Source organism: Podarcis tiliguerta (genome assembly GCF_965153285.1).
Source record: "Podarcis tiliguerta genome assembly, chromosome: Z".
Classification (NCBI taxonomy): domain Eukaryota; kingdom Metazoa; phylum Chordata; class Lepidosauria; order Squamata; family Lacertidae; genus Podarcis; species Podarcis tiliguerta.
Window position 1 is genome coordinate 1,782,815 of NC_139553.1, and position 273,182 is coordinate 2,055,996.

Genomic DNA, 273,182 nt, shown 5'->3' on the forward strand with positions numbered 1-273,182 from the left:
CACACCATGGCCCCATGGCTTCCGATGTGAAACAAGGAGGGAGCTTCCGTGCAAGCGAAGTGCTGTGGGTCAGTGCAGGGGGGCTTTTAATGGATGTGTTTCCTGTGAGTGATGTTCTTCCCACATCAGAACACAGCTGGGACGCTGGAGAGGGTGGGTTCCGGGAACCAAGAGCACCAAAGCTCAGCAGCAGAGCACCTGCTTTGTGTGCAGAAGGCACTGGGCTCAACCCCTACACGTAAAGCACAGGAAGGTCTCTTGTCTGAAACGCTGGAGTGCTGCTGCTCTGAGTGTAGAAGGCCACTTCCCAATGCCCCAACTGTTTCTTAACTTTCTTACGGCCGCAGCAGAGACAAATTGAGTGGATGACATTTCCATTAAAAGTGAAAGACAACAAGAAAATAGTAATACAATTTTACTAGTTTATATATCAATTCAAAGATCTATACTCTGCAAACTACTCTTCTACTACAATGTCCACACATCTATTAATGATGGAGTTACAGTTATTTTTTGGTATTATTAAAACAATACGAGATATTCATGTACACAGTTTTAAGGGGAAGAGAAATTATGAACACCTGGGCACCGCAAGGTCTTTTTGCCTCTGGTAGTCTCAGGCTGCATTAGCTAGCATTAGTCTGGTCAACAACAAAAAAATAATAACGTAGAAATACAAATTATCTTTATATACAAACCAGTGCCTCTTATTGTAACCAGCTTATACTCAAAACACACTGCACACAAGTAAAGTTTATCCGCTGATACAATAGCTATTTCATTTCAGCGTAGCACAAACCAGTATAAATTAAAAAAGAAGAAATTACAAAGGTGCAAAACCTCCATTCTACAGCTTTTCTGGTGAGACGTTTTGGGGTAGTCTAAGCGCTCAGAAATCCAAGCAGACCTAGGACCTACCGGTGTGGTTACAGGAAGCGTGGAGGGAATGGGAAGGGATGGTGGCAGCGGGAATGGTGCACACAAACAAGGAAAACCCAGCCGGCCATCGGAGCCACGAATCGCCTCTGCCTGGGAGAGAGGCCCATGCAAAGATGGCGAAACATTGCACACAGCAACAGCGCAGCCAGTGCAGTGATCCCTCCTTCCCTCCCCACCCCTTTATTTGTGTTGCCCTCTTCCCATCCATGTGCAAAACCATAAAGGATAAAAGCTCCCGCAGAGGCAGAGCAGCTCTCCAGAAAGTGCGAGGGAGGCTGGTTAAACAGACAGACAGTCTTAATGCTTGCTAAGTTAAAAGTACGAAGCTTCTGGTTCACAAATGGGCTGGATCCAAACTAAGCTAAGTAGCATCTGAAGATTCCACCCAAGTCAACAAGACAAAGTTAGGAGAGAGTTAAAAGCCTCGCAGACTTCATTAGGGCCCAAGTTTAGCTTAACTCAGTCCAGAGGTCCTGGCCACTGAAATGATACAGGTATGTGTTATATATGGCTCTGGAAGATGAACCACGTGTGGAACGGACCACGCTAGAAGTTAAATAGCTCGGAGACAAGGAGGACTCCAATAGCGACAGGTACTTTGAAAAGACAATGATGACACTCCCCCTCCTCCAACCCACTTGCATAGAATTGATTAGTGACACAATAACTAAATGGTGGACAAAGGAGAGACACAGGGAGGTGTGTTGACACACTTGCGGGGGGGGGGGGGCGTGAACCTGCTCCAAAAGGTAACCATGCAAATGCTTCTTCCCCCACTAGCTCAGGCGGGGAGGGGGGGGGCAGATCTGGTCTCTGGCACTGGAGTAACTTCTTGGAAATAGTATTTTTTCCCTTTTGTTCTTTTAAAGAGTTATAACTGTAAAAAAAAGAAGAAGTTCTTGTATCTGTAAACTTAGTAAGTCTGAGGTTTTGGTAAATTCTCGTACCTGGGCCTGCGAAATGCCTCCAGCCAGACTGTAGAATGGAGTGTTTTTGTGTGTGTGTGTCCCCCTCCCTGCCCCTCTGAAAAGAGCTTCCAGTCTACAGCTACACCCCCTGGTTAAATAATCAGTAGTATGAAGATCCTGCGCTGAGCCTCGCAACGGTAGCCTCGCAGAGAGCTTGGGCCACTGACCTGCGGAAAGCCCCAACATGCGCTGTGTGTTTCTAGAGTCTATGTACATTCTGGTCCTCTCTCTCCCACATGGCAGCAGCATCGGCAACTGGCCGAGGCAGCAACGGAAGGCAGAAGGTGCCCCAAGGGGGAACGTGGGCCACGGGAGGAGGCCGCCCCTTCAGCACGTCTCTTTCCCTTGAACGCCTGTCACTGTCTTTATGGAGCTCAGTGTTCGGTTGAACCAGGTCTTCCGGGAGGCCTGCACCTCATTCAGCGCCTGCCCCAAGTCGTGCTCCAGATCCTGGAAGGAAACAGGAAAGGAGAATCACAGAACTCCCAATTTCCCTGCACACAACCACCCCCACGCCCTCCCCAACCTCACTTGAACAAACCTAAGCAGGGGGTACAAAATTCACTCCAGCTCTACGTCGTCTTGTTTCCAGAAACCATTTTTAAGAGAAGAATTTGGGAATTTCCAGCTTAAGAATGGGGACTTCATTTTGGACACAGCCTACAAACCTTGCAGGAAGGCAGGGGCACTGGCTTGGTGCACCGCCCCATTCCCACTGCCCCCAATGTGACCTACCTGGATTTTACACTCTGCCTCCACCAGCTGCAGCTTGGTCTGGGCGAGCTCCAGCTCCATCTCCCGCAGCTGGTTCTTCAGCGCCTCCTTCTCCTCGTCCGTGTCCTCCTCAGAGCCCTCCCGGGCAACGCTAGCCACCTTCACCCGCCCCTCCTTGTTGAAGAACTCCCGGCAGCGCTCACAGTCGTCAACCTTTTGCTGAAGCCAAGGAGATCAGGTTGTGAGCTTCCCCACCCACAGGGGCAGGGTTCCTACTGCAGCCTGCGTCTGGGTGCCAACCTGCCCCTGGCACACCCATAATTTGCCCCCCAAAGTTAGCAGCAGGAGCCTGGGTCCAAAGCAGCAGTTTTGCCCAGAGGCAACCTTTAGCAGCTGACAGCTGATATGGACACCAAACTGATGCAGCTTTAAACTTAACTTAATGATCATGGTACTTTCTAACTTTTCTGCTTCTGGAATGACTCAATTGGGAAGGGGTAAATTTCCGCCTGTGGTAGAGGAAAGCCACTCCAGGTGCCAGTGCAGCTTCCCCAATCCAAGAACTATTCCATCACACACACAAACACACCTTGACTCTCATATGGCTGGTTACACAGCTTCAGCCAGTATGGTTGCGGGGGTTAGAGTGTCAGGCTAGACCCTAGTCTAAATGCACCCATGAAGCTAACTGAGATTACCATGGGTTGGTAGTCACTGCCTCTCAGCTGAAACTACCTCAAAGGGATGTTGTGAGGATAAAAGTTCAGGGTGTGGAAGAGTGAAGAACCATGTATGCTGCCTTGAGCTTGCAGGAGGAAAGGCAGGATGGAATTGCAATACATTGCTCACACATTCCAAGATGGGTAGGCATCCAGAGTCAGAAGGTCCCCAGGGAGATGAGAGGATTCAAGCCACCCTTTTCATATCAGGATGAGCACCATTGAAAAGCAACAGGGGTAACCTCCAACATATTATTATGCTTTTAAGGAGGAATCCCAGAAATGGCCCAATCCTAAAATGGCACAGGGGTTGTTTTAAGCGGACGCCAAAAGAGCCTGTAGCAGCATGGATCAGGCCAAGGACCCCATCTGGCTCAGCAACCAGATGCCCAAATACGAAGTCTGAAAGCAGGACCTGAGCACCACAGCCCTCAGCTCACATGTCCTCCAAGGGATTCAAGCTGCCTTCAGCCTAGTGCTAAACCCAACCAGTGCCCTAGCAGAGGCACTCCTTACCCGAATCTTCTCAATCTCAGCTTTATTTGCTGTCTGCTGCTTCTCCAGTCTCTCGCTCAGTTGGGAGCAGATCTACCAAAACAGAGAAAGAACTTCAGCTGAGCCCATTCAAGTCCTTGGTCCTGGCTTCCCAAATGGCCAGCTAGAGGCCTTGAGGAAGCTGTGGTTAGGACTTGGCCAAAAGACAGATATGAAGCGATATGCACAGCCATTGCAGAGAGAGATTCCATTTACCCACTGTGGCCTCTCCTCTTCTGTTCATGCGCAAGGATGTTCCAACCCCCTGATCTAGATGGAATACAACTCCCATCAGCCTCGGCTGAAGTCCATCACCCCCTGGAGGGCATCAGGGTGGAGCAGCCTTCATGAGGCCTTCTTGAGAGTTGCATCCATTTGCAGCAAGGCAGAAGGCTTCCCCTTGCAGCCAGCAACCTGGAACACCCCTGCATTCACCTGCTTGTAGTCTCCAATGATGGAACTGTTCTTCTTGATCTCTGACTCCGCCTTGTCCAGTTCCCGGCGACACATCTCCTTCAGCTGCAAAAGAAAGACCAGGAGGGATCAGGGCTGGGCAAAAAAACAAACAGCTCTCATTCTGCTTCCAAGCAAAGATGCATAGCAACTCTTCACATCTGAGTTGTATGTACCTTCCCCACTCACCCCCAAGCCTGAAGATCTCCCACATGGGCCCTCCTGCTGAAATTTGTTTGGGGAGGAGATGGCAGCACCAAGGGACAGGCTTTTTTGGTGGCGCTGCCCTGAAAAACTCTAGAACCCTCTCCTGAAAGAGACTTGCACAGTGCCTACTCTAAATGTCTTTTTGGCACAAGACCTTCCTCTCCCCCCAGGTATCTGGAATCCAGCTGGGTTTGGCAAGGGCAGAAACACAGAAAAGCCACCCGGAGAGGCTGCCAGACTTTAGAACCAGTAGTTCTGCCCTTGCCGTGCCTGCTCTCGCTCCCACTGGCGGAGAGGAGGGAGAGCAGCCTAACCGTCCCCACCACCTTGCCCCATGGCCCAAACCTGAGCTGACTCTTCCTCCAGCCGCCTCTTTTCATCTTCAGCATCTATCAGCTTTTGCTTGGTCATCAGCAGCTCCTTGTTCAAGGCATCCGCCTTCTCCTCTGCCTGGAACACAAAACGTGGGAGAGCCAAAATGTCACAGAGTCCATCTCCGGTCATCTTTTATTTATTATTATTATTTTTTTTTTTAAAAAAAACATTCCTAGCAGAAAGCAGCAATTCTGCAAATAGCAAATAAACAGTTGTGAAGAAGTGGGTGTATAGATGGGCAGCCACTTGAGATTTGAGGCTGGGTCTTGCACATTAAATTTAGAATAAAGACTTGGTAATATCTGACATCATTCAGAAAGCAGCAAACCCACTCCATATACAAAAGGGGGAGAGAGGCCGGGGTGGGGGGCATGTAAGCTGACACCCCACCAATACTGAAACAAGGGCTTGTGCTGAAGGCACTGCCTTTTCAACCGGGAATCCAGACAAAAGGAGAAGCAGAAAGCTTGCTTGATTTACAAGCACAGTGAGTGTCATTTCCAACATCTGCCTCTCCTGCTATTTTCCAAGATGAGGACCTCCCAGGGACAGGGTAGTGACACTGAGAAGGGATCCATCGTGCACATCCACCCCTCCAGTGTTTTCACCTGCCAGGTAACCTTCATTTGTTTCCTCCTCCCACACAATGTTCTGGGATTATGTGAATACAGAGAGGTTCAGAGGTCTTTTAAAACCAGTAAGTGCCAGAATAAAAAGGCTGGCTAGGAGGAGCTGCACAGAACAAATCTTCCCAGTTTCTTCCTGAGTCAACTGCTCTCTGAAAGGAGGGCAGACTTATCCACTGTCACTGTTTTGGGAACGTTCCTGCCTTGTCCTAACATGAGAACCTGGCTAAACCAAGTTGACTGGTGCCATTTTACATGACCCAATAGAGAGTGCTTGGCTATTTGTGATAAGGCACAGGAAAGGCTGGGCAGGATCCAAAGACCTGCTGCCAAACTGGTAGAAAGTAAAAAGAAAAGAAAGAAGCCTGGATTGTTGCAAAAAGGGAAATGCTTTGCCTCATCAGAGCAGGCTTCCCCAACCAGGTGCCCAGAAGTCTTCAGCTGCTACAATTCCCATCAGCCGCAGCAAACATGGCCGTTTTGCCGATGCCAACGCAACATGGTCAGAATCTCCTTTCTTGTCATTTCAATCCAGTGGTTCGGGTCCCACCTTCAGAGCAGGAGAAAACAAGCCTCCTCCATCTTCCATGGGACCTCCATGTTATCCTGTCACTTTTACCTTTACCTGTCACATCTCTGTCTTCTACAGGCTAAATGTACTCAGCTCCCACAACTGTTTGGTCACATTGTTTGGTCTCAGGCGCAAGTGACTAGGGATAAAGCCAGTTTATGTTGGTCATGGGGCTCTGCTCTCAAGTCAACTGGGCTGAGAAGGTTGGAGGTAGGGAGTGGATTCTCAAAGAGCAAAACCCAGGAAGCTGCCTTAACCCAAATCCCTATCTGGGGGACAACAGGAGTTGAACCCAGGACCTTCTGCATGGAAAGCAGATGCTCTGTCGCTGAGCTACAGGCCTTCACAAAAGACGGGCTCTGTCCTCAGGGGCACCGAGAGAGAATGGCGGCCAAACAGACCGAAGGGCAGCGAATGGCCAGGCAAGGCCTCTGGCTCTTACATTGTCCAAGTCCTTCCTCAGGGCGATCTTGCTTGTCACCAGCTCATGGGCCAGGTCATCATTCTCCTGCTCCAGCCTCATGTTCGCTTCCTGCAGGCGCCGGTTGTCTCGCTGGATCGAGGCAAAAAAAAGAGTCAAAAGATAGCAAGTTCCTGAATCAATGACTCATTAAGTGACCCCACCTCAGAAGACACTGGATGAAGTTCCTAGAAGGCTACCAATGCTTCACCCAAGGGTTGAGGGGCCCTGCTCCCCAAAATGCTTCCTTATTTTCAAGGCAGTAGCCCCAGCCTCTTGGTGTCCCCAAAGCAACTGCCCCCAGAGTGGTCACCCCCGAGGGCATCCTCCACCCTAAACCCTGCAATTAAACATTCATTGTAGCTGCCTGGAACTTGGCACTGCAAATAGGAGGCTAAGGAGCTTATTTATGGAGGCCACCAACAGCTTGCCCACCAACAAAGACATGAGGTGGGTAAGCAGGCAGGAGACTGACTTTTGCAGACTGAATTACAAGGCTGGAATTAAATGCTGCATATAGCCAGCAGGGGGAGGACTTTTTCAGTGGTACCGGTTCCAGTGCCCCTGGTTATGGATTTGCCTTCTCAGAAAGGATTGCCTGGGACCATACCTGATCTGTGGTCCCTACAAAATACAACACTGAGACATGTGTGGTTATCTGGTCCAAGGCTGGCCCCCAACATGACAGAATAACATAAATTACCTCGAATCTTTCTATGGGGTCTTCCTGCTGAGCCTGCTGCTCTCTCATGGCATGGTACTCCCGTTCATATTTCTTCAGCTTCTTTTGGCTAATCTAGGGGTGGGGGAGAGAATCAAGAGCATCTCAGTCAAGACATGTGGAGAAGCTGTGCTTTTGCTTCTTTTAACCCAAGATATCCGCTGGAGCCTTTTTACAAAAACAAAACGGAACTCTGGGGATTGATTTGGCTGGGAGTCTCTTGCTTAGGAAGCTTACAGTTAGGCACCCTTCCAATTTACAGAGTTTGTCACTGGACACAGTAGGGAGGATAAATAAATTCTTATCAGTACATGTGTGGAGGAGTTGTGCATGTCGGGAGAGGGACAGTGACTGTGACTTCAGAAGGACAGTGCCCCGATCACATAACCCTTAGAGTGCCACAAAGCATCTTCAGCAAATGTCACACACACACACACACTGATCCAAGCTCCATGGAGAAGGTCTCCTCTTCCCTCGCCATTGCATCACAAACACAGACATTGTCCCCAGAACAATCTTTCATGTTTTCACCTCAAGCGAGAGCTGGAACATATCCTGGTTGGCTTCTCAATAAGGAGGGGGCTTCAGCCTGGTAGTGGGGCTCAGGTAGCATTTAGGGACGCGGGTGGTGCTGTGGGTTAAAGCCTCAGCACCTAGGGCTTGCCGATCGAAAGGTCGGCGGTTCGAATCCCCGCGGCGGGGTGCGCTCCCGCTGTTCGGTCCCAGCGCCTGCCAACCTAGCAGTTCGAAAGCACCCCTGGGTGCAAGTAGATAAATAGGGACCGCTTACTAGCGGGAAGGTAAACGGTGTTTCCGTGTGCGGCTCTGGCTCACCAGAGCAGCGATGTCACGCTGGCCACGTGACCCGGAAGTGTCTGCGGACAGCGCTGGCCCTTGGCCTCTTTGAGTGAGATGGGCGCACAACCCTAGAGTCTGTCAAGACTGGCCCGTACGGGCAGGGCTACCTTTACCTTTACATTTTAACTTGTGCTAAGTCCATATCTATTGTGGCACGGACTTTCTGGAGACCCCGTCTATTATGCAATCTGGCAGTTTTTAAACATTCCCTGACACTTAAGAAAACACACTACCCAGTGCCCTAACTGCTGAAATGTTATCACACAAATCAAAAGCCTTGGATTTATTTTTGTGACTTGGATTAAGCAGTATATTTGCTCCCCAAAACAAACAGTGTGGTGTAGCAGAGTGTCTAACCAGGGTTCAAACCCCACTCGGCCCTGGCCCTGGAGTCAGTCGCTGCCTCTCAGCCTAACCTACCTCACAGGAATGTTGTTTACGGGGTTAAATGAGATGGGGAGGAGCCACATATGCCGCCTTGAGCTTCATGGAGAAAAGGTGGGAAGTAAATGCAGGAAGGGAAAGGGAAAAGTGAAGCAAACACACTCCAACCTCTTATCCCCGTGAATGGGCAAGCCAGCTAGCAAACCTGGGGCTCCCACCTGTCCCCCATCCCAATGCAGTAAGGTTTATTTTGAGGCTGGCTGAAAGGCAAACCAGCTCGCCCTACAAAAAGGCAATTATCACTGTGAGAGATGAACGGAAAGAACAACAACAGGCAAGACTGTCAATCAGAAGGGGGTGGGGAGCACAATTTGCAAAACCACCACCTTCTCCCCCTCATCATCAGCCTCCAGACCAGCCTGGGGCTCCTCTAGATGTTCTGGACTACAGCTCCCATCAGCCCCAGTCCAGAACATCTGGAGGGCCCAGGCTGGTGCCAGAGGCGGCCCAGGAAGGATGCCAACAGTTTTGTTAAGGGATGTTGGAGCGGCACAAAACTTGTCCTCTTGCTCCCTCTACTGGCACTGATGCAGAAGCTCCACCAAGGCTCCCTCTGGCAGCGCAGGTCTCGTCTTCCGCCCTCCACTTTACAGCAGCTACTTAACTGTCTGGAAAGTCTCCCGTCACAGCCAGAACAGGAGGCATCGCTGCTGGCAGTGCATGAGGGGCATATTCACCCCCTGAGTATTTCATAGCAAGGCTCCACTTAAATGCAACCCCGCAAGGGCCGGCTGGTTCCACTCGCATACCTTCATGCTGCAAGCCAACTCCATCAGCCTCTTGGCATTCTCCTCAGAGCGATATCGCTTGGGCAGCTGCACACGGAAAAACTTCAGAGCACCCTCGAAGTCAGTCAGCAGCAAGTCGTCCCTAGTTGTCTGAGAAAGTGCAGAGAAAAAGGGTTTCTGGGAAATGAAATTGTGTGGCACCCACATCCTGTAACCAAGAAAAGTGGGGGCAAAAGTAGCTTCATTTCTTCCTTAGGGAAGAACTTGGAAATGATATTTAACTCCGCTTTATTGAAAACAAAACACAAAACCCCCACAACACAACACTACACATTCCTGTTTTCCTGTGTGGCTGCCTGCAGCCCAGGGCCAGAATACAACCCCCCCTGCTGGCTGGGGCCAGTGAAGTTTGCGGTCCCATGCACCCTGAGGGGAGCACCTTGGTGCAAGCTGCCTTGGGGCAGGAGTCCTTTGTGATGGAAGACAGGATGGAGGGAAGGCTAGTAAGGTTAAGGGACAGGATATCTGGATTGTCGCAGACAGTTTAAAACTGAAAAGTTTTGACAATGGCAGGAAGTTCTGAAGAAAGAGCAGCCTCCCTGCTTTCCCTATCCACCCACGCTAGTGGCAAAATGCAGGCACTGAGTGGGAGGAAAGCCTCATTCTGCTAGGTCCTTCCTAGCAAAGTACGGTTCATCCTTCCCCACTCCACCCCACCCCAGGGAAGACAAAGAGAGACAGACACTCCCGTCCAAGGTGGGCAGGAGGGAAGGATGCTCACAGTCTGTCCCGACTACCAGTGGGGAGTTATTGGATCCCAGCTCCTTCCTTCCTTTTTTCTTTTAAAAAATAATGTCTATTTAGCCCAGCGCTTTTTTCTACGTTGCAAACATGGCCCCATGGGTGGGGAGAGAGATGTACAAGAGCCCCAAGGTGTTCAGCAAGAGCCCCATTGTAAAACTCACTCCACTGGAGCCCACTAGTCATTCTCTTGCCAAGTTCTTTCTTTCAGACCCTGCTTTTAAAAACTGCAAGATAATTTTTCAGGCTTAAGGATTTCTACAGTGCAGACGTTCACTGCAGGGCTTTCGGCACAAATCGTGTGAAGCGGAACAGAGGATCTGGATACTCACTTTTAACAACCCAAGGGCAACATTGAATATAACACTGATGCCCTGCAGGGGAAAAAAACAAGAAAGAAAAGCAAGTAGTGAGAGACAAAACCAACATTCGGAGCAGTCTCTTCCAAGTCTGTTCTGGACGAGAACTATCAGCCCCAGAACCCATCCTGATTTATAGTCTGTTAAACAGACAGGTCTTTCTCTCTGCTCCAAAGCCTTGATATCCTCTGCTAAGCGTCATCTTACTGCAGGGGGTGAGGACGTAAGCTAAATGTACCCAGAAGACTCAACAGCTCATTGCTGCTGTACAGGTTCCTAGAACAGAAGCTCCACCAGCAAGTCTGCATATATTTTTCTTGTAATTGTGGGCAGAGAAGAGAGAAAGAAGAGTGCCTAGACATTTGCACAACTAGATCATGGGATGCTGCCTCCACCTGAACTGCTTTGATTTCAGGAAAGGGTTCCCATCCTTCATGGTTGAAAACGAAAAGCTGAAAATGGGCAGACAGTTCCTCTGGCAGCTCAGAAGAGACAGGCCAGAGCAAAGCTGATAGCTGCTATTTTCAGCAGGGTGCACCACTCTCCGCCCCACCACACACACACACACACACACACACACCCCGAGGAGCACAAACCCCAGCTGGGAAAGGAACAGAACGATCTCTCAGTAAAAGGGGGCACAGCAGAACTGTGCCATTTTCCGAGGGGGAAAGTCCACTGAGAATTAATGAATGTTGCTAATTAGCAAGCGAGTAAACAAATTATTAAAACTGCCTCCCAGGAAGCCATTGCCACCACTGCTGCTGCTGCTGACTGGCTAAAATGTGCTCTGTTCACTGCTCCCTCACAAGTGTGATTCAGACATGTTTCATCAATTTTGCTGCAAGGTTTGGAGGAACCCTCTAAATCTCTCAAACAAGAACACTGCACTGCATTGAGTTCCACTTTTAAGTTCTCATTCCAGGTCTGAGCCTTCAGCCCCCACAGATGCCCCTTGCACAATCCAGTGGTTGTTTAGGGAAGGGAATCTAGGGGAGCCCTCCGAACATGGCCAAATAGCCTAGACCAGGGCCACCCTTACGATGCCCTCCAGATGTTGCTGCACTGCAACTCCCTTCATCCCCGGCCAAAAGCCTTGCAGGCTGGGCCTGACAGGAGCAGGGGTCAAGCACAATCCCTTCTCCTGGTACGGCAGGCTGGTCCCTAAGAAGGTGCCCCAAAGGGAACTGGGTAGGTGGCAGCATGAATGGCCAATGACTTTCAAATATTTAAATCAGAAAAGGAGGGGAAACGATTCCCCACCAGAGTTCCACACCATCAGAATCCCAAAACAATCAGAAGTCCCAATGCCAAAAGTATTTCTGCCAAATGCAGAATGGTGATTAATGCCCAGTTGCCTTAAGACCAGGTCAGACTATGTCCCTCGTTCACACACCATGACACACCCCAGTTAAGCGTTTTCCACGGAACTGCTTTGTTTCTCTTGCTCACTCTGCTCCTTCCCAATAGCACCAGGAAGAAACAAACCATGATCTCTGGCTTCAGCGCCATGTCCAAACCATGGGCTAGGTGTTGTTTCACTGCTAAGGAACCACAATCTGCAGGCAAGGTTTGCTCTTGGCTTACAGACTGTGGTTTGTTGGGGGTGGAATGAGCAAAAGTCCCTGGGTTGGGTGTAGTAGCACAAAGCCATGGGTAGCGGTTTGCTCTCTCCGCAGGCCAGCAGACAGGGGGCAAACAGTCCACAAAGGCATCATCTCCCGTGACATATAGACTGGCATCGTCTACCCAGGCTGGCAGTGGCTCTCAAGCAAAGATCTCTCCCATCGCTGTAACTGGAGATGCAACTGAGCTGCAATCTCCCCCCAGCTTTATGGATATTCCTAGCACATTATGACAACAATGAACTCAAAGAAGAACAGCGCGTACTAGAAAGTGGCATGGAAAGACCTTACCCAAGCAATTGGCCATGGGTCCCACAGGGAAAACGCACCTCACCACCTGTGGGTCTCTTCTCCCAAGTAACTAAGACATCTAACCTAAGCATGCTTATTTCCTCCTCCCTCGCAGTGCATCTTCCTTGTGTGTCGTGTCCTTTTATAAAGTAAGCCTAATGGCAGGGAGGGCTCTGTTTTTTTATATGAATTGTGAGTTTCCTTGGGACCTCTTTATGGCTAAAGAGCAAGATAAAAAATTGCCTCAAAATAAAAAGACTTTTCTACCATCAAGCATGTTTGTCAACAGCATAGCAGTCCTCAGCACTCTTATTGTTGTGTTGCAGCATTTAGAAATGGAGGTGATTTTAATGCATTAGTTCCTTTTAACCTTTTGTATTTATTTTTTTTACCTCATTTTTTTTACTATATATTTTAATGTAACAATATATTTTGGTTGATGTCGTTTCTTTAAATATTGTATTAGCATGTATATTCTTTTCTGCAGCTGATACAACCATGATGGTAATAGAATCCTAGAGATGGAAGGGACCCCTGAGGGCCATCCAGTCCAACCCCCTGCAATGCAGGAGTCCTGCCCACAGCCATCCCTGGGTGGGCTCGAACCACCAACCTTCCGGTTAACAGCGAGAATGACTGACCCATTGTGCCACCTGAGGACTATACGCAACAATAAAAGCAAGCTTTTAGCAAGCTCTTCTTGGCACCACATTCTGCCCATAACTTAACCCGGTCATCTATGCCCAAAACTTTCTTGAAGCTGCTGAATCATTTCCTTCCTCCAGCACCAGCTTCTTGCACACAGCCATTCAGAGATTAAGGGGGACAAAGCTGACCTCCTTTGCCAGTGACTCAATGTCCAGATCACACACAGGCACACAATAGGTGGATTCAAAGAAATGGGAGATTAACATCTAATGCACTGGCTGGAAGCTGCCATGATGCCATGTCTACAGAAGGCTGGAAAAACATCCATGAAAATGAACATGATTGTGAAACTGTTTACATATACCTTCCTTCTCTCCACCCTTTTATTTTTGCTTGCTTACAAGGAAGAGGAACTCTCATGTGCTTAGTTTATAACTAAATATACCCATGTGAAGGGCCGGGATTACTGGAATTTGTCAAAGGCGATCGCCCTTACCTCACACAGCAGCAGGTCAATTATGTGGAAGACCATATAGAGGGGGAATTTTGCTGTGAACAGTGTGAGGAACCATTGGGATGCATACATGTGTGCTTCAAGGCTGATGTCCAGAAAGTGGTTGTAGAGGTCAGGAATGTACTCCTAAAAGAGAAGAAAAAGACAAAAGTTTGTCCCAAATAGCAATAAATAAATAAATAACGCAACCATCTTCTCATCTGCAAGATGCTGTTTAAGATGGAAGCACACAACGGGCTCATAATGCACCACAGAACATTTAAGTTTCCCATTAACGTAATTTAGAACGTTTAGGTCTCCTGGACATCAATGCCCCTAGGCAGCAACTGGCTTCAAAAAAACACCCATTCTGGTGCATTAATGGTGGCAGCAGGGGAGGGGCAAGTCCCGGTGCCCCCCCCAATGACCCCAATGGCCTGCTGAAATGTCAAGACGCCGAAGGGCAGCCAGCTGCTGAAGGCTACTGCAATTGACCTGGCAAGGAACTTTTCACTTGTCTGGCATTCTAGAAACACAGGGATTCAGGCATGTGAGCCTGCTCAAGCCGTAAAGTGCTAATCAGAGGCCCTGCCACGAATTCCTTCATCGCTGGAGATGTGGTAGGTGGACACGTGGGGGGGGGGGGGCCTACTCCACTGTGGCACCAAAACTGTGGAACGGCCTCCCGCGTGTGCTTCCCCACCCCAGCTGCATCTCCAGCGGCTTTCAGATGTGGAGCAAATAAATTCTTTTTCTAAGGGGTCAATCGGATGGCTACTGGCAAAATGTAGACAAGTCTGTTACCTATAGGGTAACTTTAGTAAAAAATAAAATTAAAGCCCCCCCCCCCCCGCAAAAACAACTGCCAAGGGGATCTTTTTTACAAAACCTAAACCTAAATGAATTGAGGAACTTTGCAATCTTAAATTTTGACAATCTATATTTTAATTTATTCTTGGATTCTTATTACTGTTTTTGGTGACTAGTATTGCGATGGTCTTTTCCTAACGGACAATAAAAATCTGACTAAGCATTTTCACTTAATGAATTCTTGGGTTGTCGTATCAAATATTATTTATTATTATTATTATTATTATTATTATTATTATTATTATTATTATTATTATTATTTATATTCCACTGCTTCTCCTCTATTGTTATTCATTCATTCATTCATTCAATATTACACTATATTTAGAGTGTGGCTCTTTTGAACAATTCACAAGATGCTTCAAGTACACTTGGTAGAAGAACAACAATTTAAAAAGAAAAAAGAAAGAAATTGAAGGGGTGAGAATAAAGGCATGCTATTCCAGGGCTGGGGGAAGCTGTGCTGCACTCCAGATGTTGCTACACTCCAACTCCCAGCATGGTCAGTAGGCAGGGATGATGGGAGCTGGAGTCCAGCAATGAGGCTTGCAGCAGCCACCCCACTCTCCCTGCCACTGCGCTACACACGCCGTTGCGATAGTCGTGGGAAGAAGAAAATGGCCAGGGGAAAGAATGGGGCACAGCTTGTCCCATGATTAAAGGCCATGTGGCCACCCCTCAGCCAGGCCACCACTGTTACCATCACCTCTGGACTTCACCTTGCAAAGAGCATCACTCTCTCGGATGAAACCCCGCCCCCTGTCAATTCTCGGTCTCCAGGGACAGACAGCATCCCTTACCTGCATGAGTCGCTCCAACTGATAAAACTTGCAGTGCAAATCTTCAAAATTCTGTTTGAAAAGCTCCCTGAGTCCGTAGTCAAACATGATTTTGACCAGAACACTAAACGCCTGTTCTTCAGGCATCTGTCAAAGACAAAGAACAAAACCGGCTGTCATTTTTAAAAGGGGGTGGGGTGTGGGGTGGGGAGCTAAGCATGATAATCTAACTTCTTCCTTCAGTCTTTCCTACCAGTATGTTGAGAGAACCACCTTACTTTATTGGCAGCCAAACGTGGGCCACATTTACACCCTATTTTTAAAGCACTATACCTAGGGGTTGCCATATTTCAAAAAGTGAAAATCCAGACACAAAAGTTGCTTAGTTTTTTTTCTTCGTTGCTAAACTTTTTTTGCCAGATCACAAAAAAGAAAGAAAAGAAAGAAAAGGACGTTTTTGAGCTACTTTTAAGGAAAATTTCCAAAATCTACACTTCCGACATGGAAGTCTGGATTTTCCTGGACATTTAAGCTATCCCACCCAGACACTGCTGGGGAATTTCGGATGCATGGCAGTCCTAACTATACCACTTTAAACATCCATTCTGGAAGCTACAGTTTGTTAGGGATGTCAAGAGCTATTAGAAGACCCCCATTTTTCTCACAGGGCTAAGGCTCCCAGAATAGTTTAACAATCAAGCCCTCTTCCCAGGGAACTCTGAGAATTGTAGCTCTGGAAGGCAGGGTCTCCTAACAACTCTCACCTCCTTTAGCAAACCACAGCTTCCGTTATTACTTTGAGGAAGCCATGACTGTTTAAAAGTGGTAAAGGTGTGCATTAAATGTATGGTGTGAATGTGGCCCTACTCTACTCCCACAAGGAAAAGGCAGGAGATTATTGCTCATTCTTTCTGCCACCAATGAACCATAAACCACCACAGGTTGTGTGAGAGTATGACAGCAAGGGAAGGTTTAGCAGCAGTTCAGCAGAAAATGAGGAGTAAACTGATGGTGTCATATTTACTCTTAGGAACGCAAGAGCCCTGCATCTGGTATTAGGAGGCACCCTCCCTCCAACAGCGAAGGTGGAGCACAGCAATCATGGCTAGAGCCCACTGGTAGCCTTATCCACACCATGCCAGTCTTAAGTGGGTATCCTTACCCAGGAAAAGTCTGTCATCTTCCCCTGCTCAAAAACTCACCCGGGGAATAAAGCTCCTGTTTTCCCACAGTAATGAAGGTTCATGTTCTGGGCCAGGTCAACTGGGCCTTTTACAAGTTGAGGGGGAATAGGTTTTTTAAAAAAGGTAAAGGATCTCTGGACAGTTAAGTCCAGTCAAAGGCAACTCTGGGGTTGCGGCGCTCATCTCGCTTATAGGCCGAGGGAGCCGGTGTTTGTCCACAGGCAGCTTTCCAGGTTGTGTGGCCAGCAGGACTAAACCGCTTATGGTGCAACAGGACACTGTGATGGAAGCGAGAGCGCATGGAAACGCCATTTACCTTCCTGCCACAGCAATACCTATTTTATCTACTTGCACTGGCATGCTTTCGAACTGCTAGGTTGGCAGAAACTGGGACAAAGCCCGGTGACGTGGATCTGAACTGCCGACTTTCCAATCAGCAAGCCCAAAGGCTCAGTGGTTTAGAGCACAGTGCCAATCACGTCCCTACTGGGGGGGAAATAAAACTGCTGCAAAGAGGGAGTCTGTGGTGCTTTTGAAGAATGCACCAGGAAGGCTCATGCACACCTCATGAACATTTGAGAGGTGCACTCACGGAAGTCCAAGACCTCTATCCAAGGGCCTAGGAAAGCCACCCATTTTGAATGACATTTCCAGCTTCTGCTGCTCTGCAGGCTTCCCTCTCCTAAAGACAAGCAGGTATCACAATTCAAAGGCTTACATCTCCGGAATGGGATTTAAGCTCTTAAAAACCCATCACAATCTTCCAAAAGCAACCTCAGAAGCAATTCTGAGATCCAATTTAAGCGCAATTTCATCTTCATTTCTTACGAATTGCACAGCTAATGCCTGCTTTGCCTGTGGCGAGGCGAAGAACCGCTAAATTCATTATTCTGCGAGGTCTCAAGTTTTCACAGTGAATATTGGGAGCCGCTGTTCAATCACAACAAAACCACCCGTATGACTGGTGTTCAGAATATCTTTCTACAACTTTCTTGTGTCATTGGGGGGGGGGGGGAGAAATACTTTCCTCTCAAACTGACAGGAAGTCTGGTTTTCAGGGACACACCAAGTCTCTTTATATTTAGTATGAGAAGATGGTACAGCCATCATTCAAATAAGCTGAAGGGTTGCTGGGGGCGGGGGGGGGGGATATTTAAAAAAAAAGGAAAAGGAGCCTGCTGTGGATCAGAACAACAAATGGGCCTGGAAGCTCTGCAGAGTGTCATTCAGTAACTGACAGCAGAGATAGCTAGTTTGAGGAAGTGGGGGGAGAGCAGAGAAAGAGAACCAACAACATGAATGTGGTTTAAAAATAACTTTTAGCAGCAGAAAGGGAATTAAGGGTGTCAGAGAGAAGTAACTGCAAAAAATGCTCAGCACTTCGGCATAAGCAACTGCTGGAGTGGGGTGGACAGCCGGGGAAATGAAGCGAGACAGGGCAGGAATCCCTGGTGGTATTCTGAGTTGGCTGTTTCCAAGGAGCAAGAGAAAACTCGCAACCAGTACCCGAAGGGGTCATCCAGACAACTCCTTTTGAATAGATTGTCCAAGATTTCCCCGTGGTGGACTCTGCACAGACCGGTTAGCCCCTCAAAGGCCCACATAACCTCTGAGAGGGAAAGAAAAGACATTCAGCCTTGGGAGTAGGTGGTCATCTTAAACAACAAAGCCCGCCCCCCACCAGCTTTTATTTGACACCTGCAAGAGACTGCAGCCTCCCTTCAAGCCTTTCTACAAAGCTCATTCAGTCAAAGGCTACTGGTGTGATGTGGAAATCAGTCCACTCAGGCACCAGAAGAAATCTGTGGCCCAGAGCCCAAGCTGGTCCCAGGTAGACTTCGAACTGAGCAGCCTGGTAACCTGACTTGACTCCCCGACTGACAAAAGCAGGAAAAGAACATGCCACCCATCTTCCTGGTAAATGCACAGGACTTATGAAACTTGGACCTGTACCGAAATGCTGCACTGTGGAGTGCTTGTGCTCAGGGTGCCAACCAGCCAGCCATGCCCTTTGCCAGGATACTCCATTCAAACACCAACAGATTTCCTGACTGCCCATCCTACTGTCAGGGACTGGGCAGAGGAGGAGGAGGAATAGTGGAAAACACCCCCTCAGCCTGAACCTTCCAGAGAAGAGGAAGACAGTAGAGATTTACAACAGTGGGTTGCAGGAGGTCACAGCTCAGAGGCTGCAGAAGGGAGAAGCTGGGAAATATTGGGAGAGGAACAGGAAGAAGCAGCAGCACCAGGGAAGAGGCAGCGGACAGACTCAGTGTTTTTAGAAAGCATTCCAGACCCCCCCTCCCAGAACCCGGTGGGCGTTGAAAGTAGGAGAACAGAAAGCTCAGAGGCAGAAAGCACAGACCAGCCAACGTAGGGATGGCATATAATGGGAGAGATGGAGGGGGTGGGGTTTCACTCGAGCAACACCATTACTACAAGAGGCAGTTTTTCTAAGCTCTCTGTGAATATTGAATAAAAGACTTGGTAAGAACTCTTCTTGTTATCTATCCCTGGCAGCCTACCGTGGGGGGATCGGATTCCCTGGAGCCTGATACCTACCACCCAGATTCTGCAGCCACAGAGGATGCTCAGTCCTTATTGGGCTATTTTAAAAGTTTCTTTTCCCCCCACTATGTGTTTTTCCTTTTCCTACTTCTGCAAACCTTGGGCTGCTCCTCCCCACCAGCAAGCATTCTCCCTATCTCAATTTGGGCTGCAAATCTGCCCTAGCTCTGCAAACAAGTTCACTATTAGCATGTACGAAGAATGAAAAATTTCAGTTCTGTAACATCTCTAGAAGAGACAGCATCCACGTATGGAGCAACTGTTTCTGGATGTGAGGAAGTTTTGGGATCTTCACAATGGATCCACCTGCATTACTGCTCAATAGCACAAAGAACAACAAGAAACCAACAGGCAGCCTGGATGGAGTTTGGATATGTTAACAACCTGATCCAACAGAGCTCTTCTATCTGTTCTTACATATAAATTATACGTACAATTAATTACATATACATATAAATTACAGGATAAAATATTGTCCTTTTCTGATGATATAAAAATCACTAGACCTGCAGTGATTCATTGCTAGTTGTTGGTTAGGTAACTGCTGCAACCTTTGGTTTGTGGGCAGATAAGAAGGCTTTAATGTATGTTTCAGCAAACAGCATCAAAGGCGATTTAGATAATTAAAAGGGGGAAAGGGAATGAAGGGTGACATTACATTCAAGGAAACCAATACAAGACACAGAACATACATGGATGGGTCACATACCAGGGTCTTCTAAACTCTCGGGCACATTTGCCCATCCTACTGCCAGGTTCAAAGTGCTCACAGATTCTGATGAATTAAACAGGTCTAGGGCAAAGAGGGAGGCGGGGAAGGCAGAGCAACAGGTGTGCTGCAAAGGGAGATTGGATTGTGCCTGAGTGTTGCAGAGGACCTCCCACCCCACCCTTTGGAACCTTCTTGCACAGGGCCCTCTCTCAAGAGGAACTCACATGTAGAAGCAGCACAGCAGCAAGGAATGACTGGCCCTGGCAGTAGCCAATCTCTTCATCGTAGACAGAATAGGCCTAGAAGAAGAATCAGGAAACGGTCAAGACTTCAACAACACAAGATACCCCACCTGAATGCTTGCTTGCTTGCTTTATAGCCTGCATTCCCTCCAAGGAGCTCATAGTTCTCCTCCCCACTTTATCCCCACAACAACCCTGTGAGGTAGGTTAGGTTGAGAGGAAGTGATTGGCCCAAGGGAACCTAGGGTGCCTCATGGCTGAGTGGGGGGGGGGGGTTTGAACCCTAGAATCATAGAATCATAGAATCATAGAATCATAGAGTTGGAAGAGACCACAAGGGTCATCGAGTCCAACCCCCTGCCAAGCAGGAAACACCATCAGAGCACTCCTGACATATGGTTGTCAAGCCTCTGCTTAAAGACCTCCAAAGAAGGAGACTCCACCACACTCCTTGGCAGCAAATTCCACTGTCGAACAGCTCTTACTGTCAGGAAGTTCTTCCTAATGTTTAGGTGGAATCTTCTTTCTTGTAGTTTGGATCCATTGCTCCGTGTCCGCTTCTCTGGAGCAGCAGAAAACAACCTTTCTCCCTCCTCTATGTGACATCCTTTTATATATTTGAACATGGCTATCATATCACCCCTTAACCTCCTCTTCTCCAGGCTAAACATGCCCAGCTCCCTTAGCCGTTCCTCATAAGGCATCGTTTCCAGGCCTTTGACCATTTTGGTTGCCCTCCTCTGGACACGTTCCAGTTTGTCAATGTCCTTCTTGAACTGTGGTGCCCAGAACTGGACACAGTACTCCAGGTGAGGTCTGACCAGAGCAGAATACAGTGGCACTATAACTTCCCTTGATCTAGACGCTATACTCCTATTGATGCAGCCCAGAATTGCATTGGCTTTTTTAGCTGCCGCGTCACACTGTTGGCTCATGTCAAGTTTGTGGTCAACCAAGACTCCTAGATCCTTTTCACATGTACTGCTCTCAAGCCAGGTGTCACCCATCTTGTATTTGTGCCTCTCATTTTTTTTGCCCAAGTGCAATACTTTACATTTCTCCCTGTTAAAATTCATCTTGTTTGTTTTGGCCCAGTTCTCTAATCTGTCAAGGTCGTTTTGAAGTGTGATCCTGTCCTCTGGGGTGTTAGCCACCCCTCCCAGTTTGGTGTCATCTGCAAATTTGATCAGGATGCCCTTGAGTCCATCATCCAAGTCGTTGATAAAGATGTTGAATAAGACCGGGCCCAAGACAGAACCCTGTGGCACCCCACTAGTCACTCTTCTCCAGGATGAAGAGGAACCATTGATGAGCACCCTTTGGGTCCGGTCAGTAAGCCAGTTACAAATCCACTGAGTGGTAGCATAGTCAAGACCGCATTTTACCAGCTTCTTTACAAGAATATCATGGGGCACCTTGTCAAATGCCTTGCTGAAATCAAGGTAGACTACATCCACTGCGTTCCCTTCATCTACCAGGCTTGTAATTCTGTCAAAAAATGAGATCAGGTTAGTCTGACATGACTTATTTTTCAGAAATCCATGCTGACTATTGGTGATCACAGCATTCCTTTCTAGGTGCTCACAGATTGTTTGCTTAATGATCTGCTCCAGAATCTTCCCTGGTATTGATGTCAGACTGACTGGGCGGTAATTATTTGGGTCCTCTCTTTTCCCCTTTTTGAAAATAGGGACAACATTTGCCCTCCTCCAGTCTGCCGGGACTTCGCCTGTTCTCCAGGAATTCTCAAAGATGATTGCCAGTGGTTCTGAGATCACATCTGCCAGTTCTTTTAATACTCTTGGATGCAGTTCATCTGGCCCTGGAGACTTGAATACATCTAAACTAGCCAAGTATTCTTGTACTATCTCCTTAGTTATTCTGGGCTGTGTTTTCTCTGCTGAATCATTTGCTCCAAATTCTTCAGGTCGGGCATTGTTTTCTTTATCGGAGAAGACTGAGGCAAAGAAGGCATTGAGGAGTTCAGCCCTTTCTGTGTCCCCTGTTTGCATTTCACCATCTTCTCCTCTGAGTGACCCCACTGTTTCTTTGTTCTTCCTTTTGCTACGAACATACCCATAAAAGCCTTTTTTGTTGTTTTTAACCTCTCTAGCAAGCCTGAGTTCATTCTGTGCTTTAGCTTTTCTGACTTTGTGTCTACACGTGCTGGCTATTTGTTTGAATTCCTCTTTGGTGGTTTCCCCCCAGGTCTTAGTCTGACACTATAACCACTACACCACCACCACTGGCTTGGCCACAGCCACCCCTGCTCCATTCAAAACAGCTTCCCAGCTTCAGTGTGCATCTGTATATTATGGCATGCAGGCTGCTTGTTGTGCAGCAAGAGTGTTGCTGTGGCAGGGGGCAGGTTATGAAGGTCACCACCTTCTGGCTGAAAACAAGGGCTGCCTCCATCTCAGCCATCCAGAGAACCAACCTTGTGCCAATCGCACAATCTGTCTGCACGTGGAATAGCTTGCTTTGTCCCTCAGCACAGAAAGGGCTGACAAAGGGAACTTGGAGCAAGTCAGTGAAGGCTGCTAAGGAGGCAATCTGGGGAAAGGGGGCACTTATCCTGATCCTTATTCACAAGAGTCACAAGAAAAGCGAAAGGTCTGCAGAGGCTCTGCCCACCAAAGCTTTGGGGCCTTTTGCAGGCAGGGAGCCCAGCACACCTAGCAAGAGGGGCATAATTTCACCTTGATGGCATTTTAGAGAGAGAGAGTGGAAAGCTAAGTCCTGGGCTAGGGTCTTGGTTCACTGAGCTGCAAGGGTGGGGGGGAGGGGGGGCTGAAGCATAAATGCACACCGTGGGGATCTGGCGTGAACATCCAACTCTCCCAAAATAAGCCAGAGCATGGTTGAGACCCGAAGTAGTAACACAAAAACAAATCTTTCAAGCTGCGCCTTTAAGTCTTTGATTTGAATATCAATTATACACAGGGAGCGGATAGGAAGCTGCTTGCTCCAGTCCTTGGTCCGCGTCCCACGCAGAGCTCATCCTTTCTAATGGTGTGCTTTGTCAGAGAGCTTAGGAGGTGGCCAGGAAGCCAAGCTGCTTTCCCAGGCCAAAGAGTCTCTGGAGGAGGAGCAGGCAGCAATGGCAGCTTTCTAAATGCCAGGTTCAAAGAGCCGGATCCTCCGGTCAAGCAAGGTAAAGGGATCAAACCAGAGTGCGGACATTTTTTATTTTAACCTGCTAATTGCCTCCCGCATTTTAATGAGTGGCTTGAATGTGTTTGTGGCTTGCCTTATAATGCAAATGAGGAGCTGAATAATCTTCCAGAGTGTTAGAGAGGAGCAAAGATCCTTTTGCCGAGACTTCCTTTGCTCTCTGCCACACGAAAAGAAATACAGCAGCCGCTCCAGTTGATGCAAGGAGCCCAGAAGATCTGGGAATGCACTTTGAGGCAAAAGGCTGATTTGCCCAGGCATCCACAAGCACAAACTTACCCACCTTGTGCCCTCTGGATAATTCTGGACTACAATCACAGTAAGGCTAAGTTAGCAGGCACAACAGGCAATATGTTTCAACAACCTTTTTGCTGGGGGTGTTTAGCCTGGAGAAGAGAATATCAAATATCTGAAGGGCTGCCACATGGAAGACAAAATAAGCTTGTTTTCTGCTGCTCCAGAGGGTGGGACCCAAGACAATGAATTCTAATGACAAGAAATGAAATCCCAACCAAATGATAGGAAGAACTTTCTGATGGTAAGAGGTGTTTGACATGGAATAGGCTACCTCAGAAGGTGACAGATTCTCCCTCGATGGAGGTTTATAACCAGAGATTGGAAGGTCACCTGATGGTATTTAGCTGTGATACTTGTAATGCAGGAGGCTGGGCTAGAAGACCTTTGGGAATCCCAACCCCATAATTCTATTATTAACACTACCATCTCACACTTGGAGGTGCTTTCACGACGAAGAACCCAGGGCTAACCTGGCCTAGCACATTTATTCCCACAAGGAAGCTCCACCATCCTGGTCCACAAGTGAGCCAAGACAGCATCCCGGTCAGGGTACCTTGCATATTTTGTAGAGGGAGTCCTGGCCATCGCCCCCAGTGTCCTTGAAGTAGTCATGGGCAGGGAACGTCCGGTTGATGTCGCGTGTGATGGCACTGTCCTGGGGAGACTCCTGAAAAGCCAAGGAAAGAGAAATTGGGGGAGACTGTTAAGCCCCAGAATTATGGGTGTGGTTGCAGCTACAATAAGACGCTGGGGGCGGGGGCAGGAGCGTGAATCAGAGATAGCATTTTCCTATTTAAAAGTGAGAGGGCACATGTAAGAGAAAGGCACTGTCAATTCACACTCTCATTAAGATTCTTCATTTCTACGTGAAAATCCAGTGCAGAGGAGGAATCTACAGGAGGCAAAGGGTGACCTTAAGCATTAGTAGGAGTCAAGGGGGAGAAAATAAAAGCTCAAGGTGCCAGATTCCCCCCTTTCTGGGTGCTATTCCAGCTCCAGAAACAGGCTACTCAGGCACCAGCTACTGAGGTTTCCTGGTCCTGCTTAGTGTCAAGATTTATGCAGACTACTCAATGGAACCAGTTGTGGGAGAAGGGGAGAAAAAAATCACCTTCCCTTGCAGAGTCAAGAGTGCCACATTTGAATCGATAAAAGAAAACAGACTCCCACTTCATGTGCATAGTTTATGGAAGGTTAACCAAGTTTCTTACCTCTTTCACCCAGGAAGTTGTAGGAACATAGGAGGGTGCCATACACTGAGTCAGATCATAGATCCATCTGGCTCAGTACTGACTGGCAGCAATGGCCCTGCAGAGTTTCAGGCAGGGATCTCCCTCAGTCAGGAATTGCAATGGAGATGCTCTTCCACTGAGCTATTCTCTCACCTCCCTCCCACTCCCCAGAGAGCATCCCACCAGTAATTATTATCACTATTTATTAGATTTGTATACCGCCCTTCATCTGTAGATCTCAGAGTCGTTCACACACCTTGTACATTTTATACCATCCAACAACCTGTTATGTTTGCACGGTGAGCAGCTTCCACCATCAGATCTGCACGGATTCACACAGAGGCTCTAGTTTCACTGCAGACTCTCAAAGCCCAAAGCACAGCATTATTCTCCAGGTTCTGAGCCTGACAGGTGATGGGTGGTGACTACTTTGCACAAGCCGCCTGTCCTCCTTCTCCAACGGGCTCAGTTGGCACTTGCAGGCAGAGTCGTGGCCATTTCATTGAACTCAAAACTGCACTGGCCATAGCTACAAGAGCCACAATTGCAGAATTCTGACCAGAAAAACTCCCTACTTACTTTTTCTTCAAATGAAGCTTCTAGTCTTCCAAGGTTGCAGAAACAACATAGGCAACATTTGGTAAAATAACAGACCAGTGGGTCGTGTCAGCATAGGAAGCTTATACCTGGCTAAACTGTTTGCCCCTCTAGACTAGTGCTGCTTACTCTGACTGGCAATAGCTCTCCAGGCAGCAGGAGAATTCCCCATCACTTATTACCTGACCCCTTTAGCTGGAAATGCAGGCAGCTGAATCAGGGATGTTTGCGCTTGAACTCTTCAAAACTCCCCCCTCCCCCCCCAAAAAAAACCCACTATAAGAAGAAAAATGAATTCTGCAAAAAATTCTGTGCAGACCTGCCAATCTGGTCCTGAACTTATTTATTTAAGGGTGCTTACAAATGTCCTGCTTGATGGGAAATCTGAACATGGTGGAAACCCGCCCCGCCCCCCAAGCATTATGCCTCCCTGGCCTTGCCAAATTAAAAACCAAACAATATTTGTGGACTTTCCGATACCCTGCTCTCAATTAACACCCTAACAATGCAATTACTGTGTATCTGAGTCTTTAAGGTGGAGTTTGCTTGAAGCACAGAACCAGGTAAGCAAAGCTTGCAAAAGGACAACCACAGTTACTGTCGACAATCTCCTATCCCCAATGTGTTACTTTAAGCAGAAGCGAATTGTGGAAGCTTTCGAATGGTACTGGCGGGCGGGGGCACGGAAAACCCCTCTAGAAAAAAGGTGTGATACTATTAAGTGAGACACCAACCTGTTCAGGGGGGTGAGTTTGAGATGACTGGGTTGCTGCGATTCATTTATTTATTGCATTTATCTTCCATTTTTTCCTCCATGGAGGACAAAGTGGTGTACACAGTTCTCCCCCTCTCCATTTCTCCCCCCCCCACCCTGTGAGATAGGTTAGGCTGAAAGAGGCAGTGCCCAGCCCCAAGGTCTCCCAGTGAGCTTCATGGCTGAGTGTGGGGCTTGAACCCTGGTCTCCCAGGTCCTAGTCTGCCACTGCAACCACTACACAACATTGGGCCATGGGTGTTATACGCAAGAGCGACATGCTTCTCTCTCCGAAATGTGTAGTGGCACCAAGACTTGGCCGAAGGATTTTGGAACCACTGCCCTTTTACTGGAACATTCTGTTTAGGGAGTGAAAGGAAGGGGGGTGGGAAATGTACGGAAATGATAACATTTTGAAATGTGTGTTTTGGTGGTACAAACAGAATGCAGTCACAGCTATTGTGTGAGACCCTTTTCCATCTCCTATTTTTATACCTTTCTGTGAAGAATGGATGTCTGGGTCATTTCTCAGGCTTCTGGTGTGGGAGTGGGGGCAAGGCAAAGGAAAGCGCATGGAAGTGTGCGCGCACACCCTGGGATTGAAAACAGATGGCGATAAATGGCAGGAAGAGGGCAGGAATGGCATAGGTGGGAGAGCAGAGCATTCTCCGCTGTGAGAATGGAGGGCGGCTGGCACCGGAGCCATCTCAGCAGTTTTCCAGGCACAGCCAGGCTCAGAAAGGTACCGTATATTGGGGGGGGGGGCAGAGGCTAAAAGAAGAGGGAGGGCCTAAGTAAGATGCATGTTATAATGCCAAATTATCTGAAACTGACTGCACGTGCATCCAAATAAAAGAGGGAAATCTTCAAACAAAAATCATCCTCAACACATGTTTTCTCCAACAGTTCCTGTTCTTTGGCTATGGCATGGGTAGGCAAACTAAGGCCCAGGGGCCAGGATCCGTCCCGCGGACGGTCCGGCAATCAGCGTGTTTTTACATGAGTAGAATGTGTCCTTTCATTTAAAATGCATCTCTGGGTTATTTGTGAGGCCTGCATGGTGTTTCTACATGAGTAGAATGTGTCCTTTTATTTAAAATGAATCTCTGGGTTATTTGTGGGGCATAGGAATTCATTCATATATTTTTTTCAAAATACAGTCCAGCCCCCCACAAGGTCGGAGAGACTGTGGACCAGCTCCCTGCCGAAAAAGTTTGCCGACTCCTGGGCTATGGCAAAGTAAATGATGATGTATTTCTTCCAAGGGGCTCAAAATGGCAGGTAGGCTGGATTGCATCCCACCCGCTGGTCCCCAGATCCCATTGGTGCTGGGGCCCATTCAGCCAGGTCCCACCTTATTTCTGTGGTTTTAGGATCTCTTAAAGGACTTTTTAATATTGTGTTTCAATCATTGTCGCCTTGGGACTTTAAGAGCAGAGAGTGGGATAACAAGAATGCAGAGAAGGGAGGGCAAAAGTAAGTAGCTGGAGCCAAAACCAATGGCCAACTAATTCCAGTTTTATGCTCACCCTCTCCTCTGATGTCCCACACAGCTGGCTGTACCCCCCCTGGGATGCTTGTAAGAAGGCAAGTAGGCAGGCCCCCCAGTGCTGGCTGAGGGCACGCTGACGGTACCCCCATCACCTTAATAGGGATACGACCCACCCTCAGAACAGTGCACCTGTATGGAAGGCAAAATTGAGAGAGCCTGACTAGCTTGCAATCACTCTGTGGGCTTCGTGACAGAAACTGGGGGCCTAAACTGTGTGGTACTGTGTGGCGCTGTGGCTAGAGCGCCAGACTCTGATCTGGGCAACCAGAGTTCAAATCCCCACACTCGGCCATGAAGGTGTGACCCTTGGCTAGTCATGCGCTCTCAGTCTAACCCACCTCACAGGGTTGTTGTGAGGATTAATAACGTGGGGGGTGGGGTTCCACCCTGCACTCAGAGGAGAGGCAGGATATAAATCAAATAAATGAATGGTTAATGAAGCCTTAAATATGACTTATGGGGAGGAGGGAGGGCAAGGAAATTTCGTGGGATTAATGGGTGGAAGCAGCAAGAGCAGAACTGGGTTCTTCACTACACAGGAGAATACTTGGGCCCCTTAGACCTTTGAGGAGCACAGCTTTGTAAGGATCCCCATTCCTTCTTGGAACAGCAGCCACCCAGAGATCAGCGCAAGACTGGCTTGACAGAGGAGAATGTGCATTCACCCAAAGCCAACTTACAGAAGTCACTGCAACACAGTGTGGTGGTCATGGGTATTGGCTTAGATCATAAGCAGCCAACGTGGCACTTTCCAGATGATAACTGAGCCGCATCCTTTGGAGGGCGCCACATTGCCTACCCCTGTCTTAAACTGCTTTTTAATTTTGGAAAGGGATAATAATAATAATAATAATAATAATAATAATAATAATAATAATAATAATTTATACCCCAGCCACACTGGGCGGCTTCCAACAAAATATTAAAAATACAATAAAACACCAAACATTAAAAACTTCCCTAAACAGGGCTGCCTTCAGATGCCTTCTAAAAGTCAGATAGTTGTTTATTTCCTTGACATCTGATAAATTTATTTAAAATAAATCCATGGAGAATGCAGGTGGGCTTGCTAATATCTAAGCAATGATGGCTAAATGGAACCTCCATGTTAAAGTGGTAGCATATCACTGGCTACCATATGCATGAGCAGAGGAATAAACAACAGAGGAGGGCTACCTCCATCTATTCTTTGCCATTAGAGAGGATTAGAGAGACCTTGGTCAGATCCACTGAGTAATCCAATTCTGTTTTTTGCCCAACAGCAGAGGAACCTGTGACCCTTCAGATTATGTTGTCCTGCTTGGAGCAGCCAGCACGGCTAATGGTCAAGGATGAAGGAGGATGAAGATGATGGGAGATGGAGTCCAACAACACCTGGAGGGGCCACCACAGGTGCCCCAGCCCTGATACTGTAGTCATGCCAATGCTTAATGACTGGGTTGACCATCCACGTGCCAATGGAGGGGGGGGGGCTTTATTATGGCTGCTCCGACCTTAAAACTAAATTCAATGGAGAGTCTTAAAGGCAGACTGGGTTTGTGGTGGGGGAAATGCTTCCTGGGAACTCATCCTGCACACAACCCTAGTGAAAATGAGAGTGGCTCAAAAGCACTACCACGAATGGAGCATGCTCAAGAGAACCTCCTCTCCTCTGCTGGTGTTGGAAGGCTTCAAAAATTTGTGCTGTATACAACATTGAAGTCTCACATCAGACATAACTGATATGTAAAAAGGACTTTATGATCTGAAAATAGAGACAAGGTATGTACTTTTGTAACCCAAGAAAATCTCTAATAAAAACAAATAAATGGGGGGGAAATTAAAATTCTGCCGGCTTCCATGTCAAGGACTAAATGGGGAGTGCTTTGGTTGTGGGATCTGATGGGGCATCACTGTATATTCCTCCTTCTGAATTGCTGTTATCCCCAAGGGGAGGGGAAACTGAATCAATCAAATGTCTATCTCTTCATTCTGTCTTGGAGTGAGCAGCTGCACTGAGAACCACACCTGGGATTTTTATTTTTTTTAAAAAAAGGTTTTCATCCTGCAAAGCTCAATCTCCCTCATCACCAGAAATTGTTTATGGGAAATTCAGGATTCCTGAGCCAACAAACATTTGTTATTACTCATCCTTTTGTCCAGGTTCCACTGATTACCTTGAGCCCAAGTCCAACTGAGATCAGGTGAGAATGACTGACCGGCCGGACTACAATAAGCTTCCAGTGTGACATCGTTTCAGGCCAAATATGGAAATATAAATCTGATTCTAAAAATAAGAGTGAATCCCCCAAGTGATCCCCAGCTGCACTCATTTCCTTTTAGGGATCAAGTTTCCCACAGGAAAAATCATAAATAGGCACTTGGTAAATATATATATATATATATATATTTGCTTTCGTAGATTTTCACGGGTACAGGAATGCAGGTTTTGGTGTCCTCGGGTGTCTTCCCGTGTAAAAGTTGGGGTGTCTAGGCGACGTTTCGACGAGGTCTCACTCGTCATCTTCAGGCTGGTGCTTTCGGCTTCTTGTTACTGGAACAGAGGTCTGTTCCAGTAACAAGAAGCCGAAAGCACCAGCCTGAAGATGACGAGTGAGACCTCGTCGAAACGTCGCCTAGACACCCCAACTTTTACACGGGAAGACACCCGAGGACACCAAAACCTGCATATATATATATATATATATATATATAAGTTGGGGTGTCTAGGCGACGTTTCGACGAGGTCTCACTCGTCATCTTCAGGCTGGTGCTTTCGGCTTCTTGTTACTGGAACAGAGCTCTGTTCCAGTAACAAGAAGCCGAAAGCACCAGCCTGAAGATGACGAGTGAGACCTCGTCGAAACGTCGCCTAGACACCCCAACTTTTACACGGGAAGACACCCGAGGACACCAAAACCTGCATATATATATATATATATATATATATATATATATATTTAAAAAGCTGTATGCTACAATCACATGCGGATCTAGTGCAGCTTTGACAGAAATGCCCAGACACTGTTTTCGTGCCTGAGGCAAAAACGTGGCAGGCAAAAACTTTTCTCTGAACATACGAGAAAGAAAATGGGTGGGGGTGAGGGAAAAGAATGAATACACACCCACACACCCAAATAGCTTATCCCGCAATGCAAACAGGCACAAAGTCAGCACCCCACAAAAGGGGGGGGGGGGAATATGAGGGTGTGTTTATTTTAAATGAGAACCAGCATTTTCAAATCAGGGGTACGTACAGGGAAAGGGACACTCAGGAGAGTCTCTGTATGCAAAAATGAAAGCTGACACAAAAATTAATTGCAACCATTTCCTAGAACGGCATGCTTCTAGGATGAATACACTGTATGCTGAGAACCCTTTTTCCGAAGCCATCACTTGCTCAGACTCCACAAATACATCTAGCCACACTTCTTTGAAGCAGTGGTATGCCTCCAAAACAAACAATGGATCATAACAGGCTGTGCCCTGGATGTCTTGCCATTAATATGGGAATGCTTTCAAAATGCCTTTAAAAATGCTGCATGGACAAGATGCCAAGAGGACAGGTAAACAAAATTTTGGCGAAACTGTCACTCAACTCATCAGGTGTGTGCAAATAGAAAGCCTGGGTTCAGCACAGGAGGATCAAAGCCAAGTCACCCTCGCTAAGCCTTGTCCAAGGGTGGGCAGAATGTAGGTCCGAATCTATTAGTACTGTAGATCCTGATGACTTGCAATAGATCAACAAGAATTCCTGGCTCTTGCTTGTCAAACAATAGCAGCAAAATGACTAGGCATCTGACATGAAGCCGGTCAGGACTGGGCTTTTGTGAGAAAGCACTGTGAGCTCAATTATGCTCTGATATTGAAAACAAATCCCTGGCTTGCTATTATTTGATTCCAGGTAAATGCATTTTGCACCAGGCTCTGGTTGGTGGATTTCTTAGTAGACGCACAAGCATGATGGACATCACTGGGCTAACCCACCTCATTTGGGTGGTTGTAAAAAAGAAAAACAAGAGGCACATAAAGTGCTTTGTACAATTCAGTGCTAAACAACAGCATCATATTACCCTCTCCAGGAGGAGTCCAGCAAATATGGCTCTCACTCCATGTGATCATATTAGGCTCACAAGAGGGCAATAGCTTTTAAGTGCTTTACAACACAGAACAGACTGTGATGAAGGTGCCATCTTCTCTCTTCCAGCACAAGATCTCATTACACTCTAGCAAAGGGCTTTCCAAACTGTGTGTCGCGACGTTAGTGTGTCACCTGCAGTGTGCAGGTGTGTCACGCAAACACTCCTCGGGGCTAGAAAATGAACAGGCAGCCCACAGGTTTGCTAGTAAAACTCAACTGCTGTGTCACAAAAAGATGTCTGTCTAAAAAGTGTGTCACCAACATGAAGAGTTTGGAAAACTCTGCTCTAGCAAGACAAAAGCTACAGCAAACAACTGCATTTTTAAGAATAAACAAAAACAACTAGATGCCATCATCAGGCATGCTTCACTGTATTTTAATGTTTGAAAATGGTTCATCAAAGGGCATTTGCCCCTCCTGTAATAATAATAACAACAATAATAATAATAATAAATAATAATAATAAATTTTATTTATATCCCTCCCTCCCCAGCCGAAGCCGGGCTCAGGGCAGCTAACAACAATAAAACAGTACAAAAGTACAGCACAAACAACACTCTAAAAACATTCATTATAAAATTAATTAATTCAAGCCACTGGCAACCATTGGACCAGAGCTCCGCGAAGATTGCCGAGGGAGGGAGTCAGGCTGTGCCCTGGCCAAAGGCCTGGTGGAACAGTTCTGTCTTGCAGGCCCTGCGGAAAGATGTCAAGTCCCGCAGGGCCCTGGTCTCTTGTGACAGAGTGTTCCACCAGATTGGAGCCACGGCCGAAAAAGCCCTGGCTCTAGTTGAGGCCAGCCTAACTTCTCTGTGGCCTGGGACCTTCAAGATGTTTTTAACAAAGTCTAGGCATGTGCATCTGAATCAAAGAATCGGAAGAGACCCAGAGGGACCCATCTAGTCCAACCTCCTGCAATGCAGAAATCCTGCCCACAGCAGTCCCTGGGTGAGCTTGAAGCACCAGCCTCCTGGTTAACAGCCAGATCCACTGACCCACTGCACCACAGGCTCCCAGGAACGAATGAATCACATATTCTGTCTGTTCACCCCTGCCTCCCTTTCCCTTCACTTCCTTTGATGTTTCACTTGTTATCTGCTCGTAGATTGTAAGGACGTTGGGACAAAGACCTGAAAAGCCTGTGCTTTTGTGTATATAGATGGCATAACATACGTGTACATGTGTTGTCAGGGACGTGGGTGGCGCTGTGGGTTAAACCACAGAGCCTAGGACTTGCCGATCAGAGGGTCGGCGCTTCAAACCCCGCGACGGGGTGAGCTCTCGTTGCTCAATCCCTGCTCCTGCCCACTTAACAGTTTGAAAGCACATCAAAGTGCAAGTAGATAAATAGGTACCGCTCTGGCAGGAAGGTAAATGGTGTTTCCGTGCGCTGCTCTGGTTCGCCAGAAGCGGCTTAGTCATGCTGGCCACATGACCCGGAAGCTGTACGCCGGCTCCTTTGGCCAATAAAGCGAGATGAGCGCCGCAACCCCAGAGCCGGCCACGACTGGACCTAATGGTCAGGGGTCCCTTTACCTATCTCTTTTCTCAGTGAGAAACGTGGGTGTTCTTTTATGGTTTGCATGCCTTCCTGGGTACTTGCTAAAAAGCAACTTACATAAGTGAAATATAGAAAGACCTAATGGTCAGGGGTGCCTTTACCTTTACATGTGTTGTATGCATGTGTGTACTTACAATATTAATTTGTTGCTATGGCTACATTGCCTCCATTCTGCCCTGGTCCTGTCAATATTCAAAGTCTTCATATTACTCCTGGCTGTTTATTAATGGCTGGTCTCAAAATAGATTGTTTCAGCTACCTTTTTCAGAGGTCATCTCTACAGCAGCATCACCTCTGAGTGAGAAGCCAAGAATCCCCAGACTGTCCAAATATTTCCTATTGGGACTTGCACCCATCTGCACGCAATTTGGCTTCAAAGTTTCCCTGCTGCCAAGGCAGCTCATATACACCCAAGTATACAGCTTTACATGGAATCACACCCTTGGTCCACTTACCTCAGTATTGGACACACTGACAGGCAGAGTTTCAAGCAGGTGACATTCCTAGCCCTACCTGGAGATGCTGTGGATTGAACCTGAGGTCTTCTGCATGCAGAGCAAGTTCTCTACCCACTGAGCGAGGGCCCTTCCCTGTCACAAATGTTTGCATTATGTGGCCCCGAAATCTAGCTCACAAGCACTAACTTATTCCTAATTCCAAACCTGAAGCGACAGCAGCAGTTTTGCTAGAGCTGGTTATTTTCTAAATGTTAGAAATCTGTCATCTAAAATAAAGTACACCTGAATGATGCAAAAATGCATCAGCATATGTTGAGAGGCGGATTGAACAAGCATGTCACTATTAGCATATAAAATAATTCAGCCGTTATGCAACTTGACAGCGTATACCCTCTTGAGTCACTGGAGGAAAAACATGGCTTGTTTGTGGTTAGAGAGAACACGTACAATGTTCCCGCAAAACAAGTCACTCCCACTTTGAGATGAGCAGTTGCCAGGGAGGTAGCCATGCTAGCCTGTTGCAGCTAAAATAAACAAGAATCTTGTGGCACCTTAAGAACCACCAACAGTTAGCGCATGGGTAGGCAAACTAAGGCCCGGGGGCCAGATCCAGCCCAATCACCTTCTAAATCCAGCCCATGGATGGTCCAGGAATCAGCGTGTTTTTATATGAGTAGAATGTGTGCTTTTATTTAAAATGCATCTCTGCGTTATTTGTGGGGCCTTCCTGGTGTTTTTACATGAGTAGAATGTGTGTTTTTATTTAAAATGCATCTCTGGGTTATTTGTGGGGCATAGGAATTCATTCATATATATTTTTCAAAATATAGTCCGGCCCCCCACAACGTCTGTGGGACAGTGGACCGGCCTCCTGCTGAAAAGGTTTGCTGACCCCTGAGTTAAGGCATAATCTTCTCTGGCCTACTTAGATTCAACAAACTCACTACAGTCATACCTCGGGTTACAGACGCTTCAGGTTGCATGTTTTTGGGTTGCGCACCGTGCTGAACCAGGAAGTACTGGTACGGGTTACGTCCGGGTTTTCGCGCATGTGCAGTAACACTAAATTGCACTTTGTGCATGCGCAGAAGCACCGTATTGCAACCCGCGCGTGTGCAGACGCGGTGCTGTGGGTTGCGAACGCTGCGGGTTGCGAACGTGCCTCCCGCACGTGAGACGTGCCTTCTCCTGGTGAGAAGGAGCATGTATTCGTGGAGAGCACAGTTTTCCTTCTTGAAGCTTTTAAAAAGGGTGCAGAAGTGCCGTGCAGGCAGTTAGACACATTCATGGAGGAGGCGGCTACCAATGGCTGCTAGTCATGATGTCTGTGTTCCGCCTCTAGAGTTAGGGGCACAGGTGCTCCTTAGTACCAGTTTCTGAAAACCACAGGAGGGGAGAATATTGCTCTTGCGCTCAGGTGGGTTTCCTAATAGTGGTTGGCCACTGTCAAAACAGGATGTTGGATTTAGATGGGGCCCCTTTGGCCTGAAGCAGCAAGCTCTTCTTAGGTTCTTAACTGCCAATCCCACAAAGAAGCCTGCTAGATCAGGCATAGGCAACTCGGCCCTCCAGATGTTTTGGGACTACAACTCCCAACATCCCTAGCTAAAAGTACCAGTGGTCAGGGGATTGATGGGAGTTGTAGTCCCAAAACATCTGGAGGGCTGAGTTTGCCTATGCCAATGCTAGATAGAGGGGATGCGGCTGGCACTGTGGGTTAAACCACAGAGCCTAGGACTTGCCTATCAGAAGGTTGGCGGTTCGAATCCCCGTGACGGGGTGAGCTCCCATTGCTCAGTCCCTGCTCCTGCCAACCTAGCAGTTCGAAAGCACATCAAAGTGCAAGTAGATAAATAGGGACCGCTCTGGTGGGAAGGTAAACAGCGTTTCCGTGTGTGCTCTGGTTCGCCAGAAGCGGCTTAGTCATGCTGGCCACATGACCCGAAAGCTGTCTGCGGACAAACGCCAGCTCCCTCAGCCTATAGAGCGAGATGAGCGCACAACCCCAGAATCGGCCACAACTGGACCTAATGGTCAGGGGTCCCTTTACCTTTACGCTAGATAGAGCACACAGGCCTTTTTGTAGGCAAGGTACCTGCTATTTTCCAGCCAATCAGTACAGATCCCATTGTAAAACAAGCTTCCTTGCATGTCCGATTGTTTCCTGCTCAAGACAAAAACAACAACAAAATAACAAAAATTGTTCAGAAATGTTGAAGCCCTCACCTGCTTTTTAGTAACTGGGCACCGAGGGACAGTGAAAGATCAAAGGAATACAATTATTGTCAAACACTAAAAGATTAAGCACAGAAAAACTACTGGCACTATAAATATACCAAAAGAAGTTTGTTTTTACTGCCTTAATGCTCCTGCCAACACACTAAGGCAGCTCTTCCTTTTGGAAATTTTGGCCTTCCTTAGTTCCAGGATTTATTCCGGACCTCCTGATTCTCCTCTCCACTACCCCTCCTCCGCTTTCCATTTTCCCTAAAATAAATAAGCTCATAAATGAAAATGCTGGTTTCTGTCAAGCTGTCATTACTTATGACACGTACAAAACTGAGAACAAAGAGAAATACATTATCTGCTCGCATTTGTCATTCCTTTACATGACTAAACCCTCGTTTTATTTAACTAGGCTGCAGTTCTGATTCTCCCCCCGACGTTTTGAGGGGACTGACTCTGCTTACAGCACAAGGGATCAACATGGAGGCTCAAAGCTGAGGCGTTCAGCACTCAGATCTGCAGAATCCCCGATGTGGTCCAAGAAGAACAAAGAATCCATGCCTCTCCCAGGCTCACCTTATGGAAGAGGTCCCCTGGTATAAGGATGCTCCCTCAGAAACAACCCACTGATCTCCAGCAGATCTCTCAAGCACCAAACCTGAGGATGCCTCCATTCCTGAGCCAACCAGTTTTGCAGCAACACAACCCCACCACTCGTTGCAGAATCTTACAAGCCTCCACAGCTCTCCTTTACAAAGCAGCTCCCGGCCACCAAAAGTGTGATGCCTGCACATGATGCAGAGCAGGGGTGGGGAACCAGGTGTTGCTAGAATCCCACCTGCCATCGGCTGGCATGTTCAATGGGCGGAGATGGTGGGAGACTGGATCGACAGCAATTTCTGGAAGGCCACAGGTTCCAGGAAGCAGTGACACCTTAGAATGAAAGGGCAAATTGGGCATGTGGAGAACCTCTGGTGGTGGCCTTTGCAGCTTAAAAAAAATACTTCCATTGTATGTTTATCTGCTGCCAGATTAACAAAGAGATCTCTTTTTAAAAATGGATTTTAAGTTAATCTAGGTCAGGGGTTCTCATACTGCGGTTCACAACCTCCATTCAGGCAGCCCAAGGAACAGCTGCAGAAGAGTCAATAATTGATTCTGTGCCCCTGACAACACAGATGAAAACAATTTGCTAAATGGACCAAGGAGGCCCTGGTGCAAGACCTGAGATTTTAGTAATATGGCAATGGTGCTGTGTCCTATTTTTGCTCTAGGAATTGACAAGCTAAAACAACTCTTTTGTCAATGGCCTAGCCTACGGCTTGTGATTTTCCTAACATACTAAAACTGGTTTTCACAAAGGTGTTGGTACGAGGGAGGTTTGCTGAGACCCACAGTGAATTATAAGTGGTCCACAAAAAGAAAATATGGGAACTGACCTAGATCAGAAAATCTGGAACTACTGGTTAAACTCACTGCTGCAGCCTTAACTTTTAAGCATTTGTTTTATTTGCATCACATATTTCTTTTGGAGAGCTTATGGGAGTATGCTTGTAGAGTAGCAAGAGAAGGGGCCGTTGTTCAGTGGCAGAGCACATGGCCTGCATGCAGAAGAGGTCCCAGGTGAAACCCCTGGCATCTTCAGATTGAGAAAAGACTCTAGTCTGAAACCCAGGAGAGGTGTAGCCAGCCAGTGAAGACAAAATGAACCAATGGCCGGATGACTCAGCATGAGGAAATTTCCTATAGACTCAAGTTCTTTCACTAGAGCAGGAATCTTGCCTACATATAGTGCCTCCAAAGTGCCATGAGCGCTAGTGGTGTGGTATGAACACTCCCCACCCACAGGCCATTTGACTTGGGTGGAGGGGGGGGAAGCTGCAGCTCTCCAAATGTTGCTGGAATACAACATCCATCATCCCTGAGAATGGGGCTGGATGGGGCTGATGGGAACCAGAGTCCAGCAACAGCAGAAGGTAGCAGGTTCCCCAGCCCTGGTTGGAGTCATATAGAGAGACCCAGCGTCTGCACTGAGCTCTATGGTGAAGTGGGGAATCTGAACTCACGTCCGGCTTACTCCTTCAGTGTCAGCAGACAGAATCAAAACTATTCTAGGGAGTCCTAGTTCACTGCATCTGAACCCTTCGCAGCCACTGCATGTTCCTTCACGAAGGCCTGCCAAGGAACAGTTAATAACTGGCATATTAAAAAGCCTCCCACTGCGGAATGTGAGCCCCCAGGCTGCAGAGCAATCTGAGAACACATTTATATGTCTGCAAAAGCCACATGTCCAAAACAAAGCAATTAAATTAGATATGGCACAAAAGGCCAATGCCATATTAAGGTTGTGTCATTCACCAGACCCAGCCCTGAGGAGGCATAAGCAATCCAAGCCAGAACAGGAAGGCTCCCCTTCTCTCAAGGGGGAGTTGGCCAGATAGCCTGGGAGAGGCCCCACCCTCCGGGGCAGTAAGTACGTCTATTGGGGTCTTCCAGAGAGAGGTGGGGCCTTCCCCCCCCAAAAAAAGGTCCCCAGACCACTTCCTGCTAATTGGTCGATTCTGCAAAAACACCTCCCTCCAGGAGAGTTCAAGAGTCATGAAGGGAGGGGCAAACTGACCTCTTCCACTTAAAAAGACATAGCAAGTGAGGGCAAGTGAAGGATTTTCATTTTCCATAAAGGTAAAGGTAAAGGACCCCTGGACGGTTAAGTCCAGTCAAAGGCGACTATGGGGTTGTGCCATTCATCTCGCTTCAGGCCAAGGGAGCCGGTGTTTGTCCACAGACAACTTTCTGGGTCATGTGGCCAGCAGGACTAAACCACTTCTGGTGCAACGGAACTCCTTGATGGAAACCAGAGCGCACGGAAACGCTGTTTACCTTTTCCATCTACATTCATTCTGCATGTAATTAATCCTGCATGTACCACAAGACAACCCTACTCATGTTCTGTCATATTTTGTTGATTAAAGAAACCATTTTGCCAACTAAAAACCTGCCCCGCCCCCAATTCGAACTAGTCAGAAGAATCTCTTTTAAATGTTTTAAATTATTTTAAAATACTGTCACCTTGTGAAAACGGCAAGATGGCAAGGGCCATCATAGAATAATAACCCCACTTCTATGGGGTTCTTCTTTGAAAATGCCTCTGACAATACAGGTGAGCACCATCAAAAACCAAGGGATGCTCTCCAGAACTAGGTTTTTCCTCCACATGATTTATTCATTAAAGTCCATTTATATCTCACCTTTGCCTTTCAAGCTGGAGCACCCAAGGTGACTAACAACAACAACAAAAAGTTTTAAACCCCACCAAGTTATAAAACAATTTTCAAAAGACACTTGAAAGTAGAGCAGTTCAACAACAAGCGAGAGGGGAGAGGAGAGAAGAGAAGGCGTAAGACCTTTCAGCAAATGGCCAAGCCAAAGGCATCAGGACGCCATCAGAGAGGAAGCTAGGTGGATGCCCATCTCAGGGCAAGGATTTCCACAGCTTAATCACTGCAAGAGAAAAAGCCTTTTCACACATTCCTGCCAATCACACATCAAAAAAGGACCATCCTAGTTGAACAAAGCAGAAAGGCAGGATAGGATGGGAGGAGGCAGCCCTGAAAGTAGCCATGTCCTCAGTTATTTCAAGGGTGTGCAACTATGCACACATTTTAAAAACTGTAAGATTTCTTCCGTCAAGCAACAGCTTGAGGGCTGTCATATTCTTTCTGGGAACTCTCATGTGTGCTTTTCTGCACTGAACCATGCCTATGTTTAGTACTACATGCAAACTGGGTCAGAGAGAAAGAACTGCCCCCCCTCCTAACTGCTAAGGCAGACGAGAGTGTTTGGGCAATAGTTTTGGGGCGAGGGCTAAGTAAGACGAGGGGGCCTGAGTACTGTACACCCTACATGGCTCCTTCTTGCTGCCCCAGAGTTATTCAAAACAGCAAATACTGCAGAATCAGTTACACAAAATAAAAACAAGGAACTCTGCACAAGCAAAAATATCTGGCTTTCCTTGGTGCAGAATCTGGGTCACCTGGTGCAGAGGATTTTAAAGTTATCTTATTGTAGAGTTCAAGCAGCCCTGGAAAAAAGGGGTTTCAGAACAGGATAATAAAAAACAGACCTCATGTTCTACAGGGAGGCCCTTGGCACTGACGAAAGCTGACGGAAGGGGAAAGGAACATGCTCACAGTTTTCAAGTAATTCAGAAGAGGTTGGAGGGATTCTGTTGCTCTGAAAACAGAGTAACCTGAACAAAAACTGGTTGGAGCTGATGGGAGTTGTAGTTTAAAATATCAGGAAGACACCAGGTTGGGGGAGGCTGATATAAAACACTACCAAGTGTGCTTTGAGGGTTGTTCCCCTCATCCCCGCTCAGTCAAGCAGCATGTAAGATTTTAGACTGTACACACTTCAGAGCAGAATTTCTCACTATAATTGCGTATGGAGCCATATGCATTGATGATGCTATATAAATAAATGTTGATAATAATTATAATTATTATTTCAGGAAATAAATAAACAGAGTAAGAGAAGTGACGCTGGAGATGTGTAATCTATCAAACAGCAAATGCAGAAAAGCAAAGGACACTTTCCATGGTGTGTGTGTGTGTGTGTGTGTAGTCAAACTAAAAGAAGAGGAGAAGCAGCAGCAGTGAACAACCAGTGAACAAGAGTAACATGTTGAAGATCCCACAGAAGCAGGTCAACCTTTGGGGACTCAGCTACATTAGCAAAAAAAAAAAAAAGCATGTTATATGTGTTGTATATGCATTATAACACTGTGACACCAGATGGCACTGTGAAGTTTGGTTTTTGCCAACCCAATTTGTCATACAAAGTTTACAATGAGTTTAACTGAAACGCTTTTCTGATGTGTCTAGATCCAGTCTTGCCCAATGGACCAGTCATGAGGTTGTCCCAAGTACTTCAATGCTACCTAGGGTGACCTCACATCTCAGGACTACTCATTCCAGCCACTTCCTGATCTGCCTTCCTGCCTTTCTTAAATACGCTATTTAAGGCTTCCCGCCCCCTCTTCAGTTTGTCTGAAGTCTACCTCCCATCAAAAAGGCACTTTTTATGAGCTGGCCCTCTCTTTAATAAACCGCAAAACACTCGTGAACATTCTGTGGCATCACAGGAGCTTAGATCAGTGGCAAAAGAGTTATGATACAACAACAGTTTCTATTTATCATAACCCACAGCATTATAGTACAGTAAAGATGGGTGAGTTCATTTGGGGACAGAAGGTCAGAGACACAGGATCTTATGTCTGGCCACAGCTTAATCCAGCAAGAGGAACTTCTGGCCCACAGATGAAACGGAGCTGCCAGAGCCTTCCCATTTGGCTAGCCAGGTCATTCTGGTGAACGCACAAATACATCTGCCATCATCCCTGACATAAGGTATTGGGCAGGTAAAGGTAGGGCTTTAAAGGATGGAACAGGCGCTTAAAGAGGGCTCCCAGTGGTTCCACTGCTGGAGAAGGGCACACCCCCCAGTCACCCATCAGCTGATGGGCAACACCAGTAGCCTTAGCTTGAGGAGGAAAAAGGGGTTTCTCTTTAATGGAAATTGCTCCCCCCCCCCCCCCGCTGTTCTTTAAAGCCTCCCCACATTCCTGAAATAAAGAGTGCTACAGAATGGGTGGATGGGTGCACACAGCATGCAAGAGAAAGGCATGTCTCCAAGAAGTGAAAAAGTTGATCCAAAGATCTCTCTCTAGAACAGGGGTAGCAAATGTGGGACTCACCAGGTTTGGGACTACAGTTCCCACCCAGCCCCACACAGCACTGCCAATGGTCAGGGATGATGGGAGTGTCTGGAGGGTGCAGGCTGGCTGCTGCTGTTCTTGTTCTTGTTGTTTAGTCGTTTAGTTGTGTCCGACTCTTCGTGACCCCATGGACCAGAGCACGCCAGGCACCCCTGTCCTCCACCGCCTCCCGCACCTCCCGCTTGCTCTTAGGCATCTGGAAAAGCAGGCCTTCATTGAAAATCTGTATCAAGAAGCAGACTGCAAAGAGCCCACAAACATGATGAACGCTCACTTCGAGACAGCTGTCCCCGTCTTCTTCAGAAGATATCATCATGCAGCAGCTTCAGCATTTACATCTAGCTCTAAAAAAACAGCACACTGGCTAAAATATATGGAATACTGGTCAGGACCCAGCTGCGGTGGAGGCACCTACAAAAACAAGTTCTCTATCAGGCATGCAAACAAAAAAGTTACCAGCTCCAGACAATAGGAGCTGGGCTAAGTCCCAGTGGCAGCTCTCTCAGAAGTTTTTTTTTTAAAAAGGGGGCCTTTCAGATCCTGCTGGACTACAAACCCCTCTCATCCTGAGCACTGGTCGCTCTGTGTGGGACTGATGGGAGTCCAACAGCTTCTCGGGGCCACAGGCTCACTGTCTCTGTTTTAGAACTCACCAAAATATGACCGGGGAAGATAAGCTTGAAAAAGTGGGGAGCATAACCAGTAATCCCAGTGAGTGGAAGAGAGGAGGTCACCTGCAGCCACAGAGTGAGAGTTCAGGTTCTGCACGCCTACTTGTCCCTCCACTAGACAAGGAAAAGAAATTAATAGGAGAGCCTTGATTAATCAACCCAAAGCACCCCATTGCCATTTCCAACAGTGGACAAAGGAATGCCCTCTTAGGAAGCCCACAAGGCAGGCATGAAAACAGCCCTCCTGCTCTGTTGCTCCCCTCTGATAACTGGTATTCAAAGGTTAACTGGCTTTGAACTGGGAGATTCATAACAATAACAATAACTATTATTATTTATTATTATTATTATTATTATTATTATTATTATTATTATTACCCAGCCCATCTGGCTGGGTTTCCCCAGCCACTCTGGGTGGCTCCCAACAGAATATTGAAAATACGACAAACAATCAAACATTAAAAACATTTAGGGCTTTAAAAGTCAGCACCAACACTTTGAATTGTAATCAGAAATGTACTTTATAGCCATCATGGCTTGCAGTGCGCTTTCTGTATATTTCTCCCTCAAAAGAAACTTATCATGCCAAGGCAGTGCCAGGGGTGTGATAGGGACAACAGGGAGTGTTGTACCCAGAACACTGATCTGCTTAGAGATTGCTCTGCTTTCCTCAAATGGGGGCATACAGGACACCCCAGGCAAGTTCACTGAGCCCAACTCCTCTTTCCATTTGGTAAACCAGAAATGCAGTTGGCTCCTGGGGTTTTTGAACAGGTATCAAGCCCACCTACCCTAACAGGAGGAAGGAGTCCCAACTGGATATCCAAAATATTGCACTTTCTTGAAAATACAAGCTATTTAGGAGTCTGATGCTTCACTCTTGTTGTGCTACTAAAGCTGTATGTAAAGTATTAGAGGAATTCAATATTTAAAAATAAAGTTTTTTAAAAAGAAATTCCCTCAAAATAACAACAAAAATTGAGCACACACTGGTTTCTAATGAGAATGCCTTTGTTCCATTCTCAAGCTGCCGCCTACATATCCAGAGCAATAGGAATGGTCAAAATATTGTCTCCACTTACTTAGAAAAAGAAAATACTTTATTCAACTGCTAAATTTTGTCTGCTTCAAAGTCATCCCAATTACTACACAAACATTTTTTTAAAAATAAAAATGCAAACACTGTACTGTAAATCACATAGGAGCATTCTAACAGGGCACTCAGGATGAGAAGTTTTTGGAAAAAGCATCTGGGGAGGCGGGGAGGTCAGAATACTGATTAATCACATGTGGTGTGGCTGTATCACACGACAAAATCAAATGTTCAGGTGTTTACATTATTTGTTTATAGGACTATGGGGGAAATGGGGTTGGGGGGAAGTCAGGGAGACTATACTTTGGCCCCTTATGTTAAGAATTCTGAAATATACTTTGGCATTTGCACAGAAAAACAAAAGCAAATAATCAGGGAGTATACCATCAGACCATTTACACATTCCCACATTGACACGCAAGATCAAAGCTCTCCAAAAATGCCCAAGCTTTAAAGGAAGAACACACATGTCTCTTTTGCCAGAGGTCTTGTATGGCCACCACTGGCAGGCACTCCAGACAGGAGAGAAAGGGGAGGAGGAGGAGGAGCGCTCAGTTTTGGAAACACAGGTGCCAGGTCACCAAACCTGCCTCACACAAGGACATTTGTAAAGTGAAACACTAAAACAGACATGCTTGTGGAAATCTCCAGTTCTTCAGCAGCTTTTCGCAGAGAAAAATTGTGTGTTCTTGTCAGTTTGTTAGGGGTTTTTTGCAAACTTGGCAATATCTTTAATCTATTTTCTGTTGTTGTTGTTTTTTGACGGAGCAATCTGTATCTTACGCATGACACCCATTCGAAGGTCTTTTGCTCCTCGAGGCGGAGGACTCCTTTGGCGCCCGGTGCCTGGCGCAAGAGACACAAACAGCGCCAGAGAGGCGCTTCAAGCCTTTCTGAAAGACGCTGTTGGACAGGCTGTAGATGACACAGTTGCAGAAGCTGTTGCTGATGGCAAGCCAGGTGGTCAGGAAGGAGGCTGCTCGGCTGTGGTAGACAGAAGAGCTCTCCAGGAGGAAGTAGATTATGTAGGGGAGCCAGAGGATGTAGAAGACGCTGGTGATGCGCAGGAGAACCATGGCGTAGCGCTTGTCTGGGCACGGTTGGGCATCAGCCGCTTCCCCTTCTTGGGAGCTGAACCGCACGCGCCTCTCATTGATCTCTTTTGTGTGCTGCTGGCAAATGCGGAAGATGCTGAAGTAGGTGAAGCAGACCACGAAGGCTGCCGGCGCGTACAGCATGATGATGATGAAGAGGGTGAAGATGGCCCAAGTGTCCCAGGAGTCAGCACACCACTGAAAAACATCCCCGTGGTAGCCGGGCTTTCCCCAGTCGAAGAAAGCCGGGAGGAACACGGCGCCCGAGTACAGCCAGATGAACAGGATGCAAACCCGGAGGCGGCAGGGGGTGACCAGGGTGTTGTAGGACAGCGGCTTGGTGATGGCGATGTACCTGTCCACGCTGATGCAGGCCAGGGAGGTCATGGAGACGCTCTTGAGCACGGAGACCACGTAGCCAAAGGCTCTGCAGATCACAGACTCCGGCAAGAAGGTGACCCGGTAGTGCAGCAGGGAGAGTGAAGGCACCAGGCAGCTCACACCCACCAGGAGGTCAGCGTAGGCCATGGTCTGGATGAAGTAGCTTGTGGTGTGGTGGTTCAGCAGTGGCGCACAGTGGAAGACGAAGATGACCACAATGTTGCCCGAGATTATGAGGACGGTGAGGAAGACAATGACGATCAGCTCCAGCAGGCAGATGTCCAAGGCCTCCGGATAGCCGGCATCCAGGAGGCAGAAGGGCCTGCTGCTGCTGTGGTTGCTACCATCGAAGGAGGCATTCATCTTGCGTCGGTGGCAGAAACCCCCTCACTCTGCCGCCACTTATGCTGGATGCTGCCTGGCTGCTTCTGCTGTCATTGCGGCTGCCACACGTGCCACCCTGTCAAAGCCCAAACAGGAGATGGGGAGGGATGCAGAGGCTTCCTGGAGCTGCTGGGCATTGTCCGCAGTGGCTCCCTCCTGGAAATATCAGCTCTGTGGGCTGCAGCCTCCACAGCCACCGCCCCCTCCTCCTCCTCCTCTCTCTCTCTCTGCTGGCAGCTCAGCAACACACCACGCACAGATGCGTGGAAAGGGGGGGGGCGATAGAGAAAAGGGATGGAGGGAAGCTCGCTTGCTTGTGCAATTGGGGGGGGGGGGGATGCAGCAATAGCCACGCGAGGGCGGGTGCTAGATGAAAAGGAAAGGAGGGAGGGGTGCCTTTACAGCATCCCCCCTCCCATAGATTCAGGACGCGTACAAGCCGGCCTCCTCACCCACAACGCTGCAGGACTTCGGCTAGCCTCTCCGCAGCCGGCTGGAGAATGGGCGCCGCCGCCGCGCCGGATCCCGCACCTCTCCGTCGATGCAGGAGTGAGGAAGGAGGAGGAAGAAGAGAGGGTCCGGCCTGCGGGTCCCTCCCCCTCCCCCACGGCTGGGCTAGGCTGAGCTGCCCTCCTGCCTACCTGCAGCCGGGAGGGACAAAGGCGAAGCGAGCGCCGGGAGCAGACGCAGAGGGACGCGGCAGAGGCTGCTTTTGATGCGCCCAGCCAGGCAGAGCAGCTGCCGGCCGTAGAAGAGCCTGCGCGGCGCAGGGGGAGGAACCCAGGTGCGAGGGAGGGGGCGGACAAAGGCGGCGGCGGCGGCGGCGACAAGAGAGGGTGGGGGCGCAGCCAAGAGCCTCCCTTCCGCGCCCGGATAGCCGCAGCAAAGGCGCGCGCGCCCTCGTTTCCCGGCTCGATCGCCGGTGCGCCCCCTCATCTCCAAAGAGGAGCGCCCCGCCCTTTAGCAAAGAGGGGCCGCGGCTGAGTCTGCCAGGAGCCGAGCCCACCCGCTTCCTTCTTCTGAAGGGGCTCTCGGAGGTGCGAAGAGTAATCGTGTGCTCAGAGGTCCAGTTCCCTTACAGCTTTGCAACGCGTCTTTCCTTGGCTGATCACCAAGGCATTAAGTTGTTGTTTCCCCCCCAAAGCTGTCCTTCTTCACCTAAGATGTGCAGCAAAAATCCTAATATGCCCTTCTGAGTTAGACGCATGGGAGTGGGCTGCGAGGGGGCGGGGCAGATAGCATGCTTCGCACACATCCCAAAGTGCACGCTCTCTCCCAAGACACACTCTCCACGTGGTTTAAACCATCTGAACCCAACCCAGCTGGCACACTCCCATGCCCACTGAGATGTTTAAGCTTGGCAGTTATGCTCTGCCATGCTCTTAACAGGTCCTATACAAAATCGCCACTAAATGATAGTGATCTGGACATTATGGGGCAGACACAACTGAAAGATATCTGACTTACAATAAGTAGGAACTGTGCAAGAGCTTCCCTCAGAGGATAGCATCAAAGCCTCTATAGAAGCAAACACAATGGCTGCAATCCCTTGATCAAATCTTAGCTTAATAAGCCACCATATAAATTAGCTTCAAGCACCTGCATTTAGGCACTTCGCTCGCTCCTCTGTGTGAATGAATAAACCAGCCAGGAAGTCACAGTTAAGCCATAGTTTCCTGTTATGTCCAAATGGGGAAACTATGGCTTGTGGATCCCGAACAGGCCAGGACACAAAGACAACTTTAAACGTTTTTCATAGAAGCCACAACCTTGCTTCAGTGACACATACAACAGCCAAAATTGAGGCTAGCAGGTTCACACACAAACTCTTTATAGGTAATAAAGGTCCTGGAAAACAAGCCTTATGAGCAGGGCTGTCTTTAGCATATGCGCCGCCGGGGTGCAAAGATCCGCCCAGTGCCCCCAAATTTAGACTGCCCACGTCTACACCCAAGATATACTTCTCCCTGGTTGCAGGCAAGGCCATGGCGCTGGCGGCCTGCCCTTCTGAGTCTTGCTGCTGTTGCCCCTCAAGAATCGAGCGCCCGAGCTCCACAAAGGCACACAGCTTCATATCCAGGCACTTTTAAAAGCTCCCCAGGAGGAGGAAGGAGAAGAAGAGGGATGCAGCAGCCATGCTGATGGTGGGCGAGAAAGCAACGCCTCTCCATGAAGGCAGGACTCTGGGGAGGAGAAAGCGGCCGGGGGGAGGCCAGCTTTGAATGTCAGCTTGATCAAAATTACTTATTTTTTCATAACAGGTAGTTAAGAGCTTAGGTGGCTTCAGTGGTAGGGCCCCCCCAGAATTCAGCGCCGGGGTGCCCTGGACCCCTAAGTAAATACAGCCCTGCTTATGAGGAATGGTTGGGGGAGTGGGGTGTGCTTAGGAAAACAGGAGACTGAGAGGAAATATGATCGCCATCTTCAAATATCTAAAGGGCTGTCGCATAAGATGGAGCAAGCCTGTTTTCTTCTGCTCCAAAGGACAGGACCCAAATCAATGGATTCAAATGACAGGAAAGCATATTGTGACTAAACATTAGGAAGAACTTTTTGATGGTTCAACAGTGAAACAGACTGTCTTGGAAGGCTGTGGACTTTCCTCCCCTGGAGGTTTTAAAAGAGAGGCTGGATGGCCACTTGTCAGGGATTATTTAGTTGCAATTACTGCATTCCAGTAATCCCAGTAAGAAGGCTGATCGCCGAAGAATTGATGCTTTTGAATTCTGGTGCTGGAGGAGACTCTTGAGAGTCCCATGGACTGCAAGAAGATCAAACCTCTCCATTCTGAAGGAAATCAGGCCTGAGTGCTCACTGGAAGGACAGATCGTGAAGCTGAGGCTCCAAAACTTTGGCCACCTCATGAGAAGAGAAAAGACTCTGGAAAAGACCCTGATGTTGGGAAAGATGGAGGGCACAAGGAGAAGGGGACGACAGAGGACGAGATGGTTGGACAGTGTTCTTGAAGCTACCAGCATGAGTTTGACCAAACTGCGGGAGGCAGTGGAAGACAGGAGTGCCTAGCGTGCTCTGGTCCAGGGGGTCACAAAGAGCCGGACATGACTAAACGACTAAACAACAACTGCATTCCAAGGGCTTGGACTAGGTGACCCTCAGGGTCCCTTCCAACTCTACAATTCTACTACAGTCGTACCTCGGAAGTCAAATGGAATCCGTTTCAGAAATCCGTCTGACTTCCAAAACATTCGGAAAGCAAAGCATGGCATCCAATTGGCTGCAGGAAACTCCTGCAGTGAATCGGAAGCCGTGGAACCTGTGTCGGATGTTTGGGTTCCAAATAATGTTCGCAAACCGGAACAATCACTTCTGAGTTTGCGGCATTCAGGAACCAAAACGTTCAACTTGCAAGGCATTCAACTTCCGATGTACGACTGTATTCTATAACCAGTGGTTTGAACTGTACTGAGAGAGGAATGGAAGCCAGAACTCAACTGATTTAATCCACAAAGAGTTCTGTAAATGGGTGTCAGCACTGCTATTGGGACAATACCCACCTGCCTGTTGGGGGACGAAGTGCCAATCCCAATCTGTGCTGTTGTGAAGTGACAGCCAGATTTATTTGACACATGCCTGGATATGTATTCTCTGAAAAACTTTCTGACTAGTTGAACGGAAAGGCAAAAGGGCCAGAAGATTTACTGCAGCAGCTCTCACTTCATCCAGTTCTATTCGCTCCGGAGACATCTGCTGGGGAAATGGCTCCAGAGCAGCAGCTGCTGCTGCCAACACAGATGGGTGTGTTAACGTAAGGGCCTTCTGCCATGTGGGGCATGGACCCACCAGGGAGGACAGAGGGGCAAAAGTCATCAAGGGCAAACTTCTCAAACAAAGGTTTTGAGTCCTAGCTGAGAAAGGGAGTTGGTTTTTAGAGATATCCCAACCGACAGGCCTTTCAGACACTCCACCAGCTCCTTTTGAAATGCATTTACTCAGCATCTCCAGTGAAAATAGCCAGAGGGCCACCAGAAAGAGGCTTCCCACATTTGATGCATTCAGTGTTTCTGTTTTGTTCTGCAGAGCTCAACTGGAAGCTACAGGATGAGGGATTGCTCCTGCGCTCAAATCCTGCTTGTTGGTTTCCCAGAGACACCTGGCTTGCCACTGTGAAAATGGGAGGCTGTGCTGTGTGGGCCCCTGGTCTGCTTTTTCAGGCTCCTCTTATGTGCCCAAAGGACTCCTCTCGACTCCAAGCCTGACAGCAGTTCATTAACCTGCCAGGGAAACTAGGCGAGTCCATCAGGGTTGCATTATGGATCTCCTCATTTGTTGCTCCCCTTTTGCTGAGCCAGCACAAGCTGAAGCAGCAGCTTGCTGGGTCAGTGGAGCAGCTACTCATGCGGAAGGAGAAGCCAAACAGCCATTTGTGGCTCAGTGCAGCCTCTAAAAAGAAACAACACAGAAAAATTCAGCCTGTTTAAAAATAAAAACGCATAGTGACAGAAGGATGGATGCTGGTCTGGCTATCAAAGTAAAGCAAGAGATCAAAATTCCCAGGGAGAAAAATCAGACCCTGGTCCTTTGCCCCAACCCTCTCAAAGAAGGGAGAGACCCGGAGGACCAAGCTAGGCTAGAAAGTGCATATCTTGGCTTCTACAACATCCTTCTGGGTTTCTAGGCATGTAGCCTTTAAAAGCAGGGGCAAGAGAAGATGGAAAAGGTCTATAGCTCAGTGGCAGAGCATCTGGCTTGAAAGCAGATGGTCACAGGTTCAATTCCAGGCATCACCAGGTAGAGTTGGGAAAGAACCGTGTCTGGAACCCTGGAGAGTCACTGCCAGTCAGCATAAACAATATGGAGATAGATTGAAATAAAGAACATAAGAATAACCTGGTGGATCAGGCCAATAGCTCATCTAGTTCAGCATCCTGTTCTCACAGTGGCCAGCCAGATGGCTGGAAGCAAGATCCTGCAAGCAAGATTTGAGCACAAGAGCCCTCTCTCCTCCTGTGGTTTCCAGCAACTGAAGCATCGCTGCCTCCTGTGGAGGCAGAACCTGGTATGACACACTATAAAGGAAGCTTCTTCCTATGTTTTTAAAGCCACGAAATTTGGGGGGACAGGAACCTGAAGATTTTGAAAGGGGCTATTTAAGTTCCTATTTAACTTCCTAAGAATTGGAAGCTGGCACCCAGAAAGCCAGTGGTATTTCTTTTCCTTCTCAGACTGCATTCGCTGTTTCCCAAGTGAATGCAAATTCTACACCAAGCTCACCCAAAATTCTGAGAGCATTGTTATTCAAAATGCAAATGAGTCTGCAGAAAACCAGTTCTCCTCCTGATGTCCCCCCCCCCAAAGACCAGGAGAGCAACAGCATGGAGAGAAAGAAAAATCTCCTGCAAATCAAGCACAGTCAGGATGCTGAAGAAGAGTGGAGAGGTGCTGTTTTAGGATAGCAAAAAAAGTAGGCATGTGAGAGCATCATCTACTTTTGGGCAAGAGAGAACAGAACCACAGCAACCAGACTTCTTGCTTGCTTGTCTGCCTAGCAAACTCCAATCCATCAAAACTGGCATTTTTGACAGAATTCTGATTGGAGGCCAGCACCTGCCTGGGAGATGACATTATCTGGAAAACTGATGGTGGCTATTGGGAGAAAGGGGCGGAGAGGCTGGTGGGTAGCGTGGCCCAATCAAGAAGATCTAGGACAGGCATAGGCAAACTCAGCCCTCCAGATGTTTTGGGACTACAATTCCCATCATCCCTGACCACTGGGTCCTGCTAGCTAGGAATCATGGGAGTTATAGGCCAAAAACATCTGGAGGGCCGAGTCTGCCTATGCCTGCTCTAGGAGGCAGCTAAATCAATACTGTGAGCCAATTCAGACAGCAAGTCCCACTGCACCAGTCTCAAAAGGCAGACAGCAACGGCAGGACTTGGCCTGAGGAAACTGGAAGGAGATGCAGGCCTGGCACAGAACATATAAGCTCCAGCAGCAAGCAAGGAGCAGTGCCTTGCAAAGAAAACTAGGTGTTCGAAACTCTGTGTTTGTGGCATTTCACTAGTATGTGTGCTTGTGGGGTGGGGAGAGCATGGTTTACAGGTAGGATCAACAGGTACAGGAAGATTAAGTGAATCTCCTATGCAGACCCCACACATTAATACCATGATGCAAGCATGTGGGTGAGTAACACTGTCTCCGTCTGGTTCTGAGCAGGCCAGGCAGATTCCCTGGGACCCGAATGCAATTACTGTTTCCCCGTTCCAAACAATCATGCTCTTCTTTCAAAGCTGCATCACAACCTTCTCCCAAGCAACCCAGCAGAATAAGCTGCTAATGCCGCCAACTGGAGAGCTTTCCTATATTTCCTGCTTCTTCGGTACCCTTTACCATGCTAGTTACCACAAAAGGGGGGGGGGGGGTTGCATGCACCTGTCTCCTTCTTTCATTCCACCTCAAATACCACATTCATTTGACAGGTTTCTGTGCTGCACAGCTGGCAAGAGCCCCAGCGTGAAATGTGGGTGGCTTTAAGGCGCACAACTGCCACAAATTTAGACTCAGAATACATCTTGCAAATGTCTGTTGACATTAAAACTCATTGCCACAGTGCTGCGCTGACAAATGCATCACAGTTTTTACACTCCCAGCATGGACACCAAGTAGGCTGGTGGATGAGGGATGGAAGAGCCTGTTCCTCTTCTGCCCGCCCACTCACTCGCCTGCATGAAATTCCTGGTCACCTAAGGCTACCAGGTTAGTTGTTAAATGCAAGGCTGTAGTAAGACATAAAGAAAATGGATTAGCATCAGTTTAAATATGGAAAGAACAGTGAGATTACAACCATCTTCTCAGCAGTTTTTCAAACAGATTTAATTACTTCTGCTGAGCAATCCCAGATTTCTGCCCACCCAGTTCCCAACCTGGTAGATAAGAGCATCCATCATTCATTATACTAATTTGATGTCCTCCGCAAAACCAGGCCACCATCTATCTGCCCAAATACTCTTCCCCAAGGATTAAGTCACAGACCTAGGACCCAATTCAACTGTACTTTTATTGGCTTTAATAAATGTTTTCATAAGGAACAACGAAGATGAAAAGAGCACTGCCAGAAGTTGACGCAATATAATATATGCAATGCATTATAAATAAATACAAACAAGCTGCATTTTAAAAACCCACTGAGCTAATTTTGCTGACTGACACTTTCAGTGAGCACATACAAGCCAGTGGCAGTAAAAAAGAAGCAACAGAGGCTGTTGTTTAAACAACAAAAGAAAGGAGGAAACAATTTTTTAAAATGGTAAAGCCGTATTTGTGTTTCTACAAAGGTTGGCACCATAATGAGTGGTGGCCTACAGTTTTTCCATGCACCCAAGCCCTTCACCACAAGATTATGACCTTAGGCAGCAGCCTTCCCCAACCAGATGTTTTGGACTACAACTCCCCTCAGTCTCAACCTGCATCGCGCAGGTTGGAGGAGGCTGCTAGGCATGAACAAAGCATAGGACGCAGCAGACCAAATGGTGCACCTAGTCAACATCCTGCTTTCTATGGTGGGCTGCAGGAAGCTTCAGGGATACTTACAAGCAACAGCCTTTTGCCCACAGCATCTGCTACTCCATGCACATTCTGCCTCTGAAAATGCAAGCTCCACTCAACTTTCAATAAAGCCATTTTCCACAAATGTGTCTGATTGCAGACCAACCTTTGCCAACGCTGGTACATGCTGGCTGGGATTGATGAGGGTTGTAGTTCACTTTACCACATATATGCCCACTCAACCACTTAATTGATTTATTATATTATTTATACCCCACCCATCTGACCAGGTTGCCCCAGCCACTCTGGGCAGCTTCCAGCATGTATAAAAACAATAAAACGTCAAACATTAAAAACCTCCCAATACAGGGCTGCCTTCAGATGTCTTCTAAAAGTGATAAAGGAACCCTGGACGGTTAAGTCATGTCAAAGGCAACCATGGGGTGCAGCGCTCATTTCGCTTCAAGCCAAGGCAGCTGGCGTTTCTCTGCAGACAGCTTTCTGGGTCATGTAGCCAGCATGACTAAACCGCTTCAGTGCAACGGGGCACCATGAGGGAAGCCAGAGCACACGGAAACGTGTTTACCTTCCTGCTGCAGCAGTACCTATTTATCTATTTGTACTGACATGCTTTTGAACTGCTAGGTTGGCAGAAGCTGGACAGAGCAATGGGAGCTCACCCCGTCGTGGGGATTCGAACCACTGACCTTCTGATCGACAAGCACAAGAGGCTCAGTGGTTTAGACTGAGATGACCACCCACCTCCCTAAAAAGCCTATCCCTAAAAAACCCACCTATACCCTAAAGGTGGTATAGTTCTTTATCTCATTGACATGTGATGGAAGGGCATTCCACAGGGAGGGCACCACAGCCAACTGTAACTTCACTTCTTGCAGTGAGGGAACCGCCAGAAGACCCTAGAAGGTGTCTGGACCTGAGTGTCTGGGCTGAATGATGAGGGTGGAGATGCTTCTTCACGGATACAGGGCCAAGGTCAATTAGGGCTTTAAAGGTCAGCACTAACACTTTGAATTGTGCTTGGAAACATACTGGGAGCCAATGTAGGTCTTTCAGGACTGGTGTTATATGCTCCTGGCAGCCATTCCCAGTCACCAGTCTAGCTGCTGCATTCTGGATGAGTTGTAGTTTCCAAGTCACCGTCAAAGGTAGCCCCACGTAGAGCATGTTGCAGTAGTCCAAGCGGGAGATAAGCAGAGCATGTACCACTCTGGCGAGACAGTGCACAGGTAGGTAGGGTCTCAGCCAGCCCTGGACATAGAATTGACCTGCACCTCCATGGACAGCTGTGAGTCCAAAATGACTCCTAGGCTGTGCACCTGGTCTTATATGGGCTCAGTTATGCCATTCAGGACCAGGTGGTCCCCCACACCTGCCCTCCCCCATTTCCCCCAAATAGTACTTCTGTCTTGTCAGGATTCAACCTCAATCCGTTAACCATCCTCCACCCACCTCCAGACATTCACACAGGACATTCACCGCCTTAACTGGTTCTGATTTAAAAGAGAGGTATCATCCGCATACTGATGAACACCCAGCCCAACCCCCCTGATGATCTTGCCCAGCAGCTTCATATAGATGTTAAAAAGCATAGGGGAGAGGACGGAGCCCAAGTGAGCGCCCAGGGGTCTGAACACTCCTGCCTCAACACCACTTTCTAGACACAACCCAGGAGGAAGGAGTGGACCCACTGCATAACAGTGCCCCTGGTCCCAACCCCTCTTCAATCTGTGGAACCGGAACTGTTACATGTGCCACATAATACACGTTCTGCACTTATAAGAGTCTTTGTGTAAGGCAGTTTCCACACTTAAAACTCCCTGACTATTAACATCAGCCAGGTGGCACCGCTTATACACTTTTTAGTGCCTGCTGAAAACATTTCTGTTCAGGCAAGCCTATCCAGATACACAGAATGCCGACAAGTCCTTTAACTTGTTATTTCAGTTATTATTTGAAAGATTTAAATAGCTGTTTTTAACTGTTTTTACTGATAACTGTTTTATTCTTTTTGTGGGCCGCTTTAACATTTTTTCTTTGCAATCAAGCAGTCTATAAATGTTATGACATAAACAAACCCCACTGCTGCCTTAGAATGCATTCCCAGCTCTGCCACTGCTGCACATTAACAGGGGAGCAGCGGCAGTGAGTCAGTGCCCCCTCAAGGAAGCATCCGCTGTTACTGGTGATCTTACTGAGGAGCCCCCAATAACCTTCAGAGATGGCTCCAGGATTCCACAGAAACAGACTGAAAGCCATCAGTGCCAAAAAGATGAAAGTGTCAGGCAGGGAAATCTCCTGAAGTTGCTGTCGGACTAAACCGTTCTCTCCCCACCCCCCACGCACAGACAGTTCCATTGGCCTACCTTTGTGATGAGGATCCGGTACTTCTCCACCAGGTGATCGTTGTTGTGACATCCCGCAAGCAGCTGCCAAACCTCCCCCCGGAGAGCTTCAGGGACTCCACTTCTCACCAGCGTGGACAAGGTTTTTGGTCGCACACTCAGATTCAAGTGCCTGGAAGAGAGGAAGGAGACCAGACATCAGACCAGGAAGGGCGTGCAGGATACAGACCATGGACTGAATGGTTTTGGGTGACTCCAACATCCACATTGATGATGCCTCAGGTCCATGATGCAACCATGGGCCTGTCTCAGTATCTGAAGAAGTGTACATGAACACGAAACCTTATACCAAGAACAAGCTTAGTTGGTCTCTAAGGTGCTACTGGACAATTTTTATATATATTTCGACTGCGTCAGACCAACACGGCTACCTACCTGAATCTGTCTCACACAGTTATGGGTCCAATGCACAGAAGTAGCCTTTGATCTACGTAGGGAGGGGAGGGGTCTGGAAATGGTGTGTGTTTGATTATCACCCCATTGTCATAGTCAGATTACTTCCTGGTGAGGTTTGGACTTGCTATGTCTGTCCCTCCTTTCAAGGGTGGGAGACCAGTTGGGATGGTCTGCCACCAGAAACAGATGGAATTGGGTGGATTCTTGACTCCTCTGGGGAATTTCCCTGTGGACAGAGGGGGTGTTCCTGTTGAGGTCCTAGTTCCACTATGGAATGGTGAGACTCATAGGGCCTTTGACATGATCACTTCTGAGCACCCTCTCTGGCCCTGTGGGGTCTGTTTCACGGCTTGGTACATGGAGGAGTTGAGGTCAGTGAGGCAGAATGGGAGAGGGTTGGAGAATAAGAGGCACAAATCTCACTAAGGAGCTAACTGAGCACTTGTTCAAGATCACAATCAGGCCTACCATGTGGGAGTGAGGGCAGCAAAGAGATCCTATTTCACTGCCTCCATTGCATCCTTGGGAAGCCGCCCAGCAGAACTGTTCTGTGTGGTCTGCAGGTTGCTTACTCCTGACCAGGAGGTGCATCTCTGGAGCACACAGCAACTAGCTGTATTCACTTCAAGCGAAACACTTCAAGGATAAAGTTGCTCAGCTCTACAGTGATTTAGAAGCTGCTACTGTGAGAGTACCTGACCAGGTGTTCAATGCAACATCGAGCTCGGTGTTGTGAGATCATTTCCAATTGCTGTGGTCTGGGAATACGGACAGGACACATGAAGTGATCCTTGTCCATCCTGGCTTATTAAAACTAGCTGGGCTGGGGTGACTGGACGGGTCAAAGGTGTGATAAGTGCATCCTTGTGTGATAAGAGCGGTGCCCACTGCCCTAAAAGAGGCAGCCGTGTATCTACTCCTCAAAAAGCCAACCCTAGACCCAGCAGAGTATAACAACTACAGGGTGGTGGAGAGCAACTACAGGCATTCCTGGAATAGAATGACTATCTAAATCCACTACCATCTGAGTTCAGACTTGGTTTCGGAACTGAACCTTTATCATGACAGGGACATGGGAGTGTGACCCTGTTACTTCTGATAATTAATTAATTAATTAATTAATTAAAATATTCTGCCTATCTGACTGGATTGCCCCAGCCACTCTGGGTGGCTTGATCTCTGTGACTTTTGATATCATTGATATTAAAATATCATTGGCCACTGTATCCTCCTGGACAGACTTAGTGAGATGGGCATCAGAGGTACTGTATTACAGTGGTTCCATTCACATCAAATTCATGTCCAGAGAGTAGCACTGATTCAGCGCTATTTAATATCTATGTGAAGCTCTTGGGAGCTGCCATTAGGAGTTTTGGGGCAAGGTGTCACCAGTATTCTGAAGATATACAGCTCTACTTCTCTGCAACATCTGAACCAGGAAAGGCTGTGAACACTTTGGACCAGTGTCTAGATACAGCAGTTGAATTCTGGGAAGACAAAGGTTATTTGAGTGGGTGGTTCCCACATTCTGGAAATTGGCAAGTTACTTGTCCTGAATGGGGTTGCATCCCCTCTGATGGAGAAAGTGCATAGTTTGAGGGTACTCCTGGATACACCTTTATCACTGGGACCTAGGTGTCCTCTGTGGCTAGGAATGCCTTTTACCAGCTTCATCTGGTTCGCCAACTACACCTGTTCTGGGTCAGAGATAGTCTGACCACTGCAGTCCAGGCACTGGTAACCTCGGGACGAGATGACTGTAATGTGCTCTATATGTGGGGCTGCCCTTGGGTCTGGTTCAGCAGCTCCAGCTAGTGCAGAATGCTGCAGCCAGATTGCTGATGGGAGCCTCTCCTCAAGAACATGTGACACCATGGTTAATGGCTGCACTGGCTGCCCATCTGTTACTGACCCAGGTTCAAGGTACTTGAATTGATTTGCAAAGTCCTGAACAACTAGGGTCCAGCATAGCTCAGGAATCGCCTGAACCCTTCTATCCCAGCTCAATCACTGAGATCAGCTGCAGGAGCATCTTTGGCCATTCCCTGAGTTGGTGAGGCTCATTTCACAACAAGAAGAAATTGAGCCTTTAGTGCCATCAGCCCAGTCATGAGGAACACCCTGCGACTGCTGATTCTGCAGGAGCCTTCGGTGCCAACTTTTAAAGGCCTGCCGAAAACTTTTCTGTTCCACAAGACCTATGCAGGCAAATAAGATCTGCTGGTATTTGTTTCTAGTTTCTTTTTGCTTTTAAATTCTTTTTAACTTTTCAAGATGTTATTGTTTGGTTTTATGTTTTTTATTGTTATAAACCACTGTAACATATTTTTGTATATAAATGTTTTTTTAAAAAATAATTAAACAAATCCATGCTCTTTTTAAAAAGGATGACAGATCTATCATTTTAGAAATGTGGAGGAAGCACATTCATGTATTCAGAAAGGTGGGACGGGGACCAGGCCCACATTGGAACATATTTGGCAGGTAGGTCCACAGAAAAAAACAGTGTGCATGTAAGTAGAATCACAGATCTGAAGAGTTGGAAGGGACCCTGAGGATCATCTATTGCAACCCTCCAAATTTCAGCTAAAGCCTCCATGACACACAGCCATACAACCTCCCCTTAAAAACTTCCAATGAAGGAGAGTCCACCACCTTCTGAGGCAGTTTGGAAGGCATCAACATCCAAGTGTCCCATGCTCATAAATTGAGGGGAGCAGTTCCATTCAACAGAGGCTGATGAATGAGGACTAGCTGGCAGGGCTCATGGCAGCAGGGGACTTCCAGGCAAGGATGCTGGCAAGAGGAGTCTGCAGCAGCCCAGGTAAGCCTTCCACTCTTAGCTGGCTTGTCTACCATGTGTGGGAAGTGGCAGTGGGTGGAAGTTGACCTCTCTTGCCCAGCAGCCTTCAAGGGGCATATCAGGTAGCAAGAAGCACAAGCTGGCTAGGACAGAATGGATCCAGTGTATGGCAGCCTCCAGTGCCCTTACCTGCCTGCCTCTTTGTCATTGTCTTGTCTGCCTTACTCTCAACCATAAGCTTCTTCAAAGAGATTGGTTCACAATAGAGGGGTGAACCTGCTTACCATTTGGACAAGAGGTCTCCCCATGTCTCAAGGATTTTCTCTGCACACTCTTTGGAAACGTCTCCGGAACCACTCAGGAGAGGCTCGTCATTATCTGTAAGACACAAAACCCACGCAGAGGAAGGGGACATGAGAGCAAGAAGCACCATTTCTAACCTCCATTTAGAAGGAAATACTAGGATGCGCTGCACCTGTTGGATCCGGCTTAACCAGTGCAAACATGGCACAGACAGCAGGGTGGTTCAGCCCAAGCCAGAAGGGGGGGGGGGGACACAACACATCCCTATTTTATGCCGCGGAGCAGGAAAAGATGCTGGGCATGGGGAGCCCTTTCCAGGCGGAAGGCGGCTCTCTTTCCTCATGCGTAGCCTTCTAGGTCTGCGAGCCAGAAACAGAGTTGCAGGGTGCAGCAACATATCTGGCTCTTCTTTTGTACTGTATGCTGCATTCCAGCCATGCAAAAGTCAGAGGTTTCTACACACTCATCAAAACAGGCTCACACAAACCTCTATCCCTGGAAGCAAGTGGGAAAAGCACCTGAGCAGGACGCAGCCTGTGGGGAGCCCCGAGGGCTGGACAGAGACCTGGAGGGTTCAATTCAGCCACCAGGCCTGAGGTTCCCCACTCACGCTCTACAGTCGTGGTCAATTAACCACACAAACTAGAGAGCAGAAACTGAAAGTCCATAAATATGATCTGACCACCACCCTGACCACATACGTGCACGCACACACTGCCTGTGCCCCTCCTAGCCCCACCAGCACTTGCCAGCCCAGAACAAAGGCCTGCGCTGAAAGCACCAGTAAGAGTTCTTAGCAGATCACTTAGGATGGTGAGCAAGGGCCTGGTACTTCATCCTCCACCATGGCCAACAGCTAAATGCGGCATAAAATCATAGAATTACGTATAGAGTTGGAAAGGTCCTCAAAGGTCCGCTAGTCCAACCCCCTGCAGTGAAGGGATCACAGCTAGATAGGTATCTGCCAAATACGACTTTTGGCTTCATGAAAGCATTGGGAATGCTAGTATGGTAGAGGAAAAGGAAAAGCAGATTAAGTCAGCCGAATGCAGCCTTGCCCAACCTGGTGCCCTCCAGATGTTTTAGACTGAAGTTGCAGTAGCCCCAAGCCTAGGGAAGGCACCCAGGTTGTGCTAAGCTGCTGTAGAAGAACAGTAGTAGTAGTATCTGCAGTTACCTTCAGCTTTGAAGCCTTCAGTAAAAACACATACAGCGGTACCTCGGGATGCGAACGGGATCCGTTCCAGAGCCCCGTTCACATCCTGAATGGAACGTAAGATGCGACAGCGCGTCTGCGCATGCGCGGGTAATGGTTTGCCACTTCCATGCATGCGTGTGACGTCATTTTGAGCATCTGCGCATGCGCGAGCGGCGAAACCCGGAAGTAACGCACTCCGTTACTTCCGGGTCACTGCGGAGCGCAATCCAAAAGCGCTAATCCTGAAGCACATTCAACCCGAGGTATGACTGTATAGGGCTGTGCAATATCAGGTTTTCAACATCACAATGTATCACCAGCTAAACATCGTGATATAGTGATACATCACCATGTTGATAGGAAGGAGCATCGACCCCAGACCTGCAAGGTGCTGGGATGAAACAGCTGCCACTAGCACCTGGCGCAGGGAGGAAGCAGGCAGCTGGAGAATGAAGGTTAGGTGCCAGCCAGCAAGCCCCACCCATGATGTACTGCCAGGTGAAGACGCCATTGCGATCTGGCCCTCAAATCAGTCCTGGGTGATATATCAATACATCGTCCAACCCCAAACACATAACACGTCTGTAACCTTCTCTGCAGCAAACCTTTAGCTGATTCACAGCAAGAGGCAGTCTTGACAAAGCCATCTGCTTGCTCTGCTTCGGAGGGACACAGCTAGTCCCTTCTTACCTTCCTCTTCATCATCCTCTGGTGGGGATGGGATCATGGAGCCCTGAGATCCGGACTGTGGCAGGCGGAGCACTGGGCTCGCGGTGGTTTTTCTCCTCTCCCTTTCTGACTCACTCTCCAGGCATATGACTTCATAGAGTGTGTCTGTGCTGTTCTTCCGGTCCTTCTGCTTTATCTGAAGGATACAGGGCAGATCAGGTTTCAGCACTGTGGAAGAGCTTGACAAGAAATGCCTAGACAGACTCGCAAGCAACTTTCTGTATATATCTGTGAGAAGGCACAGGAGGAAGAAATCATTCCTACTCAGGAACCACAAAGGAGGGATAAAGAAAATAATTTTGGTTAGTCTTTCCGGATTCCAAAGAGGCATCTGCCAAAGGCCCTTTGCTCTGTGGCCAAAATGGCAAAACTTTATGTTAAAGCGCTTTGCTCTTCCTCTCAGAAAGCCTTGATGCATAGGAGCAAGAGGGCAGGAATGGGGGAGGGGGAGAGGAGGGAGGTATGTGGAATTCAGACAACTGCCCCGGATACAGATTCCGCTATGTTCTAGCTCCTTAATGCTTGGGGAGGAGGGGGATTCCAACTGCCTTCTATAAGGCAGCAAGACAAGACCTATGGACCTTCTGGGGGAGGCTGAGATGCTTTTTGTGGTTCAAGTGTTGGGACTAGGACCTGGGAGATGAGGGTGCAAGTCCTCACTCAGCTACAGAGCTCAGCGAGTGACCTTCAGCCAGCCAGGTCTTTCAGCCTAACCTACCTTATAGGGTTGGATGTGAGGATAAATGAGGAGGCAGAGAACCATATATGCCCCTTTGAACTCCTTGGTGGGATAAAAAGGTAATAATAAATAAATAAAATTAAAATATTTTCATTTCAACCTCTGATTCACTGTTCAGAGTTCCTGCCTTACAACCAGGTCCAAGATGGTTCCCCCCCCCCACAGAAACCATTTCCAAAAATTAAGCTCAGGCTTCATTTTTTCTGGAAAAAGTGAGTTATTATTTTCACCAGGCTGCTGCCACTGGTAAAATTCCAACACCACTGGTAAATAAAGATAAGCATACACCCTTAACCATTTGCAGCATGGCTGCTCAGATGTCTGTAAGAATCAGGTTCTCTTTGGAGGTTTATCAGGCAAAATCTCTTTAGCACCTCTTCAAAAGAAGTACCCCAAAACAAAGCAGTGCCCCTCCACCCACAACACCCAAGATGAGCCTGGTTCTTGTAAAGAGTCAGATTGGGGCTGAGAACAAGCCAAGACCAAATGAGATAACAAGCCTCACAATGAGAGTGGGTGGAGCGAGACAAGAGCCAACAGAATTAGCTCAGTAAGATAAACTTCCTTAAATTAACAAGGCTTATGCTTTTAGGGCTGAGAAATATTTATAGCCAAGAGAAGCAATTGTTCAAACTTCTCCACATTGCACCTTCAAGAGAGGAGAACATAACCTCAAAGACTTCCCACACACCCCTGCCCAACATGCCAAGGCATGAAGTTCCACTTCTCCAGTGGAACCTCAAATGTGCTGCAATCATCTTCCTTTGATTTACAAGCAACTCCCCATTTGTGTGGGGTTGTATTCTGGGTCACTGTGCGCGTCAGCAGTCGTGTGTAAGCCCATTCCGCACCCCTTTCCAGGGCTGAAAAGGATGTGTGTGTCAGGGATTGTGTGTCAATCAGATGCCACCTGTACTATTTACTTGATTCACATCCCCCCTTTCCCCCCAGTGAGCTCAAGGTGGCGTACATGATGCTCTTTCTCCCCATTTCATCCTCAAAGCAATCCTGTGAGGTAGGTTAGGTAGGTTATTGTCTGGGATCACTGTCATCCTTGGGGTTTATGAGGGAGGGAAGGAGGAGAGGGGCAGAGAGAGACTGAGGCTCCAATGGACACTGCACACTGGCTAGCCAAGTATCTCCAGAAAGTCATTTCCCATCACTTGAACTTCGAACTTTTAACTGACACACCAGGACACCCACCAACCCAAGAAGCTCAGAGAAGGTTGCAGCCCCACTTAGCATTCCAAGGAAGGAAGCAACTCTGCCCATCCCTGGGCTGTGTAAGAAGGGGAAAGATGCAAAAACCCAGCCTCTCCCAACCCTCCCAGCGATAGGTGGGAACAGTACTGCCTGCGCAAGGGCTGGGCTCAAGCCCTCAAACGGCACCAGGTCCAAAAGTTTGGCTTTCTCCTCTATGCGAGACCAGAGTCCCAGACGAGCATAACTCAAAGGACCACAGAGTTAGGGAAGGAACGAAAGGGCCCGCCCCACAATATCCACACCACTAAGGATGGGACCCACAAGCGTTACCTGCTTCAGCTTCAGGAAGAAGTTCTCTGTGGAGCTCCGCTTGCTGAAAGGCCAGAAGAGCCTCTCGCTGGCAGGGCACACACGGACTTTGGTCTCCAGGAGGAACCGCACAGGCTCCTGCACCTCAGTGATCACCAAGTCGACAGCCGTGGTCAGGAACAGCACTTTGTCTAAGGAGAGGAAGCAGGGAAGCTGGTGTTTCCCCTTAGGCCATTCAACACAGCCCTTGCCCTGTGCCTGTGGCCCAAATCGACCATGCCAATGTGTCCAAGACACAGGTAGCCAAACCCCAGGTACATCCATACCATGGTGACCAAGCGGGGTTATTCCCAGGTTAAGGGTGAACAGCACTGTAGCTGAAAGTTGTTGTTGTAGTAAATTATTATTATTATTTATTATTATTATTATTATTATTACATATAAAATACCTCACATTTTCCCCACCTGTTAAAATCACTTTTACTGTGATCTCAAAGCATGTGCACGTCTCCCCATCCCATTTAATATCTGACAGAGATTGCAAGGAAAGGGGAGTGGATAGAAAGAGGCTTTTAAAGGTTTCTGTAAGCATCCTCTCTCTTCCCTTTAAAGTCCCTGAGATTGGGAATTTAAAAGGGAAGAGGGAGACAATTTGCAAAGGCTTTTTCAGGCCTCTCCCCTATCTCACTTCAATCTTGAAAGTGGGGCGGGGAGCGAAGTGTGCAAAGCACTTGGCAAGCAAAGGCAATGGAGGGGATTTTTCCAGCACTGTTTCTGCTTCTTTCTTTTTGCTTGCCTTATTTATCTATTGATAAAAAAATATTTTAAAATGGATATTCATTAAAAAATATCAAAGTGCCTTGACTGTGTGTGCCTGTTCCCAGCAGAGAACCAGCACGAGCAGCCAAAACTGAGCAGGATTTAGCCCCTGCTCTTCAGTTGACTAGGAGTAGGAGGGCTAGATCCTACTTTGGGCTGCAAGTCCCTGTCTGCACAGCCAAAGCAGAATTGAACCCCACCTTCCTGTCCATCATGAGTCATTTCAGCTGAGGGACAGGTAGGTGTGGTTTGTAGGAAAAGGTCTTGCAGTCCAAACCTCATCTTGGTGGGCCAAGATTGGCTTGCGGCCTGGAGGTTCCTCAACCCCACCTTAACTAGCCCATGACAGAGAACCTGGTACACTCCATAAACGAGGCAATGTTGTAGCTCACAGCCAGTATTTTAAATGGAGTCCAGAAACAAAGTCATCTCCCAGCAAGGGGAATTACATTTCCCAGCATCTGCTTCACATCTTATGTGGGCTGTCCTATTGTTTTGGTGCTATCCTCCTGCCGTTGCTCCCACCTGAACTGTCTTGAAGGGTTAGAACACAGAGACGTCAATTACGTCTCCATGCCACACACACGCACCCTGACTCAACGCCATCTCAGCTTGACAAAACAGGTTGGCAACTTGCTCACTTGGGACCAGGTGAACTCCTGGATTTCACTTTTTTGTGGCCCTCAAACGCTTCTGAAGTTACTCTATTATTCCATCCCATCCAAGTTCCTTCCTTCCTATTCTTCCTGATTTTATAAAAGCATGACAACAAACAAGTAGGCTTTAACTAAAGTCAGAAAGGAATTAATTTCACTTGCTTCGCAGAACAGTAATTGTATCGGTCCACTATAGTACTAACAAGAAATCCTCTGTATGCTTCTTTGAGTGTACTCCAATCCAACTCAGTGGAGCTTACACCCACCTAGATCTGCACGGGACTAGCAATTCTAATGTGAAAAAGCCATGGTGAAAACTGATAAAAGGCAGTCTTATTTCAAGGTTAGTTTATCCAGAAAACTTAAGTCTCCGGCTCCACCCACTGTCAGTATGTGGCTCTGAACAGACGACCCCAGACGGAATGAGGTCCTCGATAGGAAAAAGATTCCCTACATTCGACTATCTGGGATTGGCCACTGATCATTGCACACATATCTAGGAAAATATACAGGAAACAACTTACACATCTCAAGCAATCTGACCCAAACAGAAAAGTCACTGATCACAAACCTTTCGGTGTTTCTTCATTCAGTTTATGGAAGTGTGGAGACTTTGTGTTCCAGCTCCCAGTGATGACATAGGACTTCCCATCAGAACTTTTGCCCATAGACTCCTAAAACCACAGAACAGGGTGAGTTAAAACAAAGCCCATAGGCTCTGCTAGATCACATCACAAAATACACTTGAAATCACCTGGAAACACACAAGCAACATGTCATTTAGTGGGGCTATTTGAGGGGGAAATCTCTGGAAACTGAAGGGCACCTTACCAGATCCAACAGGTGCATATTGCCACTCTGCACATCCTTCCCAGGGCTAAGGAGGAGGCCAAAACACCTGTGATTTAAAAAGAAAAAAAGCCAACCTCTAGCAACCATTTCCATGTGGAACAGGTAGTCCTGAAAAAGGTAGTCAGATTTTATGGGGTACTTTGGTGGAGAAAAACCACAGTATGTACTAAACTGTTTAACAACTGCCCCATCAGCTCTTAGAGAAGAATTGAAATGAGGAACTGGGCAGCAGGGTTAGAGGAAATTTTCAGCTCAATAGTACTTTACAAGTCAGAACATACATTGTACTTATTTTATAGATTTTATCATGCTTTTCAAGAGAGTCTCATTACAAAGCGGTGAACACAATACAAAAGACACCATTCAAAACTCAACACAACTCCAAACCTTAAAAATGCCAGCACACACAAAACCCCCTACAATCCACCAAGCACAGTAAGAATAAATGTTAGCAGCATTTCAGCATTCCACATAACATCAACTTTATTATTTGTACCCCACCTTTCTGGCTGGGTTGCCCCAACCACTCTGGGTGGCTTCCAACAGATATAAAAACGCAATAAAACATCAAACGTTTAAAAACTTCCTTATACAGAGCTGCCTTCAGATGTCTTCTAAAAGTTGTGTAGTTCTTTATCTCCTTGACATCTGATGGGAGGGCATTCCACAGGGAGAGCACCACTACCAAGGAGGCCTTCTGCCTGGTTCCCTGCAACTTCTTGCAGTGAAGGAACCTCAGTGTGTGGGCTGAATGATAGGGGCAGCAGGGAGGGGGCCTGTCTGATCTTACTTGGGTGTGGGGCCACCACCAAAGATGCCCCTTCCTGCATGCCCACCAAAGCTCTTCAGAGGAAATAGACACAAAGTTACCTTTCAATTGCCAGTTCTTTGTTGGTTGTCTGTTGTACGTAAATGACGATCTTCTTGTCGATGCCTTGGCGCAGTTTAAAGCACTGCCGGTCCTTGTCTTTGGGGACAGCACTGTGGTCAAAAAGGGAAATGTTCACACGGTCCTCTTATTTGTAGTCACAAATTTGAGAACAGAATCAGTAGGCAAGTGAGAGTTTTCACAGCCTGGTGAGTCCAGAAATCTAAGAGAGTTGGTGATTCGACAAGGACAACAGCATGCCCTAAAACAGGAATCACCAATATTTGAAATCTCACACACCTCTCTCTTGCTCTCCATTCCACACCTGAAATAAGGCTTGGGGGGGGGGGTCAGTGCTTATAGTTTCTTTCAAGCATATTGAAGGTGGTGGGTAGTTTTAATGGAAAACAGCAGCTAGGGAGGCAAGAATAAATCTCCAGGACAGATACCACAACAACAATTAGGCTTGAAAAGGCTTTTTAGAGTCTGGTTGTGGCAGGGTGCGGAAGGATGGTAGGAAATAAGTGTTCCAACCAATATTGGAGAACAAACAGTAAAGTGTAGAGGAATGAAAACATAAGGAACTGGAAGCCCGAGAATGGGGTGAGAAGATCTAAGATTTAGCTGAGGTGGTAATTAAAGACTGGGTTTTTTAAAAAAACAAAAAACCTAAGATGTACTAGAATTTAGCTTCCTATCAACAACACGCACAGCACTCTCTTTTAAAAGAGGCACCAAGATTTTAAAAAGGCAATTTCTTTTTACTCAGCCACCAGTCTGTTTGACACATGTAGAGCTGCTATGACAAGAATGAACAGCAGGTGGCCTCACAGCTCTATGACTCCAAAGGCAGTGCACATCAGAAGAAAAAAAAGGGTGGTCACTAGATAAAGCAAGCTAAGGATACAGGTCTTAAGTTTTCTGGGCTTGGCATTGGGCGCTCAAATGCAACAAGGTCATGAGACCAGTATCTCCAGCATGTATCCAATGGGGAAAAAACCGCTTTGAGGGAAGGAGGCTGGACAAGATGGGCCACTGGCCTGATACAACAAGGCTCTTCTGCTCTTTTAAAAAATAATAATATTACATTTTCTATTTTTGTAATCACAATATCCATACATACGTCAATAAACTCAAACCTCACTCTTGCCAGAGCACCGACCTCCTCCCGCCCCCCTTCCTGACTTCCATATATATTTACTTTAATCTTAGCATTTCTATAAGCACTTTTTTACCTCCTCTCTTATTTTTATATTTCCCCTTCCAACAAGGCTCTTCTTATGGTCTTCTCAAGGGAGACCTGGAGGGGCACAGTTCCCCGTTGTGGTCTTAGGAGGCCCTCCTCTTTAGGCAGCAAGGTATATTACTTCACTTTAAAAATATGGTTGGCTAGCCCTGGTGCCTTTGTGGGGCCTTCCTGCTCCTTCTGCCGGGAGGGGTCCTGAACTTCTGCCCCGGAGTGTTGCCCTGTCAGGGCCAGGATCCAGCCCCCCTGATCCAGCTGCACGGTGGCTCTTCCCTTCTTAACAAAAAGGGCCACTACTGAACAAAGTCCAAGCCAGAAGAAAACAGCACATAAAATTCCCATACCTGATTTCGGACAAAGTGCTTCACTTTTATTGGGTGGTAGCCAACAAAGTCCATATTTATTTCAATGGGTCTACTCTGGGAATAACTTAGTCAGCTATCACCCATTTTAGCTTCCCGTTTACTGACCCCTCATTAACCACACCCCCTGCATCATTCATAAAAAAATAAAATACGCCATTTTTAAAAGGTTAACACAATAAAATCAGACTACATCCACATAAAGACCATTTCAAGCAACATAAAACAATTCTTTAAAAAGCATTTTAAAACCCAGCTAAAAATAACTTGGACCATATTTCATGTTAAAATGGGTTCTGGAGAGAAGCATCAAATGTGGAGGGGAGAGCACACCTGAAATATCCTTTCCCATCATCTTCTTTTATTTCCAGAGAAACGGAGAAGGTAAATATGTCACTGTCTGGTGTCTGCGGGGCAGAGGGAGCAGCAAGAGGGGTTTGTTTGGCAGAGCGGCGGAAGGCGGTGGCAAAACTGTACAGGATCCGACTCACCTGTGGACACGAAGAGCCAGAGAGAAAGAAAGTCAGTAGCTGGGATTCCTAGTGGGGAGCAGAGTTAGGGAAACGGCTCTTTTGTTATTTCTGAGGGTGGAGTGAGTTCGTGACTGGCTTAGCAGCTATCCAGTGCACTTTTGAAGTTAATGAGGGTTTCAACACAGGGCTGATGAGACACTCTAATGTAGTTTTCCCAACCTGGTGCCTTCCAGAGGCTTTGGACTACAACTCCACCAGCTCCACCTAGAAGAGGTTAATGGCCAGGCATGGCAGAAATTGTAGTCCAGAACCTCTGGAGCACACCAGGTTGAAGGCGGCTCTTGTAACTGCTACATTACACCCACTCTGTTTGTTTTGATAGGATATGCTTTTCCGCTTTCATTAGGATTCTCCAAACTCCCTTCAGTTGCTCAGCCTCACTCTTTGAATTTGGTGCCTGAATGGAACACCTCTGCCACGGCTTCCTTTAACAGTGCAATTCTATGCATGGCCTTTCAGAAGGAAGTCCTACTGTATTAAGTGTACACAAGGCTGCAGCCCAAGTCTGTGACTATGAGCCAAATCAGAAATTTGTGCCAAAATCTAACAAGTTATTCCATCTTGCAAGTGCGCATCTTGAAATTCTTCTCAGCAGCACTGCTCGTTATCAACGCAGAGAATAAAGACCTGATCACAGTCAGAGTTTAATGAGCCCAGCACAGAATAACTGAAGCATAGTATGATGCTAAACTGTCAGCACAAATAAATGGCTGGAAGCAGAAGATCTGCATCATCAGGGTTACCAAGGATCACTAAGAAGGTACTGACATTATACAAAGGAGATTCCTTCTTTGGCAGGAAGAGGAGGACATAAATTTAATTAATAAATGAAATACGCCTAGCTGCCTTAATACTGAGTCAGACCACTGATCCTTCCAGCTCAGTATTGTCCACACTGATTGGCAGCGACTCTCCAGGGTTTCCAGTACAGGATCTCTCTGGAGATGCCAGGGACAAAACCTGGGATCTTCCACATGCAAGGCAGGAGAATCAACAAAGGCAAAGCAGATGCTGAACTTACAGCTTCTTGGATTTCACACCGGAAGACATGAATTCTGAAGAGCTCTGAGTTGTAATGGCTTTCAGTGAAAGCGAAGCAGTCGCTTTCTGGAGTCCCGTCGTGTCCCCGCACACAGAACAGGATCTTGTAAATGGGATAGTTGGCTATTTCGGTGTTCGTTGGGGGTTCTAGCAGCCTGCAGAGCAAAAGGGGGAAATGAAGGTGTGAGCTGCAAATGCTTCACCTTGAAGACAGACAAGCTGCAAGTAGTTTAATGATGGATCCAATCTTTAACTAATTAACTGGTCAATTTAAGTGAGCAAAATCTAAAAAAGGATCCAAATTGAGCAACTTAGGCTAAAAAGGGATCCAAATTGAGCAACTTAGCTCCTATTCAGAAGTGCACGTTCTGTGTTTCTGCTTTCTTTCTTACTGAATGCTTTTACAGCTCTCCTTAAAGGAAGCAAGTGTGGTTTTCAAAGGCACATGTTTCCCTGATGGAGGACTGTTCATACTTGACGCCCATCATAATCTACGGGATGGCTTTGAAAATATGAATTTATTCCCGACTCTCTTGAATCACTCTGTACCATCCCAAGAGTATTATATTTGTAAATGCCAGGTTCACTGATTGGAGGGCAGAGAGGACATCACTAGTCCCACACTCCCACTAGCAAAGACTTCCACTATCTCTGCTCCCACCCCCTATTGGCTTCGGGGGTAGGAGAACCCTCAGAACAGCATGGGATAAGCTGAATTGCTTGCTCTGTTGGAATAACTGCCATAGTGCTACACTGAATTCCTTCCACTGGACATTACAGATAATTTTAAAAAGAGTTCTGTTCTTTTGCTGTTTTTAAAATCTTCCGTCCACATAAATCAGAAGTTGCAGGAGCAGACTAGACAATAATTATGCCTCCATTCTCCCATTTATAGATTTCTTGTTTGAGTTTAACACCTGTTATCTGAAAAATAATAAAATCAGTGCTAGCACAGAAAAGCCAGCACTAGCCACCAGAACACCTGGGAGGCTGAAGGAGCGAACTTCCCTTCACTGACTCCCCACCCACCCACCTGCCTTTCTGCTGCTGGCAAATGCCTTTGGACAACAGACCAGAGAGTTGGCGGTGAACCATCTAGCCTGGTGAGAAGATCCCTAGTCCAACTGAACTGCATCTAAGTCAGGCTGCTGCAGTCACCGTGGAGTGAAGCAAGACCGCACACTTTACCTGCAGTACGGGTTGGCTTTATTTATTTATTTTGCCCATTAACTTAAGATTTTGCACTGTACTTGTATCTAGATTCATTTCTTTGCAATACAGTAAGCCCACAACGTTCGCACATTTAACTTGTGTACATTCAGCTTTACAAGCTTCAGAAAATAATTTATAAAAATGAAAAAAGGGGTGGGTACTGGGGGAAAAGACGTTTGCAATCCCACCCACCATTTCACCTTGAAGTGTTTTGACTATACGTGATTTTGGCTTTAGGCATAATGTCAAGAATGTAACCCCTGCGTAAGTTGTGGGCTTGCTGTACTGGCATTTATCCTATGCTTCCTGAAATGTTTTTTGTCTTATTTGAATGCCCTGACATATTCCATAGCAGCAAGTTGTGTGTCCCGTCCCCCCACCCCCAACGTTTTGTACTTTGATAAACTGCTTTAGCACTGTGGACAAACAGCATAGAAATAAATGAAACTTTTAAAAAAGAAAATAAACAGCCACAATTTACAACCAGTTTATCAAAGAAGACACTTTTCAGAAGATTGTCTTGGTGTTGCCCCATAGTAACCATGAGGCAACTTAGAAACTATTGCCACAGTATACAAAGCAGGTCCTAAAAAACGCCACTGCCAACGACAGGTGGACCTACAGAGCCTCCCACAATGCCACCCCACAGGTGGGAAAGTACCTCACAGTTCCCTCCGACACATTAGGAACCGAAAGAGTCACGTCCACGGAAATCTCACACTGGCTTCGCAAGATGGACATCATCCTCAGGGCCTCCACCTCGCTCCTGGGAGCATTGACCGAGGCACAGCCCAAGTAAGTGAGCTTGCTGAAGACAACGCTGTCCTCATCAGCAACTGGAGTAAAAGGACTCGACTCCTCGGAATCTACAAAACAGCAGAAAAGCGGAGTCCGTTAATCTGTGTATCGAATTGCTAAATTGGATCAGTATCCTCTACCACTCACATTAAGTTAAAATGAGTCTCTCCTGTGTAACCAGTCTGACTCTCAGATATGACTATTTGCACCCTATCTGATTTGCAGAGTTTGGAACTGCACCATTAAGCAGGGGTGCCAATGGGAAGCTTTAGTGATATCAATGATTGAAATTGGCCCCTTCCCCCTTAAAAAGCAACCCACCCTTTATGGAATGGTTGTGAAAGACCAGCCATGATTGGAAAAACCGGTACTGGAGAGAACAGCTAGGAAGGAGAATGAAGCCCCTTGGCCAGTCTCTGCTCAGGATACACAAAGGCTGTGCATATTCTGCTCCTCTCCAAGAAAGCACCATGGAAGTGCAAAAGGCTGTATCTGGCAAGGTTCAACCTCAACAAGATCGTCAAGTTCCTAGGCATTACTGCTGTGCAGGTTAAGACTTAATAACACATTTATATTCTGCACTTTCCATCCTTTAAGCCTAGGGCAGCTCCCAACCAAAATATCTAACCAAAATATCAGAACCAAGTAACGAACAACACCAGGGAGGACCAGGAAGAGTCATCGGTCCCAGTTTCATAAAAGACAGGCTTGAACAAGGCCATTTTGACCTGCCTTGTAAAACACTCCCTATGAAGTGGTCAGGTCTCTTACAGAGCAGGGAATTCTATGTTGTGGATGCCACTGAAAAGTCCCCCCCCCATGTCCCCTGCCTTCACCATCTGAACCTCAGAGGGTAGATACAAAAGAGAAAGCCTTTGCATGAAATCAGTTGACCAGCTGCTGTCCCTTGCCATTTGTCAGCTGCCTTGAGTGTTTCTGCTGGCTTTCTCCATTATTGCCCAAGCTAATTGTTCGTTAGCTGCCTTGAGTGTCATTTTGACAGGAAGGCACAATATGAGTGTTTTAAGAAATGGCTTTCAGAAACTCACCCCAGATATGCTCTGCATCTGTGCTTCCTTCTCTTTCTTTCAGAGGCTTCTCATGAACCGGTTGTGCCCTCTCATTTCCCACCCACCTGCCCCAAATTTCTCTCACCTCCCTGCGCTGGCTTCACTGGCAAGCTCATATCAGGTTTCTGGGGTCCCGCCACAGACACAGGGTTAATTGTGGAGGATGCAGAAGCCTCGAGGAGGACTGGCTCGTCTCCCTCTCCTCCATCATGATGGCTGTCCTCCTCCTCGTGTCCTCGGTCATTGGATTGGTCTTCCATGGGGGGATCCATTAGGACGTCTTCAAGCTCTTTCTGCAGTTGCTGCTCACTCCCATTCCCTATAATCTGTGAAAGCAAGTGGCAAAGGGTGAGCCAAAAGAGGAGAGATGGGGACTTGACTGAGACCAGACACACATTCACTACAGGAGGCTAAAGAGAGGTTAAAAGCAGTTCAAATAACATTTTCTCAACTCTCTCAAGAGACACTGATATCACTAGAAGGTTTCATTGGGTATCTGCAATGTTCATGAAAACAATACATAAGCCTACTAAGATCTCGTCCTTCTGGAGATGCAACAGGTTTGGCCAAGAAAATGCTGCACTGCTCTCTCCAGCACAAAAGCACAGGAGCAGCCCTACAGACTTCTGAATGTGTAAACTGAACAATAGAGGCACAGAATCAAGAGCAACAACAGTAGTGGAATTCCGATGGGCATTAATGACAGCAAGGAGCTGAGAACAGTGTGGCTGAGCTTTCCACAGCGGTTAAAGCAGACTGGGAAGAGGCTGCAGCACCTTCACAACTCATAGATTAGGGCAACTTCTCGCAGGCACCCAAGCTGCCAGGGCTGCCCTTGTGGTCAGCACCATACCTATTTCTACCATGGCTTTCTATTCCCCACCTAATCCTTCCACATTTACCAATTTAACTAAAATGCCTGCCTCCTGACAAGTCCCAGCCTGTGAAGTTACACCTAGATCAAGTAACATCTGACCATCCCAAACGCATTTGTGTCAAAACATTGGAATGATATAGTATTTACTAAGGAGAAAGAATGCAAAGAGGCGCCCACTCAGAAGTCTTCCCACAGCCTGCTGCATAAGGCAGCACTGCTAGTGTTTAGCCTTTCAGACCTAGAGGCTGGGCCCAAGCCTCTGGTCAAACGTGCTGGGTGACCTTCAACTTGTCAATGCCTCTCAAGTCTGACTTGCTTCACAGGGTAGTTGTGAGGGCAAAAAGAGGCACCATGCCACTGATTCCGTTGGAGGAAGACTGGGATAAAAATGTTGATTACCATTAAGCACTAAAGCCAAAGCCGTATGGTATGCGGCTCCTTGCTCCTGCTTCCCCCTCACAGACAGGGACCAGAGAGGGAGCTCCCTTGGCACTCCTGACTGCATTTATAACCCCAGCATTTTCTCCATGGAGCTCAAGGTGGCTCACATGGTTCTCCCTCTCCTCATTTATTGTTCACAGTGAAATATCTTAGGCTGAGACGCACTGACAGGCCCAAGGTCACCCAGTGAGCTTCATGACTGACTTGGGATTCCAATCTGGTCTCCAAGGTTCTAGTCTGACACCCTAGCCACTACACTACCCTGCCAACACCAGCCTGCCTCTGAGACCCCACTTCTCCCTCCCATCCTGGTGCCACGGTTCTCCACCACTGCCTGGCCACAAACACCCCTCTCCCCCTGCGTACCTTGGCCACCTTCCAGAGTCACAGAGCTGACACTTGGCCAGAGGTAGTTTGTGGCCAGACACATCTTATGGCTGCTTCCTCCAAGATGCTCAAATGAGAAGTTGAAGGAATGATTCAGAATGCAAGCACTCCCATCCTCCCCAGGAGAAATAACTGGGTACAGCCACCTTTTAAAAGCATCCCCCTCCATCTACTCTCCACCTCACTTACCTGATGGCTGCTTCCTTCCAGCAAAGAACACCAGTCACTTAAGCCTCCAGGGAAGTGGAAGTGCAAACAGTACACAAAACAGGAGTTTTCCTGCCCTGTCAACATGGGAGTAAACTACTAGGTGTGGAGATGCCACCTAGTCACATTCACTTCCATCTCTAGGACAGGAGGCAACCTCCACAGCCACAAAGTTGGCCAATCCTGGCTCACAGATTCAATGCGACTGAGGCCATTACTGTCTCCACTTGGAAGGAAGTCTTTCATGTATCGGTACAAGGACAGGCCAAGATGGCCTGAAATCTGGTTAAGCCTGTTGAGCTAAATTAGACAGCAGGTAGCTTTGCCCTGTAATTTGCATCAGAAGAGAACGAGCCTTTGGAGAAAAGCTGTAGGCTCAGAGGCAGAGCAGTCGCTTTGTGTACCAAAGAGGGTCCCATTGTGAGTCCCTGGCATCACCAGTTAAGATAATCAGAAAGCAGGTGGAGAGGATAGACCTTTGCCCAAGATCCTGGAAACTGTGGACAGGGGAGATGAGGGGTACAGAATCTTTTTTAGCCCAAGGGTTGCATTTCATTAATAGGGAACCTTCTGGGAGCCAGAATCAAACATAGGCAGAGCAATGCATGTGACTCTTGCCTTTGAGATGTAGGCTACATTCCAACCATGCAGCAGCAGCAGCAGCTAGGGATTTCCACACACCTCTCCATCCAGGCAAGCTAGAGGCTTCATCACAGTTCAAAGGCCAATTCCAGCCAGGAAGCAGAGCCCAAGGAGGATACAGAGCAAGGCCAGTAAGGGGCATGGTCTGTGGAAACTGTGAAGATGGTCCTGGCAGCCGGAAACACAGGACTGGATTCTGCCCTGGGCCTAAGGTTCCCCACCCCTTGAGTAGACAATGCTGACCAACGCCCATGGTCTGACTCAGTCTAAAGCAGTTTGACATTTCTTTTAAGTGTAGTAAAAGGCTATTAACTAGGTTTCTGTGCACAGAGAAGACTCCAGCAGACAGAATGAAGAGACATCCACAAATAATCTGCCCTTAAAAAGTCTAAATCCAAAAGGAGGGAGAGGAGATCTTTAAGGATATTTAACTGCATAAAAGACCATAGGCAAAGGGGGCATTTCACCTGGAGAGACTTGCTGGTTTCCAGAACAAGAGAAACAAATACAGTAGGACTTAATTGATATGTTATAATGCAGGTGTAAGAAACCTGGGGCTGCCCAGATATTATTGGGCCTTCAACCCCAGCCAGCTTGGCCAATAAACATTAGGAAGAACTTCCTGACAGTAAGAGCCGTTCGACAGTGGAATTTGCTGCCAAGGAGTGTGGTGGAGTCTCCTTCTTTGGAGGTCTTTAAGCAGAGGCTTGACAACCATATGTCAGGAGTGCTCTGATGGTGTTTCCTGCTTGGCAGAGGGTTGGACTCGATGGCCCTTGTGGTCTCTTCCAACTCTAGGATTCTATGATAATAGTCAAGGATGTTGGGAGTTCTGTCCAGCAACAGCTGGAAGGCTGGAGGTTCCCCATCCCAGCATAATATATGAAGGGATACAAGTAGACATTGGGCAGCAAGGAGTGTGTCAACATGCCAGCCAGTGGGTTCATCATCACCCATTAACATTACAGGAACCAGGTTGTTAGTCATTGCTATGTACACTGTAGGTGACTGCAGCCCCGTTCTTGGGTCTTTGGCTGCCAATGATGAAGCGGAATTTGGCCCACCATAGGTAACAAACTTGCTTCCCTCTAACTCTGGACCTTTTGGGTGGCCCTAAGCAACATGTGACCCTCACATCCAAGCAAGTCACTGGGCTTTGAGAAGGTGTGAGGTGTGAGAGAAGACCTCTGGAAGGGTCTTAAAGTCCTCCTGTCTCCTTTCCAAAGCAAAGTTAGTGCTTTCCCAGCTTTGGGAAGAATATGGGAGAGCTCTAGGACCCTGCCAGAGCCTAATACATCTTTCCCAAAGCCCAGAGCCTTGCTTATCCAGTTTTAAGAAGGCAGCACAAGGGTTGGTGGGGTGGCTTCGCTTCCTCTGCCCCAGCCCCAGCCTCACATGCAACAAGGCAATATGCAGCCAGAGTTAGAAACTCAGATATATAAGCTACCGTATTTTTCGCTCTAGAGGACACACTTTTTCCCTTCTAAAAAGTAAGGGAAAATGTGTGTGTGTCTTATGGAGCGAATGCAGGCTGCGCGGCTAAGCCCAAAGCCAGAACAGAGAGACAGAGCGCTGCGCAGTGCTCCATCTCGCTGTTCTAGCTTGGGGTTAGCTGCGCAAAGCTTCCGCGGAGGCTTCAAAGGCTGTCCCTGAAGCCAGAACAGCAAGAGGCTATCCCAGAAGCCAGATCCCTCTGGCTGTTCTGGCTTCTGGGGTTCAGAATTTTTTTATTCTTGTTTCCTCCCCCCAAACTAGGTGCATCTTATCATCCGGTGCATCCTATAGAGCGAAAAATACAGTAATTGTCAAATTGCACCTTGAACCTAAGTTACGGTCATCACAGCAGAATGTCTAGGTACCTTTTTTAAACTGTGAAATTTATTGTTATTGTTATTATTATTATTCATTGCATTTATACACCACTTTATATTTAAAAAAAAAAAATCTCAAAGTGGTTTACAACATATTAAAACATCAAATAAAACAATCCGGTATAAAACAAATTCAAGCTTCAAGGAAAATATTTTGGATCCTTCCAGGGTGGATTCGATTTAAATTAAATTTCTTTAAATCACGATTTAAATCACTAATCAGTAAGACTTGATTTAAATCACTAATCAGTAAGACTTGATTTAAATCATTTTTTTTACAGAAACACTCATTCTTGCTAGTATGATCTTAATATTTACAACCAGATGAAGGTTTCATTTTTGGAATAAAAAAAATTCAGAGTAGTTTTTACAGTTATATCAAAAATTACTGATTTGGTTATACTATTAGAAATACAGTGGTGCCCCGCAAGACGAATGCCTCGCAAGACGGAAAACCCGCTAGACAAAAGGGTTTTCTGTTTTGGAGGTGCTTCGCAGGACGAATTTCCTATGGGCTTGCTTCGCAAGACGAAAATGTCTTGCGATTCCTGGGGTGGTTTTTTTCGCTCCCCACCCCCTTTTTCTAAGGCACTAAGCTGCTAAAAGCCTTTTAGCAGCTAATCCACTAATCCCTTAAGCCTTTAATAGCCGCTAATAGCTGCTAAACCGCTAATAGCGCTAATCCGCTAATGGGCTTGCTTCGGAAGACGAAAAAACTGCTAGATGAAGAGACTCACGGAACAGACTCTTTTCGTCTTGCGAGGCACCACTGTACATAGACCATTAATTATGAAATTATAGTGAGGTTTAATAAGTTAACTGTTTGCATTTGGACATCCTTTCCACTATACTTTATTGGAATGAGAAAAATAATCATTTCCTTAATAACAATTTAAACCATTTATTTAACTAAGACAATACTGTAACATTAAAGCATACATATCCATCTTTGTTAACTGATGTGGTTAAACAAAAAAATTTAATTAAAAAAATTTAATTTCAGCACACATGAGAAACTTAAACAAATCCTTATTTCCTGATGAAAAGCCTTTGGACTATAATGTAACTTAAATAGAAAACTATCTTTAAAAATATTTTTCCTCCAAAAGCATTTTATTTTAAAAATCTCATTTGACATTTTGTTTTCTCCATAGTTATTTACCTACTTAATTTATATAGCTGCCCCTTAGCAAAAGTACTCTAGGAAGCCACCATGGTGTAGTGGTTATCGAGTGTCGGACCAGGACCTGGGAGATCAACTCCCCACTCAAGTCATGACCTTGGGCTAGTCACAGCCTCTAAACCCACCTCACAGGGTTGTTGTACGAATTAACTGACAAGGGGGTGAACCATGTACTCCTTGCAGAATATGGTGGGATATACAGTGGTGCCCCGCAAGACGAATGCCTCGCAAGACGGAAAACCCGCAAGACGAAAGGGTTTTCCGTTTGCAGAGGCGCTTCGCAAGACGAATTTCCCTATGGGCTTGCTTTGCAAGACGAAAAATGACGAAAATTTTTGAGGGGTTTTTTCCGCTCCAAAACCCCTTTTTCTGAAGCGCTAAGCTGCTAAAAGCCTTTTAGCAGCAAAACCGCTAATCCCTTAAGCCTTAAAAAGCCGTTTTTAGCCCTTAAACTGCCAATAGCGCTAATAGCGCTACTCCGCTAATGGGCTTGCTTCGCAAGACAAAAAAACCGCAAGACGAAAAGACTCACGGAACGGATTCTTTTCGTCTTGCGAGGCACCACTGTAAATGCAATAAATAAGCCCTTCTGCTTACCTGCTTAAGAAAGCTGGAGAGGCTAGCCAGATGGAGATATCGGTTGCCAACCTGGCATCCAAAGATCTCCATGTGATCGCTAATGGACCTGCACCAGCTGCAAAACTCACATGATGCCTGGCTGTGTGCAGCCTGTGAGTTCAGGGTTGAAGTACTCTTGAAACCCACTTTGGTATGAAAAGCTGGGTTGCTGGTAACGCAAGAGCATAAGAGGCCTGCTGGAACAGGACAATGACCCCTTTAGTCCAGCATCCTGTTCTCACAGTGGCCAACCAGATGCTTGTGGTAAACCCACAAGCAAGCACAAAAGCACTCTTCCCTCCTGTGGTTTCCAGCAACTGGTGCCAGGATCAAAGCATGTTGGCAAGAGGCCCTTATTTTGCCGGGTGCTGTCAAGTCTTTCAACTCACTTCAACCTCTGATTAGCACCACCCCCCTCCAAATGCGTAGGCAAACGAAGGGCAAAAGCAAGCACAGAAGTGACTCTCCCAGAACAACACATGTTAGAAGATGTGTGCGCTCAATCAGACACCTCCCAGCCCCATCACTGCTCACATAATGTAGGAAGCTGCAGTATACAGAGACCAACTACCTGATCACCTGGGAAAGTATTGTGAGAGGCAGGGTCTCTCAAGGGTCCGAGGCAGATCCTTCTAACCAGAGATGCTGTCGGGGACTGGGCAATGGTCCCCCAGCCCCCAACATATGCAAACACACACTCAAGTAAACTAAAGGAGGAGGCCGTGTGATTCTGAATACTGGCTGCCAGGAATCACATGTGGGGAGAGCTGCTGCCAGTGTTAGAAACTCAGGTACATAAGATATTCACCAGATGGCTCCTGAAATCTAGGTTACAGACGCCACAACATAATTCAGTCGCCCTTTCCATTTATTTTTTCTAAACACATGAACTAATATATAGTTCACATCAGTGACACCTTGTTAGTATAACATTTTTAATTGCAAATTCTTAACTGGGCACCACAAACATAAATGGGGCTCAGCCCCTGCAATAGTGGTCAATAATTAATATTCACGGTTTTGACCACTGTTTACCACAGGTCTCATCCTTCCTCTGTGGTAGCCCATCACTTCTCCCATTCCAGCAATGCAACGTCCCCATCCTCCCAGTGAGAAGCCACAACCGTGGAACCAGCGTAAGCTCGTGCCATGGATGTGCCCTAGAATTTCCAGCTGTGCTTGAGCATTGCAAGCTCTTTCCAGGCTCTACAACTTTAAGAAGGTAAAAAAGAAAAAACAATCTCACCATGTAATAATTACTCCCTTCGAAGAGGAATGGCAATAGGAAGTGAGTGTCAAGAGCGGCATTCAAAGCAGTGCTAGCATTTATGATCAGAGCTCAAGCCTTGTTCAACAGCATTCCCAATGGTGATACGGCAGTAAATGTGTTTACACATACACCAAAAAAGCCACTGGTAAATTTTATATTTCATAAGTTCATTGAGAAGAATGAATGGATGCCAACTGAAAACCCAATACAGTGGTACCTCAGGTTACATACACTTCAGGTTACATACGCTTCAGGTTACAGACTCCACTAACCCAGAAATAGTACCTCGGGTTAAGAACTTTGCTTTAGGATGAGAACAGAAATAGTGTGCAGCAGCAGGAGACCCCATTAGCTAAAGTGGTGCTTCAGGTTAAGAACAGTTTCAGGTTAAGTACGGACCTCCGGAACAAATTAAGTACTTAACCCGAGGTACCACTGTATTAGGCATGCTTAGAAGTTTCAAAGCATTTCAGGTGAAATATTTATGGTGTATTGGCACAAAAAATACCACAGAATACTCATTTGCTAAATACAAGTGAAATAAATATGCTAAGCTACATCACTGTAGGGCATCAGAAAGTCTTCCAAGGCAAGTTGACAATTTTCCAATGCAAATTAACCTAATTTGCACAGATTCCCCCTCCCCCTGCATACAATCCAACCCCCGCCCCAGAAAACCCACATCACTATTTTTCAACGCTCACACTCTGTATTCCAGGACATGTTTTCTCTCTGCCCAGCATGGGGAGCCTTCTTTCCATGCAGAGTTATGCACTTCTTCAGTGAAGTAAGAGAGGCCAAAACTATGAGAGGAAACCTAACAGGCTCCACGTGGCTTGGGCCTCCCCCAGGACTCATCTGAGGCTGCCCTGCTTCCCTTAAGCATCCAGACAGCAATCACTCAAACACAACAAACTCACTCAAATACCACAGCCAAGACAAGAAGCAAGATAAGGTTCAAAGCCATCCAAGTCATTAAGCACTGTATCTAACCTTGGCCTGTGATAAACACTCTAATGTAACACAGTGTGGAGTTCCAGATTAGATAATTCCGTTTGGTAATTACTGTGACCTCGAATTGTTTTTCAAAAGCCTGCTCAAGAGCAGAGCTGGGCCAGGCCCCTACTTTTTAAACAGGGAACACAATGCCTTTGGGAAGAAGCCTATTCTTTAGACTCTGGAGCAGATGTAAACTAATTGGAGAAACAGGAAGCATCCAGGCACTGGGCTGGAGGAAATCATTCAGTGTCTTGCACCAAGCTCAATGTTGCCAGGGTTCCCAACAAACCACATCACACTGAAACAGTCTGCACTAAATCAGGTGGGCTGCAAGCTTGGCTTTATCAGCCACACCACGTAATCAACCAAACATTTAATAATCACAGTTCAAATACTGGAACAACAACACAGAAGAATTCTGGACACTTATGATCTGTGGCACTGGGACAACACTCCCCAACCACTCAGCACCCCTTCCCTGGTTTGGTTCAGTGCACAGTTAAAGAATATGGTCAGAAGCAGAAGCAGCCAAGCCATGTAATTTAAACTGGGGAGAGGGCAGAAGCAGTGCTCTAGAGAGAGCCACTGCAGGTACCGATACCTAAAAGAGGAACTGATTCATGTGAGCAGGCCATACTTCATTCCCAGGCTGCTGCACTACTACTCACTGGCCTTCCTCAAATGCTTTCATCTGGCTGGAATGTGTGCTTCAGCTGTGATAATCTCTCTTGCTTGCCTAGATGGAGTGATATGGTGTGAGAGGGTACGTGCGCGCACACAAACCTCTGGTTTCTGAATGGATGGAATATAACATACTGGCCTCTGGCAGTGTCTGGTTTTTGTTCTGCCCATCACCACCGTGCCCACAAGGGAATGCAGCACTTTGACTGAAAAGTTATCCGGCCTGGCAATAGATCTTAGTTACAAAGTACTTAGCACCCACCTAATGCCCAGGTTTGCTTTCCTCCTTCTCCTTCCTAAATGTTTTTCATTTTGTATCATGCCTTTTGCATCATGCAAGTCTGAAGGCAAAGACTTGTCTTATCACTGATCTTTGCAAGCCACCCTGGGAGCCCTTGTCAGTTGAAAAGCGGTGTAAAAATGCTTCAGATTAGAAAACAATTTAATTTGGGATTGCAGAAGCCAGTTCCAGCAAATAACTGCTGACAAATGGAACAGAGTGACCGTGCTGAGCAGATATACCTTCCCTTCTTCCCCCATTCCCACAATACTGAACTCGCATCTCTGTCTGACCAGACTTGAACTACAGGCTCTTACCTTCAGGCCTGTCTTTTCATCATCACTACCATTATTGGTGGATGGTGTTTCATCCCCTTGCCTGGAAATCAAGACAAAATCTTCGCTGTTAAGAGTGGATACCGAGTCTGAAGACACACTGATTTTTCCAACAGAGGCCTTGTCATCCATGACTTTAAAAAAAGGAAGCTGGACTCATGGGTGGGCTTGTATTACAAGTACCTGAAAAACAAATAAAATAAGTTTGTTTATTACTAAGCTGCTCCTATAAAGTCACGCCTTGAGATGTTCTTAAATTCACAGCTGCACAGCTGCACAGTGTTAAGAACCCGCACACCTCAAGCTGCTGTTGAGCCAAGTTACCACTTATCGCTACAGTTTATTTATACACCACTTTTTCAGCCTAAAAGGCCCCCAAAGCAGCAAAAGTCATGTTTTTATCCAAGTTAAAACAATTACATTAAATACTCCTTCCTTTTTATTGTTGGTGCGTTTTTACTGTAAACTGTTCAGATATTGTCTATTATTTTATGTGGTTTAAAAATACAGCAGAATGCCACAAATTAGGGGTGGAAGACCGATGGCCCTCCAGATGCTGTTGGCTCACCACTCCCATCATCCCTTCCCACTGGACCATGCTGAGTGGGGCTGGTGAACATCTGAAGGGCCCACAGCTTCCCCACTACTGCCCTAAACCTTAAGAAATGGCCACTGAAGCAGGAACTGGGGCAGAGGTTGGCACGCCTCATCATTTCAGCACAAGGCACTGACTCAGATCTTCCAAGGGGGCAGAGAGGGGAGAGCAATGCAACCCACAAGGCCTTTTCTTATCTTCAGATACAGTGCTGAAACCAAGACAGAGCTGATGTCACCCAATTCACTGTCCCAACCTCCACATGGGTTTTTAATGAAGCACATTCCCAAGTTGCCCCCGCCATTCTGGTTGCTAAAAGAGAAATGGCACCATTCATCCTCATGCTAGAAATGGAATGCAGCTCCCTGGAATAACACACTCCATGCAAAAAGCCCCAGGTTAGATTACTGGCATCTTCATCTATATCAGAGGACCTTCAGACCAATAAGCCCAAAGTAGCCCTCGGGACTTGCTGCAGGCCACACCCCTCACTGGCCCAGCTCCATGCCCTCCTCCCTTCCCTTGGCTAGAATGCAACCTCTTGCTTGAATGGATGGTGGGTGAGAAGAGGCGCTCAGGGCGTGTGCAGAAACTGCTGGCTTTTGTTTGATTAAAAACATAGCCACAAGGCCGGGGGCTGGGTGGGCAAGCAACACAAGAATGGGCCTTTTCTGCAGTGGCCCCCCATTTATGGAATGCTCTCCCCAGGGAGGTGTGGCTGGAGGATTCATTATACACCTTTAGGCCCCAGACAAAAACATTCCTCTTTAATAAGGCCTTTGACTGATTGACATTCTATGCCCTTTTAAATGTGTTGTGGGAGGGAGGATTTTTGGTTTGTTTTTGTTCTTATTTTTATTTATTTATCCCTCACTGCGAGAGTTACAGGGAACCAGGCAGAGGGCCTTCTCGGCAGTGGACCCCCTCCCTGCGGAACACCCTCCCTTCAGGTGTCAAACATATAAACAACAAAACTTTTAGAAGACATTTGAAGACAGCCTTGTATCAGGAAGTTTTTAATGCTTGATGTTTTATTATGTTTTTATACAGTGGTACCTTGGTTCCCAAACTTAATCCGTTCCGGAATTCTGTTCCAAAACCAAAGTGCTCTAAATCCAAGGCGTGCTTTCCCATAGAAAGTAATGCAAAATGGATTAATCCATTCTAGACTTTTAAAAACCACCCCTAAAACAGCAATTTAACATAAATTTTACTATCTAATGAGACCACTGATCCATAAAATAAAAGCAATAATCAAAGTACTGTACTATAAAATAAATAAGACAGGGGCTTTTATCCATTTCTGCAGTCACACAGTCAATCAATCAGTAGCTGAACTGGGTTCCGCACAGTCACAAAAACGAAGTCACAAGCCACAGTCACAAGTCAGTCCCATAAAACGAAGAACAAGTCACAGTCACAAAAACGAAAAAGCCACACAAACAAAAGCGCAACAAAATAGCAAAAACAAAAGCTCCAAATATCACCTCTGTGTTGCATGGGTGCTCAGGACTCAACAGCCAACAGACTCAACAGGAAGCCTCTGGTTAGCAGCAGGAGACTCAATTTACAAATGGAACACACTCAACAGGAAGCTGTACGTGTTCAGCTTCCAAGGCGAAGTTCACAAACCGGAACATCTACTTCCGGGTTTGCAGTGTTCTATTTCCAAGTTGTTCATATAAACTAAGCTGTTCTAAAATCAAGGTACCACTGTATTTTGCTTGAAGCCGTCCAGAGTGGCTCAGAAAACCCAGCCAGATGGGCGGGGTATGATGATGAGGATGATTTCTGGCTTTTGTGTTTTTTATAATGTAATTTTATGTTGTGAACCACCCTGAGATCTATGGATATTGGGCATACAAATTTCAATAATGATAATGATAATAATACAAGGTTAGGATTCACATCTATTGATACACCAAATATTTGCCTCTGGCCACTGGCCACCACTGGCGTGGCTTGTTCAGAAGTTTCTCCAATGAGGAAATAAAGTCCTCAAGCTGAAAAATGCTTCCCAGCCCCAAGATGAATGACCCAATAACATGGCACTGGAATGGCACTCCACCCAAGGCCCTGGAAAGTAAGCAGCACTGAGCTAGATGGGCCATGTGACGCAGGACCCTGGTCCCCTGCCCCACCACTTCTCTAAGCTGGGCTGAGCGGTGCCTGGTGGTCAACACTGTGATACATCAGCAGCTAAGCATTGTGATATACCAATATAGCACAATGTCTGAAATAAGGATGGAACTAGGTAGAAGCAAACAGGGTAATGTCCTGACAAACTGCTACTACATAGGGATGTAAAACCGATACCTTTAACATGTTTTTACAACAGTTTTGTTATAGTACAGAGCAACAGAGGAGGCAGGAATAATGAGAGGAGTGATGACCAGCTTCACCCTTTATCCCACATCACAATTTTTTACTCTTCCCCCCCCCCCCGATACATCTCCAAGTTGAATACAGTGGTACCTCTGGTTGCGAACAGGATCCGTTCCGGAGGCCCATTCGCAACATGAGCAGAACGCAACCTGCATCTGCATGTCTGGCGATTTGCTGCTTCTGCACATGCACGTGATGTCATTTTGCGCATCTGCGCATGCGCAAGTGGTGAAACCCAGAAGTAACCCTTTCCGGTACTACCGGGTCGCCGCAGGATGCAACCTGAAAACGCTCAACCTGAAGCAAACGCAACACAAGGTATTATGAAACTCTTATCACAATGTGGACTTCAAACCAATTTTGGACAATGTATTGCTACATCACGCAGCCCTAGTTATCATGTGTCTCCCTCCAGCTTTATCAAAGACAGAAGGGTGCTCAGAAGGGCTGCTTGGGAGATGTGATCTACCTGATTAACTCTGGCTTGCACTGATCAGAATGAGCCAGGAGATATGGCCTCCAGCTGCAGGGGAGCCTTTAAAGGCCGAGCTGCCAAGGCATTTCATTCCTAATCTCGCTGCTGGGAATCCAGTTCAGCTTCCATGTCAACAGGAAGCTTTACCATCCTCAGCTAAATGGACTAGCAATACCATGTTGCAGTAAATAGGCTACAGTTTATTGGGTATTATTCTGCTTAACCAGTTGCCTGCTTTTCCGTTATCTGTTATTTCTAATAAGAGATATTTCTAATAAAAGTTCACAATTGGATGAATGATTGCCACCCTCAGGGTTTGGGAATCCAAAACGCACCTAGACTGCATTGGGTTCCACACTATTGGAAGTCTAAGACTAGAGTGGAATTTACCCTATTCTCAGGGAGAAGCAGAGGGATGGAGAGTGGGCCTTGTGCTCTGTGCAAATTGCACTGGTCCAGCATCCCAGGATTTAACAATTACCGTATTTTTAGCTCTATAAGACGCACCAGACGACAAGACGCACATAGTTTTTAGAGGAGGAAAACAAGAAAAAAAATATTCTGAATCCCAGAAGCCAGAACAGCAAGAGGGATCACTGCACAGCGAAAGCAGCAATCCCTCTTGCTGTGCTGGCTTCTGGGATAGCTGCGCAGCCTGCATTCGCTCCATAAGACGCACACACATTTCCCCTTACTTTTTAGGAGGGAAAAAGTGAGTCTTATAGAGCAAAAAAATACGGTAATTGGCAGTTCCCAGTTTCCCTCCTTTGCTTTTGGGGTTGGTGGTGACAGCAACCACTGGGTCGGAAGGTCCAGCTGGCAGCACTGCAGGGCCACTCTGCAGCAGCTAGGGAAGAAATGAGTTGTGAAAAGCTCTCCTGAGCATTCCACCTTCACCACAGGCCAAATGGCCTAACCACACACCCCAGCACCTCCAGGTAGGGTCTGGAATATCCACTGCTTGAAATTGCTGCTGCAGTTCAGTGCAGACAATACACTGTGTATTGATGCATCAATTGGCGGACACATTATAAGGCAGGCAAAGCTTCAAAAAACCAATACAAAATTGAGCTGGCACAACCGGCTCCTTCCTGCCTCTTTCAGACTTGGCCGTCTTCCATATTTAGGCAAAAATTCAAAAAAGGAGGGAAGGGAGTAATTACAGAAAATTGGGCAAACTAAGCTGGCATGTGGGGAGGGGGAAAGGCTTCCTTAGTTTGGGGGAGGGGGTCTCCATTGCTCCCTTCAAGTAGGAAGGCCCAGATCCAGGACACTAGGCTCTCTCTTTTCAAATAACTTCTTCCTGCTGTGGCCTCACCTGGGATCCACTTCACAAACCTCTGGTTTCATTATCTAGGAACTGAGAAATGGGCAGGATTTTTCAATGCAGCTACTTCCCCGGCTCAGCACACTTTGCAGCCCATGCATATGTATTTAAAATCATCACAGTATTTCTGCAACACTTAAAAAGCTGAGGTCTGCTGCTCATGTAGTCCAAGGCACTCTGACTCCCAGAGGAATGTGGAAATGAGATTCTAAGCAAGACTACAAGAGTATATGCCAAATAATTAAGATAACTTCAGACCTCCCAGAAAAGTGGAGTTTGGCACAATCACAGATGCAGTCCAAGACAAATTTAGTAAGGAAAGAAACTTGCAAGAGACAATTGCCATGTCTCTTCCCAAGATCTAAACAAGTTATGGTATTTCCAGATCACTCAGAGAGCTAAGGGTTGGGAGGCAGTCCAGTTTTCAGATGTTTTAACATTTAACTACATTTTCCTCCTTGGACAGAGAAAATCCGCTTGTTCTTTATTCACATACATGAATCAACTGGGGGGGGGGGATGGGCTCCAGAAGTAGCCAGGGACATGCCTCGTCGCTGGCAGAATAAAAGCTTCATTTCCGTGTGTGCATATATATATAAGGCACACATTCATATACAAACCTTGCACCAAGAATAGTCCAATTCAGCAAGCTAAATGTATCCGCCTTTTCATTTTGCTCCTGCCAGTGACAGGGAGGGGCCAGGAGTACCGTGGTACCTCGGGTTACAGATGCTTCAAGTTGCAGACTCCACTAACCCAGAAATAGTACTTTAGGTTAAGAACTTTACCTCAGGATGAGGTGGCGCAGCAGCAGCGGGAGGCCCCATTAGCTAAAGTGGTACCTCAGGTTAAGAACAGTTTCAGGTTAAGAACGGACCTCCGGAACAAACTAAGTACGTGACCAGAGGTACTACTGTACAGTCATACCTCAGGTTGTGCGCGTTCGAGTTGCGCTCCGCGGCAACCTGGAAGTAACAAAGCACATTACTTCCGGGTTTCGCCGCTCGCGCAGACGCTCAAAATGACGTCACGCACATGCATGGAAGCGGCAAAATGCGACCTGCGCACGCACAGACGCACCGTCACTTGTTACGTTCGCTTCAGGATGCGAACGGGGCTCTGGAAAGGATCCCGTTTGCATCCCAAGGTACCACTGTACTCAACACTCCAGCTACCTTACTGATAACAGACTTGCAGCTAATCCAAACCAAGAGAGCTAAACCAAATACAGCAGTTGTTCCTTAGAATAATTTCTGGAAGCTGACACGAGTTCAAAACTAGGGGAAAAATCCACCCACACGATCTTGCACCCTCAGATAGCTGCACCCCAAAGAAAGGAGGGCTTCTCAAGAAAAACACCCTTCCTGTGCCCCTTCCAATAAATAACAAAGACAGAGGTCTAGATTTCATAGCACTGCATCAGCAAGAAGAAGCTGGAGATACCAAATTATTTTTATGCCCCTTGAAGCTTGAGATTTCTCCCAAGCTCTTTGGAGACCACAAAAGAAGCAAGCAGCCAGAAGCAGCCAGCCAGATAAGACTATGAACTGCTGCCTTCTCCAAAGGTTCCTGCTTTTGAGGTTTTTAATTCCTCTCCCCAGGCAGATTTTCTGATTTCAGCAGCTAGGTAAAGGAGGAATAAAAACTGGTTCCTTGACAATTTGAGATGCACCACATTGGCAGGACCAGCAATCTGTCAGAAGGCATAATATCCAACAATAGCATTCCATCTATTAAAATCCAGGCCAGAGATCTTGATTCAGAGATTTTTCTGAGTCCTCCTTTGAAGGGAGAATACAGAAGGATACAAAAGGACAGCATTTGGCCCACCAAGGCTCTCTCCCTCAACAAGTTTATTTTCTCAACAGCTGGCAAGACAGGTCATTGTTTCCACAGGTAGTTACACCATCTTTGGGACAGGTCATCTTCTGTGCCAATACCAATAAATTTCAGCTTCAAAGGTAGGTCTAACATTTTTTGCATATACCATAGAAATATTTACAACCCAGCAGTAAAGTCTGACCCAGCACAGTTGCAGCCATCCTTCAATGTGAGTAATCAGCACAATAGTTTCGTTCATTTTTATCCGAGAAAAGTCACGCACCAAAGAAGTAGTAAAGCATCTTTTTTCTATTAAATAAAAAATAAAAATAAAAGTTTGCTTTTCACATTGCCCAATCACCCTTCAGCTGGAGAATAAACATTTCTTGCTGAACAAGAAAGAGGATCCACCGCTCAATCTGAGAAGCCACAAACACACAAAGATTCTGTGCTAAGAATTCAGCTCCCCAGAACATTTGCAAGTCATTTTGAAAGGGGAAATGGCATGCTTCAGCTACCCAGGAGAGAAATTCAGATTTCCCTATCCTGTCTTGTAAGGAAACAACAACAATAAGTGATCATGCAGTTTTTGGCACATGCTGAAAACTTACCTGTTTACTGAGGCCTTTGCTATCAAGTACACCAGCCACTTGTCAGAACTATTCTAGTTAAACGGAGTCCTGAAACGCTGCTGGATTTATTATTTTATCTTTGTATTTTCAATGGATTCTACTGTAAGCCACCTTGAAATACTCTTCATAATAGGCAAGATATTTATTTAATTTACTAGCTGGCTAGAGACTGCCCAAGAAGGGAGAACATCCCTCTTGCATTTCTCTGCTGGATGTGGAGAAGGGGGGGGGGGCTTCTCGCCTTCGTGCTTGCCATGCTAGATGTAAAGAGGGGCTTAACATCTCATCTTTCCTCTGCTAGTTCACTTAACCCACCTGTATAAAGCTCTGTGCTGTCTCAAAGGGAGCATATAAATACAAGGCTGACTCAATGGGAAACTAAGCACCAATACGGGCATCCAGACCAATTAGACTTTAATCTTAAAATCTTGAGGATTAATAAGTAGCCCAAGTGCTACTATTAGGCTCTCTTCCAACTTTTTTTGTTGGGGGGGGGGTCACTACATGGCCACAACAGTGTCATGGGCAACAGAAGATAGTGGCCAGTGAAAAATATGCTGGCAGTCAAAGATCCCAGGGAATTTGACATTCTCTTCTTAATGTGTATTCTAAGCCTCATGTTGAGAAGAAGAAAATACATGGGAGACAATATTTGGATATTAACCTACATATATGACAATAAAACGAGCAGGTTTTCTGGGGGAGGGGTGTGTGATCATCATTGTTGCCATTTATTTATACAGTTCCACATATGTGCATAGCAGGGCTAACCAATGTGGTACCTTCCAGATTTTGTGAACCACAACTCCTATCAGCATCTCCAATAGTCATGGATTATTAGAAATGCAGTCCACCAACTTCTGGAGGGAACAAACTGGCTACCTCTGCTTGAGTGGAACAGAGATTATAGATCCCTGTCCTGAAGACCTTGCAATTCTGTTCAACTACTAAGATTCCATTTGGTTTCAGCAGGGGATGAGAACCGCAACGTCCTAAAGGGTTGTAGCCCTACATAACTCAATACACAGCAATATATATAACTATATATGCACGCTATATATGGCACCCTTTCCAAACCTGGTGGACTCCAGATGATTTTGGACTGCAGCCCCCACAGGTATGCTACCCAGGGAAGGTGGGAGTTATAGCACAACAACACCTGGCAGGAAAAGCTTGAAGTTCTTTCTTGTTTAGTTTTAAGATGCTAAATTAGGTTAGGTTACTTACAGTACAGTGGTGCCCCGCAAGACGAATGCCTCGCAAGACGGAAAACCCGCAAGACGAAAGGGTTTTCCATCTGCAGAGGCGCTTCGCAAGACGAATTTCCCTATGGGCTTGCTTCGCAAGACGAAAATTGACGAAAATTTTCGGGGGGGGGGTTCCGCTCCCAAACCCCTTTTTCTGAATCGCTAAGCTGCTAAAAGCATTTTAGCAGCAAAACCGCTAATCCCCCAAGCCTTAAAAAGCCGTTTTTAGCCCTTAAAATGTCAATAGCGCTAATAGCGCTACTCCGTCAATGGGCTTGCTTCGCAAGACGAAAAAACCGCAAGACGAAAAGACTTGCGGAATGGATTCTTTTCGTCTTGCGAGGCACCACTGTACTTCTGTATGGCTTGATTTTTTGTGTTCATTAATATTATAGTTGTCCCTAATTGTTCTTAATGGGTTTTTTGAGTTATGATAATTATTGTTCATTTGGTATGTTGTGAGCCACTTTGAGGTCCACTGTGGAAAAACTGCAGACAAATAAACTGATGATGATGAACTACAGGCTCCGCTCCAGAAATGGACCTAAAAAAAATTGACAACTCTTTGGACTCTCTGGTTGGTGTTTCAAACTAAAAGTATTTCCCAGGGCAGGCCACTTCAAAACAGTGATACAAGAATTTCATTGACACACACTGCTGAAGACTGTCTGGGGCATAAATCAGGAGAAAGCAACATTACATTACATTTATTTGTTTATTATAACCTTCGCTCAAGGCTATAAAACAGGATACAAGTATTATAAATAAATAGTCGTTCTCCGGATGCCAATTACTTCTCAGAAACTTTGGGTCACAGTTGAAGCTTTCAATAATCTAAGGCAGGGCTTCCCAAACTTCAGTCCCCAGACTTTTTTGGACTACAGTTCCCATCATCCCTGACCATTGGCCCTGCTAGCTAGTGATGGTGGGAGTTGTGGTCCAAAAACAGCTGGAAACCCAAATTTGGGAAACTGTGGTCTAAGGAATTAGTGACCATCAGACTATGCTGAAAATTGTCAAAGCCTTCTTTTGTATGAACTTCAAAAAGCAATCAGTTTCAATGCATACCAACTGACATAGAGCTCCTGACACACATCAGTGTATACACATTTGCTATCATACTTCATCTACCAACAAGACCAAATATCCAACCTCCCTTTTATTCTTCTTTAGTTGCACAGTCTGTTTTTAGCTTTTTTGCAGTTTCTTGAACCATTGTGAAATGTCAAATATTCTAGAATTTCCCTGTTCTTTTGTTAACCTTTGAAAACCACATTAAACACACCCTTTTCAAAAGATTTTGCAATGGGGGTGAGCAAGCAGGCAGGCATATAACAAGGCCAAAGTTGAGCACTTTTTATGTCCCCTTGATCTCACTGGGGACAGACTGGTCATTGTGCTTAACTCCTCCACTTAAAAAAAAATGCAAGTCTAAAACGCTTGGGTTTGGCTGGATTATGGTCCATGAGTTCTGCCTCTCCCTGCCATCACAACCAATTTATTTCCAGTATTATGCTGTAGCACTCTTAGTTATGTACACTGTATTGTGGGACCAAGAAGCTGGTGCTCAAGCTACACAAACACTCCCTGTCCTTTATCAAAGGAGTTACAGCCTGCAATCAGGTAATTCTAAGCATAACATGCTCACCCAACTAAGCCAGCATAGCAAATGCCTCAGGGGGTGGGGCAGTGGCAGGCAGATGGCTGTGGTATCAACTGATTTTCATTCTCCCTCCCTCCCCCACGTCTTTGCAGTGTGCGTCTTGTGTATGTGCGCTGTTCTAATTCCGGTTCAGTTCCTCTCTTAAAACTTCTTCTAAAACAAACACAAAATGCCAAATCAGATATATACAGGAATAAAAGACAAGTCAAAGAAGATTCCACCTAAACATTAGGAAGAACTTCCTGACAGTAAGAGCTGTTTGACAGTGGAATTTGCTGCCAAGGAGTGTGGTGGAGTCTCCTTCTTTGGAGGTCTTTAAGCAGAGGCTTGACAACCATATGTCAGGAGTGCTCTGATGGTGTTTCCTGCTTGGCAGGGGGTTGGACTCGATGGCCCTTGTGGTCTCCTCCAACTCTATGATTCTATGTTTACAGTTTTTTACCACTCCCTCTTGAAAAAGTCAGAAAAACCTCGTTCTTTCCCCAACCAAACAATATTGTTGCCAAACCAGTACTAATCTTGTGCTGGCTAAGTTTATCCCCTCACACACACTTGCATGGATAAAGCCTTTGTATTTCTAACACTTGTATTCCTAACACAACCCAGGCACTTCTGGGGTGCACACACCCTTGCGGCTTCACTTCTCTCTCCTACAGCAATCAGATTGTCAACAGCCCAGCAACACACACACACACACACACGCACACCTCCACCCCATCCTAGCTTTGTAAGTGAACACCCTACAGAAACTATAGAAGCAAGCATGAGTGCTTCATCCTACAGACCTGGCTACCATCATTGTGTTGTTTCATTTGAAGCAGATCAGCTCTAAAACACCTTCAGATAAATTTTATGGACTCCCATGTAGCTGAAAGGAGAAGGGCCAAGAAACAGAGAGGAGTGGGGCATGAAACCAGACTACACAGGCCAGTCTTTGTCAACCTGGTGCCTTCCAGATGTTTTGGGCTGTAACTTGCTTCAGTCCCAGCCAGCATGGCCACAATGCCTGGGACTGATGGGAATTGCAATCCAAAACATGTGGAGGATACCAGGTTGGCAAACAATACCATAGATGTTGACATCAAACCACCACGAAGGAAAACCATCTCAAAAACCTCCCTATTCACCTGTCTTCACCTACAAGAGAAAAACATGGCACCCTACACTTTGAAACTCCCTGCATACTGAGATAAAACAGACATCTTCACTGTACTCTTTCTGGCATCTACTAAAAACATTCCTGTTTAGAAAAGCCCACCCAGATGCCTAGAAAGTTGTGGTGATTTTAATCTGCTTTAGTATTCTACCTTTTGTATGTTCTGAAGTGGGGTTGTAATTTTTTCTTGATTTTACAATGGTACCTTGGTTTTCAAACTTAATCCACTCTCGGAGTCCGTTTGACTCCCGAAACCGTTCAAAAACCAAGGCACGGCTTCCGATAGGCTGCAGAAGCTTCCTGCACTCAAGCAGAAGCTGCATCAGACATTCAGCTTCCGAAAAACGTCCGCCAACCAGAATACTTACTTCCGGGGTTGCAACATTCGGGAGCCGATTTGTTCGGCAACTAAGCCATTCGAGAAGCAAGGTACGAGTGTACTGTTTTATCTTTTGTAAACCACTTTGAAGTTTTTAAAAATCAAGCGGTGTGTAAATTTTATTACATAAATAAATAAAAAATCCAAGATAAATATTTTTTCAGGCAGCCTTTCCTAAGGATCTGGCAAAGCTCTGCAATCCTCCTCCATTTGGGACAACACTAGGTCAGCAGCCCAAATCTTCTAACTTCCATGGTTCCCCTCAATCAAGGTACAGAATGAGGGGCTGAGCTGAGAAGATCCATGAGTTAAGAGCTCAAGCTATCAACTCACCATTACATGAGTAGTCAGTAACAGCCTACATCTCAGGGCTTTTTATGCACATGACACATACAGAGATGTTACTGTACAGTTATACCTCATGTTGCGTCCACTTCAGGTTACGTCTTTTCAAGTTGCATCCCGCTGCAATCCAGATGTACCAGAATGGTTATTTCCGGGTTTTACTGCTCGTGCAGAAGCGCTAAATCGCGCTTTGCACATGCGCAGGAACACTAAATCGCCCTTTGCGCAGACATGGCACTTCTGGATACGAACGCTTCGAGTTGCGGATGTGCCTCCAGGACAGATTACGTCTGCAACTCAAGGTTCCACTGTACTGAAAGAGGCCTCCAATTAAAACCTCAGCTGCAGCATCACTGGCTACCTTTATGAACGCTACTTTTCTCTCAGTCTTTCCCACAATACACATACTTACACTGCAGAGCTACTCAAACCAGCATAACTTACAGGGCTGTTCTGTGGACTATTAACCCAAAACATGTGAAGGCTCATACCATGGACACCAAAATATTGCCTGAGACAAAGAAAAACAGCTACAGAAATTTTACTGCACTTGTCTCAGGTACTTTTTAGTGGAAACACAACACAAACAGCCACTATATTGTCATCACTGCTAATAATACTGTCGTGATTATTATTTAAATATCATCAATAACAACAAAAACAACAACCCAGTTTATTCAGTAAATTTAACTTTCACCTTTCCTCCGAGGAGCTCAAGGCAGCAGGCAGGGCGGGCCTACTCCCCTCCCCCTGCTTTTATGCTCACAACAATCCTGTGAAGTAGGTCAGGCTGAGAAAGAGAACGACTGGCCCAAGGTTGCCCACTGTGTTTTATGACTGAAAGGGGATTTGAACATGCGCCTCACCACTTCTCGTGCAATACTCTCCATCACACTGGAGTCTTTGGGAATGGTGAGACAGAACAGAGGATATGCAACACCAAAGCAACACCAGGTGTTAGCAGGAGCAGCAGGAGCACCCAAACTCAACTGCAAATAATTTATTTTTATTTAACATCATTTGTAGACCAAATTATGAGGCCCTTCTTTGTGTGCCCGCTCCAAGAGAGCATTATCATGACAACAGCAGTAGCTTTTATGTTAGGAATGCAGAACCTGGTGTCCTCCGTAAATTGCTGTACACCAACTCCCATCAGCCCCACCCAGCAATGTGGTCAAGAATGATAGGAGTTACCAGCACAGGATTTAGGTGCGGGTGGTTCCGCCGCATAGGAAGGTAAGCCGAGGGGGTGCAAAACAATAATATGAATGCCTACATTTATACGGGTATCTACTGAGAAGATCCATAAAAAAGCAACTGTACAAAGAGGAATTACTGTTAAAATAAGTAATATAAGGAAGATTTGGTTACACTCCAGCAGCAGGAATCCACATAGGGGATGTAGTCAAGAAAGAAAGGATTGCAGAACCTGAAAGCATTTAGTGACCAAGGGGTGACATGACAAACGTTTGTAAGTGTTATGCATGGGCCAAATGAACCAACCCAAACCCTGCAATCGCCACCTGAGGCCCTTCTTCTTGTGCCTCCGCTGTGAGAGGTCCGGAGGGTGGTGGCAACACCAGAACGGTCCTTTTCTGTGGTGGCTCCCCGTTTATGGGATGCTCTCCCATAAACTCCCTGGCAGCATCATTATACACCTTTAGGTGCCGGGGGGGGGGCGGGTGGCAACCCTTCTTTAACCAGGCCTTGAGCTTATTGACATCCTATATATATATCCTTGGAAAGGGGTTTGTGGCAATTGGGGCGGGGGGGGGTAGGTTTACTGGTCTGTTTTGTTCTTGTCATTACGCATTTTGTGCTTTAACCTTTCATTTTCATGCTGTGGGCCGCCCTGGGATTAACGGATGTAGGACGGTACATACATGTCATAGCTACCCATAATAATAAATAATGGAGAGCCGGCCCCCAGCCCCACCCACCCCTCGATCCCCGAGACCAGGGAGGGCTAAGCGCCCGGCCAACCGCTGTTTCCACACAGAGGAGCGCCGACCCTCCCAGGGCTGAGGCGCCCGAGGGCGAGGGCGGCGGCTGCTTCTCCCTCCCTCCCTCCCTCCCTGCCGCCGCCCCCCCGGCCGGCCCAGCCCCGGATCCTCTCCGGGGCGGCCAGCGCCCTCCCGCCCCACAACCCCGCTCAGGTACGGGCTGGGCGGCGCCCGGCTTACCCTCTCGAAGGCCTCCGTCTGCCTCCCCGGGCAGCGGGAAGAGGAGGAGGAGCAGCAGCAGCAGCGCAGCCGCCGCCGCCGCCACCGCCGGGCCTCAGTCGGGCCGCCTCGCAACCTCGATCCCGCCCCCCGCCTCCGCCTCCTTCCCCGCCTCCCGCCGTCACGTGACCGGGGCTCGGCCGGAAGACAGGCGCCCGGCCACTTCCGGCTCCCAGGGCTTCCGGTCCCGCCCCCCCGTCCTCTTCCTTAGCAACCCTTCTATCCCTCTCCTCTCGGAAAAGAAAGAAGCGGCGCCGGAAGTGGGGCTGCGGGGGGGGGCGTTGCGGGGATTCAAGCTTCCGGTGGCAGAGGAGGAGGAGGAGGTGGCGGAGGAGCTCCGCTGGCCGCGCGGTCCTTCCCGCGCCCCTCGGGCCAGCCCCGTGGCTGCGCCGCCTGGGGGAGGCGGAGAGGAGGTGGGGTGAGACTGGGGGGCTGTGGCGGGGCCGGTGATCCTCCCCGTTTGCTCCCGTCCCAGCCGTTGGCTGGTGGAACTCGCGGCCACTAGACCTGGCGGAGGTTGACCCACCTCAGGAGCGCTCCGATTGCCGGTGGGGGTGGGAGGCGTTACGAGGCGGAGCCCAGCCCACCATCGCCCTCCGCATTCGTGACAGCGGTCCGCCGCCGTTTTTCTGCTCCGTAAATGCAGCTGGAGGTTGAGAGGCGTGGTTCGGCTAAAAGGAGGGAGTGGGGACGTGGAGGTCACGGAGTGGGACTTGAGGGTGGTGGTTGTTTTGACAGCTTGCTTAATGTGGACGGGAGAGCTGCTCTTTTGCTGCTGCAGCAGCAGCGCTGCTTCTGGTCTTCCTAGAATAGGCATCTGGTTGCATCTGGTTGGGGGCTGTGAGGACGGAGGCTGCGCTAGATAACCTTCTCTCACACACTGGGCCTGATTCACCTGCAGGACTATTCTTCACCCCACCTTGGGTGGCTTTAAAAGGGGACTGGAGGGATTCACAGAGGAGATAATGCTGTCAACCACAATGGCTATGTTCTGCGTCATGGTCTGAGACAGTAAACACTCCTGAATGCCAGGTGCTGGAACCATAGGAGGGAAGACTGCAGCCCTTGTGCTCAGATCCTGGGTTTCCTTTTGTGGCATTTGGGGTTGAGGACAGGTCACTGGACTGAGTTGGCTACTAGCCTGATCCTGCAGGCTCTTCCTATGCTCGCGTTGTGCCCCTGGGCAGTGATGGCCACTAATTTGGATGGCTTTTAAAGAGAATTAGCTGAATTCATGGAGGAGATAAGCTACTGCCAATGGCTGCTGAGCAAGATAGCTATGTTCCACCTCCGTGATTGGAGGCGATAATGCTTCTGAATACTAGCGGCTGGAAACCATTGGAGGGGAGAGTGTTCTTGTGCTCATGTTCTGCTCCCTGGTTTCCCACTGGTATCTGGTTGGCCACTGTGAGAACAGGATGCTGGACTAAATGGACCACTGACCTTATCCAGCAGGCTCTTCTTATGTTTCTCAGTGTGTTACTGTAGTGATCCTCTCTTCTCTGTGTTGAATTTGAAAGAGCCAAAATACAGTCACGTCAGGGGCTGGTGACCTTCAAGAAGGCGTCTGTGTATCTTTCTGGGGAGGAGTGGGCTCAGCTGGTACCTTCTGTGTGCAAAGTAGGTACTCTGTCTCTGAGTTGTGGCCTCAGCACCATCCCACACCAGCTGTGTCATCTAGGGCCATTTAGTCCAGCCCCCTGCAGTGCAATAATCACAGCTAAGGAATACCTGGCAAGTGGCTGTCCAGCCTCCCTTTCAAAACCTCCAGTGAAGCGGTTGGTGCCTTTGCCTTTCTCGGTGCTTAATGTCATTGGTAGGTTTAGGATGAGATGGTGCATCTGTGCTGCTTTGATTGCTCAGAAACACCTCCCCCCCCCCCCCCCCCAGTTATTAAGTTTAGTTTCCATTTTGTTTGTTTGTAAGGCTGGAGTCCTGTGCACACTTATCTGAGGGTAAGCTCCACTGAACTTAGTAAGACTTATTCCTGAGTAAATGCATTCGGGGTTGCACTGCAAATAAACTAATTTCAAAGGTACATTCCAACAGCTAATGTGATTTCCACGGACCAGTCACTTCTTTCAGCAATATTGGGTTTGGGACAAGCAGGGAAACTGAGAAAACAGTAATTATTGTGATGATGTGATCATTACGAGAGCTACAGGGGAAGAAACTAGTACAGTCTTGAAACTATTTCTTTCTGTGGCATTCACAGTATTCATCCACTTGCCCCTTTCAGGTTTGTCAACATGACCAAGAGAACTGATAGCCTCCACTTCCAGTTCGACAACTATGGGGACTCCATGCTGCAAAAAATGGACAAGCTGAGGGAAGAGAAGAAGTTTTGCGACGTCACGGTCCACATAGACAACCTTGAGGTTCACGGCCACAAGATAGTCTTTGCTGCTGGCTCCCCTTTCCTAAGGGATCAGTTCCTGCTGAATGACTCCAAGGAAGTGAAAATCTCCATCCTCCAGAGTTCGGAGGTTGGGAGGCAGCTGCTTCTGTCCTGCTACACTGGTGTCCTGGAGTTTCCCGAGATGGAGTTGGTGAACTACCTGACGGCGGCTAGTTTTCTCCAGATGAGCCACATTGTGGAGCGCTGCACACAGGCCCTGTGGAAATTCATCCGGCCAAAACATCAGCTTGAAAACGAGGAGGGGAAGCAGCCGCAGCAGACTGACTCTTCAGAGCCAAACGAGTGCCCAAGGGTGGGGAGTAAGGAGGAGGAGGAGGAAGATGAGTCCTTGCTTCCAGACTCTCCATGCATCCAACCCTCTGAAGACAGCCTGGACATGGACGATAGCGACATCCAGATTGTGAAGGTGGAGTCCATTGGGGAGGTTGCAGAGGTCAGAAGCAAGAAGGACCAGAACCAGTTTATTTCCTCAGAGCAGCAGAACAGCCTCCACTCATCAGAGCCTCAGCACTCCCTCATCAATTCCACGGTGGAGAACCGAGCTGGTGACCTGGAGCAAGGCCAACTCCACAACTACACCCTCTCGTACATGGGGGGAGACAGCCTCATCATGGCTTCCAAAGACATGTTTGGCACCAGCAACCGGGGAGTGGACAAAGGCCTTCAGTGGCACCACCAGTGCCCCAAGTGCACACGTGTTTTCCGGCATCTGGAGAACTACGCCAACCACTTGAAGATGCACAAGCTTTTCATGTGCCTGCTGTGCGGCAAGACCTTCACACAGAAGGGCAACTTGCACCGGCACATGCGGGTGCATGCGGGCATCAAGCCCTTCCAGTGCAAGATCTGTGGGAAGACCTTCTCGCAGAAGTGCTCCTTACAGGACCATCTCAACCTGCACAGTGGGGACAAGCCCCACAAATGCAACTACTGTGACATGGTTTTCGCCCACAAGCCCGTCCTTAGGAAGCACCTCAAGCAGCTCCATGGCAAGAACAGCTTTGACAACGCCAATGAGAGGAATGTCCAGGACATTGCCATGGATTTTGACTCCTTCAGCTGCAGCTCAGGCACAGACTCAAAAGGCTGCCAGCAGGCCGAGGCCAGTCAGGTGCTGGACACCGGGAAACTGGCGCAGGCAGTGCTCAGTTTGCGGAGCGAAAGCGCCTGAGCGAATTGAAATGGGTGATGGAGCACCTCTCATAGAATCATAGAATCATAGAGTTGGAAGAGACCACAATGGCCATCGAGTCTCTGTGAGCATTGGGGCAGGAAGAGCCGTGAAGAGCTGCTTCGGGCTTTGGACTTGGGTGTCAGCCTAAGAGGCTCTGCTGGATGAGCTGTGGGGGCTGAACTGAAAATTGTAGCAAGTCTTCTGCCCTAGAGTGGTTTGATGTGTTTGGTGACTCCAAGTGTCTTTGTCCCTAGCATGGAAAGAACAGAGGCATAAGCCTGCCTCCTTTGATATTTAGGTAAGGCAGCGCTGGATGGCCCCCTTTTTCTGAAGGGTACTTGAATTGTACCTCCAGGAAGCAGTTACCGGTTTGTGGGCTGAAGGAGTAAATACAGACATACCCTATGATAGATATGTTTTTCAGTGGGCGGGGGGGAGGGGGGATCTTGAGTTCTTATGGGGAGAAAGCACTGGATAATTATAAGCTCTTAATATTTGTTAGTCCATCTGTGATTTTTTTAAACTGTATTGTTTAACATTTGATACTTGCCCTCTGTTCTTCTTACCCTCTAGCTGACCATTTTCACCCCTAAACTTGTTTGACTGTTGTGAGTGAAGGTCGCTTTCCTGATTTAAAATGGGTGAAGGCTGCTGCTACAGAATATGGCAATCGCCTCTGTGCCTCTGCCCAGGCTGAGTTCCTGTCCCCAACAACCCAACCCACCCTTTGTGGAAAGTATGTGCTTAGACTAGAAAGGCTAAACTTGCATGCCCCAGTTGTCTTTGTTTTCTTCTGGGCCTTTCTCTCATGTTGTTCCTCTCATCTGAAGTGGCATCCGTTTTTCTGTCCAGCAGCCAGCCAGGCTCCCCCTCTTCTGCTTTGTATGGCTTCCAGGCTTCCTCCTGGAGCCTCCCTCTTGCCACACCTGACTATTCCTGTCCTCACCCGCAGTGTCTCTTTGTTTCCTTTACCTCCTCAGTCCTTGATCTCACCCTCAAGCCCTTCCTTCTATGACACTGCAAGCGCCTGGGCCAGTATCTCCCCCTGCATTGTGGATGCTGCTTGGAATCCTGTAGGCACTTGTGAGATAATTCAGATGTCCTGTTACAGGTGGTGAGGTGGAGTTGGCATAACTGGGCCCCTACCACACCTCCAAGACATCAGAGCTCTTAAGGTGCAGGAACCCAAGGTGGTTAGCGGATTGTTACCCTGAGTCCTCCCAAGCTAACTTTTGGGATTACACCTTTGAGGAAGGAAGAACACTTGAGCAGTCAAATAATGGTTAAATATTTATTATTGTGAGTTGCAGCATCAGTGTCACCCTGCAGTCAGGCCTGCATAGCAAGATAGGAGTCTCTTGGATTTTTCAGACCGACCCTGGGCTACCTGTCCCTCTGCAGCGTTCTCTTGGCAGACTGCTGTGGAAGCAGACTGCTGTGGAAGAGCTGGAAGCAGGAAATAGAACAGGGATTCTCTTGAGGGAGTCTTTCTCACTTCTGTTGTGAGGCTGAACTGTAAGGGAGGGTGATACATGCTGCCATGACTTGGAAGGAATAGCATTCAATTTTGCATAATGCTGAGGGGACTGGCATCCAGGGGTGGGGGGGGCAGGGGGTGTTGCCCCAGGCACACAGTTTGGGGGGCACAAACCAGCCCCCTCCCCGCATAGATCCCCATTGCAGCCTGGCTGGTGGTGGGAGCTGCATAGCAGGGAGTGTGAAGATGACCTTCCCCATTCTTCATCCAGCACACAAGCACTCTCCCATCCACTGCTGGAGGCCCCAACCAGTGGGCCAGTGCTTCTACACCTCCTGCCCCCACTTTGTGCTCAAGCGCTCTCCCAGCAGGGGCAGGAGGTGTGGAGGGGGGAAGAGCACCCTCCGCGCTTCACCTGGAGTGCATGCGCTGTTCCTCGTCTGGGGCCTCTGCTGGCATCTGCCCACAGGAGCCACATCCACTCATTCTTGGTGCCATGAGAAGTAAAAAGAGAAGCAGGAGAGTGCCACAAGCTGAGACCCCCTCCCGCCCCACCCCCACACACCTTGTTTGTTCTCCCATCCTCTTTGGCCAGGTTCACACATACAGTGGTACCTCGGGTTAAGTACTTAATTCGTTCTGGAGGTCCGTTCTTAACCTGAAACTGTTCTTAACCTGAAGCACCACTTTAGCTAATGGGGCCTCCTGCTGCTGCCGCACCGCCGGAGCACGATTTCTGTTCTCATCCTGAAGCAAAGTTCTTAACCTGAAGCACTATTTCTGGGTTAGTGGAGTCTGTAACCTGAAGCACTGTAATACTAAGCCAAGCTATGACTTAAATGTGAATGAGAGAGTGTCTAGGTATTCACAGCAAAAGCTTGCAAGCTCACCAACCCTGCTGCTGCTTTGCCATGTTTGGCTTAGCATTCTGGTCTAATATTGGCTGTTTGCTGTGTCTGATTTCAAGCAAGCCAGGAGCTGTAGCCAAAGTTTGTTCGTAGTTTATTGACCGCAGTTTGTCAAGCGTATCCACCCTGGAGTTTAGCTCTGGCAGGGATGCAGCAGAGCAGGAAGATGGTGGAACATTTGAGGCGGTTTATGCTGTGAGTACTCACCCATTCATACACTTAGCCATAGTTTTCTTCAGCTTTACATGCAAACCAGGGTCTTTGTCTCACTTCCTCATCTCTCCTGCTTCCCCTGTTGTGAGGCAGGAGGGAATTGTAAGCATTAATTTGGGGGAGGGGTGACTCCTATTTCAGCTAGCAGTTGGATCCTCCTTAAAGTGTCCAGCACAAGGGCAGTGGGTCTGTAGCCCTCCAAATGTTCCTGGGCTACAGCTCCCCTCATACATGATCTTTGGCAATGTTGACTGGGGCTTATGGGAGTTCCACGGCGGGGTGGGAGGCTCTTGATGAAATGTGGGTGGAGCCACAACCCTCATGAACCCCACCCCTTTTCTCCATGTCAGCAAGTGCGAGTGGGTTGGGCCCCTTGTGAATTAGCACAGGGTAAAAGCTTTGCAAATACCCCTATTGGAGAGAACATAGGCTGCTTTTGATCTGTGAATGTGCTCTTGTACGCAGGACCAAAAGACCACTCAACGTTGTGTGTGCCAAGTCATCACAGTGGCTTCGAAATAAAACAACTGCACCACCTCCTAATGTGAAATGTGATCCGTGATCATTGTCAGCAGCTTTGCAAGGTTGGGTGGGGAAGTTTCCGAGCAGAATGTTATTCATTACAAGAGAGCCGGGGGGGGGGGGTGTCGCTAAATCAGCAGTGGGGAGCCTCTGGCCCATGGGCCAAGTCAGCCCAGCTGGGCTCCTAAATTGGCCCGTGAGGCCATTTTACCTCAACCCACAAACTACTGCCCCACAGCTGATGACATAGGTGACATGAGATATGGGACAGAAAAATACATGGCTGCAAAGCAACTATCAGGAGCCTGGTTGCTGCTTTGCAAGTTAATGGCCTTTGTGGTTGCCTGCTTGAATCTCATCTTAGCCACAAACACACCAAGTGACCCTTATTTGTTTAATCAGTACATTTACAGATTGCTTGTTATTCACCAGTATCAGCGCTTTCCTTACAGTAAGGAAAATCAAAATACATAAATTACACTAATCACAAGCTTAGGTGGTTTACCTTAAGATTACTCCAAATGCAAACATACAGAATATGCATACTATCTGTGTCTATATAACTTAGAGATGAAGGGGGGAAACACTAGGCAGCCAGCCTGATGCAAGTTCACATAAAGCACACTCTTACCGCAACCACTCACAATACCACTCCTGCCATTCACACAAACGCTACAACCATTTACTTCTATAAAACACGTATCTCCTCCAGCCGGAACTAATGCACAAAGCAGCCAGTCACCCTAAACAGTACTTGGAACCCCATGTACTGCACGCTGTAGATGGAATTTTGGCAAATCCCTCTTGATCCCAGCCTGTTACACGGGAATGATAATACTACCATAAGGGGCTGTTCTAAAAATGAATGAGGCAATGTAGGCAAAGCTGTGTGGCCTGAGGCAGATGGGAGTTGTAGTCTAAAATGAGTGGGGGGGGGCCCAGTCAGCAAATGCCATACTACTGCAATTCTTGGGGGGTGTATTCTATCCATTATGCAAGCCTCTCAATCTAATATAACTAACCACTAGTGCAGGGGGAGGGGAGGAGACCAGCCATACGTCCATTTTATCTTCTTTTTGTCTGTCTTTCTTACTTATTCACTGGAAGTTATACCTTGCCTTTTGTTTAGACATCGATGTTCAAGGCAGCTTAGACAAAAAACACAGCCATCTGTCCAAAATGTAAAATAATGCCGTCTTAGAAATAAAGAAAAAGGTCAGCAGGTTATAGGGGAGAGATATGAAAGACTCTCCAGAGTTTACAGCTCATCACTGGAATGTCAAGGAGAACTTGCTGGATCAGGCCAAAGGGGGCCCATTTAGTCCAGCATCCTGTCACCGTAGTGGTCAAACCTGCAAGCAGGATCTGAGCAGCACAAGAGCCCTCTCCCCTCTTATGGTTTCCAGAAAGTGGTACTTGGAATCGTTGGAAAGTTAAAAAAAGTATACATTTTAACTTCAGGTCGTTTTCCATTCTGGCCTGCTGATTCGAAAGATGCTCTCTCAGAACAGAAGCAGTGTTGTCTTGGTATCGTTAAGTGCAAACCCAAAGCATCCAGGCAAATGAGGTGGAAATGGCAGAGCCATTGGTCTTTGGCAGCACAGCAACCTCTTTGGATATGGTGAATAACAGGACTTAGCTGGTCAACCAAGGCCCTTGTCATACAAAGAAACTTGCTTTGCATACTACTAGATTGCAAACCTCATGGATTCAGGGTCACAGGCCTGCAGGGGACTCCCCAGGTATCATCCAGATTGACCCCCAAACCTGTAACAGTATTTTGGGGGAAGATGATTGGGACTACAATCAGCCCCAGCATCATGCAGTCCTGTTGCGGAGGCTGATTGGAGCTTCCCTCCAAACCATTTGAAGGCCAACAGGCTAGATTAGGCAGACCTCCATCCCTCCCAACAAAGCCTGTTCGTGGCAGTTTTGGATTGGGGCCATTGGGTGCTCTCTGGGGCTGACGGGACCTGGGAGCCCAGCAGTGTTTGAAGAGCCAGAGTTTCCCCATCCTCAGCCTGCAAATTAGAGACCACCATAATACGAGGCAACAGTCTCATTCACTTAGACTAGTTTTCTTTCACAGGGAATGACCCTGCTTAAGGTTTGTGCCCCCTCCCCACATTTAAATAAGGCTAGTTTTACGTAGCATTCAGCTTTTATATTGTGGTATTAGTTAAATTATTGCGAGCCACTCTGAGTATGCTGCTTAGAGATTTTTTTTTTTAAATGTTAGGTAGTTTATTAATGAAATAGATAAATAAAATAAAGCATGAATCCCACAGTTATACTATGGAACATAAAAAGACCCCTGCTGGGTCAGGCCAAAGAGAGCCCACCAAGGCCAGCATCCTGTTCTTAACAGTGGATACCCAGATGCTTGTGGGGAGCCTGAAAGGGTCTTCTCCTTGCCCATTGTTCCCACGAAACAACTGGTATTTTGAAGCATTACTGCCTCTGTCCATGGAGGCAGATAGATTAAATGATACAGAACCGATCACATACAATAAAATGATAGCGAATACACTGGCAGCTGTCTGGATACTGGTAAGCATATATTTGGGGTGAGGGGGTCCATTTAAGTTCCATTCACAGGAGTAAAAGGTAAAGGGACCCCTGACCATTAGGTCCAGTTGTGGCCGACTCTGGGGTTGCGGCACTCATCTCGCTTTACTGGCCGAGGGAAGCGGCGTACAGGTTCTGGGTCATGTGGCCAGCATGACTAAGCCGCTTCTGGCGAACCAGAGCAGCGCACGGAAACGCCGTTTACCTTCCCGCCAGAGTGGTACCTATTTATCTACTTGCACTTTGACGTGCTTTCGAACTGCTAGGTTGGCAGGAGCAGGGACCGAGCAACGGGAGCTCACCCCGTCGCGGGGATTCGAACCGCCGACCTTCTGATCGGCAAGTCCTAGGCTCTGTGGTTCAACCCACAGCGCCACCCGCGTCCCATATATTCACTGGGGAATGGGATACAAATACATGAAAAGGGATAGAAATTCATAAGAAAATGTGGGAAGGAACTATATTATAGGAAAGAGGCTCTGCGCTGCTTGCCAAAAATTACATATACAGAGCTGCAGTCAGCAGATGTCCTCTGGGATGGTGCGTGTGTGTGTGTGTGTGTGTGTGCCTTTTGTTACCTCTTTCCCCCCTGCTGGTTGAAAAAGTTGCAGGAGCAGCCAATCAGGAACAAGGTGCATGCATTTTGGGAGGCTATGGGTCTGCTGATGTTTTTCCGGGTTAGAGTGAGAGAAGAGGTGATGCTCAGAAGGACTGCCGGAAGTTTATTCCTTCGCCTGAGCCATCTGCATCCTTGCCTGGGAAGCGTTCCGTCTGGACCTCTTCCACACCCCTGACTGCAGCAACCGGTGAGCAAGGAGCAGGGAATTGGGGGGTGTTGCATGGGGGGGAGGGGAGGTGGAAGAGAGTGCAAGGCAGCCTCAGCCGGCAGGTCCCAGGGCTTTAAAGGGATGCCTGGAAGGAAGCGGGGAGCTGTCCCACCTGAAGGAGTTCCGGGAATAAGCTTGCATCTCCATCGTTGAAGGAAATGTTGGCATTGTGCCTCTCAGGCAAGAGGCAGAGAGCAGGGCTGTTGTGCAGAAGAGGGAAATTTTAAAGGGTTGCTGATGCTGTTTTGTTTTGTTTTCCTCTTCCCCATCCTGGCAAAATAAGCTGCACCTGCTGAAGCACATATAATAATGATGATGATGATTTAGTTATTATTTATACCCCTCCCATCTGGCTGGGCTTCCCCAGCCACTCTGGGCAGCTTCCAACCAAATATTAAAATACAGCAATACATCAAACATTAAAAGTGTCCCTAATATTGCTGCACTGTTGCTAAGCCAGTGGTTCCCAAACCCATTTGGTTCTCCACCACCCCTAGTACCGCGAACTCACCCCCACGGCCCCCTATCCAACCCTATGGAAAGCTATTTGCATGACCCACTAGGGAAGATAGTAGCACAGCAAAGTTCAAAACAGTCACAATGAATTGTGCATTTATTGGAATTTCAACTAAAACTGTGCAGTTTAATTAATTAGACAAAAACGATGAACTTGGTCCAGTTATACCAGCCCTTCGAAGTCTGATAGTCATTTACACCTCCAGCATGCGTGCGCACACACACACACACACCCGCTTAGAGGAGTGGGGGAGTAAATGAACTGTGCTTCCCTTTGATGCTGGTTAAATCAAAACATGGTGGCTAATCCCAAAGACCAGCACTTGGGATGGATCAGTTCGGGGGGGGGGGGTGCACAAAGGGATGGAGCCTGGAGTGATGGAAAGCATCAGAGGACTCCTTCTCTATTGGCGGATATTCCTGTTTCCTTTAACATTTTAAATATATAACGCAGGGCCAAGTTCAATGTATACTAATATACTGCTAGTATATAATGCCCTTAAGAGTTTGGGACCAGTTTACCTGTGAGAGCGCTTTAGTAATTATTATTGTTATTATTATTATTATTACAACTCTGTCTTACAGGCCCTAGCGGAAAGAAATCAGATCCCGCAGGGCCCTGGTCTCATGAGACAGAGCGTTCCACCAGGCTGGGGCCAGTGCTGAAAAGACCCTGGCTCTGGTTGAGGCTAATCTGACTTCCTTAGGGCCCGGGACCTTGAGGGTGTTGCTATTTATGGACCTTAAGGTCCTCCGTGGGGCATACCGGGAGAGGCGGTCCTGTAGGTACGAGGGATATATATCTTAGATATATATTATGCTATACATCCCCAACTGAATGCTTAAATCTGGAGAACTGGTGCTGTTAAAAGTGCAATACTGTACATTACCCATTCCAGATTTGAAATCTTTTAGTGTGGCAGCACCTACACTCTGGAACTGCTGAGTTTGTCATTCGACGAGACTAAATGTCTAAATGTCTAAAAGAGCTGTTTCACGGTTTTCCCTTATGTCTTATTCCTTTGTCCTCTTTGTAAAGTGCATTGAGGGTTTTCTGTTCTTTTCTTTACAATCAAGAGACATGTAGCCAAACCACTAGAATTTTGCAATTTTGCAAAGTACTCTTTTGTGCGTTCTTCTGCAAGAGATAGTTGTGACTATCCCTCTGGAAAAACTTGCAAAGACAGGAGGCAAAAGGTTTATCCTTATTTGCAGTGGGCAATCCATGCATCTCACAGATTTTTCACGTATCTGATGAAGTGGACTGTAGTCTACGAAAGCTCATGAATGCGCTAGTCTTTAGGGTGCCACAGGACTGCTTGTCATTTAATAAAATAAGAAGAGTCCCATTGGGCTCTGTCTAGTTGTGCATACTGTTTCCTGAGCCCACAGCAGGGCATGAACACAACAGCCCTCTCCGGCTCTTGACCGTCCGCAGTGACTGGTATCCCAGGGCACATTGCTTCTGATCCTAAAGCCAGTGCATAGCCTTCATGACTAGTAAAAAAAAATAAAGGTAAAGGACCCCTGGACAGTTAAGTCCAGTCAAAGGCGATTATGGGGTGTGGCGTTCATTTTGCTTCTGGCCAAGCGAGCCTGCGTTTGTCCACAGACAGCTTTCCGGGTCATGTGGCCAGCAGGACTAAACCGCTTCTGGTGCAACAGGACACCATGGTGGAAGCCAGAGCGCACAGAAACGCCGTTTACCTTCCCGCTGCAGCAGTACCTATTTATCTACTTGCAATGGTATGCTTTCGAACTGCTAGCTTGCCCCATCGTGCGAATTTGAACTGCCGACCTTCTGATCGGCAAGCCCAGGAGGCTTAGTGGTTTAGAGCACAGTGCCACTTGTCTCCCACATCATGACTAGTAGCCAGTGAGAGCCTACCCCCTTTTTTTGGGGCTTGAAGGCTGCATCCACCATTGGCCAACCCTCATGAGACTTTATGCCAGTGGTGGGTGTGTACACTCTACACTGTCTGTCACACACACCCCTCTCCTCTTTGCACTACCAGCACTGTTTCTACTGTATTTCTCTTTTTGCTGCCACTCCCAAAATTGGCGAGTTTTTGCTGGTAGAAACGTTCGCTTGGAGGCCTTACTAAGCCCCTGGGATGAGAGTCAGCCACCACTCTTTTAAAGCCTTCTAAATACTATTAGAATTATTTAACCACATTCTAAACTACTGTTCCAAAGAGCTTTACACACACACAAATTTAAAACAGTCAAAAACACAAAAGCAGCAAATACATTTAAAACAAGAATAAAACCCTACCAGCCTTTCTCAGCCTGTGGGTCCCCAGATGTTGTTGAACTACAACTCCCATCACCCCTAGCTAGCAAGGCTAGAGCTCAGGGATGATGGGAGTTGTAGTCCAACAACATGTGGAGTCCCACAGGCTGAGAACTGCTGCAACCGGTGGGCACTTGGGATAAAGACTTATCCAGCCACTAAAGCATCTCTGAATAAAAATGTCTTTGACTGTTTCTGGAATGGGCACATAGTGGGTTATTGATTGCATCTCAACAGGAATGTGCTTCCACAGGACAGGGGAAGCCACACTAATTCCTATGTGCTCCAAATTCCTATGGAGTGAGCTTCTGAGGTCTTCGGACCTTACAGGAGAAGCTCTCCTGCAGACTGCAGTGATCTAGTGCGTGGATAGAGGGACAAGGTTGTCTCTCAAGGAACCTGGTCCTGAGCTGCATAGGAACTTATATGTCAGTACCAACACCTTGAACTTGGCCCAATAGCAAACAAGTGGCTGCCAGCACATCTAAAGGTAAAGGGACCCCTGACCATTAGGTCCAGTTGTGGCCGACTCTGGGGTTGCGGCGCTCATCTCGCTTTATTGGCCGAGGGAGCCGGCGTACAGCTTCCGGATCATGTGACCAGCATGACTAAGCCGCTTCTGGCGAACCAGAGCAGCGCATGGAAACGCCGTTTACCTTCCCGCCGGAGCAGTACCTATTTATCTACTTGCACTTTGACGTGCTTTCAAACTGCTAGGTTGGCAGAAGCAGGGACTGAGCAATGGGAGCTCACCCCACCCCGTCACGGGGATTCAAACCACCAAACTTCTGATCGGCAAGTCCTAGGCTCTGTGGTTTAACCCACAGCACCACCGGCGTCCTTCGCCAGCACATCTAGCAGCAGGGAATTCAATAATTTTAACTCTGCCTTGTGTGAAGATGTTGCTTGTTTTGTTTGTCATTAATCTTTCACCCTTCAGCTTCCTGCCAGGATTCCACTATGAGGCAGAGTGAGGCAGCTGCCTCAGGTCACAAATATTGTAGGACCCACTAAACTAGGCCATTGTCGTTGGGGTGCAGTGGAGGATATTCAGATAAGTGTCTCCACCCCCATCGTTCAGCCCGGACACTGAGGTCAAGCGCCGAGGGCCTTCTGGCGGTTCCCTCATTGTAAGAAGCCAAGTTACAGGGAACCAGGCAGAGGGCCTTCTCGGTGGTGGCACCTGCCCTGTGGAACACCCTCCTACCAGATGTCAAAGAGAACAACAACTACCAAACTTTTAGAAGACATCTGAAGGCAGCTCTGTTTAGGGAAGCTTTTAATGTTTGATGCATTACTGTATTTTAATATTTTGTTGGAAGCTGCCCAGAGTGGCTGGGGAAGACCGGCCAGATGGGCGGGGTATAAATAAATTATTATTATTATTATTATATTATTATTATTATTATTATTATTAACAATCTGCTGAGCTTCGTATGCAATGCACCTTTCTTTTTTCTTTTGTTTCCACCACCCCACTTCCCCAAACAGAATCACCACTATGGCGGCCGACTCGGATGTGCTGCACTTCCAGTTTGAGCAGCAGGGGGGCGCCATGCTGCAGAAGATGAACCTGCTGAGACAGCAGAACCTATTTTGCGATGTCTCCATCTACATCAACGACACTGAGTTCCAAGGGCACAAAGTCATCTTCGCCGCTTGCTCCACGTTCATGCGGGACCAGTTCCTGCTCACCCAGTCCAAGCAGGTGCGGATCACCATCTTGCAGAGCGCCGAGGTTGGCCGGAAGCTGCTCCTCTCCTGCTACACGGGGGCTCTGGAGGTGAAGAAGAAGGAGCTTCTCAAGTACCTCACGGCTGCAAGTTACCTGCAGATGGTGCACATTGTGGAAAAGTGCACGGAGGCACTGTCCAGGTACCTGGAGATTGACGCGGCCGTGGAGGGCAGCCGGGCCAGCTCTGAGAAGTGCCACTCCTCCGAGACAGAACTGGGATGCAGCGGTGGCTGCCCTGAAAAAGACTGTGAAATCATTGAGATTTCTGAAGACAGCCCTGTGAATTCAGAGGATCATATAAAACCAGAAAAGGGGGACCTTCAGCAGAGCTTGCTATCAGAAACAAAGAACGTTAAAAGCCCTGAGATATCAACTGTCAAGATAGGGTATAAGGACAACGAAATCTGCATTATCCGAATGGATTCCATCAGCGCTCCTAATGTGGAAGGCGAGCAGTTTCCACAGCCGTGCACCTCCTCCAAATCAAACTTGTACTTCCCAGAGACTCAGCACTCTTTGATCAATTCAACAGTGGAGAGCAGGGTCACAGAGGTGCCCAGGGATCAGTTCCAAGACTTTGGCGGGGAGAATCCGGAAGGAGCCAACAGAACGGCCACAGGCGGGTTCCAGAGCCCAGGGGACTCTGCTTACTCCTGGCGGCACCAGTGCCCCAAGTGCCCCAGGGGATTTCTCCACCTGGAGAACTACCTCCGCCACCTGAAGATGCACAAGCTGTTCCTGTGCCTGCAGTGCGGGAAGACATTCACGCAGAAGAAGAACCTGAACCGGCACATCCGTGGGCACATGGGGATCCGTCCCTTCCAGTGCATGGTCTGCCTGAAGACGTTTACAGCCAAAAGCACCCTCCAGGACCACCTGAACATCCACAGCGGGGACCGGCCCTACAAGTGCCACTGCTGTGACATGGACTTCAAGCACAAGTCTGCCCTCAAGAAGCACCTGACGTCTGTACACGGGAGGAGCAGCATGGACAAAGCCACCTTCGACTCCATTACGGAAGTCAGAATAGACTACGACTAGTGGGAGGGGGAGAGGCTTTGTAGGGCAGGTTTGGGAAACCCCCAGCCCACCAGGTGAGGGGTTTTCCACGTCACCCTGCGAGGCCGTTTCCTACAGACCACGCCCACTTGCCCATCTGCCAAAGTCACTGGGTTGACATCAGTGGATGGGTGGGAGCGCCTGGTACAATTCTGCTAGGTGCCGCTTTGCAAAGTAGACCCCAGATGTTGACAAAAGTGGGACCACCCAACCATCTGTCAGCAGCCATCAAAATGCACAGCTGGCCCATGAAGTGGGGGGGGGGTAAAGATCTGGCCCACTGAGCCAAAGGAGTTCTCCATCTCTATAATAATAATTTAATATTTATACCCTGCCCATCTGGCTGGGCTTCCCCAGCCGCTCTGGGCGGCTTCCAAAAATATATATATTAAAATACTGTAATACTGCATCTCTAGTGTGCAGTAAGGTCAGCTCCTTTGCAAGTATAGAGGTCAACCTCTCTTTTGGATCTCAACCCTACAAGATGGGTGTTTAGATGTAGCACAACATTTCTGCTGGTGATGTTCATGGAGGCTTGTTGGAGAACCAGTTGCCCATCCGAGATGAGAACATCCTATACGCAAACAGGAAATGGAACAAAATTAATCTCCCCCCCCCCATCCCTTTCCGGTGGTGGGGGGTGAGTTGTCAACAGAGGAACAGATGTGTGGGGTGAAGAAAAAAACTTTAGGAGACTTATTTTACTTTTGCACAGCACTTCGTTTTTTCGGTTGCTGGTGGTGATTATGATGTTATTATTATTATTAATTACTATTGCTATTATTATTATTACTAGTAGTAGTACTTTTTGCAAGACGACTTGAGCCTAAATCTGGAAAGAAAAATTAAGTCTTGGACCGCTGGTGTTTTAGTGGAGGCAACTGTGAATTAAATATTTAATGGGTTGTTACTGATTTCTCTCATGGCAAGAAAACTGTGCAGCTGCAACGAATGCTGTTGGATTTTGTGCTTGCATGGAGCAGAGACCACCACGCTTTATCTTTTGTTGTTTCTTAAAAGAAGGTTACAGCTTAATGTTTGCCTTAGAAGCTAGAACCTTTAACTGGGGGAGGCCAGTGGCAATCAGGAGGACCAATCAGACTCCCAAGGCTTCAGAGTGTGATTGTAACCAGATCAGTTTCAGCTGAAGATTTTGCTCTGCTCCTTCTGGCTGAAACATGTGGACTGGTTTGGTGTGCGTTGGTGCCGGCACGTTCCACTCAGTGAACAGGTTAGGTTATCTCTATATGATGTATTCATTTTCTAGTGGATTTCCTAAGTGCTGTTTAATTATTTGATGAAAATAGGCCTCAGAGATCTGGTATTTAAGGATGGTGGTGAAAAAGACCAGAAATTTATGGCACTGTTGTTTCTTTAGACCATTTGTTACTCTGGCTTACCTTTGTATGTTGTGTCATAAAAAAAAGAAGGTATCTACAGCTTAAGTTCTCTCTCTTCCCCCTAGACCTGGTGGGCTTTCGCATGTTGGGAGCACCTGGTGTTTGCAGCCAGTGAGGATGTTGTTAAATGGTGATTCTGGGTTGGGTGTGGAGGGAAACACCCCCCACCCATTTTAGGGGAAGTACAGTGGGCTACATCAGGGGTAGATCATCTGACTTGCATGCAGAAGGTCCCAGGTTCTGTCCCCGATGGCACCTCCAGGGAGAGCTGAGAGACACTTCTTGCCTGAAATCCTTTACAGCTGCTGCCAGTCAGTGTAGACAGAATTGAGCTGCATGAACCCATGGTCTGACTTCCTATTACAGAAATTTTGCCCTCCTCACTGGGTGCTTGAGTGTGCTGCAAAGCATAGTGCCGGTGGGACCCAAGTCACCCACAATCTTAATTTTATGAGAGGCAGCTTGGTGTGAGAGGTTTGGGCACTGAGTCTTTTAAGTGCAGTACAGTTGCCAGGAAGCCATGGATCCGTGTGTTTTTTTGGGTGCAGGCTGTGCCCATGGACACGACGTGTGATTTGATCGTTAGTTTGGGGTGGCCCAATGCCAGAACCCAGAAGATCCATGAGGATGCGTGCTTCGAAACCATGTTTTTTGCCCACAGTGTTGCCAGGAAGTCGTGGATCCGTGTTTATTGTGTGTTCAGGCTGTGCCTATGGCCATGATGTGTGATTCGACAGTGAGTTAGAGGTGGGCCAATGCAAAAACCCTGAGGACCCATGAGGATCCATGGTTTGAAACCACGTTTTTGCGCTATGGTGCATTATCTAACAATGCCCCAAGTTTCCAGCCAATCTGGTGCAATTTTGAGTCAGGTTTTGCTTTTGTATGGTGCATAGCTTTGCTGTGGGGTCCTCGATGCTTTATCCAACAGGAATCTGATGCAATGGCTGCTGTTACTGGTCAAGGTGGACGATGGATGTGCTTTGCAGAGGCACTGGCCTTGATCATGTCGTGTAGCACCTTGCCAATTTTGGCATTATTAAGTGCCATGTCATTTCCCCCCTGTTGTTGTAAAAGTTTGCCACAACCTTTGTTTCTGGTCAGCTCCATCTATCCTGACAAAATATAGTATACACACAGTTTATACAGTAACGGAGGCTGTGTACACATTACCAGCTTATAACATATACAAGTTGTTCTTTTTTCTCAATTTGGGTTGAAGCTGGTTTGTGGGGAAATGCATAAAAACACAGCACTTTGTAAGAAATAGAACGACGCACTGCTTCCCAAACCAGCAGTAGGAGCATACTGGAAAGGCAAAATAAAATGTGTGTAAAGGTAAAGGGACCCCTGACCATTAGGTCCAGTCGTGGCCGACTCTGGGGTTGCGGCGCTCATCTCGCTTTATTGGCCGAGGGAGCCGGCGAACTGCTAGGTTGGGAGGAGCAGGGACCGAGCAACGGAGCAGGGACCAAGCACATGGGGATTCGAACCTCCAAAACTTCTGATCGGCAAGCCCTAGGCTCTGTTATTTAACCCACAGCGCCACCTGCATCCCATAATGTGTGTTCACAGCCTTAAACTGACCTAGGCTTTCTGTGTTATATGATCTTCTGGTTTTGGCTTTTTGTAAATTTGGATGTCAATTTTTTGGTATGCTAATAATAAGCTACAAGCTCTAGCTTAACAGAAAAGTCTGTATTTGAGTGGTGTCCTACTGCCTGTTTAAAGGCTTATCTTCCTCTCTCCAGCCCATTGTAAAAGAGTTGTGTTAAGTGCTAATTTTTACAAGTTGTCACTCATTGCCTGCTTTGTCTTCAGGGCATAACTATGGGAATGGCAGCTTTGATATCCTGTTTTCTTGGCTGACTTGCCAGCTGAGTTGCATTTCCAATCCCCCTCCAAATGACTTGTAGTGAAAATAAAGTTTTCCCACAGCTGAAGGACATATTTCTGATGCTCTTGAATGAACTGAAAGGACTGCAAACCATGCTGAACTCTTCTGGAACAGAGAAGAGAGGCCTTTTTGCGCAAATCAAACCATTTTCTTTAACTAGTTGGAAGTTCCTTGATGTTGCTTTTTTAAGTTGTGCCTCCTGATCTATAAGCTTCACATTTCAATAAATATTGCCCTTTCAACCCACCAATTTCTTAAGAAAAAAAGACTTTACACCTGAAACCCTAAATGCACTTGCTAAGAAGCAAATCCCAGTGCTACTTACATATGAAGAATCGCCATGAGTGTTGTGTTAAAATTTTGCTTCTCATAAATGTATGAGCACCATAAATTAATTTTCAACAGCACTTAGTGAACAGTTATGCTCCTTTTAATTATATTATTTCTTCCTATTCACATAATCCTGTGAATTATATTATTTCTTCCTATTCACATAATGCTGTATCCAAATCCATTCAGGTCCCTAAGAAGACAATTAAAAAAACAAACCATAGTACAGTTATACCTCGGGTTGAATGTGCTTCAGGTTGAGCGCGTTCGGGTTGCGCTCCGCGGCAACCCGGAAGTAACAGAGCGCGTTACTCCCAGGTTTCGCCGCTCGCGCATGCGCAGACACTCAAAATGGCATCACACGCATGCGCGGAAACGGCAAAATGCGACACATGCAGACGCACCATCGCATCTTATGTTCCTTTCAGGATACGAACGGGGCTCCGGAACGGATCCTTTTCGCATCCCGAGGTACCACTGTATTTCAGATATAGGCTGGTGCCTCCAGACCATTACAGGCTCATATAAGTTCAGCACAAACAGTTGGGCCTGGTGAGCATTTAAGGTCCCCAACCCTAATCTGCGAGTTGCCATCTGATTGGATTTTATTCTGATCCTGATCTGATTTTAGGATGTATTTTAAATTGATTGCCTGTTTTTATATTAATGTCATCATCATCATCATCATCAAACCTTTTATTGGCATCACATACAAACATCCAAAACAAATAAATACAGAATTACCCCAGTGGCACAAAATATTTGCTAAAAGAAAGGAGGCAGAGCAGTCTATCGTCACATCTCTTGGTCTCCAGGGAGATCAGATGTCTGCAGTGTACTTTGATGACAAAAAACCAAATAGAGATATTTAGCCACTAGCTCCTCATCATTCTCCAGTAATAGAAAATGTATGACCTCAGACTCTGGTTTCCATTTGGGGATACAGAGTTGATCCAGAAATTGCTGACGGAGATCAGCATATAGTTTACATCTGAGAACGATGTGTGTAAGGGTTTCCACCAGGCAGTCTTCGCATGGGCAAGTTTTTTCTTCTTCCACCCTGCCTGAGAACCTTTCCAAATGAGGTTTTATTAGTTTTATCAGCATTTTATTAGCTTTTACTAGTATTCTAGTATTTTATCGCTCGGTATCTTTTTCTTAATTATTTTAATCACAAAGTTCAAGCTAAAAGTTTTAGGGAACATCCCGGAGAAAGCCTTAATTAGCTCCTGCTCGACTCAATCTACCAACTACTTATCAGCAGGAGAGGAGATCAAACTCCCTAAACCTGGAAGGATTCCGAGTTTCCTGATTTACAGCTGAAAGCAGTAGCAGCTGCATCTCTGTGAAAATGTCTAAGAAAAAGAAGCCATTGGCTTCATCTCCACAAGTGAGCCCATAGCAGAAGTGCAAGCAGAGTTAACTGGATGATTTTGTAAGAGCCCAGAATACAGAACCTACCGCATCAGAGTTCATTCCTAGATAGGTGGGGACGCTTTAATGGGTGGAGACCACCCAGGGGAGAACGCAGAGATGAGCGCCCATGAACCATGTTTTGAACTGCTACCCGAGAGGGCACCACTCTATGCAGGAATACTCGCGGACCACTGTCTGCTGACTGCAAGAGCAGTGGAGGAAATTAACACCAAACTAGAAAAGGTAACGTCACTGCTGGCTGAGTTGGTGCTTTTGGCGGCCAGAAATAGCTCCCTCAATACTAAAGAGACTGACGTAGTGTTGCACTCCCTCAAGACCACTGAGCACAGGGGTGTAACCGGTCTGGATCTGACAACCGAGAGACTACTAATAGCAAAAATAACAAAAGTGAAAGTAGGGACTTGAGCCTACACTCAAGTAGCTCTCGATGTACTGTCATACTTCTTGTTACGTTCGCTTTATCTTACGTTTTTTCAGGTTGCGTCCCACAGCGACCCGGAAGTACCGGAAAGGGTTACTTCTGGGTTTCGCCACTCGTGCATGCGCAGATGCGCAAAATGATGTCGCACGCATGTAGAGAAGCGGCGAATCGCAATCTGCGCGTGCTCAGACTAGGGTTGCGTTCCTTTCATGTTGCGAACAGGCCTCCGGAACGGATCCTATTCGCAACCAGAGGTACCACTGTATATCCTTTCAACAGTATGCTGTCTTACTAGAAATCAATCGCTAGTGTGAAGAGAAATCTTAAGCTTTTACTAAATATCTAGTGTGACAATCTGATTGTGATATATTAATGTGTTATACATTTGATGTTAGCCGCTCTAAGCCCGGTGTTGGCCGGGGAATAAATAAAAATTATTATTATTATTGTATGAACCCTTCCAACTTCAGGACCTCAGGGGTTACCCTCTTTTATTTCTCCCACTCCTCCCCACCTGCTTTAAATACAGAGGCCGATCCGCACCATTTAAAGCTCACAACTCCCTCCCTCCCTAAACCTGGGAACTGTAGTTTTACCCTCACAGAAGCTACGGTTTTCAGCCATCTTAACATACTACTGTTCCCAGGATTATATTTTTTTTGGGGGGGGGGAGTCATGTGCTTTAAATGTATGATGTGGGTGTTCGCCAAATCTTCTCCCTCTTCATTTCTATATTGCCACTCCAGACAGAATCGAGCTACAAATGTATGGGGAGGAACTGAAGGATGAGCAGGAGGCGCCTGTCAATACTTTTATCTTTCAAAAACTACAGGGTGGCGAGGGAATACACTATTATATTTATTTTCTTCATAAAGCTTTCATAAAAGCAAAACTGTATGACAGAAATGATAAATATTACTAAATTTATTCGTTTATTTCTATTCTCCGAGGAACTCAAGGTAGAATAATACATGGTTCTCCTCTTCCTCGCTTAATCCCCACAAGACTCCTACGACGATTGTTCTGTATCGTTACAAAATGAGTAGCAAAGAAAATTAAAACCAGCCACGACCGAATGTTTCTAGTGCGGTGAAGTGCAGGGGTGGGCTAGATGACCCTCGGGGGTCTCTTTAACGCTCTATCGTTCTGTGATTGTACGAACGTGCGCGAATTACAGGAAGCGCAGCCGCGGCGCACGTCGCCTCTTCCGCCCGCCGGCCTCACTTCTGCGCAGGGCGCACGCGCGTTGCACAGCGGCCGGCGAGCTGGAACGAGGAGCGGTCGTCGCTGCGCGGCATCTATCGTCGCTACCGATCCCATCTGGGCGCTTCATCTCTGTGGTATGCCCTTCTGACGCTTCTTCCTATCTCCGTGCCCAGCAAGCGCGCCTCCGTCCACGTGACTTTGGGTGGAGGTGGGCGGGGCCGCGGCTGCGAGGCGAACCCTCGCGAGAGGTGGGGCGGGCCCGATCTGGGCGGGGCTCCCGGCTGTCACCGCGATGAGGAGGCGCCGTCGCCGCCGCCGCCGCTGGGCTGCTCCGGGGTGCGCCCCTGAGGGGGTGTGAGGAGAACCCGGGCCCTCCTGCAGGTAGGGGGCCCGGGGAGGCGGGGGCCCAGCGGCGGCTGTGAGGCGGAAGGCGGCCCCGCCCCCCTTCTGCCCTCTCACCCCGCGGGCCGAGGGGGTGAAATGGGGGGAGGGGAGGGGGCGTGGCTCGTTCCCAGCGGGGGGGCGAAGAAGGGCGACCCTCCATTCCCCACCCCCCTGTAGTGTGCGTTCCCGCTCCCCCAACTGCTGTGCGGGGAGGGGGCTTCCCTTTCAGCGTGGGTCGTCACCCTCCCCCCACTCAGAGCCCAAAGGGAATGGCGATTATTTGAGGGGGGGCACGGGGAATTGTTGTTTTGGATGTCATCTCCCTCTCCCGCCCCCCCCGCTTCAAAAAAGTATTGGTAGTCCGTGGGGTCGGAAGAAAGAGAGAAGCCCCCCGCCCCCAATGCACACACAGGCTGGGCTCCCCACCAGCAGCCCCTCTCGGGAACAAGGCTCGTGGTCACTGGGGGCTGATGGGTTGCTGGTGGTGAGCTGGGCGAGTGCTGCTGTGCTCCTGTGTCCTGCTTGCGGATTGGGGAGCCCTTCTGGTTAGCTGCTGCGAGAAACAGGCAGCTGCACTAGTCGGGCCTTTGGCAAGGGACCCTTTTATGTTTTTCTGTGTAGCTGGGCTGCACAGGGGTGGGGTGCCCTGGGTGGGTGCCTCACACACACTAATCCCCCCCCTCTTGGGGCAAGAGTTTGTATGAGGAATAGGGGGAACTCTCTCCCTCAAAAGAAGAGGGGTCGTGTATTTGTACACCGTTGAAACACATCACTTTGTTTCATCTCACCCTCCCAGGGCTAGCCTAAGTTATTCTGCTGCCCAAGGCAGAACAGCAGATGATGTCTCTTCTCCCTAACCACACTGGATCTTGATGCATAGTACTCAAGACCGAGGTAGCTGCCTTAGCACTCGAGGAACTAATCCCCAAAATTGTTTCTCCCTGTTTCTAACAGTGAAATTGCAACAAACAAAATAATTAGCAATTTGTTGCCCTTTCCTGATACCCAGAAGCAGTTGCCTAGGTTGGCTGCCTTAGTCTGCCTAATGGTAGGACAGGCACTATGTTCCTTATCCCCTAGCCCTCTTCTGTCATCTTCTTTTGCCTCCACTTTCAACTTTCCTTGGTTATTGGAAAGTTTGACAAGAACAATGTGAGCACCCCCTGCCCCGAGATGATTAAAATGTTGGGTATGAGCTTTCAGGTTGCACAAAATGTATCTGCAGGATTCTGCAGTCAGAGCTCAGATTTTTAAAAAGTGTGAGGTTGCATGCCCAGCATGTTAATATGTTCGGGTCAAGTATATGCACATGAGCAGACAGTTAAGCCAGGTTGCTAAATGCCCCAAAGGACTGCTTTAGACATGATAACTTCTGTACATGGGAAATACTTATCAAAGAAACAGTACACAACGCATGCCACTGCTTCCCAGGCTACATGTGTATTGTGTTTATGTCACATGTGATGATCTATGTATGCTGTTTCACACATGGAAGTGTTTTTCCTGTGGGAATTCTGGTGTGCTCGGAGCAGCCCTTTCATTCTAGGCAAAAGGCACCACCATTTGCCTCCTTGTCTGCTTGTCCTCATGAGAGTTTAAATCAGGGATGGAGAATCTGCAGCCCTCCTGGTGTCGTGGGGCTTGAACTTGCATTAGTCCCAGCCAATGTGAGCAGTGGTCAGGGATGATGGGAGTTATAGTGGAACAGCGCCTTGGAGCCCCACAGGTTCCCCACACCTGATTTCAAGCAACCTGCTCAAACTCTCAAAAATATTATTTCTAACATTGTACTCTGTATGCAGAGGTGGTCGCTTTAAAATTAGATCCTTGCAAAACTTGTCACCCTAATGCCATTATTTTTATTATAGTTTCCCGCCACCACACCTTCCTCCTAGTGAGCGTAGAAATATTTTTTATAAGCCTACATGTGGTGGGGTTAGTTAGCTTGTGAGTTAAAATTTGATTGTGCTCCTGTTCAAAGATGATAGAAGTGCTTTTCATCCGTATATCCTGTGGGAAATTTGAAGACAAAATGCTGGTGGAAATGTATTGAAGCTCAGCTACGTGGTGGTCTGAACAAGGCCCAGTTTGTCTTTCCACTGCTTAGACTTTATAGCACAGAAAAATGCAGCATGTATGCTAGAATAGCTCAAGAGATGCCAGCTATTTAGCTCAGCTTGCTGCAGCTGCTTAGAGATGGTCTGAGCCTTGAACCATCAAGGGGGCATAGTTGATTGAAATCAAGGGTTCTGAACACAATCATTACCATTTCTAGAGAGATAAAATAGTTATGGCAATGTTTATTATTATTATGTGACTTTGAGGGAAGCAGGCTTCTGAGCGGCACAAAATTCTTCAGCAAGCAAGAGCTTTTAATCGCTACCTTTTGGAAGAGCTCTGCGTAATTCAGAATTCTGTTATTTGCACCAGCAGTGGGGTGCCCAATAACCTTTCTGAGCCATATCAGTTCCATCACAGGTGACTTTTCACAAGCTAGTGTTCAAGCAGAACAGCTGTCTTCCCCTGTAGAAGGGAGCAGAGTTGGAGAAGTGAAATACATAACTATACGTATTTATTTAGATTTCCGCTCGAGGAAGCAGTCCTCAAGGAAGTGGCCATAGCTTACTTGTAGAGCACATACCTTTGCATGCAGAAGGTCCCAGGTTCAGTCCCCAGCATATTCAGTTAGAAGGATTAGATAGCAAGTGAAGATCCTTCTCTGACTGAAACCCTGGAGAGCTCCAGTCAGTCTGTCAAAACTGGGTTGTGTGGACAGATAGTCTGGCAGTTTCCCATGTTAGTTTTGTTGATTTTTTTTTATTCCCCCTACTTTTTTGACATGTATTTGTACGTTTCTAAAATAAAGTTGGCACCGTTTTAATAAAAAAATTAAAATTCATTTCTAAAGAATTTAAAAATCAAGGAGTTAAACAGAATAAATTTCAGATTAAACTACCATTAAAAATCCCCAACTATCCTCCCACAATTTAACCCTAACACACAAAACCTCACAGCCATACAAAAAGTGTTACTAATGTTTTTATGTTATTGCTAATGTGACTGTTTTCATTTAAAATTTGTTTGGTTCAAGCAAAGTTATAAATGGAAGTAGCAGGGTGGTGCTTTGGTGTGCCTTGAGCTGCTGCTCTTTTTGTGGAATAAATTGAATTATCTGTTCTCAGAAGTGGCAATTTTTTGGTTTGTAGGACAAAAGGTTGCATCCATTCTGTGTCCTGTCCTATACCACTTGCTGGCTGCATTTGTATGTCATGATAAACAAGTCTTTCCCAGCCCTGTGCCAAGCAGATTTTTTTTAATCATTTACTTACTTACTTACTTGCATTTTGCTTCCTGCAAAGAAGTTCTGAAGAAACCCATAGAAAATACTGTATTTAAAAATTACACTGAAGCATTCACCCACAAAAATAAGTCAGAATACAAAACCACTCTTCCCCATTCAGCAGCAGGGTAAGCACCAATTTCTACTACAAAAACCCCAAATGACCCAACACAGTATCAATGCTTAAATACATGGGAGAATAAGAATGTCTTCCCCATGTGCCATAAAAATAACAGTGTTGGTGACAGGCAGATTGCAGGGTTGGGGGCCAGCTACCACCGAAAAGGCCTGTTCTCTCACTGCAAACCTCTTTTGGAGGTGGTACGCTAAGAAGGACCTGAGATTATTGTCATGGGGTCTAGGTAGGCTCATAGGTGGAAATATGGTCCAGGCTCCCACTCAAATGCTTATGTGTGAGTAAGAAAATAAGCTTCATTCAAGGCTTGCAGTGGTACACGTCAGGCTACGTTAACAGATTGTATAGCTAAAGAGTTAATGACATCAGGGGTCCAAGACCAGGCAGTAGCTTTGAAGACATTACAACTGGTCATGCCCCCCTCCCCCTTTAAAGGCAAGACACAGCACACTCATAATACTCACTAAGAGACTGGTGCACTTGAAGGAACATGTTTCTTCCAGGGGTGTGGGTCTGCTGCCAATGGCAGAAGCAGTGCCGAGTTCTCTGTGACAGGTCAGGGGTCATCTTCTGGTTCTTCCAACCTCCTCTCTTGGCTTGTTAGCACCCTTCCCTATTGGGCTAGCTGGTCGTAGTCAATAATTTTGCAGAAGCATCAGTTTCTAAACTATCTTCAAAGGCCGCTCAACACATAATGCAGTAATCTAACTAGAAGTTATTAGATCATAGACCACCAAAGCCAGACTATCCTAATCCAGATGGGGTTGCAGCTGGGCCACCAGACAGGACAGAGAGATGGTGCTCTGCATCATGCAAGCCACTTGTGTCTGCAGTGACATTGATGGATCCAATAGTACCCCCAAGCTGAGTACCTGCTCCTTCAGGAGAGGTGTGATCCCATCCTAACAGGTTCCACACACACCCTGTACAGACTGAGGAACTGCCCACTAACAGTGTCTCTGCCTTAACTGGATTGGAGTACTGATGACACACTCCCAAACTCTGAATGTCTCCATTCAGCAACATGATGTAGAATAGCATGGGGGATACAGTGGTGCCTCGCAAGACGAAATTAATCTGTTCCGCGAGTCTCTTCGTCTTGCGGTTTTTTCGTCTTGCGAAGCATGGCTATTAGCGGCTTAGCGGCTATTAACGGCTTAGCGGCTTTAAGAAAAAGGAAACAAACTCACAAGAACTCGCAAGATGTTTCGTCCAGCGAAGCAAGCCCATAGGGAAATTCGTCTTGCGGAACGACTCAAAAAACGGAAAACTCTTTCGTCTAGTGAGTTTTTCGTCTTGCGAGGCATTCGTCTTGCGGGGTACCACTGTAAAACTGAACATTGGAGAAACCTGCATTGGAGATTCCATGGGACCAAACAATACCCCCCCCCCCCCCCGCAGACACCACCTTCTGGAGCTAACCATACAGCTACAACTGGTACCACCACAAGGCAGCACCACCCATTTTTAACTCTAAAAGGATAGCAAGATGGATGGTATCAAAAGCCACTGAGAGGACAATCAACAGGGCGACACTCCCATCTCTCCCAACGTAGGTCATCATATTGGCAGTTTTTCTGCCAAGAGCAGGAACAAACTCCAATAGAAGTGATCCAGAAAATCAGTCCCATCAAGATTGTCTTTTGCTGGTTAGTGACCGCACACTTGAGAACCTTGCACAAGAAAGGGACAGGAGTGACTCCTCTATTTTGTCCATATCTTTTGGGTCCAGGGAATATTGACCAGGAGTGATCTTAACACCACCTATATCAGGTTGCCTGGGACTGCTCCATATTGCAACAAGGCATTAATCCCTCCCCTCCCTGCCCAACAAGCCCCACCCCCGTAGATTTTACCAGCTATGAGGGGCAAGAGCAAGAAGTCAAGTGATCCATCAACACATTGTCCACAACCTCAAGCCATGTCAGCTGGAATTCGTCCAACAAAACTGGCCCAGACAGTACTCTGGGTACCTCTTGAGACTGACCTGCTACAATAGTGGAGTCCAAGTCCTGGCAGATACAATTTTATCTTTAAAATGTCTTGCAAACAAGACATAGCAGGATGCTGTGGGTTCCAGAAACTCATTTAGGCCAATTTGTTAAATGCAACAAAATAGCTCCGCGGGACAGCATATAGAGGATGCAATGGAAGAAGCAAAGAAACACTCTTTGCCTCCACTGCTACTAAGCAGACTCAATAATAAATGAATACTAGTTCAGTTGCATTTGTCTGGAGTTTTCCTCCACACATTCAAGCCATCTCCCAACCTGCTTGAGCACCCTTTACTCCCTGGTGTACCACAGAGCTGTCTGGGCTTTATCAAGTAGGAGTGATCCTGGGTCACCTCTCCACTCCATGGGACTTAGACAGGAGCATCAGTCCTATCAGCTGGGGAGGTAGGAGCCCCAACTGTTTGGGAATCTGTTTGACTCAACCTTTGGAGTAGTAGTAGTTGTTGTTGGCATCTTTCTGTCAGAGTGGGCCATCCTAACTGATACCCTTCCTCCACGTAGAGAAAAGTACAGTGACAGTCTGAATCTCACCAGGGATGACTTGATCATGAAAAGGGAATGATAGATCACCCTCTTTTTGTCCTGTAGAGCATGTCCAGCTGTAAGCATTGGACCAATGACATATTCGGAAGGCCCCATCTTTGTCATGATAGGCATGAAGTACTCAGCTGCCCTAGATCCAGCATGAATATTGAAATCCCCCATGACCAACAGCTCAGTGGTGCACGGTATAGAGACTGCCTGTCAGCTCAAGCAGGAAGATAACTGGGCAATATACCAGCAGCCTCCTAACATGTCCTCTGCACACGGGACTTGAATTTGGTCATGTGGTAAGCCTAGAAAGAGAGTATTACAGGATACACCCCCCCCCCATGCTGCCCTGAATACCCAGGTTGGCAAAAAATACCCAGCTGGGGAAAACCCAACTCCTTGCTGCTCATCTGCCCAGGTTTCACTTACACAAGTCAGATCAGCCTCCTCATCCACAGTCATTGGGGATGGAGGAGATTTTATTTAAAACAAACCAACGGCACCTGCAGGTTCAAGGACTGGATGACAGAGCACTTACTGTACCCTCAGGGGAGCGTCCAGCATGCAGCACAGCCAATAACGTGCTGTGCAGTATTCGCTTCTCTCCACCCCACTATACAGTCATACCTCATGTTATGTTTGCTTCAGGTTGAGCGTTTTCAGGTTGCGTCCCACGACGACCCAGAAGTACCAGAATGGGTTACTTCCGGGTTTCGCCGCTCCCGCATGTGCAGACGCACAAAATGATGTCACACGCATGCGTGGAAGCGGTGAATCACGACCCGTGCACGTGCAGACGCTGGTTGCGTTCTGCTCATGTTGCGAACGGGCCTCCGGAACGGATTTCGTTTGCAACCAGAGGTACCACTGTACTTCCTCCAGACCTCTAATGCATCTCCCACAGGCAGCATGGCCAGGGAGGGTGAGAGTTGCGCCTTCCGCATGCTTCAGGCTACTAGGCTGGGGAAGGCTACATTAAACTACTGTTTATCATTAAGAGAATAAGCCTAGGCAAATCGCAAGCTCACCCCCCTCCCCTTTTCCTGCAGTGCTGTTATAAGGAGGTGATCCAAAGCTTTCACTTTCATTCTTTATTAACCACAGCTTGTTATTTCATGCAATGCTGACAAAGGTTGCATTCACAGGTTGTGGTAAACCATAGTTAATGGCTTGCCGTGAAGGTGTAGATGGCTCCCACTTTGCTCAAGCCAAAGTTTGTATTCATGAACAAGCCACAATCCCTGGTTCAGATGTAGTACTAGGCCATGGATTATAGTTTGTTGCAGGGAGCACAGCAGGAGTGATCTCCATGTCCACAGTCAGCCATCAACTATGATATACTATGGCCTGGACCAATCTATATTTCATGTGAACTATGGCTTAAATTTCAGTCCACGGGCATGAAGCAGGGTTGCTACAACAAACCATAGTTAAAATTAACCACAGTTTGGGCATTTGGACATAGCACCAATCTGTGATTAAGGAAGAAAAATGGAAGCAGAAGCTTTTGACCTCCTTGACCAGCATAGCAGCACCACAGGGGAGTCGGCCAAGGAAAACTTCGTTTGTTCCAATCACTATAAGTCATGGTTTAGCATGACACCCGAATGCAGCCATTCACTATATGAAACTCTTCTAATAGGGAGGCCTAGTTGTGGCTGGTGCTTCATTTCTAAAGACAGATTGTGTGATCTGGAAGTTTTGTCTGCTGGCCCCAGCAATGTGGGAGTAGGCAGGGGCTAATGAGACATGAAGGAATGGCATTCTGCACATGCTCAGGGTGTGTGTCTTCTTTATTTCTTCACATATTCCAGGACTGAGCCCTGGCTTGTGGCAGACATCATGCAATGTGCAGAAATAAGTGAGTCTGTTCTATCTAGAGAAGGTTTATTTAAGCTTCAAGTCATCACGTCTAAACGATGCAGGGTGCTATTATTGTGACTGCTGTTCTTCCCTGGGCTTTGACTATGACTCAGGTCTCTATCTGGCTGCTACAGAAGAAAACTGGTGTGTAAAAGACGGAAGTCCTCTCTGTAAGTAATTCCATGCGAATACCTTGTTGGGTGCAAGTAGTGAACTGACTGAGGTGCTCCAGCTCAATATAATTTTTGAATCCTCCCCTTTCTATAGACTAGACAAATTCATGTTTGGTTTGTATGGAAATTAGTGACTCTCGCCTCCCTGAAGACACTGTGTAATTCTCACCAGTTGTAACTAGCCAAAGCATGGAGTTTGGTGCCACTGAAACCATGGCACCATGGCTTTGTTTTTAGTAACAGTGTAATGCGGTTTAAACAACAACAACAACAACTATTTGAAAGTATGTCAAGTTGGTTTCAGTCAAGCTTAGTTTCAGAGAAATCTGCTTAAAATTGCACATAAACAAGCATCTCTCTAGCAATGTTCACTTAGAAGCAAGTGTCATTAATTTAAAAATAATTTATCCATAGTTAGGATTGAGCTGTGAGGCGCTTGGTCTAAGGAAGCTGTGTTATTTATTTATTTATTTATTTATTTTATTTAAAAGGCTAACCCTGCCCATCCTGAAGACCTGGGGAGATTGGGGGGGTAGGGGCAATAAATAAACCAATTTTGCTTGAAGCTCATCTGAAAGATTGCAAAACCCATGCAAAACTCTTTCAACCCGTGTTGCTCCCAGCATCTTCTGTTATTTTGTCCCGTACATCTAATAAACAAAGGTATACTGGCTCTGACCATGGAGGTTTTGTTTAATTTTTAATGGCTAATAGTTGCTGTTATCCTCCTTCAGGACAAATTCACAGTGGATATGTTTAACAGTTACAAAGGAGAAACCTCCACTGTTCTTTGTGATGCCGTATCATAGAATAGCAGAATCATAGAATTGTAGAGTTGGAAGGGACCCTAGGGGTCATCTAGTCCAACCCCTGGCAACGTAGGAATCTCAGCTCAAACATCCATGACAGATGGCCACCCAAAAGCCTCTGCTTAGAAACCTCCAAGGAAGGAAAGTCCAGCGCCTCCTGAGGGAGACTGTTCCGCTGTTGAACAGCTCTTACTGTCATAAAGAATTTCTGTATGTTTATAGTCAGAATCTCCTCTCTTGTCACTTCAATCCATTGGTTCGAGTCCTGCCCTCCATGGCAGGAGAAAACAAGCTTGCTGCCTCTTCCATGTGACAGCCCTTAAGATATTTGAAGGTGGTTATCATATCTCTTCTCAGTCTCCTCTTTTCCAGGCGAAGCATGCCCAGCTCCTTCAGCTGTTCCTCATAAGGCTTGGCTTCCAGACTCTTGATCATCTTGGTTGCCCTCCTCTGCACACCTTCCAGCTTGTCAACATCCTTCTTAAATTGTAGTGCCCAGAATTGGACACAGTATTCCAAGTATGGTCTGGCCAAGGCAGAATAGAGTGGTACTGATACTTCCCTTGATCTGGACACTATACTTCTGTTGATGCACCTGAGAATAGCATTAGCTGTTTCGCTGCTGCATCACACAGTTGACTTATGTTAAGCTTGTGCGTTACTAAGACTCCTAAGTTATTTTCACATGTATTGCTAGTTAGTCAGGTGTCCCCCATCCTATATTTGTGCATCTGGTTCTTCCTGCCTAAGTGCAGGCCCTGACTTTTGTCCTTATTGAAATTCATTTTGTTAGCCTGGGCCCTGTTCTCCAATATGTTGAGGTCATTTTGAATTCTGCCTTCTGCATCATTAACTAGCCCTTCCAGTTTGCTGCCATCTGCAAAGTGGATGAGCGTTCCCTCAGTTCCTTCATCCAAGTTATTTATAAAGACGTCAAACAACAACGGACCCAGGACAGAACCCTACAGCAACCCGCTTGTCACTTTTTTCCAGGATGACAAGGAACCATTAATGAGAACTCTCTGGGTTCAGTCAGTCAACCAGCTGTAAATCCACCTAACACTTACCTCATTCAACCCACATTTTACCAGCTTCCTTGCAAGAATATCATGGGGGACTTTGTAAAAGAAAAAAGCGCCTTACAGAACTGAATTGTTTAATAATTTCCCAGCGCTGTGCATAGACATGGCCACTTGTGAGTTGATCACGCGTGAGGGGGACGCCTGTACATGTTACATCAGCAAAAGCAGCGCAGAAATCAGAAGTTGGAAGAATCAGAAATAATAAGCCTTCCAAATGTTAATACTCTGAGTGCAGATAAGAACACTGTGTATCAAGCATATCCTGTTGCTTAAGGGCATTAGATAGCTGAGGTTTCAAACAGAATTTTTTAACAGATGGTTGTAATTAAAGTGTATGCAAAAAAGCAAGTCTTAATCAGCAGCATTCTAGTAAGCACTTTAATGTGTTGCTACTAATTAGATTGTTGCACAGCCAAAGCCCGAGTGAGATATGAAATCAGAAACGGAGGAATTCAGGTGCAATTCAGATTTGCCCACTATGCGGAAGTGATTTACTGTCTTCCTTGTTCACCTTCACGAGAATCTAATGTGGCTGCATATTTTCATTCCTGTTTTTCAGCTGCATAACAAGGTCCAAGCCCTGACTCTTTGAATCTACCCCAGTTGATGGGTTGAATGATGACCCAGTGGTTCTTTGCAAGTGCCAGCATCAGGGTTTGACATGGCTGGGGCCCTGCCAAGGCCCGTTCCTCAACAGGAACTACCACTGCCGGCCCTGGAGCCTTCTGGCGCTGCTGCTGCTCCTCCTGCCTGTGCACCTTCTGCCTCTGAACCAGGGTGCAGTGACAGGCACAAGCAAGAGAACCAGCAGCCTCTCCCTGGCAGGCAGTGCGTATTGGGCCTGGAAGAGGAAGATACGACCATGGGCAGCAGCAACAGAAGCAAGGCAAGCACTAGCCTCCTGAAGACATCTAGCCCAAAGCCGCCATCTTCGCCAACTCCCCCCTTCTGCCTGGAGCTATCTTTGGCTTCTGGCGAAGGTAGCAAAATAAGGGTCTTCGAATAAAGCTGCCCATATTTATTTTAAAGCTTACGGTTGTACCCAGGGCTAGTCTTACTCAGAGTAGATCCATTTGAATCAATGGGCATGGCAAACTTAGGCTCATTAATTTAAATAGAACTGTTCGTAGTAGAGCTTAGTTGGATTCAACCTATTCATAACCCATGCTTTCACTGTATAAAGCTGCCCCAGAGCAGGTAGCAAAGAAAATGTGTTAAACCTCAATACTTAATAAAACCAACAATACTAAAAATGCCAGCTATAAACAATCATTCCTTATAACAGAGGTGGGGAACCTCCAGCCTGTAGGCCAATTTTAGCCCGCCAGAGGGTCCAGTTTGGCCCACAAGGACCTTTCCCCCCCATAAAATGCCCACCCGCCCATCAGCTGGCGCCAGAGGGATTGCAACCCCACCCAGAACAGGCAATATGTGTAATTCCTAGATCCAGCAACTTCTCATCTATAGTGCCTCTGTCTTGTTGGGATTCAGTCTCTGCTTGCTAGCCCTCACCCTGCCCATCATCACATCCAGACAACCATTGCATGTTACTGAGAGGCGTATTGCTGTGAGATTGCTGATGCCCATCGCAAGCAGCCAGTTTAGTGGTTTTCCTGCTTGTGGTACCTGAAAGTCAAGGCCTGCCCACTGTGGGTGGGGCTGCTTCCCATTTCAATTTTGATGTGCAGCTCTCAATTTGGGAGCCAGGATGTGGCATGTGAGAATGTTGAAATAGCTCCACTCCAGGTTTCAGGGCCGCCTTGGTATCCATTCTTTGTGCATTCCCATCCTAACAGAATTAAAATGCTGGAGTTGAACTTGCCCAGGCTGTGTAAATCATGCAAATTCCCTTATTTTGCATAATTCATTCTAGTTTTGCTGACCATGGGCATGGGCACCAATGCCCTACTGCTGTTCATTAGGCTTCTGTGATTCAGCAACAGGGATTGCCTACACTTTCAAGCATTTCTTCATGAACTTAAAGGCTAGAAACTTAACTTAGGAGTTGGATAGCAAAAACAGATGCTCAGGAAGCCACTCCTAATATCGCATTCTGTGCTCTTTCTCCCCACTCCCATGCTTCCACGTAATCTCAATGTGCCCACAGCTCTGACTCTGCCAAATAGAAAAAGCTCTGCAAACAAACAAACAAACAAACAAACAAACAAACAGGGATTGGTTCTGCATCTCCCAAACCTGAGGTGTTACAAAGGACAGGTTGGTTAAATGTGATTGGCCACAGTTCCCAAAGAGTTGAACTGTGCCTGTGTGTTATAATTGCATTATCTAAGTGTTGTTGTCCTGATCCCAACGGCTGTGGATGTTACTGCCTTGGAAGCTGGGAGCCTGGCAAGATTAGAGACACCCAAGGCATTAGATGCCAAACACCTGTTGGCTAACCTAGCTGTGTCATGTAAAATCACCTGCAAAAGTGCCCCCCTCCCCTTCATTCCATCTGAGCTTGGAGGTACGTTATCTTTATTTTAACTGCCTGCCTCTTCCCTGGTGGAGAGAGATGACTTTCTCAGTGGCTGTAACCAGATTGTGGAACTTGTTTCCAAAGGAGGCTAGGCTGTGCCCCTACCTTCTTTGCTTTTGCCGGTAGGCTAAAAGTGTTTTGTTTAGCCCATTCACTAACTGTTGTGGCAGGGTCTTTTGAGGTTCACATACCCTTCAACATCTCAATGGAAATAGGGACATCCTATTCCATCATCATCATCTTTTTATTATTTACAGTGAGGGGGGAAAGTATATGATCCCCTGCTAAATTTGCCCGTTTGCCCTCTGACGAAGAAATGGCCAGTCCATAATTTTAATGGTAGGTTTATTGTAGCTGTGAGAGACAGAATACCATTAAACCTACCATTAAAATTATGGAATGGTCATTTCTTCGTCAGAGGGCAAATGGGCAAATTTAGCAGGGGATCATATACTTTCCCCCCTCACTGTATATCCTGCCCATATGACAGAGTTGCCCCAACTACTCTAGGCGACTTCCAACTTATATACAAACATAATAAAACAATAAACATTTTAAAACTTCCCTATACAGAACTGTCTTCAGATGTCTTCTAAAGGTTGTATAGCTACTTATCTCCTTGGCTCAGGGGTTGCATAACTCTGTATCCTATTCTCTGATGAAAATAGGGACATATTAAGGAAAACTGGGGCATTCCAGGATCACATCAGCTTCCGTAAATCTGGGACTGTCCCTGGAAAATAGGGACACTTGAAGAGTGTGGTGTAGTGTTTGCAGGTGGTGGTGGGGGGTGTTATTCCATTTGCAGGGCCATCTGGGCTCGACAAGGCTTGTGTAGCAAATAGTGAGTTCAGTTGGGTAGGTGCAGCCAGATAATTGTCTAATTGCCAAGTAGTTTGTTTGCAACTCAGGCTAAGCCACTGAGGGACAGAAACAATGCTATACAGTCATACCTTCGAAGTTGAACGGAATCCGTTTGACTTCCAAAACGCTCAGAAACCAAAGTTCCTGCAGTCAATCCGAAGCAGTAGAAGCCCCATTGGACGTTCGGCTTCCAAAAATATTTTGCAAACCGAAACAGTCACTTCCGGGGTTGCGGCGTTTGGCAGCCAAAACATTTGAGACCTAAGCTGTTCAAAAACCAAGGTACGACTATATTTGCAGTCTTCCTTCTCAACACTGAGGCGTTCGTGTGCTTTTGTAGCTGATCTAAGATATATGTATGCCATCTTAACCTGTCTGCTGTTTGCCACTGAGTAAGAATGTCAACCCGCACCCCCATGCCAGTGTAGCATCCTAGGTAGCAGACAGCCGTGTGTTTTGCTTTTTGTTTTTAAATGAAAACGAACACCTCCCAACCTTTTTTGCAGCTTGAAAAAGCAAAGGAATGTACATATGTCTGTATTCAAAACTGCATTTGTATATTTGATTTGATACAATATTTGTATTCCACTTTTCCAACAACAAATGTTGAACTCAAAGCAGTTCAGAATATTAACAATAGCATAAAAAACAAACACTGCAATCATCATAATATCAAACAAAATAGTGTATAAATAAAGCAAACAGCAGCAATAAGGTCATCAATGCAATTAATACAATTCAGTAAAGTCATAGTAACTCAGCGTTGCCATGATACTTTCTAATCACATGGAACCTTACTCCAGAACAAAAAAAAAATGGCTTAGCTGTGGCCTCTTAGTTATCAAATGCACTGTTTTTAACACTTCAGTGGATGGGAAGGTCTTCAATGTACATGAACTGTAGACACTTACATGGAACTATATATTTACAAAACCATTTGGGGCGGGTGGGTAAGGTCACTGTGTCACTGGTGGCTGGTGATCAGCTTTGGATATAGCTGGAGAAAAATATTTATTCATTTATTTATTTATTTGCTTCACAGCCGCCAGCCCCCTGGACAAGAGACAGCATGGTTTGCTAGCTACCTGACTGAGTGCCTGGCTTTCACGATGCCTGTGCAGGCGGCTCAGTGGACAGAGTTCCTGTCCTGCCCAATCTGCTACAACGAATTCGACGAGAATGTGCACAAGCCCATCAGCTTAGGCTGCTCACACACGGTCTGCAAGACCTGCTTGAATAAGCTTCACCGCAAGGCCTGCCCTTTTGACCAGACAGCCATCAACACTGACATTGATGTGCTTCCTGTAAACTTTGCACTTCTCCAATTAGTTGGAGCCCAGGTAAAGGAAAGGAGCTTGTTTTGGTTAGAATTTATACCTCTCAAAATAATAATAATAATAATATCAGGTCTGATCCTCCTGTGAATTTTTGCTTGTGTACAGGAGCTGAAAAAACACACTGGGAGTTCAAATACCTTAACTGGAAATAGATGGAGAAGGGAATCTCTTTTTTTTTCAGCTGTTCTTTCCATAAGGCAAGCAGATGCTGGGGACAGTGGAGGCAGCCTCCTTGCTGGTGCTCCTAACCCCCATTTTCTGGCCATTCCCCTTGGTTGAAGGGCAGCACTGTACATGCTACATGGCATATACTGGCCCTCCTGAGCCAGCTTGTTGCCACAGGGGAGGAAGTGGAGAATGGGCTTGGGATGGGTGTTCATCCGTATGCAGATGATACCAAGCTCTACCTCTCAGTATACCTGAAGGAGTGTTTCCATTCCCATCATTCAGCCCGGACACTCAGGTCCAGTTCCGAGGCCCTTCTGGCGGTTCCCTTACTGCAAGAAGTGAGGTTACAGGGAACCAGGCAGAGGGCCTTTTCGGTAGTGGCACCCGCCCTGTGGAACGCCTTCTCATCAGATGTCAAGGAAATAAACAGCTATCTGACTTTTAGAAGACATCTGAAGGCAGCCCTGTTTAGGGAAGTTTTTAATGTTTGATGTTTTATCATGTTTTTAATATTCTGTTGGGAGCCGCCCAGAGTGGCTGGGGAAACCCAGCCAGACGGGCGGGGGTATAAATAATAAATTAATATTATATTATTATAATTATGTGGGCAAGCCCTGTGCCATATACTTAAAGTTTGATTATAGTTGGGGATTAAAGTTGACAAGCCAAAGGCCAGGCAGAAAAGGGGGGGGGGTCTCAAGGAGAAGAGAGAGAGGAGGCACCCTATACTTGTCAATTTCATAGCAACCTTGTTTGCATGTACTGCTAAGCCAAACCATGGCTTTCTGCAGAGGTGCAGGCTTCCAGAGAGGGAATGGTGGCTAATTTGCACCTCCAGTAATTTTGTTGCTGCATTAAACTAAGCCATGGTTTGGTTTAGCATGTTGTCTGAACCTGGGCTTGTGGTTTAGCTTGCCTGGAAAAATATTAGCATTATATGGAAACCGTGCCAGTATGTTTCCATTTAATAGTTCTGATATTTCATTAGTTTTATTCCTTCTGTTTCACTGGCCTTTTGTTTTGTTGCCTTCTTTGCCTTCAGTTTCAGGTGAAGGGCTTATCTGCACTTACCTTTTGCCCCACTTTTTCCAAGTACAAGTCTGCGCTTAAAAGCTCCATTTCTGAGTGTGAGGATTTTTTTGCCTTGGAGCTTTCCCCCTGAAAACCCACTCTTTAATGCTCAAGCAGAGCAAATGTCAACTCAAGTTTTCTGCAAATTGCTGTTTAGTCTGATTGAGCTTTAAAGAGCAGCTTTTCACAGGGAAAGCTCCGGGGGGGGGGGGAGTGGGGGCACTCTGACATGGAGCTTTAAAGTGCAGACCATGCCTGGAAAGAGCAGAAGAAAGGTAAGTGCGGATAAGCCCCAAGAAAGGCTTTCCTCAAATAACAAAAGTGTTTAAATCACATTTTGATACATCAACATTTTGTTTCCTCACAAACTGCATGCATTGTCTGCATGTACTTTTGTAAACCAAGAAAACCTTTAATAAAAAGTATTCTCTCTCTCTCCCTCTCTCTCCCTCTCTCTCTCTCTCTCTCTCTCACACACACACACACACACACACCCCTAGTGGTACCTTAAAGACATGAAATCTTATGCTAGGTCTGGTTCTAATCAAATAAGCAAGCATTGCTGCTTATTGTCAAGTCAGATTTTTAGTGGCAGCTCTTTGATCTTGCATAATTCCAGAATTAGGGTGCTTGTTGAGAAGTGGTGCATAATTTCCTGCAGCATCACATTAATGGTGTGTATCTCTCTCCATTCTTTGCTAACAAATTACACACTGGTCACTGCTTCTTCCTTTCTGCATTTGACCTGTACAGGCACCTGATCACCAGACCATCAAGCTAAGCAACTTAGGAGAGAACAAACACTATGAAGTGGCAAAGAAATGTGTTGAAGATCTGGCACTTTATTTGAAGCCACTAAGTGGAGGCAAGGGTAAGTTCCCCCATGAGGTAGTGAAAGAAGCCGGTCAAGCTGGTGTCCTTTTCAAATTGAAGGTTTTAAATATGAATGGCACATGGTGGGAAGCTGCCTTCGGCCACATCAGACTGCTTGTTCATCTTGTCAGGTTCCTGGACACCAGGAGGGCCCTTTTGGATCCCAGTAAAGACCCACAAGCAAGGCATGTGCGCAATAGCCCTGTTCCACTATTGTTCTCCTGCAAGTGGTATTCAGAGGCATGGGGTTTCTTTCATCCTCTTAGTAGTATATAGCCACACAGAAGGAGATTAGTTAATTTGTCAACTGCCTTTCCCTGATGCCCAGGTAGAAATAGGCAATTCTGCCAGTTTCGGTTTCTCTCATTTTCTCATTTTCCTAACTTTTAGTTTGATTCAGTCCATTTATTTGTGATTGTTTGCAGTAAAACAAAGGGGGGAAAGGGCAGCGTCTTCAGGGAGAATCTCTGTGCATCTGCATGCTTGTTTCTCCTAATATATACAAATTGTACACAATTTTGCCTAGTATTTTCTGTTTTCTCCTAATTGCATTTTTGTTCATATTTTTCCTAAATATATCCATTACTGTATAAGTGTATTTTTCACTAACATATTCATCATTATATGCACTGCACTGTAAAATTCAGAAACAGACAATATTCAGAGACATCATCAAAGGATAGTGTGTGCTTTGATTTGTTTCGTATTTTATTAGTTCAGGAAGTGCAAATGTAGTAGGTTCATATAGAAATGTAAACTGAATGAATTCTGCACCACCCCACCCCACCCCAACCGCTACCAAAATCTGTGCATTTCACATGCCGTTGCGCCCCACCTGCTCACTGAGGAAATCCTTGCCTTTCACATTGAGTAGAAGGCCTCCCTGCTAACCTTTCTGCTTTTGTTCCTCCTTCTGAAGGCATTGCCAGCCTGAACCAGAGCGCACTGAGCCGGCCTATGCAACGGAAACTGGTGACACTAGTGAACTGTCAGCTGGTGGAAGAGGAAGGCCGGGTCAGGGCCATGCGGGCAGCCCGCTCCCTCGGGGAGAGAACTGTCACTGAGCTGATATTGCAGCACCAGAACCCTCAGCAACTGTCTGCCAATCTCTGGGCCGCTGTCCGGGCACGAGGGTGCCAGTTCCTCGGTCCAGGTAACCCCTAGCTGGAGTAAATAGAGAGAGGGACTTGTCAGAGTGAAGCACTGAGGCCACAGTCCTGTACATGCCTACCTGGGAGCAAGTTCCCTTGGAACTAAGACTCATACTTCTGAATGGATACATCGGGGATTGGGCTGTTCATCACTCAGACACTGTTTGAGAAAACTTCCTACCAGGTCCCCACCTTGGGGTAGAAGCTGGTGGGCTCTGTTTATTTTTGGAACAAATAATTTAAGTTCCCAGCCTTCACTGTTGCGAAGGTTCAGGCAAAGAATAGTTTGGGCCTACATCCTTTAACCTGCTATGGTTTGCCCTTGCTTTTTCTAGACCCTAAATAACGTCAACCTATGGCTTTCTAGCTATGCAGGAAGAAGCCTTGAAGCTGGTGCTGCTGGCCTTGGAAGACGGCTCAGCCCTCTCCAGGAAAGTCTTGGTGCTTTTTGTTGTCCAGAGGCTGGAGCCAAGATTCCCCCAGGCATCCAAAACCAGCATTGGCCACGTGGTACAGCTTCTATATCGAGCCTCATGCTTCAAGGTGCAGTGCTTTCGAGTTTCTCATTTCTAATCTGTTTTAACTGTTTTTAATTCTGAGATTTACATCGTTGTAGCCCACCCTAGACCCTGCTGGTAAAGTAAATTTCATAGTAAAAAAAACCATTCTAGGTTTTCTGCAGCTAGGCAACTCATAGTTAGCAAAGTTGCTTTTAATGAAATATAGGTTAGGGTAGTTTAGTAATGAGAATTAACTCATGAGAATTCTTTGTAGTACTATCTCTCTGACCACTTCTTTTAAAACTTCAAAGGAAGACCAGTGCAAAACTAATATATTTTTCAAAAAGTTTGGTTCTATCCATTTATTATTATTATTTATTACATTTGTTATTTGATTTATCTTCTCCAAGGTCAGCCAAAGCAACTGACCACCATCTGGGTTTGAGTAGAGGCAGTGGTTCCCTACCCTAATGACAAGTCTGTGTCAATTTTATAAAAGTTTAAATCTATGCAATGAGAGCATAGTATTGTTCATGATAGCAGTAACTGGTTATAACACAATAATCATGGGGTGCATTCCTTTCCATCAAATGCACTTTTGGATATGCATGGGGGGTATCAGCATGCATTCTGCTGAAAGGTAGTGTGGTTCAGATGGACTATGTCTGCACATGGATGCAGCCCCACAGTCCTTTAAATTGATATTTGAGTGCACTAGGCATGGAGTGCCTGGCGTGCTCTGATCCATGGGGTCATGAAGAGTCGGACATGATTAAACGACTAAACAACAACAACAGGCATGTTTGTTCATTGACTGATTTGCGTAGGTCACCAAAAGAGATGAAGATTCTTCCCTGATGCAATTGAAAGAGGAATTCCGCAGCTATGAGGCATTGCGTAGGGAACATGATGCTCAGATTGTCCACATTGCCATGGAAGCCGGCCTTCGGATATCACCAGAGCAGTGGTCTTCCCTACTGTATGGAGACCTGGCGCACAAATCCCACATGCAGTCCATTATTGACAAGGTGTGTAGTGGCTACAGAATAGTTGCTTTTTATTTGTTTTTTTCCCCCTGAAATACAGCACTACGTCTGGTGATGAAGCTGCATAGGGCAGATTCTGAGCTGAGAGATACAACCTCTCAGCACTGATCCTCAATTCATGCAACCTGAAGACGTGCTGTTAATTATGGGATATTTCTCTCCTGCCTACACCTTCGGCTCAGGTCAATCAAACAGCAAACCATTTTATAGAACAAAAACTAAAATACATAACGAATAAGATTTGGGAATGGGGAGCAGGGAAGAGATTTGATGTTTCTTGATCCACAAAAATATGTGTGGAGAAAGTGGGTAGAAATAAGCTCTTATAATACTAAAACTTGGAGCCGTCCAATGAAACAGAACAGAAGAGTCAGGCTGGAGAAGAGGAAGCATTTCTTCACACAGTGCATAATTAAATTATGGGATTTGCTCACACAAGACGCAGTGAAGATAAGACAAATTCATAGAAGATAAGTCTTATCAGTGGCTACAAGAAAAAATGGTTATGTTCTCTCTCTACTGTTGGAAACAGCAGGCCTCTAAATACCAGTTGCTAGGAACTGCAAGTGGGGAACCTGCTTTTGTGCCCAGGTCCTGCTTGTGGGCGTCCCAGGAGAGGCATCTGGTTGGCTGCTGAGAGATCAGGATGCTGGACTAGATGGTCTGATCCAGCAGGGCTCTTCATAGGTTCACAATAGAATTTCCTTCATATAACGCAAAGCAGTGCAGGATTCCTTTTGGTGTACCAACCTCCCCGCTGCACCAAGGATTCTTACGTTTTATTGTATTTTTAATATTTTATTGGAAGCTGCCCAGAGTGGCTGGGGAAACACAGCCAGATGGGCGGGGTATAAATATATTATTATTATTATTATTATTATTATTATTATTATTATTAAAGCACTTGTTTGTTTCTTTTCTTTAGCTTCAGTCCCCAGAATCCTTTGCAAAAAGTGTGCAGGAGTTGACCATTGTTCTGCAACGTACGGGTGACCCTGCAAATTTAAACAGGCTTCGTCCCCATTTGGAGCTATTGGCCAACATAGACCCTAATCCAGGTTTGTGAATGGTCTGCATGTGTACTTGAGCATTCACACTCACATTTTGTTTTACATTCCTTCCTTACAAAAGGAGAGGGATAGTTTTATTTCCCTTTTCACTGTATACTGGGGGATTTCTTTCCTAGTTGTTTTACTCGCAGCAAGATTTGTGCATGTCATGGGAAACCTAGATATACTGTATTTTTTCGCTCTATAAGACGCACCAGACCACAAGAGTTTTTGGAGGAGGAAAACAAGAAAAAAAAATAATCTGAATCTCAGAAGCCAGAACAGCAAGAGGGATCACTGCGCAGTGAAAGCAGCAATCCCTCTTGCTGTTTTGGCTTCTGGGATAGCTGCGCAGCCTGCATTCGCTCCATAAGATGCACACACATTTCCCCTTACTTTTTAGGAGGGAAAAAGTGAGTCTTATAGGGCAAAAAATACGGTACTTTTGTCACATGGGACAATCTTTATCTTGTTCTGTGCTGTTTCCTCCACAGGAGTGCGTTCTTTGTAGTAACCTGGTACCTGCTAGATGTCGTTAGACTACAAATCCCATCAACCCTGACCCCTTGCCTGCTGTCTGGGGCTGATGAGAGTTGTGGTCCAAAACATATAGAGGACATCCGGTAAAGGAAGCCTGGTTGGTTGGTTGGTTGGCTGGTTAGTTGGTTTAAGTTATATACCAGCCTTCATCTGATTATCACAGGATGGTTTATGGTATAAGAACACAAAAATACATAACATGATAACAAATAAAACAATAACACTCCTCCATTCAAACATACATCATTTAAAAGGCCATCAATTATTTAATTAGCGAAAGGTCTGGGAGAAGAGGAATGTTTTTGCTTGGTGCCTAAATATATGTAGAGAAAATGCTAGGTGGTCCTCTCTGGGGAGAGCATTCCACAAGTGGGGAGCCACCACAGAAAAGACTCGTACTGATGGTTTCACCTCCAGACCTCACATGGAGGGGGCACACAAAGAAGGGCTCCAGATCATGAGATAAGGGTCTGGGTTGGTTCATATGGGGAGAGGCAGTTTATGCAGTTGGCAACTGTGAGACAGTAGAAGTGGCAGAGAGGCCCAATCACAGATCTGGGGAAACAAAACTTTAGGACTCCAGTTTGGCTCTACAAGAAAAATACTGTGAGAAAATGACGCCATGACAGTTGAGCATCAGTGTAGCCTGGTGGGAATTTTGGCACCAGCAGAGCTCCTGGATTGTTTCTGCTTAGCTCAAGAGAAAAGTTGTAACTGACCAAAAAATGTGGTGCATTCCTGTTTGCTGCCGATAGCTCACTTTCCCCTTCCTCCTCTTTTGCTGCTCCCGCAGATGCAACATCTCCAACATGGGAACAACTGGAAAATGCCATGGTGGCTGTGAAGACAGTTGTCCATGGCCTGGTGGACTTCATTCAGAATTACAGTAGGAAAGGCCATGAAACTCCACAGGTGACTGACTGATATTATTTAGCTGGTTGTTTTTAGCTTGCTTTTTGGCCAATAAAGGGGCCTTGACCGAGGGGCAGAGCGCCTGCTCCGCATACAGAAGCTCCCAGGTTCAGTCCCCGGTCTCTCCATACAGGGCTGGCTGGGGAAAAGACATCTGTTTGAAATCCCAGAGAAGGTGTTGGCAGCTTCCTGAACTGGGAATAATAATTTTATTATTTGTATTCTGGCCCTCTGACTGGGTTGACCCAACCACTCTGGGCAGTTAAGATTTGACCTGTAGATTTGGGATGTGAATAAAATTGTAAGATATATGGTGGTCCACAGTTTTCTGGCCCCCACTGAGGGGGAAGACCTCTGGCTGCACATTTTGGGGGTAAAATCATTCAGCTTCAGAGAGACATTGGTTCCACAGCTGCTGCAGTCCTTTATGTAGGGCTTCCCTTGTGCTTAGTCCGGAAAATGCATTTAGTGCAGAATGCTGCTGCATAATTCCTGACGGGACCAAGAGTCTCTCAGGATCTTTATGTGCGCTCAGAGATTTGCACCTTCTGCCAGTTCACTACCAGCCTGAGTTCAAGGTGTTGTTCTTGGTATTTAAAGCCCAGAACAACATGGGACTAGTTTCTTAAGCAATCACCTTATCCCATATATGTCAAATTGGTCATGTGCTTCTAAAAGTGCCACAAAATGTCTGCTCTTTGTTTTTAAGAAGTCATTCCTTGGTTGCTCTGCACTTTTAGACTCCTGCTGATTCCCCCCCCCCCCCCCGTTTTGTCAGGCCTGTCTGAACACATGATTTGGGTATAGCTGTTCCTACATTTGTTTTAGGTGATTCGTTGTGTTTATTATTATTAGATGTGTTTGAATGGTGGGAATCTGTTTTTAGTGTGCTTTTAATTACTTATTATTACTGTGTTTGCCACCTTGGGCTCCTCTCTTGGGGAGAGAAGGGAGATTGCACCTCTTGTCCCCCCCTGCCATAGGCAGCTGGGTCCAAGGGACTAAAGAAAAGTATATTTTAAAATGATTCAATAAGGTACATCTGTATCCAAGTATTAGAATTTATCTAATCTGGGAATGCCCACCTGCTGCCATGAATGTTGTGTCTTTTTTGCGGGTGGCCAGAGGCATCTGGCTAACTGCTCTTAGGAACCATAGAATCATAGAATCATAGAGTTGGAAGAGACCACAAGGGCCATCGAGTCCAACCCCCTGCCAAGCAGGAAACACCATCAGAGCACTCCTGACATATGGTTGTCAAGCCTCTGCTTAAACACCTCCAAAGAAGGAGACTCCACCACACTCCTTGGCAGCAAATTCCATTGTCGAACAGCTCTTACTGTCAGGAAGTTCTTCCTAATGTTTAGGTGGAATCTTCTTTCTTGTAGTTTGGATCCATTGCTCCGTGTCCGCTTCTCTGGAGCAGCAGAAAAAGTACTGTATTAAGTACTGTATTAAGCATGGACCATGTGTCATTTCATTTTTACGATCAGCATTAGTCTGCAACACTCTAGGATCCTTTTTGGCCCACAGGAATTAGAACAATAACAACAACGACAACAAAAGAGAAAGATGTAATAGTGTTTATCCGTTCTAGCTACCTTTTTTGGTATAAGAATAAATGTAGAATTAAAAATATATATATGAAGAAAAATTAAAACAAGAAAGAAAAGAAAGGAACCAATGATTAGTGGGCCAGATACAGCTTTGGGGCTGCCCATAGGGATAGTTGCTGGGGGTTTGTTTTAACTGCTTGGAAGTAGCTTGCTGCTTGTTTCTTGGATTCCTGGGGGTTGGCACGTGGGCTTTTCTAGGGTAGGAGCCAGAGGCAGGCAGTGATTCTCCTGGTTGGTTCTCTTTTCTGATGCTGCCTGGCATATTCTTAACACCTCCTGGTTGGAGGCAGTAAGGCTTCCAAATACCAGTGGCTTGAAGCCACAGGGCGGGAGAGGGAGTGCGCCTGTTCTGCTTGCGAGTTTCTCACAAGCTTCTGGTTGGTCACTGTGAGAACAGGATGCTGGACTTAGATGGGCCCCTGGCTCATGGCTCTTCTTATGTTCTCTCAGCGTGGTTGCATGTTGAACTAACAGAACTATGAAAGTTCTCATGCTTAACTGACCAGCAGATTCCAACTAAAAACCAGGAAGAGCTTTCTGACCGTAGGAGCTGTTCGACAGTGGAACAGTCTCCCTTGGAAAGTAGTGGGCTCTCCTTCATTGGAGGCTTTTAAGCAGCGGTTGGGTGGTCACATCTCAGGGATTCTTCAGCTGTGATTCCCGCATTGCATAGGGTTGGACTAGATGACCCTCAAGGTCCCTTCCAAATCTACAATTCTTCAGTTTTATGGTGAGTACAGAACCCAGGACAGCTGTCAGTAAGGCGAAAGTCTTGCAGATGCGGTTCTCTCATTCTAGTGGGGTCAGCAACAACTCTGGTGGGGATTTATTCCAGGCTTGGTTTATGTAATGCAATGTTTTCCCTCCCTCTCTCCCTCTTTTGTTTTGAAAGCTGCAACCAAATAGCAAATACAAAACAAGCATGTGCCGCGACCTGCGACAGCAAGGCGGGTGTCCGCGAGGGACCAACTGCACTTTCGCTCACTCTCAGGAAGAGCTGGAGAAGTAAGTCCTGGGAAGTGGGGGGGGAGGGGGAGCAGGAACTCTCCCTGAGCTGGCGGATGCGTTGCAGCAGAGGCTTGATGCACAGCGTTCCCTGAATGCAGGGATGGGCAGCCTGCTGCCCTCCAGGTCTCATTGGACTCCAGCTCCCTTTGGCCCCAGACCGAGGAAGGTGGAAGTGGGTGGGTGGAGAAATATTGCAGTTCAGTAATACCCTGTGGATTCAGCCTGGATGGTCGATAAGATCCAGACTCCAACAGCCAGGCAAACAGGACATTTATGTAGGCGTTGTAAGGCCAGCGCGACACAACCTCAACCAGCAGGTAGTTGAGAGGTAGCACCCAAATATGAAAAAAAAAGAAACCCCACAAGCATTTATAGGTTTACAAGCAAAGGGGTGGCTGTGTCCATATATGGCAGCACTTCCTTTTCCTACACACATCTTTCCCTTAATGCAGGGATGGGCAGCCTGCGGTCATTCAGGTGTTGTTGGACTCCACTCCCATTGACTCCAGACCAGGGAAGATGGGAGTGGGTTGTCATCCAACAGCAGTTGTAGTTCCCCCATCCCTGACTCTCTCTCTGGCCTCTTGTTCCATCCTGAGAGGCCTCCTTCTGTTCTGAAGCCATGCCAGCATCTCAGTCTGAGAGTAATTCCTGATCTCTTTTGCCGTTAAGATGGCAGGTACGCTTGGAGGAGGGAACATTTGGCCCTCCAGAAGTTGCTCAACTACAACTCCCATCATCTCTGGCTATTGACCATCAGTTGGGGGGCTGATGGGAGTTGTGGTTCAGCAACATCTGGAGGGCCAAAGGTTTTCTACACTTGCGCTAGCAGGTCTATTTAGCTGGACACCACCCTCATATTTCATGTAAATATGTTGACGTCCCTTCGTTTGACAATGCCTCCCCCTGCAAAAAAAGTATTTGGCCTAGCTAAATCATGAAATTCTTTAAATGATAGCAAGCTTTCCAAAATGTTCAATCTCATCTTCATTTAAGTCATAAGTTTAAGATACTGACCTTACTTCCTTTGCTATCTAATCCACTGGGTTTCCATCGAATTCCTTATCTGCACAGTATGTTATTTTCCTGCATTGAGGAATGCACCGTAAGTGGATTTGGACAAAAAGTTTTGGCACTGACAAAGATTGCTTAGCTAAAAACAACCTGAAAAGTGGCAGCGATTTTTTTAAAAAAGTCACGAGGCTGAATAAATTCTATTCCGCATACTTAACATACCATGAGAGACAGTCAAGCAATAATGATAAAGATTATCCAACAAGCTTATTACACAGCAAGAGTCTTACAAGGTAATACAAAAGATGCCACAGCATGAATTATTAAGAGTGAAAAGGCTTTAAATATGCAATTTTACAATTTTCTATCATTTTAAAAATTGAATTAACTACTAATAGATTATTTTTTTAAAATGTAAATAAAACCAGTTAAAAAAACACCAGGTGTATCGCTGAAACCTTTCTCAAATTACTTTTGGCTCTTTCAGAAACAGTCATATGCCTCTAATTTGAATAGGAGCTCCCCTTGCTCAGATTTGGAGGGGGGATGGAGCTAGAGCAGAGAACTGTGGGGCAGACTGGAGGAGGGAAGTTGGTGGGGGTCTCGGCAGTGACCCTTCCTTCAAGACAACTCAAAAGGATCTAGCTTTGGGAATGGCTCCCTGATGTCCAGTCCCCCTTTGGTTTGAGTGTTCCTGGAACATCTTCAGATGCTGTGGCAAGCCCTATCCAATTTATCACCATCACCATCTATTTATTTATTAAATTTGTATATCCATCCATAGATCTCAAAGTGGGTCACAACATAAAAATACAAGAAAACCCCCACAAAACATATAATAACAAACCAATAATAATCCCTGCCTCCCACAACACATTTAAAAGGGCATTGAATGTCTGTCAGCCAAAAGCCTGGTCGAAGACCATTTTCACCTGCTGCCAAAAGATGTATAATGAAGGCGCCAGCCTTTCTACCACACAGTTCCAATTTAAGAAATAATAAATGGGCTTTTCTGAGCAAGCTGAGGCCCATACACATGTGGAACCTGTTCTCCATATGCCTTCCGGAACTGGCGAAGCTGACACACAGATTTCAGGAAATGGACAATAGGGATTTTGAAAATGAGTGGGAAACTTATTATATTTGCAGAAACAAAGAAAGAATATTGACCTAATGGTAGGATTTAAATAAACATTCACCACTTTATGAATAGGGAACAGATAATGTAATAAAAGGAAAAATATGATATTTGTAGAAAACAGCAGAATATACGAATGAGGTTAATAAATAAAAAATGGAAGTTGAGGGAAGTCCAAAAGGGGGGAGGGGAGATGTGATGTAAGCTGTATGTTATAAGTATATTAGTAATGAGAGAAAATAAAATTAATAATAATTTTTTTAAAAGACATATGCATGCTTTCCAAGTATCCCGATTTTCAAGGCACAGCCCCAGAATTTCAGAAGCCGTCCCTGTTTCTGATTTGATCGCAGAATGTCTGCTTTCCTTTTCCTCCCCTCCTTATCTCGGAAAACAATTAAAAGGGGTGTGTGTAGAAACAAAAACGGAGTCTTGTTTATACTAAAAATAACATACCAGCACCAAATGAAGGAAACGGCGAAGCTGGCATAATAAAGCCCTTCCTGTAACTTTGAAGGGAAATGTCACCTAAATTCACATGCCCGCTGCTTTATTGCAACCACAGGTATCGGCTGAGGAACAAGAAGATCAGTGCCACAGTGAGAACCTTCCCCCTGCTAGGCAAAGCCAGTGTCACGAGTGCAGTATCCACCACGACAGGAAGCATCATTTCCATCATGGGAAGCGCGGAGAGCTCTGGGAAGATGGCACAGAGCACTAACGGCATTGTGAGCCTGGAGAGTGGCAGCCCCCAGCTGATCCCACGTTGCGCTGACCCCTCGTCCATGATGGTGTTGGAGAACGTGAAGAAAGCGGGGAAAGCTGGAGCCAATGGACAGAACACCCCGGGCTCCTTGGCAGACCCTCTCTCTGAAAAGTATGTGCCATGCTTGGAAGAAGGAACATAGCTCAGCGGCAGAGCATCTTTCTTGCATGCAGAGGGTCCCGGGTTCAGTCCCCAGTGGCATCGCCAGGTAGGGTAGGGAGAGGCTCCCTGCCTGAAACCCTGGAGAGCCGGTGCTGCCGTTCAGTGTAGACAGTACTGATCAAGATGGACCTGTGGTCTGGCTCGGTATAATGCAGGTTCCTATGTTCCCTTTGTTCCCATTACTGCCCCAGGAACACGTTGTTTTTCCATGCAGGAGGCAATTCCTCTTCTCAAAAAGGCCCCTGCTGTGATGTGTGCAGCCAGCCTGGTCAGTAGCCAGGAACGGGAGGAACTGGGGGTCCAGCAACATCTGGAAGGCCCCAGGCCCCCCATTCCTGCCGTGGCTGAAAGCAAAGAGGGAATGCTTTTTAAAACCAACATTAGAGGTTTTGTCTACATGCCTAAATTTAAAAAGTTACCCCGAGATTTCTATAATTCAAGAGGCAGCCTAAATTTAATCTCTCTCTCTCTGAATTTCTTCTAGTAAAATTGGTTCCCTTTCGAAGACTCCTGTCAGTCAGGTGGCAGCTACCTCAGCAGGTCCTCCTCCTCCGCCTCCTCCTCCTCCCGTGGGCACAGAGATGAACTCCATCACGCCCCAAGCTGGCCCCTTTGCTGCTCGAATGCCTGTCTACCCGCCTCACTCCGACAGCCTCCAGTATTTTCAAGATCCCAGAACCCACCTCTCCTATGAACCCCAGCAGTACCCGCAAGCAGGTGAGGCACTGACAGGGCACTCAAGAGACCTGGCCTTTTCTGTGGCCACCCCTGGATCATGGACCTGGCCATCGGACCTGCTGTCCTTTAAGCCCCAAGTAGGGACAGTCGTCTTCCTTCATGCTTTCAGTGGTGGCCCACACTGATGGAGCAGAACTTTTATCGCTGTGTGTATAAAATTATATGTGGTGTGTCTAGAGAGATGTTTTTCTCCCCCTCTCATAATACTAGAACCTAGTGGAGTCATCCAGTGAAGCAGAATGGTGGAAGATTCAGGACAGAAAGGACTTTTTCACTCAGTGTGTAGCTCAAGCTTCCTCAGTCTGATGCCCCAGTACATGACTGTAATGTCTCTTCCAGCCTGGCCATGCCGGCTGGGGCTGATGGGAGTTGTAGTCCAAAGCACCTGGTGGGCACCTGGGGAAAGTTGGCCTAGATGGATTGGTTTCAAAACATCAACTGAAAATGTGCTTCCTCATAAGTATTGAGTGGCAGATTTTAACATTTATTCTTTAATACAACTGTATATTACAAAGAGATGCAAGCCCCTTAAAAAAGGCATTCCCTCTGCTTGCATGGGAGAAAGAAGATGCAACACATGTGACATGTAACCGAGGGCCTTCTCCGTGGTGGCACCCACCCCGTGGAATGCCCTCCCAGCAGATGTCAAGGAAATAAGAAGCTATCCTGTTTTTAAAAGACATCTGAAGGCAGCCCTGTTTAGGGACGATTTTAATATTTAAAGCTTATTTTTTTTAACACTCGATTGGGAGTTGCCCAGAGTGGCTGGGGAAACTCAGCCAGATCAGCGGGGTATAAATAAATAATAATAATAATAATAATAATAATAATTATTATTATTATTATTATTATTATTACTACTACTACTACTACTACTACTACTACTACTACTACATGTGTGATATGCTATCTGCAAACAAAACTGACTCCTCTTCTTCCCCCATCCTCTTTTGGAAATATTTTATATACCCATATGCAGATTTAGGCTGCAATTCTTAGGACACTTACCTGGGACTAAAACCCACTAAACATAGTGGAATTTACCTCTGAGTAAACATGCACAGAATTGTGCTGTAAATTGATTAATCAGGTATTTATTAAACAGTTACCAGAGAGGTAGCCGTGTTGGTATATCACAGCAAAATCAACAAAGGGTCTCAGGCTTTGTAGATGGAAAGAATGAAATGTTATTCTGGTTGCACATCAAGGTGGTGGGGGTTTTTCATCAATGCGGTCAGAGGTAAATGAAATTCAGAAAAGTAGACAGTGATAATTATTAACTGTGGTCATTCACAAAAAAGTTGCATTGGTAATGCAAGCAGCATCTGTACTGTTCAGATCTCACCCTCAACTACTTTTATACACGCTTGTAGCATAGAAAACATTATGCCATTTTGTTAATGTGTAGGTGCCACAAAGCTGTTGATTTATTTTAAGCATTTATAGCTTACCTTTGTGCATGACCACAGGCCTCCAAGACAAGTGATTGTAAGTGTCAGTTAACAGTAGCAACCATTATTGTTCTGTAGTTAATGGCAGTGGAGACTAATGAAGGCTTTGTGGGTGAGTGGGAACCACGATGAGAAATGACCCCCTCTCCCCCAACTTTAGCAGCTGTATGTTGTAAAATTCATATAGCTCATTTACTTTTGATTTCTCTTAATTATTTCTACCAATAGCCTTACTCCACTGACAGCAGTTGCCTTATGTCAGTCTACATTGTGGCATATAAAGAAGAGAATATTTCTGGCCCATTTAAATGTGTACAGAAGGGAGAAATTATTATTGGGCTTATATTCTGAGGAGAGGAATGGTTTTTATGCAGACAAGTAAGTTCTGTTCAGCTAAGTTCTGGCAGCTAAGAACACCTGGTCAATGCATGCAGCAAAAACAAGGTGATAGAATTATCTGTACCATTGCACGCTTCAGGTGGATGGATGGAAGATAATTTTAAAAGAAAACATCTCCCTGCAAGTAGAACACTAGCAAAATTGTAGCTTAGTCTGCTCCCTGCTGTACCAGTTTTCTGCTTGTGGGGATATCATTATTATTCATTTTTGCATGGGCATCTGAACATGGTGCAGTCCACACTCCTTCCTAATTCTGCTGCATGTGCAGACTGGCCCTAGAACAATGTGAAGTTCTAGGCCAAGCTCAGCAAGTGTCTCTTGTTCCATAGGATACTACCCAGCACCACCGACAGTTCCAGCTGGTGTGGCCCCTTGCCTCCCTCGCTTTGTGAGGCCCAGCAATGTCCCTGAATCCGCCCTCCCATCTGCTTCTGTGCCATACGGCGACCATTACAGCGCATTCCCCCCTCGGGACAGATTGAGCTCTCCTTACCAGCCGCCACCGCAGCCCTATGGGCCGGTCCCGTCTGGGATGTATGCCCCGCTCTACGACAGCCGGCGGATCTGGCGGCCGCAGATGTACCCAAGGGATGACATAATCCGGAGCAACTCCTTGCCTCCCATGGACGTCGTCCACCCCACTGTCTACCAGTCCTTCCTGCGAGAGAGATACAACTCTTTGGACAGCTACCATTCCATGGCCTGTCAGTTGCCGGCTGACCAGAGGACAGTGCCTTCCTTGAGGGTAGGTTCCCCGCTAGCCACTGGAGCTTTGTTCCTTTCTGCTCTGAGGCCTCTCAGATAACCAGCTCCTCAGGGGCCTCTGGTGCCGTTTTGCCTGCAGGCAGAGACGCATTTTATTTGCCGGGGACTCTTAAACTTGCTGCATGAATTTCTCTCCTGTGTGGCTTCCTTTTTGGAAGCTCCCTAGGCCGAATGAGATGATGCCTTATAACTTTGGGGCATTTCTGCGACCTGATTTTTTTCTGTTTAAATGGTTTATGGCTCTGAGCACTCCCATACTGCATAAAACAAGGCAGAGGTGAAACAAAGCAAACAAAAGGAGCAAGAGCAAGTGCACCCAACACTTGGGGCAGGGGCCAGTTAGGACTCCTTGTGACCCCCCTCCTCACATTCCTTACCCCAGTACCACACTTGAATCCTTGCACACTTCTGGGATGTAGGCTGGCAGGATACAAGGCTTGCTTCCCCTTTTGGGAAGCTGCTAACGCCTGTCTTTTGTTTAATCAGAGCAAGCTCCTGGCCAGCTGGTGAATTCCTTTGGGGGAAGCATCAGAGAGAAGGGTGTAGGGGAAAGGTTGCAGCTGAGTGGTAGAGCATCTGCTTTGCATGCAGAAGGTCCCAGGTTCACTGCCCAATGGCATCTCTGTGTCTGAAACCTGCTGCCAGTCAGTGTAGACAGTACTGAGCTAGGTGCACCCGTGGTCTGGGTCAGTATAAGACAGCTTATTCTGTGTATTTCTGATTTTAACTGCCGTCACATGGTTCAGATCAGGAGGAAGTTGGGCATGGTGGGAGGAGATGCAGCTTAACGCCTTCCTTGCATTGCCAGCTGAACATTTATTTATTTAATAGGTTTATGTGCCACCCACTCATGTAAAATATAAAGGCGGCCCACAACAGTATATTTACAACAGACCATGAAATAGCATCAAACAATACAAAATTATGCATTGCCGCTGATGTGGCAGAGCACCCACCCTGCGTGCAAAGGGTCCCAGGTTTGGCTCCCCAGGTTCAGGCAGGTCTGGGGATTTCCCTTGCCCTGGAGAGCCGCCACAAGTCAGCAGAGACAGTGCTGAGCTGAGTGGACTAATGGTGTGACTCCATACAAGGCAACTTCCTGTGTTCTTGTAACACAAGCCTTTGAGCAGCTAACTCTTGTATTCTATGTGAGTTTCCTGTAATGTTAATTGGTCCTGATCTGGCACCTTTCTCCTAGGATCCTTGTGGCCACTTGAAACCCACTTACGACGACCCACTGCGGAGGAAGCCAGAACAGTGGGCCCCATGCCACGTACCAAAAACGCCTCTCGTGTCCTCCTCCACTCTGCCTGCAGCCGCACAGTCTCCTCCTCCTCCTCCTTCCCCTCTCTTCAACGTGGACTTCAGCCGAGAAGTAAGGCACCAGAGAGCTACAGGGGTGTGGGTGGGGGAAGAGCACAACTGCTCCACCAGATGCTTTGGCACTCCTTTCTCCTGAGGTTCAGCCCATGCTCCCTCGTGTCCTGCCTGAAAGTGGACGCTTCCCACGATTTAACTCCATAGGGCATTGTGGGGAACTTGTGGCCCTCCAAATATGGTTTGGCTTCAGGCTCTCCCCTCCCCAGCAGCCAGGAGTGATGGTAGTTTGATTCCAGCAACATCTAGAAGGCCACATCTGTAGTCTAATGACCAATGGTGGTCCTGAGGCTTGGGATCTCCTACAATTTTGTTTTGATAATTTGTAGTCCTGCATGGTTGCTTTGAAGAGCTGGGATGTGATTTAATCCTCCTAGACACTTTTCCTTTTCCAAATCTCTTCACTCCACTATACACACCCACTTGCTATTAACTTCATGGAGGGGAACAAGGCAGCTACAACCTCTTTCTCTCTCTTCTACTCACCCCCCTCCCCACCACAAGCTAATAGCAGTTTGCATCAGGGCCAGTATTTAGATTGGGGAAGGATATTGAGATTAAACAACTCGCATAGGACCATTTATCTGTTTTGGGGAGATTTTTCATAATCACAGAATTGCAGGGTTGGAAGGGGCTGTGCAATCACTGATTTCAAACCTCCAATGAGGGAGACTGCATCACCTTCTGAGGAAGTCTGTTCCACTGTCAAATAGCTCTTAACCTCCAGAAAGTTCTTCCTAAGATTTGGTTAGAATCTTTTTTCTTGCACTTTGAATCCATTGGTTTTGTTTTATTAAGTTGCAGTCCCATGTCGCTGGTTAGGATGGCTGCCTGATAAAAAGATAAACCTCCCACTTCAGGCCTACCTGCCACCCTCCTAGTGGAAACAAAACTTCAGCAGGCACCCTGTGGTTGCTCTTACTTATCCTTGGTTCCCACCTCCCTTTTCCTTTTCCTTCTCTTCCCTTTCTGCCATGTGATTCCCTGCAACCTCCTCATCACAGGGAAATTGTTTTCCTTTTTCCTTCTGTTACTCTGCACAGCACAGTGTCCCCAAATGTGCACATGTTTCTGCTGCTGACATGGGAAATACACAAAAGGCCTTTGGGATGATTGGTCAAGATCTTGTGGGAGATCAGTCTCCAAATCTAACAAATGCATGTTCTTTCTAGTTAGCGTGAGAGGGGGCTAAATCCTCAGAGCTGTATTGCTGATAGGCAGATATCCAGACCATAGAAATAAAATTGGTAGAGAGGGCTCCGTGTGGTGTCATTTCCCCTCTTCTGCTGGAAAGGAAGGGACATATAGTATTTCCTGTTCCACTCTCTCTTCCTTTTGACCAGCGTTCGGAGACCGGCAGGCCCCACTTGCTCCGACTCCAGGCACAAGCCTGAAGCTGGTTATACTGTAAATAATGAGTATTTGGGCTGCATAGTTTTTTACTGCTGCCATTGCCGTGAACCAGTGCATGATTATAAAGCAAGTAAATACTTTGTTTAACCTACTTGGCAAGCTGTTGTCTGATGCTTTGTTAAGTGGGTTAGGAAGGGGTAAGCCCGCCCCCCAAAGGTTTTACAGCCTATTTCCTATGCTTTTAATTGTGCTGCCAAGGGGTTTTGAAACTTGATTCAAACCGCACACAAGGGCACCTGGAGGGATGATTTACAATTAATATAGCCTCTCCTACCGATAAAAGTGGGACGCAGGTGGCGCTGTGGGTAAAAGCCTCAGCATCTAGGGCTTGCCGATCGAAAGGTCGGCGGTTCGAATCCCTGCAGCGGGGTGCGTTCCCGTCGTTTGGTCCCAGCGCCTGCCAACCTAGCAGTTCGAAAGCACCCCCGGGTGCAAGTAGATAAACAGGGACCGCTTTATAGCGGGAAGGTAAACGGCGTTTCCGTGTGCGGCTCTGGCTCGCCAGAGCAGCAATGTCACACTTGCCACGTGACCTGGAAGTGTCTCCGGACAGCGCTGGCCCCCGGCCTATAGAGTGAGATGAGCGCACAACCCTGGAGTCTGTCAAGACTGGCCCATACGGGCAGGGGTACCTTTACCTTTACCTTACCAATTAAAACCCACCCCACAGACCTTACCTGGTGTCTTTCTTTCCTTCAGTTCTGCGAGAGTGCCACCAGCCAGCATAGCTCCAAGTACGAGGACGACCGCCTCTCCCACTACTCTCCCTGGTCCTGTGGCACCATCAGCTCCTGCATAAGTGCCATTGAGTCAGAGCCCAAGGACGTCATTGCCAATTCTGGTGCTGTGCTCCTGGTAAGGCAGCTTCCCCTCTGGAGCCCATTCTGCTTGGTAGCCAGGCTCAGAGCCAGTGCTGCTGCCTCTGCCAGTGATGGGTTTTCCTGGAACCAGTTTCCAAAACATGATTCCCTTAACCTCATCTTACGTCCACATGCACACGCGCACGAGTGCCCCCCCCCCCCAGTCTACCGCATAAGGGGAAATATATTGTCCTGAGCACCTTACAGGGCTGTTGTAAGGATTGCGAGAAGCGATTTGGATGCCCTGCCTGATGACATTCCGAAGGGAACTGCTTCTAAAAGGGTTCCTATGAGTGCAAAATGTTACACTGGGCCTAAGAATGAGCCTCCCTGCCGCACCAGGCCATGTGCAGGCCAGATCCTGCATTGCAGGAAGCTGAACGGGGTGACCCTTTGGGCCCCAGCAACTGTACTATTCTGTGATTCTATCTCTGGGCTTTCCTTTTCTTGTGGGGCTGTACAGGATCTGGACAGTGGGGACATGAAGAGGCGGGTGCACCTCTTCGACACCCAGAGAAGGGCAAAGGAGGAAGACCCAATCATTCCGTTCAGCGATGGGCCCATCATCTCCAAATGGGGCGCCATCTCCAGGTCGTCGCGCACGGGTTATCACACGACAGACCCAATTCAAGCTACTGCTTCCCAAGGAAGTGCTACAAAGCCAGTCAGCATGTCAGGTATGGGCTGGGTTGGTCGGGAGCCTTGGAAATGATATAGAAGAGGATGCCAGGGTGGCAGGTGTGGGCGGAGGGCAGGATTCTCTCTGGCCCGAGCTGAGTTTGCACCTTTTGCCTGTTTGCAGATTACACCCCTTACGTCAGCACCATTGATTCCAGATGGAGCTCCTACAATTCCGATTCTACTTCATCAGCGCCTTTCAGAGAACGGTAGGCGGGGGAGCTCTCCTCGAAGGGGGCATCTGGGGAGCCCATCCTGGTCACAGCACCTCGCCTAAGCTCAGCATGCCCAGATCCCTTGCCAGATCCTTTGCCAGATCCCATGGAAGCAGTAGGAGTTTTCAGGCCACGGCAGTCAGCACTAAGGTCACAGCTCCTCAGTGGTGGGACTGGGGCTTGGGAGATCTGGGTTGAAATCCCCATTCAACCATTCACTGCACCAACCACCTTCTCTAACCCTAACCTAACCCACTGGGTTGTTGCGAGGATGGAGGATGCAGCTATACCTGGTGGCTAGTCAGGATGTCTTGTGTTCTGCCTCCACTGCGGGAAGCAGTCTGCCTCTGAATGCCAGTTGCTGGAGGTCACAAGTAGGGAGAGTGGCTGTTGCACTCAGGTCCTGCTTTCAGGCTTCCCATTGGGGCATCTGGTTGGCCACTGTGAGAACAGGATGCTGGGTTAGGTGCCCCCCGTCCTAACCCAACAGAGGTCTTTCTACATCCTTAAAAGGATTATGTGGGGAGGGAGAGAACCAGCGACTTCACCTGGGGCTCATTCCAGGAAAGCCAGGATGCAAATGTAATAATAAATCAGTTTGTATTGATTTGTTGGGTCTCTGGACCGTAATAAAGATTGATTGATTGATTGATTGATTGTAATAATAAATAAAAGGACGATAGAATGGAGTGAGCGCCACCTTGCCAGAGCCAGTGCGTGGGGACTGGGCTTGGGATGAGGGTGCTTTCTGACAACATTTGCCCTGCATGAAATACGATGTGTTGAAACCCCATTGTAGTAATTTCCCTGGCATTCTGCAGCGACCCCTGCGCAGACTAATTCATACCAGCCTGTTCAATTTGAGGGTGGGGGGATAGAGGTTCAGTTGTCTCTTTGCTGGGCATCATTTTCCTGCAGAGAGGAGGGAATCCTGGGACAGGCCAGTCAGCTGAGAATTTCCTTTCATCCCTGGACATTTCTGTGCACCTTCAGAAGGTCTGAGGATGAAAGGAAACCCCTGGCTGGCAGGCCCATCTGAAGAGCCCCCTCTGTTTCCTTCTTCATCAGAGGTCCAGTGTCACGCTTCCAAGCAATGTGCAGGGAGCAACTTCTAAACCTTCCTTCTCTTTCAAGGGACCGGTTCATCCTTACAGATGTGTCTGCCCCAAGAAAGCATTCTAGCACTGGAGATCTACTGAGCATCGAACTGCAGCAGGTATGGCTGATCTGGCAACTTTCCCTCCTGCTCTGGGATTTTTGGGGGGGATGGAGAATTTACAGAGGGCCGGCCAGTCTGTTGAGCATGGTCCAAGAGCTGCAGGGCGGAGGGAGGAATGGAATGAGTGTTGCTTCCACCCTGCCATTTCCTCTGTTATTCTTCCATGCAGGCCAAAAGTAACTCGTTGCTGCTTCAGAGAGAGGCCAACGCACTTGCCACGCAGCAGAAGTGGAGCTCCTTGGCAGAAGGAAGCCCCCTCTCTTTGACCCTCCTAAGCAATGAAATCAATCTGAGAAACGGCGAGGTAAAAAAAGTAGCTGAGCTGGGTGGAGAAGATACTGAAGGGAGGGACCCCTTTTAGAATACAGTGGTACCTCGGGTTACAAACACTTTGGGTTACAAACTCCGCTAACCCGGAAGTTGTACCTCGGGTTGCGAACTTTGCCCCAGGATGAGAACGGAAATCGCGCAGTGGCAGCAGCAGGAGGCCCCATTAGCTAAAGTGGTACCTCAGGTTAAGAACGGACCTCCGGAACGAATTAAGTTCGTAACCCGAGGTACCACTGTAAATGCATTACAGAGTCTGGAGGGAGACATCAGCGGTCATCTAGACCAGCCTACTGCTGCTAGGCAGGAAGACCACTTCTACCATCTCCCTGATACATGATTGTCCAAATTCTGCTTTAAAAAACTCTTCTAATGAAGGCAGTCTGTTCCCCTGCTGAGGAGCTCAGTACCATCAGGAAGTTGTTGCTGTTGGTATATGTATATGTATATGTATATGTACAGTGGACGCTCGTGTTGCGAATGTGATCCATGCAGGATGCACATTCACAACCCACAGCGTTTGCAACCCGCAGCGGCACATGGGTTGCGATTTGGCACTTCTGCACATGTGCAAAGTGTGATTTAGTGCTTCTGCACATGCGCGACCACCAAAACCGAGAAGTAACCCATTCCGGTACTTGCGGGTTTCGGCGGGTCCGTAACCCGAAAAAACGCAACCTGAAGAATCTGTAACCCAAGGTGTGATTGTATATGTGTATGTGTATGTATATGTATATGTATATGTATATGTATATGTATATGTGCAGTCCTTTTTTTCTAAAAAAATGTTTAGGGGTACTCTCATTTTCCTGCTCATATTGAAATACTGCCCCTCAATGAGGCCAAACATAAGATTCACAAAATGTTTATGGGTATGCGTATCCCTGCATCCCCCCCGAAAAAACACACACTGTATATGATAATTTCCTAGAGGCCAAGATCCAAGTTTAGTGCAAGTTGTCTTTGGTGAGAGAACCCCAGCAAGAGATTTAAAGTCACAAAGTATGCAGCAAAGTAAAGCATGGGAATGTAGTCTGTTAGACCTTTAAAACATGCCCCTCCAAGTGAGTTCCAAAATGTCCCCTTAAAAGGTTTCTTTCAAAAGTTTTTCTCTTCCCCCTGCAAGGGAAAAGGCAACACGTTTTGTCAATTAAAAACAGTTTGTTTACAAACTATCCTAAGGTCAGATTCATGTGCTTCAGAAAAGTTGCACAGGCAGCAAAACTTGTCTTAGTCACAAAGTGGTAAAAGCACCTGAAGAAGCATCTCCACCCCCATCGTTCTGCCCGGATACCCTAGTCCAGCTCCGAGGGCTGTTATCTCTCTGCGAGAAGTGAGGGAACCAGGCAAAGGGCCTTCTCGGCAGTGGCACTCGCCCTGTGGAACGTCCTCCCATAAGATGTCAAGGAAATAAACAACTATCTGACTTTTAGAATACATCTGAAGACAACCCTGTTTAGGGAAGTTTTTAATGTTTGGTGTTTTTAGTACTCTGTTGGGAGCTGCCCAGAGTGGCTGGGAAAACCCAGCCAGATGGGTGGAGTATAAATAAATAGATGGTGATGATGATGATGATGATTCCTAAATTTTAAAAATTTTGGTATAGAAACTCAAGAGTGGCTTGTGAGAGCCATGTGGTTGAGCTGGAACAACCAGCTGAAACCTCTTCAAACGCTGAGCTGCTCAGGTAGACTGGAAGGGAACAATAGGCTTGGTTATCTATTGACTCCTCAAGGTAAGGGGAAGGGACCTAGCTAAGCCTGGCAGGACAGTTTACTCTATGTCATTAACCCCATCATGCATTAATTAGACTTAAGTATGTTAGTTATATGAGGCTGGTTATCCCACAGTTCTGTCAAATGTTTGGTTTTAATCCTTTTTCTAGTAATCTGAACCCATTGGAGCAATAGAAAACAAACTTGCTTTGTCATCTGTCAGGGGTGAGCCTGTGTAGAAACTAGCCTCCTTTCTGAGGGTAATACATTAATTTCTCCACCTGCTTATGCTTCTTGCCCCCAACTGCCACTGGCGTTTCAGCCCTGGAGGCTTGGCCCAGAATGGGAGGCAGCCCTCAGGCTGAAAGAAGCCCCCCACCCCTGATCTTGGGGGGCAGCCCTTCAGTTGTTTCTTTATTTCCTAAGCTTTCTAGTCGCTTGCCACCCAATGGTCTCCAAGCAACATGCAAAGAAAAAGAATATATGCATAAATGTATTATACAATAGAAAAGAGGTTAGGGAATCACATAACCCATAAATATTCCATACAGCATACTTGGAAAACAAAAACTGAACACCAGCCCTCCTGCATAGCAATAATAAAAAACTTTAGCTATACAAAGATGAACAGCAGCTCAATGCTGAGAGCCAGTGTGGCATAATTGTTAGTGTGCTGGACTAGGATCTGGGAGACCACTCAGCCATGAAACTCACTTGGTTTCAGTGAGCTAGTCACTGCCTCTCAGCCCAGTCTTACCTCAAATGAGGAGGGGAGACCCACCTTGAGCTCCTTGGAGAAAAAGGTGGGATATAAACATAATAAATATATAATATTAACACTCCCACCTACAAAACTAGTAGATAAACATAAATACTCAAAACTGACTCGCATCCCTCCCTAGTTCAAAAGCCAATCCTGTTTTTGTTTTGTTCTCTGCTTAATCTTGCCACCCCACCCAGAAGTCCAGCATCATGACCTGCTGCTGTGAATCAGTGGTGGATGGGTTCAGGGTCCTTCAGGGATGGTCCAGTGTCTCTAAAGAGGGTCAGTGTTTTATTCTGGCTGCTCCTCCTTTCCTGCTCTTGGAAGATAGCTGTCCCATTGCTACTTCATTGTCTGTTCTCCAGCCTCCATATACCCAGCGCCTTCCATCTTTCCTGGGTCTCCAGCTGACTCGCCATCTTTTTCATGTTCTCCTCTGGACACCTCCCAGTTGGTCCCTCTCTGTCTTCCCATGTAATGCCCAGAAGTGTTCCAGCTCCGCAAATGTCTTTGGCCTCAGAGTGAGCCTGGCTACTCTAAACTTAAAAGGAAGGGGCAACTTCAGTAAGAAGGAAATGGCACTGTGTGAAATGTGCCCACTCTTTCCCTTGGGCAGCCTGCAAAGGTCCTAGAAGGGCACCTTTTGTTCTCAAGGGGCAGGTCTCCTCCAAGAGCAAGTGGGGAAAGCAGTGCCTGAGTTAGGGTTTGATTCAGCAGCATATATATTTGTCACTTCAGATGCAAAACAGGACAGGACCTGCCACTTATGGGCAAATCCAGGTCATGCAGTTATAGTTGGCTGCAAGGTCTTGTGCAACAGACAGGCTTCCCCAGAATGTCAATACTTTTTTCAGTAAGGAAAGTGAATGCGAAGATGCCCTGGGAAAGTGTAGAGTGAGACCTGCCCTGATGCAACGGCATCTCTAACCTCCCTGCAAACAAATAGGAGAGAATGCTCATACAATAGCCAACATTGTCTAATTTCCTTCCAAACAAATCAGGATGAATGACCAATATCCAGAAGCACTTTCTGCCTGCAGCTGAGGGACACACTATGAGCTTCCAGTTTCTTGTATGCCTGATTCCCCATTTTCTGTGGAAACAGGAACAGCAACTACTTCTCCTTTATTTACCATTGGGGCGGTATCTCTCTACACCACGCCCTTCTCCTGGAGCACTGCCCTCCCTCCCTTTCTTTTTTCTGAGTAATGTTTTTCTGGTTGCATAACAAAGTGACATTTATCAGCTTCAGCCAAACCTGTTGAGTGGCTACACGTTGCATATGTCAGTCACATGTAAGGAGGGAAATGGAGGAGGGACACTGCCATATAACTGAATCACTGAACTCATCGCCAAGGCTTCAACTATCTGCGACATATCTTCTCCATAAGTATGCATGAATGTACTTCTGTTTACGTAGCTGACACAGGGGGACCCAGACCTTGTCAAAATGGGTTGGTTTGTTTTTAGTTTAGCCACTAACCATTAGGTATTTTGGAAGAGCCAGGTCCCTAACTTTTATTTTATTATTTTATTTTGTAAAATTTCCATGCCGCCTGATTGTAAACACACACACACATATCAAAGCAGCCTAAGGAAAGGGGAAAAAATAAAATTATCTGTAAGAAGAATTAACAATAATTTTAAGATTTTTGAAAAGCTGAAACAATAAACTAAAAACAGATTAAAACTCACACCAGTTTTCTAAACATCTGGACAGGCTTACCTAAACACAACTGTTTTTAACAGTAAAAAAACAACAGAGATAGAGTACAGTGAAAACACCTAGAGGGAGTTTCAGGGTGTTCATGCTGCCACAGTAAAATATCAAGTTCTTTTGAATGTGGAGCAGGTGGCCTGTGGCACCTACAACAGTGCTGGTTCTGCTGATTGAAGCGGTTGAGTGGCCGTAAGGCGATCTCATGGAAAGACCTTTCTTTAAATCAATTGTGCTTTGTTTGTTTCCCCCCACTCCTATCCTGCTTCTTAGTCTGACTATCCGGAGGACGGTGCAGACACAAAGCCAGACCGAGACATTGAACTGGAACTGTCAGCCCTCGATGCCGATGAGCTTGGTGGGCAGGGAGAGCAAATTGAGGTACATGAACACTGCCGTTTCCTTGATTCACTGAACATGCCTATGTGTCTGTGTCTTTGCATCCTCTACTATCTCAGAAATCCAGAGCTGGTGGCCCTCTTATAAGTTTCCATGTAAAGCATGAAATAACCACAGACCAAAACTCTGGTTGAATCCTAGCCTTGCCAGACTCCCAGTTCAGACACAGCAGTGTTATTGAGATGTTCATAAAATTCTGAGTATTGATTCCCCACTCTGTAGAATTGTGTCTTGCATGAACTTTTGGGTCAAACTGAGTGGCAGCAGCTTTCCATCAGTTCAGATCTGGGTCTTCTCAGCCCCACTTCCCTAAGTCACTTTTAAATGTAGAGGTGGAGGATTGGACCCAGGACCTTCTATGTGCAGAGTACATACCCCTAACACTGGGCCCTGGACTCTCCCTCCCCTTATATTTTGGACTGGCCACAAAGAATCCCTGGTGGCTATGGCAGGGAGCTTTAGGGTCTGTCCTCTAGCCTCTCAGCTCCTTCTCAGCAATGCCATTTCCACTTCACCTTTCTCCATCATTTGTGCGGGAGTTCTGATTGGTTGGCATCACCCCCCACTCCCACACGGCTAACGCTGTCCTTCCACTTCCAGGAGATTCTGAACCTGCAGCTTGGCATTGGCGACCAGGACGATCATCTGTTCAACGGCTCAGCTCTGGAGAACGGCCACCCTCTAGAACAGCCTCCAAAAGAGCCCAGGCAGCAGGCGAGGCCCACCTTAGGTGAAGACCTTGCTATTCTGTGAGTGTCAGACGGAAACAGAAGCTTTCTGTGCCCCGATACAGAGCCTCTGTTGTCTCTCCTCGTGTCCCCTGGGTCGCCTGTGGCACATCTATTCAATAAGTGCACCATTGCAATGTTTAAGGCAGCTTTACCTGATCAGGACAAAAGTGGCTGCTGGGAAACTCACAAAAGTGGAGGAAAGAATCTGCTTTCTCACATTATATAAATAATGTGTTGATCATTTCTGTGCAGAAAGAATTCATCCTTGAGCTAGCCTGCTAGAAAATCTGCACCCTGCTCTCCTTGCTGAATTAGGCATCCAGCTCCAATAATCCAGGCATGCTTTTCTTCTGACAACATGACTTAATTTCTACGCTGGTGTAGAGCTAAGGCGAAGGGATGGCTATATAAGCCTGTGTGATTTGTAAGCCCATGGACTCTACTTTTGTGGGTTCCCCAGCAGCCACTGCTGTTGTTTCCAAGTAAAGCTGTCCCAAGCACCACAGTGGTGTTTTTATTGGAGAAATCCACCATGCTTCCTTGCCGAATGCTGGCCTTCTCTTGCTTTCTTACTCCTTAGACTTACCCAGTCCGAGCCCTTCATATTTTGGGGGCTGTGGCTCCCACCAGCCCCATGCAAGCTTGCAATTGATAGAAGTTGTTGTTCGAAATGTATGGAGGGCTCTTTCTCTCTTCTTCCCCTTCTCTCCTCCAAGGCTGAGAATCCAGTCTCTCCCATTCATTTGCAGCGGCCCTTCAGCCACTGTGATGAGTGAAGAAAGGAAATGGCTCTGAGCACTGATGGCGCAACAGCGTTTCTGGCCACTGCTGTGCTGCTAGCTTCTCTCAAGAGGCTCCAGAGTTACACCAGTGGCTCCACAGAGAAGGGAGAGGAATTTGCTGGTGCTGCACGGGCCCTCTTTCAAATTCTGGGTTATTAGCAGTGTGAGAGCTCAGGGTTAATGAACACAGCTTCTCTCCCCCCCCCCCACTCTGTCAGAACCCATCTGTTCATTATCTGTCATGATAAGTAATATATCTAAAGAAGAAAAATCAACTAGGGTATCAAAACTATCAGGGATAATTCACTGTCCCTTGTTTTTTACATCCTTGGATTGCTGTGAGAATGTTGACATTCCTGTGTTCTATTTTAAATAATGATCAGGGTTTATTTCCCCCTTCTCCCCTCTCCTCCCTCACTCCCCCCACCCAAAAAAAATCACCAGGGAGAAGCAGAAAGCAGCCCTGCCAATGACCTGCTTCAGCCAACCAACAGCATCCTCTGTGAGCGGGGTGACGTCCCTGCCCATCACAGCTTCCTCCTCCGGAGTGGGCAGCCTCGTTCTCAAGACAGCCCACAGCCTCACAGCAGCTCACATCATGGCAGAAGGGAAAAGTGACTTTTTAAGGCCAGTGGCAAATGGCAAAATGGTTAACAGCTGAGAGGTGTTACGTTTTCAAGCTCGTGATCATGCTAAGGCAGCATTTACACTATATTATATGATGTATATATTTTTTAAGAAAATACTATTGGGGTGATTTGTTTCCTGTGGACTCTTTGATACATCAGGCCCCTCTCAACTTTGCATTCTGGAAAAAGAAAAGAGAAAACAAACCACTTTGCTAGGCTCAGGTGTTCACGTTCCACAAGTGGTTTGTAAAAAGCTTAAGAGCAGCTTTTTAATTTGTTTGTGGAAATTCCAGGGCGCCTTCTGAGCCGTTCTTGTTGAGAGACAGCCTCTCTAGATAAATTTGCAAGTTAGTTCATTGAAGCCAGCAGATCCTTGGGGTGAAGTGACTCATGGGAATAGAACTCACTTGTTTTGCCTTGTTTTGTTTCATGAGAGAGGAACTTGTATCTGGTTGCAGTTGCTTGTTTCTTCAGCTGTGGAACTTTGCATGAAATAAGCACGTGAGAGAGAGAAAGTGAAAGAGAGAGGAGGGCTGGGGATCCTCTTAACATAGGACTTAATTCAGGGTTGATACACTTTTTCTTTTTCCTTTTCCTTTTATCTTTGCACGACTGCATTATATGCAGTAGTGTAGCACTTTGCATATTCCTGTCTGGCCCTCCCCCTTCATTTCCCCTACCCCACCCCTCTTCTGATTTAGAGCTTGGTATTTCCACATATCAAGCAACTTGCCTGTGTACAAATAATAGAGTGCAAAATCGAAGTGCCTGCATCCTAGCGCTTACATCTTCTGTCTCTTTACCTGCTCTTGAGTTGTAAGCAGAATTGTTACATCGACAACGGGCTTGTCCACACTGACCGTACTTTTCCGTCTGTGAGACGCCCCCTCGTCTAATACATGGGAAAGTACGGCACTGTCCTCTGCTCTTTCCAGGCACAATCTGGGGGTCCCTCCCCCTTTTTTTCCCCTCTGGAGTTTTCTCTGCAAAAAACCCGCTCTTTAAAGATCAGCAAGCTCAAAGAGCAATCTGCAGAAAACCCAGATGGGTGTTTGCGCCAATTCATATTTGAAGAGCAGGTTTTCACAGGGAAAGTTTAGGGCAGAACCCCTACAAAAAGCCACTGAGACGCAGTTTGTTAAAGTGTAGACCTCTGCCTAGAAAGAGCAGGGTAAGACCTAAGTGTGGATAAGGCCAAAAACCCACTGCACTTGTTCCCTGGGCTCCGAGTTGTGCAGCTCCTTCGGCCAGATCAGTCCCCAGAGCCTCAGCATCAGTCGCTCCCTGCAAAAGAAACATTTTCTGTCACATTTGCACTGACTTGACAACACAGTATTGCTATTGATGTACTTGTCAAATAAGAAGTGATTAGCCGTTCTTTTGACACTCATTGTGTTGTTTTGATTATAGCATTACTGAGAAGTTTAGTGTTTAGGTTATATTACTGACTCTTGACAAGGCCTTGAACACTTAATGGTATAGCTTTAGTTCGGCTTGTACAGAACAACGAATAAATGTGTCTTTTTAAAAATGTGACTTTAAGGAAACGTAAGTAGGGAGCCATCACCTGAAGAACACACACCTCTTGGGCCCTGAGCCGTATTTTCTTTTACTTTCTTGCTTTAGAAACTCAGGGCACCTAGAAGGTGGTAGAGCAAAAGAATGCTTGCTGGCAAGATAACACCTTCCTCATTTGTCTTCTGTGGCTTTCTAGTTCTGATTTTTGCATTACTCCTCTTCTTCTTTTTTTGCAGTGTTTGATAATTAACTTCTGTGAAGTTGTTTACTTGGAGAATTGTACTGGGATATTTTAGCCAAGTGACATTTTCACAGGTATACTGTACTCAAGGGCTCGTCCCACTAGCAAATGGCTTGTAAAAGAGACGATCATGTTACTCCTGGCAGAACAGAGCTGGTGACTGTTTGGGATGCCACCCCGTGTGCAGGATCAGGCCGCTTCTTTTCACTTCCTTTTTTAAGAAACAATATCGTGCACACTTCTGGATTAGGGGTGGGGCAAAAACAGGCATTTCTCTGAGGGTTACAATACTGACTTGCATCCTTTTTTATTTTATATCTGCTGACTTGAAAGTTCATGAAAAAAAATTATGTTGTAAATATTATTATCTGAAAAAAAAATCCAAGCATTAGTTTATATATATTTATATAATATATATAATTCCAGTGATGTTGTGAAAGACCCCGGCCACTTATTTAATACTAAGGCACAAAGAGCTATTTATAATATGTCAGCCAAATCCCTTCTCTTAATTTCATGGGGCAATTCCTCAGGCTGCTCCTCCTGTTGCCACCTCACTCCTGCAACAAGAGAAACAGGGCAGCTGGGGATTTGAGACTAAAGTACCCGTTTTCTTTAAACTTGTGACTGTTAAGATTAACTGATTTTGGTGTGGAATGCCATTTGGGTTGTTACTGTGTTCTCTGATCCAGCTGGGAAATCTTGTATATATAAATATTACATTTGAAATGCTTCCAAAAGTTGTTGTTTTTTTGCGCTATATGTAACTTCAGATATATAGAGATATATGCAAAACAGCCTCTCTCTCTCTTTTACTGGATATTTAAACAATAAGATCTTCTGTGCTGCAGGTGACGTGTTTTTTAAGGAGGAAGAAAATGAATTGCTATTTTATTGCAAAAATAGACAAATATTAGAAGTCTGAGAGATCCTCATTTTTGCCCTCAGGGAAATAGCCCCTCTGTGAACCGGAGCTCCCCCAGGCGCCAATACAATCCAAGGGTGGATATATAGTAAGACCTTGGTTGTGCTGCTGGGGAAGGGGGCGTGGCATAAATTGTTTACAGTTCTTCGTTCACTTGTCCAGTGGCATCGCATAATTTTAAAAGCCACCATATTTCTGCTGTCCTTTTACCACCTGGACTGGGAACGAGCTGCCTTTGTGCTTCTTTGACAGAGGCAGCCAGAACTCCTGCACTACAGTAGTTTTGTAGAAAGGGCCACACACTTGTCAGGAAGCCTCTGCTCCAAGGTTGTACTTTAAATCTTCAACACAGAGAATTGCAGGCTCAATGAAACAGCTGGGACTTTCTCGCCATGGAAATGGCATCATTCTGGCTGGGCATTGTCCACCTCTGAAGCAGTTTGTACAAACCAGCCTGTCTGGGTGTGGAGCAGTCAACTTACGGTACATCCCTTGGATGCCCTTGGGCTCCCAGCCACCACCAACCATCCCCAGGCAACATGGCCAAGAATAGTCATAGGTGATGGGAGCAGCTGGTGGTGGGACCCAAAGAAGCTCTGCACCCCTTGTCTTTGGGACAGCCAGAGGGATGGGTGCTGAGATGAATCAGCACCATAGCCTGCTTTGCAGCTGTGTCTTTAGAAAATTAGGCCAACCAGAGGAGAGCCAGGCGGAGAGAGCAGAGGAGGGTGGTTCCTGCCCTCTGCCAGCAGGTGGCATTTTTGTAGGCAGGTGCAGGGGGGATTGGGGGCACGCATACTGGGGGGGGGGGTAATTGTGGTAGCAAGAAAAACTTCAGCTGTGCTTCCTCATAATGTGCATTTCCTCTCCCCCTTCGTTTTGACTCAGTGCTTTGGGTAGCAAGCTTCAGATGTGAAACAAATGCTGAGTGTGATGGTAGATGAGACGTTGAGCTGCATAGAGAAGCTGCTGGCCTGTGCTAAGGAAGAGTGGCGGGTCTGTGGTAGGCCTGGTTTGACCACTGGTCACTGCCAGATGCGCTGATCGAAATTAATACCTGGTGACAGTTGGAGTGTAGAACACAGGGCTTGCCTAAAGTGTGTGTGGCCAATGCCAGAACAGAAGTCCTGGTAGTATCCTTTCTTCCATTCTTTTTTGATAATTTGAAAGCCAGGTCTGTTGTGAAATAAACTTCATTTACAAACAAAAACTCCATGCGGCTTGGCTGTGGGTTTTCTTGTGGTGAGCAGTTTTCATGTCTAATTTTGTGAGCGGCTGGCATTTCTCAGTATTTGATTAAGCCTGGCCTGCTTTGCAAAGGGTTCAATCTTAAGTGCTTGCATCTGCACCCCAATATTATTTGGGGAGCGGGCAATAGCCAGCCATTCACTACCTGTGGGAGATGTTTATTTTTAAGCCCTTTGTATTTAGGAGTTCTATATTTAGAGACTGAATTTGCAAATAACATGGCATGACACAGTGTTTTGCTGGGGCGTGTTCCTCCCCTGTCTGAACTCTCAGCCACTTCCTTGGCTCTGAGGAGGGGCAGCAGCACGGTACTTTGCTGGCAAAGCGATATTACCAGGCGTAAGGGTGGAGTGGGGTGGCTGAAGTGGAGTGAGCCAAAACTGTGAGCATCCCACCAGCCCCAAAACTGAGAGAGCAAATTCCTGTCCACCACACACACACAGGCTTTTGTGAAGCTTTTTAATGGACACTTTATATACTTGACAGAGTTTGAATTAAAAATAAAAACAATTCTGGCTGTGTTTCTGAGTGCCAGAAAACAGGGCGAAGTACACTTTTGCACAGATCCCACCTGCTTACCCAGAGAGAGTCCTCGGTTATTTAGTCCAAGGCATGGGGATGCATGCATTTTCCTTATCTGTGCAGACAAATAGATTATACTGTAGTTGTGATACAACATGCGTGGCTTTTCTTTGTACTGCACACACACACCCTGTACAGCCACTCCAAAGTATTGTGGTTTAGCTTGCAGTATCTGCTGTCTGCATTTATACTATATACTACATATTCTTTTCCCTGGAAGTTAAAAGGAAAAGAAAAACACCACTTTTTCTTTTATTGTTGCGTTGATTAACATTTTATAAACCTGCTTGGCCCAGAAAGTTTGGGAAAAGAGGGCTGTTTGTCAATTCTACAACCGGTTGTGAAGCTGAAGTGTGAATATTTCTACGTCTGTATTAGACATTTTCTTTGCAAATCTATTGTTCGATTGAAATGTAAATGAAATAAAAGATGGTGTACACCCATCATGTATAATAAAGCAGACACCATCGCTACGGTGGATTTAATGCCTCATTTTTAATGATGCATACTCAGCTTCTATTTAAAAAAAAATATTTAACTTAAAAAATCTGTAAAATAAAAAAGGGATCTATTTGGGGCGGGGGATGAATTCTATTCCATTTAGTTCCGTTTTCAATTTCCAAATTCTGTTGTTTTTCCCTTTTGTGTTATAGGAATAGGATTTACATGGGAAAGCTTAGACCATACGGTCTGTATTTTTGGGGAGGGAAGTTTGAGTGATGGGTGTGGGCTTTGTGATTTAGCCTGAATAGCGGAGTGAAGTCTGTGTGCGTGTCTTTTCTGTTGCACTGAAGTGAAAAGATAATTAGCTTTTGGGCTGGACACGGACTTTAGCGAATCGTGGTTTTTTTCAGTGTTTGAGAGAGAATTAATAGAAAAAAAGTTTGCAGTACTTGACATGTATTTGCATGCCGTAAAATAAAACATTTTGTCCACCTTAACTTGTATTGCCTTCTTCTCTAAACATGGGGGTGGAGGGGGGGTTGTCTCAATTTTTGCACATTGAAGTTGGAGGTGGAAACTGTTAGCTAGGCATTCACAGTGATAGCTTGCTCTTCTCAAAGGTGTTATAACTCACGGTTAGATCACATGCTTTGGTTCTTTTGTTTAAAAAGTATTGGGCAACAGAGGATGGGAAAGTCCTTTCTGAAGCAGAGTGGACTGGTCCTGGGACAGGTAATCTCTGCTGGAACATGATAGTTTTTCCTATGGATAAGTCACAATTGTGGGTTTGGGTGCGGGGTCAGTCTGGGTGATGCCTTGAGGCCCTTCCAATTCTTGGGGTCAGCGACAGAATCTAATAAAGGAGTTTGCTGAACTGGCCTGAAATTTTTGTTTATAAACTTTGAATGAGCTTTTTTGCAAGCGCTACAGCAGCTAAGAGATGGTGCCTTTCAGGCTAATGGATGGGCCTTTCATCCACCCCACTTTCTTAGGGTAGGAAAACAGCCAGAATTGTGTTTGAGCTGGAAACAGATGGAGGCTGTAGACCCATGGATACTCTTGCTGGAAGCAGGCTGGAAGCTGGAGACCCAGAGACACGCTTGCTCTGGGCTGGACCCAAAGATGTGGCTGATGGAGAAGCAAGAGCTGTTGGGGTATTGATGCTGTGAGCCCCTCCTTCTCATGCTCAGGTTGTATAGATGTGCAAATAAACCATGTACCCTAAATACACCACAGTCCCTGATGACCTTCATTCCAAGGAACCGAACCTGGCTAAGCTCCTGGAACCTCAGGGGTTTCTCATTACTTGGAGAATGGGTTGCACGTAACAATATGTACGAAATCTCATCACAACAGTGAACTTCTAATCTGCCCCCACAAAAGGAACGACATGAAAAATGCTGCTCTGGCTTATTCACACTATATGTTTAAAGTACTACAAAGCCACTTTAAAACAGCCACAGTTCCACCCCCCCCCCCCCAATAAAAAAGAATCCATTAAGGGTGCTGAGAGTTGTGAGGAGACCCCTTCCCAGTGCTATGGTTCCCAAAGTGCTTTAACAACCAATCCCTCTTTATGGGGAATGCAAGAAAAAGAAAGGAGGAAGGGAGCTAAATCCTGCTTGTTTAGAGCAGTGTTTTCCAACCTTTTTTGGGCAAAGGCACACTTGCTTCATGAAAAAAATCACGAGGCATACCACCATTAGAAAATGTTAAAAAATTTAACTCTGTGCCTATATTGACTACAGTGGTGCCTCGCAAGACAAAAAGAATCCGTTCCGCGAGTCTTTTCGTCTTGCGGTTTTTTCGTCTTGCGAAGCAAGCCCATTGACAGAGTAGCGCTATTAGTGCTATTGGCAGTTTAAGGGCTATTAACGCCTATTAAAGGCTTAAGGGATTAGCGGTTTAGCTGCTAAAAGGCTTTTAGCAGCTTAGCGCTTCAGAAAAAGGGGTTGGGGAGCGGAAAAAAAACTCAAAAATTTTCGTCAATTTTCGTCTTGCGAAGCAAGCCCATAGGGAAATTCGTCTTGCGAAGCGCCTCTGAAAACGGAAAACCCTTTCGTCTTGCGGGTTTTCCGTCTTGCGAGGCATTTGTCTTGCGGGGCACCACTGTATATATAAAGTAATTCTCTTGAATAGGAATCAAATAAACACAAAGAAGCATGGTTTAACATTCAAGCATGGTTTAATATTTTTTTCTTTAATGGCAAACAAAAACGTTGCGGACCGTTCTCTGCTCAGCGGGGATCTGCTCTGTGCGGAGAGGGAGATGTCAGAGCCCCGCTGCTCTCTATGGGGAATCGGATGAGAGCGGACCACCTGTCCGCTCTCATCCGATCCCATCCAATCTGATCCCCACCCAGGACGGATGGAAAATAGGGTGGACACAGTCCAGCGCCCACCTAGTGGGCGAAAATTTGACTTTTTTTTTTTTATAAAAAATATCTTTCTAATTTTTCAATTTTCCCCACGGCACACCAGGCAACATCTCGCGGCACACTAGTGTGCCTCGGAACAGTGGTTGAAAAACACTGGTTTAGAGCATAGTAAGAGCCTGCTGGGTCAGGCCAAAGGGGGCCCATCCAGTCCATCATCCTGTTCTCACAGGGGCCAACCAGATGCCCCAATGGAAAACCCCAAAGTAAGACCCAAGCACAAGAACAGTGCTCTCCCCTCCTGTGGTTTCCTGCAACTGGCTTTCAGAAGCACTGATGCCTCCATACGCACAGGCAAATTATTATTATTATTATTATTATTATTATTATTTATTTATTTATTTATTTATACCCTGCCCATCTGGCTGAGTTTCCCCAGCCACTCTGGGCGGCGTCTAATCGAGTGTTAAAAACAATACAGCATTAAATATTAAAAACTTCCCTAAACAGGGCTGCCTTTAGATGTCTTTTAAAAATAAGATAGCTGCTTATTTCCTTCACATCTGAAGGGAGAGCGTTCCACAGGGCGGGCGCCACTACCAAGAAGGCCCTCTGTCTGGTTCCCTGTAACCTCACTTCTCGCAATGGGGGAACCGCCAGAAGGCCCTCGGCGCTGGACCTCAGTGTCCGGGCTGAATGATGGCGGTGGAGATGCTCCTTCAGGTATACAGGACCGAGGCCATTTAGGGCTTTCAAGGTCAGCATCTACACTTTGAATTGTGCTTGGAAACGTACTGGGAGCCAATGCAGATCTCTCAGGACCGGTGTTATATGGTCCTGACGGCCACTCCCAGTCACCAGTCTAGCTGCCGCATTCTGGATTAATATGCAGTTTCTGGGTCACCTTCAAAGGTAGCCCCATGTCGAGCGCATTGCAGTAGTCCAAGCGGGAGATAACCAGAGCATGCACCACTCTGGTGAGACAGTCTGCAGGCAGATAGGGTCTCAGCCTGTGTACCAGGTGGAGCTGGTAAACAGCTGCCCTGGACACACCATGGCCTAGTAGCCATTGTTATCCTCCACTGAATTTATCCTAGTCCCTCTTTTAAGCCTGTCCAGGTTGGTAACCATTGTTGCCTCCTGCAAGAGGCAGTAACTGGTTGGCACAAAGAAGCGCTTTCTTGTAAGAGATGTTTGACTGTGGATAAATAGGGAAAGAGGAGGTGGCCGTGTAGAGCTTGGCTCTTTTCTGCAGTGGCTCCCCGCTTGTGGGATGCCTTCCCCAGGGAGGCTCTCCTGGCACCTTCATTGCATATCTTTAGGCAAAAACATCTCTCTTCTCCCAGGCCTTTGAAAAAAATTGGGAGGGTAACTGTTTTTTGTTGCTATGTATTTTTTGTGTTTTCATACGATAAACTGCCCTGTGATCCTCCTATGAAGGGTGCTATAATTTTTTTAAAAAACAGGGAGCAAGACCGATCTCCCCCATCCCTCCCCGTCCATGGTGCGGTCCACGGGCGGCATCGGCCGAAAGAGATCCGGCAGCAAGTGCAGTTGCAGGCTGCTATTCCACCTTACCTCTTAGTGCCGGGGAAGCTCGTCCCGGCAACCTTTGCGCCTCCCGCTCCCTCCCCCTCCCCTCGCCTCCTGTCACTAGGAGACCGAGAGAGACACTGAGGGAGAGCGAGCAGATCCCGGTGAGGAGGGGGAAAGGGCCCCGATTTCGGGGCTGCGGGCACCGATCCGTAGTGCGACGATCGAGGGGAGCCCTGGGGAAGGGAGGGAGGAGCCTCTGCCCCACAGAGGTGGCCAAAGGGCGCTGTTCGCGCGTGGGGGAGGAAAGGGTTAAGCACCCCGTGTGTGGCAGAGGGTGGGTCTGCTTTGTTATGGGGGGCCCCACAGCAAGGGGGTGGGGAGGGCGAGGGAAGAACCCCGGCTTTCTGTGGGGTGGAGTGTGTGGGGCTCGTATGTGGGAAGGCGGCGTGTGCGGGGGGGAGGGCCCGGTGTCTGGCTCACAAGTGGGGATTTGGGGCGGGGTCGTGTGGGGCAGCGGTGGGGGGTCTCCTGTGGCGCGCGGGCACCGAGATCGTGTCGGGGGCTGGCTCGCTTTCCAGAGGGGCGATGCCCCAGGGCATCTCTGCGCCTCAACGTCTTCTGCATTTAGGGGTTCCCCCAAACCCCCGTTTTCATCCCGGGGGGGGGCATCAAGGGGGCGCGCGTGGTCGCCCCCTTCCCCATCTAACCCCACCACCAGCCCTGCGAGGCAGGTAGAGGCTGAGAGCGCGTGGCCGCGGCCCAGGGAGTGGGGGGGGGGCTCGATCCAGTGGTGTAGCGTGGGTTGTCAGCACCCGGGGCAAGGCAGGTAATTTGCGCCCCTAACCCGTGGATTTGCGCCCCCTAACCCCCAGATGTTGCGCCCGGTGCGGCCGCCCCCCCCCCTGCACCCCCCACGCTACGCCACTGGCTCGAACTCTGGTCTCCCAGGTCTTAGCCCCCCCCCACACACACACTGATCCCCTGCAGCACCTCTGGCTCGGGGGGGGCGGCAGCATCTGGCTGTGCTGCAGCGGAGATAGATGCATGGAGGGAGGGCGGGCAAGGGCGGGGGGTGGGGAGAAGATTCCGCTCCTGCTCCGTCTCGGCTTAATCCTTTCTCGAGCGGGGGGAGAGCGGCCAGGTGGCATGGAGGGCAGGGGGCTGGGCTCGCCCGCGCGGGCTCAAAGGGGGCTTTGGGTTGGGCGCGCTCGCTTGGTTGCAGGGGGGAAGTCGGCTGGGGCCTCCGGGATCGAGGAAGGCTGAATCCAGGCTTCCTTATTTAGGCTCGTTTTCTCTTGGGTGGATCTTGTTATTATTTGCATAGATCGCAGGGGAGGCATTAATTGGCTAGGTCAAGTTCAGAAACATATTGATTGGCATGCTTTCGGTGGATTCTTGTGGCCTAACTTAACCCCCCCGCAAACAAATCTCGCTGCTGCAAGCGGAAGACAGCCAACCACGCCCTGGGCTCCCCGCCGCCCTCACTAGAAAGGAAATACATACAATAAGCGAATAGGAAGAGTGACTACTGACGCAAAATCTGACACACACTGTACACTAAATAAAATAAGTTTTAACAACCACCCCTTCTCCCCACCCCTCTTTTCTTCCCCGACCCTTTAACTACATACAACACTAGTGGCTCACAACAAATGTAACTGATATGTAGAAAAGGCAACCTGAAAAAAGGGACAATGCTTGTGCTTTCGTAAACCAAGAAAACCTTTAATAAAAATATTATTTTTTTAAAAAAGAAACATAAGAGGACCCTTGTTGGATCAGGCCATGGAGTCCAGCATCTTGTTCTTGCAGTGACCACCCAGATGCTCGTGATGGGAACTGCCACATTACCACTGTCCCCTCCTGCATTAAGAAGCAGGTTGCCAATAATGGGCTTTTTATTTGTCTTATTTTGCTTCTATGCCCTTCACAGCAGCTGACCGCTCAGCTTTTTCCATCTGTAGGACAGGCAAAGTGTCACCCTGCCGGCGATATTTCTGATAAAATGGTAATGGTAATGGTAATAGCTTTATTATTTATACCCCACCCATCTGGTTGGGTTTCCCCAGCCACTCTGGGCAGCTTCCAGCAAAATATAAAAACAACAAAACACCAAACATTAAAGCCTTACAGATACAGGGCTGCCAGTGTGGTATTGTGGTTAAGAGCGGTGGGCTCGTAATCAGGGGAACCGGGTTCTTGTCTCCGCTCCTCCACATGCGGTTGCTCAGTGACCTTGGCCCAGTCACACTTCTTTGAAGTCTTTCAGCCCCACTCGCCTCACAGAGTGTTTGTTGTGGGGGAGGAAGGGAAAGGAGAATGTTAGCCACTAGGAGACTCCTTCGGGTAGTGATAAAGCGGGATATCAAATCCAAACTCCTCCTCCTGCTCTTCTTCTTCTGCCTTCCGATGCTGGTATAGCAAAATCAGTTGCTGTTTTTTAAGGTTAGCATCATTGAGAATGTGGGGTAGGGCTAGTGTGCCTATCTCCCCCCAAGTCCACACTGCATCCTTTATTTTGCAATACTGAATGGGAGTGTTGGCGTTGTTCTCTAGCTCCTTTCTCTTCATACTTAAACCTAGATTATGTAGGACATGAAATGGGAGCACAGAGCCTGGCTCAGAGGTCGAAATCTCCCAAAGCAGCAGCAGCAGCAGCTGTTCGGCTTAACAGGAAATGCATTTTAATAGTGTGCCTTTGATCTCATTCTTTTTTTAAAAAACAAACAAACCATAGCCTTGATCTCAGTAATTCACAGTAAAAGTTGTGCATCCCTCACAACAAAACTACAGGAACCCTACAGCCTACCGGAGTCTTTGCCGACCTAGTGTCCTCCAGATGTTTTTGCTGGCGCTGGCAGCAGCTGTTGTTGAAAACATCTGGGGGGACCAGGCTGGCAGAGACTGACCTACCTTGTCCCTCAGAAGCTTTTGACTATGGCTGATCTACTGTAGTCTAGCACCTGCTTTCACAGTGTCTGACCAGTTGCTCATGGTTTTGAAAAGCCACAAGGATTTGAACACCAGACCCCTCACGCCTCCTGTGTTTTCCAGCAATTGGTACTCAGGAGCATTGCTTCTTCTGACTGCAGAGGCAGAGCATAGCCATCGTGGCTGGGAGCCACCAACATCCCTCTCTTCCTCCATGAATTTGTCTAGTCCTTTCTTAGATCCATCCAGGTTGGTTACCATCACTGCCTCCTGGGGAACGAGTTCCCTGATTTTTAACTCTGCGCTGCGTGAAGAAGTTAGTTATTTTATCTGTCCTGAATCTTCCAACATTCAGCTTCATTAGGTGTCCACAAATTCTAGCTTTAGGAGAGAGGGAGAAATACTTTCCTCTATCCAAAAACAGCATCCATCAAGTTACATATGCCATGAAGCAAGGATGCTGAGGCCTTATTTGCAAACCTGCAAATGTCCACCCTGCCCTCTTGAAGAGCATGCAGAGTAACTTGCCCACCTCCCTCTTTCCAACAGCTGCTGCTCTGGGATTTCCAGTAGAGTCAGCCCCATTGGTTCTGATGTGTTTGCTAATCTGATTGGTTTGCTAATCTGCATAATCCTCTAGATGGGATGGGGAACCCTTTTTAGCCTGAGTTCTCATGTGGCTAACCTTCCATATAAACTCCCCCATCTCTTACATTAACAGGGAGGGGTGGGTGGGTAGCTATCTGTCATGTATGATCTTGTTGGGATTCCCGCATTGCCTGGGGTGTGCTGGATGACCCTCAAGATCCCTCCCAGCTCTGCAATTCTGTGGTTCTACCTGGGCTTTGTTATTTTTAAACCCAGCTGTTCTCATTCTATGTTATTTAGTTTTACCTCTTTCAGTTTTTGACTATTGTAATTGTTTCTCTGTTTTATATATATGTTATAAAATGAAATTTTATTAAATGAATCGAAATGAACCCACTGAGTGTCATTTTACAGTCAATACATATTTATTTATTCCATAAAATTTATATACCGCTTGACTGTAAAAAAAGAAAAGGACCCTCAAAATGGTTTTTAAAAAGGTAAAACGATAAAACTGGGGGGAAATCACAACCATTAAAAAAAAAAAAACAGGGAGGGGGACCTCGATGCAGACAGAGAAGTCCCCATGGGCCACAACTGACGCATAGGCTAGGCACCCCATTTGAGGGAGTCATAAGTTCTCACACAACTAGTAGCCCTTTGGCTCGCGATTGGAGCTGGGCTCTTATTTGCCTGTGTTTTTTTTGGGCAATTGTGAATTCACTACAGAGGGGACTGAGCAGCAGCAGTCCCCAGCAGCTGGACCAGGCTGATGTTTCCCCTTTACTGACCACATCCTTCCTGGCCTGGAGGGAGGAGGCCAGTGCACTGTCAGGCATGCTTGAGGCAAGAGAGTTCCCTTACAGTGACATGGGCATGGTTCTGTCCTGGGGCTCATTCTCACATCACTTGGGCCTCATGGCAAATCCTCTCCTGCCAGGTGTTGTTCATCCCCGTTCCGAGGTAGGCTCCCTCTGCATCTGGAGGCTCACTCTGTCTCTCATGGCTAACAACCCTTAAGAAGCCCAACCTTTGTGGACCGCCTGAGCTGGTTTTTAAAGAACCCTGGGTCATCACTCCATCTTTGGGTAACCTATTCCCTGCACACCACATTTTCTGGACCAGAACTAGAGATGCTCCTCCCCCCCCCCCACTATTATTCCACGTTTTGGGCTCCTGAGCTGCTGCTCGCATCTCTTGTTTCACGGGAGAATCTCGCTTCCTTGTTTTGTTTTTTTGTTTTTTAAATATTTTATTAAGGATTTTCTTGTTTTACAGTGTAAGTGTAATGCCTCATATTCCCCCCCCCATGTAAAATTTTTACAAATCCGTTTCATTTGTTGAGGCATTAGGGGGAGAAGAAAAAAGAAAAAGGAAAAAAAAGAAAGGGGGGTGGAGGGAGGGGAGATGGATGGGGGTGGGGTCGGGTAGCGGTGTTTCTATTATGCTTAATGTATGTAGAGTTTGGTGTCAGTGTGCTTGTGTTGTTCACTTGTGTTCCTTTGAATATTGAGCAACTGCATCCCAGATGGCGAGCAGAGTGCTGTATGCAAATCCGTGGCGGAGGGAGCAGATCTGGCTCAGGATAAAGGGAAGGATTAAAAAGGGGTGGTGCTAAACGGGAATCCTCCGTGTCAGTGCTCATAGGTGTCAGTGTCTGTGCTATGCAGGTGGCTAGTTCATTTGCAGGCTGAGCAAACGGTAGGCGTGGGCATTACGGTAAGTCCTTCTGGGACCTGAAGAGGTAGGAGAGGGGGGGGGGGGTTGGGCAAGGTCACTGAGAGTGTAATGTGTCCTTTCCCTTGACTGCCATGCACCCCGTCCACCTCTTTAAAAGCCAGCGATGAAGAGGGGCAGGTCTCACACCCCTGAGTGAGATTTCATCCACACTCATCCCTGTAACCTTTATAGGGGCAGAGCCTGCTCCTTCTCTCTGCTTCCAGAGGCTGAGGTTGAGCTTGCACCTTTAAGCTCACTCTAACCCACCCAAGTTGGATCGGGGAAGAACTCGGACAACCCTCCAAAGGTCCATTTCCCAGTGGTCTTTCCAAGCAAAGCCAGGGCTGCAACTGAGCTTCTGTTAACCCTTTGTGCATTCTCTTGGCAGCTCCCCACAATGACTACCCTGGACGACAAGCTGCTGGGCGAAAAACTCCAGTACTATTACAGCAGCAGCGAGGAGGAGGACAGCGAGAAAGAAGAGGAGCGGGAGGAGCAGCAGCATGGCTCCCCGCAGGATGCCACGGAACCCAGGAACGTGGTGCTGAGCAGCGATGGCAGTGCGGTAAACACAGGTGTGCCTCCCTTTCCCCCAGGTCCCTGAATTCACCTACGACTTCCTTAGGGCTGAGCCGATCAGTTGCATTTGATACGCACAAATGATCCTTCAAGGCTAGTCTGCTGGGGAACGTTTTACTTAGTTTTATTTTATTTTGCAAAATGTATATACAGTGGTACCTCGCAAGACGAATGCCTCGGAAGACGAACAACTCGCAAGATGAAAGAGTTTTTCGTTTTCTGAGTTGCTTCGCAAGACGGATTTCCCTATGGGCTTGCTTTGCAAGACAAAACGTCTTGCGCCTTTTTTAAAAAAAACCGCCAATGCATTCCTATGGGAAACCGTCAATACACAGTGGTGCTTTGCAAGACGAAAAAACTCGTAGAACGAAAAAACTCGCAGAACGAATTAATTTCGTCTTGCGAGGCAGCACTGTACCAAAAAAACAACAACAATGACAACACCTGAAAACATTTTACAAAAAAAATCAGGAAGAAGGATTAGCAGCAATGTTTTAAGACTTTCAGAAAGCTAAAATGACAGTAGACTAAAACAGATTAAAACTCACATCAGCTTTCTATTCGTGTTGTCACATTAAATGATTTATAAAACTACAGGTGAGGATCTCAAACTATATCCTTGTTCTTCCTGTGTATGACATTATTATTATGACTGGAATGTAATTGAAATCAACAAGATTTTGGAACGCAGAAATAAAGAAAATCATCAACTCATCAATTCTAGCACGTGGGGGGCCACCTTATCTAAATTATATAATTTGGTATTTGAATGATTGATATTATTGATTGTATAATAAATTGGTATTGTTATAATGAGGCTATTATTGGATAACAATTGAAAATTACTAAAAATTATTATTAAAAAGCTCACATCAGCTTTCAAAACATCTTCGTAGACTTGTCCAAGCAAAAATGTTTTTCAGCAATTTTGTTGACAAATAGGCAGGGAGTTCTAAAGTGTAGGTGCTGCACACCAGAATATTGAGTTCTTACAAATGTGGAACAAGTATTACCGTATTTTTCACCCTATAGGACGCACCGGCCCATAGGACGCACCTAGATTTTGGGGGGGGGGGGGGGATAAAGGAAAAAAATTTTCCCCCCCAGGCGCGGGGCTGGGGCGGGGGAAGCCCGAGCTTCCCCCTCCCCCAGCCCCCAGAACGGGACCCAGAGCAATGCCGAAGCTGCGTGCCGAAGCTGCCAGCCTTCTACCCAAGTCGGGGGACAGCAGGAAAGGCGCGCTGCGCCTCTCCCGCTGTCCCCCGAGTTTGCGGGGCTGGTGACGGGGAGGAGCAGGCTTCTCCCCCCCGCCAGCCTTCTAACCAAGTCAGGCTTCTCCCCCCCAGTTTGTCGGGCTGGCGGTGGGGCTCTCCTGAAGCCTGGAGAGGGAGAGGGGTCGGTGCGCACGGACTCCTCTCGCTCTCCAGGCTTCAGCGAAAGCCTGCATTCGCCCCATAGGACGCACACACATTTCCCCTTCATTTTTGGAGGAGAAAAAGTGCGTCCTATAGGGCGAAAAATACGGTATGTGCCACTTCTGCTGATTGAAGCAGTTGAATGGGCATTTGTGGGGCAAGGCAATCTCATTGGTAATGTTGGAGATGTTTCCTTCTTTGAAAATAGGGTAGGAATCCCCAAGTTAAATGCAGAAAGGTGTAACTCTTCCAGATATTTAGAAACCCTCCACAATTGTCCAGCTGTCAAAGCTGTGTAAGAGACCCACCTCTTGGCTCCTGCCTGGAAGAAGCTTCCCTGTGGTAGCTGTCCCACGCTGGGAGGTAAGAGCCTGCCTCACTCCAGATCCAGCCGTTGGTTCCTTCTGCCCAGGATTCCATGTTCTGACTGGCAAAGGCTCACCAGGGACTTGTGCAGAGACATGTCTTTTCCCAGAACCTGCTCTCTCTCTGGTATTATCTTTTGTATGTGGTTTTTATGTTGTATTGTATTTTATATTGTATTATTTTATGAATAGCATTATATTCATATGCATATAAATTTACAAACATTTATTTGTTATTTTTCTATAAAATACCCATTATGGGGTTTGTGCTTTAATGGGACATTTGGAATTCCCTGCTAGCTCTTGACTGGGATGTAAGCAGAGCCCTGCCCATAAGAGGGGGAACCCTTCTAGTCCAGCTTCCTGTTCCTATGGTGACCATTCAGGTACACCAGTGGGAAACTTCCAAGGAAGCCCTGAGTGTGAGAGCTCGTTCCTCCTGTGGCTTCTTGCTAACTGGTGTTAACAGTTACCGTAATTTTTGCTCTATAAGACTCACTTTTTCCCTCCTAAAAAGTAAGGGGAAATGTGTGTGCGTCTTATGGAGCGAATGCAGGCTGCGCAGCTATCCCAGAAGCCAGAACAGCAAGAGGCATTGCTGCTTTCACTGCGCAGCGATCCCTCTTGCTGTTCTGGCTTCTGAGATTCAGAATATTTATTTTCTTGTTTTGCTCCTCCAAAAACTAGGTGCGTCTTGTGGTCTGGTGCGTCTTATAGAGCGAAAATTACGGTAATACATTCTTTTAGGTGGGGTGGGGGCGCTTTTGTGTCAGTTTCACTTGGGATGGTTCTCTTTCTATTCATGCCAGCCTTTTAAATGCCTGCTGACAACTTTTCTATTATTACCTGCCCTATGCAGGCAATGAAGAATACATCTTTCCACAATGGTTATAATTGACGTCTGTTTTTAACCATTTTAATGGTTAATATCATACGTTTTTATTGCTATAAACCGCTGTAATATATGTTTGTTTACTGCCTCTGTGGAGACCCTTCTGGCTAGTAGCCTTGCCACCCAAGCTGGTCGCCATTGCTGCCTCCTGTGGGAGAGAGTTTTGTAGTTTTAACAGTTCAGCCATGCACTACGTGAATAAGTGGTTTCTTTTCTCTCTTCTGAATCTCTCCAGAGTTCATCCACAACTGTGATGTTCAGAGGTTTGTCCAGAGTCCTCTGTCCTCAGGCAGGAGTGCTTGTGTGTGTGTAATCCATACAGGATTTTACTTGAGCTCAAGGCTAGCCTGCTCCTCATATCTGAGCTAATCCAGCCTCCCCCATTTGGCTCCCCAAAGGGGAGCCCTCAAGCAGGGCCTGAGTCCAAGAGCGCTCTCACCCACCCTGCCCTGTGCCTTTCAGCAACTGCTGTTCAGAAGCACCACTGCCTCTGACTGTGGAGGCAGAGGCACAGGCACCGTCTGTTATTGATGTGGCAAGTTGTTGCTGCTTCTGTTGCTGCCTGCTTCATCCCCTCCCTCCCTCCCTCCCCAGGCCCCAAAGGGGTGATCAACGACTGGAGGAGATTCAAGCAGCTGGAGACAGAGCAGCGGGAGGAACAGTGCCGGGAGATGGAGCGCCTCATCCAGAAGCTCTCAGTGACATGCAGGTCCCACCTGGATGACGAGGAGGACAAGCGGAAGCAGAAGGAGCTCCAGGAAAAGCTGAATGGCAAGGTAACAGGCACAGGAAGGGGGGCATTTTCCTTGTGGAGTCCAACCCTCCCCACAGGCATCCCTGGAGCAGGTGCAGGCGGGGGACCACCTGCCCTGAGTGGCACTCAGCACCTGGTGGTGGAGCTGCCAAGTGTTCAGGACGCAGCTAGCATAGGGAAACCTGCAGCCCTCTGGGTATTTTTGGAATCTAGATCCCATCAACCAGCGTGGCCCACAACTCAGGGTGATGGGGAGTTGGAGTCCCCTACTGCACCTGGGGTCTTGTGCTTGTGCCGCCTCTGGAGTAAATCAGTTAAAAAACAGGCAGGCAGGAGGCAGGGGATTTCAAGCAGGGAGGAATGCAGGTGAGTTAACTTTCGGGGGAACTTAGTAGCAAGGGCTGGCATGTCCATTGGCCTTGGTGAGGCAGTTGCCTCAGGAGAGGGGCAGCAGATCCTGGGCGCCCAGAGGTGCACAGCTCACCTTCTCCTGCTCTTGCTGTTTTTGGTGGATGCCTGGGAAGAGCAGGACTGCTGCCACCTGTTCCTCTCTGTCATCCTTCTTTTCTCCCCCATTTCCTCCAGCTATCTGCAACTGCCCTGAGTCGTCTCAGGCAAAGGCAGCTGTAGGAGGGCACCATTGACTGCTTTGCCTAAAGTGGCAAAATGTATTGTGCCGGCACTGCCTCGCTTGTTGGGAACTTCCTTTCCAGCTTCTGAGCTGTCCTCCAGCAAGTGCCAATTTAAGCCGCTTTTGTTTAGTGCTCCAGTTGTAATCAGCATCTTTTTATTGATGTTATGCAGCTCAGCCCAAGCGTGCCAGGGGGAGGGGGGGGAGGAGGGGGCAACGGGAGGACAGGAGGGTGGAAATTTCCGTTCCGCCTTGAGTGGCACAGGGCCTTGGGCCACCCCTGACTGAGGAGGCATCCTGTTTCCCCAGCTCACCCTGCAGGAGTACAGTGCGCTGCGTGAGGGCCCAGATGACGAGGAGTTTCTGCAGCAGTACCGCAAGCAGCGCATGGAGGAGATGCGGCGGCAGCTGCGCAGCGGGCAGTACTTCAAGCAGGTCTTCGAGATCCACAGTGCGGAGGCCTTCTTGGACACCATTGACAAGGGGCCCAGAAATACCCTGGTGATGGTCCACATTTACGAGGATGATGTCCCAGGGGCTGACTCCCTCCACGGATGCATGGTCTGCCTGGCCACTGAGTACCCCGCAGTCAAGTTCTGCCGAGTGCGGAGCTCCCTGATCGGCGCCAGCTCCCGCTTCACCACCAGCGCCCTGCCGGCCCTCCTGGTCTACAAGGGTGGGGAACTGGTGGGCAACTTTGTCCGTATCACTGACCAACTGGGTGAGGACTTCTTCGCCGGGGACCTGGAGGGCTTCCTGCAGGAATGCGGCCTGCTCCCTGAGAAGGACCTGGTGCTCCTCACCTCCGTCCTCAAGGCCTCCTCATCCTGCCTCAGCGACGACAGTGACCTGGAGATCGACTGAGGGCAGGCTAGGGTGAGCAGAGAGGCGCCTGTGAACCGGCAAGTAGAAAAGCCCACCCTTTACTAGCCCCTAGAAGGCAGTTACCCAGTTGCCACACACAAACACACATACCGTTCCCAAATGGAGGAGCCACCTCAAGCCTCCAGCTGAAACCTGTCCAGCAGCCTGTGGCCCCTCTGCCCTGCCTTCCCACCACAGAGCCCTTGCCGCTGCCCCTGATGGGTCTCGAAGCCTAGTTGCTGCTTTGCTTTTATGCTTTTATGGATCTTGCACCTGTATTTTGCACAAGCAGGCATTTTGGCCAGGAGCTGGATGCCAGCAACCCACCCTCCCAAAGGAGTAGGCCTGCATGGGGCTCACACGAACCCCGAGGTGTCACATGGGGTGGGGGAGTTGTGCTGATGGGAGTTCTAGTCCAAAGCACCTTGAGGGGACCCAGGCTGGCAGACACTGTTGCAGACCATAGCTCAGTCCCAGTAGTTGGCTTGGTGAGTCTGGCTATTCTCTCCGGGGGTCCTGGGCATTCCTAGCATTCATTTAACAACCCTTGATGTGTTGCTCTGTACAACATCGCCCTCAACAGCAGGTTGCCCTATGCTTGTTTGTGGATGTTCGTCCCCTGTGTTAATCTACAAGACATGACCTTCTGCCCTGTTCCTCCAGCAGAAATGGACTCTATTTTGCTAAGCTCTCTTTCAAAATGTGTGATGTATTCCTAACAGTTTTTAAACTAATGCAATAAAGACATGAATATTATTAAGCTTCCTGTCCAGTTGTTTCTTTGAGCAGCTGTTGGTGCTATGCAGTCCTTGTCCCAGGGTTGTTGTTCATCGGGAGGAAGAAAAGCAGAGCCACAGGTACAGATGGTCACCCACGGAGGCCGGTCTGTTAGGAGGGATGGGGCATTCCCCACCAACATCAACCAGCCCCAACATGCCTACCCCCTCTTGCAGCCAGTCCAGAGTGGTGGTGGCAGCAGCAGCAATCGTTTCCAGTGTCTTCCTCCTTAGCCTCAGTGTTGCCCATGTAGAACTTGCTGCCCCTTAATTCACCTTCTGCTTTGTCAAACAGATGGTTTTCTCTCATTTTTAATGACCCATAAATGTGACTACAGATGTGAAACCCTGCAGTTAAGGTAGCCAGCAGGGTGCCCTCTGGACTCAAATGCAAGAAGAACCCTGCTGGCCCGTCTGGTCCAACATCCTCTCCTCCCAGTGGCCAACCCAACGCCTGTTGTGGGAAACCTGCAAGCAGGACACAAGACCCCTCTCCCCTCCTGTTTAACCGTGTGCCATGTGAAGAAGGACTTTTTAAAATCTGTCTGGAATCCTCCAACATTCAGCTTCATTGGATGGCCACAAGTTCTGGTATTAGAGAGAGAGAGAAAAACTGTTCTCTCCACATCCTTTATGCCATGCATAATTTTATAAACTTCTATCATGTCACCTCTTACTCGCATTTTCTCTAACCTAAAATGTTGTTGGATGGGTTTATGGGAGGTCTAAGTTCCACAATACCTAGAGAGCAGTGGTTTTCAACCAGTGTCTCGTGGAACCCTGAGGTGCCTTGAAGGATGATCGAGGTGCCTTGGGCAACCCTGGCCTCTGTCCCTCTTTCCTTCTTTCCCTCACTCCTCTGATGCCCTCCTCTATCTCTGCCTCCCCAAGGCTTGCGCAGCTGTTTGTTGCAGCAGCCCTGGCTACAAGCTCCCCAGGCGAATGGTGCACCTTTGGCTGGCCAGGGGGTGCTTCCCCAGCCCCTGTGGGGCAGTGTGAGGAGGCATCTCTCTTTGGGGCGGGGGGGGGGGGCAGCTCAGAGACCAGAGACAGCAGCTGCCCAGAGGATTCCCAGGGAGAGGGGAGGGGAGAGGAGGCTGAGGGAATACTCCACAAGGGAGGGTGTTTGAAAAAGGGCGAGGGGCTGCCAGCTCTGCAGGCAAGGGGGGACGTAAGTAGGCCCCTGAGCCCCACAAAGAATGGAGTTGGTCAAGGGAGCCGTGGACTGAAAAAGGTTGAAAACCTCTGCCTAGAGAGCATTAAGGTATCTGTCCCAACCTAGAGCATTGCTGTGCATGACCTGAGATGCAGTTGTGGCCTAACGCATGTGACTCACGTAACAACATCTAGCAGGAAATTGACATAATGACTACTAGAACTAAATGGCTCGGGACCCCAGTACCTCAAGGAGCACTTCTCCCCATATAAAGCAACCTGGACCCTGCGATCACCCATGAGGGCATTCTTTGTGTGCCCCCTCCCATGAGAGGTCTGGAGGGTGGCAACCCAAGAACAGGCCTTTTCTGCATTGGCTCCCCGTTTGTGGAATGCTCTCTCCAGGAAGCCTTACCTGGAGTCTTCTCTACATGTCTTTAGGCTCCAGGCAAAAACATTCCTATCATCCCATGCCTTTGGGTAATTAAACAATCTACAGTGGTACCTTCAGTTGTGAACGGGATCCGTTCCAGAGGTCTGGTTGGATCCTGAGGTTTCTGCAAACTGAGGACCGCTTCTGCGCATGCGGTGAAACCCAATAAAATACTTCCGGGTTTGCCATTTTCGCATCTTGAAGTTTATATAACCTGAGGGTTACATAACTGGAGGTACTACTGTATTGCCTTTTAAGATGTTTGTTTGTTATTATGGTATGTATTTTGTGTTTTTATATTGTAAACTGCCCTGTGATCTTTGAACGAAGGGTGGTTTCAAATCTAATAAATAATAATAATAATAATAATAATAATAATAATAATAATAATACCAATAGGACTTCTCTCTGGGCCAGCCCAAAAAACCCAGATGCTGGAGGTATGAAATGCAATTGATCTCATAGCCTAATGAATTAAATTAGTTTACCTTTCTCAGTAACAAGCATCTGAGTTCACTAGAATTTACTAACAGAATAATGTTGTGATCAGTGGTGGGGAGCCCTTTTGGCATAAGCAACATCTGAAGACCAAATGGTTTTCCTTTCCACAAAGAGTCTTGCAGCACCTTAAAAACTAACACGCTGATTATGGCGTCACTTGTTATGCATAACAGCCCACTTCATCAGATACACAGAAAACTAAGCTGAGATGCAGGTTAATAGACAAGTGTTTGGGACCGGAGAATTAGGGAAATGGCTGAAGTGAACAAAATGCAGAAAAGTGCAGACTAATTGATGGTGCTAATCCATAAAACAGGTGTTTTTTTTTTAAAAAAAGGTTTTTATTGAAAGATTTTCATGGATAACAAAGGTGCATATGCCTCTGTTTTCTGTTCATACGATTCTATCTACAGGTCACTTAGATTTTGTGTGAGATGTTGCTTTTGACAACGTAGGACATACTGGCGCTGATAAACTACATAATCCCTTTAAGGCACGAAAAATCCTTTGTGTCTGTTCAGAACACAAGCAAAAGCACTGAAACTCATAATACCATAATAAGAGCCTCTGGATCAAGCCAACGACCCGTCTAGTCCAGCCTCCTGTTCTCACAGTGGCCAACCAGATGCTCTTGTGTGAACCCAACAAGCAGGATCTGCGTACAAGAATACTCTCCCCTCCTGCGCTTTCCAGCAACAGCACACAACCTGCACCAGTTGGGTACCACCTCAAGCTACCTATGGCCTGTCTCAACCCATTTTATCATGAAGTCCAGATCATATTGTGATGGAGGGGTGATAGCTGACCTAGAGCAGGGGGCTATTTCCTTCCCCTCCTGTCCCTTTCCCCCTCCTTTTGTATCATGCCTCTCTCTTTTTATTGCAAGCTGCCCTGGGAGCCCTCTTGGCTGAGGAGCAGGGTATGAAAAAAAATGAGAGGCACAAATACAAGATGGGTGACACCTGGCTTGAGAGCAGTACATGTGAAAAGGATCTAGGAGTCTTGGTTGACCACAAACTTGACATGAGCCAACAGTGTGACGCGGCAGCTAAAAAAGCCAATGCAATTCTGGGTTGCATCAATAGGAGTATAGCATCTAGATCAAGGGAAGTAATAGTGCCACTGTATTCTGCTCTGGTCAGATCTCACCTGGAATACTGTGTCCAGTTCTGGGCACCACAGTTCAAGAAGGACACTGGCAAACTGGAACGTGTCCAGAGGAGGGCAACCAAAATGGTCAAAGGCCTGGAAACGATGCCTTATGAGGAACGGCTAAGGGAGCTGGGCATGTTTAGCCTGGAGAAGAGGAGGTTAAGGGGTGATATGATAGCCATGTTCAAATATATAAAAGGATGTCACATAGAGGAGGGAGAAAGGTTGTTTTCTGCTGCTCCAGAGAAGCGGACACGGAGCAATGGATCCAAACTACAAGAAAGAAGATTCCACCTAAACATTAGGAAGAACTTCCTGACAGGAAAAGAGCTGTTTGACAGTGGAACTTGCTGCCAAGGAGTGTGGTGGAGTCTCCTTCTTTGGACGTCTTTAAGCAGAGGCTTGACAACCATATGTCAGGAGTGCTCTGATGGTGTTTCCTGCTTGGCAGGGGGTTGGACTTGATGGCCCTTGTGGTCTCTTCCAACTCTATGATTCTATGATTCTATGAATGTTGTTGGCTTCTATCTGTCTCGAGAGACAATGGAGTGCACCTCCAGGGTGAAGACAAATCACTGTGTTAGCAACACTGAGGTGACCTCCCCAGAAGACAACACACTGATGTGGTCCAAAGGAAAGCAGAGAAAATTGTTTTGTACCTGCTGGGCTGCATGAGTTGCTGGAAAGAGGCCTACAAGGCACCACCCAACCATCCTAGGGATTTGTGTAGTTTACTCCTGAGCCTTGCCTTGCCAGCAGAGGTTTAGGACTAGAGCTTTCCTTCTCCTAGAAGGGTTACCTTCCTAGGTTGAGGAGCCCCACCTGCCCCTCACTTCCCTCTACAGCATATGCAGAAACAATCTTCTTGACTCTTGGACCCACTCTTGGTCTCGTCTGCTCAATGTGTGAGAACCTTGTCTTCACATGCAGGGGAAATCCCTAACTCACTGAAGGTTTGAGACCCATCGACTCTCCTCACCTGGCTCAGGCTGCCAGTCAAAGCCATTCCCAGGCTGTGGCTGCTGTCACATGCTGGCAGCTTCCAGGAACCACAGGTGAGAAATGAGTGCAGGGTGGGGACCAAAGGCGGACAAACTACCTAAGAAGGAGCATGACATGTACCGCACCAGAGGCACTACTGCTCCCCAAAACCTCATACACCCCAAGGTACAAAAGTGCTAAGCAAATAAATAAATCCTTTTGGATTTCAAGAAGCAACTGTGTTGAAGGACCAGCCTAAGCTTCTTCCTGCTTCCACTGGCAGCTACCCATGGGTGGGATGTGGGTTTTCCCATTTGGCAATGTGCACTTTAACCTGCTTCGGCCCAGAAGCTCTTGCAGCCATTGGAGGCTTGCAGAGCATTAGTAGGTATGATTTATTCCGTGATGCAAGGAATGTCACTGTGCTCATGCTCGGGTGGATACATTATTCATTTCTGCCTATCAGTGAGCATACAGCCAAACACTAAAAAACCCCCGAAGTGTTTTTAAGACCATGCAAGCTTGACCTCAAACACACAAATGCCCTTTAGGTTTCCTTCTTAAATTTCCCGACCTGTGTCTGGACCGTGTGCGGCTAATACTTGTTTACTAGAAATGCTGGCGCACCATCTGTCTCCTTCCCGAAAGCCTTTTTTGCATGAGGCTCAGGTTACTATTCTGTGCAAACTGGTCATCAAAACAACAACAACAAGAAAATCCAGCCTCCCTTTTGTAACCATCTGTTCCTCTCTTTTTCTTTTCCACCCCTAGGCTGAACAAACATGTGTATCTCACTGACATGAAAGTTAGTTTGGTAGATGGCTGCCTGTCCACTGTTTGGGACTTTTCAGTTCAGAAAAAAGATAAGTAAGAGGTGACAAGGTAAAAGTTTGTAAAATTATGCACACCATGAAGAAAGTGGACGAAGAAAAGTTTCTCTCCCTCTCTCCTAATGCGAGAACTTGTGGGCACTCAATGAAGCAGAATGTTGGAAGATTCAGGACAAATAAAACAAAGTACAGTGGATGCTTGGGTTGTGAACATGATCCATGCGGGAAGAACGTTCGCAACCTGCAGCGTCTGCAATCCGCAGTGCCATGTCTGTGCATGTGCGGGTTGCGATTTGGCGCTTCTGCACATGGGCAAAGTGCGATTTAGCGCTTATGCGCAAGTGCCGAAGCCGGAAGTAACCTGTTCTGGTACTTTTGGGTTTGGCGCAACCCGAAATCACACAACCCGAAGTGTCTGTAACCCAAGGTATGACTGTACATGTACATCTTCACTAAGCGCATAGTAAAACTATGGCACTCACTCCCACAGGAGGAGGCAGGGATGGCCTCCAAAATTCATGGTAGAGAAGGTTATCAATGGCTGCTAGCCACAATGGCTCTGCTTTGCTCCCATGGTCAAAGGCAATAAATGCTTCTGAATGCCAACAGCTGGGAGGGGGCCGCAAGAGGGAAGAGTGTTGCTATTGTGCTCAGGGCCCGATTGCAGGTTTCCCCTCATGGGCATCTAGTTGTCCACTGTGAGAACAGGATGCTGCGCTATGTGGAATCTGATACATGGCTTCTTTCAGAGACTTGCATAGTCTTCAAATACTTTCAGAGACTTGTAAGACTTATTTGGTTTTATGTTTTCAAGAGAATCCATTAAGAGTGCATACTTTGTGACTTTCAAAGATTCAAAAGCTTTCTGTTTATGTGATTTCATATATTTCATATTATATAAAGAGTGTATATTGATATCGTATCATTGTATTTGGTCATCGTGTTGCCTTGGATAGTATTATATTCCATCTGACAGCCCTTCAGATATTTGTCTCTCCTATCAGTCTTCTCTTCTCCAGGCTAAACATCCTCAACTCCCTCAACCTTTCCTCACAAGGCTTGGTTTCCAGACCCTTAATCACCCTGGTCGTCGTCCTCCACACACCTTCCAGCTTGTGAGCATCTTTATTAAACTGTGGCGCCCAGAACTGGACACAGGACTCCAGGTGTGGTCTGACCAAGGCAGAAGAGAGTGGTGCTGTTACTTTCCATGATTTGGACCCTAGACTTCTGTTGATGCAGCCTAGAATAGCATTAGCGTTTTTTGCTGCTGCATCACAGTCTGGACTCATGTTAAGCTTGTGGTCCACCAAGACCCCTAGATCCTTATATTGCTGCTATAGCAGAATGATATATTAACCTGCTACAGCAGGGGGTTAGGTGAACCCTTTACCAATCAGGTGCCACCTAGATGTCTTCTACAACTCCCATCAGGCCCAGCCATTGAGGCCAATCATAGGGACTGATGTTGCAGTTGTAGTCCACAACACCTGGAGGGCACCAGATTGGGGAAGGTTCCAATGCTAACTCAGAAAATGTTATTCTGATAAGGCTACTCCCAGTCAATAGTTTAATCTGGGGTGGAAGCACCAGCAGCTTGAAGACCTTCGGGCAGAGCTAAAATATCTCTTCCACTCCCCCCCACACTTCCTTTTCTGAGCTGGCCATTTCATTTTGACTCATACTTTGACTTGCAAAACCTGCTGTAAGACAATATCAGCTGCCTATACCAGCTGCCCGGTTTTACTAATTCATAAACAATGATAGCAATATAAATTTTCCATTCTCTACTGGTTGACACCTCTGCTTTGTTTTTCGTGGCCACTTAAAAATAAACACAGGGAGATTAGGTTTTACTTGGGGGCGCCACCTCCCTGCATTATACTCCCAAAGGTGGCCTTCTGAAAAAGCCTTTAAATTTATTAGGTATTCCAACCCGTGCCTGCCCCCCACTTGCGATGGCTGCAAATGAAAAAACAGGCAAGGTGTCTTATCTGCTGCCACCACCTGAGAGTTTGCTAGTGAGCCGGGCCTATTAAGCACCCTGTTCACATGTCTAAGAGGGACACGGGTGGCACTGTGGTCTAAACCACAGAGCCTAGGACTTGCCAATCAGAAGGTTGGCGGTTCGAATCCCCACGACGGGGTGAGCTCCCGTTGTTCGGTCCCTGCTCCTGCCAACCTAGCAGTTCAAAAGCACGTCAAAGTGCAAGTAGATAAATAGGTAGCGCTCCGGCGGGAAGGTAAACTGCGTTTCCGTGCGCTGCTCTGGTTCGCCAGAAGCGGCTTAGTCATGCTGGCCACATGACCCGGAAGCTGTACGCCAGCTCCCTCGGCCAGTAAAGCGAGATGAGAGCCGCAACCCCAGAGTCGGCCACGACTGGACCTAATGGTCAGGGGTACCATTACCTTTACATCACACATCTAAAGAGTTGACCATGCATGGATGTCTTGCCATGGGACCAACTGGCTCTTTCAGGAGAGGGTAAGCCTTCCCCCGCAGACTTGGGAGCAAAAGGGAGAGAAATCTGACCCATGGGCCACAATCTGCCACAATCTCCTGAAGCCTTGTTGAAACACACTGGAGCAGCACAGGAGTGTGGTAGTTGGCGACTCCACAGGCACTGACCAACTGGTGCCTTCCATAGGAGAGCATTTTCACAGTTGAACTTTTAGTGTTAGCTGGTGATGGCATTTGGGTTTCTCCAACTCATAGCCCAAAATGTTTTCAGTGGGTCGTACCTGCACCTTGAAACTCTCACAATCGGCTCACTGCTCGTCTCTCCTGCCCTGTGGGATAGAGAACTGGAGTGGAAATGTGTAAAAAAACCATGAGCCAATCTTGATCGAGCTCCTTGAATACCATGCCTGTGGAGTGGGCAGTAACTGAGAGTGTGGCAAGGGCCAGGTTGGCACATGCAGGTGCCCAGTGGCTGATCACCACCTTAGGCTCACTGGCTGAAACTTTGAATCTGCAGCTCTCTCTCCATGGACTACATGCAAACCAGCCACCAATATTTCTCATAAGAGGAGTCTATTGGATCAGGCCAATGGCCCACTTAGTCCAACCTGTTCCCACAGTGGCCAACCAGGTATCTCCATCGAGCAGGATCCAAGCCGCCAACTGGGGAGGCAGAGCAGATCCCCTCCCCCTCTTTCCTTTCTCCTTCTGTGATGGAGCTCCTATTTGGGGACTTCCCTGGCTTTTTTCTGGCCCACATAGGACCAGTCTGAATAGTTGGCCTTGGTGAAGATTTGACGTTTTCATGACTCCCAAACCTCCCCCGAGATGTCAAAATGAAGGGAAGGGGGCAAGGCAGCACAGCTCAGCCCTTTCCCCCAACGGCTCAGGGTAGGCTTGGGAGTTGCGGGCGGCACGCTGAATGTCACCTCCCTCAGTGATGACACCCATGGCGGGCCACCTCCACTGCCTCCCTTCCTCCACCCCTGGTGCTATGCACAGCCCAATGCAGCCCTTGAGGCCTTCTCTGTGGCCCTTGGCAACATTTGAACCCCACCCCCCCAGCCATCGCACTGCCTTCCCAATGTAATTTGGGGGGAAGCTTAACTACAGCCTTGTTAGGGCTCTAGGGCTTTGCCAGAGCCTGGTACCTCACTGAGCTGGCTTTGGGGAGGCAGTGCGAAGGCTGTGGGGCAGGGGCTCAAATTTTGGCCTCCCCCCACCCCGGCATGACAAGGCAGTGTGTCTGTGTGCTCTTGTGCCCCACAGGGTATGAAAAGTTGGGCTTCCCTGATCAAGGTGGTGTCCTGGGATTGTGATGACCCCTCTTGCTGGTTTGGGTGAGTGATGGAGAGGTTTGTGTGCGTGGAGAAGCCTCTGGCTTTTGTGTGGCCAGAATGTAGCTGGCTTTGTACCCCTCTGTCACTGGCAAGTAGCCCCTGAAAGATTTCCTGGGGAGGAATGTGGCCCTTGGCCTGAAAGAGTCTCCCCACTCCTGGACTAGAGATCTTAGCACTTTCAGGAGAATGATTGGATGAAGGGCACGCAAGGCAGTGCTGGATCTTGTCCTCAAGGGCCCACCAACCACACCTGTGCCCCCAGCATTGACCACATTTGAAGTTGATGTATGATAAATGGTTCCCCACCCTAAAGAAAGGAAGCACATGTGTGACTTTTGGAAATGAAATCACTATTTATTCTGACCATTCCCTTCACTCCCAACACCCTCTCCGCCCCATAGCAGAAACACACACTCTCACACACTCACCTGGGTGGAGGTCAAAAGGAAAACACTTTATATCTCCCACAAAAAATTCCCAAACCTATTATTCTAAGGCATATACACCACAGGTTTAAAAGAGATTGAACTGGTTCTGCAATTCTATTGACAAGCTGGAAGGTGTGCAGAGGAGGGCGAAATATGTGATCAAGTGTGTCTTATGAGGAACAGTTGAAGGAGCTGGGTATGTTTAAACTAAACATGTTTAAACTAAAGATCAGGAAGAACTTTCTGAGAGTAAGAGCTGTTGGACAGTGGAATGGTCTCCCACGACCTTGGGGCCCCTTCCAAATCTACAGCTTCATGGTTCTGCAATTCTATATATTCCTCTAGAGATTTTAGGAAATCATGTTTGGGAACAGGCTCCAGGGGATGCCAGATACAACTGGAACCCATGGCATATGATGAAGTAGACATAAATCTGCATATAATGTGTTGTGCTGATTTTTATGTCTAGACAGCTGGGACATTAACAGGACAGGTGTGGCTGGGGAGCTCCCCAACAAATAAAAATCAAAGTTGAAAGCAGGAGGAGCAGGTGATTTGGGCTCTGTGTCATAAGGCAAAATGTCTTGGCACCCAACAACATCCCTGTAATACGTGTTTTACTGCTGCGTGTGATGAGCTTGGAAGAAGAAGGTGGGAAGGAAAGAGGAAGCCGACTGGGCAGAGAACAGGCAGACCACAAAAGGCTTTTCATTTCTCCCAGTAAACTGTACTTTTAATTCTCCTCTCTGAACCTAACCCTCCACAATACATTTCCAGGTGTGTGATGAGCAGGGATGCTGTTCCGTTCTCTCCATTCCTCCCCACCAGCCAGCCATGGTCTACCACCACTCCTTGCCACTTGCCACTGGCTGGACCACAGCCAAGCCAAGGAGCAGCCCCTGCCCTCTGCCCCTGCTGCGGTCCTAGAGCTCATCCAATGGCCCCTTCTCCTTTGCAAGCACAACGGCGTCCTCTCTACCGCCGGGAACCCGGAAGGCCACATAGGGACACCTCTTCACATTGAGACACACCAGTTTCTGGAGTGAGGCCGTGTTCACTAGCTGGAAGCCAGCCTCACCACCAAAGGTGCTGGGCTTCCAGTACTCTGGGGAGCAGATGGGGTTCCCGAAAAGACCCTTCAAGGAGAATGGGGCCCCGATCTCCACCATGCTCTCGCCGAAAATCGAGTTGTGCTGGCTCTTCTCCACCAGCAGACCTGGGTAGAACTCAAGGGCGTCAATGTCTCTGTACAGGGCCTCCAGTTTGGCAGCAGTTTCTTCTTCACCTGAGAGAGGGAGGGAGAGAGAGAGGAAGAACTGAATATGGAAGATTCACAGTGCACAGTTAATCTATGGGACTCCTTCCTGCAGGAGGCAGTAGCAGCCACCACCATGGGTGGCTTTGAAAGAGGATTGCCTTGGCCTCCTCCATGAATTTGTCCAATTAATGGCTCCCAGCCTTGATTGCTCGGCTCTTCCTCCACAACTGGAGAGAGAAATGCTTCCAAATCTCAATTGCTGAAACTACGGGAGGGAAGAGTGGCTCTTGGGGTTGGTTCTGCTTACGGGTTTCCCATTGGCGAATATGGTTGACCACTGTGAGAATGAGATGCTGCGCTAGATGGGCCATGGGCCTGATCCAGCGGGGCTCCTCTTCTGCTCAAAAGTCGGCCGTGATTCTGTATTTCATTTACAGTCATACCTCTTGTTACGTTTGCTTCATGATACGTTCCGCAGCGACCTGGAAGTACCGGAAAAGGTTACTTCCGGGTTTCGCCATTCGCGCATGCGCAAACGCGCAAAATGATGTCGCGCGCATGCGCAGAAGTGGCAAATCGCAACCCACGCATGCGCAGATGCGGGTTGCGTTCCTTTCAGGTTGCAAACATGGCTCTGGAACGGATCCAGTCCGCAACCAGAGGTACCACTGTATTTCAAAAATTATATCTTATTTTCCTTCAAGGAGCTCAAGAAGACACAAGGGCTCTCTTCTTCCCCATGTTATTTTCACAACGGACAGTTTCCCTCTTCCACCTCATCCCCCCACCCCACCCCTGCCCCTCGGCTTTAGGGGGAGACTGCCTCTGAATATGGACTTTCTGCTTAACTGCCCTGGCTCCTTCCCCTCACTGAATTGAGCCTCTAAGGCTAAGTGGTCATCCCTGCAGTGTTGCATCTTGTGGCAGTGAGTTCTGTATGCTGCGGGGTGGGGATGTCTGGCACCTCAGGGTGAAAGGTGAGTGATACATTCAAATATAATAATTAATAAACAGTTCTGAATCTTCCACGTGTCCATTTCAATGAACAACACTGAATTCAAGCACTCTAGGAAAAACAGGCGCTACTCCACGCATACTCTTTCAGAAACCAACATCTCCCTTCACCCCCTACCACCCCCCTCCCCAAATTAAACACTAAACACACACACACACACACTTTTTAGCCTTTTCCTCACAGGGAAACACCATGGCCTTTGCAGGGTGGGGCATCTAAAGTGCCCCGCATGGTGACCCCTCTGGGAGCCCCCTCCCCTCATTCCGGCAGGTTGCCTGCCCTACCTGTCAGCTCCTGGAAGGAGGTGTAGGGCTTCATGCCAAACCTCTTCCGGTATTCGTTGAAGGATTGGAGGCGCAGCAGCCTTGACTCCTCAATGACTCCAGTGGCCACTTTAAGAAGCTGCTTGTGGATGTTCGGTACCCCACCAATCTGAAAAGCCAATGGAGAGGCTTGGTTAGCAGGAGGGGAGGGGCCAAGCCACCTAGGTGGGAGCAGAGCCTGCAGATTTCCCACGCTCCCTCGAGAAGTTCCCGTTTGCATGCAATCATACGTAAGAGGGGTGAAGACTTGTTGGGGTGGTTGGGGGTCAGATCTAGCCTGCAGACCAGCCATTGGGAGGGCAGGGGTCAAAGTCCAAATCCCACTTCTGACACCAAAGTTGCTTCCACAGCTGCAGGACTGAGGCTCTGCTTTTCTACAGTCAGCAGGAAGGGTAATTAAAATGGTGGTTTGCGGCAGCACTTAATATAGCACTGTGATCCCATTAGGTCTCTCCCTGGGACCATGACCCTTCTGTAATGTCTACTCACATGTAAGTCTCCTTCAGTTAAGGGTCCCCTGGAATGTTAATAAGTTCTTTCACTGCAGGCTTTGCCATGTCCTTCCTTTCTGCTCAACAAGGCTGAGGGATTTGTGGTGAATCGCCCCTTGATTAGTCAGTTCCTGTTCCCCATTAGTGGCTTTAATTACCCTTCATTGTTTACTTCTCCCCTCTTCTTTCTTTATGGAGCTATAATTTTCCTTCTCTTAAGGTGCAGCTGATCACAAATCCCTCAGCTGCACTGAACAGGAAACAATAAAATAGCCTGTGAGCAGGAAAACTTTGAATGAGCAGTAACCCTTCAAATCCTCAGCCATGCTGGCCAGGCATTTATATGAAAGCAGCCTTTTATGGGAGGGAGGAGAAGAAAGAGGCCACAAATCAGCACAGCAAAAAACAAAGACAGACAACAACAAATGCACTGTTCAAACCCTTATCCAGACTCTCTGCAACACTGGTTCCCAAGTAGGTGCTATCACCCCCTGGGGAAGGATTACCTAGTGGGGTGCTAAGAGGCAAGAGTGCGATGGAGGTGGGTGCCTCTGAGCATGCAGAGTGTTTACTTACCATTGGCCAGGTTACACCTTCCTTAAGCAAAACACCTTCCTCACTTCATATTTAAAGTTTTACTGCTCCTCTCATTGTCAAATCTGTTTCCTTTGTTCACGTCTGTTCAGCTAATTACTGGCAACAGCTATTTATTTTCTGATAAGTTAGTGACCATGAATCTGTGGTAGGTGAAGAGTGTGTGTGTGTGTGTGTGTGTGTGTGTGTGTGTGTGTGTGTGTGTACAGTGCTGTTTTTCCTTTAAAAAAATGTTTAGGGGTCCTTTTTTTCCTACTCATATTGAAATACTGCCTCTCAATGAGGCCAAACTTAGATTCACAAAGCGTACCCCTGCGTCCCCCAGAAAAAAGCAGTGTGTGTGTGTGTGTATGAATGATTCCTGCTAAGCGATTTTAAACCAGGTATTGGGAAACTGGTTTCACTTCATCAAGCCCATCCGTCACATTGAGAATTTACTGAACAGTGAAATAGTTACTAAAGGTGGTATCTAAGTCTCTTGCTAAGCTGATATCACTGGATCAAGTTCATCAGTTCTGTTGACTTAATTACACTAAATAGTTTTAATTCGCTTTTCAACAAATGTGTGCTTAATTGTCACTGTTTTGAATTTTATTGTGCTGGTTATCTTCCACAGTGGGTCATGTAAACCACTATTCTGAATACAGTCATACCTCGGTTTAAATATGCTTCAGGTTGAGCGTTTTCAGGTTATGCTCTGCGGCGACCCGGAAGTAACGCATTCCGTTACATCCAGGTTTCACCGCTTGCACATGCACAGATGCTAAAAATGATGTCACGTGCATGCGCAGAAGCTGTGAATCACGACCCTTGCACACGCAAATGCGCAGATGCGGGTTGCGTTCGCTTCAGGATGCGAACGGGGCTCCGGAACGGATCCCATTTGCATCCAGAGGTACGACTGTAATACTTTTTATAGGATAGGGGGACACTGGGGCAAGTCTGCAGAACCAGGGGGCAGTGGCCCAGAAAAGCTAGGGAACCACTGATCTATTAGAACTAAAAGCTGACAGTTCCAGCTGGCATGGTACAGGTACTTGAGGTATGCCAGTTCCCTAGGTTTGCTCGCTTTCCCATCCTGGTGGACCAAGAACCATCCTGCTCTTCTAGATTGGCTTGGCCCTTTGGGATGGGTGTGGCCAATGCACCCACCTGCCCAGCTTGCTGCCTGGAGAAGGCATCTACAAGGGCCTCCACTCCATAGTCTATCAGCATAGTGGTGTTGTAGACAAACTGGTTGTAGCTGTACTCTTGATCCTGGATCTTGAAGGTATCTGGCATCAGTGGATGCCAATGGTAGAGCTGGTTGAATTCCACTGCAATGCGGTTCCGGTACTGGAACTGGACTCCAAAGAGGAGTTCTGGGTCGAACTTCAGCTGTAGGAAGTAGCCACTCAGATGCTGGACATAGTCCTCAATGACGATCTTGATCGTCTCACCTGGGAAGAGCAGAGGGAGGGAGTCAACGGGTGAGGATGCAGCGCGTGATCTAAGAACATAAGGATCAGGCCAAAGGGGCCCCATCTAGCCCAGCATCCTGTCCTTCCAGGGGCCACCAGATGCCCAATGGGAATCCAGCAAACAGGATTCAAGAACAGGAGTCTTCTCCCTTCCTGTGGTTTCCAGCTTCTAGTTTTCAGGAGCACTGCTGCTCCTAACTGCAGAGGCAGAGCACAACCATCATAGCTAGAAGCAATTGACAGCAGTCTCCTCCATGAATTTGTCTATCCCATTTTTAAAGCAATCTAGGTTGGTGGCTATCGCTGCCTCCTGTGGTTCCATAGTTTAACTATATGGTGCATGAAGAAGGACTTTGTCTGTCCTGAATCTTCCAACACTCAGCTTCACTGGATGTGCCAGAGTTCTAGTGCTATGCATTCTATCAGGCCAAAAGGCAGGGCATTAATAAATATATTATTATTATTATTATTATGGGGGGGGGAGACTTTTTTCACTCCACTTTCTCCATGCGAGGCCTAACATTGTATACTTCTATTATGTCACTCACCTTCTCTTAAACTAAAAAGCCGCAAACATCTCACCTTGCCAATCCTACCTAAGCCCTGAAGATAATAAAGGCTTGGTGGTCCATTCCACAACAAAGTTTTTAAGATACAAACATCAATCTGCAAGGTGGTATTATCATGCTGGACTTTGGAGCTGTACCAGCTTCTTAATCTGTCCAAACAGGTCAAGAATCCAGGAAATCTGATGCTTATGTGCTTTTTAAAATACTGGTGGTAAAACAAGTCAGCTTCACAGATTTCGCCTCTCTTGTTCCTTTGGTGGTGGACTCCACTGGAGGTTTTTCAACAGAGGTTGGGTGGCCCTCTGTCAGGGATTCTTTAGCTGGGATTCCTGAATTGCAGGGGGTTGGACAATATGATCGGTGTGTGTGTGTTTGCAATATCTTTCCAATGCTACCATTTTACAAGTCTATAATTTTCAAATGCAAATTGTTTCCTCGTTAATTGATGGAGAATGGGTTAGTGTGTGTGTGTGTAGGAAATAACACTGGAAGAACGTTGGCATGGCGCTTGGTTGGAGCACCCCACTGCCCTGCTGCCCTCCCCCACAGCCCTCCCCCCTCACACACCAATAAGAATGAGCCTTGCGGTCTGGAAGAGCTGCTCATCATCCCAGGTGGGGTGAATCTGCTTGAGAAGGTCACAGACGCGGTTGTGCTCGCGGAGCCAAATGGTGGCGTACATCATGAGTCCCGGGAGCAGCCCAAACACCTCCTGGCCCACAGCCAACTGCTTATCCGCGGGGATGTGCTTTGGGTAGATCATGTGCACGGGGGCATCCAGTACCGTCGGGGGATAAATTTCCCCTTTCACCACCTAGGGAGGTGAGAGAGGAAGGGTGCTCATCAGGGTGCATCTCAAACACCTCGCAGGCCCAAGCTATCTGAAATCTGCCCTCCCATACGAACCGGCCCTTCTCTTGGTCCCATCACCCTCATTTGCATGCTTCATAATCTGCCCAGGAAATATTTATTCTGAAGGGGATTAGAGACATTCTAAAACCAGACAAATAAGACACAGGTTTGCCTCCTGTGGCATCGGACAGAGTACCCCACCTGGGATGATGAGCAGGCCAGACTGTTTGCCCATCTAGCCCAGTATTGACTATTTTGATCGACAGCAGCTGTCTAGGGTCATCCTGTTCTGCTCTCCCAAGGCAGTAGGACCATTTATCCTCTTTCATACCTGGTATTTCAACTTCCCGTCTCGGAAGAGCCTCAGTTCATGCTGGCGTTCCAAGTTGTCTCCATATAAATGTCCAAGATCCACCTGCAGAAAAGGTCCAGGTGGTTACAGCTCATGAAACTGTAGCAGCTACTTTGTATTTAGAAATTTTGAAAGCGTGTAAGTACATTAGAAGAGCCCTGAAGCCGGATCAGGCTAGTGGTTTCCAGCAACTGGCATTCGAAGCATCACTGCCTCCAGCTGCAGATATAGAAGAACCTGTTTCTAACTGCTCACATTTATAAACTTCTTAAACGTATGTTTTATATTCTGCATAAACTGCTTAGAGATGTTATTGCTTACCTGGTACTCAAATTCAGGTAACATAAAATAAAGAATTTAAAGCATTGGTGTACAATAAAACAATATAAAAATTAACCCATGTGATTAATTTCTTCCCTGACTGCCCTCCCCCTCCCCCTGCCCCCCAAAGTACTGTATTAGGGTTTAAACCTACTTGGGAACAAGTCACACACCCTGATGGGGAGTGGATTAATTGCCCTTCCCTTGTATTTTTCTGCTCTTGATTCCACCCACCCAACTCAGGGAACAGCTTTTGCTTTTCCAAAAGGACTGCCAGACTTTCAATATTATTTATCTAATGTATTCATATTTTTGGAAGTGAGTGATGTGGGTTTGGGAGGTGAGTCTGGATGATGCCGCGAGTCCCTTCCGATTCTTAGGATCCTGTACCCAGGGAGCGTTAGATTCAAAGAGAGGATCCTACTGCTGAACTAGCCAGAGAAGTTTCTTTGTAAGACGATGGCCTTGGCTGGCCCCTGCAGTGTCCTCATCCGCATCCCAAAAGGATGGGCTCCATTGCAAGAGCTACAATGAAGGGATGAGGCCCTCCAGGCTGATGGGCCGGTCTTTCCTCTCCCTCCTCACCTGGCTGCTAGGTTGGAGAACAAGAGCCAGGGTGGTGTGTGGGAGCCGAGATGAAAAAAGCAGGCTGGAAGCTGGAGACCCAGAGACACGCTTGCTCTGTGCTGGATCCCTAAACTCATTGGGATGTTAATGCTGTGAGTCTCTCCATCTTACGCTCAGGTTGTATAGATGTGTGAATAAAACTACATACAGTCATACCTCGGGTCGAAGTAGCTTCAGGTTGAACGTTTTCGGGTTGCGCTCTGTGGTGACCCGGAAGTAACGGAACGCAGACGCTCAAAATGACGTTACACGCATGCGCGGAAGTGGCAAATCGCGACCCGTGCATGCACAGATGCAGGCTGCGTTTGCTGCAGGATGTGAATGGGGCTCCGGAACGGATCCCGTTCGCATCCAGAGGTACCACTGTATCCTAAAGACACCGCAATTTCCGATGACCTTCGTCTCAAGGAAACTGCTGCTGTCCAGGGTTGTAAAGACTGCGGAGAGAATAATTGGGTGCCCTCTTCCCACCTTGGATCAAATCTACGCTTCCAGGTGTCACAAGAAAGCTGCAGAGATAGCGCAGGATAGTGCGCACCCCGGAAATAATCTCTTCCAGCTTCTGCCATCTGGAAGAAGGTCCAGGGTTATAAAGACCAGGACTAGCCGTCTGAGAAAGTTTCTATCCAAATGCGATTTTGGTTTTAAACGCAGTGTAACGTAGTCTCTATGGGAGTATATTGTATTTAATTATGGGGTATCAGAGTTTTTAGGGGGCTAACCAGGCTGGGATAGCTCGGATAGCAGGCTTGTTGGGTTTTGAATGTTTTATGTAGATTTGTCAATTTTGTTGTTCTGTATGGGACAATGACAATAAAGATTATCGTATCGTATCAAGCCTACCCAGTTGAGATAATTCCAAACTGCTTTAGTGTTTTAACTTTTGTATGTTTTAAAGTACTGTTGTAATTTTGTCTTGATTTGTTTGTTTGTTTGTTTTATCTTTTTGCAAGCCACTTTGTGGTTCTTTTTTTTTTTTAAGAAATCAAGCGGTGCATATCAATGTTGTACTGGGGGGGGGGGACCACCTTTGAGGGTCACTCCATGCCCTTATTTCTGCAGCAGGAGACCCAGGATGAGGCTTTGAAGGCCCCCAGGACTTAGCATGCTAGGGTTCTGCTCACCCCATGGCCTAGAGCCCTGGTGAAGCCGTGGCCCATCTTCCCAGATGTCTTGAAGAATTGGTGAGTGAAGTGTTGGGCGAAGAACGCAAACATCAGGTTTGTCCCCTGGGGGTCCGGGTGGAACTTCTTGCGCAGGAAAAACTCTTCAGCTACCAGCTGCGCATCAGGAAGCTGTGGCGGACCTGCAAGGGAGGAACGAAAAACCAATTCCAAGGTTGCCCCTCTGGCGTGTGGCTAAGAGTTCATCTCTCCTGTCCATTTATTGAATAGAATCATAGAGCAGCTGAGTTGGAAGAGACCCCAATGGCCATTTAATCCAATTCTCTGCAGTGCTGGAGTCACAGCTAAAGCTGCAAGACCACTGTAGCCAAGGCAGGGGGCTCAGGTGTGCCCTTATAGGAAACACCACCAATAGTAATAATAATAATAATAATAATAATAATAATAATAATAATAATAATAATAATTTATTTATACCCTGCCACTCTGGGCGGCTTCCAACAAAATATTAAAATACAATAGTCTATTAAACATTAAATGCTTCCCTAAACAGGTCTGCCTTCAGGTACACACCAGTCGCTCATGGGACTCATCTTTTCTAACTTTCGAAAATCAAAATTGAAGTGGTTAAAGGTGGTAGTAAACAGCTGCAGAATTGAGTGGTGGCTTTCATATGTGAATGGACCACTACAAAGACTCCCATCCAAGCAACTCAAAGACAGGCTTTTCAATGGAGTTCACATCAAGGTTTAGTACCTCTGGCTGGAAGGTACACACAGCAGGAGAGCAAATAGGAACACACCCCCATCAACCAGAGGGGGAGTTTTGATGTGCATGGACTCCAATTCATTTAAGAAACAGGCCATAAAATCAGACCCACAAGTCTGTACTTAGGAGATCCACCAACTTTAGCTGGGCCAGTTGTCAAATTGTTGGAGTACAGAGCTAAAGGCACCTTTGCTTTGTTTTCTGAAGCCACACTTTCCTTCTGACAACGGGAGCAGTCACTTTGGTTGATAAGTATTCTCACAAGCTTTCTTCAATATCCTCAAAAGGTGCCCAGAATGATATGAAGGCCATGTTCACACAGTACGTTTAAAGCGCTATGACACCACTTTAAACAGTTGTGGCTTCCCACAAAGGCTTATGGGAACTGTTAATTTGTTAAGGGTGGTGAAGGTCATTAGGAGATTCCCTGTTTTCCTCACAGATGTACTACTATTCCCAGAACTCTGGATGAAGAGGGATTGATTATTAAGCCACTCTGGGAGTTGTAGCTCTGCAAGAGAGATAACAACTTTTCTCAATCCATTTTCTTGCATAATTTTGTGAGAGAGCCAGGATAGTATCGGGGTTAGTGTACTGGACTACAACCTGGGAGGCCAGGATTCAAATCCCCACTCAGCTATGAAGTTCACTGGGTGCGACCTTGCGCTGGTCACAGTCTCTCAGCCTGACCTACCTCACAGGAGATTAAATTAGGAGAGGGAGAACCATGGAAGCCAGCTTGAGTGCCTTGGAGAAAAAGCTGGGACAGAAATGCAAGAAATACATTTTCTATTCTATCATGTCACCTTTTGTCTAAACCAGGGGTCAGCAAACTTTTTCAGCAGGGGGCCAGCCCACTGTCCCTCAGACCTTGTGGGGGGCCAGACTATATTTTGAAAAAATAAATAATGAACGAATTCCTATGCCTCACAAATAACCCAAAGATGCATTTTAAATAAAAGCACACATTCTACTCATGTAAAAACATGCTGATCCCCGGACGGTCCACAGGCTGGATTTAGGAGGGATTGGGCAGGATCCAGCCCCCAGGCCTTAGTTTGCCTACTCATGGTCTAAACTAAAAAGTCCCAAACACTGCAACCTTTCCTTGCAGGAGAATCATAGTGTCCCCTTGATCATCTGGGCTGCCCTTTTCTGAATCTTGCCCAACCCTGAAACATCCTTTTCTGAGGTGAGGCGACTGAGACTGATAGTAGAACAGACACTCTCAGAACTTTCTAGTGAGGAAACCTCCTCCACAGCAGGCAGTGGCCTCTCCTGGATGGAAATATTCAGGCAGCAAGGATGCTGCAGTTGTAATATCCTGAGTTGCAGACGGAAGCATAGAATTGTAGAGTTGGAAGGGTCCCAAAGGGTCATCTAGTCCAACCCCCTGCAATGTGGAAATCACATGACAGATGACCAGCCAAGCTCTGTTCAAAAACAAGACAGAGTCCACAACCTCCCTAGAGAGTCTGCTCCACTGCTGAACAGCTCTTATTGTGAGAAAGTCCTTCCCGATGTTGAATCGGAATCTCCTTTCTTGTAACTTGAAGCCGTTGGTTCCAGAGAGGCAGAAAGCAAGCTTGCACCCTCTTCCATGTGACAGCCCTTCAGGTATTTGAAGATGGCTATCATATTTCCTTTCAGTCTCCTCTTCTCCAAGCTAAACATATCCAATTCCTTCAACCATTCCTCATAAGGCTTGGTTTGTAGGTCTTGCTCGCACTGTGCATTGGGTCAGGCTAGACAATTTGAAAGAGCCCCTTCCAAACTCTTCAGTTCTGTGCCTGTTATTGAACCTATCACTGACGAGACAAATAAATAAACAAACCCTCGCCCTGAGCTGCGTCCCCTCCCTAATAACACAGCCCTCCTTGCCAGCCCACACTTAGATGCTATCAACAGAAACTCTCACACTACACCACTTTCATCTCTCGGAAAAGTTAAGCCATGTGACACAGCTGTGAAGGCAGGAATGGACTTGATACGGAGCAGATTTCGCTAATGCTATCTCGAGAGAAAAGTTAAGCTGAGGTGCGGAGGAGGCCCTGCTGAGCTGCACCCACCTTTGGTTCCCATTGGCGTGGGGCAGTCGGTGGGCACCGGTGGGAGCACCCTAGTGAAATAGCTGACATTGGCGTAGGACTCCCAGCTGATGTAGCCATGGGCGGAATTGTACGTGGGTGGACTGGGGATGAGATTGGCTCGGACTGCAGAGAAAGAGAAGAGTACAAAATAAACCTCCATGGAACACTGGCCAGCTGACACCTTCCTCCACAGTGATGCTCTTGGGCAGGGGTGGGGAAGGTTTACCTCACCTGGGCCGGTTCACTCCAGAGGAGATCCCTCCGTGGCCCGCGATTTCCAGCGTCTGTGTCTGCGCAGACACGGTTTGCGGCGCCATGGAAGCGAGTCCCCGCGCCGTGCTGTGCCGGTTTAGCGCAGTGCGTGGGGACTCGCCGAGCGGACGGCTCAGTTCGGGAGTGGCTCATGAGCCGGTTAAACGACCCCCATGGGCTGCTTGTGGCCAATGGGCCTTAGGCTGCCGACCCCTGCTCTTAGGGATCTCCCATTCGTTGCCAGTGTGGCTTGTTCTGTAGAGCATGAAATCTCCAGATCCCTGCGGTAAACTGGCACGCTGGATCCATTCACAAGAGCCCTCTGCCCTCCTGCGGTTTCTGGCAAATGATATTTGGAATGATTGCTGCCTCCAAATGTGCAGAGCAAAGCCATTTTGGCTGGGAGCCATCACTGCCTCCTGTAGGAGTGAATCGGCCAAATGGATTGTGTCCTCCATGCTAATTAGTGGGGAACCTGGGTGAACTGCTGGAAGCATCAATAGGATATGGATCCTTCTTGCCAAGACCTCAGGATTCCTGGGATAATTCCCTGGCCCCCTTGCGCAATAATGCTCAAAAGCTCACTTTTGGGAGGTAAGAGTTGTTTGTTTGCTGGTCATAGAGACTGCCCCCCCCCATCACCCTAAGTCCCGCTCTCAATCTACTGCTCTTCACTTACTCGTCAGCACCAAACGCATCAAAGTGTCCCGGATGAAGGTGTTGTTGACAATGGTCCAGAACCACTGGAAGTGGGTCAGGATGAAATGATAGAAGGCTGGGCTCGGCTTCAGGGCATCGCGCAACCGCGTCCAGAACTCCGCTGGGAAAGAAAACACAAATATTGTATAATCATAGAGTTAGAAGATGATGAAGAAGAAGAAGAAGAAAAAGAGTTTGGATTTGATATCCCACTTTATCACTACCCTAAGGAGTCTCAAAGCGGCTAACCATCTGCTTTCACAACAAACACTCTGTGAGGCGAGTGGGGCTGAGAGACTTCAGAGAAGTGTGACTGGCCCAAGGTCACCCAGCAGCTGCATGTGGAGGAGCGGAGACGCGAACCCAGTTCACCAGATTACGAGTCCACCGCTCTTAACCACTACACCACCCTGACTCTCCGCTACACCACACTGGAAGGGACCTAAAGAGTCATATACAGTGGTGCCTTGCAAGACGAAATTAATTCGTTCTGCGAGTTTTTTCGTCTTGTGAATTTTTTCATCTTGCGAAGCACCACTGTGTATTGACGGTTTCCCATAGGAATGCATTGGCGGTTTTAAAAAAAAGGCGCAAGACGTTTCGTCTTGCGAAGCAAGCCCATAGGGAAATCCGTCTTGCGAAGCAACTCAGAAAACGAAAAACTCTTTCATCTTGCGAGTTTTTCGTCTTCCGAGGCATTCGTCTTGCGAGGTACCACTGTACTCCAATCCTCTGCAATTCAGGAATTACAGCTAAAAAATCCCTGCTCATCCTGAATCCTGTTGTTCCCACAGCCTCCATCCAGATGTGCCCAGAAAGCAGGCAGGCACAGCAGGCAGGCAACCCCCCTCCTCTCCTGTTGCTTGGCCCCAGCACCTGGTATTTGGAGGTAGACTGCCACTAGACTTGGAGACTTCCTTCTTAGCTATCAGGGGCAAAGTATTTGCTTTTCATGCATGGTTCAGTCCCCAATGACTTCTCCAGGTAGGGCAGGGAATTTCCTCCTGGACAGCCTGTCAGTGTTGACAACGCTAAGCTGGATGGACCGGAGGTCTGACTCAGTATGATGCTGCTCCCTTTGTTCCTATCAGAATGTCGCCAGAGGAGCCCGGATGGATAATGCCAAAGCTCAGCCCACCCAATCCAGCATCTAGTTTTCCATGACAGCCAAGCAGATTATCTCTGGGAAGCCTAACAAATGGAGGCACTGAAGCAACGTGCCTCAACTGGTATTCGCAGATAGATTGCCTCTGAACATGGAGGTTCCCACCCTTTCTATCCATAATCCCTGGCTTTCTTCTGGCCCACGAAGGACCAGTCTGGATAGTTGGCCTTGGTGAAGATTTGACGTTTTCATCCCCAAAAAGGTTTTTGATTTGAGTTTCTACTGAAATGAGGCTGCATTTTAATGTTGTATTTTAATCTTGTTTTTAAGTTGTATTTTAATCAATTGTTTTTACACCTGGTGTTAGCCGCCCTGAGCCCGGCCTTGGCTGGGGAGGGCGGGGTATAAATAAAAATTTTTATGATTATGATTAATGGCTAATAGCTATCAACAGCTAACCACAAAATTGCCTTACTCTACATGTGCCCACACGGGACGCGGGTGGCGCTGTGGGTAAAAGCCTCAGCACCTAGGGCTTGCCAATCAAAAGGTTGGCGGTTCGAATCCCCGTGGCGGGGTGCGCTCCCGTTGTTCGGTCCCAGCGCCTGCCAACCTAGCAGTTCGAAAGCACTCCCGGGTGCAAGTAGATAAATAGGGACCGCTTACTAGCGGGAAGGTAAACGGCGTTTCCGTGTGCGGCTCTGGCTCGCCAGAGCAGCGATGTCACGCTGGCCACGTGTCCCGGAAGTGTCTCCGGACAGCGCTGGCCCCCGGCTCTTGAGTGAGATGGGCGCACAATCCTAGAGTCTGTCAAGACTGCCCCGTACGGGCAGGGGTACCTTTACCTTTACATGTGCCCACTCAACTGCTTCGATCAGCATAAGTGGCACTGGCTACAGATAATAGCCAGTGTGTGTGTGTGTGTGTGTGTGTGTGAGAGAGAGAGAGAGAGAGAGAGCTGAACTAAAAAAGAAGACTGGGAGCTGGAGACACAGAGACCTGCTTGCTTTGTGCTGGATCTAAGCAAGATATGCTGGATCTAAGCAAGATATGCTGGGGTAATGATGAGCATAGACAGCTCAGGCTGTCTATGGGTGTAAATAAATCACAGACCCTGAAGACCCCACAGTCTCCAGTGACCTTACTTCCAAGGAAACCAAAGCCTGGGTGAGATCCCGGAACCCTGGAGCCTCTCACCACTCAGAGACTGAGGTGGCGGGTAATGGTAGAACAGCGACAACAAGAAGGTTCTCCATGATAAGCAGTTTTTCCCACCGTTTCTGTACCCTTCAGCATCTGGAATCTGCTTATTTATCCACCCTTACACCATTGCCCCTGTTGCAGAAAGGCCACGGGGATACTCACGCAGAGAGCAGTTTGTGCCAAAGTAGCCGGTCCGGGTGCAATCGCATTCGTAGCCCTCTGTGCCAACCCGGACACACACGCCCTTGTGTTGGCATGGGAAATAGCAGCATGGATTCACTGTGTGGGGCAGGAGGGGCGGGGAGAGAAAACAAATTATTGTCACTTTTTATTTATTAAAAATGCTCTTCATAAAAAGATCGTAACAGCTTGCAAACAATTGCACCCAAAAACCATACAGCAAAAACTACATAAAACAATCAAAATCAGGAATCAAGGAATCAACTATTGTGGAAAGATGTGTTCTTTGCCAAGCATAGGCAAGGATAGATAGCATAGGCTTGGCAAAATTGAAGAGTTTTCAGCAGGCGTTTAAATGTTGAAACGAAAGGTGCCTGCTGAGTCTCTAGTGGCAGAGCGTTCCATAAGACTGGGCTGGTAAGACTACAGTGGTGCCCCGCAAGACAAATGCCTCGCAAGATGGAAAACCCACAAGACGAAAGGGTTTTCCGTTTGCAGAGGCGCTTCGCAAGACGAATTTCCCTATGGGCTTGCTTCGCAAGACGAAAATTGACGAAAATTTTCGGGGTTTTTTTTGCTCCAAAACCCCTTTTTCTGAATCGCTAAGCTGCTAAAAGCATTTTAGCAGCAAAACCGCTAATCCCTTAAGCCTTAAAAAGCCGTTTTTAGCCCTTAAACTGCCAATAGCGCTAATAGCGCTAATCCGCTAATGGGCTTGCTTCGCAAGACGAAAAAACCGCAAGACGAAAAGACTCGCGGAACGGATTCTTTTCATCTTGCGAGGCACCACTGTATAGGCCCAGCTGCTTGTTGCTGTCAAATGAGTCTTGTCATCTTGTCCCTGCAGATGATCTGAGTGATCAAGGTGAGATACAAGCAGGACTTGTGCACTCTGAAAACTTGTACACTCTTGTACTATCTTTTGTGAATGCAACAAAAGCTCATACAAATAACAAACTTAGTTGGTCTCTAAGGTGCTACGGGAAGGAATTTTTTAATTTTGTTTCGACTCCAAAAACAGTGAATCTAGATGATGCAGCACTGCTCTTAACAGAAAATGTTCACTCTCAGTATAAGTACCGCTCTAAGGGCACTTTTTTCCAGTTGGAACTCACCAGAACTCAGTTCTGCCACCTCTCAGGTGGGTGCCATTGCCATTATAAGAGAACAAGGGAGGTGTTCATGGTGAGTTCCGGCACCTCTTTTTCTAGAAAAATAGAAGTGGCTGTAATGATAAGTATGGCAGACATATTCTTCTCGCTTCTCACAGTGACATGTCCAAATTATGCAGCATATTGATATTTGAGTATTCATTACTTGGACAGTCCTACTGTAAGCTTCCCTGAGCCATGTTTGATTCTCTCGTTCATAATATTCTTCATAAGTCTATTGGTTTCAAGAGATTTATTTATTGTTGATTTGATACTGTGCAGTATACAAGCATCTAGCACACAATATGGAATCTCTGGCATGTAAAATTAGATGGCCAACAGTTTATCACTCCATCTGCTATGCGGTGACAGGCCAGCCCCACCAGGCCAACTCTCCCTCAGCTGCCATCTTGGGGGCAGCTATTCCGTCAGACTGCCTGAGTGGGGTGGGCAGATGGGAAGCAGGCCAAGCAACTCCTACCCCTGAATTGTTTCAGCTGGCTATTATAGAAACTGTTATACTCAGAAGCAAATTCCAATGGGTTCAATAGGCTAACTCCCAATTAAGTGTGTACAGGGATTGTATTCGAAGGCAAGTGATTCCATTCGCAAATGAAAAGAACAGCAAAGAGAAAATACGATTTACGAACAGAGATCTACATATAACTGTGCAAAACACCACAATTACTCTACATTAGAACTGGCTCTGTATTACTTTTAAGTTCTGCCTACCTATCAAGACACTATGAAGAGGCATCAAGCTTCATAAAAAGGGACCAGTGTTTTCAAATGAACTGACCTCTTCTTCAAGCCAGATGTTGATTTACAAAGAAAGTCAGGATCCCTTGAGACCACTGGCTTTTTTAGGGATCTCCTGCAATATGTCACTGACACAATAACCATGGGCTGTCCACCCAACGTTCCACTTTCTGTGATGATTCCCCCAATGCATAAGAAGAGACTCAAGGCTGGATCGGGCCAGTGGCTCATCTAGTCCAGCATCCTGCTCTCACAGTGGTCAACCAGATGTCCCAGTGGGAAGTCCGCAAGCAGGATCTCAGCCCAAGCCCCCCCCCTCCTCCTGTGGCTTCCAGCAATCATTCAGAAGCATTTTTGCCTCTGACCATAGAGGCAAAGCCCAGCCACCAGGGCTAGTAGTGTTACCAGAAAATAGGGGAGGGGTGCCTTTTGATGGCCAAACTCCCCAAGTTCGTTACTGGTCAGAGATTAATGAGCTGAAGCAGAAATCCAGTGAAAGCAAAGCTGATCTTTTATGATCTGTTGCAAGAGTCCCCCCCCTTTTGTCAGGAGGTGAAGGACCCAGAAACAAGAAAAACCACTCTTTTTAAAGGTTTGCCTTTCAGCATGGAAAAGAACAAAATCAGAAATACATCACACCTAATATGGGGTTACAATGGCTCAGGTAGGTCAAGGCATGGTATTCCTAAAGATTTAGCAAGTTTCTTGTGGTTCCAGACACAGTTTTACACAAAGCATTTGCATTTGATGAAGACAACCAGGATGCTCAGCAGACCTTCCCTATGCAGAACATCTGAGCAAACAATGGCAGATTCAGGAACTTCCCCTGATGGTTATCTGCCTACCTTATCTCTGGCTAGGGGAATCATGGGGGATTTTCCAGAATGCAATGAGGCAAGAATACATTGTTCCATGGGGAAACTCAGGTGAAAGTATATGGCATAAATATACACTTATTTTCATGTATATCCTGGGGATATTCAGTTTAGGAATAAAAAATGGTTTCAGGTTGGTCTTCCTGTGCTGATCTATGTACGTGCTTGGTTGATACATTTATGAACATTTAACATATACCTAAGACCTTAAAGGGTTAGGGACGCGGGTGGCGCTGTGGGTTAAACCACAGAGCCCAGGACTTGCCAATTAGAAGGTCGGCGGTTCAAATCCCCACGACGGGGTGAGCTCCCATTGCTCGGTCCCTGCTCCTGCCAACCTAGCAGTTCCAAAGCACCTCAAAGTGCAAGTAGATAAATAGGTACCACTCCGGCGGGAAGGTAAACGGCGTTTCCGTGCGCTGCTCTGGTTCGCCAGAAGTGGCTTAGTCATGCTGGCTACATGACCCGGAAGCTGTACGCCGGCTTCCTCAGCCAGTAAAGCGAGATGAGCGCTGCAACCCTAGAGTCAGCCACGACTGGACCTAATGGTCAGGGGTCCCTTTACCTTTACCTTTAAGACCTTAAAATTCTTATCACAGTGGCACACAACAGATATACTGTATAGAGAAAGGAAAAGGGGGTAGGATATGCAATGGGCATTTTTCTGGTAACAGTAGCCATTGTTAGCCTTCTCCTTCTCCATGAATTTGTTCAATCCTCTTTTAAGGTATGGGGCCATCACTGTCCCCTGTGGAAGCAAGTGCCAAAGTTTTAACTTCCTTTTATTTAACAGGACTTCCTTTTATTCCTCCTGAATCTTCCTGGTGTTTGTCTACAACTGCGATGCTCAGAGGGTGTGGAGGTTTGTCCAGAGTTCTCTGGCCAGCTTGGGAAAACATATGTGCTGGATTTTAGTTGAGCTCAGGGTCATATCTGATGTCACCCAGCTTCCGCTGTTTGGCCAAGTTAGACATGGTTGTCCTTGGCTGGACTGGGCTTGAAGAAGGTTGCCTTGCCTTGTAGCAAAGTTAGGCAACTGAAGAAGCAAGGGGTTTCCCATCACAAATCAACCCTGCTGGCAAGGGATCCAGGCCCCATGCTTTTTTATAGCCCCATTAAACAGAGTGCTGAGATAAGGAAGCAATCTGAGCTAAACAAACAAAGGGGTAGACGTGGCCCAGAGCACAGGAGCAGAAAGCGTAGATGATGAAATACTACCTTCCAGGCAGACTCCACCCCACCGCTGTAGCCAAACTCCTGCACCACATCCTCTGGAAATGGATCAGGGGCTAGCAGCATACACTGGGAGGAACCAGCAGCTCCCCCAAGCCTCTGGGTTATCCCAGAACCTATGCATCTAGAAGTTTGAAGGGGAGCAGCCTTCAGTGTGGCCAGGCTCCTTGCTCTTCTTGCCTCTGTTACTGCCTCTACTGTCAGACCTTAAGATGGTAATCTCCTTACGGCAGGAACCTGCCTTTTCCACTGACCTTGCTGCTAACATAAGAACATTAAAAGGACCTGCTGGATCAGGCTTGTCTAGTCCAGCATCCTGGTATCACACTGGCTAACCAGGTGCCCCAGTGGGAGACAAGCAAGCAGAAGTCAAGCGCAAGAGTGCTCTCCTGACCACGATTTCCAGCAACTGGGACTCAGGAGCATTGCTGTCTCAAACTGTGGAGGCAGGGCATAGCCATTGTGGCTAGGAGCCATTGATAGCTCTCTCCTCCTCCATGGATTTGTCCAATCCTCTCTTAGAACCCTCCAAGATGGTGGCCATCGCTGCCTCCTGGGGGAAGGAAGGAGTTCCCTGGTTTTTAGCTCTGTGCTGCATGGAGAAGGACTTTTAAAAACCCGCCCTGAATCTTCCTACAGTAAGCTTCATTGGACGCCCATGAATTCCAAGTATTATGCGAGAGGGAGAAAAAGTTTTCTCTGTCCACTCTCCATGCCATGCATAATTTTATGAACTTCTATCATGCCACCTCTTACAACTAATCCAGAACGCGGCAGCCAGACTGGTGACTGGGAGCGGCCGCCGAGACCACATAACACCGGTCCTGAAAGACCTACACTGGCTCCCAGTACATTTCCGAGCACAATTCAAAGTGTTAGTGCTGACCTTGAAAGCCCTAAATGGCCTCGGTCCAGTATACATGAAGGAGCGTCTCCACCCCCATCGTTCCGCCCGGACACTGAGGTCCAGCACCGAGGGCCTTCTGGCGGTTCCCTCATTGCGAGAAGCAAAGCTACAGGGAACCAGGCAGAGGGCCTTCTTGGTGGTGGTGTCTGCCCTGTGGAACACCCTCCAACCAGATGTCAAAGAGAAAAACAACTACCTGACATTTAGAAGACATCTGAAGGCAGCCCTGTTCAGGGAAGCTTTTAATGTGTGACATTTTAATGTATTTTTCATCTTTGTTGGAAGCCGCCCAGAGTGGCTGGGGAAACCCAGCTAGGTGGGTGGGGTACAAATAAATTCTTATTCTTATTCTTATTCTTATTCTTATTCTTATTCTTATTCTTATTCTTATTACACACCTTTTCTCTAAACCCAAATGTCCCAAACTCTGCAACCTTTCTTCATAGGGAAATCGCTCCAACCCCTGGACCATTTTGCTTGCGCTTTTGCTGCCCACGGAAGTGTGGGCTGGGAAAGCTGAGGATGATGGGAATTGTAGCTGCAAGGCACCAGGTTTGGCATGGGGTAAACGTAAAGGTAAAGGACCCCCTGACCATTAGGTCCAGTCGTGGATGACTCTGGGGTTGTGGCGCTTATCTCGCTTTATTGGCCAAGGGAGCCGGCGTACAGCTTCTGGGTCATGTGGCCAGCAGGACTAAGCCGCTTCTGCCGAACCAGAGCAGCGCACGGAAACACCATTTACCTTCCCACCGGAGCGATACCTATTTATCTACTTGCACTTTGATGTGCTTTCAAACTGCTAGGTGGGCAGGATGAATCAAATAATTAACCCACACACCCACACACCCCACAACATAATAGAAAACTCTCCCTGCTGCTTCTCTGCCTCAGCAGCTGCTCCAAGCCCACCTCCTTAACTCTGCCAGTAGACCACTCCAATGTGTGACAGAACAATTGAATAATTCCCCTTGGAGAGATGCTGAAAAACTACCTGCTTCTGGGAAGAGGCTGCTTACTGTGTCTCTGAACAAGTTGCTGCGCTGGGCTGGTGCCGGCCCCCAATCTGCAACTCCTGCATAAGCACAGATGAGTAAAGCTATTGCAGTCATCAGAGATGAGGGGAATTTGGGGATCGGATGATAGCAGATTTCCACACCTTTGGAGGCTTTAAGCAAATGAGGCTGCCCCTAGCACAATGTAGGGCTTGTCTTTCTCCGGGCCACCTAACCACGCAAAGGAAATTTAGAAGCACACGGGATCTCTTTACAAAAGAAAGGGGCCTGGTGCTGGATTTTCATTGCAAATTGGCCATTGCAAGAGGGTGTGGCAGGAGGGGGAAAAGAGAAAACGAGGCAATTGATGAAGGAACCATTTCTACACAGACCCTTTGCCTTTTTCCCCCCAAGTGCTCAGGATAATTTTAAAAGCATGCAGCCAAGTTGAGCCAAAAAGCCCAAATTATCAGCATTAGAAGATTAGGACAGATGACCCTGACGGCTAGCTGATAACCTCTCAGTTACAGCCAAGAATCTCTGCCTGTTTTCAATCTGGTCAGAGAACTAGATACAAACTAGGGCAGGTATCTCCAGTCACTTCAGACCCAGGATCCAAACAAGCAGAAGTCCTAGGTCCAATTCCTGGCATCTCCAGGTAGGGTTGAGAGAGGCTTCCTGCCTAAAATCCTTAAAATCCTTAAAAGTCCTTTGTCGCTCAGGGCCCTCGTACTTGCGGGACCACCCCTCCTGGTCTGCCCCGCAGAGGACCTTAAGGTCCATGAATAACCATAGTTTAGAGGTCCCGGACCCTTGCTTTCTGCATAAAGCCCCCAGGCAGGCCACAAAGGCAACAGCCCCTCTACTACTGTTTGGTATCCTCACTTATACATCCCCTAAACATGGGGTGTTTGGGTTTTTTTAATTACCATGTCCTCGTAACCATAAACTTTGTCTGTCCCTAGTCCTTCTTGGTGTCTCGTCACGGCCCCACCCTGGCCAATCCACATCAAGAGCCAGGACCTCTGAGCCAACGGAATGACATTAGCACCCACAGCTGCACAGCAGCTGTTGTGGCTTGTCTTTTTCTTGACATGCCAAACAGGGATGCAGCTGTAGTTTGTAAGCTTAAATTAATAGGACGCTGGAGAATGCTGTGTTTATACGAGATGGGGAAGAACTAAACAAACCCAGTAAATGGAGCTGGAGAAGATCCTTGCATCTTCAGAGATAATGAGTGGCTAATGTAATAAAACAACAGCTGATGCCCCTGAGCTCTTGCTAAGCGCTGAAGTAACACCCCCCCCCCCCCGGGGCACAGGCCTGGGCCGTGTGTATGGCGGTCCTGGGCTGCCCAGACATCTACAAGACCCCCCTCTGGGCCTTGCTGATGTAGTCTAAAGGAAAGCAGAGCAATAGGTTTGGCACCAGATTGGCTGCAAGAGCTGAAGAACCCCACTCTGGATTTGTCTCGGGTTTCGTTTTCCTATGAGAGACGTACTCAATCTATAATTGAATCATTGAATTGTAGAGTTTGAAGGGGCTTGAGGGGCCACCTAGTCCTAACCCCCTCATCTCTTTGGTCTGTGAGTCCCTCCATCATGGGAGATAGTTGGAGCCTTAGCCTTGCCTAAGGCATGATCCAGCTGCTGTACTGAGCTGCTGAGCTGTTGCTCATAAATGAAGTTATCAAGGCTCCGGCTGCTTCCTGGACCCAAGGCAAGGTTTCCTCATGCAGTGAGCATTTCCTCTTGGGACTGATTACACAGAGGCAAGGGAAAGCTGAGTGTAGTCAAACTCTGGACTTTAAGAAAGCTGGTTTCAAAAAACTTCTGGGCAAGATCCCATTATTAGAAATGGGAGTCCATGATGGACGGGAGTTTCTTAAAGGTGGGGTGTTTAAGGCACAATCACAAACAGTTCCAACAAGAAAGAAAAGTGGGAGGTACCTAAAGGAACTGGCGTGGCTGCGTAAGGATCTTACAGATGAGTCAAGCTTTAAAAGCGACATTGATTGTTATTTATCTTTCATGTATTTTCTTTTACATCTTGTGATTTACATGGAAATTATTCTATTTGGTTGTGTACTTTTTGATGTTTTATTTATTGTTTGACTATTTCTGCTATGTTTGTAATTCCTTTTTTTCCCATGTTGTGAGCTGCCTAGAGCATGGTTTGGAGTAGGGGTCAGCAACCTTTTTCACCCATGGGCCAGTCCACCATCCCTCAGACCATGTGATGGGCTGGACTATATGGGGGGGGGGGATGAACAAATTCCTATGCCCCACAAATAACCCAGAGATGCATTTTAAATAAAAGGACACATTCTACTCATGTAAAAACACGCTGATTCCTGGACCATCCACAGGCCAGATTGAGAAGGCGATTGGGCCGGATCCGGCCCCCGGGACTTAGGTTGCCTACCCCTGGTTTGGACTATGGAAAGGAGACAAGAAAAAATGATGTATCTATGTTTGTTTGTATGTATGTTTATGTATGTATTAGGGTTGCCATATTTCATAAATTGAAAATCCGAACACAAATGTTGTTGAGTTTTTTTGAGGGGTGGGGGCAAAGTTGTTGAGCTTTATTATTTTGTTGTTGTTATTGACTGCATCAACAGAAATAGTGTCCAGTTCTGCAGGATATTGACAAACTGTGAAGAGGAGGACAACCAAGATGGTCAAGGGTCTGGAAACTAACCTTATGAGGACCAGTTGAAGGAGCAAGGTATGTTTAGCCTTGAAAAGAGGAGACTGAGAAGAGATGTGATAGCCACCTTCACATATCTTAAGGGCTGTCACATGGAAGAGGGAGCAAACTTCTTTTCTTCCGCTCTGGAGGGTAGGACTCAATGGATTCAAGTTATAAGAAAGGAGATTCTGACTAAACATTCAGAATGATTTTCTGATGCTAAGAGCTGTTTGACATCAGACCAGCTTAAAAGGTGCTGGACTCTCCTTCCCTGGAAGTTTTGATACAAAGGCCGGATGGCCACTTGTCAGGGATTATTTAGCTGTGATTCCAGAATTGCAGGGGTTGAACTAGATGGCCCTTCAGGGCCCTTCCAAGTCTACAATTCCATGGGTCTTTGAGCACCCATTCCAAATGCATGGGCTACTAAGTGTTGCCAGAAGTGGTCCTGAACCTTCCATAAGCAGACTAAAAACTTGGTAGAAACCTTAAAACCTTTTAAACAGTATGGTGAGCTTAGGAAAAAACCCAGTATTTCAGTGCTATGAGTTTTGGCATCTCAGATTTAATAAAACAGAAGGAATAATTATACATTATTAAAGCACAAAGCTCAGAACTGTGAGTTTGGTGCTTCACAGGATACAATGCCTTAGCTACATCCCAGCTGGACTACTGTAGCACACTCCATGTGGGGCTGCCTTTGCAAAGTGTTTGGAAGTTTTCAGCCGGTCCAAGATGCTGTTGTCAGACTGCTGACTGAGGCCTGGTTATGGAAAGAATGTTATTCCCCTGTTAAAAAAACAATATCACTGGTGACCAATCCATTTCTGGGCATCAGAGTGCTGGTTATGACCTATAAGGCCCTACATGGCTTGGCCCTAGGCTACCTGGATAATTGTATCTCTCTGTCTGAACCTGCCGAGGTGCTAAGATCACCTGTCCACAGCTGGTGGTGACATGAGAGAGGGCCTTTTCTGCAGTTGCTCCCAGATTGTGAGACCCCTCCCAAGAGAGATTAGGATGACTCCCTTCTTCTTATTAAACTTTTGTTGGGCAGGCTAAGACTTTCCTATTCAGGACAGGGCTTTGGAAACGAAGGTGGAGGTGATGGCGGCCAGTGGGCTACTGTCAGGGCAAACTGTACTCGCCAGAGTGGTGCATGCTCTGGTTATCTCCCGCTTGGACTACTGCAATGCGCTCTACGTGGGGCTACCTTTGAAGGTGACCCGGAAACTACAACTAATCCAGAATGCGGCAGCTAGACTGGTGACTGGGACCGGCCGCCGAGACCACATAACACTGGTCTCGAAAGACCTACATTGGCTCCCAGTACGTTTCCGAGCACAATTCAAAGTGTTGGTGCTGACCTTTAAAGCCCTAAATGGCCTCAGTCCAGTATATCTGAAGGAGCGTCTCCACCCCCATTGTTCTGCCTGGACACTGAGGTCCAGCTCTGAGGGCCTTCTGGTGGTTCCCTCACTGCGAGAGGCCAAGTTACAGGGAACCAGGCAGAGAGCCTTCTTGGTAGTGGCACCCACCCTGTGGAACGCCCTCCCATCAGATGTCAAAGCGATAAACAACTACCTGACATTCAGAAGACATCTGAAGGCAGCCCTATTCAGGGAAGTTTTTAATATGTGACATTTTAGTGTATTTTTCATCTTTGTTGGAAGCCGCCCAGAGTGGCTGGGGAAACTCAGCCAGATGGGCGGGGTACAAATAATAAATTATTATTATTATTATTATTATTATTATTATTATTATTATTATGCCGGTTTTAACAGTTGTGCAGAAGAGAGTGTCTTCACCTGCTGAAACCTACAGTTCTTCTCCACAGCTATCAATCATACAGGAACCCTGGCTCCATCACTGCTGACTGGCCACCCTCAGGACAGATAAAGAGGAATGAGATTCACATGGTGCTTAACAGTTGATGGTAAGAGTCTCAAAAATGCAGCTCTAGACCAACTGGCGGCCAAGGACTCTTCCCGAACATGCACTCCTCTTGCTCTGTGAGATCCCAAGCCCTTACTGGCTCCAGTCCCAGTTTCCTGACTGGGTGGAGAACAGCCTCTCCTGGAGAGGTCAAGCAGAGAGCATCGCAAAGACAGGGAGAAAGTATGTACTGTAATTCCGAGGGGGTTTGTATTTTTATTTATTTTTTTGGAAGCACACAAATCCTTCTTCCTTTTTACCAGCAAATATCTCTTTTCTCAGGGACGCGGGTGGCACTGTGGGTTAAACCACAGAGCCTAGGGCTTGCAGATCAGAAGGTCGGCGGTTCGAATCCCCGCAATGACGGGGTGAGCTCCCATTGCTCGGTCCCTGCTCCTGCCAACCTAGCAGTTTGAAAGCACGTCAAAGTGCAAGTAGATAAATAGGTACCGCTCCGGTGGGAAGGTAAACGGTGTTTCCGTGCGCTGCTCTGGTTCACCAGAGGCAGCTTAGTCATGCTGGCCACATGACCCGGAAGCTGTACGCCGGCTCCTTTGGCCAATAAAGCGAGATGAGCGCCGCAACCCCAGAGCCGGCCACAACTGGACCTAATGGTCAGGGGTCCCTTTACCTATCTCTTTTCCCAGTGAGAAACGTGGGTGTTCTTTTATGGTTTGCATGTCTTCATGGGTACTTGTTGAAAAGCAACTTAACATATGTGAAATATAGAAAGATAAAGATGGTCACAATTAATAAATGTTAATAATTCTGTTCATAATTCTCCTGAACTGGAACGGTCCTTCCTACATTCCTCTAACAATCGAGTCTGCTGAGCATTTCATAGAATCACAGAATCGCAGAATTGGAAGGGACCTTAAGGGTCATCTAGTCCAACCCCCCTGTAATGAAGTCACAGCTAAGGAGTCTGTGACTGACGGCCAATTCCACCTCTGCTTTAAAACCTTCATTGAAAAGGGGTCCCCCAGCTTACGAGGGAGTCCATTCCCCTGCAGACAGCTCTTACCATTGGAACATGCTTCTGAATCTACAACGGTCAGAATCAACTTTGAATTCCTTTTTTTGTATCCTACCCTCTGGAGCAGCATAAAACAGGCTAGTTCCATCTTCCATGTGGCAGCCCTTCCGATATATATGAAGATGGCTGTCCTATCACCTCTCAGTCTCCTCTTCTCCAGGCTAAACATCCCCAGCTCCCTTCACTGTTCCTCATAAGGCTTGCTTTCCAGATCCATTATCATATTGGTTGCCCTCCAGAAAGACTTTTGTGGGATCCTTTCCCACAAAGCTTTGTGAATGCTCACACACCCTCCTGGCACCAGTCTCTAAAGGGAATGTCCTCTGGAAGTCCTGGCTTCGTTCAGCTGTGGTGATGAATTACACTTGGCAACCCCAGGGAATGTGAGGTGGGGATGGAGGGGCATGAGCATACATGCCCTTCCCACCTGAGGCTGCGCATGGACAGGCGTCATGGGACAAGAGTCATTCCCTGGCAAGTGCAGACCTGGTGGCGCCCATCCTCTTCCCATGATGTTGCCTCCTGCTTTTGGAATAGGCATCCACCACTGGATGCCAGAAGTTACCTCCAGAACAGCTCAGCTGCAGGATCAGACCAGAGATCCATGCGGCTTAGAGTAGCCAGCCAGGCATATCCAAGAAGCAATGCAGCAATCACAGCTTAAGGACCCTGGACAGGCGGCCATCAAACCTCTGCTTAAAAACCTCCAGTGAAGGAGAGGTTGATGGCAGTGGATTCCATCAATCAAGCTGGGGCAAGATGAACGAGTTTATTGGACTATGCAGAATTAGATAAATCAACAGGAAGGTTTCGAAACCTGCAGGACCAGAGATTCTTAGAAGACTGGAGTAAATATATGAACTATTTGAAAAGCAATAGTAATGAACAGATTACGCTAGTAGGACTGCAAGAAGTTCTGTAAGGAGGACTATTTGAAATATTGCAAGAAAAACTATGAGGAGAATTATTAGTTGATGATAATAAGGAGTAATAGAGAAATTAAGAAATGCAGAATAAGTGATAAAGAACGGAAAATCATCAGAGGTTGTCGATGGAAGTCTAAATATTGTATAAGATAAGAAGTTATGTTAAATGATTGTTGAAAATGATATGTAAAAAACCAGGGAGAGAGAGAGAGAAAGAGAGAGAAAGAGAGAGTGGTACCTCGGGTTAAGAACTTAATTCGTTCTGGAGATCCGTTCTTAACCTGAAGCACCACTTTAGCTAATGGGGCCTCCTGCTGCCGCCGCGCCGCCAGAGCCCGATTTCTGTTCTCATCCTGAAGCAAAGTTCTTAACCTGAAGCACCATTTCTGGGTTAGCGGAGTGTGTAACCTGAAGCGTATGTAACCCGAGGTCCCACTGTATGAATGAATATGTTTATTATGGTCACATTTATATCCGGCCTGTATGGTAGTTCCCCCAGCGAGTTTCATGACTTGAGTGGGAATTTGAACCCTGGCCTCACACTCTCTTATCACACCACAATGGCACACTGCTTGTAGCAGTCCTGTCGCACACCCCCCCAACCCCCCCCCACATAAAAATTAAAAGCAGTGCAGCTACAGAAGAGGTTGCCACACCCTCATGCAGACCCCCAGGGGCTGATGACTTTAAAAATACAAGTGACGGGGTCAACCCTTTCTGATCAATGATACAATGCTAGCTGCAACTTGTAGTGACGCTACTGCATGGGATTCCTCAAGCAGTTGTCTAATGCTCATGACATCCTTTTGACAATACAGTGGTACCTCGGGTTAAGTACTTAATTTGTTCCGGAGGTCCGTTCTTAACCTGAAAATGTTCTCAACCTGAAGCACCACTTTAGCTAATGGGGCCTCCTGCTGCTGCCGCACCGCCGCAGTCCGATTTCTGTTCTCATCCTGAAGCAAAGTTCTTAACCTGAAGCACTATTTCTGGGTTAGCGGAGTCTGTAACCTGAAGCGTACGTAACCTGAAGCGTATATAACCCGAGAGACCACTGTATGAAGGACACATATTGAGTCTTCCCTGTGTCACTCACCTCTAAACAGGAAAACACCTATCTGCACCCCCCCACTCAAATAATAAAAAAGACCCCAAAATAATGCCCCCTAAAAACAGACCATCCCAACCAAAGCACCAAATTGTAGAGTTGGAAGAGGTCCAAAGCATCATCTAGTCCAACTCCCTACATTTTTTTAAAAAATGGAAAATTGGGAGAGTGAAGGGAAAGGCGCTAAGGGACTATCTGAAGGTTACAGACTAGAGTTCTAAGTTATAACGCTTATTGTGTAATATATTGGCTCGTCTTCAGGGGTGACATAAAACTCTCTTGATCTCTTTTAAAATGTTGCCGTGACAATCCGTGCAGCATCTCAAAACCAAAGGAAGTGACTATCTCATTTCAGAATGATTGCTTTAAACCCAAGTGCTTATGCATGCAGCTTTAGACAACCAAAACGGACAGCAAACTTTGATTGATGTTTCTTCAGTTGTGTGCAAGTCCTGCGTCTGGTGAAGCTCAAGAGCACCTAGGCTCTCAATAGCAGCAAGAAACCCTCTCCAGAGTGCAGTATTGTGGCCACAATGGAGTCAGAAAAGAGCTTCCAAGGTCACCACTAGAGTAAGAGGCTGCTGGTAAATTTGCACGTGCTTGTCTGCTCTTATCCTCTCCAGGTCCTCCACATTTCTCCTCAGTGTCCTTCCGACACCTCTCCCAAGAAGTGACCCTGGAAGCCCATCCTCCTTTCACTCTGGTGGGCTCCAATCAGTACAAAAGATTAGGAGACATCTCTTCAGTGACTAAAGGCTCTGTTTCCATGCTGGTTGGGTGGGTCTGGGATGCTGGAGGTGGAGACCAGGTTGGAATCTGGCTGCTCAATGCTGTAAGTTAGATGCTTCCCCATTTCTGGGTTCTCAATGATCTGTTGTCAGCAGCTGCAAAAGACGCAGAAATTTCTGCCTCAAGAGCTGCAGCTGCACTGTTGGAAAGCTACAGAAATAATATATGACTACACTTGAATGAGGGATGTGGGTGGCGCTGTGGGTTAAACCACAGAGCCTAGGACTTGCCGATCAGAAGGTCGGTGGTTCGAATCCCCGTGACGGGGTGAGCTCCCGTTGCTCAGTCCCTGCTCCTGCCAACCTAGCAGTTCGAAAGCACGTCAAAGTGCAAGTAGATAAATAGGTACTGCTCCGGCGGGAAGGTAAACAGTGTTTCCGTGCGCTGCTCTGGTTTGCCAGAAGCGGCTTAGTCATGCTGGCCACATGACCCAGAAGCTGTATGCCGGCTCCCTCAGCCAGTAAAGTGAGATGAGCGCTGCAACCCCAGAGTCGGTCACGACTGGACCTAATGGTCCGGGGTCCCTTTACCTTTACCTTACACTTGAATGATGTTTTGCTTTGTGGCGGTCAGTCTGGATGATGCCACGAGTCCCTTCCAATTCTTAGGATCCTGTACCTGGGGAGCATTAGATTCGAAGAGAGGATCCTACTGCTAAACTAGCCAGAGAAGTTTCTTTGTAAGACGATGGCCTTGGCTGGCCCCTGCAGTGTCCTCATCCACATCCCAAAAGGATGGGCTCCATTGCAAGAGGTGCAATGAAGGGATGAGGCCCTCCAGGCTGATGGGCCGGTCTTTCTTCTCCCTCCTCACCTGGTTGCTAGGTAGGAGAACAAGAGCCAGGGTGGTGTGTGGGAGCCAAGATGAAAAAAGCAGGCTGGAAGCTGGAGACCCAGAGAAACGCTTGCTCTGTGCTGGATCCCAAAACCCATTGGGATGTTAACGCTGTGAGTCTCTCCATCTCATGCTCAAGTTGTATAGATGTGTAAATAAAACTACATATCCTAAAGACACCGCAATCTCCGGTGACTTTTACTCCAAGAAAACCGAATCTGGGTAAGCAGCTGGAACCACAGGAATTTCTCACCACTTGGAGACTGGGGTACCACACAGCAATATGTTAATGAGTCCAGCAATTGGGGGGGGGGGAGAATGAGGAGGTGAACTCTTTTGGGGGGTACTTGCCCCCTGCCCCCTCCAGCACCTCCCTTGGTTGAGAGTGTCACTGTGGACACAGCCCTAGGTTGCAAGAGAAACATTCAGAGGTATGAATATTTTAAAAAGGGGATTCAATTATTACCTTTGATGCATAAATTCAAACTGTGCTCTTACAAATGTTTGAGGAACTCTGGAGCAAACCCCACCCAACCCCATCCCTCGTGTCCACTATCCTGGTTCTTGTCCAGAGGATAAAATGTTTCATTTGCACATATAAATAAACCATCTGGGCCTAGGAAGGCTTAAATCAAGCCCTCTGGAGAAGGGAGAATGTCAAAGCCTCTATCCCCCATGCCTTACTTGCAAATTAAGTTAAAGCAAACATCTCAAGCCCTTTTAAAAGGCCTGTCTATTTCCTCACATATTTCCAGAACGTTATACTTTCTGGAATGCCCAGCTATTTGAATCTGCTGGAAGGAAAGGACGCAACTCGCTCGTCCCTTTGACAAACAGTGTGGAGGTGGCTCTTCCTGGTAACTCCCTAAAGATTGTTCATTTGTGGGAGTTCATTTGTGGTTAACCTCCGGGAAGTGTACGAGGGATGCATGAGGCCAAGGGGCTGACATATTAATACAACAGTCAGTTTGGAAGAAGTGGGAGCAACTCTTTATCTCAGGCCAGTAAAGGCAGGGCTGAGCTCTGCCCGTTTCCCGCTTCGGAAGCTAGCTGCTATTTTTCTTTCTGGGAATGAGACAGAAAAAACCCCCAGAGAGGGGTGTTTGCAAGCTTCTCTGCGGCTCCGTAATGAGAAGTTTCATCACAAACTTGGCCAGCTTGCCTTGAAGACTAGGAACAAAGGAGGCGAGGACTCTTGCACCTTTAAAAGAAGTGGAGAAGAGGGAATTTCAGCTGCCACGCAACCATTAAAGGCGCAGGAGCAACACCTGAATTGGGCCACCTGAACACTGTCTTGCCCTCCTGCTTGTACCTTTGCCATGGAGAGGCAAGGAGAATGTTGGGTGCATTCTCAGTGAAATATACTCGAAGTCGAGAGTGGATTTCATGCTCTTTATTCAGCTCACAGTGTTGAGGAGGAGTAGAAGTTCCCACGAAATGTCTGCTTTATATACATTATTTACACAGTGGGAACCATGTTATTGGCAGATTCCGGGATTCTCCTGTAGGCCAATCAGGTTGCGGATTCACTTCCACCTGGAGCTGGATTGGGTGGCTCCTGTGGACCAATCAGACTGCTGCATTCTGGATCCTATTGTTCTAGGACCAATCAGACTGCTGCATTCTGGATCCTATTGTTCTAGGACCAATCAGACTGCTGCATTCTGGATCCTATTGCTCTAGGACCAATCAGACTGCTGCATTTTGGATTCTATTCAACTCAGTACATAACACCCAGGGTCCTGCCTCAGTTCAGAATGCAGTCTGGTGCTGAGTGCCCAGGCTGAGCTGAGTCTGCACCATATTAGCACATTCCATCCAACAATCATACCATCTGCATAGGCAGATTGTGTGTTGAGCAGCACACCTGTAGTTATTCACAAATAAGTGTACCTGAGTATGGAAGAGCTGACCTGTACAAATCAACAAGTGTACCCTCTTTCATGCAAACACTTGTACATGTGCAGAGACAAAGGCAGGCACCCTGTGTTCAGTGTAATGTGTGAACAAGGCTTTTCGATGTGGCTGAGGGTCATGTCCACCCCCTTTCCTTCTTTAACTTTAAAAAATAAAGCCTTGTGGATGCTGGTGGTGTTGTGAAGCCTGGAGCAGCATGGGAACGATGCCACAACCGGCTGCACATATTCTCTGTCCTTGGGTGGGGTAGGGGATCCCCCACCTGAGCAGGGAGGGCAGAAGAGCTCCTTGAACTCAGTGTAACAAGGTGGATAGATGGCCAGGTGCAAAAAGGTTCAAGAAAGGGGAACCAAAACGATCAAGCACATGGAAGGACTCCCCTGTGAGGAAAGGGTGCAACATTTGGGACTTCTTAAAGCTATGGTTTTCCCAGTAGTGATGTATGGAAGTGAGAGCTGGACCACAAAGAAGGCTGATCGCTGAAGAATGGATGCTTTTGAATTATGGTGCTGCAGGAGACTCTTGAGAGTCCCATGGACTGCAAGAAGATCAAACCTCTCCATTCGGAAGGAAATCAGCCCTGAGTGCTCGCTGGAAGGACAGATCGTGAAGCTGAGGCTCCAATACTTTGGCCACCTCATGAGAAGAGAAGACTCCCTGGAAAAGACCCTGATGTTGGGAAAGATGGAGGGCACAAGGAGAAGGGGACGACAGAGGATGAGATGGTTGGACAGTGTTCTTGAAGCTACCAGCATGAGTTTGACCAAACTGCGGGAGGCAGTGGAAGACAGGAGTGCCTGGCGTGCTCTGGCCTTGGGGTCACGAAGAGTCGGACACAACTGAATGACTAAACGACAACAACAAGCTTAGAGAAAAGGCAAGAAAGAAGCAACCTGAGAGAAGGTTATAAAATTATGCTTGGAATCAAGAAAGTGGGCAGAAAAAAAGCTTTCCTCCCTCTGTCACAACACCAGGATTTGTGGACATCCAGCAAAGCTAAATGTTGAAAGATTCAGGGCAACGGCAAAGAAAGTACTTCTTCATGCAGCACGGAGTTAACTATGGAACTTGCAATGATGGCCACCCATTTGGAGGACTCTAAAAGAGGATTGATTCATGGAGGACAAGGCGATCAGCATCTGCTAGGCATGATGGCTCTCTTCTGCTTCCACAACTGGAGGCAGTAATGCTGGGAGCCGCAGGAGGGGAGACTTGTGGTCAGTCCTGATTGCTGCCTTCCCACAGGCATCTGGTTGGCCACAGTGGGAACAGGATGCTGGGCTACATGGTCCATGGGTCTGATCCAGCAGGGCTGTTCTGGTAGTCTTGTGTTTTTAAAAGCAGCCACGGATCTTGCACCTTTCAATAGGTATTGCTTGCATGACAATGTGCACCTCCTGAAATTCCCTCGCCTGCACAACTGTGAAAGGCACAGAAGCCCTGTGTGGGTTGGCCTCTGGCCGCCCTCACAAGGGTGGCGTGCGATTTCAAATCACACCCCTCCGCACACATCACTTTACAAAAGCCCCAGGGAACAATGCTGTGTTATGACCCAGGAAACGCAGCTTCATTTTGGGTCATGAGGCTTTCATTTAAGTTTATACTATGTTTACTAAAGACGTTGGTAGCCTAGCTTTTATTATGAAATCTCAGGGTGGGGAACAATAAAACTTACTTTTTATTGTAAATCAAGTAAATCAATAAAAATACTTAACTGAGGTTCTGTTTCCCTTAACATAAATCCTGGCTATGGCCATGGTGCAATCAGTTAATAAATGAGCTAATACTCCAGTTTCAATCCTTCAAAACCAGTGGAACACCTCCCCCCAAAAATATACACACACAAACAAATTTTATTTATACCCTGCCCTCCCCAGCCAAGACCAGGCTCAGGGCAGCTAACACTAAATATAAATATAGTAAAAACATTCAAAACAAAACAAACAAAAAACAGTTGATTAAAATATAAGTTAGAATACTGTTTAAAATGCAGCTTAAAATGCATCCTCATTTTAGTGGTAGCCTATAGATCAAAGCCATAAGGGGAGAAAACATCAAATATTCACCGCGGCCAACTATGTATGCTGGTCCTACATGGACCAGAAAAAGAGCCGAGGGAAAATTTATATACAAAATCCCATATGAGGGGTTCCATAAAAAAAATTTAATAAATAAAAATGAGAGGGCGGGTTAGACTGAGTCCAGCCCAAAGGCCAGGCAGAACAGCTCCGTCTTGCATGCCCTATGGAAAGAGGTAAAATCCCGCAGGGCCCTGGTCTCCTGCGGTAGGGTGTTCCACCAGGCCGGGGACAGAGCTGAAAAGGCCCTGGCCGAGGCCAATCTGACCTCCTTGGGGCTCGGGACTTCCAAAGTGTTGTTACTTGCGGACTGCAAGGTCCTCCATGGGGCATACCAGGAGAGGCGGTCCTATAGGTATGTGGGTCCTAGGCTATATAGGGCTTTAAAGGTTAAAACCAGCACCTTAAACCTGACCCTGTACTCCACCGGGAGCCAGCGCAGCTGGTAAAGCACTGGATGAATGTGATCCCATGGCAAGGACCCCGTAAGGAGTCTCGCCGCGGCATTCTGCACCTGCTGGAGTTTCTGAGTCAGCTTCAAGGGCAGCCCCACATAGAGCGAATTACAGGAATCAAGCCTGGAGGTGACCATCGCATGGATCACTGTGGCCAGATCGGGGCCAGAAAGGTAAGGGACCAACTGCTTAATACAGCAGAGATGAAAAAAGGCCGCGTTTGCTGTGTATTCGTGACAATTCATGAGCAGTGCCGGATTTACATATAAGCTAAACAAGCTCAGGCTTAGGGCTTCACTCTCTTGGGCCCCCCAAGAAAATTAAAGAAAAAAAACTGGATGTGCATTTCCAAAATATAAGATAAAAAACAAATAAAATAAAACCTACATACAGCAAAGGTGTTATGTAGGCTCCTGTTTGTTATGTGCAAATGGCTTTAGATACCTATTAGGTCCATATATTCCCACATAGCATATATTCAATACAAAAACTGTGACAATTTGTTGTTGACAAAGAACAGCTGGACATATAAAGGGCCCCATTACCTTCAGGAGCTCAGGGCCTCATCAAACCTAAAAACGGCCCTGTTCATGAGGCTATCAAGACTTTAGTATGAGATCCTGCTTTCAATACGTTTCATGCCTGCAAAAGTTTTGGAGAGGACACACTTCAGTACATATCCTGTAACCGTATGTCAGGAGTGCTCTGATGGTGTTTCCTGCTTGGCAGGGGGTTGGACTCGATGGCCCTTGTGGTCTATTCCAACTCTATGATTCTATGATTCTATGAGGTACCACTTTTGTTGCACTACAGCCTTTTCCAAACAGCAATAAGTGGCAGCACTGAGGAAGTATCGCAGAACAACTAATAAAGCAGAATCAATCCACCGCTAATTCTACTGCTTCAAGAACATGGCCTCATCCACAATGTAAATATAAATCAGTATCATACCACTTTAAACAGCCGTGGCTCACCTCTAAGTATCCTGGGAAGTGTAGTTTGCTTAGCTTGTTAGGAGACACCCCCCCCCCTCTCATTCCCCTCAAAGGGCTACAATTTCCCAGACTTAGACAACCCCTCTAGAAGGATACCATCAGTGGCATAGCGTGGGTTGCCAGCACCTGGGGCCATGCTGAGGGGCCGGAGTTTTCACTTTCTGAAATATGGCAACCCTATGGTGGGAGGGAGGGAAAGAGAGTACACATGCGTTTTTCTTTTTTAAAAAACCAAAACCCCAGGAAGTATTCATCCAACCACCTGTCTTCCTAGTTGCAGCACCTATATAGTTTGCATTTTTAACATTGTTGTTGTTGTTTAGTCCGACTCTTCATGACCCCATGGACCAGAGCACGCCAGGCACTCCTGTCTTCCACTGCCTCCCGCAGTTTGGTCAAACTCATGCTGGTAGCTTCAAGAACATTGTCCCACCATCTCGTCCTCTGTCGTCCCCTTCTCCTTGTGCCCTCCATCTTTCCCAAAATCAGGGTCTTTTCCAGGGAGTCTTCTCTTCTCCTGAGGTGGCCAAAGTATTGGAGCCTCAGCTTCAGGATCTGTCCTTCCAGTGAGCACTCAGGGCTGATTTCCTTAAGGATAGAGAGGTTTGATCTTCTTGCAGTCCATGGGACTCTCAAGAGTCTCCTCCAGCACCAGAATTCAAAAGCATCCATTCTTCAGTGATCAGCCTTCTTGATGGTCCAGCTCTCACTTCCATACATCACTACTGGGAAAACCATGGCTTTAACTATACGGACCTTTGTTGGCAAGGTGATGTCTCTGCTTTTTAAGATGCTGTCTAGGTTTGTCATTGCTTTTCGCCGCAAATTGCTCAGCTGAATGTTCATTTTCTCAGTTGAGGGATATTTAAAAACCCAAAAGAACAACTATGCAACAAGTCAGGTTGAATGCCTTGTCTCTACTAAATATGGAAGCAGATGTGTCATGTAAGATTAGTTCTGAGGATCTGATCAAAGACTTTACAATTAGAAAAGTAGGATTTCTCCCCCAAATATAAATAAAGTGGAAGTATACAAAAATTCATCTTACTTTTCTATCTTGCTGTAGGTTTTGTTTCATTTCAAAAAATAAAATTTTATTTTATGATTTTTTTATTGTTTATATTTTGATTTAGATATATACAGGGGCGCCAAAATCTTTTAAGTACTTAGGGTCTCTAAAGGTCTTAATCCAGCCTTGCATTGATAGCCTTGTCCTCCGTGGTTGTTGGACTTCTCACCACTGGCCCTGCTGGCTAGAGCTGATGGGCATTGCAGTCTAAGAACATATGGAAGGCTACAAGTTCCCCATCACCAGTGCAAAGGTTGACCACCCATTCCACCACTGGAGGCTCTACATTAAAGGGTGTCTACTTAGTCTTCAGATGCCCCACCAGTGCCAGGCTGCTTCTACTACAGGGAGCTGGAGGTTCCTGAAAACCCTCTTCATGCCTTCTTGCTGCCATCTCTTCAAAACGAGGCCAAGTGCTCCATCCATGCCTGTGAAGTGTGTGCTAGGACCAAGATACCAAGCCCTACTCCAGCCACTGTCTAACCCTCAGAGGAATTGGGCTGAAATCTCATTTCACTACATTGTCAAATTCCCATCTTCATAAGCAGACAATGTGATCTTAGCTGGGGTGTTGCCGGCCAAGATAACTCATTTAAACTCAGCCATATGCTACCAGGATCATCCAGATGTTTACCAATCAATAGCTCTACCTTCATGGGCTTCCAGATAATGTACAATGGTACCTCTGGTTGCAAACGGGATGCGTTCCGGAGGCCTGTTCGCAACATGAAAAGAGTGCATGCGCGGGTTGCGATTTGCCGTTTCTGTGAATGCACATGACATCATTTTGTGCTTCTGCGCATGCGCGAGCAGCAAAACCCAGAAGTAACCCTTTCCGGTACTTCCAGGTTGCTGCAGGACATAACCTGAAAGAACATAACATGAAGTGGACGTAACATGAGGTATGACTGTACAGTAATCTCAGATAGAGGTTCACAGTTCATTTCTCATTCTTAGAAGGCGTTCCTGGAGCTTCTGAAAATATGAGTGTGCCTGTGGATAGCCCACCAACAGATGGAATAGATAAATAGATAAGTCAGATGCTGGAATAAAAGCTCTTCTGCTCTCTTAGCTATCGCCAGGATGTCTTGCAATTTGTGGAATCCACATATTACAATGTGCAAACACACCTTCTGCATGATGTTCCTGTTGTTCTTGCTACTGTTTGATGAATGAAGCTCCAATCTTCAGGAATTTATCTTGCTGCCTTATGGCAGCTAATCAGAGAGTGGGCTGGGGGGTCGCTACTTGACTCTATGGCAACAATGCCTCAGGGCCCCACAGAACAATGGGTTCACCCACACTTCTGACTGCCCCATCATTTCTAGGCATAGGTCCAAGAGGCTTTTCTTTTGTCACACTGCTTCCCCAGGAAAACCCACACTTTATGGTCAATGTTAATCACATTTTCAACCAAGTTCTGTATAGTTAAAGCTATGGTTTTCCCAGTAGTGATCTATGGAAGTGAGAGGTGGACCATAAAGAAGGCTGATCGCTGGAGAATGGATGCTTTTGAATTATGGTGCTGGAGGAGACTCTTGATAGTCCCATGGACTGCAAGAAGATCAAACCTATCCATTCTGAAGGAAATCAGCCCTGAGTGCTCACTGGAAGGACAGATCCTGAAGCTGAGGCTCCAAGACTTTGGCCACCTCATGAGAAGAGAAGACTCCCTGGAAAAGACCCTGATGTTGGGAAAGATGGAGGGTACAAGGAGAAGGGGACAACGGAGGATGAGATGGTTGGATGGTGTTCTCGAAGTTACCAGCATGAGTTTGACCAAACTGTGGGAGGCAGTGGAAGACAGAAGTGCCAGGCGTGCTCTGGTCCAGGGGGTCACAAAGAGTCGGACACGACTAAACGACTAAACAACAACAATCACGTTTTCTGCATTTGGCATTTGTCCCGATTCAGCAATAAGCAGTGAGTTTGGGAAAGTGGCGAGGGAAAGCAAAAACCTCCAGGACCCATGGCTTGAAATCACAGAACAAATGAAGAAACCACGAGACAACGGGAAGTGTGGATGGGTTCTCCATTTCATTCTGCACATTCTGTAAGGCCTTCCAGGAATTTATAGTGTGGGGTTATCAGGATGCAGATGCCATGAGGTCCCATTTCCCCTTTTCTACTGACCCAGATTGAAAAACTAGAGTACAAGGATACATGAAGAAACTCTGAAGCTCTGGGGAACTTTTTTAAAAAAATAAAGAAGTTGCTAGGTTTGCAGTTTCCCCTTTTTGCAACATGCCAGATTGTAATAAATGCTTAAAATATTCATTGTGAGAGCTGTTTAGTTAGCCTTGACCCCCGACCCCTGACCCCCCGCTCTTCTTCCCACCTCTATAACTCTCCTTTGTCTGTACAGAGGTACCTCAGGTTACATACGCTTCAGGTTACAGACTCTGCTAACCCAGAAATAGTGCTTCAAGTTAAGAACTTTGCTTCAGGATGAGAACAGAAATCGTGCTCCGGCGGCGCAGCAGCAACGGGAGGCCCCCATTAGCTAAAGTGGTGCTTCAGGTTAAGAACAGTTTCAGGTTAAGAACGGACCTCCGGAACGAATTAAGTACTTAACCCGAGGTACCACTGTATTTTGTAGGTTTTAGAATTTAGCAACAGGGAAACAACTTGAAAGTAGGCGAGAGGAAGGTGTTTGGTATGCAGAATGAGAAGGGGATGCAACGAAACTCTTTCTCTGCCTCTATCACCCACTAAGCCTTGGGTACTTGGGGGTTGGCTGGCAATCAGGGGTTAGGGGAAAGAATTCTTCACATGCTCAGAGGCAAATTCCTCTCAAGCAACTGAAGTTGTGGGTGCTCAATGGGTGCCAATGGTGATGGAGCAGAGGTGATCACTGGTGCCAAAAAGGGGTTAGGAGGAACAGCATTGACCTAAATGCAGCTCCAGTAGGGAGAGGTTTGCAGCAGGAGGGACCTGGATTGGAAGAGCTGAAAGGCCACTTTGGTAGGACTCCTCCAGGCAATGATGTGTAGTGGTTAGAGTGTTAGACTAGGACCTGGGAGAGACCAGGGTTCGAATTCCCACTCAGCCATGAAACTCACTGGATGATCTCAGCCTAACCTGCCTCCCAGGATAGTAATGGGGAGGGGGATGAACTATGTACCCCACCTTGAGCTCCTTGGAAAAAGGTGGGATATAAATGCAGCAAATAAATAAATATTTGCTTTTATATTACTCGCTCTCTTACCAGAGTGACTCAAAGTGATGTAACAAACACAATGTGAAGAGATAAAAACCAGCGTCAATGAACGCAGCCAATAAAAAACTTAGAAACCACACCTGTACAGGTAACAGCCAGGCCTTACAGATCCTTCCTCACTAAAAGATGCCACAAGTACTAGAAAAGATTCTAATGGAGGTCCAAAAGCCAGAGTTAAAAATGCAAGTTAAAAGTTAAAAATGCGCCTAAAAGTAGATAAAGGTAGTGCCATAGGATCCACCCTGGCAAGACTTTTCCACAAAAAGGGAGCCAACACTGAAAAGGTCCATAATTACTGAGCAAACATAATTACTGGGCTCTGTTGTGAGAGGCCAGCTCCATCAGGCACGTCTTGTGTCAGCATTGGGTCAATATAGGGGAAAGTGTTTAGAAATCTGTGTACAGGTAGGTGGCCGTGTTGGTCTGCCGTAGTCAAAACAAAACAAAATAAATAAAATAATAAAAAAATTCCTTCCAGTAGCACCTTAGAGACCAACTAAGTTTGTTATTGGTATGCGCTTCCATGTGCTTGCACACTTATTCCCACTATATATAAGGGTCTGGTGACTTCTGTTTCTGTGTATCTGAAGAAGTGTGCATGCACACAAAAGCTCATACCAAAAACAAACTTAGTTGGTCTCTAAGGTGCTACTGGAAGGAAATTTTTAATTATTTTATTTTATTTTATTTAGAAATCTGTGTTTTGATTTTTCCTCTTCCCTCCACGCCCCTTTTCCCCTTGTGTCATGTTATTCCAGGTGAAGGCAGGGACTGTCCTGTTTTAACGGTTGTTATCAAATGTTGCTATGGAAGCCCCTCTTAGCAGAAGAACCCAGTGCAAATCCAATCCATCCATCCATCAACAATAGCTTGTGTCTAGCATATGCAGAGTTAGCTCATATTCAGTCTTTTCTGAGCATTGATCCCACACTCATCACATATATTGGGAAGAGCTTTCTGACGGTAAGAGCTGCTTGACAGTGCAGTGGACTCCCTTGGGAAGTGGAGGATTCCCCTTCACTGGAGGTTTATTAAGCAGAACTCTGTAGTTGTGATTCCTGCATTGCCAGGGGTTCGACTAGATGACTCTTGGGGTCCCTTCCAACTCTACTATTCTATTATACATCTTGATTTGCTCAAGTAGTCCTTACACATATTCCTGCTCATCTTTTGCTCACCCTACACTTTCCAATGCCTCTCTCCATCGCATCCCAAACTGCAAAAAGCCTGTTTCTTTTTTTAAAAGGTGAATTGGTTGCAGAGCACTTTTGCCACGCTTTGCAAACTGAAAGCACAGACTTGAATCCCTCCTTTAAAGCAGTAGCAGCAGCCTGGAGAACACCCTGACTCTGAACAAGATGGGGGTTTTGAGCTGTACCTCTGGCTGTTTTCATTTCCCACTGAGGTTACCCAGGGGTCAGTTCCTCAACCCACCAGGGGTTAAAAAGAAAGGAGGTATTTGAGGGGTGGGGAGTGAGGAGTGAAGGACAGAGGACCTTAGATATTCAGGCCAAGCCCACCCACGCGCTCTGTGTGGCCCAAGGGCCTGGAGGCCTCACACCAGCCTCAGCCGGAGCCCTTAAAATCTTTCCAATTGCAGGAGAAGAGGAGGTTAAGGGGTGATATGATAGCCATGTTCAAATATATAAAAGGATGTCACATAGAGGAGGGAGAAAGGTTGTTTTCTGCTGCTCCAGAGAAGCGGACACGGAGCAATGGATCCAAACTACAAGAAAGAAGATTCCACCTAAACATTAGGAAGAACTTCCTGACAGTAAGAGCTGTTCAACAGTGGAATTTGCTGCCAAGGAGTGTGGTGGAGTCTCCTTCTTTGGAGGTCTTTAAGCAGAGGCTTGACAACCATATGTCAGGAGTGCTCTGATGGTGTTTCCTGCTTGGCAGGGGGTTGGACTCGATGGCCCTTGTGGTCTCTTCCAACTCTAGGATTCTATGATTCTAGGATAGAATTCCACAGCTGGAAGCCTCAAGTCACTCACCTCAGGCGCATGCTTGGCACCCAAGCCTCAGACCTTTTAATTACCCACGGGGTGGGGGGGAACACACCCAGTACAGATGCTTCCACCACCAGCGGAGAGCCTGCTTTGGGGCGCTTTGCCTGGTTACCTCCAGAGCTGGCCCTGAGCACCCAAAGACAAAAGCACAGTCCTCTGCCCGCTAAGGGTTTCACGTACCGTTTCCCAAAGGAAGTTCACTGCAGCACATTCATCTGACATCTTAGAAGTATTTCGCTCTCAGAAATAGCTCAGAAACATCATAGCCATCTGTAACGAGCTGCCAGAATGATAATTTGTCTGAACTGGAAAAACCATACAGCACCCTCAACTGATTAGCAGTTATCTGAAGATCGATAGCATTAAATTAACAAGTCTTATTAGAGAGAGGGAAGGCAGGTAGACAGATGGTAAGGCTGTAGAAAAATGGGGTTTGTTTCTCCTCCGTTAGGAATGCAAGGCTTCGGGTTTCAATCTATGGATTGCTTGTAAATGCCATACAGTTATTTGTAAATTATTATAACCTTTTTTTAATTAAAAAGGCTTAGTATCTTACAGAAGGAAATAACAGAAAGAAACAGGATCAATATTTAAGGGCAGAAAATAATTATATATAAATTATATACCCTGTACTATATATTGAGTTGCAAATTTAAAAAATCCTTAATATATCAATGTCAAATACAATTTAATCTTTTTAATGTTTATATCATTTCTTTTCTTTTCTTTTAACTTACGGGTAAAGCTTTAATACACACACACACATGCGCACTGGTTTTGATTATCATATGAAAGAGCAACAATGGAAAATGTGAATTATAAAAGCTTTGTAAGTTACTTAAGCACATGCCGTAACTTCCACAACACGCCCACATGTCTGTGCTCTGGAACCTGGTGCCTTCCAGATGTTTTGGACTACAACTCCCAGTTGTCTCAGCCAGCAGTCTGGATCTGATGGGAATTGTAGTCCCCGGGCACCAGGTGAAGGAAGGCTCACCGAAATGGATGCGCTATCTCCTCTGAGCCTGGTCTCGAGTCCACACAACTAAGCCAAGCACCTCTCAGAAGCAACCCTTGCCTCTTTGCCAGATATTCATGCCCTGGAGCCTCTTGCTTCCTAATTCAGGATGTGTGAAAGTACAACCTCTCCTGCGTATTCCGCAGCGGAGCTCTTCTGTAGCAAAGACCTGGTTCCAATCAAATTCCCATCCCGAAAAACGCAAGGGGGAAGAAATGCTGGATCAGACCAACCCTTCCCCCACCCCCAGCCCAGTATCCTGTTTCTGACAGTGGTCAGCCAGACACCACTGGGAGGGAGGGTATCATCCATGCCTTTTGCAGACCAACAACTGCAGCCCTCTCACAGCCACCCAGGAATGACCAGTGCCACTGACCTCAGAGACCTCAGGGCACACATTCGTGCCTAGTCTCTCTCTGTGTGTGTCTCTCACCCACACTGCCCAGGTCTCACTGGCACAAGCTGTTTGCTGCAAAAGCTTGCAGGTGTTCTTGGTGGTGGTGGTTGTGGTGGAAGAGTTTCCCTACCTGTGCTGAGGCTTCCAGGGCTGGCCCCCAGCAGCATCACCAAGGGAAGAGAGCAGCATAGCCCTGCAAAGTCAGAAAAAGAAGGAAGCTGGTTAGTGGTGGGAGTGAGAATGAAGAGTCCTTGGGGGTTGGAGGGGGGGAGAGGGGGCAGCAGCAGCAGCAGCAGGGAGCGGCCAGGCGCTTGGCCAGGACTTACAGTTCATTGCAAGAGGAGAGAGCCTCCAGGCACGGTAAATCCAGCAGGCAGATAGCTGTGCCTTTTCCTGCCTGCTGTGGGCTCCGAAGGCAGCCCGGCAAAGTCCCCGCCCCGTGGGACGCTCCTCCTTCTGATTCTTGCCTCTGCCTGCGTTTGCACAGGCTGTGCCGGTGGGCTCTTGAGTTCTTCTTTGGAGACGGAAAGAATTCCTGACGTAGCACGTAGTTAAACTGTGGAACTCCCTCGAAAAGGAGGCAGTGATGGCCACCACCTTTAAAAGAGGACTGGGCAAATTCATGGATGGTAAAGGCAGTCAATGGCCTTGCTCCCGCTGTCAGAGGCAATAATGCTTCTGAACACCAGTTCCTGAGAGCCACAGGATGGGAGAGCACTCTTGTGCCAGGATCCTACCTACAGGTTCCCCACAGGCATCTTTGTTAATTGGACGCTGGGCTACAGGGGTCATTGGCCTCATCCTGCAGGCTCTTCTGGTGTTCCTGGGGGGGTGTCTTTTTGCAAGTCTTTCAGTGTGACACATGAGCTGCCCAAAAGCTGGAAGGGACAAGCTGGTGAGTTTTCTGGTATTGTGCGGTAGCCATAGGTGCTGGGGCCCTGGGTGTCCGAGCACCGAAAAAATTCCCCATGAAGGGCCCAGGCACCCACAAATTTTGGTGTCAGGGCCTTGCACACTGCATGGCATCCACAGCCCTGGGCATCCACGGTCACAGAGCCAAGCTGGCACTCCTGGTGGTGACCTAGTGTTTTCACACACACACACACACACAGAGCAAGCAAGCCAACTTTCACAACTTTGCTGTCACCTCTACGAAAGTGAGTAGCGGGTGAGCAATTGCATCTGCCCCCCTCCCTTGCATCTGTTTAGGATTATATAAACTATCTCATTTCAAAGCAGTTACAGCAGTGCAACAGTTAGACCAGTGGTTCTTCAGCTTTTTTCTCTGGGCCACACTTTCAGAATAAAAACTTACTTATGCCACACCATTTTTTTATATTGATAATGAATACAATGGAAAACAAAAAGAAACTACTCCCGGCCATGATTGATTTATAACACAGAAAACTTTATAACACAATCATGGGACAGCCAGAAAGTATAAAACAAGGCAGCTGCATAAAGATACGAATCACTCCCAATATATAATATTGATTGTCCTTTATTGGGAAGGCCTGACCCCCAGACACCCGGGATGTAAAAGGCAAACAAGGGCTCTCCACACTTCCCCTAAAAACCATTAGTCTGAGCCCCACTCCTTTCTCATGGAACACCTGCTCTTTAGCGTCAAATTGGAACAAATGAGAATCTGTGGGAAACCCAATTGCCATTTGCTCCAATGGAGCCCTAAAGAGTGATCCCCTCCCCTGAAGGGAAAGCAGAGGGACAAAAGCGTACATAGCCCTAAGAGCATGAAGAAAGTGGGAAGTGAAAAGTTTTCCTTCCTCTCTCGAAACACTATAATTCATGGGCATCCAAGGAAGCAGAATGTCAGTGATCTTCTTATATCCTTATGCACCTGAACATCGGCACCTTGGCCACGGAGGCCGCAGTCTTAGGCTAGAGTGGGTAACCTTTTTAGACACCCACAGGGCTCTTTCCTGCATGCCAGAGCACCAACGCCACACCAGCCTGGGACACAGAGGAAACCGAAAGTTTCCGCAGCACAGCCAGTGCTATTTTTTGAAAGGGATTCTAAATTAAGACTGGGTGTGAGTGTGTGTGTGGGCAGCTGCTGTGCAGGGCTACAAATGCAACTCTTAAAAGAGTTTCAGGCAGGGACCTTTCCCAGTCCTACCTAGAGATGCAGAGGACTGAACCCGGGGGTTCTGAGCTGTGTTATCTAGGAGAATCACACGCAGCTTCCTGGGCCCCACAGACACCTTGGGGCAAAAGCAGGCGGCACTCCCCCTCCCCCATCTGTCATCAAAGCAGCAGCTGTATTGCAACAGGTCTTCACAAGGCCTCCCTTGACTGACTCAGTCTTGCGACTCGCCTGGGCAAGGTCCAAAAGTTTCCAAGCCCCCTCCTGTTTTCGCTTATGGTGAGGCTTATTCCAGGGGTGGGAGCCCCATGGGGGCCTGGAAGAGGGGACTACTGGTCTCCCACCAGCCTGGAGCCACTGCCTGAATCTGATGGGAATTAGGAGTCCAACATATGTTGTTCATCCCCCAAGAGAGAACATAGGAAGATCCCTGCCCACATTATCTGCACAACAACCCTGTGAGGCAGGTTAGTCTGAGAGTGAGTCTTGAACACTGGTCTTGAAAGACCTACACTGGCTCCCAGTACTTTTCCGAGTACAATTCAAAGTGTTGGTGCTGACCTTTAAAACCCTAAACGGTCTCGGTCCAGTATACCTGAAGGAGCATCTCCACCTCCATCGTTCTGCCCGGACACCTGGGTCCACCTCCAAGGGCCTTCTGGCGGTTCCCTCACTGCAAGAAGCCAAGTTACAGGGAACCAGGCAGAGGGCCTTCTTGGTAGTGGCACCTGCCCTGTGGAACACCCTCCCATGAGACGTCAAAGAGATAAACAACTACCTGACATTTAGAAGACATCTGAAGGCAGCCCTGTTTAGGGAAGCTTTTAATGTTTAATAGGTTATTGTATTTTAGTGTTTTGTTGGAAGCCACCCAGAGTGGCTGGGGGGACCCAGCCAGATGGGCGGGGTATAAATAATAAATTATTATTATTATTATATTATATAGTGAGGGGCCAGTGAGCCTAATGGCTGAATAGGGATTCAAACCCTAGTCTCCTAGATCCGCATCCTGTACTCTAACCGCTACACCACACTGCCTAGTAGCCATTGATAGCCTTCTCCTTCTCCATGAATTAGTTCAGTCTTCTTTTGAAGCCACCTGTCTCTGTTGACATCACTGCCTCATGTGAGAGGGGGTTCCATACTCTGACTATGGCTGCATGAGAAGGGTTTCTTTTTATCTTCCAACCATCAGCTTCATTAGATGTCCCCTAGTGTTTTGAAAAACCTTTCTCTGTTTCTGCTAACCTGGTAGCTACTCAGCTGCAGATCTCCTTTGCCAAAGGCTGGTCCCCTCTCTCATCCAACCCTAACAAAATACAAAGCCTTCTGCCATTCCCCTTCCTTCCTCCTCCACATTTACCCAGAGGAGAACAATGGAACAATGGAACCATTTTTTAAAACCCTTCAAAGTCACTTCTAAGGTTAGGCAAAGTACTTCAAATTCCTGGGAGCCACCATCAATTTTTAAGAGCCAGGCATAATATGTGCACAGAATGGAATGTTTTCAGTTCTTCAACGGTCCCACCATAAATTTACTCCTTCCCACTGTTTGTTCTGCAGTGAAGTTTTTCAAAATTGCATGCCAAAACCACTGAATCCAGTTGCTGGCATGCAATGACAACAGGCCCTTTTTCTTCTTATTTTACCTAATCTTGTCTTGCTTTTGCTAATTACCGGGATTATCAACAAGGTTGTGCTCCCACCCCTGACCAGTAGATTCCGCCTCTGCCCCCTGCCCTAGCCAAGCTGGTTTATGAAAGGTTGCTTTGCTGCACCAAAATGAGAGAGTCCCCTGAAAGAAAAAGCAGGAAAACATGCCAGGACTGGACAGAGCTTAAAGTAGAAGAGCCTGGAGCAACTGCCCAAATAAGTATCCCCCCCCCCTTGATTTCTGTGACTCTCTCTTTCCCACCATCCTTTTGCGGGAGATTAGCAGCCCAACCTAACAAATGTGTGTTCTTGCTAGTTAGCATGAGGGGGCTAATACCAAAGAGCTGTATTGCTGATAAAGATAAAGGTAAAGGGACCCCTGACCATTAGGTCCAGTTGTGACTGCCTCTGGGGTTGCGGCACTCATCTCGCTTTATTGGCCGAGAGAGCCAGCGTACAGCTTCCGGGTCATGTGGCCAGCATGACTAAGCCACTTCTGGCGAACCAGAGCAGCGCACGGAAACGCTGTTTACCTTCCCGCCAGAGCGGTACCTATTTATCTACTTGCACTTTGACGTGCTTTTGAACTGCTAGGTTGGCAGGAGCAGGGACCGAGCAACGGGAGCTCACCCCGTCGCAAGGACTGAAACCGCCGACCTTATGATTGGCAAGTCCTAGGCTCTGTGGTTTAACCCACAGCGCCACCCGCATCCGTATTGCTGATAGGCAGATAAAATTAGCAGAGAGGGCTCTGTGTGATGTCATTTCCTCTCCTCTCCTGGAGAGGAAGACGCATCAAGTACTTCCTGTTCTTCCTCTGACCAGTGTTGGAGGCAGATGTGCCCCCGCTCTCTCCTATTTTAGGCACATGCTTGAAGCAGGTTACATTGTAAATTTAAGTATTTTGCCCTCATGGTTTTTACTGCCAATGTTGCTACAAACCAATGCATGATAATAAACTTTGTAAATCTTACTTTTACACTTGCTTTCATGATTCTTTCTTAAGTGGGCTAGGAAGGGTGAAGCCAGCTTGCTTTGTAGCTTGACTTGCTTTGCGGCCCAATTCCTATGCTTTTCATTTTTGCTGTCAAGGGTTCAGCCCACATACCTGGCACCTGGAGGGATAAATACAGTGGACACTCGGGTTGCAAACGTGATCCGTGCGGGAGGCATGTTCGCAACCCGCAGCAGGGTGTCTGCGCGCACACAGGTTGCGATTTGGCGCTTCTGCGCATGCGCAAAGTGCTATTTAGTGTTTCTGCACATGCACGAGCACCGAAACCCAGAAGTAATCTGTTCCGGTACTTCTGGGTTTGGCGCACTTGCGCAACCCGAAACCATGCAACCTGAAGCGCCTGTAACCAGAGGTATGACTGTGCAGTCATACCTCGGGTTGAATGTGCTTCAAGTTGAGCACTTTTGGGTTGCACTCCACGGTAACCAGGAAGTAACGGAGCGCATTACTTCCAGGTTTTGCCGCTTGCGCATGCACAGACGCTCAAAATGACATCACGCGCATGCGCCGAAGCAGCAAAACGTGACCCGTGCACGCGCAGATGCATCTTACATTCCATTCAGGATGCGAACGGCGCTCCAGGACGGATCCCGTTAACATCACAAAGTACTACTGTATTCTCTTTCTACCACCACTTTCCTGGCTGTCTACGCCACCCTCCTTCTCTCTCTTTTTCTGCAAGCCCTTGGTCTCTTTCTTGTGTCATCCCTTTCTGCCACACCTTTTTCTCTCTATCACCTTCCCCTCCCTCCCCCCTCTCTCTGTGCCTCCCTCCCTCCACCTCTCCTTCTGCCACCTCCTACTCTCTCTGCCACCTCTTTCATTTCTCTCTCTCTGTTTTGGTCATCTCTCCCCCTCTTTCTGCCCGCACCCCGGGGGCAAAGCATCTGCTCTGTATGCAGAAAGTTTTAGGTTCAATCCCAAACACCTCCTGTTAGAAGGCATCAGGTAACCCACACCCTTCTCTGCTAGAAACCCTGGTGAGTAGAGCTGTCATTCCCAACCTAGTGCCCTCCAGCTGTTTTTAGACTGCAAGCCCCATTACTCCCAGGGCGCAGAAGAATATAAGGAGCTTGATGGATCCAACCAGTGGCCCATCTACTGCAGCATCCTGTTCTCACAGTGGCCAACCAGATGCCCATTGTGGGAAATCTGCAAGCAGGACACAAACACAAGTGACCTCTTTCCTCTTGTGGTTTCTGGTAAAATAAAAAATTGAGGTCTCATATACTGTATATAATAAATGTTCATAAATGTACCAAGCAAACACGTACATAAATATATAAACCACATGTCTGAAGAAGCACAGGAAAACAGCCCGGAAACCATTTTGACTCCCAAACTGACCAAATAATTTCTCTGCAAGGTCAAGGAAAATGGAAAAGCCTCCCCATTGTCTTTTCATTCACAAATCCTGTCTTAAGGGTATGTCTGTGTATGAATAGGGTGAGCCTGTGACCTGGCTCAGGAACTATGTATTTATCATTACAAAAGACTGGCCAGGCTCCCCAGGGTATCCAGTCAAGTAAGCATTAACAGGTAACCTGCCAGACAGGAGGTAAACAACAGATTTCTGGTAAACAATGCACTCAGATTTCTGTTGTAGACCACCCCTTTCTGTGATGTAGGTATGATGTGTCTGGGGGGTAGTCTTGAGCTACACCCCTTCTGTGATGTATGTATGATGTTTCTGGGGGTGGTCTTGGACTCCAGGACAATTTAAAATGTCTATATAAGGGCGGGCACACCTGGGTTCTGGGTCCTCCTCCTTTCCTGTGTGTGGGGGGAGCACCCTGCTGCAACAGTTCAATAAAGATCAGGCCTACTAGCTGCTCTGCTTCTCAATATTCTCTGGTTCGCCTCTGTTATTTTCTCTGACCGATGGAGAACCTACAAAGGACTCTATAAGGGCACTTGTGTCCCCCATAAGGGAATAAGGGCAGATTTTCGTTTATTACACTGGTATTCCTTGCATACAGCCTCCAGCCAAGGAGTTGAAGCATAGCCATTGTGGCTAGGAGCCACTGAGAAGCCTCTCTTACACTAGTTGGACAAATAGTCCGAAGCATATGGCTTCCTCTTAAGCTTCTGCTCACTCAGAAACGAGACAACGTTGTTTGGTGAACTGAACTGTTTATTCATTCCTGCTTCTTGCGTCTTAGGAATCCAAGCTATTTTGCCCCCTGACTTCTTACATATCAGGCCAGCAAAGCAAATACAGTTGTTTTGGCAGGAAATTCTGTCTCAGATGTGCACATCTGCATTTGCTATTATTTGCTGTTGAATTTGAACAACACTGCTTTTCAAATCACATAATGCTGTGCGTTCCAGAGGGGAGGTGCCTTCTTCACCCAGTGCCCACTGCCCAGTTCATTTCCCCATGCAGAGCTCGAATTCACTGAAGCCATTGCCAGTGCCTGCAGTCATCTCAACATGTGCAATGGCTGTCTGAAATGGACACGCCTGAGCCTGGCTGCAACTTCCCATACCCTCCAACATTTCTCCAATGAAAATAGGGACATCCTAAGGAAAAGTGGGACATTCCTGGATCAAATCAGAAACCGGGACGGCTTCTCTAAATCTGGGACTTCCCTGGAAAACAGGGACACTTGGAGGGTCTGGCTTCCATTTTACAAATGGATGGAAACTGGATTGTTGTGGGTTTATCTTTTAAACATGCTCCAGCATTAGGCACAAGCCTGAAGCTGTTTTTACTGTAAACACAAGTATTTTACTGCATTTATTTTAATGCTGTTGCTGCTTGTTAACGGAGAAATCTGAGGGCTCCCTTGGACAAAAAAAAACAAGGACACCAGCCAGGAATACCAGAGGAAAAACAGCAGCCAGTAGGTTGGGTCTTTACTGAAGACTGTTGCAACAGAACTCCCACCTGCCACAAGGTGGAACAAGATGGAAGCCCCGAACCAAAGAAGACCCCAACTTTTATTAGCTACTAATCCTCCATGCTACGCCCCTAAGACTACATCATAACTACATCATGATACATCACAAAGAGGAGGGGTTCAGGGAGGAGTTGTGGTGGTAACCTGAGTGTCTTGTCACCTGTCCGGTTCTTCCTTTCCCCCTCCCCATATGATTACATTCCTGAGGACAAAGACGAGTTGACTGTTTCCTGCCCTCAGAGGGAAGGGCTGGTCACTGTCCTTTGTTTCAGTCCGTACTGAATCCACTTCCATATTCAGGTCCTTTGTGAGTGTCATGATCTTCTGTCTAGGACCATCAAGGTTGACATGCCAACTGGGTAGGGCTCCCTGCGGATGTGTTGGCTGCCTTGTGTCAAGTCTCCCTCCTTTGATAGCCCTACCTTCATGGAGTAAAATAAAGTGGAACGGTACAGATCCGATGTACGGCTGATTTTCTATGAATTTATAACAGAAGTGTCGCGTATGTCATGTGTGAGTGTGTGTGTGTGTCGTGTTTGTACAAACTGAATGATGGGGGGCCTGCAACATGCTAAAGACAATGGCTTGACTGTGTATAAACTATATGTCTTAAACTTACCTTTCAGTCTGCAGCTTGTTTCTTTGATAAATGGGGTTACAAAAGGGCGGGGGGGGGGGGAGATCAGCCTAAGAGCTGAATCCTTTGCTTTCAATTAAACCGCTTAAGATGGGATTTTAAACTTTGCTCAGCCCCACGCTTTTAAAAACAAGCTGAAAAGCTGATCCTTTTGACTGTTGATCCACACATGTAGGTCTGGGGGGGTGGGGTGGGATATAGTTAATTATATTCCCTCATCTACCTAATAAAAATCCATCATCATTGACAGTTTCTTTGCTTTTTGTGATGTGAGGTGTTTTTATATATTTTTTTGTTTAAAATGCTGTATATATGGTACATTTTCTTTTTTCCTTTAAAAATTTATCTTGCTGTGTTAAAGTGCTCAGGGATTTTGCATATAAAGCAGTATATAAATATTATTAATGATGATTATGAGCTAAGAAGCTACAGGATACTTATGGACTGTGTCCTCAGCTTCAAACCCCACCAGAGGTGGAAATGTGCAGCAGTGTCTACACAGCCTGCATCTTTTAAATGTGCAAGCTTTTGAGTTGCACAGACTGCTTCTCCCAACTGTGTGTTTCGGAGTGGGGAAACACGCCCCCCCTGGAATATACTCAGAGTCGCAAAGTGATTTCATGCTCTTTATTCAGCTCATAGTGGTAAGGAGGAATGAATGAATGTCCCCTCAAAGTATCTGTCTTATATACATTATTTACATAATGGGCTGCACATGATTGGCTAATTCCGGAATTCTACTGTGAGCCAATCAGGTTGTGGATTCACTTCTATCTGGAGCATGATTGGGTGGTTCCTGCTGACCAATCATACTGCTGCATTGTTCTAGGACCAATCAGACTGCTGCATTCTGAATCCTATTGTTCTAGGACCAATCAGACTGCTGCATTTGGATCCTATTGTTCTAGGACCAATCAGACTGCTGCAGTTTGGATCCTATTCAACTCAGTACATAACACCCCCCATTAAAAGCAAAGGAGGGGAGTTGGTTTGCCAGACTTTAATGTCCATATTTTAGGGTCTGCATTTTTTTCAGTTCATGGAGCAACTCGCCTGAGGAAGAGATCAGCATAACTCCAAAGCTTTTAATCATTTAGCTACCCCTGTGAATTCGCAGGTCTCCTAGTGGGGATTTGTAAGATCAGACCAAGGGTCTGCCTCTAATCCAGCATTCACATTGTAAAAAATAAACCAGCTGGGTGACCCAGGAGATCCTAAAAGCAGGGGAATGGAAGTGACGGCCTTACTTCTTTATGTATGCCACAACAGCAGCAAGAATACTCATCGCACAGTATTGGAAGACACAAGAATTACCCACTCTGGAAGAATGGCAGATGAAAGTAATGGACTACATGGAATTGGCTGAAATGACCGGCAGAATCAGAGACCAGGGAGAAGAGACGGTGGAAGAAGATTGGAGGAAGTTTAAAGATTACCTACAGAAATATTATAAGATCAATGAATGTTAGATGACATCTGATTGATTGTAAAAGGTTATTAGTAAAAAGTTTAAAAATTAAAAAAGACCCAATATTTTAAGATACAAGAAAATCAAGTAATATTAAGATACTAAAATTAAGATAAAAATTAAGTAAGACAGAGGGAAGGGATTTGTTGTCTGAATATATGATTTGGAATACAGAGAAGGGAGGTTTGGGGAGGTCAGAGAAATAAGTTAATGCAAGGAATATAATGAAGATAAAATTGTTTTTATTTTTTTATTTTTTCTGATACTTTTTGCTGTTTTGTGTTTGTGTTATATTGTATTTCTTTCTTTTCTTTGGTGTTGGTGTTCATTTTTTGTTCTTTCATTTTTTTATGTAAAACTTAATAAAATATTTATTAAAAAAAAGGAAGTGATGGCCTTACCTTGTTTGTTCCCAGGACCCATCAGCTTTCTATACAATGATAACTGCCTCCGTACATGGAAATTCAGTCGACAAAACCATTAATCCTTCTTTCTTCTCTTTTATAAATAAAGCCATCTTTTGGAAGGACTGCCCTTTCTCCATAGGAAGATGCTAGATCATGGGTAGGCAAACTAAGGCCCGGGGGCTGAATCCGGCCCAATCGCCTTCTAAATCCGGCCTGCGGACCGTCCGGGAATCAGCGTGTTTTTACATGAGTAGAATGTGTCCTTTTATTTAAAATGCATCTCTGGGTTATTTGTGGGGCATAGGAATTCGTTCATATTCCCCCCCCCCCAAAGTATAGTCTGGCCCCCCACAAGGTCTGAGGGGCAGTGGATCGGCCCACCGGTGAAAAAGTTTGCTGACCCCTGTGCTAGATCCTTGAGATCTGCAACAGAGGTGCTTCTGGGGCTGACCACATCTTTAGAAGACATCTGGTAAAGAGAGAGAGAGAGAGAGAGAGAGAGAGAGAGAGAGAGAGGAGGCCTTTTCAGCTGAAGAGTGGTGACATAATCGCTTGCCCTCCAAGTGAGGCTTTTAAGTTGGATTGTGACTGATTAGCACAGAAGAATTAGAAAAACAATAGTTTAATTTTATTTATTAATTAATATTATTCACAGCAACCGTTATTAAAAACAAAAACACTTCTTTGCAAGATTGCTTGCCTTTCTTATTAAAGGTAAAGGGACCCCTGACCGTTAGGTCCAGTCGTGGCCGACTCTGGGGTCGCGGTGCTCATCTCGCTCTATAGGCCGAGGGAGCCGGCGTACAGCTTCCGGGTCATGTGGCCAGCAGGACTAAGCCGCTTCTGGCGAACCAGAGCAGCACATGGAAACGCCGTTTACCTTCCCACCAGAGCGGTACCTATTGATCTACTTGCACTTTGAGGTGTTTTCAAACTGCTAAGTTGGCAGGAACTGTGACCGAGCAACGGGAGCTCACCCCGTCGCGGGGATTCGAAACGCCAACCTTCTGATCGGCAAGTCCTAGGCTCTGTGGTTTAGACCACAGTGCCACCCATGTCCCTTGCCTTTCTTACTAAAAGCATTCTAATTTGCATTTTAACTGACCGAATATATTTTTTTGTTAAATGCTCTGTGTGTTTTACAAGTTGAACCTATGTAGTCAGAAATAATATTTATTTATCTAATATTTGGGAATAACTCTTCCTTTCCTCCAATATGGACCCAAGGGGTCAAGACTGAGACTACAGCTTCCATCATCAGCCAAAACTCTCTCACACGCAGCCCTGGCCCTCCTAGGTGAGGAGACAGCTGGCCGGTTGTAGTGGGAAAAGCCCCACCTTTTGTCTCTATGGCAACAGAGCTCGCCCTTTTAAGATGCCGATTCTCCTTGGCAGAGAAATTGGCCTGATTGCTCCAACAAGCTTCTTTCTTTGGTCCTAACCTCACAGGTCCAGCATCATCCACAAATGTCACCTAGACTGACCCCCCAAACCTAAAACTGTCTTGCAGGAGGGCAAACACTTTTTGAGTTTTAGATGACATTAGGCAGCTGACATCATATTTGGAAGAGGCCTTCGTTCCTTGATTCTGTCTCACAGGTAGGAGAGAAAGAGACTTCAAAGAGGCCCCTTGGCAACCTGCAGTTCTTTTTTTAAAATAAAATATAAACACCTATATTAAAAAAAATAATTCATTTGCAGCATCTTTAACTTTGGACACCTTTTTTAGGCATACACAAATGTTTTCAATTGATTAATCAAACCTATTAATGTAGCTACCCATGGCAAGTCTTAAAAATCAAGGTGGTGCACATTTTTGTCAAGTGTTTTTGCACCACATTTTGCCAGTCTCAGCCCACATTACTCATGATGGCTGCTATGCCCCAGGCCAGGAAGTGAGTGATACCATCAGCGCAAGGCAGGCATGCAGCTCTAGGGGTGGGTGAAACTGGCAGACTCCTTGCACACCCACACCCATTTTTCTCCAAGCAAGCTCCCGTATACAAAAAGTCCCAACATTTTCTGGCCTTATACCCAGTTGCAAGGAGTTCCACAGCTTACCAAACTGAAAATGAGTTGGAAGGATTTTCTCTCCTTCCCCCCAGTGCCCCACTCTCAAGAGGCCAAGACCTCAGTTTCTGAGGTGGAGAAATCCCAATGACTATGGCCGCATCTCACTGATTAATATGGGGGCCCAATCCACCAATAACTTATTCTGTGGAAGGTTCACTGTTGTTGTTTAGTCGTTTAGTCATGTCCGACTCTTCGTGACCCCCTGGACCAGAGCATGCCAGGCATTCCTGTCTTCCACTGCCGCCCGCAGTTTGGTGCTGGTAGCTTTGAGAACACTGTCCCACCATCTTGACCTCTGTTGTTCCCTTCTCCTTGTGCCCTCCATCTTTCCCAACATCAGGGTCTTTTCCAGAGAGTCTTCTCTTCTCATGAGGTGGCCAAAGTACTGGAGCCTCAGCTTCAGGATCTGTCCTTCCAGTGAGCACTCAGGGCTGAATTCCTTAAGGATGGATAGGTTTGATCTCCTTGCAGTCCATGGGACTCTCAAGAGTCTCCTCCAGCACCAGAATTCAAAAGCATCTATTCTTCGGTGATCAGCCTTCTTGATGGTCCAGCTCCCACTTCCATACATCACTACTGGGAAAACAATGGCTTTAACTATATGGACCTTTGTTGGCAAGGTGATGTCTCTGCTTTTTAAGATGCTGGCTAGAAGGTTCACTGAGAACCATGCAAAAGCCTGGTGCTTGGTGACACCACAGTGGGCACTAGCCAGCTGCTGCCCTCCACAGTGGTGCGCCACCTCCTTTCATGTTCAATTCAATGGGGCTTGCTTGTGATTAGCGTGACCAGTGGGCCAAATCTCTCTCCCTCCCTCCACTTCCACATTTAAATGGCCCTTCCTGACGGTAGACTGTTCCTGCCAAAAGGTCTCCCCTCCCCAACCTTAGCAGTGGTAAAACAATGTGAAGCAAGAGACTGGGCTGACATCACCCAGGTGGAGAAATCTAATGCAATGTAGCTCCATAAAAAGGTAAAGGGACCCTTGACCATTAGTTCCAGTCGTGGCCAACTCTGGAATTGCGACACTCATCTCGCTTTATTGGCCGAGGGAGCCGCCATACAGCTTCCAGGTCATGTGGCCAGCATGAATAAGCCGCTTTTGGTGAACCAGAGCAGCGCACAGAAACACGGTTTACCTTCCCGCCGGAGTGGTACCTATTTATCTACTTGCACTTTGACGTGCTTTCTAACTGCTAGGATGGCAGGAGCAGGGACCGAGCAACGGGAGCTCACCCCATTGCGGGGATTCGAACCGCCGACCTTCTGATTAGCAAGTCCTAGGCTCTGTGGTTTAACCCACAGCGCCACCCGCATCCCTTTAAGTAGCTCCATAGCCACCTGCAAACTTCTGCTTCTACCTAATCTAGAAGGACCCTCTCTGGGCCCAGCCTTGGTTCTCACTTCCACAGCCCTCTTTTATGAGCTTTACATTCTTTGATTCGTTAAGCTGTGTAGAGGAAGAAGAGCAGCTTATCTCCTTTGCTACTCCCTCAAAATGCCAGCTTGCAACAGGAAAACCAAACCCCTGGGGTGACTAATGATGAGAGCTTTCTGATAGGATAGGCGAGTCTCAAGGAGGATGCCAGCGTGGTCTTCTAACTCTTTGCAAACAAAGTAAACTGTGTTGCCTTCCTAGCAGATAACATTTCATCCTCTGCCTCTTAAAGAGAAGTTCCTTTCCTTTCCTTCTGAAATGAATACCAGCGCTAGCTGAGCATGTGCAAAGTTTGGTCTCCCTCTGCAGTCTATTTCCAGATTTGCCAAGCTTGTGGTATGTTGCTCCCCCTCAGTTCCTTGAGAAGAAGGTGGCGGAAGGAAGGGGGGAAAGAGAGAGCAAACCCTGAAATGCATTTCTTGCAAACTTTCCCCTGAAATTCATGCTGCTTATCCAACTGGGACAAGGTGAGGCTGCCCTCAGCCCCGGAACCTGCCTTCAGTAAGTGAAGGTGACTACTCTGAGCATGTTATGTACTGAAGTTCTCACCCTGGGCCAGCAGGGGGATACTGTAGATAGTTTTCACTCAGGTCCACATATGCAAATAAGGGATCGAAAGTGACATTCAGTGATTGGATAGTTACAGAAAGTTGCTACAGTTACGTTGTACTGGAGCTCTATATAAGCAGGCTGGCTGAACCCTTCAGTTCAGTTCTGTTCTGGCCTCTGAATGAACAAGAGCTGTTTGAAGAATCACTGTGTCGTCTGATATGTTCACCCACAACCTAACAAAGCATGTGCAAAGTTAGGTCTCCCTCTGCAGATCCAGGTGGCTATGGTACTGATTCCTCCCTTTTTAGGCCCCAGACTCACAAAATTCTAAAGATACCCCCCTGGGCTTTACAAAGAAAGAACAAAAAACCCCTACCACTTCTGCCCTTAATCTTATAGAATTGTAGAGTTGGAAGAAAGTGACCCAAAGAGTAATCTAGCCCCCTCCAACGCAGGAATCAGGAGAATCTCTGACAGAGGGCTGTCCAACCTCACTTTAAAAACCACCAGGAAAGGAGAGTCCACCAGCTTCCAAAGGAGTCCATTCGACTGTCAAGTGACTCCCACTGTTCTTCTGAATACAGTCATACCTCGGGTTATAGATGCTTCAGGTTGAGTTTCTTCAGGTTAAAGGTAAATGGACCCCTGACCATTAGGTCCAGTTGTGGCCATCTCTGGGGTTGCGGCGCTCATCTCGCTTTACTGGCCGAGGGAGCCGGCGTACAGCTTCCGGGTCATGTGGCCAGCATGACTAAGCCGCTTCTGGCGAACCAGAGCAGCGCACGGAAACACCGTTTACCTTCCCGCCAGAGCGGGAAGTATTTATCTACTTGCACTTTGACGTGCTTTCGAACTGCTAGGTTGGCAGGAGCAGAGACTGAGCAACAGGAGCTCACCCTTTCGGGGGGATTTGAACCGCCGACCTTCTGATCGGCAAGTCCTAGGTTCTGTGGTTTAACCCACAGCCCCACCCGCGTCCCCTTTTCGGGTTACAGACCACCAAAACCCAAAAGTAACAAATCTGGTTACTTCTGGGTTTTAGCGGCTGCGCATGTGCAGAAGCGCTAAATTGAGCTTTGCGCATGCACAGAAGCGTCGAATCACAATCTGCGCATGCTCAGACATGCCGCTGCGGGTTGTGAACGTGCATCCCACACGGATCATGTTCTCAACCCGAGTGTCTACTGTACTGCACTTAGTTGGAATCTCCTTTCTTGCAATTTGAATCCCTTGGTCCGGGTCCTACCCTCTGGAGCAAAAGAAAACCAGCTCTGGCTGGTAGTCTAAGCCTCCTTCTGGCTATTTATGTATTTATTTGTTTGTTTCATAAAACTGATATACCATTGATTGTCTTAAAAAAAAATAATTCTCAAAGGGGTTTATATAAAGAGCAAAACAATAAAGTTATCAGGAAAAAGTTAAAAAGAGCTATTGAAAACATTCAAAAAATAATTAAAATCAACAATAAGCTAAAAACCAGATTAAGACACATGTAAACATTCCGCATACAGTGGTACCTCGGATTAAGAGCTTAACTCGTTCTGGAGGTCCGTTATTAACCTGAAACTATTCTTAACCTGAGGTAGCATTTTAGCAAATGGGGCCTGTCGCTGCTGCTGTGCCACCACCATGCAATTTTTGTTCTCATCCTGAAGCAAAGTTCTTAACCCTCTTAAGCAGAGTCTGTAACCTGAAACATCTGTAACCCGAGGTACCATTGTATCTAGATAGTCTTGTTTAAACAAAAATGTTTTTAGCAGGCTCTGTAAAGAGTACAGCGATGGTACCTGCCTCGTGTCAATAGGCAGGGAGTTCCAAAGGGCAGGTGCCATCACACCAAGATGCTGATTTATTTCGGATGCAGAATGGGTGCCATACGGCACCTGTAACAGTGCCAGCTCTGCAGATTGTGTTGATTTAGTAGTGTGGGCGTATATGGAGTAAGAGGATCTCTGGTCCCAAGCTGTTAAGGGCTTATATTGTATTATCCTGAACTTGTCGTGGCAGCAAATGGGCAACCAGTGCAGGTCTCTGAGCAGAGGGCTTACATGCTGACACGGGCCCCATCCTGTCAGTCGCAGCTTCTGAATTGAGTGGAAGGGAAGCCCCCCATAGCCTGGCTTTCTGCAGATCCTGATTCATCTGCAATTTCTTTCCCGGCCATTCCAGGCCCCTTGCGTGCTCTCAATGGCCTTGTCTCACCCCAGATGTTTCCGATCTTGGTGTTAGTCTTGCTGGGCGGCTGTCCCTTGGCTCTGGGTACTTCTGCCTTCCTGGCTTGATTTCAGGCGTGGATTAAAAAGCCATGGCTGGGCGCCCAAACTAGAATGTTGTGGCTGGCTGCATCTGGAGCAGAACGAAAACGGTGGCGACAAAACGCTTGCATGTTACTAGCTGCCTTCCATCACAGCTGGGCGCTGTGGGGCTCCAGCCCCTGTCACCTCCGACCAAGCTGACGGGAACTGAGGGTCAAAGAATATCTACAGGGCCACAGATTCCCTTCCCCCTGCCCTGGGCTTTCTAGGCAAAGGTCTGATAAGTTTTGTTGTGTGACCTCACTTCTTTCTCCACTGTTTGCCATGGAATGATAACAAACATAAATCAGGTTTTCCACAGATGGGCATTTGTTCTGATTCAGTGGTAAACAGTAGGTGAGCAGTGGCAAGGGAAACGAAAAACCCCTCAGACCCTTGAAAGCACAGGGCAAACAGAATAAAATGCAGACACAACAGAAGTGTGGTTGAGCCCATAGTCCTGTGTTTACCCTTAGGGGCTCCTCTGAAACTGCAAACCTTCCCCTGCCCTCAACCATGCTGTGCCCACAGAATGCCCACTAACATTCACTGATACCAAGAACCACTCATGCTGCAGTAGGTACAGGGCTGGGCAAGCAGCTGGGCGAAACCAGGGTTCAAATCCCCACGATGCCACTCGCTGGGTGTGGCCTTGGGGGCCAGTCACTTCCTTCCCTCAGCCTAGGCTACCTCACAGGGTTAGTTTTATGGATTGTAGGTGGAGTTGAAGAACAATGTTCGCCACCTTGAGCTCCTTGGAGAAAATGGCGGCATGTGCATGCAATAAATAAATAAATAAAATGTATGAGGTAAACCAATCAAACCAGATCTTTGTTAAGGTGATGGCCAGTTAAGCACTTCCTTTTACTAGTCCAAAGAGGTTGCTATGGAAACAAAGGGCAGATTCCATGTCATCCTAGGATGCAGTACAATAGGCCAAGTTGGCAGTGTATGACATGTGTGTGGTTTTGGCTGGTGTTGTAAACAAAATCAGTCTGCACCTTTTCCCTTATGGGGTACCCAAGAGCCCATATAGAGTCCTTACATAGGTTCCCTATTGGTAGGAGAAAATAACAGAGGCCAACCAGAGAATATTGAGAAGCAAAGCAGCTAGTAAGCCTGATCTTTATTGAACTGCTGCAACAGGGTCTCCCCTCACACGCAGGAAAGGAGGAGGACCTCAAACTATGGCGCGCAAGGCCTTATATAGACATTTTAAATTCCCTGCCCTGGAGCTCCAGACCACCCCTCCATACATCATACATACACCACAGAACGGGTGTAGCCCAAGACCATCCCTCCCAGATATATCATACCTACATCACAGAAAAGGCGGTCTACAGCAGAAATCTGAGTGCATTGTTTATCTCGTCTGACAGGTTACCTATTTAATGGTCACTTGATTGGATTGCCTGGGGAGCCTGGCCAGTCTTTTGTAATGATAAATACTTAGTTCCTGAGCCAGTTCACAGGCTCACACCCTATTCATATCTTAAATGTGCCCTTAAGACGGGATTTGTGAGGAAAGAGACAAAGGGGAGGCTTTTCCATTTTCCTTTGACCTTGCAGAGAAAACATTTGGTCAGTTTGGGGATCAAAAATGGTTTCAGGTCAGTCTTCCTGTGCTGATCTATTTATGTGCTTGGTTGGTACATTTATGAACATTTATGATATATCTTAGACTTTAAAATTCTTATCACACTGGCCCTGGAAGCTTTGTGTTGGATCCAAAGCTGAGTTTGGGAGCTTCCCTGGAAACTGAATGAGGAAACAAGAACTACAGGAGTGTCAGTGCTGTGAGCCCTCCACCCTATTCTCAGGTTGTATGTAAATAAAACCATATATTCTGAAGACACCACAGTTTCTGCTGACCTTCATTCCAAGGATTGGGTGCACACAACAGTATTTTACCCTGTTTTGCAAAGAGAGCTACGCAGGCTCTGGGAACCTTTTGCTGCTGTTGGTCTTAAGAACTGCTCTGTGTCCTCCATCTTCCTGCCATATACAGAACAGTGCAACAAGAAATAACCCACCCAGCTGTAACCGTTGTCAAATCAAAATACACATTTCACGTCTTGTGCTGTCTGACAAGACTGCTCTGCCATATGACTTGCTGCCTGCAATGTTTACAGATGTGTAAAGGAGTCTGGCCTGTTTAGCGTCAAAGCCCCTGTGGGCCCCTGCACTTGCAACCTGGTGCCTTCCATCCAAAATGTTATCTGGGTCTGGTGCTTCTTATTTATCCTTTGAAAACAACATTCCTGGGTTGAAACATTTCTCACCTTAAAAAAAACCACACACACACACACACACACACACACACACAAAACCACCCACCAGCTTTAGTTTTCTCTTCTGTTCCCGTTTTACTTTGTTAGTGTTTTCTCTTCAGGTTGTCTGTCACCTTCGATCCTTCTCCAGGGCTGCTCTGCTTTTCAGTTTGCCTCGCGTAGCTTTTTCCAAGAAGCCACAGAAGCAAGGGGAGAGAGCAGGGCTAAGTACCCTTTGGAGTGTCGCGCAACGGTAAATTAATCACACAGAGTCTTCTTCATAAACAGAACAAAACTTTACTGAAGAAAATAAACTTGCTCAGAAGCAGCATAGTCAAAGAGCATACACAGAGTGCTCATAGCAGCTATCTGACTCTTCACAGAGGCACAGTCTTAGCTAGTGATTTACTAGATTCCTGGAGCCACTCTGTCTGCCTTAGCTTTACATAGCAGCAGCAACAGCACTACAGTGGTACAGTGGTACCTCGGGTTACAGATGCTTCAGGTTACAGACTCCGCTAACCCAGAAATAGTACCTTGGGTTAAGAATTTTGCTTCAGGATGAGAACAGAAATTGTGCAGCAGCAGCGGCGGCGGCACAGCAGTGGGAGGCCCCATTAGCTAAAGCGGTGCTTCAGGTTAAGAACAGTTTCAGGTTAAGAACAAACCTCCAGAATGAATTAAGTTCTTAACCCGAGGTACCACTGTACCTCGTTTTGAGTCTGCCCCGTTTAGGGTCCATTTCGTCGAATGTCTATGGCAAACCCGGAAGTACCGGAACGGGTTACTTCTGGGTTTGCTGCTCACACATATGCAGAAACGCTAAATCGCGCATGTGCAAAAGCACTAAATCGCGCTTCACACATGCGCAGAACGGCGCTTTGTCGAGCGTCCCTTTTGTTGAGCGTCTGGGGCTCCGGAATGGATCCTGGACGCAAAAGGAGGTACAGTCATACTTCGGGCTGAAGTAGCTTCAGGTTGAGCATTTTCGGGTTGTGTTCCATGGTGACCCGGAAGTAACGGAATGCGTTATTTCCGGGTTTCGCCGCTCGCGCATGCGCAGATGCTCAAAATGATGTAACATGCATGTGCGGAAGTGGCGAATTGTGACCCGCGCAGGCGCAGGCGCGGGTTGCATTTGCTTCAGGATGTGAACGGGGCTCTGGAATGGATCCCGTTCACATCCAGAGGTACCACTGTATGACTATATTCCACAGACTACTCCATACACAACCCATACAGCTCTCTGACTGAGGCCCATAGAGAGGCAGGCTACTTGTTACAGGGATAGTGAGTCATCACCCAAGATGAGCCGCGAGTCACAGTGACTTAGCAGTTTGCTGTTAGCAATTAACAGTTAGCAGGCCTAGGCTTGAATGATTGTGTAGGCCTTACTGCTTTTGCTCTCAAGAACCTTTGTCTCATGACATGGAGTCGCCTCTTTCCTCCCGTCTAAAATTTGACTGTGGCTGCAGACCTCAGCACGGTTTCTGAGGAACCACCCCAAATCAAACTCAATGGGGTTTACTTCAGAGTAAATAAAATAAAATGCATAGGCTCCAATGTATGTAATGCATTGAGGGCTGGTGTAGCTCAGTGACTTAGCCACGACCTCATAAACTGGGCTGCCTCAAACCTCACTTTTCCAGCACTCCATTGCTGGTCTGCACTGTTGAGATATAATCCTTACCCTCACGTACCTAACGGAGTTGCTGTCGTGCTTACAGAAATAAATACAGCTGAAGCGGACAGGATCCTCTAAAAGGCTTTTTAGAAATGCCTTTTCTTGCAGTTGTGATGGATGCTGTTTGCAAAATGTGCCAGATGGTTTATACCCCAAGGCCTTTGGTATATAAACCATTTGATGTTTCTTCCACGTTTATACAAATGAGGTTGGGAAAGCTATTTTGAATATTTGCCAAGAATTTGCAAGGAACCCTCTCTGATATTCTACAGCAGGTGGTCAACATTTTCTGTCTGCATGTGAAAGAAGAAGAGGAGTTTGGATTTGATATCCCGCTTTATCACTACCCGAAGGAGTCTCAAAGCGGCTCACATTCTCCTTTCCCTTCCTCCCCCAGAACAAACACTCTGTGAGGTGAGTGGGGCTGAGAGACTTCAGAGAAGTGTGACTGGCCCAAGGTCACCCAGGAGCTGCATGTGGAGGAGCAGGGATGCGAACCCGGTTCACCGGATTACAAGTCTACTGCTGTTAACCACTACACCGCACTGGCTCTCTGAAAGATGGGGAGAATGGGGTGAACTACTCTGAGCAAGACTCCTGCGGGGGGGGGGGGGAGGTCTAATGTGTCAGGGGGCTAGTGGGTGTGGAAGGGCTTGGAGCTCCAAGCCACAATTTAACAAATTATTTCATTATTTTAAGGGCACCCTGGGTGACCTCAGGCCAGTCACTGCCTCTCAGCATAGCCTACCTCACAAGTTTTTTGTGGGGATTAAATGAGGAGGAGGAGAATTAATGCATGCCACATTGAGCTCCTTGGAGAAAAAGGTGGATCATAAATACAGCAAACAAACAAACAAACAAACAAACAAACAAACAAACAAACAAGATGCCTCTGGGAGATGCCAGGCAGCAGAGGTGGACTTTGGTCTTTCAAATTTCAGCAGCACCCTGTGCTACGCCAAAATTTTACACACACACAGCCATCTTGCCCCCTGTGTCTAATCCCCTTTTAAAGCAGCCAAAAAGTATTGCATAGGAACAAAATAATTACAGCTGCCCACAAACAGGCACAGCGAGATAGGAAAAAGACTATGTATTGTGGCAGTGAGTTCCATTGTAGGTCATATTTGTTATGTACTGAAGTTCTCACCCTGGGCCAGCAGGGGGATACTGTAGATAGTTTTTACTCAGGTCCACATATGCAAATAAGGGATAAAAAGTGACGTTCAGTGATTGGATAGTTACAGAAAGTTACAGTTACGTTGTACTGGAGCTCTATATAAGCAGGCTGGCTGAGCCCTTCAGTTCAGTTCTGTTCTGACCTGTGAATAAACAAGAGCTGTTTGGAGAATCGCTGTGTCGTCTGATATGTTCACCCACAACTTAACATTGCTGGTGACGTAAAAATTGGGCTTTTGCTTTTGCTGCCCAACTCCCCATGGGACTTTGAGTCCCCTAAGTCCATGATCAGCCAGAGAAGAATGGATGGAGGCCGGATGCAGTGAAAGCAAGGCAAATCTTTATTTTTCTGTTGTAACAGAGTTCCCTCTCTTCTTTCAAAGGAGGGAGAGACCCTGAACAAAAGTGTCCAGGAACTTTTAAAGACTTTTGACATTGCCCAACCCCCTTAACCAAAGACCTCTTAGCCACCCCAAAAGCATCATACATACATCATAGGAGGCTGTCTACAGCAGAAATCCTGTCTGCCAGGATACCTGATAATAGTCGCTGACTGCATTACCTGGGCAGCCTGGCCATTCTTTTGTGATGGTTAATACTTTGGTTCCTGAATCCTTCACAGGCTTACCCTATTCATACACAAATACAGTACACCTTTAAGACAGAATTTGTAAGTGAAAAGACAATGGGGAGGCTTTCCCTATTTGCCTCCCTTACTGCAGAGGAATATTTGAGGGCACTGGGAGAGTCAAAATGGCTTCAGAGTTGCTCTCCTGTACTATTTCAGACACGTGGCTTATATAGTTATGTATGTGCACATTTATGAATATTTATTCTATATTTTAGATGATGATGATATAATAATAATAATAATAATAATAATAATAATAATAATAATATAAAATATAATAATAATTTATTTATACCCCACCCTCCCCAGCCAAGACTGGGCTCAGGGTGGCTAACATCAGGTATAAAAACAATTGATTAAAATACAACTTAAAAACAGGATTAAAATACAACTTAAAATGCAGCCTCATTTCAGTGGAAGCCCAGATCAACAACTTTTGGGAGATGAAAACGTCAAATCTTCACCAAGGCCAACTATGCAGACTGGTCCTACGTGGGCCAGAAAAAAGCCAGGGAAGTCCCCAAATAGGAGTTCCATCACAGAAGGAAAAAGGAAAGAGGGGAAGGGGATCAAGTTGATTCCAAGCCAAAGGCCAGGCGGAACAACTCTGTCTTACAGGCCCTGCGGAAGGAAATCAGATCCTGCAGGGCCCTGGTCTCATGAGACAGAGAGTTCCTCCACGTTGGGGCTAGTGTTAAAAAGGCCCTGGCTCTGGTTGAGGCCAATTTGACTTCCTTAGGGCCCAGGACCTCTAGGGTGTTGCTATTGATGAACCTTAAGGTCCTCCGAGGGGCATACCAGGAGAGGCAGTCCCGTAGGTACGAGGGTCCTAGGCCGCATTCTTATAACACTGGCTTGGGCTGTGTGTGCGTGCAGAGGGAAATGCACAGATAAGAGCACAGAAAGCAGAAGATAAAGTGTGCCTGTTATGTATGACAACAGCACAGCGTGAACAGCTCAGGGAGACAGAGCAGTATTAGGACATGCTGCAAATTCACATTTGGCCACTGAGGGGCAGTCAAGCATCATATTTGAGGACAAATTGCTTGTAAGAACCTTTCAGCAATAAAGTCTTTGACCATCTCCATAGGAAAGACCAGCTGTAGGTCCAGTCTGCAAAACGGAACATTTAAATGATGGCTGTATGTCTCCCTTACCCCTTCTTTAGCCTGTTATCTTTTTTTCCTTAAGCCTTAAGCTCTGGCAAGCAGGTTGACAGCAGGTTTCAACTGGGGGCCGTTCCCTACCTGGGGAGGCTAAGGGGCCTTCTGCATTCAGGGCAGGTGCTTGACCACTGAGCCGCAGCCCCTCCTCCTGACGAAATGTTCTATTGACCAGGAGTCTAAGGGACACTGAGAGGCTGTTCCCTTTGCCTGCTGGAAATAGCATCATGGCATGGGGGAGACCAACCTGCCCCTCTGCTGGCCAGAGAAGCAGCAGCTGCAGCAAGCTTGCTTTCTCCATAACCCAAGAACTTTGCAACTCAGAACCATTGGCTGGGTTTGCTTTCCCCCTCTTTCTTCCCAGTCTCTTTTCCTTTTGTGTCGTGTCTTTTAGATTAAGAGTCTGACGGCAAAGGCTGTCTTCTTACCAATCATGCATTTTCCTGGTTGAAGGGAAGAGTAAAATCACATAGCTAATATATTGGTTCACAACTTAGCAGGGGAGCCAACTCACCCTCAGGATTGTGGGTGAACGCAGGCAGATGTGTGTGGTGTCACACGTCTTTGTTGCCTATCTCGGTGGCTGTGGAGGGCGGAGTGGAACTGCTTGTCCGCCTGCCAGCTTTTCTCATTGACTTTGTAGGTGCCCAGCCCCCACAATTATATTATTGTGGGTGCCCACATATATTGGGACGCGGGTGGCGCTGTGGTCTAAACCACAAAGCCTAGGGCTCAGAAAGTTGGCAGTTCAAATCCCCACGACGGGGTGAGCTCCCGTTGCTCGGTCCCTCCTCCTGCCAACCTAGCAGTTCGAAAGCATGTCAAAGTGCAAGTAGATAAATAGGTACTGCTCCGGCGGGAAGGTAAACGGCGTTTCCGTGCGCTGCTCTGGTTCGCCAGAAGCGGCTTAGTCATGCTGGCCACATGACCCGGAAGCTGTATGCCGGCTCCCTCGGCCAATAAAGCGAGATGAGCGCCACAACCCCAGAGTTGTCCACAACTGGACCTAATGGTCAGGGGTCCCTTTACCTTTAAAAATAAAAAATAAATAAAAAATAAGATAGCTGCTTATTTCCCTGACATCTGATGAGAAGGCGTTCCACAGGGCGGGACCTACACCTTCACACCTGTCTCTCTCATCCTCCCACCCCTTGCTTTTTGGCTGAGCTGCTTCAGGCACCTTGGATCATGGTTTCCATGTTAGCTGAGCCCTGCTGTTACCTGCGAAGGCCAAACAGATTAAGTCCCAATCCCTCCAGCCGGTGTTTAGAGCACAGTGGTTTGAAGTGAAGGTTTGTTTAGGTTTGTTTAGGGAACATCATAATGCAAGAAGAAGAACTGATAGTCCGATACAGTTTGTTTATCTCGCATAGCCTTTACCAGCCTGATGCTCATCAGCAAAGCTTAAGCTGGCAAGGTCAGTCCTTGTTCATCCAGGCAGATGAAGTTTATGAAGGTAGGAACAGCCATTAGCTGGATCAGGCCAATGTGCTATCTAGTCCTGTTCTCACAGTGGCTGACTAGATGCTTGTGGGAAACCAGTAAGCAGGATTCTTGCACAAGAGCAGGTCTCCTCTCCTTTGTTTTCCTGCATCTGGTATTCAGAAGCCTCGCTGCCTCTTGAACACGGAGGCAAAGCACAGTAACTGTGGCTCATCACCTCCTCCTCCATGGGTTTGTCCAAACCTCCATCAAGTCTCTCCAAATTGGTGTCCATCATTGCCTCCTGTTGGGACGCGGGTGGCGCTGTGGGTTAAACCACAGAGCCTAGGACTTGCCGATCAGAAGGTCGGCGGTTCGAATCCCCGCAACGGGGTGAGCTCCCGTTGCTCGGTCCCTGCTGCTGCCAACCTAGCAGTTCAAAAGCACACCAAAGTGCGAGTAGATAAATAGGTAGTGCTCTAGCGGGAAGTTAAACGTCATTTCCGTGCGCTGCTCTGGTTCGTTAGAAGCGGCTTAGTCATGCTGGCCACATGACCCAGAAGCTGTACGCCGGCTCCCTCGGCCAGTAAAGCGAGATGAGCGCCGCAACCCCAGAGTCGGTCACGACTGGCCCTAACGGTCAGGTCCCTTTACCTTTACCTTGTCTAATCCTCTTTTAAAGCATCTGAAAGCCAAGGGGAGAGAGCAGCTGCCATGTTAGGATACGACATACTCTGGGAACCTAAAACGTTTATGCTTGGTTATCCAAAATACAGTGGTACCTCGGGTTACATACACTTCAGGTTACATCCGCTTCAAGTTACAGACTCCGCTAACCCAGAAATAGTACCTCGGGTTAAGAACTTTGCTTCAGGATAAGAACAGAAATCGTGCGGCGGCAGCAGGAGGCCCCATTAGCTAAAGTGGTGCTTCAGGTAAAGAACAGTTTCAGGTTAAGAGCGGACCTCCGGAACGAATTAAGTTCTTAACCTGAGGTACCACTGTATGTTATTTTAGAAAATGACCAAGAAATAGTTTTCAACCTTATAACTGCTTCTGAGATAATAATAGGAAATAATGGAGGGCTGGAGAATACGTCCTAGTACTCAGTACTTTCCCTCCCCACCCCCAAAAAAATGTTTAGGAGTACTTTCATTTTAACTCAAGAAAACCACCATTTTATAGTTCAAATCAGGTAAAATAAATACAGTAAATGGACAAAAGTATGAAGTTTCACAAAATGTTTAGGGGTATGTGTACCCCTGCGTACCCCCAGAAAAAAAAGCACTGCTCCTGCTACATCTGAGTGCATTGAGAAAAATTGGTACAATTATTACCAAATAATACATATAAACCAGTCCAATGAATTTATGGAGAAATTGGTATTTTTTTGGTGTGGGGGGTAAAGTTTTGCAACAAGTTCAACTATTGTCACAAGCCCAGAGATCTAGAACTATAAGCCTGGCCCTTTGTAGCACTTGCTCTGGAATCTAGCTATAATGGAGAAAAGTAGGTATAACTTCAGATTTCAACAAAGACTTAATCTCACTGTTTGCATGATTTGGCATTTCTTTATTACATATACAGCGGAACCATCGTTTTAAACACTGTCCCCATCCCAATCCTGGAGAATCTGGAACTAGACTGACAATCAGATCCTGCTGATATCTGTTACTTGGAGTTTGTTATTTTAACTCATGTGCATCAGTACCTATTCTACGTGCCTATTTTGTACAGTGGTACCTCGCAAGACGAATGCCTCGGAAGACGAAAAACTCGCAAGATGAAAGAGTTTTTCGTTTTCTGAGTTGCTTCGCAAGACGGATTTCCCTATGGGCTTGCTTCGCAAGACGAAACGTCTTGCGCCTTTTTTTAAAAACCGCCAATGCATTCCTATGGAAAACAGTCAATACACAGTGGTGCTTCGCAAGACGAAAAAACTCGCAGAACGAAAAAACTCGCAGAACTAATTAATTTTATCTTGCGATGCACCACTGTAGTTTGGTTCTTCCGCCTTTACTTTTCTTCTGCTGTTGTAATAGTTCTCTCTGCTTTATATGCACTATAAAGGTAAAGGTAAAGGACCCCTGACAGTTAAGTCCAGTTGCAAACGACTCTGGGGTTGTGTGCTCATCTTGCTTTATTGGCCGAGGGAGCCGGCGTTTGTCTGCAGACAGTTTTTCCAGGTCATGTGGCAAGCATGACTGAACTGCTTCTGGTGAACCAGAGCAGCACACAGAAACACCGTTTACCTTCCTGCCGGAGCGGTACCTACCAGTATTTATCTACTTGCACTTTGACGTGCTTTCGAACTGCTAGGTTGGCAGGAGCAGGGACCGAGCAACGGGAGGTCGCCCCGTCGCGGGGATTCGAACCGCCAACCTTCTGATCGGCAAGCCCAAGAGGCTCTGCGGTTTAACCCACAGCGCCACCCGTGTCCCATATGCATTATAAAGTGAAGTAAATAAATAAAGCTTACCCCAAAAAACCCGACGTTCAACAATAATGCCCAACTTTATTATGCTGCTTACAACCTTCCTGCAGCAGCATTTGTTATGATTCCTTATCCTTGGTGAGTTTTGTTTATTAATTAAAAATAGTAACAATGTGTTGTTTTGTAAGGGAAGGGGCACTGAAAACTTCTAGGTGACCACTATTTATGGCCATCAGGTCTGGGGGCTCTCCCCTCCCTCCCTCCCTCTTCCCCCCATGATGCTGGTTTGTCCTCCACAGCAGAAAGCCTGGTAGTAATAGTTGTAGTAGTAGTAGTAGTAGTAGTAGTAGTAGTAGTAATAATAATAATAATAATAAATAAAATTATTTATACCCTGCCCATCTGGCTAGGTTTCCCCAGCCACTCTGGGTGGCTTCCAATAAAATATTAAAAATACAACAAACCCTCTCTCTTTCTGCCGGCTCCTGCCAGCCTTGCTGCCCTGTGGCCTCTTGCGCCTGCTGCCATCCTCTGGAGGAGGGCAGTTGCTTCCTGAGCCACTGACAGACCGCTTGGAAGGAGAGATGAAAAGCCAAGTCTGGTGCTGGACAGGAAGTCTGGGACAGCGAAACCCAAGACGTCCTCCCGGAAAAAGCAGCTGCTCAGCAATCAAATCCATCATGTGCTCTCGGGGTAGCTGGCCACAGCAGATCCCCAGCAAGGCATGGAGGAAAGGGATCCATTTCAGAGGCATAAATGCTTCCAGGTTGCTAGGAAGATGTTGCTTGAGCTGTGGTCCTGCTATTATTATTATTATTATTATTATTATTATTATTATTATTGCTGCTGCTGCTAGGAAGATGTTGCTTGAGCTGTGGTCCTATTATTATTATTATTATTATTATTATTATTATTGCTGCTGCTGCTAGGAAGATGTTGCTTGAGCTGTGGTCCTATTATTATTATTATTATTATTATTATTATTATTGCTGCTGCTGCTAGGAAGATGTTGCTTGAGCTGTGGTCCTATTATTATTATTATTATTATTATTATTATTATTATTGCTGCTGCTGCTAGGAAGATGTTGCTTGAGCTGTGGTCCTGCTATTATTATTATTATTATTATTATTATTATTATTACTACTACTACTACTACTGCAGCAGCAGCAGAGTTGGAAAAGTTTCAGAAAAGAGCAACAGAGATGAGGTCGGAGTGGTTCCCCAGAAACTACATTCAGGACTTTTCAGTTAAGAGAAAAGGCAAGTAAGAAGTGACATGCTGGGGGTTTAGTTAATCTGTGGAACTCCCTCCCACTGGAGAAGGCAGTGACAGCTGCCAACTTGGGTGGCTTTGAAAGAGGACTGGACAGATTCATGGAGCAGGAGGCTCTTCTTGTGCTTGATCCTGCTTGCTGGTCTCCAGCAGTGAGAACTGGACGCTGCACTAAATGGGCCATTGGCCTGATTCAGCACCCTCCTGCTTCCAAAAATGATTCCCATAGAGCTGCATGTAGTTTCCTGTGTCAGGCCTGAGTTGCAGTGATGATCCCTTGCACTTGCAGGGCTGGCCCTCTCCTCCCTTCCTTGGCTTAGCGGATCCCACCTGAAAGGTAAGAAAGGTACAACAAAACTGGCAGATAGGGCAGAAAGTTGCTCCATGTGGCCTGGAACTGGTTTTAAACTCATTCTGTTCACACCCTCACCAGAGGCAGTGCTGGTGCAGTCTTTAGCATGTAGGACTAGGACCTGGGAACTGCAGTTTAGTAAGGGTGCTGGGAATTATTGCTCTGCGAGGGGCCTCTTAATAACTCTCAATGCCTTTAAAAAACAAAACGACACTGGAGTTCCCAGGATTCTTTGGGGGAAGAAGTCACCATTAAAAGTGGTATAAGAGTGCTTTTAAATGTCTGGTGTGGATGGGACCTCTGTTTATCTATCTGTTGGTTGTGGCTATTTACTGCTGGGGCACTGGGGCAGGCAGCCTTCATATACGTGGGGGAACCCACATCATTTTGTAGGGCAGAGATGGGGAGCCTCTGCCCCCCCCCATCCACCTCCATGTTGTGGGACTCCCTGCTCTCAGGGAAAGGGTGATAGTGGAGCAGAAGAACACCTGCTTTGCATGCAGAAGGTCCCAGGTTCAACCCCCCAGTGGCATCTCCAGGTGGGGCCGGGAATGTTATGTACTGAAGTTCTCACCCTGGGCCAGCAGGGGGATGCTGTAGATAGTTATGCAAATGAAGGATCGAAAGTGGCATTCAGTGATTGGATAGTTTGTATGCAAATGAAGGATCGAAAGTGACGTTCAGTGATTGGATAGTTTTAGAAAGTTGCTACAGTTACGTTGTTCTGGAGCTCTATATAAGCAGGCTGGCTGAGCTCCTCAGTTCAGTTCTGTTCCAGCTTACAAATAAAGAGCTGCTTTGGAAGAATCGCTGTGTCGTCTGATATGTTCACCCACAACTTAACAGGGAATGCCCACCTCCCTACAGTTATTGTAAGTTTCAATATTGGGAGTGGTCCCTACTCACAAAACAATAGTCAACAGTAACAAAAACTAATCCATTCGAAAGTATGTCTTCTGACAAGGATTACAAATTAAAATAGAGATTACAAACTCTAACAGAGATTACCAACTCAAACTCATAAAGATATGTATAACACAATAATTTGTTACAGGATTAGAGATAAGAGTTTATGAGCAGAGATAAGTTTATGTTAGTCCATAGTCAGATTTGATGTGAAGACCTTAGTTTCAATCACTGAGCAGAAGTCAGAAGTCAGTTATGGATCAGAAACCAGGACAGGGCCCTGTTTCGATGTATTCAGCTTCATCAGCTGGAAGTATCAAATATTACATGAAAATACATTTAAATTCTAAATTATCATAAATTATAAAACAGTCATAAATTATAAAACAGTATTATAGAACATTTTTCTTGGTACATTTAATAACAAGAACTCCAACTTATTAAACCTCCCTACGGTTCCCGTATTTCAAAAAGTAAAAACCAGGATACCCTGAAAGTTGTTGAGCTTAAGATCCAGGACAAAGTGCTGCCTTTGGGACGTACGGCAGCCCAAACCTGCCGTGAAACCCTCAAGAGCATCTCGCTGTTAGTTTGGAACTCACCGACAGGCCATTGGCTGCTGCAAAATAGGTTGCAATAACAGCAGCAAACAGATGGTTAAAAATATTTAATTTGGCCCCAAAATGCCTGTTTGAGTTAGAAGTAGGTCCCAGTGGAACACTCTTGGTGTAGACAGATTTGAGTGGGTCTGGATTGTGGTGGGTGGTATTAAACTAAATCTTACTCAGAGTAAGGTAAAGGTAAAGGGACCCCTGACCATTAGGCCCAGTCATGACCAACTCTGGGGTTGCGGCGCTCATCTTGCTTTATTGGCCAAGGGAGCCGGCGTACAGCTTCCGGGTCATGTGGCCAGCATGACTAAGCCACTTCTGGCGAACCAGAGCAGTGCACGGAAATGCCGTTTACCTTCCCGCTGGAGCGGTCCCTATTTATCTAATCGCACTTTGACGTGCTTTTGAACTGCTAGGTTGGCAGGAGCTGGGACCGAGCAACGGGAGCTCACCCTGTCACGGGGATTCGAACCAGCGACCTTCTGATTGGCAAGTCCTAGGCTCTGTGGTTTAACCCACAGCGTCACCTGCGTCCCTTACTCAGAGTAGATCCACTTAAATTAACATGACCAACTAGTTTGGCAGGGGGTTGGACTCGATGGTCCTTGTGGTCTCTTCCAACTCTATGATTCTATGATTCTAGGTCCATTAATTTCAAAGGATTTACTCTGAGTAAAACTTACTTGAATAATCACCCTCTGTTCCAAACCCCCACGAGGAACCCAGGTTGGGCAAAGGTGCCTTAGGCTGAAAGTGGGCGGCTGGTCCACAGCCAAGGCTTGTTGGGATATTGATTTAGTTAATTCATAAATTATAAACAACTCAAAGCAGCGAAAGAAAAAGTTTATTGTTAAAAACAGTTGTTTAAAAGATTCCAATAAAATATAATCAGAGATAAACTAAAATCAGATAAAAATGCACATCAACATTTTACACATTTGGCTAGGCTTGCTTAGACAAAAATATTTTTAGCAGGTGTAGAAGAGTACAATGAAGGCAGCTGCCTGGCATCAATAGGCAGGGAGTTCCAATATTTGAGCGCCGTCACACTAAATATTGATTTTTTACAAATGCAGCACCTGTCAGCTTTGCAGATTGAGCTGATCTGGTTGAGCGGGAGCATACGTAGGGTTGCCATACATCCGGAATTCGCAAGCATGTCCTGGAAAATCTGGACGTATGGCAACCCATGTCAGAAGTGCAGCTTTTGTGTCCAGATTTTCACTTTTTGAAATATGGCAAGCCTAATATGGGGCAAGGGGATCTCACAGGTAAACTGGTCCCAGGTTGCTAAGGGTTTTCTATAGTAACCTTAAGGTGGTGGCCACTTCCTGCCATCCTGGGTGGTCTCCTTTCAGTAGAAGAGGAAGATGAATGGGGTGGGGGAACATCCCTTTGATTCAGAAAACTAATATGTCCTGGGGATGCACCTGAGCTAGAAGCATTAACTGGAGACCCAGGCCTTACAAACAGAACGTCTCTGAGCAGTGCTGTGTGCTGGCTGCAGCTTCCGCAGAAAACAGGAGATGCCGTGATATGAATTACAGCTCATTGACAACGCTTCCGAGATGTGTAGGGAGAGCCTTTGTTTCTGAGCATAGCAGGAAAGTGTGTTTCTCTACATGCTCAGAGGCTGGCTGTTTATATAATCTTGCCTTTGTTTTGGAAGGGTGGAGAAGGAAGATTTGCATGGCTGGGTGGCTAGGAAACCCCAGCCTCCGAAATCAGCCCAAATGATCAGCAAAATAACGCTGGGCTGGCTGGTGTTTTCCCTCTCTCTCTCTCATCAGGACACAGGTCAGCAAGAGGCAGAGGGAGGCCACACGTGGCCCAGAGTTTGACTTGCCCAGCAGTCTGTCGTGGTCCACGCCAGAGGCCAGGAAATTGCAGCGGATGTGAACCTAAACAGAAGGCAATATTCCCCACCCCCCCATCACCCCCAGGTTATCAGCTGCCCACCAGAATTGTCCCAGGTGACATCCTTAATACCGGGCGGTGCAACTTTGCAAAGGATCCCTTTCACTTGAACCCAGATTTGTCTTTAATTGGGGGGAGGCACAGTTACTGTCTGTCTGTCTCCCTGCCCCCCCAAGCCCCGTTTTCCCCCCTTTTTGTTGTGTGTTTTTTTTTTTTTTTTAAGTGAGCGAGTGGGGGAAGAAAGAGCAGGTTTACGAAAGCAGCTGCAAGGGAGCAATTTAGCGTATGGAATCGTTTACCTGATTAGAGAGTTTATTTTATAAAAATTGCTTCAGAATGGACCTACGTCCGGGGGAGGAGGAGAAATGGAGTAAGCAGACTCTGGGCACGGTGGGGGCTTAAGGGTGGGGGAGCAACGGCTTAGCCCTCCAGGAAAACCTTACCTGCTCATTGCCACAGTTGCAGGGTAGGTTGCTCCCGTTAATTAAAAGACGATTAAGACCGGCAAGGGGAAAATATCAAAAGGAACCAGTGGGTTTGTTTTTCCCCTGCCTCCCCTCTGAGGCAACGTAGGCGTGAGGGAGTATGTATGTTTGATTTTTAGAAAATTAAGCGGCTGAAGGTGAGGCTTTCTCGCAGCCAAAGTGGCTTATCCCCTCCGTTCCCCACCGATTCCTTTGCTGGTAAAGGTTTTAATTTATAATGACAGCTTCTTTAAATTAGCATGGATGATTAGGAGAGAGGTGGTTAGGAAAGAGGCAGAGAGGGCAGGGCTTTCCTTGGGTTCCCGTCAGAAGGTATAAACAGCATCCTTCAAACACAGAAGGAAAAAAGAGGTTTGCCACCTTTTCCAATCTGCCCCAGTGCATTTGTGGGGCTGCCAGCTTGTGTGGGGCTGGGGCATGACCTGCCCAGGTATTTGAATTTCAGATCAGTTTGTTATTAAAAGTATTTCTGCCCCAGCTTTCTATTCATAAGATATCCAAGGCAACTGACAAAAAAAATGGGAATCTAAGCAAGGTGACTAACATATCAAACAAAACATAAAACTGGAATTAAAAACTGAGTGCATGCAGTCAAGAACAACTACCGTCATACCTCAGGTTAAATATGCTTCAGGTTGAGCGCTTTTGGGTTGCGCTCCGCGGCGACCCAGAAGTAATGGAACACGTTACTTCCAGGTTTTGCCACTCGTGCATGCGCAGATGGTAAAAATGACGTCACGCGCATGCACGGAAACACCGAATCACGACCCGCGCTGGCGCGGGTTACATTCACTTCAGGATGCGAACAGGGATCCGGAACGGATCCCGTTTGTATCCAGAGGTACCACTGTACCAGGAAAGGTAAGCAGCCCAAAATCTCTCACACCTGTTTTGATTACTGTTATTATTACTTTAAAAAGTTGTACACTTTAGGGGAATAAATAGCCTGGGCACTGTTCTTTGCTCCTGGAATCGCCAAAGAAAGATAGGCTCCTCCCACTAGCCTGCTTTATCCCGCCCCTTATGCACAAGCCCCACCCCTAAACCGTGGAGTTAAGAAAATAAGTGTAAGGGTTATTAGAGAGCCACATGCTCTGTGAATTCGTTACAATCCTATTTTACAGCCATATAAGTTGGTGGCTATAACGGCCTCTGGCAGGAGCGAGTTCCGCAGTTTCACTAGGTGCTGTGTGAATAAGTATGCTAGAAACCTCTTCTTCATTTTAATGGAATCTGGGGGTGATGTTTCACAGGTGGGTGTCCCCCCCCCTGCCCATGCTGTGGGCACCCGTGCTGCCTCATGCCCTGCAGGTCCTGTGGTTAGATGTGTTGCAGGGATTTGTTGAGGGAGACCAAGATGGTGATGGAATCAGGGCCATCTTGCCCATAGGCGCTAGGGATGCAGGGCACCCGGGTGCCAGGCTGAGAGTCCAGGGCCCAAGAGTCTGGGGATGAGACCGCCCGGTTGGAGCGCCGTGGTGGGCTCTTCTGCTGTGTGCAGCTCTGTGCTGCGAGTTCGGGGGCGACTGAGGCAGCTGGCTGGCTCTGCTCCGCCTCCTGCGTGCCTGAGGCTGGGCAACCTGGGGGGTGGGGTGGGGGGTGGCGCCAGGCAGATCTTTGCACCCTGGCACTGCATATGCTTAAGACAGCCCTGGATGGAGTGATAGCCAAACAGGGGGGTGGGGTGGAGCTCTTTGTAAATTGCAGAGAGATAATTAATAGTTTGAGTGCTCACTGGAAGGACAGATCCTGAAGCTGAGGCTCCAAGACTTTGGCCACCTCATGAGAAGAGAAGACTCCCTGGAAAAGACCCTGGTGTTGGGAAAGATGGAGGGCACAAGGAGAAGGGGACGACAGAGGACGAGATGGTGGGACAGTGTTCTCGAAGCTACAAACATGAGTCTGACCAAACTGCGGGAGGCAGTGGAAGACAGGAGTGCCTGGCGTGCTCTGGTCCATGGGGTCACGAAGAGTCAGACACGACTGAACGACTAAACAACAACAACAACAATTAATAGTTGTAGGCAGTCCATAAATTCAGCTGGGAGTCTCCGATCTCCCCCTTCCTAGGAGGCCTCTGTTCTCAAGCCCTCCTTGGCACTTAGGAAGCTGCCTTCTAGCGAATCAGACCACAGGTCCATCTTGACCAGTGCTGTCTACACTGAGAGACAGCACTGGCTGTCCAGGGTCTCAGGCAGGAGCCTCTCCCAGGCCCACCTGAAGATGCCCCTGGGGACTGAACCTGGGACCTTCAGCTTGCAAGGCAGGTCTCTGCTACTGAGATGCTCTACACTGCCCCCCCCCCCGTCGCCAATCTCCAGCATCGTTTTACTGCAAATTTCCCTGCAAAGTTTAAAAAAACCAAAAAACTTCATTTTATAATGTATATAAAATAGGGAGATCAGTTATGACAATGGATGAAAATTAAAAGCTGGGGGGGAAACCTATGACAGCCAGTGTGGTGTAGTGCTTAAGAGCGGTAAACAACGCTAAGCTGGATGGACCGGAGGTCTGACTCAGTATAATGCTGCTCCCTTTGTTCCTATCAGAATGTCGCCAGAGGAGCCCGGCTTGATAATGCCAAAGCTTAGCCCACCCAATCCAGCATCTAGTTTTCCCTGACAGCCAAGCAGATTATCTCTGGGGAGCCTAACAAATGGAGGCACTGAAGCAACGTGCCTCAACTGGTATTCGCAGGTAGATTGGCTCTGAACATGGAGGTTCCCTCCCCCATCCATAATGACTAATAACTATCAACTATTGCCAGTGTGGTGTAGTGGTTAAGAGTGGTAGACTCGTAATCTGGTGAACCGGGTTCGCTTCCCCGCTCCTCCACATGCAGCTGCTGGGTGACCTTGGGCCAGTCACACTTCTCTGAAGTCTCTCAGCCCCACTCACCTCACAGAGTGTTTGTTGTGGGGGAGGAAGGGAAAGGAGATTGTGAACTGCTTTGAGACTCCTTCGGGTAGCGATAAAGTGGGATATCAAATCCAAACTCCTCCTCCTCGTCCTCCTCGTCCTCCTCGTCCTCTTCTATGAAACAGGCACATAGAACGAGCACAGTCGCACACAGTTGAAAACATCAAAGTCCAAGAAGACTTATCAGTGGGATCTGATTGCCAAGTCTAATTCCAGATTTGCAGGATTGTGACGAGGGCTGTCTTGAAAACGATGGTTCTGCTGTGTCTGTGAAAAGGACCTGGAGGTTCCTTGCTGAAATCTCACATCATTTCCACCTTTATTCCAGAATGAGTGGTACCAAAAGGGGAAAGCAAGGAAGTGCATCTCTGGGACATTCTCTCTCCTTTCCCAGAGTGGAAGTGGTGACGTCATGTGCTGGGGTGCCAGGGTAATGGATGACCCCCTCCTTGCCCTGACAAGCAAATTAGACGAAAATGAGGCCTCCCCCTTTGACTAATGAGTACATAGGATCAAGCAGAGGCTAGGTACTTCTTTCTTTTGATGGGGTTCCAATTTCATGCCAGCAGCTTGACTGGAAACTTTTTCTTGGCTAGATGGCCTGTTTGTAGCTAAAAGCTAAAAGTTGGATTTCAGCCAGCAGAAGGTCCATAGCTCATGGCATTGGGATTACCAGGGTGGGGCCACTAATAGGCAAGGGGGCTACAGATGGAATGAGCTGCCAAACCTTGAAAAGCTGGTATCCCTGTGTATCAAGTTCATCAGCTTTGTTGAATTAATTGAACTAAGTAGTTTCAACTAGACTTTGAATAAATGGTTAGTGTTTTGAATTTTGTTGTGTATTATCTTCCTTAGTGGCTCCTGCAGAAAGCTACTCTGAATGATGCTTTTCATAGGCTTCTGGGGCACAGGGGATAAGCCTATGGAACAAACAAACAAAAGTTTGGGAACCCCTGAATTAGTGGGTGTTTAAAGAAGTCCAGCCTGGAGGTTGACCGTGGACCAGCCACAGCCTCTCAGCCTAACCTAACTCAGAACTGTAATTTTATTTTTGACCTCTGAGGGTCAAGAAGAGG

The 273,182-nt window shown here is 47.1% G+C and overlaps 7 protein-coding genes and 2 long non-coding RNA genes across 23 annotated transcripts; 6 read left to right on the forward strand and 3 right to left on the reverse strand.

The window, feature by feature from the left end:
* Positions 1 to 400: 400 nt before the first annotated feature.
* On the reverse strand, positions 401 to 96,510 carry RABGAP1 (RAB GTPase activating protein 1). Of its 3 annotated transcripts, XM_083422950.1 has the most exons (26): positions 96,323 to 96,510; positions 82,097 to 82,297; positions 72,409 to 72,649; positions 71,117 to 71,321; positions 69,224 to 69,398; positions 68,003 to 68,160; positions 66,064 to 66,174; positions 65,173 to 65,239; positions 64,913 to 65,015; positions 62,888 to 63,057; positions 60,577 to 60,751; positions 58,670 to 58,763; positions 55,148 to 55,298; positions 23,914 to 24,027; positions 19,872 to 19,946; positions 15,205 to 15,330; positions 13,538 to 13,681; positions 10,451 to 10,492; positions 9,339 to 9,467; positions 7,270 to 7,362; positions 6,549 to 6,659; positions 4,880 to 4,984; positions 4,310 to 4,393; positions 3,857 to 3,928; positions 2,643 to 2,840; positions 401 to 2,357 (listed from the first exon to the last, which is right to left on the reverse strand). In XM_083422950.1, the coding sequence occupies exons 2-26, from the start codon at positions 82,244 to 82,246 to the stop codon at positions 2,235 to 2,237; spliced, it is 3,216 nt and encodes a 1,071-aa protein (XP_083279076.1). In that variant the 5' UTR covers positions 82,247 to 82,297; positions 96,323 to 96,510; the 3' UTR covers positions 401 to 2,234. The 3 variants fall into 3 exon arrangements, with proteins under 3 accessions (XP_083279076.1, XP_083279078.1, XP_083279077.1); XM_083422952.1 differs by lacking the exon at positions 82,097 to 82,297 and having other exon boundaries at positions 96,323 to 96,482; XM_083422951.1 differs by lacking the exons at positions 82,097 to 82,297; positions 96,323 to 96,510 and adding an exon at positions 74,218 to 74,337.
* LOC310669357 lies at positions 25,256 to 29,517 on the forward strand. Its single transcript, XR_014507135.1, has 2 exons — positions 25,256 to 27,224; positions 28,758 to 29,517. It is a non-coding gene; the product is annotated as an uncharacterized lncRNA (long non-coding RNA).
* On the reverse strand, positions 43,386 to 55,093 carry GPR21 (G protein-coupled receptor 21). Of its 2 annotated transcripts, none has more exons than XM_083423159.1 (2): positions 48,414 to 55,093; positions 43,386 to 45,335 (listed from the first exon to the last, which is right to left on the reverse strand). In XM_083423159.1, exon 2 carries the CDS (start codon positions 45,236 to 45,238, stop codon positions 44,180 to 44,182), a length of 1,059 nt encoding a protein of 352 aa, XP_083279285.1. In that variant the 5' UTR covers positions 45,239 to 45,335; positions 48,414 to 55,093; the 3' UTR covers positions 43,386 to 44,179. The 2 variants fall into 2 exon arrangements, with proteins under 2 accessions (XP_083279285.1, XP_083279284.1); XM_083423158.1 differs by lacking the exon at positions 48,414 to 55,093 and adding an exon at positions 45,712 to 46,062.
* Positions 96,273 to 99,976, forward strand: ZBTB26 (zinc finger and BTB domain containing 26). 6 transcript variants are annotated; one of them, XM_083423116.1, is made up of 2 exons: positions 96,273 to 96,295; positions 98,601 to 99,976. In XM_083423116.1, the coding sequence occupies exon 2, from the start codon at positions 98,611 to 98,613 to the stop codon at positions 99,949 to 99,951; it is 1,341 nt and encodes a 446-aa protein (XP_083279242.1). In that variant the 5' UTR covers positions 96,273 to 96,295; positions 98,601 to 98,610; the 3' UTR covers positions 99,952 to 99,976. The 6 variants fall into 6 exon arrangements, with proteins under 6 accessions (XP_083279242.1, XP_083279245.1, XP_083279244.1 ...); XM_083423119.1 differs by lacking the exon at positions 96,273 to 96,295 and adding an exon at positions 96,651 to 96,774; XM_083423118.1 differs by lacking the exon at positions 96,273 to 96,295 and adding an exon at positions 96,667 to 96,779.
* Positions 99,977 to 100,037: 61 nt separating this feature from the next.
* Positions 100,038 to 103,102, forward strand: LOC310669377. The gene is made up of 2 exons (XR_014507156.1): positions 100,038 to 100,252; positions 103,018 to 103,102. It is a non-coding gene; the product is annotated as an uncharacterized lncRNA (long non-coding RNA).
* Positions 103,103 to 106,219: 3,117 nt separating this feature from the next.
* ZBTB6 (zinc finger and BTB domain containing 6) lies at positions 106,220 to 115,415 on the forward strand. The gene is made up of 2 exons (XM_083423120.1): positions 106,220 to 106,448; positions 110,770 to 115,415. Exon 2 carries the CDS (start codon positions 110,780 to 110,782, stop codon positions 112,052 to 112,054), a length of 1,275 nt encoding a protein of 424 aa, XP_083279246.1. The 5' UTR covers positions 106,220 to 106,448; positions 110,770 to 110,779; the 3' UTR covers positions 112,055 to 115,415.
* A 3,548-nt stretch (positions 115,416 to 118,963) lies between these two features.
* Positions 118,964 to 168,423, forward strand: RC3H2 (ring finger and CCCH-type domains 2). 4 transcript variants are annotated; one of them, XM_083422902.1, is made up of 22 exons: positions 118,964 to 119,144; positions 126,984 to 127,202; positions 133,482 to 133,779; positions 135,769 to 135,886; positions 136,808 to 137,041; positions 137,407 to 137,582; positions 138,367 to 138,567; positions 139,511 to 139,643; positions 140,968 to 141,086; positions 143,595 to 143,707; positions 146,428 to 146,739; positions 147,275 to 147,507; positions 149,708 to 150,123; positions 151,342 to 151,518; positions 153,633 to 153,788; positions 154,257 to 154,470; positions 154,596 to 154,680; positions 155,821 to 155,902; positions 156,075 to 156,209; positions 160,701 to 160,808; positions 161,427 to 161,575; positions 162,784 to 168,423. In XM_083422902.1, the coding sequence occupies exons 3-22, from the start codon at positions 133,549 to 133,551 to the stop codon at positions 162,998 to 163,000; spliced, it is 3,609 nt and encodes a 1,202-aa protein (XP_083279028.1). In that variant the 5' UTR covers positions 118,964 to 119,144; positions 126,984 to 127,202; positions 133,482 to 133,548; the 3' UTR covers positions 163,001 to 168,423. The 4 variants fall into 4 exon arrangements, with proteins under 4 accessions (XP_083279028.1, XP_083279029.1, XP_083279031.1 ...); XM_083422904.1 differs by having other exon boundaries at positions 119,020 to 119,144; positions 161,427 to 161,556; XM_083422903.1 differs by lacking the exon at positions 126,984 to 127,202 and having other exon boundaries at positions 118,986 to 119,144.
* Positions 168,424 to 171,863: 3,440 nt separating this feature from the next.
* PDCL (phosducin like) lies at positions 171,864 to 183,335 on the forward strand. Of its 3 annotated transcripts, XM_083423189.1 has the most exons (5): positions 171,951 to 171,998; positions 174,892 to 175,017; positions 177,464 to 177,650; positions 180,921 to 181,102; positions 182,021 to 183,335. In XM_083423189.1, the coding sequence occupies exons 3-5, from the start codon at positions 177,473 to 177,475 to the stop codon at positions 182,573 to 182,575; spliced, it is 915 nt and encodes a 304-aa protein (XP_083279315.1). In that variant the 5' UTR covers positions 171,951 to 171,998; positions 174,892 to 175,017; positions 177,464 to 177,472; the 3' UTR covers positions 182,576 to 183,335. The 3 variants fall into 3 exon arrangements, with proteins under 3 accessions (XP_083279314.1, XP_083279315.1, XP_083279316.1); XM_083423188.1 differs by lacking the exon at positions 174,892 to 175,017 and having other exon boundaries at positions 171,864 to 171,998; XM_083423190.1 differs by lacking the exons at positions 171,951 to 171,998; positions 174,892 to 175,017 and adding an exon at positions 177,194 to 177,382.
* Positions 183,336 to 192,533: 9,198 nt separating this feature from the next.
* PTGS1 (prostaglandin-endoperoxide synthase 1) lies at positions 192,534 to 238,323 on the reverse strand. 2 transcript variants are annotated; one of them, XM_083423088.1, is made up of 11 exons: positions 236,642 to 236,759; positions 236,446 to 236,508; positions 207,898 to 208,014; positions 205,408 to 205,548; positions 204,456 to 204,599; positions 201,619 to 201,800; positions 199,526 to 199,609; positions 198,910 to 199,156; positions 197,466 to 197,752; positions 195,190 to 195,337; positions 192,534 to 193,917 (listed from the first exon to the last, which is right to left on the reverse strand). In XM_083423088.1, exons 1-11 carry the CDS (start codon positions 236,646 to 236,648, stop codon positions 193,556 to 193,558), a joined length of 1,782 nt encoding a protein of 593 aa, XP_083279214.1. In that variant the 5' UTR covers positions 236,649 to 236,759; the 3' UTR covers positions 192,534 to 193,555. The 2 variants fall into 2 exon arrangements, with proteins under 2 accessions (XP_083279214.1, XP_083279215.1); XM_083423089.1 differs by lacking the exon at positions 236,642 to 236,759 and adding an exon at positions 238,315 to 238,323 and having other exon boundaries at positions 193,338 to 193,917; positions 236,446 to 236,496.
* Positions 238,324 to 273,182: the final 34,859 nt, after the last annotated feature.

Bases quoted from the DNA above. Each gene is read 5' to 3' on its own strand.
- GPR21 (XM_083423159.1), bottom strand. From the start codon at position 45,238: ATGAATGCCTCCTTCGATGGTAGCAACCACAGCAGCAGCAGGCCCTTC.
- RABGAP1 (XM_083422950.1), bottom strand. From the start codon at position 82,246: ATGGATGACAAGGCCTCTGTTGGAAAAATCAGTGTGTCTTCAGACTCG. The intron at 10,493-13,537 runs GTAAGGGCGATC...TTTCCCCTGCAG, and splicing joins TTGACCTGCTGCTGTGTGAG to GGCATCAGTGTTATATTCAA. The intron at 2,358-2,642 runs GTAGGTCACATT...GTTTCCTTCCAG, and splicing joins AGGCAGAGTGTAAAATCCAG to GATCTGGAGCACGACTTGGG.
- ZBTB26 (XM_083423116.1), top strand. From the start codon at position 98,611: ATGACCAAGAGAACTGATAGCCTCCACTTCCAGTTCGACAACTATGGG.
- ZBTB6 (XM_083423120.1), top strand. From the start codon at position 110,780: ATGGCGGCCGACTCGGATGTGCTGCACTTCCAGTTTGAGCAGCAGGGG.
- RC3H2 (XM_083422902.1), top strand. From the start codon at position 133,549: ATGCCTGTGCAGGCGGCTCAGTGGACAGAGTTCCTGTCCTGCCCAATC. The intron at 138,568-139,510 runs GTGTGTAGTGGC...TCTTTTCTTTAG, and splicing joins TGCAGTCCATTATTGACAAG to CTTCAGTCCCCAGAATCCTT. The intron at 141,087-143,594 runs GTGACTGACTGA...TTGTTTTGAAAG, and splicing joins AAGGCCATGAAACTCCACAG to CTGCAACCAAATAGCAAATA.
- PDCL (XM_083423188.1), top strand. From the start codon at position 177,473: ATGACTACCCTGGACGACAAGCTGCTGGGCGAAAAACTCCAGTACTAT. The intron at 177,651-180,920 runs GTGTGCCTCCCT...CTCCCTCCCCAG, and splicing joins TGGCAGTGCGGTAAACACAG to GCCCCAAAGGGGTGATCAAC. The intron at 181,103-182,020 runs GTAACAGGCACA...CTGTTTCCCCAG, and splicing joins AGGAAAAGCTGAATGGCAAG to CTCACCCTGCAGGAGTACAG.
- PTGS1 (XM_083423088.1), bottom strand. The intron at 204,600-205,407 runs GTAAGTGAAGAG...CTTTCTCTGCAG, and splicing joins GATGCGTTTGGTGCTGACGA to TCCGAGCCAATCTCATCCCC. The intron at 199,157-199,525 runs GTATGAAAGAGG...TCACCTCCCTAG, and splicing joins ACGGGAAGTTGAAATACCAG to GTGGTGAAAGGGGAAATTTA.